We start from the raw sequence: 243191 nt of genomic DNA, 5'->3' as shown, positions 1-243191 counted from the left end.
AAGTTATGAGGAGATGAATCAAACGCTCTTTTTAGTATTTATTTTAAAAAATGTCCGGGTATAGGCTAGATCCCATATAACCGCATGTAGTTACACATATAATTACACACTTATTAGGCACACTTAGCACTTAAAACACTTGCACACTAGTGGTTTAATTAGGACTAATCCTTTTATTTTTAATTTCAACTTAAATATTTAATTGATTTAAAGTCATATTTTCCAACACCTTCATTCAAAAATCCAAACCAATTAAGATATATTAATTATTCTGCACCGAACAAATTTTTTTTCAATGTAAAACTTTTTCTTACATAACTCATGAATGTATCTTGACAATTAATAAGTCCTACGTCATCAGGCGGGAAACAAATATACCTACAAATGTAGGCTGCTTACAATACCTATTGTTCATTCATACGAGAAAATACAAATAAATTATTTATGTTTTAAGTTACTCAACTAAGTACCTCTCGCATCCTATTAACTCTACTCATTTGGGCGGTGCTTCATTTTGGCAATAACTTTTTCTATTGCATTATCGTAAATATAGTTAGTCAATACCAAGTGTTACCTCGGAACCATCATTTGGTTGTAACTTCCAGCGGAATGACAAAGCATGGACCGCTGGTTGTCATTGCGACCATCTGGTTTGGTGACCTAACTCCCTAGGGAGCATGGACGGTACACCACTGGGTGACAAATCTTTATCGAGCCTGTCCCCTGGCTCTACCAAGTCTTTTCCTTGGAGTCACCCTTTCCCACGTCTCCTTAGGAGTTAAGCTCCCGGAGACCGCCCTCAGGGTGGCGAAAACAGTTTAAGGTATTGTTTAGGACCATCGGCTAAATGCTCTCTTAACCATATAATTTAAAATCACCATCGATTTTTTAGTTCATAACTGATAATTGAAATGCTTGCTCTACTTTATCTAAATACATTAAAAAAATGTTGCACTCTCATTTTGAGGTCAAAGTGCAATATGACTTTCAAATAGCAATCGCTTTGTTGAGTGGCTTATTATCCTTATAATCAATAAGGGTTTTGATGTTAGTTTATTTTTGTCATCTCTTATAGAGTCATTCCATGTTCTATTAGGTGATAAAATAGAGATTGCAGATATATGATATTAAATTTTACAAAGCCTCTTTTCGTACCAAAGAGAAAAAAAATCCACCAGAATTTCTTTCCTCCAAAATAGAGTAGGATGTATCTTTTTTTCCTGATGATAGGTGGTATTGGCATCACTCGATTTCATGCCAAAATATGATTAATCCACAGAATCAATTTAAGCGGGAGCCCAGTTTTGTCATTTCACGCTTCTCAACTTGATGGGTTCTCCTGTGAGCGAGGACTGCAGGGGGGTGCAATTTGAAAATTGATTAATTAAATGGACAATAATAGAATAGAATAGAATAGACCGGAGAATGGCAGTACTTAATTTAATATTTAAAAAAAAAAAAAAAGAAGAAGAAAGAAAGGAAATAGGAGGTCTTTTTGGGAGCTCTTTAGTTTAGTGAAAGCCGGGGGGGGTTATGCAGTCACGTGCGCACGTGCCGTGGCAGTGAGTCGGTGCATCGTTCCTCATAAAAAGAAAGATAAAAGGCCCCCGAGAAGCGCACGAATTGCGGGGCTCTGCGTCCCCTCCGTTCGACATCCCCCCTCCCCCCGCGGGACACGCGCCCTCCCCGACGCGCCGGCGCCGAGGGGGTGGGGCCACCGCGGGGGAGCCCGGCTCGGGCGGGTCCCGCGGCGGCGGTGCGGCCGCGTCCGCGGGAGCTCCGGCGCGAGCGCGTGGGAGAGGTTGGTGGGAGAAAAGCGAGGCCCTCCCATCTCGAAAGGAGAAAAAAAGGAAAAGAAAAAACCAAAAAAAATAATATTATTTCGGGTGGGGAGGGCTTAACTCCGCATTGACCGCCCCAGGGCTCGCGCTAACCCCACGACCGTATCTCTCGTGGGCCCCACCTCCGAATCCCAATCCCCCCTCTCCCCCCCTCCTTTTTAAAACGGCGAAAAGTTGTGCGGTAAAATCGCGGTTTTTTCCTCCCAAAAAAGAGAAAAATAAGAGAGATGGTCCGCCTATTCTGACCGAACCTTACCACAGCCCGTCAAAGCCCGGAAGGACCAAGAGGGCGGCCTCGGAAAAAGGCCGGTCGTCGTGATTAGACCCCTATCAAACGAGCCGGTGAAAAAGGAAAATAATCCAACCTAAAATAAATAAATTATTATGCAATGCAAATATAGTTATCTATAAACAATTAAATCTGACTTGTATTGTTAAAATATTTATACATTTAACTCGCTTTAGAAAAATAAGCATACACATGGTTGAAAGAAAATGAAAAGAAAATTATAAAAGCAGGTTGAGTTTAAATAATCTGTGAATCCAGTTAAATCCATTTATGAACTACGGAGTTGGGTCTAAATCAATTTAGTAAATATAACTAACCTATGTAACAATTCCGTCCATCAAACATGAGTTAAAAATAAATCTATAACTTATCTTGATAGGTCTACTTGTAATTGGACTTAAAATCACTATATATGATGTTTTCGTACAGCACCAATTTTGAATATTGCAATCAGGTATTGCCCGTGTCTCATCCCCCGCATTGCTAATTATGGACACGTCTAATACGTGCTTCTAAGGTGGATTCGGGGAAGATGCAAGAGAATAGATTAGGAGCAACTTTTCGCGGTTTTTCATCTCCCATGGGATGTCGGCGAGCGTGGTGTGCTAATTCAGAGCCGGTCCTCGTGAATATAGGGGTACTTACTTAACCAAGTATATAAGCACAAGAAAAGACGTTTTTCTTGTGCTTATTGACTTGGTTAAGTAAGTACCCCTATATTCATAATTGCCGGCTCTAAACCGAAACGATCGGTGGAAAAGGATGCAATTCCCCCTACGAGCTATCGGTCCAAACCGAAACGGCGTTAAACAAACGGGGGTAGGCATCGTTTTCCATTTGCGACGAGAGGGAGTTTCCTACCGAAAGCGGATTCGGCCCATTTGGCGCCGATTTTTGAGGAGAAAACTTTAAAAAGTGACGGGTGTTCTCCATGCTACAAGATGCACGCAATCCAAGGAAATTAATTGTAAGTTTGATTCGCGAAAAACCCATATTTTGAAATTTATTTTTATAAAAATGATTATTTGTATTGCTTATAAAATTAAATCAACGAAAAATATTTTTATCACTTACGAAAATATTTAAGCATAAATGTACCGTGATGAAAAGATAGTGAGAGAAGACGGTAACGAGTGAAGTCAAGTGAAAATACCGGTGTGAAATCAAGAAATTCATCTCCACAAGGAGTAAGTTTGGGAGAAAACTTTAAATGTCCGGAATAGATTATTAAAAAAAAAAATTTTAAAAAAAGAGGAAGAAAATCTAAAAGCAAGTGGATCTGAAGGAGTCCGGGAGTGTCCTTTTCGATTTTCTATCATTGTATGACATGATCACAAAGCTAATGAAAAAAGTATCTTGTCCGGATGCGGCTCATTACATGAAGTCCAATATAAATATATGCTCATCGTGGCGACCGTGACCTTCTCCCAATCCAATGGACGGCCAGGTTTATTGACGTGATCATTTGGGCTTCCGTCGTCCTCGCTTTTTTCCACACATCATCATTTCCGGTCGCCTAAAGTAGTTTTTTTTTTTTTTTTTTTGGCCTTTTTAAACTCTTGTAGGTCGAACTGGCCTTTGTCCACCGTTGCCACGATCTAATGACCACGTTCTAAGACCCATGTTTTCCGATTTTTCGTGCCGCTCATTTCGTCGTTCAAGAAGCAAATGCGTTATCGAAATTTCCAATCTATTCGACCGAGGATGAATTGTTTCCCACGAAAAGCAAGAACGCCTTTTTGTTTGGTCACGTCGCACGGGTCAACGTAACGTAAGAGTCGCCAGGAGCTGAGCACCGACGGGGACGTCGACAGATGTTTGCATGGAACTTCATGGGGGAGGGGGCGGGGGTTTTAGAAACCTAGGGGCGTGTTGGATTTTCTACCAACTCCAGTCCAATCATGCAAAAAGCTTCCGCCAGGAAAATTCTCGTCCAGCTCCGAATTCATGTATCCAGACTGATTTCGCCCTAACCCTAGCTAACTCTAGATAGTGGAAAAAAGGAATAATAATGTGCTTATATTTATTAGTGCGATGTCTTCATCAGATTTAACGTGTCCATGCGAGAGAACAACTGGCTTTGAGGGTGCCGATAGGATTCTCAGTTTGACTGGACTTTGGATCGCTTGGCGGTTTCCTCGAAGTTGAGGAGGTGACAAATTGATTTAGTTTTTTAATTACGTCGCTGTGGAGCAGAAATCCAAATTCTTATGACGTGCCATCGGAAACTGATGTGCTTTTTAGACTTCATGTTGCTGTCCGTGCGTTTTAAGCGGCTGAAGATCTGCCGTTCATGCTCGGCATGGAGAGGACAAACTGGACGACGAGAAGGAGAAGTGAACAGTGTTACGATCCCTTCATCCGATTCTTGAGGATCATCTTTTGTCCTAACTTCCGCTTTGAGCTACTGTTTTCCAATGCGGTGGAGTTCCGGGTCAAAGAAGAAACCAAGGAATTTGGGAGCTGACGAGCTCGAACCCTCTAGCCCTCCTGTCACTTTACCAGTATGATTTTGAAGAAACGTAGGGGTTGGTTGGTCCCTGATCGTATGATGGATCGTCGGGCCTGTAATCGTGCAGCGAAACGTGACGACATCGCAACTCCTGAAGAGTTGAAAGTTAGAGAGATCGATCGATCGACGGAGCACATGTGCGACAATCAATAAGAGTTTACTGTCCAGGAATGTGATGGAACCGGTACTCAAAGTCATTACAAACGTGCATGGTGACTTATTGGTAGCTTTAGTAAGTTTCATTGATGGTCGTGTTGAAAGCGAGCTCGTGAGTCTCATCAATAATGATCATTTAGATTTTTTCAAAAATATGTATTTATAAGGGTTCATTGAATCTTGCACGGGTTTTTACGATATCTCATTTCGGCACAGTCAATGATAATTGGTGTAGTTGATTTTGCATTGTGAGTCACACAAGTCGGATTTTCTTATACACATTATGTCAATAATTCATCGTAAGCGACGTGTATGAATTTATGGTTGTGTTAGGACTGATTATGAATCAGCCCATTATGCATAGGAGATAGACATCAGGATGACTAGATGTAAAGATTATAGAATCGAGATTCTAGACTTCGAAAATACTTGCAGTTTCAATCCTCATCCTTAAAAATTTCCAATTTTTTTTTTAATCTACCTTGTTTTATATTCTATAGACATTTTTCGGGCTGCAGAAAGAAGATTTTGTTAGCCTGCTAAGAAAAGACCTGCGTTAGGGCCAAAAACACAAGTTATTTATATCTTGTTTATGGATAAATTTTGTTAGCCAGCCTGGCGTGACATTATTTCTACGAGTAAGCTTCAGTAGCTAAACCTCGCCTGGTGTAAAATCCCACAATTCAATTGAGTTGTGCAAACGAGCGAGGTAGAACGTATGGCGCAATACGACTTCGCTTTACACTTGATGACGACAAGAATCTGCCCGGTTGTATCATCTAAATCGCACAGACAGTAGGTTCATTCTTCAACCAGAAGCCAGCTCTATTTAGTCGTCTGAACATGGAGATGCCGGAACCGGCGATCGTGGAGGTTCTTTTCCTTCGCGTCAAAGTCCAAACCTACATGAAGCGAAACGAGGTGCAAGCGCATATGATCGCCACCGGATCGACTGTTCTCACAACCATTGTCAATCCCTCACGACCGTATTCACTGTTCATCAGCTGTCGCCTGTCGACAATGTTCTCCGTCTGTCGATTGACGTCGCACGCATGAAAGTACGTCGACAACGCTGTTCAAAAGAGTCGTTGGGCCACAATAAATGCAAGTGGAAGATCCAAGTCTTCAATGCTGTTCGGTCAAATGCAATGAGAGAAAATAGACCGACACAGAATCAAATTCTGAAAGTGTGAAAATTTGCTCTCCCCCGTGTTTATGCCCATTGCAGTAATTATTACGCCTGGAAATGAGTTATTATTATTGAGATTTATGTTTGTAATTGCTACGAAAAAGAGGGCAGGGGATAATTGTGAATAAAAATGGTAAAAATAGAGTTTTGAATGGGTAAAGATGAAACCGTCGCACAAAGATTTTATCCATCTCGACAATATTGAATTGTTGTAAAGTCGGCAAGACGAGGAACTAAGCGAACACGCTGAAGAATTGGACAAAACGCTCTTTATTGTTATTTCTTACCCGTATTTGAAGTGCAAATTAGCTAATGGTTTATAAAAAGACATTAGCTAGAATAACTATAATATAGTAACTTTCCTAGATATGGCATTTACACATAAAAAGATAAAATCTTCAGTACAAAGAAAGATAAAATGAATTTGTCAGCTTTGGAAACTCTAGTCGCACTTGCCAAGAATACGAGAATTGAATAATTGGTCTTCATTTGGTCGAGATTAATTTTTGGAATCGCTTTGCTGTCGAGAGACATTTTCTCCAGTACACACAACGGTTTGCCAAAAGGGGAAAAATTCATGGTTACCCGACAATTCCTATAGTAAATCACTTTCTTTTCATCTATAATTACGTACGGTTCTGACATATCTTAAGAGTAGGCAGTAAATTTTAGTAAGATGATGTCGATGTTGCTCATGGTTTACCTCGTTAATACTGGATGATTATAGCTCAACAAGGAAAAACAATCTGCAGTTTACTGCTCGTTAGAAACAGTACCGTAGAGTTCTTCTTCAGCCATCGTTTTCTTTCTGGGGCTCCATATAGCCCACTATCGAATTAATTCAGGTGGGCTTTAGGCATGTTCAGGCTGACAATTAGTACCTAAATTGGGCCTTACGTCCGTTTAATCTCTGAAGATACCGGTTTCATCTATATCAAGAGACATCGTTGTTTCATCGCTAGAGTTCAAAGCCCGACTTTGTTATTAGACCATCCAAAGCTATTTCCAACCCACGAGTCATTCATAAATTACCCTTAGATGCGGTAATGGAGATTCCTTGCGTGTGGAAGGGAAACAAACAAAAGCGACGCAACCTGCGCACCAAAGATTCATCAAGATGGCTAATACTGCAAAGTTTGTCTTGAATATTAAGATACACGTGTGAGTTATGTTTGAAAAGTCCCACATCAAAAGATTCATATGTTGTAGAGCTATTAATATGTTATAATTAGCTTGTAACTCATTCTTCAAGCTTTTAAGTGAAGGTAAATTCAACTATATTCACGAACTCGAACTAAGGCTCACTCTTGGCAATCTTCCCAAGTAAAGGTATTGGGTATTCGTTGCGCTCTCTCAATAAATAATGTTGGGATGTGATTCATATTCTCAGTCAATAGGAAGGCACGAGAGTCCCTAGAAGGCTTTTATAATCTAAGTTCGTATTTTATTGATAGTTTGGGATTAGGTCTATGAAGAGCTATTAACTTGTGTAGCCTATACACAACGGCATTCTCTTATAACAGAGCTATAAGGCTTTTATAATTTGAGTACGTATTTTATTGATAGTTTAGGTTTAGACCCATGAATAGCTCTTGATTTGTACCACCTATATATAATATCGTTTTCTTTAAAAAAGACGTATAATGTATTAATTATAATGGAATCTTTTACTGAATATAACCCTAATTTAAATATGAGCTTAGATAAATCTCGTATATCAGTTTCTCTTTCTTGCATTACTTTCTATTTTATTGTGTTTTTATGCCGAATCCTAACATTCAGTAATTAAAGATTTATCTCACTTATGGGGAATACGAGCAATTCGTCTCCTGGCTTCGATGTTGAATTGTTCAGCAAAACCATGGAAATGGGACTGAAAGGAGAGGCTAGTCCTTGTGGAAGTAAAACGAACGCGACGCCAATCGTCAAGACTTCGACCCTTTCTTCTTTCTCCTTTACACGCCTATTATATTAATATATATAATAATTAATCCATAATATTAAAATCCAAATTGATATTTAAACAAAAAGACAAAAAAGGGAGAAAGAGGTGGAGCAAAACCAGGAGCCGGCAAGAGCGGTTTGGAAGGAGACAGGTCACCCGAACGAGGTCGCGCGGTCAAGCTCAGAGCAGCCGCCCAAGCCGGAACGATCACCAACCACGAAGATTCGAGACCCTTTCCGCCTCTCCACGTGGCGATTTCACACCTAACGACATCCACCGCGTGAGGAAGCCGACAGGCAGGAATATTAATATCCCGCAAACTTCGGTACTCAAATCGCTGGAGATTTAACTACGTTATCTTATAAGTAAAGATCGATCGTCGGTTTGAAATGGTCACGTTTGAGTAAAGGATTTCTTTCTTCTTCTTCTTCTTCTTTTTTGGAACGAGAGTAAATTTGAGACATTTATTACACTTCCAAACAAATAAAATATACCATTATCAAAATACTATATTTCTCGAAATATATTCGATTAGTAAATGACACATTTGAAATCATTATTTTTTTCTTAAGAGTGCATTTATTTCGGAGAAAAACTATTGAAAATGAACGCCTCTATCTCTTACAAACAATAAACAGACGAAAAACATTTTCATCGTTCACGAAATATCTAGATATAATTTGTTGTTGAGAGTGAATGCATTTTTCATTGACTAATTGCTCGGCCAAAATTGGATTGTCAACGGAATATCTATTATCAAAAGTCATTTTGATTTTCATTAAGAGGAGACGAGTTCTATAGCGATTTCAAACAGAGTCTCAAACAAATCATATTTGCTAAATTGACGATCATAAATATGACAACTAAATTACATGTTGAAATTTAATCGATAATGAGATATTTGAAACCATGACTAAAGTACGGGAAGTGAAAGATAATAAGTTTTTCGTTGAATGATTAGGGATTTTGTGAAGATTATAATGTGACTATTTAACAATTGATGGGGACATACATCGATTACAACTTTGGAATTCATATAAACAAACAACCTTCTAATGGTGGTTACAAAAAACTATATTATCCACCAACTCCTATCATCTCAATAAGTAATAAAATCTTACATTAACAGCAACATAACATAACTACTCGCCAATGACGTGATCCATCGTTGATGACTTTATCGATCAACTTCTCGAGTTTCAACAAAGGTTCAGGTCTATAAATAGTGTTGCCAATGCATGACTTTGTTAATGTGTTCAAGTTTTTAATTATTTCGTTATTGTATAAACTTCGCTTTTGTCGACTAAATTCGATACTTGTTGATAACAACAAAAAGTTAGTAGTGTCCACGTTAATTACTTCAATAACACAAGAGATGATTCTTATGAAAGTATTTTTCTTTTTATCTTTTTTGTAAGTAAACGAGTCTAGGCATCGTGTAAAATTATCTAAAAGCGCTTGTAAACTATATATATTTGAAATATCCGAACTACATACGCTGGAGAGGTCATTCCACTCGATGAGCGGTCGAATTCGGCGGCGCCTTCGAGGATGGGGTATCGTAGCCGTAGGGGGTTGGGGGTAGGCCTGTCTTAAAAATAAAAATTGTCAATTCTCAAAAGCGACGGCAACGTTCGTCGTAGGTGTCAAGGTCGGAGAGTGCCCTCGGAAATGTTTTCCGATTTTTTTAATAGTTTATCGCTTTGTATAAAAAAATTCATTGTCCTGATTTTTCAAAACCACAAAATTTCGGGGCGGGGGAGGTTTCGCGGGGCGTTGATTTCTGTCGGCACGCGGGTCCCGCCGCCCGAACCGCGCCGACCCGCCGGCTTTCCTACCTGTCCTCATCGCGAAGAACGTCACGCTCCCACTACCCACTCTTCAAGGGAGGGGGCGCGGGGATTACATGACACGCACGCACGGCCCGTCACGTGACGTGATCCGACGCGTCGTTCCGCGATTAGGCGGCCATTGCTTTTGTCGTGGACCGAGGAAGGGGGAAGTTGCCTTCGTGGAATGCGAAGCGATGTAGCAAGGGGACAACGAGAAGACTGGGTCCCACCCGAAGAGCCAGCCGCCGCGGGACCCGCCGACGTTGTCGTGGTCCCTTCCTCGCAATGTACCCATATTCTTCCTTTTTTTTTTTTTTTTTTTTTGTTTCGTTTTTGTTTTTTGGGTTTTAATCCTTTAAACTACAGAACGAGTCGCTAACATCTCATTCTATTCTTTATACGACTTCAAATGTTCCGAGCCGTTGCTTTTCTTTTTTCTTTTTTTAATGATGCTTGGTGCTTAGACTCTAACTACGCTAATTCTTTTTGGGTCCTTTTGTCATTATTTGTTGTTGCCTTGCAAATGATTATTTCTCAATCAATTTGATAAAGTAACTTCGCATATGAACTAAAAGAACCAAATTCAAATATCCAAAATTAATATTTCATTTTTGACTCTCAGCTACATAATTTGAAGTAGACGTGAGCTGTTTTGTGAGTTCCCTAATCTATGATCGGTTATTTCATTTTCGTTTTCTCTATTCATATATATCCTATAAATAATTGAAAATATGTCCGATCTTGCTAAAGAAGGTAATTTCTCCTACACGACTTGTGATTGATTAATTCTTTCTCTGGTCTCATAAATGCTTAATCTAAATTAAATTTGGTGATTTAAAGCAGGTGACTTCTCAACTTAATACTTGTAATTATCCAATGCTATATTGAAACATTGATTCGACATCTCAGTGAAGGTAGCATTAGCTATTTGCATAAGGATTTCTAATTATTCATGTCACTTTTGAAACCCTTCAATCTCTAGACAAATAGTTAAAAAGTAAATATGAATGTGCTAAAAAAGGTTAATTCCTTATCTAAGATCACGTCATTTCCTTATGCTTTCATGTAAATAATCATATTGTTGCTTTTTAAATCAATGACGTTTAACTAAACTCTAGTAAGCAAAAGCACTTAATCATTTATAACGTGTCATCTCGTAATTTCTATATACATGTATATATGCGCTTCATACTCACAAAAACAAGAGAATAAGTGGATGAACACGGGATGGACATTTCCAATAATACTCTAGTAATAATCACGACACTTGACTCTATAGTTTTCCTCATTTGGAAAAATTAAATCAGTAATTGCAATTATCCGGACTCTTACTTTTTGTGGATACAGCACTAATAACGGAGGGGGACCATGAGCCCTGAATAATTGTCCATTTCCCTCTTTTTTTTTAAATTTTTCCTCTTCTTCTTTCTGGCCGCACCGTCGCTCTCTGATAAAGCGACGATAAAGGCGACAATTAATAAACAAAAAAAAACAAAGAAACAATAAATAATGGGAGACTGGCCAGTGGCGAGAGAATGCCACGTGACTGCAAGCCAAAAGCCGACATGTACCTCGTCAACACGGAAATTACTGCGTGACCCTCTCCCTTTCCAATCCAAAAAAAAAAACCAAAAGCCGTCTCGCCGTCGGTGCCGCCTAACTGATACGAAAAACCAATTTTAGCCCTCGAAAAGAAACTCCAAAAATAAAAGAAGAAGAGAGAGAGAAATGTCAGAACGCGTCCGCGTGGGCCCACCTCCTGTCTGCCGAGAGCACTCTCGGTCGTCGGATCAAACCAAAAAGATTTGCCGAGATTCGTACCCAAAGGAGAAAACCCAAAAGGCGCAAATCACGAGCCTTTCTCTGCGCTCCAGTCAAAGGCAGCCGAGAACAGAAGCTCCCCTCCCCCCCCACGCTTCCCATCATGAACCCTCTGTACACGCTCTGAGCCCCCTTTAATTATCATCCCATTATAAATTAAAATTCGAAACAAAAAGGAAAATAAAAAAGACGCGTAAGTGCGGTCTTCGCACGACTGCGGGACCGACGCGTGGCGCGACAGAGGAGGAAAGGTCGCTCTATCTTGCGCCGCATGCTTCCTGCGCATACGCTAAAGCCACCTACGAGGCTACGACATCGCCGGCATGCTGTCTCGATTACCACCACCTCCCAAGACAACTTCAGCTAAAACAAATTAAAAATTAAAAATATAACGTTTTTTTTTCTTTGTTCTTAAACTAAAAATTGTTTGGCAGGTTCGCGCGAAGATTATTTCTGCCGAAATTGCAAAATCCGCATCTTTATTCGACGACAAATGAAATAGAGTGGAGATTAGATAAAAGGGCCGACGAGATCAAAGCAAGCAAAATTGCATAGAAGACTAGATCTCGACATTTCCAATATCCGAAATATGTATTACAGGGACCCAAAAAAAAAAAAAAGGACATAAATGAAACAACAATTTGAGAAACGCTTGAGGATTTCCCAGTTGCTAAAAAACTGGAGTTATATTTAATCACTTATATACATATCTAAGTCATCGTTGTCGTCATCAGCTAATTTTGGCGTCACCGTCAACCGCCGAACCGAAAATTAATTGTCAGGCTATTTTCTCTCTCTACATGGAAGATCCGCTTTCCGTCTTCGACTTCGAACCACAGAAAACAGGAATCGCCACCGAAAAATTCGCAAATCCGCCGCCGATCAAGACGGTCCCTCCGGGAGGAAAAAAAAAAAGAAAATCTCAAGCCGCCTCGGCCGGCGGAGGCTGGTTGAGGTCGAGATCGAGGAACGATCTGCTGCGAGGGGTCACGTCGGAGTCCACGACGGACGACGAATCGGACTCGCTCTTCACCCCACCGCTCCCGACCGTCGGGAAAAACTCGCTCACCGCGGGGCGGAGTGGTTTACAATCCCTGGGGAAGCTGTCCCCGACCTGCCCGCCACGGGCGAAGACGTCGAAGAAGAACACCGGGCGCGCCACCGGGACGACGGGGAAGCACGCGGCCGGGGCGGCGTACGCGGCGGCGAAGGGGAAGCCGCCGAGGCTGAGGTCCAGCGCCGGCGGCGCCGGGGGCGGCGGAGGGGAGGCGTTGTCGACGGTGCTGCTCTGGCTGGGGCTGCGGGCGGCGGCGGCGACGGCGACGACGAGCTCGTCGGCGGTGGGGAAGTTGGTCTTGGCCTTGGCGCCGCGGAACTCACGCGCCGCCGTGTCGTAGGCGCGGGCGGCCTCCTCGGCGGTGTCGAAGGTGCCGAGCCAGACGCGGGTCTTCTTGCCTGGGTCGCGGATCTCGGCGGCGTAGCGGCCCCACGGCCGCTTCCTGACGCCGCGGAAGCGGATCTCCTTGGCGCCGCCCTGGGGCCTGGGGCTGACGGCGACGGTGACGGCGTTGGGCCTCTCCCGGGGAGCCATGGTCGGAGAGACTTGGGAGGCTTGGGATTTTAGTTGGAGGAGAGAGAGAGAGAGTCGCTTGTTGTGGAGAACGGGCGTTGTTTGTTTGCGTTTGGGAAAAGAAGGGGAACTGAGGGATTGTATATATAGAAGGAGTTGGGGAGGCGGGCGGCTGAGGACGTTGCGGCTGGCGGGCGTGAGGACCACGTGCCTGCAGAGGCGCGTTATGTGGGGGCGGTGGTGCCTGGCGTCTCTTGCAAGAGCCAACGCAACTCGAGTGTGCCGTGGTTTTTTCTCCTCTCCGCGGGGCCCACGCACGGTTAATCTTAATGAAATCTGCCGTCTTAACGCGGCTAATTATAGGCGCCTTTTTTCTTTTTTCTTTTTTCTTGTTTTCTCCGATTTCCCCCCTCCCTCTTACAGCGACGTCCGAACGTGGGAAGCGTGTCGTTAATCTGGCGACATCTTCGGTATGTGTTGTGGGCGATTTATGTTTTTTTGTTTCTTTTTCTTTCCCCCTAAAAACAGGGGTTAACACGCTCGCCATTGAATATTCCTTTTAAAATTTCATTTATTTCACAAAAAAAATATTTTGAAAAATATTCCCATAAAAACAATTGCTTATATGGTGTACAAATGTGAACAAACGAAAATATTAAAATACAACTTATTGTCGATGATGAATAATTATTTCAATCAATATAATAAATCATTTATGTAAACTAAAAAAAAAACTTAATTTATAAATCACTTCGGTGTGAATATTCATTTGCACTTTATTGGATTTGATTATTGAAATTCATCATCTTTTATGAGAAGAGCAATTATCATTTGAAATCAATAATAGTTTGGTATTTATAATTTGATATCTGCGGAGAGTTGCTTCTATAATCGTTGCATTTGAATTATTGCTCATACGTTTGTTGTCGCTATGCTTGTATCTATAAATTAGTACGTTAGATGTCTAAGTATTATGATAGTTCCCATCTTGACAAAACAAGTAAACGATCCATGCATGACCTTTGCAATTGAATCATTTCCACCGCTTGCACCACTGGCCTGGTTGGGAGTAATTGTTGTGGCACTACTAGATTTGCACGCTTTCCTTATTCTCTGATGGCCAAAAAAGATAGTCACGTGCGACAAATCACATTAAAATTGGTTTTGAGCGACGATTTATAATTTCTATGTTGTTATCAATTAAACAATATAATTTTGGGGTGATTCAATCCGACATCTTAAAATCGGCATATTAGCATCGCGATATTACGATATAATAATATATTGCCTTACACTCCAAGTTAATACATATCACAATCAAATGACTCGAAGTTCGATTCCTCATGCCTCATTGTTCCATTCATTTATTTCTATCTTTACACGGCTTCCCTTTTGGCGATCTCACGTAAAAAGTCGTGGTTTGTACTTTGCAACAAACTTGGCCAACGAGGACGATGACCATGGGAAAGAGCCAGTGAAGGACGCACGCTTGATGTGCTCAAGGTGCTCTGGGGCAAAAACCTTGTCCAGGCATTGACTATGGCCAATTTGACAGAGCAGAAGTTGATGTGCCACGAGTTAGGATATGTCTATATCGTGAAAAATAAATGATTCAAAAAATATAATTTTTTTAAACACGATCATTTATATCACCTACACAAATTAATAAATTAAATTTTATTATTATTGAATAAATTTTTTAGACACAGATTATTATCAATGATGAAAATATTTTTCATTAATTGATTAATTCAAGAGACAAATAAGATCTTTTTAGAATCATGGATTTCTTACGGAACAAACAAAACCATTAATTTCAGTCTTTTCGAATTATTTTTTATTTATCTCATTGGGTTGGTGCTATATTAAGTCGTTCTAACATTTCATCATAATGAATGTGTAGACCTTTCTTCATGTATTCGGGGCATTCTAGTTTTCCTACCAGTTGATTTTGAATCATTCGAATGGTCGCGATCTTTGGAGAACTTTGTGTTGGATAGACTAGTGCACTACTTGAGCAATCGAGAATAATACACACCTCGGGATCTTTGGACTTAAGCCATCGATCCATCATTTAAAAATTTGACCAAAAAGCTTTAATTAATAGGTGAATGAAGATTAAATACATGTGTGTATAATATATATAAAGAACTTATAAATCTCGTAGATAAATAATGTGAGGTACTTCATTCTAATTCCACATTAGAATATCTAGTTAAAGACATCTTCTTTGATCCGACGTTTGGGGGAAAACTTGAGCAATGATGTGAAAATACCACATCATCAAGGGCAATGTTAGAGGGAGCGCTAATGAGGGCAAATTCGAGATTTAAGTAAAAGTTAGAGATTTTTTATAAGATATAAAAAATTTAGGATAAAATTTGGACTAGATCTAAAATTTGTGATTTTTTATCAAATAAAAAAAAGTTTAAATGTAGAATCTGGATCGTAATAAAAGTCGATAATTTTTTTATTAAACAAAAAAAGTTTAGACTATAATTGGGACTGGAATTAAATTTGAGGGTTTTTTCAAGGGTATCGGCCCTATTCAATATTTGTAATCGGTCCATGTGAAAGGCGGATGCTGTAATTATGGACGGAGAAAGTGTCTTTGGCCGGCCGGCTCCGCGTGGAAGGGGGACCCCCGAGGGGGCGCGCGGTAAGCGCCGAGCAGGTTCGTGGGGGGGGGGGCGTGAGGGTCACGCGCTGCACGTGGAGGCCGCGCCTACCAGTTACCCACCGCTAAATCCTCGAGCAGCGTGATATTCCGAGGTGGGGCGGCGCTCGGGGGCTCGGTCAACGAGGGCTTTGACCGCACCACTCACACGGTCTCTCGTAATTATAAAAAGCCTCCCGCCGCCCCCTCCGCCCTCACCTCGTAGTGAGAAGGAACCGATTGGTAGGAGTCCGCACGTGCCCCGCGCCGCCCGTCACGTGGCACGCGCTCGCGATTGCAGAGGGAAATTCCCACTTTTGTATTTTTCGCATTTTTACGTTGTTGCTTTGCGTAGCTTGGAATACCTCGGAGTGACCTTTTGCTTTTAGCATATTATATTCTCTCTGTCCACTTATTATAATATGTTTAATTACTTCGATTTTTCGAAAGTGACAATTTGGCGTCCCAAAGTCATTTCACAGTATCTTATAGAATAAATTACCCTTTTTTAATTTATGTGGTTTCCTTAACTTTACCACCTCGTCTGTCTATCATATTAGTTTTGATTTTCGAAAAAAAAATACGAGATTAATCTTAAAAGTTAAAAAAAAAAATCTATGTGAATAGAATGATAACGCGCCGGTACATTACTGGACAATAATTAAGATATGAGACTTTAACCATATTGTGTGGTGCGCATGCTTATTACGTGGGTTCGGATTTTATCACGGATTATGCTGTCAAATGTCTCGAAATCCGTCACTAGATAAACCTATCTAGAAATAATTAAATTTCTTAGCTTCGTTTAATAAACAATGCGCTAATACATATCGAGCGGCAAAATATACACGCACGATGTTGACTAATTCCAAGTCTTAATTTGGTTTTAGATTACTCTCGGAGGAGAGGGAGAAACTCCTTGCGTTAGACTAGAATTCCGTGTTCTAAAAATGAGGCAAATTATTTATACACCGATTATGCATGACAAAGGACTAGCCACAAATAGTGTAGAGATTTATTTGTCTTGCTATTTTCATACATGTTGAGAAGACATTCGACATATTTTTCAGACATGCTTAACAAGAGGTTATTTCGATTTCATAAGCAATTAAATTCATAATATTATTAATACATACCTCAACCTCAAGCACTCGCATAAATAATAAATTGAAAAAAGAAGAAGATGCAGTCCTTAATTTTTGTCTTGCTTTGCTTTTCTGGGCATTAATGCAAAAGTTAATTGCGATTTAAATTTCTCATGAAGTCGGGTCAATAAATTTAGGACCAGCGACACATCTGTTATTATATAGAATTAAGGAGAAAGATACCGTAAATAGTAATAAATTATTCCCTTTATCCCTACCGACGGCTTTGTTTTCACGATTCCCAACATTTTTCGGCACTGTCCGCCTTCTCGCCGCGTGAGGCGGATCAGGAGATGCCGATCTTTTATTCCCTCGAAAAGGATAATTCCAAAATAAATAAATTAAATAAAAAAGGTCCTTTTTCCCCCACCGCATTTGAAAAAAAGAGGAAGAAAAGGACGCCTTTCCGAGCGTGGTCCCCAGTCCCACCTCCCGCTGCTTTTGAACCGGTCGTGAGGGGGGGATTAGACGGCTATGGCGTAGATCTTAGGGCGACACGCGTCGACATCCTACGTGCCGTGGAAACCGCAGGACAGACACGTGTGGGGGCGGAATGAAAGGGATGTTGTTGGCGATGGTGGGCTGGTGGCGGTTCCTAGTCCCGCGGTCTGCGCTGGCACTTCTCCCCTCCGTCGTATTGATGGCCCGAATACCGCGTGCTCACGCAGATACCAACGATTTGGATCGAAATGCCTAATTTTTTTTAGCCTTTGTTTAATTAAATTTCGTGGCACACGATACTGTGACTTTTTGAAAATTGAAAATAAACCACAAAAAGCTCCAAACTATTATTTTTCTTGAAATATTCAATTTAATTTTTTTTGCCACACAAAAATTTCAAATTCGTACTCCTGTAAAATAAAAAATGATTAATTTTGATTGGGAAATCATTTTACAGAATCTTAACAACGTGTGGCATGGGTATAAATTTAAGATCTCTTGCATCACAAGAAAAAATTTACATAAATGTGTTGTAATGGATGTATTTTGAGGTTTTTAAACTTAAAATATATGTTTCATAGTTAACGTAATTTTGAGATTTTTTGGTAGTTTTTTCTTTATAAAATACGAAATTATCTTCCATGTCTATATATTTTCTTATTTTTATTAAATTAAGCTCCTTATAATTGCTTAATTTGGTAATAGGGATGGTTATTATGTCTATGACCTCCATGCTAGCCAATTCATCTCGGCTTGGTCAAATTGAGGGAGCGGCAACGGATATAGTTGCAGAGTCGAAAAGAGTCGAGAGAGGTTCTCTCTCTCTCTTTTTTTTTTCTCTCTCTTTTTCTAAAAGGTTTGGAGATTCAATTTCAGCTAATTTTTCTTATCGGGCCCACAAAAGAAAAAGAAAAGGAAAAAAAAATTCTGACACGGCGCGCGGACCCGTTGCGGTGGAATTATTGGAACGAACTTAGTGCGCAGGCGCGCAGCATAATATAATCCCTATGATTCCTACAACGCGGCGGCGGCAGCCGGCAGCTTCGCGTAGGGAGGGAGCGCGTTGACTCATTGACTTTTGACGGACGAGGTGCGAGACCGGTGAAGTTAATTAACCTAACTCATCTGCCACGCTGTCCAAAGGAACACGACGAAGCCGCCTGTCCTTTTTTGTTTATTTTTCTCCGCGGAGATATGAAAATGTAAAATCTAAAGTCAAATCTTGACGAGACGAATTAATGTGGGCGCAATTAACTATCGGCTAAAGCTGAATTAATTCGGCTCGTCCCATAATGTACCGTTGACAAGTACTAGACTTTTCTTGCAATAAGCTCGCGAAGAAAAAATAACAATAATGTGGCCGATCCAATTTATGAAAAATTTGACGAATTCTCGTAAGACTAGCTTATTTTTATAAAATGAGTGGATCGTGTTTATTCTATTTTAAGAGACGAATCAATTGCTTGAATTTTCATTTGTGCGCCTCTCGTGAGCTCCTTCTCGATGCTTTTGGTGATACTAACTTTAAAAGATTTTGCACTTTGCTTCTTTTTAAGTTTTGCCTCCACTTCATATGTCAAAGATCTAATCCAAAACGCATGTCATTCAAAAGTTATGAACAAACGTTTTTTCAAGACTGAGTCACTCTATTAAAAAAAAGTAGGTTTGAAATTGAATGTCTGCTCAGGCTTGGGCATAAAAAAGTGTGACGAGAACTTCTCAATCAAGCCATACTGCTCTAAGCCTCATCAACGGCCATGCTCGCTTTGCCGAATATCCACGGGAAGCCTGATTCTCGAAAAGCTTGCTCGGCATATCGAACCGGGGAATCATTGGAAGCCCTAATGCCGTATTCTCTTCACGAAACCCGTTTCCATTGAAATCAGATATGAAGATCGAGACGGTCGGACCGGGAAGGATCGAAATGGACAGTTCGAACCCGGCCCAGAATTGAATATCCTCATCCTGGAGTGCCCTGGCGTTGAGCGTGAGTTGCGTGCGTCTCACGAAACCGGGACTGCATGGTTGGGCTCGAGTGTTGGGGGAATATGGATTCTGATTCCTGAAATGCTTTTGGGCCCGGGGTCGACCTTGCGCCACCGTATTCTCCTCCAAGGCCCATTTATCAGCTTCATCGAGCAAGACATCTTGGGAGCTAAACATGGAAAAGTTTCCGAGCAACCCCGGACATGCTCACGGCCCAAAGCTCCGTATCCATCTGTGTAGCCCAAGAGGAGGGCTTCAGAATTTATCGTGGAAGCAAAGCGAAGCGTCCCGCACGCTACTTTGAAATTGCGGAGCGGTGAGAAAGCTCTGAAAAAGAACGGAGACCAAGAAGAAGGAGAAGAAGCTTCTGAAATATCAAGATCGTCAATCATGGCGGGTAGACTCTATTAATTTAACATTCATTGACTGACTCCACGAAACCTGCATTTTCCATTACGCGTTGCTTTTTTTCTCTGTCTGTGTATAGATATAACAAGCTATTCTCCTATCTCCATCACCCGCTCAGGATCATATACACGGTTTTTCGGCTTCCTGTGAAGTGAATTTTCGTGTCTTGGAGGATCGGAGAGAAATGGGAGAAGGAGAGTGCAGGCCGCTGGGATTCTTGATAGGCTTGCCCTTTGCTTTCGTTGCCGTGATTCTGTCTCTTCTGGGTGCAGTGGTTTGGGTCCTCGGGTGAGTTTCGACTTCCCATATTTCGTGTTCATGCATCCTTTTCTCTGTTGATCAGTCCAACCTCATGAATATAATTATTAGATGACATTTCAAGTTGAAGATAATTAAGAGATCATGGCAATCGCTTTCTTTTGCTAATTACTTATGCGTTCCTCTCTCTCTCTCTCTCTCTCTCTCTCTCGGTTTGGTGTGTTGAATCAGTCTTTTGTTTTGTCTGACTCTCCTCCATATATAATGAATAAAGCTAAAATACATGAACTGGTCACTTGAGGCACTTTAAGATCAAGGCTGGTGGGGGCGGCCCTCAGACCTGGAAAGGCGTCGAGGCCTTTGCTAGTGGCCGGCGGAGGGAGAGAAAAAGAAAGCAAAAAAAAAAAAAGGAGAAAAAAAAAGAAAAAAATTCTAAAAAGCTACAAAAATTATTAACCTTAGGATTAAATTGGCGAGTTGTCAAAAAGCTTATGATTGAATTGGCCAAATTAAGATATTTAGAACTGAATTGGCATAAATGTAATAGGTTTACGATTTTTTGGTAATTTCGCTTTATTTAGCTAGTTAATGATATTAGTAGAACAATTTTGAAATCACGCAAAATAATTTCTCCGGGAATTTACTAAAAAGATAGTGGCCCTCTTTTTTCCCTACCACTCTTTTTGATCCACGTTTTCGTTTGCTCCTCGTAATTATGGAAATTAATCTAGGTTATGTGCTAATGACAGGACTATACTGAGTTGCCTGTGCCCTTGCTGCATATGCTGTGTTGGGGTGGCAAAGCTGGCCGTGAGCCTTCTCAAGCTTCCCATCAAGATTCTCCGGTGGTTCACTGAGAAGATTCCTTGTTGATATCTCTCCCCTATTTGGATTTTCCCTTCTTCCATCTCTCTCTCTCTTCCCCATTTTTTTTTTCTGGTTTATTGAATTGGAGATCCTCTATGTGAGATTGAATCGATTCTTTATTGTTGACCGTCATCCATCTTTCTCATTTTTGCTATTTCAGATTAGGAATTGGTTCGTTGACAAAAAGTGGCATTTTTTTTACGTCTCTCTAAAGCATGTTATCAAAATGCAAGATTCATCTTAATTAGCTTAGCCGCTTATGACATTTATCCGTTTAACGTTTTTCTTCATCTACTTCAGTTGAGCACAAAGTCATTTTTGAAAATCCTTTATATTCAGTTTTTCATCACGTCCAGAACCGCTGGTCCACTCCAAAGTCAGATTGAGAGACGGTAATATGTTGATTGTAGTATAAAATTGATAATTGGTCAAAGCCGAATCATTTAGGGAATTCTTGTATTCGTATGGCAAAGTCGTTCGAGTTAATGGAGCCTAAGATCGATTTTGAATAATTCACGGACTAAGATTCCCATTGATGACCTGAAAATGAGGAACCCACTTTCAGAATTCAGGAACATTATTTTTCTGCTTCACTTCACTATTTAGTGAAGACACATCCTCATAAACTTCGGTTTCAAACCATCTTTGCGATAGGTTTTGAAGACCGCACGTACAAATAGAAATAAGCGATAAGACGAAAATACGGCTACATTGCCATACGAAAACCACCACTAGCGACAAGCGAATCGATCTAGACTAGTAAATCTGATGCTCTTTCGGTGCAGTCAAGCGTCCGATGATTTTGAACTCCCCACAAGGGATTGCAGATTCTGAAGGAAAGTACGCATGTACTTTTCTTGCAAGCCTTCCCCAGCAATAACATCCTTCAATTTAGCATGGTTAGTTTTAAGCCTCGACGCGACTTCACCATCTTTGTCCATCACCAACTTGATGGCCTCACTCAAGCTCTCCTTGCTCAGGAAACTCTCCCTCTCCCCTTCTTTCTTCACTTCAACAGCAACGCCCAACTCATCCACCAGCAACCTCGAAGTCATGAACTGGTCTGCAATCTGCGGGAACGTCAATATCTTGCAGTCGCTGAGCAAGGACTCCCACATCGACGCATACCCACAGTGAGTCACGAAGCACCCGACAGATGGGTGTTTCAGTATCAGCGACTGAGGCACCCAGTCCCCACTAACCAAGCCCCTCTCTCGGGTCCTCTCCCCAAACCCATCTGGAAATGCTTCTTCGATTCGATCGCATCCTCGTGGGGTAGCCAAAGCCACAAGGAATGGATGCCCGCCTAGCTCAAACCCTAGAAGTATCTCTTGCAACTTCTCTTTTGTCAGCTTGATCTCGCTCCCAAAAGCACAGAACACAACCGAGCTCGGCCCGAACATGTTCAGCCAGGAAACCCATCTCTCTTCCAGGTGTTCCACGTGAGCTTGAGGCATGACAGGTCCACTGCAGAGCACTCTTTTCCCGTACTGCTCCCCAAGGTAGTTACAATACTTGCCTTCCAGTTCAAGATATGTCCTCGTGGCAATGGCATCGCACTCCCTTAGGCTCGTAGTGATTCGGTCGTAGAACGACATTCTGCTTCCGAGCTCTTCAGCCAGGAACAACGCTTGAAAGGCCTCCTCAGGGACTACCCACGAAGACGGATAGCCCGGTGGTGGGTGCATTAGTTCTTCCACGGTGACTCCCTTTGAGATCTTCCTTGCCGGGGTAAGCCTGAGTCCAAGGCCCGCCACACCAGTTGCGACGTAGTAAATCGCCTTGACGTTCATTGGCCGGGTTATGGCGGGGATCCAAGGGGCAAAGTCGTAGAAAACGATGTCAGGCTTGAGGTCAATCAAAAGGGGCAGGATCTGATCTCGAGTCTGGTCAAAGGCGGTGTACAGCGAGCGGTGGAGTTGGACGGGGACGTCGGAGGGGGTTTCTGCGCCGGAAGGGAGGCCATCTACTTGGGGGATGGTAATGGAGGAGAAGTGAATGAGGTTTTGGTGTTGGTTTAGCGACTCCAACTTAAGCTGCGCCTTTCGGGGCAATAAGACGGTCACTTGGTGCCCATTTTGGGCTAGTTTGTTTGAGAGATGTAGAAATTGGGTGGCGTGACTAATACCCAACCATGGGAACATGACTACACGAAGCTTTCTTGAGTTTTTATGGCTTTCCATGTTCGCTTTTCGCCTTGTATTGCGTATTTTGTATCTGGAGAATTCGATATTTATATGATGGAAAATGCTTGTGTGACCATCCACTGTAGAATGACAATGGAACGGTCAAAGGCCAGCCACGTATCCTTTTGGAGGAAACCTGCAGACTTCCTCAACCGGTTGAATCATTGATTTTATGTTTCTTTCTTTTTCATTTTCTTGGCTTCTATGTTCCTTATTGCAACCTCAAATTTTAGATACAAAAATAAAAGGCCACACTGAATCATTTTTCTTGAAGAGTATCAATTTAGGCTCCGTTTGGTTCAACTTTTGGATAATATCTTTGCAAAAATGCAAATACCTTTGGGTGAATGGAATTTTTCGAAATGTAAATAGCGTTTGGTGAATTGTAATTTTAAAGTATAATGAGAAACAACTTTAGCCAAAATATTATTTAGTAAAATTTGCATTTGTAAATGACTTTTATTAAATAAAAGAACAAAAAAATATTTGTATTTTTTTTTTTTGAAGTCTGGCCACCCATTGGTCAGATTTGGCAGCTGGACAACTAGATCTGGCCCTCGGATGCTGTTGCCTCAGGTCGCCCACCTCGGGGAGGCCGCTTGGTTCGCGCAACCGCCTGGGGGGGTCGCGTGACCTTAGGCGGTGGTTGTGGGACCTCAGGCAACCCGTTGCTTGGGTGAGGCGACCCTGTGCGACAAATAACCCGGCAAGCGACACCCAGGCGGTTTGGCCATCGCTTGGGGTAGCTCGACCCCGGTGACCATCGCTTGAGGTCGCGCGACCTCAGGCGGCCACTTGGGTCGCTCGATTTAGGCCATTAGTCGCCTGGGTAGTGCGACCCGGGTGTCGACTGAAGTTTGGCGACAGTCGGGGGTTGGGCGATCCTCAGGCGGCGATCGTCAGCACACGTGACCCCTTGGCCGGCGGTTGTTGGCCTCCAATCGACTTTTCCGTGTGGTGGTCTTGGAGAAAATGAATAGCAATCGACTTGCATTTCAAAATGCAAGTTCCCAAAGTACTGCAAGGGCGAGGTGACCCTCACCCATATGGCTGTGAAGGCCTCGCCTAAGTGCTTTGTGACCAGTGAGGGTCATCGGTGACTCTCGTCAGCCCTAAAAAAAACATAAAAAATTAAAAAATTAAAAATTGTCCATATCAGCACCGGCGAAATAATGTTTGACAAACATCGTCCACGTCATATTTTCTAGGGAGACAAACTGAAATTTGTACTCAAGTGATTAATTTTTCAAATTTGTGGCATTCAATTGAGCTAAAAAAAAAAAAAAAAAAAAACCCAACCATGGGCAGCAGCATTGGTATGAGTTCTCTTCTTTACCGTGTTGGGTGTTGGGGTCTTGGGCTAGCCTCCTTTGAGGTATTGACGTCTAAATAGTGCTCGGCATGACGTCCAATGGTGCCACCGGTCGAGAGTTCGAATTCCCCATATATAAAATTTTATGAGACAATTGTCTTTTTAGGTCATCAAAGGGAGCACAAGTCCCATTATATTTTGAATATGAGAAAGTCAGTATTTAACTACAAAACACAATTCACGGTACACTTTTTCAATGAAGTTTTGTAAAGTAAGAAAGTAAAATCTCTTTCCTTGAAGAAAATACCATACCAAAGATCATGTAAATTAAACTTGTTCTCGCCGCTGATAACATGAGTCAGATCCATCTCCACCGTCACTTTTCTTGATATCACTTCTTTGGCAACGGCACTCTTTAACTTAATCTGAAAGGCCACTTCCCCTTCACTATCTTTGGCCTTCGCCAAATTCGAAGCTGAAGCTGTTTAGCATCTCTCTATATCGATACCTCTGGTTTTTAACTTAAAGCTATTGCAAATTCTGCATAAACCTCTCAATGTAGGTACTGATGACGTTTGGGTTCATCAGAATCTCTCTTCACTTCATATTCACTCTTCTTATCCTTCACACTCTTGATGGCTCTGCACAACCTCTCCTTCCATAGCCATCCCCTCTCTTCTCTCTCCACTTCAGCATCCACTTTCAATTCCTGGCTGTCGCGACCTAATCTCGGGTGCACTACTTAGAATTTGGTTAATGGATTGCTAAGTTTAAACTTAGTTCGAGGCTCTCCCAAACCTATACCAATTCACGATTTAGGTTCAAGTTCTTAACATGTATTAGAAGTCGCCACTAATCTATTTTTTGTGAGTTGATTAGAAACCCAAGAAAAGTAACGAGAGATTTACTTTACTTTTACGAACTAGAAATTGTGAGTTCGGGGACTTAGTTATGTTAGATTTTTCTAACGCCATTTTGGTATATTTCTCTTTTATTTCAAAAAAATATTTGCAAGCAGCTTGAGTGATTTTAATTTACTTCTTTAATATGTGAAGTGATTATGTGGGTACGCAAACCACCAATTTAACACTTAAAAAGCAATAAATTATGGAACTTACCTTATAACAACGAAAGTATCTATCATTTCTAATTAACACACAATCACTTAATTTTTTGTTTTCACTTGTTTAATGAGAATCATACTTTATGCAATGTAATGCTACTGATCTAATATTATTCTCATACTTTATGGAATGCAATCACTTAATTTTTTGTTTTCACTTGTTTAATGAGAATCATATTATTCTCCGCTTTTCCTATTTCTTCGCAGCCATTGTTGGTAGGGCGGATGTTTGCTATTTGGTTGTTTTTTTCTTATCTTTGTGCCTTTGGGGCTTTCGGTTGTTTCTTTTTTTTTTTACATCGGTTCCCCTCCATAGCTATTTGAGAGTGTAGGTTTGAGAGTGTAGGTTATGGACCCGATCTTTTGTACTTGTCCTTTCTCTTTCCTTTTATTTAATTACCCTTACCAAAAAAAAGAAAGTGATATGGCATAACAATATGACCTAAACTACATGATATAAGTATAATATTTTTTGTGTTTTCTTAATAAGTATGCAATATACTCTAGAGAATGAAATTAATTTATTCTAAAATATTTTTTTGGTATTTTCCATGAAATTCGAAATTAGAAAATTGCAAAAATTATCTATCCAGATTAAGTATCATCCAACTTACATTAAGAATTAGGTTAAGCCAAATCTTAATTTAAACTAGAACGTTATCTTAACTAAGTAATTCCTAACCTAAAATGCAACTTATCTAGAAAAAATTATCTAAACTCATAATTAATTAGAAAATAAAATTAAACATGCAATTTTATCCTAATATGCAATGACGTACAAATGATGCCCTAACTCTAGTTTTTTTTTTTCTTTTTTTATGAAATTCGAAATTAAAATTTTCAAATAATTAAATGTGCAATTTAAATTAATGAAACGAAAATCTAACACCATAAATGAATGTTTTTGGTATTTTTATTTAAGAAATTCGAAATAAATGAATTTCCTATTCTAAACATGCAAAATAACCCTAGAACAAGTAATATTCTAACATGAATTTAATCTAACTCAAATATATTTTTTTGGGTTTTTCTTTTACGGGAGCAATCAAATAAAAGGCATCAAGAATAGCACGGCAACAAATTATGCAAGATATCATTCATGTCCATTTAATTTTGGAAATAAATTGACGAATTATATCTCACGCATGATATTGAATTGACCAATTTTAAACAAAATCACGAATCATATCTTAAGCATGAGATTGCATTGACGATTTGTCGTATTTCAAGCGTGAAATCGGACTACTAATTATATACACGTTGCGAAATTAAAAAGATTTCCTAATTTAAAAGGCTACTCGAGCTGCAAGTATCATGACATATGAGGGATTTCAATCATGTTCATCAATGAATTTCAAATAAAGAAACAAAATATTTAAAAATCCAAGCATACAAGAATTTGACCTAATTTGAGTTTTGGTTTCCAAATTCGACTTAGCGAACGGCGACTCGTGCATCACGGTGGAGGCTCGGCGTGGCTTGAGGATGGGTCGGCTGTGGGCGGTGGGCGGTGGGCTCGTTCTGAGCTCCGGCAAGGGGACCGGCGGAGGTGTGGCGTCAGCAGCGGGGTGGACCAGCAACAGGCAGGGGAAATCGGCGTCGCAGGCGAGGCGGGGGCACGGCGACCGGCGGGCGGAGGCGAGGCGGACGGGTTGAGGGCGGAGACATGGCAGGCGAGGCGGACGGGAGCAGTGGCGTCGTGCAGAGGGACAGCAGCGGCGGCGGAGAGCAGTGGTTGCTTCGCGAGGGGTCGAGCGGCGGTGGCCGGCGCGGTGACCGGCGCGGGGGTGGCCTGCGCGGTTGCTGGGCGGAGCGGCGGTGGTCGACGGCTCGGCTGCCGGCGTTGGGTGGCGCCGCACGGTGGTGGCGTCGCGGCTTCGAGCCGGCTGGTGGTCACAGCGGCGTCAACGACGGAGCTGGTTGCAAGAGGAGCGCGACGAGGCTCGGTTGGTCGCTCAGGCGAGGGGACTCGGAGCGGCGGTAGCCGGCAGCAGCGACGGCGCAGGGGTGCGGTGGCGCGGCGTCGTGTTGCGAGCGGAGCGCCGGTGGCGCCCGGCGGGGCAGCCGCACGAAGAAGAAGGCTTCAGCTTTGGAGATGAGCATTTGGACTCTAAAGTCCTTGGCCAAATGCAAGTGTGTTTGGTTCGAGTTTTTGAATGACTTTGACAAGATGCAATTGCATCTCCAAATGGCTCTAAAGGCCCTTAGGCCAAAGTAGGTCCTAGGAGGTCTTTGGAAACTTGCATTTCCGGAATGCAAGTTCCGGTTACTATTCACTTCGCGGTTCTTGTTCATCCGCGAGGAAAACCACAAGACCACGGAGCCCGACGATCGCCGGCCAAGGGGTTGTGCATGCCGGCCAAGTAGCACGGGGTCGCGACCCGCGACCGTCGCCGGACCTCGAGCGACGCCTGGGTCGCGCGATTCGGAGCCATCGGTGCTTTTGCGCGACCCAGCGGCCGCTTGAGGTTGTGCGACCTCGGCGGCGGCCGCCCTGTCGGGCGACCCTGTGCACCGGTCCGCTGGTTGACGCCGCCCGAGGTAGCGCTTGAACCCGGCGACCGTCGCCCAGGGTTCGCGCGACCTCGGGACCGGTGGCCGTCGCCTCAGGTTCGCGCGACCCGGCGACGGCTGCCGCCGGGGGTTCAGCGAACCTGGTGACGGGCCGCCTGGTCGCCCCCAAGGTCGCGCGACCCGGGGCCGTCGCCTAAGGTGCGCGACCAGTAGGCGATCGCTGGGTCGCCCGGCCCGGCGGCCCTCCGGAGGCCAGATCCGGCCATCCGGACCGCCGGATCAGCTGTCCGGCCACCCGATCCGGCGGTCCTAAGTGGCCGGACTTCAAAAAAAAAAAAAAAGTGTATTTTTGTTTTTTTAATTTAATAAAAGTTAATTACAAATGCAAATTTTACCAATCGTATTTTGGCCAAAGTTGTTTTTCAATGCAAATTTTACCAAACGATATTTGTATTTCGGAAAACCCCCTTTACCTAAAGGTATTTGCATTCTTTGCATTCCCCAAAAGCCGAACCAAACGGGCCCGAAGACCCTGTTCCTCTCCCTTTTTTTTTTGATTTAATTTTTTAAAATTTTCCACTCTCTCTCTCTCACGTCCCCTCACACTTCCCTCTCTGCTATACTCTCCTACCCCCTTTGCTGGCTTTTACTTCCCCCGAAAAAAAGAAAAGAGCCTTTTTTTTTTTCTTATTTACTTTTTTTACCCAAAAACTGAAGGAAAGCCCCCCTATATCTCTCCGTACGCGGCTCTTTTATAAGCCAAGAATTTGATCTTGTAGAAGATTTTATTTCCAATTTTGCTTGTGCAAGTCCTGAACATATCGTGGAAATATAAGTACTCATGCGCAATATTCTTTCTTATCCCTTTTTAAATGTTCCATCCGAAACTTTTATTTTCACCAAAAAATATGTCACTCGGTGTATATTGCTTGAATATATAAAAAATCTCCCGTCATTTTATTGAATATTAACGCTCAATTATCGCCAATTGATCCAATGCAAATGCGAATAAAAAAATTCTCATAAGATTATATGCTATGCAATTTAATTTTAATATTTTTGCTTAGGATTTAAAAATTAATCCATAATTTTTATGTAATAAATAATTAAACAAGTTGTCAAAATTTAGATGTCAACATTGGTCCCGCGATCTCGTGTTAAAGATCTGTTCTCGTGGATATGGAACCATCACACGTTAGGGACTCTAATGACATTGTCAATCATCAATTTCTGCATCTACTCTAATAGTGGGCACTTGGATCTTGTGGTGTTCGAGTCTCTTAAGGAGTAGTTGGATTTTATGGTGAAGAAGGAGCTAATGAGAGTTGTGTGCACAAGATTTTTCCACCGTCAGTGGAAAGGAGCGCTTTGTCTTGGAAATGTACGGAAGAAACTTCGCGTTCACTCTTCTTATCCATCGCACTCTTGATGACTCTGCACAACCTCTCCTTCCAAAGCCACCCCCTCTCTTCTCTCTCCACTTGGATGTCCATTTCCAATTTTGACCCCGCAGTCTTGTGTTAAAGATCTGTTCTCCCGGATATGGGACCATCCCACGCCAGAGACTCTAATGACATTGTTAACATCGTCATCAATTTCTGCATCTACTCTAATAGTGGGCACTTGGATCTTTGTGGTGTTTGAGTCTCTTAAGGAGTAGTTGGATTTTGTGGTGAAGAAGGAGCTTATGAGAGTTGTGTGCACAAGATTTTTCCACCGCCAGTGGAAATGAGAGCTTTGTCTTGGAAATGTATGGAAGAAACTTCGCGTTCACTCTTCTTATCCATCACACTCTTGATGGCTCTGCACAACCTCTCCTTCCAGAGCCACCCCCTCTCTTCTCTCTCCACTTGGGCGTCCACTTGCAGTTCCTGGCAGTCTTGTGTTAAAGGTTTGTTCTTCTGGATATGGGACCATCACACGCTAGGGACTCTAATTGCACTGTTGATAGTGTCATCAATTTCTGCATCTACTCTAATAGTGTTCACTTGGATCTTTGTGGTGTTCGAGTCTCTTAAGGAGTAGTTGGATTTTGTGATGAAGAAGGAGCCAATGAGAGTCGTGTGCACAAGATTTTTCTACCGTCGGTGGAAAGAAGCACTTTGTCTTGGAAATGTACGGAAGAAACCGATCCAACAAGCATCACACATCGCCTACAAAACTAAAGCCTAAGCATTAAAAGGGTCGCATACCATATTTCAACACATATATTAGTAGCTATTGCAGTTTACCACTGGTGACTCACTGGTGATCCAACTCCGCAACGATTTTTGCATATCTATGTAGCTTTAAGGTGTCAAGCCAAAGCAAGCAACATTGCAAATTTGGGAATTCCCGCATTTGCAATGTTTCTCTTATTAAATTATTTAGTTTAGCATTTTTCTATATGATAAGCTTTTGATATTTTAGGCGAAAAACTACCTTCCAAATTTTCTTAATTTTTCTCTTTCATATTTAATTTTTAAATATACTAAATTGTCATTGACGCTGAATTGACAGCAACAAAATAGTGTGATGACTATATTTGAAGGTGAGCATTTGGTCTAGTTCAACTTGAGAACTAGACCAAACTAGCTTGTCACCAAGGTAGAAGCGAACCGGTTCACAAAAAAGAGAACATTATTCGTCACCAAGCAAGATCCAACACACCCTTTGCCTCACTACCACCTGGAATTAGGGCCCTAGAGCTTGTCTAGTGGGTGATCTTATCCTTTAGCATGATGCTCACCTATGTCTCCACATTGCTTATGTGCCATTGAAATCCTAGCCTATGACTTGAACCCAACACTCGAGCTCTGTCACTAATTTAGCAAGCTGGTCTATGGGATCGGCCAATTTTCAAGGCAACAATCTAAGAAGAAAGATTATTAAAAATTAAAGATAGGATTGAGTTGGGTTCGGGTTAGAAAAATTATATTGTATAAAAGTGAGTGATTACGAATTAATTGGATCAATTCGGCTCGATAATTTTTTATGCGATTTGACCCATCCGTTTGACGGGCCTAAAGTTGAGTTGTATCTCATAAAATTGGGACTGCATGATTGTGCTTGAGTATTGGATAATATGGATTCTGAATGCTTTGGGCCTGGGCTTAACGTCGGGCTGTATTCTCCAAATGCCATTATCAACTTCATCTAACACTAGAAAATATTGTGTAGTCCCATTTCACAACGTCACCGTGGTCCCGGTCCACTTATAGACCGACACGTGTCACCACATCATCAGATGGGCCCCATTGGACCGGCCCAAAAACTCACTTTCTCTCTCCTACTTCAAAATTTGTTGTGCCTCCTTGTTCTTTTTGAAGAAGAAGAATGAAGACACTTTCTCCCTCTTTATCCCTTCTCGTTCGAATAGTCCCACTGGAGCTGTACAAATGTTCACTTTCTCTCTCTCAGGTCTTTTTTTCTTGTTCTTTCTGAAGAAAAAAAACAACGACACTTTCTCTCTCCATGTTATTTCAAAATCTGGGTCTCTCTCGCCTTCGCTCCTAAGCTCAGAGCCACAGCTCCGGCGCGTTGCCTCCCCTTCACTTTTGCCTCCAAGAGCCCCGGCTGGTCACGATGTCCATGCCTGGGAAGGCCAAGAAATTGAATTAATACCATGAAAAACATAAACTAGTTATCTATAACAAATAAAATTTCAAATTAGTAAATTCATCAACTGTCATATATTATTAAACTCAACAATTTGACTGTAAAATTTAACGCAAATTAATAAATAGTAAATATATCATAAGTGTATCCATTTGAAGTTTTTTATGGTTAAAAAATCAATTTAAGATAAATTCGTTGTAAATGTACTAGTTTGGTGATTTCGTGATATTAGCTCTTAGAATAAAACGGCTACAGGAAGCGCATCAAGATTTTGCTCTACTCAAAATTACTACAATTAAAAATTAGTTGGTATTTGTGGTTGAAGCCTTTGCTGATGGATTGAATTCCCTCTTTTCATTTTCTTAAGCTCGGTTGATCTTGCGTCATGATTTCGCTTGAGCCGCCTGCCACCTTGCAATTATATTACACGGCACTTTCGAGCGATAAATATTACGATGCACGAGAACCAGGGTTGCCGGTAGGAAAGTGGAACCTTACATTGAACCAAAAAACTTACATTGGCGGAAAATTTTATTTTAATAGTTAATGAGATTAGTTTTTGAAGTTATCAAGCAGATGATGTAATACTGCAAAACGAGGAATCCAACAAAGGAATTATATCGAATACCCACCAACAGTTTGCTGTGTTACTAAAAGATCAATTTCGTACACCAATTTTAGCATTTTTAGTATTATGTTTCAGCTTCGACGACATACAATGTAACCTCAATCTTCATTTTTGTTTTGTATTAATCATTGCATAAATTATCTTGTAGTCAACTTACAGTAAATTAATCAAGGAAGAATTTGTGGAGGAGTTTCTAAAAATGAGCTTGGACATTTCAGTCAACTTAAGCACATTTTTATACGGTCATTTGACTTGTATACGAAAGATTCTTAATTGATTTACACACATGCTCATTTTGTAATTTGTACAATCTCTATAAGACGTTCCAATGGGCCAAATTCATTTTCATGATAATGCGTGATATCTAAATAATATAATAATCAAAATGGCAAAAGTCACTCTATCTGCTCAAAAATCATTAAGAAGAGGCCTTTTCGGGGACAAGTCCTATTGTATTTTGAATATGAAAATAGCCAATATTCAACTAGAAAAGACAAGTCAGGGTACGTTGGCCCAAAAAGATTTGTAAAGTTAGGAAGGAAAATCTCTCTCCATGTGTTGACACCTAAATTTTGGCGACCCGCTTAGTCATTTATTGCATTAAAAAATTAGGGGTTAATTTTATTTCTGAAAAAATAGTTAATTGCATAGCATATAGTTTTAGGTGCATTTATTTGCATTGGGTCGGTGACAAGTGGGTTCAAATTGATGATTCAGAATATTAATTTAGTGAATTGGACTAAGCCCACAAAGGGAAAGTAAATTGGCCTGCATATCCTGGAAAGATTTTACGGATTGATTTATGCGAGATTTCAAATTTTAAAAAAATCCTCTTGCAATCCTAAATCGTATCAAAAGTAAATATTACATTTGGAAAAAGGAATTTTCGTGAATATGGATTTGGAAAAATTAAAACCCTAACTCGCGGCCTATAAATAGATTAAATGCGTAGGGTTTGAAAAGGAGGCCACGCACAATAGAATACATGGCCATTGAGAGAGATACACATTGAGAAGAGAGAGAGTAGAAAAGGTTTTTCTGGAGGTCTTTCACGGCCCGAAGTCGGTGGAAGCACGAAGAAGAAGAAACCAAAAGAAAAAGAGGAAGTGAAGCTTTGAGACACCATTAGCGAGTGGAGATTCGTAGAGATTAAAATATGTGAATCGGAGACATTATCTCTCGGCAATTCTCAGATCTCGGAAGTCACTTCTCCAAGAACAACATCCACAATACCGGTCCTTGCCCACTCCGCAGCTTTCCGGTGTCTCATCCGGCGCATCCTGCTTCTACCGCATTGATTCCAGCAACACCACAGCGAGTCTCGACGGCCTGCCGCACTTTCGCTAAGACGACGCGGCCGCTGCTTCTCTTGACCCATTGCCGGCCCTGCTAAAACAACAACGCTGCTGCCGTGAGACCACACGTCGATCTGTTCTCCAGCTGTTGCCTCGTTGATGCCGTCCCTGCCATGCTGATCTGCTTCGGACCGAGAAGGCCCTGCACTGTTCGATCCAATCACGAGCCACCGCCATGATCCCATGAATCGCTTCAGATCCATGCTTCCAATTTGGGTTTTCTTTTTATTTATTTTCTCTTGACTACCCACTAACCAGGAAGAAAACTTTCAGGGGAGGCTACACATATTGATACACGGCCACAAGAGAATTGAGAGAAAAATCCCTTGTGCGCTATCCGAAGCTACTGCTGTCCATTATCTGCTGCCCAATACGTGCCTGATATCCTTAACGTCCAGCAGCTTTCAGTCGCAGCTTCCAGTGAGCGGCTCGAGATGGTTCCCGGCGTTTCAAGCCCTCTCGATTTCCTGATTCTTTCACAGATTTCCCGGCGGACCTAACCCAACGCAAGCTGTTGCCCTTCATCACCGCCTCTGCTCGTGGCTACCTCCGGTGCCCGTGGTGCCGATCTTCTCCATGATCTGACGAGGTGCTGCTGTCTTGATCCAGTCCCGCGACTATGTTCCTGACGTAAGCCCGACGCTGAGTAGAGCTGCTCCCCGTCGTTGTGCGGATGAGCGACACTGTCCTTTGACCCGGCATCAAGACGGGTTGCTATTTCATCGATCTCTGTCCCGGCGTTCTTGCATGACCAAACCGGTTTTGCCACAGAGCTATCTTTCCCGACGTGGGTTATAATAAGTTAAATTTTCTTTTCTTTTCTTTGAACGATTCGCTCGAGTTTTGTTGCAGCTATTCTACTTGATATCCACGGACCGTAAGGGTAGGCAAGTCAAAATTTGACTGTGGAGCTATGAAAGTCAAAGTTTAATATTCAAAGAATATTGTCACCAGAGCGACCAGAATTCGATCAAAAAGCCGAGGGATTTCTATAGTTACTGTGTGCATTCAGCAAGCCCGACGTCCACCAAGTCAAGCCGAAACGCCGGCGGTAAGGAGATTCGAGGGTTTGGGGTCTAATTATTTAATGCTATATATTGCGTTGCTCCTCGCCGCGCATTTGTTTTGATTTTGCTGTCAACCGAGCACCACACCGTGAATTACCAGCTCGAGCATCCCAAGCTGAGATGCCTTGCCGGCTTGCTCTGAAGCATAGTTGCTCATCACAAGCTGGCCGCCGTTCGAAGACCAAATTTGGAAGCAAAGGTAAAAATTTTGGCTATTTTAATTTCTGAAAATTTTGTTTCCTTATTTGATATATTCATTGGTGAACATGATGGAAATTCCTGATATGCCATGATATTCGCAACTCGAGTTTCGCAACGTGCATATGATTGACGGTCCGATTTCATGCTCGAAATACGACCCGCAATCGCACGGAAAAATCACAAATCCAATCTCATGCTCGAGATATGATTCGTGACTTTGTTTGAAATTGGCCAATCCGATCTCATGCGCGAGATACGATTCATCAATTTATTTCTAAAATGGACATGGATGATATCTCGCCTGATTGGTTGCCGTGCTGTTCTTGATGTCTTATTTTGATTGCCCCCGTAAAAGAAAGGAAAAAAAAAAAATCTGAATTAGATTAGGTTCGTTTTAGAATATTCATCGTTTTAGGGTTATCTTGCATGTTTAGAATAGGAACTTTATTTATTTCGAATTTTTGAAAAAATGAAAAAATAAAAAAAATGCATTTGTTTAGGATGTTAGTTTTTTCTTTAATTTAAGTTGCATGTGGCACTTTTTTAATTTCGAAATTAATTAAAAAAACATAAAAAAATCATCATGCATATGTCATGTAGAATTAGGGCATCTTTTGTACGTCATTGCACATTAGGATAAAATTGCATATTTCATTTTAAGTTTAGATTGATTTTTAGATAGATTGCATCTTAAGTTAGAGATTGCTAAGTTAAGATTATATCTTAGTTTAAATTAGGTTTAGCCTTTGACCTAATCCTTAATACAATTCGAATAGAATCTTGAGCTAGCTAGATAATCCTTGCATTTTTCTAATTTCGAATTTCATGGAAAATACAAAAGAAATTGTCTTAGAGTAAATCAAATTCATTCTTTAGGATAGATTGCATGCTTATATTTTATTTATGTCATATAGTTTAAGTCATATTGACATGTCATATCATTTCATGTTAGGTTAGTAGCATGCATTGCATAAAGCATGATTCCCATTAAATAAAGTGAAAACAAAAGAAATTGCGTGTTAATTAGAAATCATATCTAGGGTTAATGATGTGAATTCGATCTAACAACGCGATGCTTTCTTGCTATGAGGTAAGTCCCGTAATTTATTCATTGCTATTCTTGGGTGTTAAATTGGTGGTTTACGCACCCGCATGATCACATCGCATGTTAGGAAAATAGATTTAAAATTAATTCAAGCTGCCCGCAAAAACATTTTTGAAATTAAAAGAATGGTACCGAAAGGGCATTAGAGAAATCTAGTGTAACCAAGTCCCCGTATCCATAATCTCTGGTTCGTAGAAGTAAAGTAAATCTCCCATTACTTTACTTGGGTTTCTAATCGACCCACCAAAAATAGATTAGTGGCGACTCCTAATTAAAAATCAATTGCATGTTAAAAAACTTGAACTAAAGTCGCTAATGGTATGGGCTTGGGAGAGCCCGAGTTAAGTCTAGGCTTAACAATCCATTAGGCCAAACCTAGGTGGTTCACACCCCGAAAATTGGGTCACGACACCATGTAGAAAAAATCATTCTAAAAGATCATGTACATCAAACTTATCTTCACCGCTGATTACATGAGTCAAACCCATCTTCATGATAGCACTCCCATAGCAACAGCACTCTTAACTCAAATCTGGAAGGCCACTTCACATTCGCTATCTTTGCCCGTTCACCAATCTCGAAGTTGTAGCTGTTTAGGATCTCTCTATATCAATACCTCTAATTTTTCATTTGAAGCTCCTGCAGATTCTGAATAAACCTGTCGATGTAGCCAGTCATGAAGTTAGGACTCACCAGAACCTCTCTCCACTTCGCGTGGTTCGTCTTCACCAATGTACCCACTTCACTCTTTTCATCCATCACGTTCTCGATTGCTCTGCACAAGCTCTCCTTCGAGAACCACCCGCTCTCTTCTCTCTCCACTTCGATGCCCACTTTCAGTTCGTCGGCCAGTAGTTGTTCAAGATCTGGTCAGCGAGATATGGGACCATCACTATTTGGCAATCGCCCATCAGTGACTCTCACGTGGAACCGAACCCGCAATGGTTCACGAAGCACCCGACGGATGGGTGGCTCAAGATCAGTGGCTGTTGGACCCAACCGCCGTGAACCACTCCTCTCCCTTGGACTCTCTTTTCGAAACCCTCAGGAAAGAGTTTGTCCCGATTGGTGGTCTGGGAGCTACCAGAAATGGCAAGCCTGTGGACTCAAACCCTAGCAGAAGTTCTCCTTTTCAGGAATGTGCTGGCTCCCAAATGCGCAGAACACCACGGACCCTGGCTCGAACCGGCTAAGCCACTCAGCCCACTTCTCGTCCAGCGTCTCCATCGCGGGCTCGGGCAAGACCGGGCAAGTCAAGAAGACGGGCTTACCGTATTGACTGCTGATGTAGGCGCACAAGTTCCCTTCTATTTCTTGGGACGTCCGCATGGCGATCGTGTCGCACTCTCGCATGGCGGTAGTGGTGCGGCCATGGAATGTGATGTTGTCGCCAAAAGGCAGGGATACGAATATGAGGGATTGGGCTTCGCTGCGACAGAACAGTGTTTGATGGGTACCCTACAGGTAAACCTGTCAAATGGGTGGGTCGAGTCATGAATAGTCCGACTCAAATCAACCCATTTATTATAGTTTAAAATTTTGGATCCATACCCAACTCCATCCATACCCGACCCATTTAACTAAATCTAAGAAAGCGTATTTCGTATGATATTTTGTTTAAAAAAATGGTATTGCTAAAATACTTTCATGCAATACAAATTTAATGAACTAATTTTACATATATATATTTTTAAAATCTAATGTTTAATTATTATTATTTTTTAAAAAAATAATAAATTTTAACGCTTATCTTTTTTCCTTCTTCTTTGGCTGGCCGCCGGTCATAATGAATCGGCCATAAGTGAGCTCGAGCTTGCCGGATTTGGCAAGACGGAGGCCTCGCCGGCATTGGACGACCTCCAGCTCACCAATTTGGTGAGACTTGAGCTCGCCCGACATCGACAAGCTCAAGCCTCACCAAACGTCGGTGAGGCTTTCACCTCACTAGATTCGGCGAGCTCGAGGCTCACCAAATGTTGGTGAGGCCTCCGCCTCGCTTGCTCTGGCAAGCTCAAGCTTGCCCGATGTTGATAGGCAAGGCTCGAGCCTCGCTAGACGCCGGCAAGACCTCTCGCCTCGCCCATTCTAAGGTTCGGCAGCTCGAGCTTCCGCTCTCCTAATGCCGGAAGCTCGAGTCTCGCCCGGCTAGTCGTTGGCGTTGCCGTGCCGACTCACGGCTAAGGAAGGAGGAAGAAGGAAAATAAGAAGGAAAAAAAAGAAAAAGAAAAAGAAAAATAACTATAATTTCAATTTTTATGAAAAAATTAGTTTTATAAAGTTAAAGAGAAAAGAGAGAGTGTGGGGCTTGGGTTGAAAATAGGTTTTAAGTCTAACCAATTTAAGACTCCTTTATCTTAAGCTTTCAATTTTCAAACCCATTTAATCAATTTTTTAAAAAAGTAAGTGATCCATATATGACCCATTTATGATTTAAATGGGTCATTTATGGTCTAAGATCCATTTTGCTACCTTTACTTACAGGTGGCTCCCCAGCTCTTCCTCCGTGAGCGGCTTCCCTAGGGTCACCTCGGGCGCTGGCACGAGGACGATGGCGATTGCAGCCGCGGAAACAACATTATCACAGACTGTCCTGATGCCGAGCGGCCTGGTCACTTGGGGGATCCAGTAAGCAGTGTCGTAGAAGATGAAGTCGGGCCGCATGGCCTGCAGGGAGACCTCTAACTGGGGGCGGTTGAGGTCCATGGCAGCGGCGAGAGAGGGAGTGTCGGAGATGGGGATGTCGGATGCGGTTTCAGTCCCCAGAGGGAGGGTAGCGACCGAGGGGATGGTGAGCGGGTGGAAGGTGATGAGGTTGGGGTGTAGATTGAGGTTTTCCAAGAGAATTAGGGCTTTCCTGGGCAAGAAGAAGGAGATATTATGGCCTCTCTTGGCGATTTCGTTGGAGAGGTGGAGGAATGGGGTCATGTGACCAACTGCGGACCATGGAAACATAGCTGTGTGAAACTTTGAATTCGTCCCCTCCGACATTGCTATTAGTAATTCCTCTTGTGAGTTAGGAGGGTCTGCGAGATGTCTTGATTTTCTTTTTTCCTTTACGAGTATCAACGCATGGTAGTTTTTCTTCTTAGTTTTTGTGTTGGATCGATCATTTCGCAAATAATGAGAATGCGGTGCTTGGGTTTAACGGATTGATGATGAGCCACTCCTGGTCTGTCTCTACCGAACGTGAAAGGCAGACAGGAATGTTTGACCCTGCCTTTGAAATCTGAAAAAATATTAGGTAGGCTAATCTTCTCACGTAGGTGGTATGACACTCCATTCAACACTCGCTACGTGTCCAGATGGGCCCACCGATCAGTCCCTTTGTCTCTCTCCCCTCTTCTACACCTCTAGTTTCTTTTCTTTTTCACCCTTTTGTTCCCTTTGACCTATGGCTGGTACTTGGCCATATGGCGAGGGTCGATCTTGCTAAATTTAGAGAGGACTCAACCCACGTGCAAGGGTCGAGCCCTCCTTAGATCTAGAAGCTATGGAGGGAGGCGACGACATTGGAGTTGCATGGGATCTCGAGGATGTAGGGGCTAAGAGAGGGCGTAGGGTTACAGGTGATGACGATAGGGTGCTTGGGCTTATTTTTTGAGTTGAGGGGGCAGCGAATGACCTCAATGGTGGAGCCGTTTTTGGAGGGGGATTAGCAAGTGGTTTGGCCTTGGAGGTGCAGAAGATAGAAGAGAGGCCAGGGATTGATCAGTGGGCCCACCTAGACATGTGACAAGCACTGAATGGAGTGTTTTACCACCTACGTGACAAGATTGGTATATCTAATATTTTCTCAATGGTAGAAGATTTTCGTGTTTTTTGATTTACAATGAATGAAAAGGTCAAGAGAAAATTATTATGGAAAGGCAAATTAGGTGATGCATTGAGGATATCATAAGTTTGAAAAACATAAATCCGTAGAGAATTTACACTTGGGAAACTTTGTTTAGATATATCAATATGTTTCCTCTAACAATTGGGCCTTACTCTAAGATAAAATAATTAGTTATCCTTCGAATTTAGAATACTGAATTAGTATTAGGCAACAATGTGAGTATCTAACAAATAAACAAGTTTTTTAACCTTGTAGTTGATGCAAGAAGCACTTTGTACTCATGGTGCTACGTATTAGCAATTTTCTAACGTTCCTTTTACCAAAAATGTGTATATTCACGATCACATGGTGTTGATATTGTCGGAGAGAAAGTTGCGGCGAATGAAATTAGTTTTATTATGGCACAATTTTAGATAATCACTATATTCTTTTTTATATACAATCCACATTGATCGTCATTGATTTGGATAGTTGGTTAATTTTTTAAACCATAATAATGACGATGCGGGATGGATCCCGCAAAAATCCAAAGTACGCAGATTGTGTGCCATATAAGTTGTTATATTATTTTTGGTACGAGGGAATTATTAATATTTTTTTGCTATTTGGAAGATAAAAAGAGAGTCTAATTGCCGTTAATTTGCGAGGAATGAACTTGATTAATGGGAGGGCTTGAACGGATCAAAGTCGGCTGCCTCGATGGATCCACTTCGACAGATTGGGCCTGAAAAAGGCGGACATAGTTTTCTAGGTGCACATGGGCCTACCAATGGACTTGAATGGGTTTTGGGCGGGCCTAACCGGACTAAAAAGGCCCATGATCAACTCTACAATAACAAGCGTCCTCGGCATGTTCCTAGTTGTAGAAGAACAGCGGGATAATTCCATTTCTTGTCCTATAACTTATGCCTATTTGCAATGGGATCCTTTGACTTTTAATTTGTTCCAACTCGAAATTTCATAATTTTTATGATTTGTCCGATCAAGCTTTATTAATGTACTTGACAAAGCTAGGATGATATGGCAAGTTTAAGCATTTTAAAAAAGAGCGAGAGATATGGAAACTCCTAGCATTAAAAATTTTGCACATCTTAATTTCACACAAATCTTTCATAAAGGAAGAAATACGTATTTTCGCCCACAATGTGCATGTGCTGTGCATTGACAACACAAAATAATTCTCACTCTCAATGATTATTTCGCTTAAAGACACGAGGAGACCATACGCACAACCAAATTGGGCAATGTTGAGTGTACTGGCAAACTTTGGAGGAGCAAGATAAAATTTATCCACAATACTTGACTTTACGGGAAATTTAACCTATTGATTGTAAATCTATTGTTGAAATGTCGATTTAGTTCTAAATTTTTCAAAATTTTCAATTTAGTCTTAATTTTTTGCATGAAATTTCAAAATAGTCCTTTTGGCCGATCCTCTCTGGAAATTGTTGATGCAGGCCGCGTTATATAAAATGGCCAACGATGATTGAGATCATCACACCAACGATTATCGATGAGAACCGGAAGGACTTGCATTAGAATTTCACATATATATTTAGGTAAAATTGAAAAACTTTTAAGATTGAATTGGCATTCATACAAGAGGTTTATAATCCAATTAGGGTGATTTCCTCCCAACTTTAAGGTTGCAGGACAGAGAGATTTTCGTAAAATTCCATGAATTAACAATATTAATGCACGAAGCACGAAGCATGAAGCAGTTTTTTTTTTTTCTATGGGGTGGGGGGAAGGGCGAGCTGGTTCGATTGAGTCCATGGGCTCCCTCAATCAGGCCATGATCCCTGCGATCCATCCACAAGTTTCCTAACACCTACTAATTATCGATCATACTCCCAATTATTGATATATAAAATATCACTAGACCTAATAATAATCTAATACCACCCACTACTGCACCTGCCGTAAGGGATGAAAAACAACGCCACCCCACGTGACACTCCATGCATTTTCCCTGCATTAAAAAATTGAAGTTCTGACTGGCACAAACTTAAGACACGCATAACAAGATTTCTAGAACAACAATAAATTTTTGGCGAGAAATTGAGCCCACGGCTAGAAATTGACAAAGTTTCTGAGTTGATTTGATTAAGTCCGTGGGCTCCCCCAATCAGGCCATGATCCACGCAATCCATCCACAAGTCTGCTAACACCTACTAGTTATTGATCATACTCCCAATTATTGAGATATAAAATATCACTGGACCTTTGGCAACTCTCCCTCCGTTGCTGTCTATCATCAATTGCTTTTGGCGTCCATTTGTCATTGTCTATCATCAATTGCTTTCAACGTCTATTTATTTTTTTCTGGATTATTATTATGTTAATGGGGTCGCTAGCGCAGAGCACGTGGGGTGACTTCCTTGGTTAGCCTAATCATCATCATCATCTATGCTATCATGATAACAAGAAGACGATAACGATGAGCTAGAGAAGGGAGGGAGAGAAAAATAGGGGCGAAAGGGGAGGGAGGCAATGAATGACAGTCTAGGTTAGGGGTGAGCATTGGTTTAGGTTCAATCCAGGACTTTGATCAAAATTAGCTTGTACCAACTAGTTCAAAGTTGATTCTAGGGAGAACCGGTTGGGTCCTTGATTGCCACGGATCTAAAACGGATCTAGGACTAGTTCGGTTGTTAGTTCCAAGGCCAAAACCATGGCTCTACCTAAGGCCCAATTCTAAAACCAATTCAACTAGTCTAGTTCCTCGAATAAAACAATTATGAATAGGTTTTGACGTCTCTTAAAAAAAAATCGGCACCCAATCGAAAATCGAACTGTGATCTTCAACATGACCAGTCAACAATATTTGACCAATGTATAATTTCATATAATTTCATATTGAAATGGTGCAATTTTTATATTTTATTATAAGACTTTGATTACCAAGTACATAAAATGAGTTGATTTCTAGGTAGAACCTAGAACCGATAGTTTTAGAACCTAATAGTTTGGTCCTGTTTTAATCTTTTTGTATCGGTGGTCATAGAGTAAGTTTCCTATTTTAAGTTGGATACCGGCTCACTTTCGAACCAACCACACCCATAAGGTTTCGTTAGGTTAGTATTGAATTTTCATTTGCAAATCTAAATTATCAACCTATAGGGATGTGCTCCTATAGTCTAGTATTCAATGCAGGATTACGGGTTTAATTAGCTTAATCTAGTGCTTTCACGTGAAAATCTAATCGTCAATAGAAATGGATGTGCCTCCTAAGTCTAGCATATAAGGTTGGAGTACTTATCGAGATTTAAATATGTATAACGTTAAGAAGGGGCTGTTGCATCCCTGTTAAGCTCGGTTGATCCTGCACCATGATTTTGCTCGAGCCAGCCTGCTACCTTGCAATATTGCACAGCACTTTCAAGCGATAAATATTACATACAATAAGATTAGCTTATAAAGTCATCTTGCAAAATGATGTAATACTGCAAAATGAGGAATCCAACAAAGGAATTGTTTTTAATAGGACCAATACCCATAAAAAAGTTTGCTCATTCTAAAAGATCGTGTAGATCCAATTCATTCATCAAACTCGAAGTTCATTTAGGATCTCTCTATATCAATACCTCTAATTTTTCATATGAAGCTCCTGCAGATTCTGAATAAACCTGTCGATGTAGCCAGTCATGAAGTTAGGGCTCACCAGAACCTCTCTCCACTTCGCATGGTTCTTCTTCACCAACAGACCCACTTCACTCTTTTCATCCATCACGCTCTTGATGGCTCTGCACAAGCTCTCCTTCGAGAACCACCCGCTCTCTTTTCTCTCCACTTCGATGCCCACTTTCAGTTCGTTGGCCAGCAGTCTCGTGTTCAGGATCTGGTCAGCCAGATGTGGGACCATCACTATTTGGCAATCGCCCAGCAGTGACTCCCACATGGACCCAAACCCGCAATGGTTCACGAAGCACCCGACGGATGGGTGGCTCAAGATCAGTGGCTGTTGGACCCAACCGCCGTGAACCACTCCTCTCCTCGGACTCTCTCTTCGAAACCCTCAGGAAAAGCTTCTTCTACAGAGTTTGTCCCGATTGGTGGTCTGAGAGATATCAAAAATGGCAAACCTGTGGACTCAAAACCTCGCAGGAGTTCTTGGAACTGGCCCTTTTCAAGAACGTGCTGGCTCCCAAACGCGCAGAACACCACGGAACCTGGCTTGAACTGGCCGAGCCACTCGGCCCACTTCTCATCCAGCAGCTTCATATCGGGCTTAGGCAAGACCGGGCCAGTTAAGAAGACAGGTTTACCGTATTGACCGCTGATGTAGGCACAGAAGTCCCTTTCTATTTCTTGGCACGTTCGCAAGGCGATCGCGTCGCACTCCCGCATGGCGGTCGTGCCGCGGCCATAGAATGTGATGTTGTCTCCAGACAGCAGGGATATGAATATGAGCGGTCGGGCTTCGCTGCCACGCAGCACCGCCGTTTTTGATGGGTACCCATTGGGTGGCTTTTCCAGCTCTTCCTCCGTGCACGGTTTCCCCTGCGTCACCTCACGCGCCGGCACGAGGACCATGGCAATTGCAGCCGCTGAAATAACATTATAGCAGACTGTCCTGATGCCGAGCGGCCTGGCCACTTGAGGGATCCAATGGGCATAGTCGTAGAAGATGAAGTCGGGCTGCATGGCCTGCAGGGAGACCTCTAACTGGGGGCGAGTGAGGTCCATGGCAGCAGCGAGAAAGGGAGAGTCGGAGAAGGGGATGTCGGAGGCGGTTTCAGTCCCTGGAGGGAGGGTGGCGACCGAGGGGACGGTGAGCGGGTGGAAGGTGATGAGGTTGGGGTGTAGATTGAGGTTTTCCAAGAGAATTAGTGCTTTCCTGGGCAAGAAGAAGGAGATTTTGTGGCCTCTCTTGGCGAGTTCGTTGGAGAGGTGGAGATATGGGGTGATGTGACCAACTGCGAACCATGGAAACATGGCCATGTGAAACTTCGAAATCGTCTCCTCCGACATCGTGATTAGTAAATCTTCTGGTCAGTTGGAGTCTGCGAGATCTCTTTATTTTTGTTTTCCCTTGTTCGTTCGCAAAATGGACGGGCAAGTATGTTTCTTTTTTGGGAAGAAGGAATATGTGAAGGCTGAACAGAGAAGGGAAATTTTATTGGGTTCTGGTTCGGATAGCACAGCACAGGTGGAGGAGTGGAGGGCGAAGAGGAGCTTTCTAATGGACAGATGTCTTCTGTGCATAAACGAGCATCTACATAGAATATAATAGGAGAAAATATTAGGTAGGTGAAACACTAAAGCGAAATGGAAAATCACACAAAATTCGACACGTGTCGTCCACGTGTAATCCGGGTCCCACGTTCAGGAATTCAAAATTTCTTCTCTTCCTTCCATAGACCCTGCCTCACCTCTGCACACACTTCTCCTCCTCTCTCCTCCGCAGACCATCTCTCTCCCAAAATCGTGGAGGGTTCAGAGAAATAAAAAAAAAAGAAAAAAGTTTCAGTGCTTTCTCTCTCGTCATCACCCCTCTCTTCCAGCGAATAGAGCGAACCGCGACGCCGACGCCCCTCCGCCTCCCTCTCGCGAGCTCCGCTCCTCTCTCTCTCTCTCTCTCTCTGCGAAGCGTCCTGCTGGCCAACCCCGACGTCGATGACCCCCTGCTCGCGTTTTGGCCTCCCCTCTCCGCGAGCGAAGGTCAGGTCGCTCTGCTCTCTCTCTCTCTCTCTCTCTTTCCTCCGCGAAGCGCCCCCTGCTCCTGAACGCGGACGCCGCCGACGCCGTCGCCGTCGCCTCTCGCAGCCCCATTGGCAGCTCCCATACGTCCGAAGGTTAGTTTTTTTATTTTTATTTTTGGATTCTACTCGGTGCGATGTTAATGTTTAAGTTTGTAGATACATCTGCAGCAGGTATTGCTCGATCTCTTGTACGTGCGTCTGCAGCAGGTATCTTGGGCCATTTGTAGGCCATCTTGGCTTCAAATGGTGCTGTTTTTCTCAATCTTTCTGGATGTTGAGCATCTGCAGATATTGTCGGTCCGCCCTCTCATGATTTTGTCGCAATATAGAAGTGAATAAATAGTTGTGTCGGTCAATGTGCTAAGAATTGACATCCTCAAAGTGATTGTTTCTTTGCTGTTAAGAATTGAGGATAGTGGATTGGCCATCCGTCATGGTTGATATTTCCCCTCTTTTTTTCTGTACTCTTCGGTTTGCTTTGATCAGTGTCTAATTTTTTTTTTTTTTTAATCTGGTATGATGTCTACTGCATATATTTGAGCATGCTTTTTGGCATATTTAATTTCTATGTTGTTTCTTTTGGATTATGCAGGTGCATTATTGGAATGGAAGGTTTTTCTGATTAGAAATGCAATGCTCCTTCAATCATATCATATGCCTAATTGTTTAAGAAATGTTGCCCCTCGTGCGTTTTTGTTTATGAATTATGATAAATTGGTCCTTACACCATCCATCTCAATATCTAATACTTGGCTGACTGTTCCTTGTGAAACTCATGGGTTTGACTGCACGTAGAGGGTCATGTGCGTTGTTTTGTTTAATTTAGTTATGTTCATTTGATATAAGGAGTGTGTCGTTCCATGGAAGTTATCACACGTAGCAACAAAAGTTGTGTTTCCTAGTTGTCCTCTATAACGTGTTTTGTCTGTTCTTCTTGACACTTCCTGTGTATAGAGGCCATACTTAAGTTATAAGTTCTGACGACATTTAGGGCTTCACTTTTTCATGCCCCATTGCATGCACTTTGAACTGTGGGTTTAGGAGTGGGAATTTATTGCCTGAGAGAATTGGATTTTGGTTTCAATTCTTGCACACAATCACTTCACTTCTTCTTCCAAATCAAACACGTGATTCGTTAGCATCTGAAAATGTTTGGGGAATTCACCTTTGTAGGTGGAGTATTATTTGAATGATATAAACTATGCTACCACCAACCACCTGATGAGGTTCATCAGCAAAGATCCTGAAGGATATGGTAAGATCTGTAGTTTGAGATCTTATGGCCATATTATTATGTTATATGCAAGTCCCTTGCTCTAATTCTAGGACATTTATATGCCATAAGTCATTCTTCTGAACTTGTTATACAGTCGCTTAGCTTCTTTGTTGAGTATTTATTGTCGAAGGCGCTCATTATATCTAGAGCATCTTCTATTTTGGCTGAAGTGATGCAGTACTAATAGCTTCTTCCATCTCTCTATAGTTCCAATATCCCTCATCGCTTCCTTCAAGAAGATCAAAGTTCTCATTACTAGCAATGCCCAGCTTTCTTCTATATTGCAGAACTTGTCAAAACGTGTGAGTTTCCATTGTTATTTCATGATATACTGAAGCACTTTAATTTTCTTCTGATCTTTTTTCTCATTTTTCACTTCTAACTTTACTTGTTGCTGACTTGCTGTGTTATTCAGATAGTTAGTGAAGATAGGAGGAAAGTGAAACGGCAGTATCCTTTGACTGACTCAGACATGGAGGAGCTGCAAGTATGTTTACTTTTGTGGTTTTCCCCAGCTTTACTCTTTTACTATTTGAGCATATGCCATTACTTGGAGATTTTCTTAATTTGCTCTCTGGTTGGGTAATGGACGGTGGAGTGGATTAAGTCTTTGTTCTGTTCAATTGGATTTACTAGATAATTGGTGTAAGGTCCCTTTTCTATTCTAATGTCCAGTTCTTGGTGTGGATGAAACCACCATGTCTCTTGTTGTTTGCTTCCTTTTATCAAGCGATCCGATAGGCCATAATTGTTCAGGCAATCTTATTTACTCCATTTGAAATTGCAGTCACGAGTCGTCATTGCAGAAAACCTACCAGAGGATCATTGCACACCAGAACCTTATGAAACTTTTCTCAGCAGTTGGGAGGTAGTAAAATCTTTTTATAGGAAATTGAGGCTGCAAAAGTGACTTCTCTTTTAATAAGTGTCCATCTTCCTTACACTATAGTTTGATTGAGCCATTTTTTTAGTGTGAAGGCAATTTGTAGCCATTAGCCTCAAGCTTCCAATGGTGGAGCTTCTTTAGCACCCAGATCAGGAAAGGCTGATGGCATGCATTATACTAACAAGGTATTCGCAGCTCTCTGATGAGATGAACGAGGATATTCAAACTTCTAATCATTGTTTTGATTTTTTTCATCTTTTTTACTATTAATCACTGTAGTGGTAGGCCCTCTATTTTGGTTGCGTGAGACTCTATAGTAACTTCATGCATTATTTCATATTGTGTTTCTGTTCTATAGTTTAGAATCATGGATTGATGAAGTGTCTGATGGCCTTTGTCTCTGTGTTCATTTTTATTGGATATCAACAAAGATAATCATCTGTAGTCTATCTCGTTGAATTTTGATTAAGCACAATCGATATTCTTTTATAGTCAAGTCTGCTCATGAAAGTTTAGGGCGTGTTTGTTTGGACTTAACTAAAAGCAAAAGGTACTTTTTTCTTTTCCACCAAAATTGAAAATATTTTTCAAATTTTAAACTATAATGAAAAATCTTATGTGAGTCTATGTGTCATCATTTAAGGGCTCTGAAATTTAAGGAGTTTCAGATTGAAAAAGAATCAAAGTGCATGAGTTTTAGATTAAGCAAAAAGTAAATGTCAATCCAGATAGGTCCTTAATATCTGACATTGTATATTTTATGCTTTTGTGGAATATGAATCCATCAATGTAGCCGAGAAAACAGTGAGTACTCCCACTATCAGTAAGATGCATCATGATGTATAATGTTTTCATCATAATTAAAATGTACATGTCCTATTATTGGAGGTTGAAGAGTTAAATGATAAGGGGAACTAGAGAAGTGGCCTCAGGGTTCATTTAATGCATAGACACGGGGTATCTGTTCCTCTTTTTCTTCTTTAGTTGCACGAAAGCATTAGTTTCCAAATTTATGTAAATCTATGGTAAAAAGATAGGTAGCCATCATTTTGAAAATAGTAAAAATGACCACATCCAAAAGCTGCCCGTCCCTTTTTTGGCTGAATAAATGGCACTTACAGGGTTGACAATGTCTGTGATGTGAAAAGAAATGAAACCTTGCAAATGAAATCATGCATAGAAAGTCACTGATAAGAACTGACATTTTCCACTTAGGAATCTAGCATCTGCTCATCCTGCTTTTGATGCGACTGAATTAATGCTACTTGCATGTTCACAGTATGTTGTGCAAAAAAAAATTTGAATGAATGTGACTGTTAAAATATTAACATTTTTCTGTAGAATCAGTGTTAGCTCAGTGCAGGTGGGATAGCAGATTTTTTATAGTTAAAAATTTTTCTAGTTCAAAGCCTCGATTGTATGCTCAACTTCACTTCACATTCTATGCATGGTAGATTCTACTGCAGTCTTGCTGAAAGCTGGGTGACAGACTGGGGATCTTCACTTCATTTTGTGTTACGTGCATGCCTTTCGGCTTTTAATAAAATATTGATTGAAGATTTGTTTGGCTTTAATGCACTTTGCTAAACTGGGATAATTCATCTTTGTTGGTTTTTCCCGCTCCTAGTCAAAAACCCTCTCAAGCATGGGGGAAGAAGGGACATGATGGAGAAGAACCCTGGGAAGAAGAAGATGCTTCTATATCTGAGCAACGACCAGAGAAACAACTTGAAGAGTCTTTTGAGCAATTTGATGCTCACTTCCAGGGGAATATGGTGAGTGTTGTCTCAATCTTTGGTAGTGTGACACAATGCTGCAATGATTATTTATTTCCATCAACTTAGAAATAGTTGGATTGCTGTGATAAGCCTTTTTATTCCAGAAGTGAGTAATATCAGGCTGTGAGATTTTGCTGTCGCTATGGTGAATGGGTAGATCTACTTGTCATAAAAAGAAAAGATATTAATAGGTGGGACCCATCCCTCGTTCTGTGAGGCGTCTCTTGTGTGTAAGGTTCGTAGTTTGATTTGGAGAAACTTTAGAGCCAAACTATCTGTAGTTTGATATTTTTTAAAGCACAAAAAGAACCAAGCCTGTGGAGGTAAATTCCAATCAGATAGAATGTTTCACTTTGGTTATGGTCAGTTTGGTTTAAATAGTCTGTCTTAAAACTAAAATGATGCCAAAATTAAATCGCAAATTTGGACCTTTGGTTGACTTCTGTATGGGAGCACTACTGGTTTAGGATCAGTTTGAAAACTTGGATTCCATGACGATGTAGGGGAAGGAGAATGCCACCGATAAAGAGTTCGGGCAGAGGACAGGGCGAGGCTGAGGCCGAGGCCGGGGAAGAGGACGTAGAAGAGGCCAATACCATTAGAATAATCGGGGAAATCATTTGGGGGCTTCTTCTTTGAACATCTCACCAGTCTCATGACTGTTGTGGCGAAGCAGTCTCCGGGACCTTGCATGCCAGATGGAACAAGAGGATTCACGATGGGTCGTGGGAAGCCAGTCTCAGTTAGTACCACATGACCACGTCACGTGATAGAATTTTCAGTTGCCACTTGGACTCAGGGATTAGTAGTCACCATTTTGTGTGTGGTGTTGATGATACCCATGTGAGCTCACACTAGGGTGGGTTAAAAAAGGATATGTTCTACTACAAGCTTCTCTCATATTTTTGGAGACGATGGACCAGTCCAGAACTACTTTATATTCCCTTTTCTTAGGCTTTTTTCATGTAGAAAGGAAAATACAAAAATAAGAAGAGCGAGAAGTGAAATAGAGAAAAAATAATCTATGAACGTTCATAGAAGTATAAGGGTTTGCGGAATGGCTTTTTTTGAGATTTTCTTTTTTTTTGTCTTTGTCTCTCCTTATATTTATAACTGATGAATTTGGCTCTTATAGCCTCTTTGCGAAGACTCCGAGTATCTTATATAAATTGTGGGAAAGTAGAGGTTGGAAGTGTGAGATGAAGGTAATATTGGAAAGGGATATCAATGAAATGAAAAGTCAAACTAAGAGGATGCAAGTTTCTTCAAACCATTGCTCTCGGGCAATAGATATTTGCAACCTAATTTGATTTGTTATGAAGAATCAGCTCCACTAGGCATTAGTTAAAGGGATAGATTGAGAAGTAGGCAGCATCAACCCATTTGAGCTGTGTTACACATTGATCGAATTTCCATAAAAGCACCTCCCCAAAAGTCACCCCAGCTTGCATTCATACGAGCCTCAACATGAATAGAAGAAAGTAAAGTTCAGGTTCTAAAGCTTTTGAGCATTACATAACTTAAAGCTCGATCTACATTTCTCAAGAAAGACACGTCATGTCCTAAATAAGCACAAAAAAATTGGAAAAAAGGAAATAAAAAACATATTCAAAATTGGATGCAGTTGCATTGTGGCCTGGGGATTGCTTAGATGAATTGGACTAATCAATTTTTCTCCCGAAAGGGTAATGAAGCAAGAGGGAGCAAACAATCTAAATCAAACGACCAAATTTATTCAAACATAAAAGCCAACCAAGCATTGTTATATAATGTCAGGTTGCTACTCTTCACACTTGGCAACCTAAGGGTGCGCATGGATTTATTTCTGTGCTTTTTTGTTCCCCGGGAACAAACAAAAAAAGTGTTCGCCTTAACAATTTTTGAACAAAAGAACGCGTTTGGTAACGTTTGTCCGGAATAAAAAATGAACACACGCTTTGGTTAAATTTTATTATTTTTTGTTTCTTTTAATTTTTTAAATATTTTTTATTATTTTTTATTTTTTCCTTTCTTTTTTATTTTCTTTTTCCGGCCGGTCACCGCCTCGCGACCGGCCGACGGCCGGGCCTCGCCTCGGCCCACTGCCTAAACAGTGAGGCTCGCCGCCACCACGGCGAGGCCGAGCCTGGCCGTGGTTGGCGAGGCTCGGCTCGCCTTGGCCGGGCGAGCGGCTGGCTCGCCCGATCCGGCGAGGCCGAAGCGTGCCGGAAGGCCCTCGGCGAGGCTCGGGCTCGCCGGACTGGCGAGCCCGAGCTCGCCAGCCATGGCGAGGCCGGACTCGGCCGATCCGGGCGAGCCCGAGCTCGCCCGACCAAGGCGAGGCTCGGCCCGCCGGCGCGGGCCACGCCGAGCCTCGCTTGGCCGGGCGAGCTCGGCTCGCCAGATCCGGCGAGCCCGAGCCTCGCCATGGCTGGGCGAGCCTCGAGTCGCCCGCATCCGGCGAGCCCGAGCCTCGCCGGGCCGACGACGCCGACCCGCCGGACTCGGGCGAGGCCGAGCCTCGACGGCCGGCCGGCCATGGCCGAGGCCGGCGACCGGCCAAAGAAAAAGAAGAAAAAAAGAAGAAAAGAAGAAGAGAAGAAGAAGAGAGAGAAGAGACGTTTTTGTTCTTTTGTTTCTTCCGTATGTTTCTTTTCGAGAAACAACTTTTTTGTTTTTTTTCTGTTCTATTTCGTTCCGTAAACAAAAACAAAAAAGAACAAAACGCAACCAAACGCGCTCGTTTCCTTTTTGTTCCCTGGCACACTTTCCGTACATGAAGTGTGCCGGAAACGTTTCTTAGGAACGTTTCCATGCACGCCCTAAGTATCTAGGTTGTCCCCTCTCTCTATGCGAGGGTGCTCAAAGTGCCATGTAGGACAACTAATTGTCTTGTTTCTCAAGAAAAGACCCAAGTATTAGTTACACCTTGTGGGCAGCAGCTCTCAAGAAACCTTGATCCTTTCCTGTTTCCAACCAAATAAAAAATAAGCATCAGTCAAGTTTAGCGTCAATTGACGAGGAAGAAATCAAAAGAGAAGAAGAAATGGCAAAGGATTATAATCCGTGTTCATAGAATTGTTAGTAGTGTCGATGCCACACCCAGAGGAAGAAGCAAGAAGCACTCGAACCTTACAATACTAGTTGCATGCACTTTGTTACAATTGATGCCAAAGCTCACAAAGCCAATATGTAATTCTAAAATGATTGTAATTGGAGCATAAGCTTTGCCTCTACATATCAGTTCTCTCTTTATTTTGGACATTTCTCAGACAATGGAAGATCTATTGATTTGTGCCGCCTCGAACACAAATGAACAAATGAACAATGTGCCATTTCAAAGAACCGTGAAAATGTTACACCACCTAAGAGAGACCATCATGGGACTAGTCAACACTAACTACAGGCATAATATTCCTTGTTATTTGTGCACTCAAAACGAAGCTTTAACAGCTGCAATGATGTCAAAAGATACATATAGCCCTCTGAACCAATATCCTGACTATGCCATTTGATTATGCACGCCCTCTTGTCACAGAAATAAATGTAAATGTAGAATTGGATTCCCAAGTTCGCGGTCACTCATCAGGGTCACATGTATGTTTAATCTTAAGACTTACTTTGGCTATTTTCTAGCAAATTGCAATTGTGAATAATATTTTTTTTTATATGCAACCATGTGATTTCAGCACTCATCAACATCTAAAGCTTTTTCTTACTCATAAACTGGAGTTTACTTAATGAATCGCTCTGTTTCATATTGCTCAAAATTTATTTTTGCACGTCTTCCTCTTTCTTTTGCCCTTGGGATTCTTCTTATATTCACTTTGGTCTTCCCAGGATCTTCCTGGAGTGCTTGATGACGCTGTAATAACTGAAGCATTGAAGTTGCATAAGATTAAAAGTCGCAAATGGGGAGGGCCTTTTTGATTGCCTCGACTAGTAAGCCATTGTAGCCAAATTGATATTTTGGTTGGCTGAGTAATCTAAGCTTAATGTTTTCATATACGTTTTAAATACATGGGGAAGCTAGATGCTTTCAGAGAAGGTCTAACAATGCGTTACGATGTACTGCCAACCAGTTGACCATAGTCCAACCAATTCCTAACAGACCTCACATCTTCCGTGTCTTGAGTTGAAATTTGCCTTGTAGGATGCAAGGAAAGCTTTTTCGCAGTTACAAGTGAACTCATCTCGACTACTCAGTAGTTAGCACATATCCCAATCACATGAATATATATCTACTTTTAGGGTAAATTGAATTAGTGATGCCCAACTTCTTGTTTTCTTAGTTTTCTCGTGCAGCGTCAAGAGGAAACTTTCTTTACGATGCTTTCTTCATCAGTATTTCGTTTTCTCTCTAGAATAGAATGTACTTTGATTTGTGATTGTTGTGTGTATATGCGTGTGAGGGGTTTGGATTTTTCAAAACCTATCCTACGGGTCAGCCTTCAGATGTGAATGTGCTAAACCCAATCTCCCTAAGTCTACAAGCATCATGAGACCCTGCATATCCTGAGTGGTTGGTCTTTGATAAATCTTTGGTGTGTTTTTGTGGGTATTATCTACCTTCTTATGTATTTTAGTATTGAATGCTGCTTTGTCTTGCTTTTGCTTAAGCAGGAGTAGCACTTCTCAGAGGGCTAATGCCAATATTTGCTTTGCCTGTGTGCAGGCTGAGTAATACGCTGAAGTCAGGAGGAGGCTAAGGTCGCTTAAAGGTTTGTTGGGAGATGAGAATTCAGCTAGTGCCGAGCATAAAATAGAAAGGGTCTAGTCTTCACTTGGTTAAACTTGGTGATTGAGTTTGACATTCATCCACTCATATGATATAATCTGATGCACTGATTTTTAAGAATTTTTAGGTGACTTACTTTCAAGAATTGTGAACTTTTCATCAAGCACATGAACAAATGGCTCTCACTTTTCACTGGTTACATCTTTCCTTTAAAATGTGTGCAATCTTAACAATTTTTTTGTCCTTTGCCTCTCTAAAATACACATTTTCTTCCAAATGCTTCTCTTCAGACTTTTGCATTTTAAGCCCAGGGTAAAATGCACTAAAGGTGACTAAGTTTTCAACCCTTTCTTCATCAGCCCAGCACAACTTTTTAATCATTGAAAATTTGAGGTGGTGGTCTATGTGGTTTAGTTTACTACTGTTTTAGTCTTAATTGATGTGGCATATAAAACGTGCAGTGATATTGTTGAAATATAAAGAATGCTGAATGACCCTAAACTATCTAAAGCTGTATGACCTACGAAATTCATGAAGTTGAGTGCTTAAGACTAAGTTTAATTACATTTGCACGGCTCTGGTAATTTTGTAGTGCGCAAAAGATTAGAGTAAATCCCTACATTAGATTGCGGACATAATTTTGGTCGGCCTGGTGGTCCGGTTTTGTCTTGATGGGAAGTCTAAGCGAAGTAGAGTAACTCATTTGTTTGAATTGAGAGACTAGTCTGCATATCATGTTTAAAGTTGGGTAACCTGGGTAAGTTTCTTTCAACCCCACATTAATTTCAACAGTTTTCCCTCTCCTTACCTATAAGAACATGACATCCTTTAAAGGTTGAGGTGTCAAACGCTACTTGTGCAGAACAAATCTCCAGGAGTATAACTGGTAGAAAGAGGATGTTGAGATTGAAAATAGACAGAAAAGATGTGAGGAAGACAAGAATAGAGACGAAGAAGATCAGCATAAGTTTTGTTCTTCAACGTTCAGTTATGACAAAAAGAAACAGTATTAAACTCAATAAAAACTAAGCAAACGAGTTTGATTATTCCATGGAAGAAATTCAGTCTACAAGAATTTCTCTTTGCCGGCCAGACATTGTATTTGAGATTGGCTTTTTATTTCATATTCTGCTAGACGTGATCTTCATCAAGTTTGGAATACTTTGGTTGATGTGTTGATATGGAATTATTTGAGATAATCTTAATCCAGGCATGTTGTTCAGTAAAATGTAATTTTCTAATTATTTATTTTTTTGAATAGGAGTTAATCAAAAACTTTTCAGCATCCTTGGATAAGTGAATTGAACGAGACTCTAAAGGCATGGATAATGCATGGTTGTACCATATATAGTAGGAAGGAACTCTCATAATTCTTTGATGGGAGGGAACATATACTGATTTTGTAATTCGCTATCTTTGCCCGTTCACCAAACTTGCAGCTGTAGCTGTTTAGGATCTCTCTATATCAATACCTCTAATTTTTCATTTGAAGCTCCTGCAGATTCTGAATAAACCTGTTGATGTAGCCAGTCATGAAGTTAGGGCTCACCAGAACCTCTCTCCACTTCGCATGGTTCTTCTTCACCAACAGACCCACTTCACTCTTTTCATACATCACGCTCTCGATGGCTCTGCACAAGCTCTCCTTCGAGAACCACCCGCTCTCTTCTCTCTCCACTTCCACGCCCACTTTCAGTTCGTTGGCCAGCAGTCTCGTGTTCAGGATCTGGTCAGCCAGATGTGGGACCATCACTATTTGGCAATCGCCCAGCAGTGACTCCCACATGGACCCGAACCCGCAATGGTTCACGAAGCACCCGACGGATGGGTGGCTCAAGATCAGTGGCTGTTGGACCCAACCGCCGTGAACCACTCCTCTCCCTCGGACTCTCTCTTCGAAACCCTCAGGAAAAGCTTCTTCTACAGAGTTTGTCCCGATTGGTGGTCTGAGAGCTATCAAAAATGGCAAACCTGTGGACTCAAAACCTCGCAGGAGTTCTTGGAACTGGCCCTTTTCAAGAACGTGCTGGCTCCCAAACGCGCAGAACACCACGGACCCAGGCTCGAACCGACTAAGCCACTCAGCCCACTTCTCGTCCAGCGTCTCCATCGCGGGCTCGGGCAAGACCGGGCCAGTCAAGAAGACGGGCTTACCGTATTGATTGCTGATGTAGGCACACAAGTCCCCTTCTATTTCTCGGCACGTCCGCAAGGCGATCGCGTCGCACTCTCGCATGGCGGTAGTGGTGCGGCCATGGAATGTGATGTTGTCGCCGAAAGGCAGGGATATGAATATGAGGGATCGGGCTTCGTTGCCACGCAGCACAACCGTATTTGATGGGTACCCTACCGGTGGCTTCCCCAGCTCTTCCTCCGTGAGCGGCTTCCCTGGGGTCACCTCGCGCGCTGGCACGAGGACGATGGCGATTGCAGCCGCGGAAACAACATTATAGCAGACTGTCCTTATGCCGAGCGGCCTGGCCACTTGGGGGATCCAGTGGGCAGTGTCGTAGAAGATGAAGTCGGGCCGCATGGCCTGCAGGGAGACCTCTAACTGGCGGCGAGTGAGGTCCATGGCAACGGCGAGAGAGGGAGCGTCGGAGATGGGGATATCGGAGGCGGTTTCAGTCCCCGGAGGGAGGGTGGCGACCGAGGGGACGGTGAGCGGGTGGAAGGTGATGAGGTTGGGGTGTAGATTAAGGTTTTCCAAGAGAATTAGGGCTTTCCTAGGCAAGAAGAAGGAGATTTTGTGGCCTCTCTTGGCGAGCTCGTTAGAGAGGTGGAGGAATGGGGTGATGTGACCAACTGCAAACCATGGAAACATGGCTATGTGAAACTTCGAATTCGTCTCCTCCGACATCGCTATCACTTATCAGTAATTCGTCTTGTGAGTTAGGGCTTGCGAGATATCTTGATTTTCTTTTTTCCTTTACGTGCATCAACGCATGGTAGTTTCTGTTCTTAGTTTCTGTGTTGGATCGGTCATTTCGCGAAGAATGAGAATATCGCGCTTGGGTTTAACGGATTGATGATGAGCCACTCCTTGTCCATCTCTACCGAACGCGAAAGGCGGACAAAAATGTTTGACCTTGCCTTTGAAATTCGAGAAAATATTAGGTAGTTTAATCCTCTTAAGTATGCGGTAGGACATTCCATTCAACACTTGCCACGTGTCTAGATGGGCCCACCCTTCAATCCCATTGTCTCTCTTCCCTCTTCTACACCTTTGGTTTCTTTTTTTCACACTTTCTTCTTTTTTTATCCTTTCGTTCCCTTTGACCTATGGCTGATACTCGACCATGGGCAAGAGTTGATCACACTAAACTTCGAGAGGGCACAACGCTCGTGCGAGGGTTGAGCCCTCATTAGATCTGGAAACTGTGGAGGGAGGCGACGACATCGGAGTTGCAGGGGATCTCAAGGATGCAGGGGCTGAGAGAGGGCTTAGGATTGCAGGTGATGACGATAGGGTGTTTGGACTTTGGCTTTGGCTTATTTTTGGATTGAAGGGGGCAATGAACGACCTCAATGGTGGAGTCGTTACCGAAGGGGGATTGGTGAGTGATTTGGCCTTGAGAGGTGCAGTAGATATAAGAGAGGCAAGGGACTGATCGGTGGGCTCACCTAGACATGTGACAAGTGCTAAATGGAGTGTCATGTTACTTACGTGACAAGATTGACATATCTAATATTTTTTCGTTGATAGAAGATTCTTGTGTTATTTGATTTCCAAGTAGTGAAAAAGATCAAGAGAAAATTATTATGGAGAGGCAAACGAGGTGATGCATTGAGGATATCATGGGTTTAAAAAACATAAATCCGTATAGAATACATGCTTGGGAAACTTTGTTTAGACATATCAATATGCTTCTTCTAACAATTGGGACTTATTCTAAGATAAAATAATCAGTTATTCTCTGAATTTAGACTATTGAATTAGTATTGGGCAACAGTGTGAGTATCTAACAAATGAACAAGTGTTTTTTAACCTTGTAGTTGATGCAAGAAGCACTTTGTACTCACGGTGCCACGTATTGGCAATTTTCTAACGTTCCTTTGATCAGAAATGTGATATTCACCATCACGTGGTGCTGATATTGTCGGAGGGAAGGTCGCGGTGAACGAAGTTAGTTTTAGTATGGCACAATTTTAGATAATCACTATATTCTTTTTCACATACAATCCACGTCGATCAATCATTGATTTGTATATTTGGTTAATTTTTTAAAACATAATGAATGACAACGAGAGATGGATCATGTAAATATCCAAAGGACGCAGATTGTGTGCCATATAAGTTGTTATATTATTTTTGGTACGAGGGAATTATTAATATTTTTTTCATTTTTTTACTATTTGGAAGAAAAAAATAGTCTAATTGCCGTTAATTTACGAGGAATGAACTTGATAAATGGTAGGGCTTGAACGGATCAAAGTCGATGCCTCGATGGATCCACTTCGACAGATTGGGCCTGAGAAAGATAGCCATAGTTTTCTAGGTGCACATGGGCCTACTAATGGACTTGAATGGGTTTTGGGCGGGCTTAACCGGACTAAAAAGGCCCACGATCGACTCTACAATAACAAGTGTCCTTGGCATGCTCCAGTTGTCGAAGAACAGCGGGATAATTCCATTTCCGGTCCTATAAGTTATGCCTATTTGCAACGGGATCCTTTCACTTTTAATTTGTTCCAACTTGAAGTTTCATAATTTGTATGATTTGTGCGATCAAGCTTTATTAATGTACTTAAAAAAGCTAGGATGATATGGCAAGTTTAAACATTTTAAAAAAGAGTGAGAGATCCAAAACTCCTAGCATTAAAATTTTGCACATGATAAGTTCACACAAATTTTTCCTTAAGGAAGAAATATGTGTTTTCACCCACAATGTGCGTGTGCTCAGCATTGACAATCTTACTAAACAACACAAAATAATTTGCACCCTCAATGACTATTTTGCTTAAAGACATTAGGAGACTATATGCACCACCAAATTTGGCAATGTTGAGTACACTGGTAGACGTAGAAATCAAAACTTTGGAGAAGCGAGATAAAATTTATCCACAATACCTAAGTTTATGGGAAATATAAACTATTGATTTTAAATCTATTATATGAACTGTCGATTCAATTCTAGATTTTCCAAATTCATTAATTTAGTTTTAATTTTTTGCATGAAATTTTAAAATAGTCCTTTCGGCCTATCCTCTCTAAAAATCGATGATGTGGGCCGTGTGTTACGTAGGATGGTTAGAAATGATTGGGATCATCACATCAACTATTATTGATGAGAACTGACCAAGGATGACATTGGAATTTTTACTCTAATGTTTCGGTAAAATTGAAAACTTTTAAGATTGAATTGGTATTCATACAAGGGGTTTGCAACCCAATTTGGGCGAGTTCCTCCCTAATTTTGAGGGTGTAGAATAGAGAGATTTTTGGTAAAATTTCATGAATTACAATATTAACGCATCAAGCACGTAGCACGAAGCACGAAGCAGTTTTGGGGAGAGGGGGGTGAGATGGTTTGATTGAGTCCGTGGGCTCCCCCAATCAGGCCATGATCCCCGCAATCCATCTATGAGTCTCCTAACACCTACTAATTATCAATCATACTCCCAATTATTGATATATAAAATAGCACTCAAATCAATAATAATAATAATAATAATAATAATAATAATAATAATCATCTAATACCAACTACTACTACTGCCCCTCCTGCCGTAAGGGACAAAAAACAACGCCACCCCCACGACACTCCATCCAGTTTCCCCCGCATTAAAAAAATTGAATTATGACCGGCGCAAACTTAGCTGTCGCACAGGTGTACACCTACACGGCAGGGCTCCCCATCCAGAAAAAGAAAAAAAGAACATAAGTCGAAAATGAATAAATTGATCGAGGAAAAGACAGAGAAGAAATGGAGTCGTGTCCTGTTCTGTTTCTACGTGAACGAAAAGACCGTCACATGGGGCTGTGGGGCTGGCAGGCATCGCCGCTTGTCTCGCGCCAATCTTCAACGTGACCATTCCCCATTTTCCCTTCATATTAAATAGGACTAATATCAAGAAAAATCCAAATCCATATATCTAAATTTTATTTATCAAATTTCTAAATTACATGATACGCGATAGTGTACAAGTATATTAATTTAGAATTTTATCTTTAATTTGTCAAAAGTATATTCGTAATTTTAATCCAATTTGAAGGGACGGTGGATTTGTTATAATCGTGCTATTTTTTTTTTTTGAAATATATCAAATTTGAAGTTTTTTATAATAAAAAAATTAATTAGAGGAGATTTGTGGTGATACAAGTTTGAGGTCCTATAAAAAAAAATCCAAACGCGACCCAACTTTCGCAAATCTCTCTGTCGCTGTCCTATAATTTAATTGCTTTCGACGTCCAGTTGTTTTTTTTTTTTGGATTATTATTATTATTATAATGGCATGGATAGCGCAGCGCACATGGTGTGACTTCCTTGGTCAGCCCAATCTGCAACCTTCAATGCTATTGCTCACAAGATAAGTCATTCTAACAGCCGTGAGCCGTGATGACATCGGAAGATCTCGGGAGCTGCACCGATGGACGTGGCTTCTTCTTCTTCTTCGGAGGGTTGCTTGGTCGACGGGGAAGCCGTTGATTTATTAGAGGACAACTGGTTCTTCGGCAACCTGCTCCATAGCAAGAGCAAGAGCAAGAGCAAGAGCGCTGCCATGCCGAGGTGCTTCTCCGATCCTTGCCCTTCGGTCGATGATCATCAGGCCCGCGAAATGTTAGCCGGGGACCGGCGGTGGAGCGGCTCCAGCTCTCCTTCGCCGAGGAAGACGAGCCCGGAAGGCATTGGTCGCGCTGGAGCCGGAGCCGAGTCCTTCTGGGCTCCGCCGGTGTTGCGTGAGGAAGCGAGAGATGGAGCGGAACGAGCGCTGGTCGATGAGGGTACTCCTGAAGAAGTGCCGATCTCGGCTGAATTGCCGCCTTCGGTCGAGAAAGGAGTTCAAGAGAGGAAATATGATCCGAAGGAAGGTGGTTTGGACAAGAACGAGCAGCAGCCGCGCCCGGTTCTTCTCAGGGCGCCTTCCCTGCCACCTTGCATAGGAAGAGACAGGGCGTTTGAAGGAAGAGAGAATTTTCCTAGGATGATCAAGCCGAGTAGGCAAGCCTCTCTTAACTTGACCGAGTTCTTGCCGCCGCGGCATATTCCGAAGGTGCTTATCGAACCTCATTAGGGGCAAATAGTTTGGATAATTAGTTGCATGATCAGATAGATCCATTCGTCTTCTTCTTGCACTGATAGGTAAAGAAATGCTTGGTTTCAGGGAATGACACAGAGCGCGAGCATGTCGAAGTATCGACCGCCCAAATTAAGCGATTCCGAAAAGAGCACGATAGCTTTTAACAAGGAGATGAGGCGAAGATACCTAACCAGGAGCAACTCAAGGAAGAGCCTGAGCGATCTCGAAGACGAAGAAGTGCGAGGCTTCAAGGAACTGGGTTTTTCATTCGAGGAGAAGCATTTGAACCCGAAACTTGTCGACATACTTCCCGGTTTGCAAGAGAAGACCCAGGAGAACGAGGATGGCAACGGGAACGAAGCGCCTTATCTTTCTGAAGGGTGGCTGGCGCAAAGCTATGCTCCAGCGGTCCCGAAGTGGAATGCCAAAGGCGGCTCGCCGGAAGATATGAAAGCTCAGATCAAGTTTTGGGCCAGAGTCGTGGCATCGAATGTGCGTCAAGAATGCTGAAGCTGGATATACAAATTAACTGCTAATTCGACACTAATGTGATTGTGATGAAGATTCAGATTGATCATTTGTTTTCCCCGTTAATGTTACTAATTCCCAAGACCTTTTGTTCTTTAAAAGGTTGTGATTCTTGCTTGATTAGCTATTCCTAATAAACCTTCACCGCGTATGCAGTAGGATTACTCAAAGTCCGTTTATTTTTGGCTGCTGTATTCTGGATAATGGGAATGATCGATGTTTATATTCTGGTAAGAAGCTCTTCAACCCCGGTCAACTCTGCTCGCATCCTTCCTCCAGCAAATCCGACGAACGAAATTCATTAGCAAAAACCGAATTGTCCTTGCTTCTGGAGATATCAGCACATACACAACTAGCATCATCAGGTTTTACACCCAATTACCTTTGCGAGTTTTCTCACCATCATCAGTTTTTCCGACAAGCAAAGCGTTTTCAAACACAACCAGCACTGCATACATAAAATGGTTTGATAAAAGAAGCAAATTGGTTTTAAGTTGGCCTCGCTTTCAATTCAACTTAAAGTTTCACTAACTTACGGCTCATATCTATGATTGGACCCAATTCGTTATGGTTGTATCTATTTCTGCAGTACACTGGCACAAGCAAATAACATATGCTCGTCGAGGTACTAGGACTCATGCATTGAAAACCAAAAAAAAGTAAAAAAAAAAGTCTTACTGATCAATCCAGGCCAGACTTTCTTATTGCCCACCAATCAGAGTAATGAGGATAAGCGCAATCCTCGCAAACACAGAACATACGAAATTTTCTGAAGTCAGACTTTGTAATATCCCAGATATAACAGTAGAGATCCAGCACCAGATCTGTGTACTTTTGTGGCTTCAACTCCTTCCCAAATCTCAAGATTTCATTGAGGATTTCCCCACTCTTTTCTTGGTTGCCAGTCAGCCAAACATTTTCGGTTCAATGTTGTCTGTCATTTCAAGCTGTGACTTCGTCGGGCACTCTCTTGCTGACATGAGCGTGGCATTAACCAGTTTTTAACCAATTGAAACAGAACCTGTGCCTTTTGCTTCCTGCACATTCTCAGGGTGTTCAACTCCTCTCATGGCATCAGCTGCACTGTCGCCCATTTTGCGAAGGTCAAGATTCTTTTTAGGCTGAAAGTGATGCAAAGGGGTTGAATTTGTATCAAGATTGTGCAAAATCACCACCGTAGTAACCGAGCATACAAACATTGGAATTGGACCAAAAATCCATAGCAGCAGATTGGTCGCAAAGTAGATTGCCCGTAAACCGACTGACCAGAAAATACTTCCCCTTATGACTGCCTTCTGGACATAGGCCACTGGAATATCACTGTTTGGCATGCTCATGAGGAAAATGGCGTGGGCTGAACTCCTCATGCATTGTAGAAAGGACTCGAAAGCCACTAGAAAGCAACTGAGGAGGCTAATGTACTTGACGGAAATCATGGAAGGACTCGTATCCCCATAAATGAAATTGGCCGTGAAAACACTATTCAAGGAGCTTCCAATCCATGCTCCAATAAAAGAGCTCAGAGCCAAGGAGGTCGATGCTAGGAAAGTTGCTGCTGATATTGTGGTAGAGATCACTGTCAAGGACATGCCTCTTTCCTTTGCCTCAATCTGCATATTCAAACAGAGAAATTTCTGAGATGATACAGTTCAAATATAGTTGTAGAGACATATTTTCCGTCCAGAGATAGAGGCAATAGAAGTTTTTACATTTCCTGACCTGCAGCATTCGCTCAACCCACACTTTCCTGCAATGGTTTTCATATCCAATTACTGTAGTTTGAGGTAACTTTAGGCATCTGTACAACAGGAAAAGATGGTAACCAGACATGATTAATAGTCCTATTGGAACCAATATAACATCTAGGTACTCCTTTCTCCAAATCATCTCTCTCTCTCTCTCTCTCTCTCTCTCTCTCTCTCTCTGAGAGTGTGTAAATGAAGGTGTCACTTATGGCACTCCAAAATAGAATAAATGGAGTGGACAAACTCATGACATCATGTGTCTCATAAAATGAAAGCAAGTGGCTAGTGGATTTGGTCATTTATGATAACAATGGCAGATGCCTACATGCATTTGCCTCATTAATTAAAAGAATAATCTTTTCAAAAGTTCAGAATTGTGATTATGTCTTGAAGTTCATGGATTCCATGGTTGGACGGTTGTCATTCCGTTGTTTACGATTAACTAATGAACCTTCGGGTATGATGATGATGATGCAAGTTTGGTTACCTTCCTTTACAACACTTTCCACATGCAAGGGAGATAAAATATAAGCATAACCTTTCTGAAAAACCATATTCTGAAGATGCCTTAGGCAGTTGGCATAAATTATTGAAGATTTGTGGTATTGCTTTTTGCTTGATCCAATTCTTTTATTTGACATTTGTAATGGAAAACTGGTTACAGCAGCATCTACCAATATTAGTATCCATTCCTATATTATTGCTGGTGGAGTAGAACGTGAAGTTTTTGATGTTTTACTGATGGAATCATAAATATCCTGTCCTGTTATGCAGGATAACGATATGGCCACTCCAACCATTTTGCTGTACCATCTTCAGGCACTGTTTTTTGGGTAAGCACACTTCTTTTGCAGGTTCAGTATCAAAACAAGCTTACTAGTTCCCAGCGAAGACTGTACCTCATATTATAATCAACGAAAGAAGAGAAAAGAACCCATTCAGATGTTAGGGCCATTATATTCCCGAAATATGAAGGCGTTTGTGTGGAACCCAGATAGGTGGGAGAGGAGGTAAGACATAAAATCGTTTACATCAGAAGTCTAAGCAATGAGTAAAGGGAGACAAATAGACTAATACATCAACCATTCATTAGAAAACCTTCGTTAACTGACGAAATGAGTAATGATCCAGAGTTCCTAAAGCCATATTTGACGAAGATGTCTCCCCCTATAGCCGTGTGTCAGAAAGTTGATTATAGTGATTCTTCATCTCTGTAAACGTATCACATGATGTGCGATTGTTGCTGTTTGTTTTCAAGTAGTGCTGCTCTTAATGAGGCTGATATTGATCCACAGCAATTACAAAGGTATTCTGCTAAATCCAGAAATCTTGAAAAGTCAGAATTTGGCGAGAAAAATCCGACTCTTGGAGTTGAATTTTCTGCGTGGTTAGCAATCATGGTGTCAAAACGAATAGTAGAGGACTGACAATTTCTTGCTCATTGACAGAACACGTGTCTTGTTTTTAGCTTCACAATACATAAATAATCAGAACACGGGAAGGTGCATATAAATACAGCAGATGAACCTGAAAATGGAAAGTAGAATGAAACCGCAAATCAGTGCAACATGCTACCCAGAAAAAGTAGAGGACAAAATGTGCGTAATTTCAACATCTTGTCAGCTTGAAAAGCTTTTCCATCTCAAAAATGTCTCCACCTGATGATTAAGGAAATCCTAGAGAACATCGTCATGCATCTAAAATTCCTTTGAAATTCAAACTTCTATGAAGCTCTAAGGCCCTTTTATTAGAGGAGACAAGCTGGCTGAAATTGATGTAGCGGGGTGGAGTTAGTATCGAGGAAGTGCATCATCATGACCATGGTTATTGAGGAAACAAACATAGGTATTGGACCGAAAATCCACAACAGCAAAGTGATCGCAAAGTAGATTGCGCGCAGACCGAGGCACCAAAACACGCCTCCCAGTATCACTTCTCTCCGCACGTACTTCACTGGGACATCGCTATTCGGCATGCTGATCAGGAAATTGGAATGGACCAGGCATTGTACACATTGGACAAATGATGCAAAGGCGAGCATGAAACATATCAGAAGACTGATGTACTTGATGGAAATAATGGTAGGCCTTGTGTCGCCATATACGAAAGGAATAGTCAAGACGTCATTTGAAGAGCTTGCAAACCATGCACCAATTAGTGAACTTAGAGCCAAGGATATTGATGCCAGAGATGTCGAAGCTGTTATGGCGCTTGAGATCACGGACAAAGGTATATTTCTGTTGGGAGCTTCAGTCTGCACATAAAAAGTAAACTTACGAACGTGAATCAGCATCAAGCACATGATTGATATAAGGAGGTATGAAGCTTGGTGGCATTTCGTACCTGCAACATTCTCTCTACCCAAGCTAATCTATAGTGGTTCTCATAGCCAATCACAGTGGTCTGTGGACATCTTAGGCACCTGTAGAGAAGGAAGAGATGATAGCCAAGCATAATAGATAACCCACTGGGAACCAAGATCAGGTCCAAGTGCTCCTTCCTCCAAACCATCTCTCTCCTCTATATAAGTTAGACTCAGAGGGAGGCGATCTTAATCAACCCAAGGGTTGCTAGCTCAAATCTTGAATTCCCCACTTAAGGTAAAAGCTAACTCCACTGGTTTCTGTCAATTCATTGTGCCACCTACAAATGAAACTTATGAATACAACTACACACGTCATATGAGAGAATAATTTTAAGGTTAGTTTTTCTTATCTCTCGCTTTAATACGGTAGCACTTATGGGCTTTCCTAAAGTGATATCCTTTTGGAGCGTGCGACCACCCTCTATACATCTACTATTATTTAATCCGAAAACTACCATGACGAAGTAAGAGGCAAAATAAAATTCGCAGAAAAACGACATGATACAGGATTTTCCTGGTATCTCTGCAGTCCCGTGATACCTCGCATATATATTCGTTGCTTTCCATCACTGAGATTTTTTTCTTTTTTTTTCGGGGCTATGCATGATCCGAATCCACGTAACAAAGCATGGGCTGACAGAAACTGAACTTTTCTCCGGATGATGCAGCAATTTCAGTTGCACAGTTGTGTCCAAATCAGGAGAAAATTAATTTTCCATTGTCGATACTTGATAGCAAAACAACTACGAGCTCCCACCAGTCTCTTCTTGTCAATTTAATTGAGCAAGGAATTAGCAACCAGGCACATAAACTGAAAAACTTAGGAAGTCTTCCCTGTCGCGATGTTGTGTTTCATTCAGACTAAAAACATCAGAAAGCTCTTCTGGTCCTTTTCCCTCCAAACAGGAGCACATCTGATTTTTAGAAGTGAAGAATGAATAATGCTTGCCTTACATTTGATGCTAAAGCAAATTGACAGTGACCCTGCACCAGAGTTCTGGAAAAAATGGAACTGTTGCTTTACCTAACACGGGATAATCTTCATTAAATGGGAACAAAAGTGATCATGGCGTTACTAGTGATCCTCATAGGTTCGTCAAAGTGAAAACCGCCAACTATTGATTCTATGCGCATCTCCAGCTTTAAAAAGATTGAAAGTGGAATAGTATTTTAAGAAGATATGGTCCTGCTGAAGAAAGAAATTGATGCCTTGGCTAGAAACTGACTTTCGAGGAGCTGCTTCTTTAGAGGATGCTGATGGAGGTCTCTCGTGTGAGAAGATAGCTGAGTGGTCAAACTACTGACATTGAAGTGAATTGATGACTTTTCCATTAACTGACGGTGCTTTCACGAGATTTAATTAAATGGACATGCTTAAATTTAAGTCATTATCAATTCGGACCGCTTTGCTATATCTGATGCACAAGAAGGTTTCCTTTGCAATTCACCTCATGTTTGAATAACAAGGTGCAATATAATCATACATTTCTGAATCTGTCTACAATATGCCATTGTATTTGGTAGACTGAACGTGATAACTGCTGCGAAAAACATAAACTTTAAGAAAACAAGATACACAGCTGTTTCTGAAAGCTTCAACCCTTTGTAGGGCAAATGCAGATCCCCTATCATCTTTTCCTTTTGAAGCATGTACCGTTCGTTGAATACATTCCTCTTTCAGGGGTTCAAAAGGCTTGATCTGCAGCATCTAGCATATTGACACTGAAAGAAATGTCCAGGAAATGAGTTTAGTTCAGTCAACTTTCAAAGCACCATTGTCAACAGGCTTCTTTTTTGGCTTGCGTTTCTTCTGCTTTTGTTTAAACCTGATTTGATCTTTGACGCTTTTCTCCCATTTTTTCTTGTTTCTTATATACAACAACATTGCAGCACGTGCATCCTCTACCTGAAACCAAAAACAACAAAGATATTAGCTCTGTTATGGAGAATAAGACAGATTCATCAGAAAAAATCACCGCGATTAGGATAAAGACAGAATCGATAAATAAATTGCATATAGATATTTTCAGGAAATGACTGAAGTAGTATAGAATTGTCACATATAATATTTGGTCATAGGAACGGACTATCAATGGAAAGGAGAATACAGTCAGGACAAAGTCAATCTAATTACAGGGCAGTGTTCTCCATTTTGGATAGAAGCCCCAAGAAGCTCGGCTGCAAGATGACGAAGCGCCTTTCGGCACCCTTCCCTGCATCATTGATTTGCATGTCACTAAGGAAAACCAATATAGGTCAATTAAAATGCATGAGGAAGATAGTAGAATAAAATTCAGTACTTCTGAAAGGGTAGATATTCCGAGGTGTCTCTTATGTCTTTCTTAGGATGAGTCAACAGTAATGCCTGGTAAAAAGAAAGCATAGATCAGAATGACAAGCCATTCAAACCCACCAGAAACAAGATATTACATACCTTAAGATCATTGTGCAATGCATGGCCTACAAGAACCCTCCCTTTAATCAATTCAGCAACTTTCTTCTGAACAGTACAGAAATCCTTGGCTGCAAATAAAATCAAAGAATGGAGTTCTTTAGATTTTCTGTGATTAAGGCATAGTCCAATATTATTGAATAGGCCTTGACCATAGAGCAGGATGAACAAAAATAATAGCATAAAAAAAGGCATGAAAGCAATGAGATCCAAAAGAAATCTCCTGCAAGGACACCCGGTAATGTTCAAATCATAATGCAGCTTACTACATCACCCTTATTACTTGGAATTGTTCAAAAGCACTTATCCGACAATTGACTACTGGAGCTACTCTACAGACTCGACTATACAGTTCAATCTTAACAGAAGACTTTTTTCAATACCAGATGGTAACTTCAAAAATATCCCATGAAGACTCAAAACATTGGATAAGGGCATGATATAAACGATTTTTACCAGTTATAAAATTTTCCTAACTGCACAATCAAGGATAGGAATTGGATAAAAAACAAGGAAAGAATGAAGAGAAGATGAGACAAACCTTTTCGCATATCACTGGGTCTAATTCCACTGACTTGTGTGCGATAGTCAACGACACGATCAATTGGGCGAACAAATTCATCATACAAAACATTTCCCCATTTATTTACCTGCAATTAGCTCCAAGAACAAGTTATGAACAAGTTGAATAAGCACAATACATTTACTTATGAAAATAATTGTTTTTTTTTTTCCCTAAGAGAGAGAAATTGTGAAGCAAATAAAATTAAGAGTAAAAGACTGCATGAAGCACATTCAAGAAAATTTAGCACTGTCGATCGACACTGCAGCCAATTGTGGTGAATACTTCAGTGAATGCTCTGAATGGCAAGTAGTACCTTTAATGAGGAACAGTCAAGGATATCAAGGAGTCAGGAATGCCTTAAACAAATCCTTATACATGGTTATCTCTCCTAACTCACAAAGGCCCAAATAAGTGTCATGCACATTCTCCAAGACAGAAAGTCTCCAGAATCAAAGTGAAAAGTATGAAGGTGGGGGATCCAGAAACCATCTGGAAGTTGGAACAACAAGGAGGAGGACAGGTAGCTAAAGTCCATGCAATGTATTCATAAAAAAGCAGTGGATTTAGTTTGAACCAGATTGTTTGCCATTAGCATGATTCCATTGAAAGTAAAAACAATACATCAAAGTTACTCCCAACTACCATCTCAACTTTGTCACTGGACTACTCACAAAATCTACAATAAACAGAAATAACATAAAGATGCAAAGGCATTAGGATAGCCTTACAATATCCGAAAATTTTAAGAGATAGAAAGTATCAGACACTTGTCAACAATATACAGTAATAAAATAAGCACACGACCACCATCTATTCAAGAAAAATGAGAATGCAGAAAGTAAGAATGTTCTATCCCACTAATCACTAAAGAAAAAGAACGTTCATATACCAGTGTAACTCGCCCAAGTGCACTCTTATTTCCTTGAGCGACACCAACCATTTCGCAATCCATGGCAATCGCATCCGTCAGTCTGCATATGATTCACTTAAGGAATTATGAATAGCACAACAAATGACCATGGAGGATTTATGCCCTCCACAAGAAAGTAAAATACCGATGCCTCGAAGCTGCATTATTAGGCACAAAAGGGACCGAGGTTCGTGTCTTCTATTGAACCCCATACATGTTTTATTCACTAGAGTTGCTCATGATAAACACAAGAAGCAACCAGAGCAATACTTAATATTAGCAAGCAGTTCAGATGATTAAAGGCAACGAATGGACAAGGAAACAAAAGAAACACACCCGAAATCACTATTGGCAGGCATCAAGGGATCAGGGCAACGATCGTCAGGTTCCGCATCGGCCCTTTCCTTGCGTTTCCCTGCACGTGAAAAAAAAAAAAACCCGAAGCCGGGTCAAACAACAGTATGCCAAATTCAGGTGAACCTTCTTTCTTCAAAGCAACTAAGACAGCCAGTGCGCGTATGCATTACTATCTGGAAAACCCATGAAAATACGACGCACACCCAACAAGAGTAGTATGGCCAAAAAGGCCAAAAGGGTATGACTCTGCGCGTACCCAATACGGATTTGGAGGGTCCGGAATCGGAAAGCTCGGAGCTTTTAGGAGGTCGGGAGCCATGGGACTTGAGCTTCTGCACAATCAGGAAGACGATCGATAATTAACATGCATTCGCGCACACTGGCACACATACGCAGGCATGTAGAGAGAGGTACTTGTTGCAGCTGAGCCCAGTTGGGGTTGAGCTGTTGAGAGTTCTTGTGCTGCTTCATCGTTGGCGCCCACTTCGTCGCCAGGTCTGAAACGTTTGGAGGTTGATGAAATAGGTTGAGCAAGGAACGCCTCGGTGCGCTTCTTGCGACAATAGGGCGCCACGCGATGTCGTTTTGCCCTTTTCCTCCTCTTTTCAAGCCCGCTCTTTCAGCCCGTGAATACGGCCCAGATGGTCCGACGGGTCAAATGACTCCGCACCATCTTTTTTTTTCTTTCTTTTTTTTTTTGGCTAGCTCACCACCACCGATTCCTCGTTTACCAATGCTTCTTTTATTCTGTCCAAATAAAAACGTTTCCATCCTTCATGGTGTTGAGTAACCTGGATAATGTAGTTAATCTGTCAATCTTTTCTTCTCTTATCCACCAGCGGTCTAAACCAATTCTCTTCGTGGAATTTTCCTAGAAAAACAACGAATTCCTGCTCATACCAAAGGCTTCTTTTTTTTTTTTTATTTTGCAAAGAACTAGCATTTCCATCACTTCTTTGTAATTAAGTTTCACACTTCCTGAAGTGCTAGCTCACCACCACCGATTCCTCGTTTACTGTCGCATTATATTACCAAGTATGAAATTTGACTACGGAACTCCGGCTTTTTTTCTTCTTCTTTTATTCTGTCCAAATAAAAACGTTTCCATCACTTCAAGTAACATATGAAGTTCCATAATGCTAAAGGCGGACTAAAAATCCAATTACAAGAAAGTTTCTCAGATCTCTGGACCTTAATAATTCAATCCACGACTTGGTTAGATTCTCTTGGGCAGTGGGGGGCATGCCATTATCTCTCGAGAGCACCATTATAGGTTATTTCAATTTTTTTGTGGTTCGTGCACACTTTTTGCTTCACATGAGAGAGTACCATAAGATTTCATTGGGGCAGTCGACAGCAGATGCCATTATATATTTATATGTAGGTGGGTTTCTGGGAAGCTGGCCAAGAAATACATTTTGCATATGACCTTGAGAGGGAGAGTACAAAAAATATATCTTACTATATAACAATTTGCTAGGCAGGTCCGCAGATGGCCAACTCCTCATCTGCCATAACCGGCATGTCATTTTCAATTTTCCCTAGAAACTCACGCATTGTCTTTTGAGTCCATTCAATACTGCCGCGACTACAACCCAATCTCTCACAGAAGAGCATTAAAGACATGCCGCCAGAAAAAGAAAAGATCCCTTAATTCAACACCATAGGGCTCTATGCTCTGCTCGTACTCTTCCTTAAATGAGAGAAGGCATTTCACGTTACGGAAATACCACAAGAAAGTGATATGTAACGTAACCGATCAATTAAATGTAAGAACAAATCAAAAATGGTATTCGGTAGAACTAGATTCATAGCAAGCAAGCAAAGATGATCGGTCATTTATTCAAGTCATCATGGTCACGTGATGTTTCCGTTGTATAAAATAAATTATCCCTAAACACAACCAACAAACGCAAAATTATTCAAACACAAGCTAATTGGTCGGACAGACAAGAAGATACGCTATCAGACATGGAAGAATGCCTCTGGACTTAAATGAAATCATGTGCCTGTGTTCTATTCTCCGTGCAAGTCACGTCTCATGAAGTCAAATACAGAAGCTAGGCTATCAGAATACAATTTTCGAGCTTGTCCCAATAATTTTAGAGCAATCACAACCCCAAGAGAAAAAAGAAGGGAAGAGCCAGAGAAAAGGAAAGAATTATACAAGTGAGAGTACAACAAGTATGAAGTAGAAAACTGAAAACCAAAGAGAGTAGAGAAACTAAAGCATCTGGACACATGAGACTACTGGAGAAAATTTCATTTCCTTCAAATGTTTGACGGGTAAATCCTCAAGAAGAGCAGCAACCGACCTTTTTAACTTCTGAGACATCATCCTTTGATCCAACGTTAATGGTTTGTCCTTTAGGAAGAGCTCCAGGGTCATTCCCAGCCTCAAGGGCTTTCCTACTGACTACTCGATGTATTTGGGTGAGCACTTCAGTGAACGCATTCTCAACGTTCATAGACTCGAGCGCAGAGGTCTCCATAAAGAAGGTATTTTCCTTTTCCGCAAATGCCGTGGCATCTTCAGTAGAAACAGCACGTAAATGTCGCAAATCAGCCTTATTCCCCACAAGCATTATAACAATGTTAGAGTCGGTGTGATCCCGCAGCTCCTTCAACCATCTCTCCACGTTCTCGAATGTGACATGACGAGTTACATCATAGACAAGCAATGCGCCAACAGCACCTCGGTAATATGCACTAGTGATTGCTCGGTACCTGTAGCAAAACGGACAAAACTACATTAGTCAATGTAGCCTCATATTGAAATTTCAGTCTATAGCTTGAAAAGTTCTATCATAGCAGAATTTTGAACAAGCACAGAAGCTCAGTACCCAGCCCATAAGTTGGAAATGAAACATCCGGAAGCGGCTTACACTGGATCTTCTGTTCAGATAAAGGCATACTTCATTGCTCTGTTTCATTAGCTCCTATCAATGTATAACCTTCTAATAGCACTATTGCTTTTCTACGAATTTCATTAATCATCAAAAATAAATTTGACCTTGATAAAGTCAGCCTATTAATTCACATCTTCGCCCCCAGCAGCACTTGGTAAGTCTACAGACATGCATCCTACATCTCCAGGTCAACCTAGACAATCCAAAAAACTGGTTGCCCGCCACCGTTTAAACCTCCAGCAATTCTGAAACAGCTTCCCCCACTTAAAATATATGAAGAAACCACTTGATTTCAAAACCATGCAATGTGTCGCACATCAGCAAGTGAATTAGCAATTCGCTCCACTAAAGAATCGAGGCATGCTTAGGGATTAAAAGAACATGCGGAACAACAAAATGACACACCTTCCGAGCACAACCAGAGTAGCACACAGGAACTCAAAATCAAAGTGAATCAACGTGAAACGGGGAATCCATTCTATTTCACTCCGACTTCCATGCGTATGAAAACCATGAATCATTTGTCTTCGCATTCATTAACTTCTCTTTCATCAGACTGCCTCACCTCTTCAAACCTAGAGCCCAAATTTGACTCTCTAACAAACACATAGCCTTTACAGCACCAAATCTACACTCGTCCTAATCAATTGGGACCTGATCACCAAGAACAACTCCTTGTGAACCCGAGTCGCAATGCGATGCCCGGTTACTGTCCGAATCGAGGAGACAAACTCAGTCTGGCGCGCGAAAAATAATCAAGATAATAGACACGACTCCACCGCAACCTGAAGAAGAAAAAGACTGCCTAACCTCCACTTCACTTACATGATACGCCCACCGCAACTAAACGTCAGCATCAATCCAGATCTAAGATTCGCGCTCCAACTCAAAGATCGCATTTTTCCAGATTCGAATTCGACCAATCACAGCACACAAAATCACAGATCCAACGCGATAGAGAAAAGGACAGAGACCCGTGCGACTCGCATCAGACAAAAGCTCCAGAAGATTTTTAGAAAAAGCAAAGAAGAGAAGGGAACACGAGGGAGGCGAATCTCCACCTCTCTTGGCCGGCGGTGTCCCAAATCTGGGCCTTCACGACCTTGTCATCGACGCGGATGCTGCGAGTGGCGAATTCGACGCCGATCGTGGACTTGGACTCCAAGCTGAACTCGTTGCGCGTGAATCTGGACAGCAGATTGGACTTGCCGACGCCGGAGTCCCCGATCAGCACCACCTTGAACAGGTAATCGTAATCGTCGTCGGCCCTGTACCCCGCCCGCCATCCGCCGCGCGAGGGAAATCTTCGCAGCTCCTCCCGCCGGCCGAAACCCCCCTCGATCGGAAACAATAAAAGGAAATTCAAAGATTCCGGCGAGGTCGGATTGGAACGGCCGTGGAGAACGAGGGCGAAATGGAAGAGAAGAGAGACGACCGAGGCATTAGAGGAGAGGCGATGTCAATTTTGATGACTCGGCGACCGACGGTGGTGCTCGATTGTGAAATGAGTTCAGGTGTGTACGCTCGGGCCGGGTCGGAGCGGACCGCTGTTTTTCGTTCTTCCGGGGCGGGCGGGCGGGCTTCGACCCGAACCCGTCGGACTTGCACACCGTCGAAGTCGAATGTGACCGCAGCTTCTCCTTCGTCTCAAGGACTACTCTCTTTTCGAGCCAAAAAACAAAAGGGACTACTCTCTTAGGAACACATATGAACATGGTTCTTTTGAAGTGCTCACGGACGTACTGGAGACCCGTGAGCATTTAAAGAGTTTGTACCTTATGTCGAGAACCCGTTCATTTCGCAAAAATTAATTTAGGAAAAAGTTTTCCGAATTTTAAAGGCGTTTCATTTAAATAAAAAATGAATTAAGCCAAGAAAAATGTTTTACATCGAAGAAAAAAGTCCTTATAAATTACTTTTGAAAAGTGAAAAATATTTTCATCAATTAATCTCTTCTATCTCACACCTTATAAATTCCCATTTCTTCCTCCCCTTTCTTTTTCTTCTTTTCTTTTTTTTTATTCGAACTATTTTTTAATTTGAATTATTTTTAATTTTCTTTTCTTTTCTTCATTTCTCATTTTCTTCTTTCTTGACTAGTCGTCAGACTAGACGAACGTCAAGCTCGGCGATCTCAAACTCGCGCTCATCAATCTAGCAAGCCTCAAGCTTAATACTCGCGCTCGCCAATCTGGGGAACGGAAAATATTTTCCTTACCGAACACCGAAAAGTATTTTCCGAAACATTTTCATGTTAGCTGAACACCATAAAATATTGTCATTTTTCGAAAAAAGACTTCTAGGAAAATATTTTCCAGAAATTGCTCATTTTCCGCGAAATGAACGGATCCTTAGATAGGGGTGATTTGAAAAGGAAATAGATATCTGAATTTTCTTGGAGAAAATAAGAGAGATTGAATTATGAAAACATTTGGATGCTGGTGAGATTTACGCAAGTAGAGGCACAGCCGCACAGGGGTAGGGGTGGATAGAGAGAAGCGGAAGTGCTCTTTAGGATCCATTAAGGGGATTTGATTCTGATGGTGAGCATATAAATTAAGCGTTCTGGTGTCATCATCTTATGATCATAAATAGCATAGAAAACTAGCATAAGAAATGGCAGGTCTACTCCGTTGGCAAGAGACAAGATGAAGGAAAGAAAGGACGCATTATAACATATCATTTTATATACTTAGATATGGATATAAACTATGGTTGCAAATGAGAGAGAAGTAAAGGTTTGCTTCGTAATCCACAATCTCTCTAGATTTGTTCATATTTACACTATACTTGTTAGAAGGGGAGAAGAGAAGGTTCTAAAAACAATCATATTTGGATGAAAGGAAGAGACAAAGAAAAAATTACGAGGAATTATGAGGAATTACGAGAAATTAGGAATGATTGGTCTAGGCAATTTGTTAAAAGCTTAGATCCCTCCAAATATGAAGAATTGAGTTTACCAATCCCTCTTTAGTGCTTTCCCTCCACTTCATTGCAACCTTTACTGCTTCTGCTGGTCCTTATCTTTCCCTCTATCCACATAAGATGGCAATTTTCAGAATCCTCTCTCTTCCATCATCATCCCTCCTCCTAAAACATAGTATTAGGGCAATGAACTTGCAGAAAATACGGGCACTTCACGAATTGATGATGAATATCCAACAATGTAAGTATGAAGTTTGGCGTTCGCTTGTACGGTTTATCAGATTAAATATCACTCAGAATCACTCGGAAGCAACTTAGTATCTTTTGGGGTGAAATTAAAACGGCTAAGCACTCCTCTCATTTGTGAACTCGATCCTTATTTGCTTGTGGCAATGTGATATCCTTCAAAACACACTCCAGTGAGGCTCGGAGAGTTTGTTTGTGTAGTTATTCTTGAGATTATCAGCTTCATGTCCTTAGTAAAGGTAGAAAATCTTCGCTGCGCGCAACATTCCAAGCCCATAATTCGTTCCCGTATAGCGTATGCACGACAAGAATTCACTTTTTCATGCACGCATGTTTTAGACAAGGCAGATCATGAACTCCCAATTCCTTGGTAGTAGCGTTGGACCGTTCTTTTGCGATATCGGCGGGAGTTGCTAAGTACCGGTCGTCGCTAAAATGCACGACAGACGTCGCCTGTGATATCTAAGGAACCTCCATAAGAATGAAAAATAAAATATATATTTTATTTAAAATATTTATATTTATTTATTAAAAAAAAATGACAATTTAGAATCACGCAAGAAGCATGTGGGCACAGGAGGAGCAAAATCTGCGACACGCTTCCAGGTAGGCATATGGTGTAAATGCTTTTTACCCAAACAAGTGACAACTCTCCCCTAACTACCAATTGTATACAGAATACGAACATGAACCTCTTCGTTTGAGCGATCAGATTTGCTCACCGTGTATCCTCCTCGCCTTTTTCAGCCATGAGCACATAAAATGCCGATGAAACTCGCCAACTAGAGAACAACACGGTGAGAGTCATGCCTGTTTCGGCTGAAAGCTTGACTGAAGCCTGACAGAATTTCGCAAGTGCGTTCGCAAGAACAATAACAAGTCCTTATTAGTTCCCTCTTCTAAACTATCGCAAACCTTTACAACGTATTCAAACTCTTGCCCATACATATGAGCAGCACATGCGGCCTTGTAAGTTAGGAGCTGTATCTTGCCTGCAGGGAAAAGGCAAATGTAAAAATAAAATTATCTAGAATGAACCATGGGAAACTGATAAAATTTGACTCGGACTAAAATCAATTGAAGACCAGCAAAAACAACCACTGGCTAAATAATTAAACTCAAACAAAGTCAAATATTGCACTTCTTGATTTTTAATCAGTTGTCACTCTTATCTCATGGAGTTGCACAATTCATCATCGTGGCCAGTTTATGTTGTAAACATCCTATTGTCAGAATACTATCCCCATTGATAAGAGGCTAATCATGCAATACAGTACCTTTAATCTTTTAAGACATGAGTTACTAAAAAATTTATCATGCCTACGAAACCAGGTTTCAAATCTCCTTTTGGTAAGTATCTGAGAATATACACACTTAAATGGCACATTCAACATTAATATGCACAGTCAACAAAGCCTAATTAAGGTATTATACATAACATGACATCACAAACCATGCAGACATCTCAGAGATAAATCAGATGAATTACCAGCTGCAATCTCTGTTTCAAGGATACTATAGCTGAAATGACGCATCAACCACCACCTGCACCGGAACCTCCAATTCTTGCGCAAGTCACCCTTCAGGAAATGGTCAGGGATCCGATTAAAACAAACAGAATAGTTTTGCCTAATTCCACCTTCTTTACCATCCAGATGCACTGACATGCAATCCTCTTCATGCCTAGCAAGCTTGAGGAAACACATTGCAAATTCTCTCCATATCTGGTGTTCAGCATACGTAGCATCCAGATGCAGAGAGATCATTTCCAGCATGGATCCAGGATGATAATCTCCTGCAAGTTATGAAGGGACCTTAAGTTATAAAGCTTATCGAGGAAAAGTGCCTTCTGCTTTGGACAGATGCCATCACAGCAACTTCCTATGAATGAAATAATCCACCCCTAACCATGTCAATAATAGCTTATGAAAGAAGAAAAACAAAAGCAGCTGGACAATACATCTGTCAGGAAATAATCTCACAATGCACAATTTTCCGCATATCAAAACAAAAAATGTCAAGAGTCCCAAGACAAAATCGTTAGATAAAATTTAAGTTCCCGTCGTCAGAAACTAATAACCATTTAAACCCCAATTTGGCTGCAAAGAACATCTTAGCCCACCTTATGAGAGAGATGTGCAGTATGGTAAAAATTTCCTGTGTCTTTACCTACATTTGGTTAAATTTTTTGAAAAATTGGGCGATGGGGATTAACAGCAAGGCTCATCGACATACCACTTTGATGCATAGTGACAAGCCTTGCCACTGAATGGTAGCACGCTGGATCCTTCTTTAAGATTTCTTCATAACATGATGAGAGCTCGACAACATTTTCATGAGCAAAATGTTCCAACAGAGCAGCTCGCACTCTAATCAAATTCAAATGTTAGTTTCCACAGAAAAAGGCAGACATTGATAAAGAAATGATGATACTTAGCAAGAAAACGCTAAGGAACAAATCCAAATTATAACATTAAGTCCTACGGATTCAGTAAAATGGTGTATGTTACTTCCAACTTTGTTTGCTTGTATCCAAACCTAAACTTGTGATAGGACAGCAGTACCTAAAAGGAAGAGCAGTATCTGCATGATGACAGACCTCATCGAGCACATTGAATGCCTCATCTACTTGTCCGCCGATCAGCAGCAACTAACAGAAAGTTGCAAAAAATCAAATGAGATTCTTGCAACATGATAGAGAAGCAAGTGACAATGTGCATACATACAAAAACTACTTAACCAGCCAGGGGAGAAACCCAATAGTCTTAACCATTTCATCAACACAACAAAGTTCTAACTGCAGATGAGAAGGGAATGCCGTAATAAATTTGTTCAGGCAAGGCAGAGGCAATGTGCAAAGAAAGCAGACAAGAACTCCATCTGTTTTAGATCAAAAAGTTTAAAGCACTTTGGAGCTGTAATATAAAATGAGCATCAACATAAGGCAATGCACTAATGGATAGGATCAGGATGACCACTATAAGGGTGAGAAAGATTCTTTCAAAAGTATTTCACAAGATATTTCTGGAGTCTACATCAAACAAACTTTTGCTACACCTGAATCAGAGGAAGTAGGGCATCTGATGTTGCGGGTGATGAATCAAGAGCTAGTCGCAAATACTTTACTGCATCCTTGTAGACATCATTAAGCTTCACCGGCTGCCACCCCTCAGAATTCTTGATGTTTTGTGGCAGTCTTATGGGCAACAGCCATGAATCCAGGCCAACTATTTAAAGACCATGAGAAACGCTCTCAAGAATCAATGAAGAATCCAAAAACTTTTAATAGACTGTAGCAAGTGAAAGCAATATAGGACAAAGATGTTAGCATTTTATATTAAAGTAATGCTACGAAGTGATGTGACGGCATGAGTGGTATATAAAGGAGAGTAAGATTGGTCTACAAAGTTGATTACAAAGTGATTTGACAGAATGCAAGTGGATATATAAGCAAATTGAACATATTCAACACCCGATTGAATCAGCCATCTCATTCAGGCACCAATTTCAAAAACTAATATTATTACAAATACTACCTATTCTTTTCTGAATAATAGGATGCTTAATTTCCAAATACAATAGTGAAGCATTCTGTTACACCACAAGTAATATGCCTGGCATGAAATCAAGTGTTTAGGCTGACCAACACAGTAAAACTATGGTCGAAAAATTGCACCACTCACCTAGATCAGATAAAGAAGAAGCACAATGTACATTTCCAACATCAGTAGGCTGTGGGGCTTCATCTTCAGTAGAATTCAAATAAAATCGTTGTGATTGCTCCTCCTCCAAATTATCCTCAACCTTCACAGGGACTTTTGTAGGTCTTTCATAATTAGTATCCACCGATATCCTTTTATCCTTCATGACAGAAGTATCAGAATTGCATTGTAAGGATGTGCTGGCCTCGCAACTATAAACGGGAGGATATCCCTCTGAGTTCCTAGCTGAAATGTCAAATCTTTCCTCCGACATCATAGTTTGTTGACAAGCATTAGTTCGCAAATCTATCATTTGCATGTCTGTTGGGATACTCAAATACCAACTTTGATAGCATGTCAAACCCAATATCAGATTTGCAGTTGAATCTGTCCCAAGTTCGTTTTGCGTGAGCCTGAGAAAACACAAGGGTATGTCAATAAAATAAAAGATTTCAATCTTTTTTATCTAATGTAACCTTCAAGATGCGTGTTCATTACGCCTTGATTTGTAAAGCTTTTTTTATACTAAGTAAAGCCGCATTAAAGAGGTGGCACCTTCCAACTAAGTCCTTATCAATGCACAATACTAACAAGTCTTGCAAATCCAAAAGCATGTCACTGTCCTTTGTCTTGCCACATCATTCAGAAAATATTAACTAAGGCACAAGGCGCATGAATCAAGGGATGACTATTCCTGAGTGGATTCGAGTTTTAATGAAATTTCCATATTTAAAGGGAAGCCAGTCATCAAGGATAAGTAACACATCATTTCAGGAGAGAGAAAAAATCATACCATAGAGCATTCTGATGCGCTCTCTCAATTTCCCCTTGAGTAAGAAAAAAGAGGATGAACTCCAAATGAACTGCAAGCCAATCCTGCCCACAAAAACGACCAAATATTAATAAGAGTCTGCTGACTGCAGCAGAAATAGAAACACTCAAGGAACTTAAAACCATTTCATTCCAAATTATATAAAAATAGTATGAGGAAAGAAGGTCAAAATAATGTCTTCAGACACAAAAATTTCAAAAGATACCTGCGATTGGCAATTTTTTTTCGATCCTATCCTTGCCATCCAAGCATCGTAAATCAGCTTGATCCTAGTGGAATTGATACGCTTGGCTTCTATATGCTCGAGGACCTCCATTAGCACCTGAAAAACACGGCATCACATTGCGCCTGTACACAATATTTCGCAAGAGAAGCAACTCCAAATACCAAGGTTAACTGCTATTAAAGAAAAAAAAAGGAGGGGGGGAGCCACCACTAATTTTAGCCTTTGTACTCTGAGAAGCTGATTGCAAATTACTACTCAGCAATTCCATCTCCAAATTACCATGCAACCAAAGTGACTTCTTCTCCACAATTCCGGAGCCGAAAGCAATCACGAAGCAGCAATTCTACCCTTTGCACGTTAACTTTTTTTCTCTCCTCGCCATATGACAGCACTCTCCTTTATTCTTAACTAATTTTCCCCAATTCCGTCACAAAACAATCATCGCAAAACAAAATACAATCCAACAACAACCGAATAGATCAGAGAATAAATTTGGGCCTCACCGAATACTTGAGCCGATTGAGCTCGGGACACTTCTCCTGGCACGTCGCCTTCAAAAGCACGCTCAGGACCCCGCTCGCCTCGGCCCAGCGCTGCCGCCTCACGAGCTTCCGCAGGAGCCGAGTCAACCTGCGGCGATTCTCCGACCGCAAGCTCCCCCCGCCGAGGCCGAGGGCGTACGACGGCTTCGTCAAGGAAAGCATGATCCTCTTGAGCAGTCTCCTGTCGCCCGCTAAGCCAGCGCCACCGCAGACATCGGCTTCCGCGCCCGCCCGCGACTTCCTCTTGCGGCTCCCCTTGGCCTCCTCGACGGCGCCGTCGGCTTCCACTTCCATCGCATCGTCGTCGAATTCGAGCATGGCTGAAACGGCCGCCGGCGGTTCCTAGATACCGACGATCGGAACGGCGTGGGGTTTTGGCGAAGACGACGCGAGGATCCGCAAATTGCAACGGATGTTTCTTTTGGCGCGATCTGACTTTTATATGTTCGCGGGGGAACCCTAGCGGGGTCCGGGGTTTAAGCGATTTTCTCTTTTCCCCGTATTTTTCCCGAAAAAAAAATTAATTCCCTCACTTATACCAAAATTTGCAAAATTTCCTAAAATAAATTTTTTGAATGCTGAGATTTATATTACTTAGATATCAATTTTGTTGAACACCCATGTAAAAAAAGTTTATGATTTCCAATTTTATATCCTTCTCGTATTACGATCGATTAATATATAGGAAATCAACATATTTCTCAATTGAATATGATTGAAAAGTGTTGCAAAGTACTTGTTAACAAAGCTCTTTAGTTATTTGTATGATATATAAAATAATAAAATTTTTATCACTTGTTGTCTTCAAATTTGATAACCACTAATAATAAGTTTTAGAACTTGATTATCAAATTTGTCAGATTTAGTCTTTAGACATCAAATTGAAATTTTGATCTCATTACCTCAGCAAATTGTTAAGACCTCGCTAAATGTTCGAGTCAATAAAGATCAAGCCTTCAAACCCTCAAATATAATATCAATAAAGGAATTAAAGATGGTGCTATCTAAACCGAGGTAGAGCCACTCAAAGCCTTGGATCATGCTTATGTGAAGAATCAGTATAGTATATTAGTATGTGACTTGAGATCAATCTATTGAGTCATCAAATTGCATTCAGAGTAGAATTAAGTTTCATGTTGTTTTGAGTGGAGATTACACCATTAAAGCCTTAAAATGATCATTTTTTTATTCCTAAAGGAAAAGAATCACAAGGGTCTCGAGAGATTATACCCCTTTATTATATCAATGAGATGTAATATAAAATCCTCTGTTCGGATATCATTATGTAAACTTTTATGTGTTTGGCATAATTGAGCAACATAAATTTTTCTGCTTAAAAGAAGAAATTAACGAATCTATCATTTCCTATCCAGAAAAAAAGAAAACGAATTTCTCCATTAATGTAAATTTTCTCGATGTATTGTACTGAATCGTCTTGAGAAGATTGGTCACGACGAGGGTGCTCGGCTCAAAAAATTAGAACCAATGGCACGCTGGTCCCAAACATGTTATTTCACCGCAGCTGCATCCTTCGTTCGTGTCGGACTAATGTGTTTGACGTTTCTAGTTTGAGGACACTCCACCAACTTCACAAGACCGAACATGCAAAATTATCGATCAAACGTTTTGTCAACAGATGGGAAAGAGGGAGGAGGCAAAGTTGGGGCGGGGGCGGGGGCGGACAGATTGTCACGTGAAAGTGTCTGTAGCAGCCAAAAGAAGAAGAAAGCAGAAAAACAAAACCCAAAGCTCCCCGTCCTCTCCCAGCTCATCCTCCCTACAATCCTACACCTCCTGCCTGCATCCATATGCAATCTCGGCACGTCCCGACCAGCACTGCGATCTAGCGCCGTACGTCAAAATCCCACCTTCGACCTCAGAGGACGAGGGTCGACCGAGAGAGGGGTTGAGGCCCCCGTGAGAATTTGAGGGGAAGAGGGGTCCTACGGCACGTGGTGGCGAGATTCCAGCAGTGAATAAACAAAAGAGGAGAAAGGGGAGTCGCGCGAGTCGCGCGACTTTTGAAGGGAGGGATACCCATTCTTTCCTCCTCACCAGCTGGAGCTAGCTGTGACCCCGTCCCCTCCCCATGTGACCTGCGACAAATACAGTAAACTAATGTCCGACGCACCCCTATACCCAGAGAGAGAGACAGAGACAGAGACAGAGAGAGAGTTCTTTTATTGTAACCTTGACGAAGAATGACATTATCAACATACCTCGACGTTCGTGTCTGATTCTCTCTCTCTCTCTCTAAACCCTCTCTGAATCTCTCCCGTTCGTGATCTCGACCAGCTCCGATTGCCGGTCCGCTTCGTTTCGTTTCGTTTCGTTTCGTTGGTCTTGGCATTCTTTCGTGAGTTGAAGTCTCGACATTGCAGATTGCCAGACTGCAAATTGCATGGCGCAACCACCGCCACCCCATGTATCCCACCACATCGCCCCGAACTGGCCTCCTTTCCCCCACCCCGGCGCTAATGGCGGCGCTGGCGGCGGAGGCGGCTGCCAGCCTTCGTGGGTCGACGAGTTCCTCGAGTTCTCGTCCACGAGGCGTGGGGCCCACCGGAGGTCGGCGAGTGACTCGATCGCCTTCCTCGAGGGCGGGGAGTACCAGAATTCAGTCCGCCACAACGGCGGCTACGGCGGCTTCGACCGCCTGGACGACGAGCAGCTCATGTCCATGTTCTCGGAAGATGGGAGCATGACCGTCACCGTCGCCGCGCTGCCACCCCCACCCTCCTCTTCCGCCCCGTCCACACCGTCGGATCAGAACAGCAACAGCGAAGAGATCAAGCCGGCCCCGGCAAATGCAGACCCCACAATGCGAAGACAATCGCCTAAGACCAAGCCTGGAACGTTGGAGGCGGATAGTTCGTGCAAGGCCGCTCAAGCTTCCTCCAATGCCGATGCCGTTTTCGACCCAAGACGGGTTAAGAGGTAAAACGAAACGAGGAAAAACATCCATTGACGTATCGAATGTTGGTCAATCCATGAGATGTAAAAATAAATTTTTTGTCAAATGTCAGGATTTTAGCAAATCGGCAATCTGCTCAGCGGTCGAGGGTGAGGAAATTGCAGTACATTTCGGAGCTGGAACGGAGCGTAACCACGTTGCAGGTACGCCATTAATTCTTTTCGGCATCTAACTCTACTTATTTACGACAACTCGAGAGAACATCCATGCCGTGAGCTGCCGTGGTTGTTCTCGAGTTATAATGAGCGTAGGAGCTACACCGTATGTGCAGAGCGAAGTATCGGAGTTGTCGCCCCGAGTCGCGTTCCTGGACCATCAACGCCTGATTCTGAACGTGGACAACAGCGCTCTCAAGCAACGGATCGCCGCCTTGGCTCAAGACAAGATTTTCAAAGACGGTAAGCAACTCCGACCTCCGACCTCCCACCTTTCATTACGCTTGCAGATTCATACGCATCATGCACGAGCACACCGTAGCAGAATGGCGACGCCGCATGTCGATCGAACGATGTGCGCCTATCCTCGTCATATTCAATGTCGAGCACTTTTGCTTTTGGACAAAAACATATGTTAAGATATTAATTAAAAAATAATAAAAAAAAAGGTGGGCTATATTGCGTCTTTTTTATCTGTCAGCTCAACAAGAAGCACTGAAGAAGGAAATAGAGAGATTGAGGCGGGTGTATCAGCAGCAAAATGTCAAGAAGACGGCCGACGTGACGGCCACCACCAATCCATCTTCGCCGACATGGGATCCACCGGAGAGATCCGACAACAACGGATCAAAGGATAAGGACCAACTCCTCCACCATCAAAATTGAAAAAAGGGAAGGAGGGTCCCCTCGATTGGGGCCATCCCGATCGCACGGTGCGGGTTCCTATCCTTCCCCTAAAATAAAGAGAGAGAAATTCAAATGGCAAAGCCCTTTTCTTTCAATTCTCCCCCCTCGAGCAATCATTATTATACTTGTTCTCAAGCCCTTTCGATTTTTCAGACTTCGGGTTCGAATATTGGACATCAATGGGTAAATATTGTAGCAAAAGAGCAATTATTTGTAATGAAATTATTGTGAATGTCTATCTTTAACTATGTTCTAAATCTACACATCAGTCGTTGTTTTCCCTTCTTATGGTGTGTTTTACTGCAGCGGATCAAAGGATTCATTCATTTGAATAGATATGTATGGAGGTATCTGTTAGGATGACTACTTTCATGTGAATCGGACTTCTCGTGCATAAGATAACGTGAATGTAATCAAATCGACGATATAGTCATGAATTGGATAGAATAAATGGGAGAACTAACAAAATGAGCAAAAGGAATGTGACGTTTTAAATTTTTTGACCTGTGCTCTGACAATATGCCAATGTTGGCCATATATTTGTTTTCAAAAGTTTAAATCGCCGAGAATTGAACTCCATATTACATCTTTGTTGCTCCGACCATGGTCCTTTTTGTACTGTATTGGACTCTAGTTCGCAGCATGAATCGTCGCCTCGGGAAATAAGTGCAAAATTCATGCACGATTGAGCCCATGATATGGGCTAGGAGTTAGCCCAGATTGAATGTGCGATAATCCAGCTTAGGCCCGTTACGTTGAGCTCCACGATCCAGCTTGGCTATTCTAATTTTAGGCCTTCCCAAAAGTGGCAATTTTATGAACAGCTTTTCTTTTCATTATCTATCCCGATCAGAAAAAAAGGTTGGTGGAGATATTTCCGACCCAGGATGGAGAAAATCTCGACTCTTGATGAAATGTATGACTCTTACATCTAATCAAACCACTCTTGGTTGTCCGTCCTTGGTTGGATACAGTGTGATATTAGATGGTATGAGATAAAATATACCGATGTTTATTTTGTCTGGTGATTCTACTAATACAATAGTAAAAAATAAAGATGAACGATGAAAATTATCGCCGTAATCTATGGACTCATTTGATTCAATATGGAACAGGATTTCTCAAGGAATAGTACTCCGATTCCCTTGTTTTTCATGTTTGGATAAGAAAGGTGTATGGAGATAAATTTGGCATAGGAATAGGATTACTTTGCTTCACCGTCTAGATTCCATGTTCACCTCCCATAACAACAAAGCCAGCCAACTCCACTGCAGACAGCTGTCGAGACCGATCACTGCTGGTCGCCAATTGCCAATAGCGGTCACCGACGGCCGCAACAAACGTCGATCACTAGCGATCACCGGCCTTCTGCCATCGCGATAACAGTTCTTCAACGGACCCGAAGTTGTCTTATCAAGCAGGTGATGGGAAGCGTGCGACCCGTGGTTGGTGGCACCTAGATTATTAGGATGGGATATAAAGCAAACCCATCTCACTAGTGCTCCAGGGGTAGGTCCTCCTAGGCCCGTGATGCAAATGGAGCCCGATATTTACGATCATTTTTTTTTTTTTTTGCGGTGGAAAAGAAGGTTTGGTAGTGGGCAGTCAAGGGAATTTGGAAAGTAGGTTGGGAATTTGGAATTTGTCGCCGCGAACCGTCCTGTCCGGTTCTTTTCAACGCCCTGTCGGAGCGGTTAGTCCGTCATGCATATTGCATGGGCCAGTCGCGCACCGGCAGTTAATAAATAGTAAAGGAGATATGGTCATATGTCCATCCTTCAACCGCCCCGACCTCCCACGCGATGCTTTTTTCACTTTGACCCCCGCGTGTCCTGCGCACCGCGACCCACGGATGAAGACGGCAGCGAAAGTGGTTGTCCGAGTGGCTGCCTATTCTTCGTATGCGGTTGCTTTTTTCTTTTTGTGTCTAGTCGATTTCGTGTGCCGGCCCATCGGCTGCTCCCACATGTTGTGTGTTGAAGAGAGCACCGCCACTCTCTCTCCTTCTCTCTAAAATTCTCTGGCAAAAATCCATCAAGAAAAGCTGCCCCACTTCTAGACTTCTCCAAAGAAATCTAGTTGTCAAGCTATAATAAAATAATACTTGTAGATTGGTGTAGAAAGCCAGCAGGGTCACCCGACTTTTCATCCTATAAATAGGGGCAACTCGCTCCTCCGTGTGCGTGAGTAAGAAGTCCAAGAGGTGTGCGTGGGTGTAGAGTGTGGCGTGAGCGTAGGGTAAAATAGTGGTCTCCATTGTGTAGGCATAAGAGCCTATAAAAAGAGTGTAAGGACACGATTAGGGCACGAGCGCCCTTGCACGCGCGCTCTGGCTTCTAGATATTTTAACGTGCACCGTTGAAATCCACTTAATTGATCGAAGTTCGCAGTTGATCGTTGCGAAAACTTTGGTAGTTTCTGTGTGAGGGGGGTCTAGACTTGTGATGGGTCATTTGTGTGCTCACCCGTCAGCTGTTCCAACAAAAGCGGTTGTCTATTTTTCACATCCTCGACTCATGGCTATACTTAGGCATTACGGCTATATAATAAAATTTGTGCACAAATGACACGTAATCTTCGACTCCACACATATTTAATTTACATTTGCAGAGATCATTTGGTATGATCCGATTGGTGAGACGTGTATTAATTTCCTCAACTATAGATTCACATTGACAATAAGGGATCAATAAAAAATTTACTTTATTGCGATTTTAGTTCGAGCAACAATTGGTCCGACACTTTGATCTCCCTAGAGGTACAAAAGTTTGGATTCCCTTTTCAATTGGATATATCCCTAAATTAATACCAAATACTCTTGGACTCCATGCTACCCATATTTAATTTAAAATTGCAGAGATCATTTGGTAATGATTTGATTGGTGAGATGTGCGTTAATTTCTTCAATCGTAGATTCACATTGATAATAAGGGATAGATAAAAAATTTACTTCATTGCGATTTTATTTCAAGCAACAATCGGACCGGCACTTTGATCTCTTTGAAGTATAAAAGTTTGGATCCCCTTTTCAGTTGGGTCTACCCCGAACTTAATACTAAAATCATGCACTTAAAGGATGAAACGGACCGTACGAAACTTGCCTTAGAGGAAATGGATTAGATCGCGCACGGCTCGCCGTAAAGAGAATGAATCGGACCATTTAGTTCTGCTCCTGCCAAACTAATAAATTAAAACCCCTGCAGCAGCAGCGCATTCAATTTAGATCTACGTGATGAACTTCTGTCTCAAGGTGCAGCGCCATCAATTTCATGTAGAGAAGCGACTCGGTAACGGATGAGTAATTTGGACCGTTGACTTTTATTACCAGCCATTGATTTCTCTGTCGCATTAAAGCCTGTTCGTTACATTTTCTACCTCTAGCTAGACAAGTACCATATAATTCCTCGACATATTGCATTAATAATAATCCGATCACAAATCTCATAATTAAACTAATTTAGTCATAAATGCTTTTACATTAATATCAATTAAGTTCACCCAATTAATTTAGTTAATAAATTAATATTACTAATATGTATTTTTATTTTTTTTTTTTTTTTGGTCCTACTCTAATCCTACTCTAATATGACACGGTCGATATTAACGTGGATAATTTTAATAATTTCTTAATAAAATTTTCAATTTTTATAATTTTCCCCTTTTTTCATTCTATTACTTTTGGCTTGTGGCCAAAACTCGGCCATGGTTGCCAACCAACCACAAGCAAGGGTTGCCCTCATTGAATCTGGTAACGGCTACCCTCAGTGGCAAATGATTGGTCATAGGCTAAAAAGAAGGAAAAGGAAAAAAATAAAAAAAAAAAAAAAAATTGAAAAAATGTAAACAATTATTCACATCAATACCAATTGTATCACGTAAAATGTATGGCATTTACATTAGTAATTTACAGCCTAAAATGACTAAATGAATTCAATTGGTAAAGCATGAACAAATTTAAAATCAACGTGGCACAATAGAAAGTATTAGGATTAACTTAATATTAATATAATAGATTTATGACTCTTTTTTTTTATATATATTTTTCCCACTCTAGCCACAGTTTTGATTTTTTTTCCCCACATTTCTCGAAACAAAATGACACAACTATATACATTTTCACAAGTTGATGTCATGCACTTCTAAAGAATTTGAAGCGTTGCAAGCCGTACAAAAGTCAAGCATATAATATATATATATAGTATGTCGTCCGTGATGTTGCGTGCTTTGAAGAATTTGGAACGCTTCGCAGCGAAGAAAAGTAAGATAAGGAGTCCCAAAAGTGGACTCCTTTCATTACCTAAAAAAGTGCCCCCACTGTTGCCGGAAGTGAAGGCGAGACAGGTCCGGAACGCCATCATCCCCGCCTCCACCTCACGAGATCATTTGAGAAAACGGATGATTACTCGATGAGAAGCCCAAAAAAGGGGAAAATCAAATATCCGTGTGGACCCAACCACGACTCGCTCCTTGCCCTTTTCGAAATGATGATGCGATCGGACGGTGAGTGAGCCCCCACCGCAGCTTCGGGCCCTGGAGATCGTGGAGCTCGGGCTGCATCTGCCGGTCATCATCCGAAACGACGCGGATCTGATCGCATGCGGATCAAATATTCTTTCGAAATTAAAATTAATTTACAAGGCTCTTGAGACATCCTGCGGCGTAAACAAACAAACGAAAGAGAATCGTACTTGTCACTTTCACTCCACCCCACTACGTCGCCGTGCTTCTTTCGTTTCGATGACAGAACTACAAATAATCGGCGATTAAAAATAATATCGAAAATCCGACATCACGCGGGCTCTCCACGTACTGAAGCGTGATGTGCATTAGTTTCCTCAACTGATGCTTCACATTTTTCAGTTGGAAAATCACATCGACTGTAAGGGATCGATGAAAAATTTGCTTCCCTGCCATTTAGTTCAAGTACCAATTGGACCGATACTTTTGATCCGTTTGAGATATAAAAGCCTGGATTATTTTTCCAAATTGGTTTATCCCTATATTAAGGCTCTGTTTATTTCACGAAAAATAATTTATAGAAAATATATTTTTTTCATTTTTTGACTTATCTATTATTTTGTTATTATAATAATAAAGTCGAATATATTCACATCATATTAAATACGTTGTTTAGTATAAATAGTATAAACAAACTAAAAATTCTACAAACGAATATGTTAAAAATCTCTCATAACACTTTACCTACTTTTTTATTTTATTTTCCTATCTTTTTTTAATTAATTTATTTTTATTTCTTTCTTCCCCTTCCATCATTCTCTACTAAACTGTTATTAAATAGTAAATTGTACTAATATACCTAAAATACTAAAATACCTTAAATATGTGATCAATATAAATATATATTTATATTTATATTTGAATTTATATTATAAAATATAATTAGTTTTGAATATATAAATAAAAATAATATTTAATTAAAATAGCTAAATTATTATTTTTTGTTATATTGAATTTCTTATATTAGAATTCAAATATTAATTATATTCAAATATAATTTTAATTTTGTTAATTTGAGATTTTTGTTATTCGATAAAAATAACTTTCCAATTATTAATATTATAAATCATATCCACTTTTATCCCATCTCCTCAATGAGATAATTTTATTCAGTTTATATCCCTTATATTTATCTTCATGATGCTTTGAGCAGGCATCAAATGCATGATAGGATAAATTTTTTCTATCCCAAGTTTTATTATGACTGCTAAATACAACCCAAGTATATTGCACTGGTATCGATGAGTCTTAGACCTTTTAATTGAGCTAATTTAGTCATAAATCTTATTCACACTGATATTAATTGAGATAATCCGGCCAATTTAGGTAAAAAATTATTGATGTTGATATTGACCGTTATAAGTGATAAAATTGATGCTAATATGGACAATTTTAATTAGTCTTGCAATTTTTTAAATAATTTTCCCTTTTTTTCCCTATTATTTCCTTTGGCAAACATGATTGAGTATCACCCAAAAGCCAATGAGTAGGAAAAGGAAAAAATAGAAGAAAAATAAATAAAAATTAGAATATTTGAGAAAATATTTAAAATTGTCCATGTAAGACAATTGGCATTCGCGTCAATAATGTTCCACTTAAATTGATCAAATGAACTCAGTTGATAAATACATGAAAAGTTTATGATTAAATTAGTTCAATCAAAATGTTTTAAACTAAATTAAAACTAATATAATAAGGTCATGACTTTTTGGTACTTGTCTCACTTGTAATCACGACTTTTCTTTTCTTTATTTTTCTTTCACATTTTGCAAAACGAGTCCCCACGCAACTGTACACATTTTGGCGAGTCCACATCATCCATTTACAAAGAATTTGAAATGCTTCAAGCCGTAGGATAGTCAAGCATGGAATTTCGTGTCCATGATGTTACGCGCTCTGAAGAATTCGAAATGAATCGCAGCGAATGAAAGTAAGAGAAGAAGAGTCCCCAAGGTTGAATTCTTTGATCACCTCGACAAATTTCTCCGACCGTCACCGGAAGTGGAGGGCGAGACGAGTCCGCGACGCCATCATTCCCGCCTCCACCCCCAGAAGATCATCCTAGAAAAACTCGATAAGAAGTCAAAGGAAGAGACACTCAATATCCACGGGACCCACCCGTGACTCGCTCCCCCCCATTTCGAAACGGTGATGCGATCGGACGGTGAGCGAGTCCCCACCACTTCTCTCTGCTTTGGCCGACGATCGTGCGGATCATCATCGCAGCTTCGTCGTTTCCGGATGGCGAGCGCTCTGGGGTGGCATCTCCCTGTCACGATCCGAAAAGACGCGGATCGGATCATACGCGGATCGAAATTCGAAAATAAAGTTAATTTACGAGGCTCTCGGGACGTCCTGCGGTACTATCAACAAACAAAAACAAACAAACAAAAAAAGAAATCCTACTCGTAAATATTACGTTGCCGCGCTTTTTTCCTGTTACCGACAGAATTAAAAATAAACGGCGATTGCAAAAAAAAAGAAAATGACCCCACACACGGAAGCCGCCCTTTCCCGGCCGACCTCTTCTAGTTGCAGTCCCGGTCCCCCCTCCTGTACGGACCGTCCCTTCATCTTCCTCTTTCTTTCTCTTTCTCATTCGCCCTCTCGCTTCCGTAATCCCGCGACGTGTCCTGTCTCCTGTCTCCCGAGTCCCTCCCTCTCGCTCCTGGAACGATGACCAGCCGCCGCGTCCTCCTCCTCCTCCTCCTCCTCCTCGTCCTCGCCTCCATCTCCGCCGTCCGCTGCCGCTCCGTCCGGCTCTCCGATCAGGTCTCCGACGGCCTCGGCAAGCCGCTCCGCCGCGGGTCCCCGCTCCTTCTCCCGTCCTGGGCCGCCTCGTCCGACACCTGCGATGAGACCTACGGCTTCTTGCCCTGCACGACCAATTGGATCGGCAACTTGTTCCTGATTCTGGTCTACGGCTACCTGATGTACACGGCCGCGACGTGTCTCTCGGGCGGCAGCGAGATGTTGCTGGAGATTCTGGGGCCGGGGATCATCGGTGGGCTCGTGTTGCCGATCCTCGGGGCGTTGCCCGACGCCTTGCTCATTCTCGGTGAGTTTTGTTGTCCGTTTCTCTTTTGCTGGATGACCTGTGTTTGTGGGCGTGGTTCCTGAGAAACTTTGAGAAAACGAAGCGATAACATTGCATTAGAGAGTGCTCTGGTTGAGTGCTGGGCAGTAGAGTAGCTTATAGAGGACTTGGTTACGTTTCCCTTCTGAAAATTTCCTGTTTTGACGGTTCACTGAATCTGAACTATTGCTGTTGCTTTTATGTGCTTGCTTTTAGTCGTAAGCTATTTTACCTGATGCAGTTAGAGTATTACTGGAATCTGGAATTAGTTGAGTTGTTTCAGCCGAAGATGTGTATGTGATTGTCTTACTACTGAAGTAGCATCTCGATTTCCTGTATATGCCTGGACCCTAATGCACTTCCACTACTGTAGTCAGATTATCTATAATCTGAAGGACACCGCCAAGGTAGATTTGCTTTTTACCGGCTATAATGGGACTGGTGGAGTTCAGTTCGGCAAGTGCTCTTGCCTTTCGGGTCAGGATCCCAGATGGGAAAAAGATTCGCACATTTGAAATATGGAGAGATCTGTTCCTGGGGGTTGTGACAATATCAAGTTAAATAGATTCAAGTGGCAGATGCTCGGTTGAGCAATGGAATATAGGAAGGCACTTCTATTTCCCAGTCATGAGTGATAGTGCAGTCCTTTGGTCTTTGTTGCATAGCTTTATGTCATTACCTCCTCCTGTAGTAAATACTCTTGTGCGGATTACTTTCATAATTCTTTGCCTCAGCTGCATTTCTGTCATTGGCCAGTTTGTCTGGTTGATTGCTTTCTAACATTCTGAACACTCGGCACTTTTTTTCTGGGATCAGTTCTCATTATCTTGTCTTTTCTGAACAATAACGTAATAATTTTTACTCTATTACCCAGTATGGAAAATTTCACCACTTCTGTGTGTATAAATGAGGGTTCCTCCTGTTTCTGATGAACGATGATGCATTTTTCATTTTATGATTGTAATGAAGATCTTGATGAATGCTTTTCTTTATTGTTTTCTGCAGTATCTGGACTGTCTGGAAGCACAGAAACTGCACAAAGTCAAGTCTCCGTTGGAATGGGCTTGCTCGCGGGTTCAACTGTGATGCTTCTAACTGTCATATGGGGTTCATGTGTTCTTGTTGGCAAGTGTGACCTGCATGATTCAACTGCAGTGGATAAACTGGATACAAAAGGGTTTAGTTTGACAGGTTTACCTTTTGCAGGCATTTCTCAATTATTTATGCTTATTAGAGGCTCTCACTGTAAGATCTTAAAATTTTCTTTTGATGTGTGCATATGAATGCCTTATATATGTTTGCCTAATCTACTCTCCACCAAGTTTGGCTGCTCACCCTTAAAGAAGTTACTTTAGGGAGGTAAAAATCTCCAATTTCCAGTCCTCCCCCTTGGGGATAGAGGTTTTATTTGGCTGGGAATAACTTTCGAGCTTCTATTGCAAGTGGTTATTGCCCGGTGGCAACAATATTACCTCAAGCTGGGAACCTCATCTAATTAAAGCTTAGATTGGATCATGCAGAAGGCAGCCTTTATTGTGAATGAATGATAGCTTTGCAGTAATGGTAGTTATGGTTAAGGAAGGTATGCTCTTGTATGGCTAAATAAGGTTTCAGTGTAGGAAGCAGGTTACGTAGGCAAGGTGCCCAACTGGCTTTAGAAATTTTGAAGCACTTTACTTTTTCAATTAGTATAAGTTGGTCTTACTTTGCTGGCAAGCTAAAGGTTCTGTGGCCTCCTTAAATCTCTTCGACCCTGCTCTACTGAGCTGAAGCATAGAAGTTGTGACTGTGATTTCTAGAGACTGCTCAACCCCTCCTATTTCTTAATTTGCATTATCTCTACCAGTCTGAAATTGCTCATCATTTCCAGTACATGATAGACACAACACTCTCAGGTTCTGGTATTACCATTGATGACTTAACAAGAAGGGCAGCATGGATCATGGTTATCTCAGTTATTCCATTCCTTGTTATTCAACTTCTTCAACTTCTCAATTCAACATCAGGAAGGCATGTGGCAGTCTTGATAGCACTGATTTTGTCTGTGGTTCTACTTATCTCTTACTGCCTATATCAGGTATGTTATTCTGAGTACTTGTTCTTAACTATACTCTGCAACTCTGCCTTTTGTCATGCATTTTGAGTATATGTAGCAATCGCAGAAGTACGTGTGAGGTGTGCTTTATGTTGCCATGAATATAGTAAGGCTGTTTAGCATGAAAACTTTAAGGCCGTGACCTTCATGTATGGCGGCTGGCACCAATCAATTGGTTTAACTGAGTAGAAAGCAACCCTGCCCTCATGAACTGTTGTCCTAACAGCGAGATGGGGATGCTGTTCTTGTGGACTTTTCTTTTTCTTTCTTTGCTTTGATAATTGTGTGTACACACATTTCTGCATGAGTCCATGAGCAAGCAAGCTTAAGAAAAGTATCTTTGCATGGTTTTTTTGTATGATACGAGCTGAAAAATAATCCTGTATTCTGACTTTATAAAGTCGGCAGGTGTTCCAGCCTTGGATCCTAAAGAGAAGACTTGAATATTGGCAGCGGCGGAGTGCTTTATTTTTATTCTTAAGACATGTAAAAAGGCATGCCCCAGCCCTAGCAAGGCTTACGGAGGATGGTGAAGTCAACACAGAAATTGTGGATCAGTTAGTACTGGTGCTAAGTTAGATTCTTTAGTTTTGCTTTACTGTTTAGATGGCTCACAGTTTTTTTTTTTGACAGGCTATTTGAAACCATTGATACGGATGATGATAAAAAACTTACTTGTAGCGAACTACAAGCATTCGCAGTAGGAATCCGTTTTGAAGAGATAGATCTGGAAGAGAGTGATGCTGTAGATAAAATCATGGCAGCATTTGATACCTCTGGTGATAATTGTATTTCGCAGGATGAGTTCAGAAAGGGTATCAAAAAATGGCTAGATGAGGCGGTACGTGCAGGGAAAGGTTTCGGTCTCGGAAGGTTTAACACAACGAAGATTATTGATGTCGCTGACCATGTAAGTGACCGAGCAAGTTCCCACGTTCTTCAGTAAATCACTAGCTAGTTTGTTTGGTTTCACAAACCCTTCTGCAATTCCCTTGTGCAGCGAGCAAAAACAGAGCGCGAGCAATTGTTAGCGGGGGGACAAGGTGATGAGGTGGTTAAGGTTGTTGAAAATGCTAAAATGACCTCCTTAAAAGCAGTGGGGTTGTTAATTCTTGGAACGGTCATAGCAGCAGCGTTTGCTGATCCCTTGGTAGATGCGGTCGACAATTTCTCAGACGCCACTGGTATCCCCACTTTCTTCATTTCGTTTATTGCACTGCCTTTGGCTACCAACTCCAGTGAAGCAGTGTCGGCAATAATCTTTGCTAGTCGTAAAAAGCAGGAGACAGCATCACTGACATTCTCTGAGGTGCGCCTTTGACTTATTTGTATTCACCTTGACTTGATTATCGGAGTCTGGTGCAACAATGCCATAAATATCATCGAACCTAAGTTTTCTTTTCGGCATGGAGATTGGAATGATTAATCTCATCATCAGTCATTGCATCGTTGCTTTTTTGTTGTATTTAATTGGTAAGTTGTTTGCCTTGTGTTCGACAAGAATGATGATATGCTTAGTGAGTCACATCCTATCTCTTTTTGTACCTTGTGCAGTTATATGGGGCAGTGACCATGAACAATTTGCTTTGCTTAGCAGTCTTCTTGGCTCTTGTCTACATCAGAGGACTAACATGGGACTTCACATCAGAAGTGATTGTTATTCTTATTGTTTGCATTGTGATGGGAATATTTGCCAGCTTCCGCACCACCTTTCCTCTGTGGACAGTGTCAGTAGCCTTCATACTTTATCCATTCTCCTTGGCGTTGGTGTACGTACTAGACTATGTCGTGGGTTGGTCGTAGATTTGTTCTCAGGGTACCTCATGGGGTTGCCACAGCCTTCTGTCATATTCCCTATTTGACTCTATTATGTTCATCTTTTGGAGTAAGATTGCATCCAGATTTATTCCGTAGCTGTAGTAATATGAGAAGCAGTGTTTTGTGGTGAAAGGATTAAGAATTTTGCCATGGTGCTGAGATGTGGAATGAAACATTCTGTTTGCGGAATTACATTGTGATGCTGCCTCTTCTTATTCATTCTTATGGATTCATATGCTTGAGTGGAACTGTCCGTTCAACATGCTCGAGTGGAACTGCCTGCCTCCTCTTATTCCCTCACCTGTTAGGGTGTATGCAGAGCTGATGTAGATGAGTGTGTTGATGTTGGATATTGTGACCTCGCCATTCCAGGAATAAGAGGAGGACAATCACGATCGCCGTGCAATCAAGTGCATGATTTATCATCCATCAGTCAAACCAATTGGCAGAAATAACCCAAGAAAATCAACATCTCTCATCATCAAATGTAACATCCTAACAAACATATCTACTATCCAATTCCTTTTCTCCTTTTCTCCACCTCACTTTTCAAGTCAGTACGCTCATTTTAGTCTCTTTTGGAACTATGTGGAGCCATCTTGAAGTTTAGGGAAAATAAAGGTATTTTTTTGCCGAGCTTGCCACTCTAATAAGTTAGATGGCTCTTTATGACTTCATCTTGGCCACCCATCTCTACAGCTTCAAGTCAAGATCAACGCTTCCATCTGCAACACCATTGCAAAAAGTAGTCGTGCTCGCAGCTCCTTCATCAGAATGCTTCTTTGCCGGAGGGAGGAAGCTGTAGTAGTCGTAATTCCCTCACTGATTCACCCATTTCGGTCCCTTTTGAAATTTTGAATTTTGCGCACGACCCTTTTCACAGATGAAGCTAATCAAATCAGATGTAGAACCACGAGGACAACCATGCGAACCATAAGGCTTGTTAGAATATATAATCTCACCTGACAGCTTGGTCTCTCATTATCGGGAGGTTCACAATTGGCAAAGGCTACAGAAGCAAATGGCTGGTTGCTCTTGGTAGTCGGCCACGTCGATGGCAAAGTAGGAAGGCCTAATGTGAGGAAGTCATTGCTGAAAACTCCATTTTGTTTCCTGCTTTGAATTGATTTCGCATTGGAACCTGAAGCTTGAAATGAAGAATACCTGCAACAATTTCAAGTACATATAAAGGAAGCACGGCGCTTGATGCTTTGGTGAAAACAAAATAAAAATGTACCTATAATTCCCGGTCCCTGGTTCATAAATCAATTCAGCTCTATAGTCAGATGAAGCCGAGTCGTCTGACCTCTGGGGAGTATTGGCAGATGTAAGAAGCTTTAAGTGGACCGGAAATGCAGGGAGCTTTTCTGAAGAGAACGGACATGACGGCTTCAAGCCACCTATCTACACAGCAGGTCAATGAAATATATAGCGATTTCCAAGTCCAATATATGTAGTGCATGAAATCAAGACGAATTCTCAATTGTTTCCCAAACACTACCAATCAAGAAACATGTAATATATGTACGTGTGTATTGCAATCACAAAGGCTAGACTCATGTGGATATCATCGTCACCGACTGCTGAAGGAAAACTTGCTAGTCCTGAAACACTATGAATTTTGTGTAGTTGAGGGTGTTCACTAAAGGAAAGCCTAGAATTATCCAGATTTCGACATACCTTCTCTTCCTCCTGCCGGATGGGAGCACAATTGCCATGATAGCTTTGGTTTGAAGGGGGCTCTGTCTGAGAATTTAGTATGAATGATGATGAAGTTGTCGATGCATTCACCGGTAGCATTCCCACTACGTTAAAGTTCTCATACAATCTTTCAACACAAAGGAGAAAAATGACCAGAGGAAACTTAGTAAATCAGAAGTCACAAACTGAAATTTCCACCGACCACAAGCCATTGCCTTACCGTGGAAGAAGGTGGTGGATCATACTGGGGTAAACCTGACAAAGGCCAAAGATAGTCAGATTCACTAGGCAGAAGTAATTTCGAGCAGAAAGTGAATCGAGCGTCTATCCTAAGACCATCCTCGGCAATATGCTCACAAGAATTCCACACTTCACGATCGTTCCGGTTTGAATATGCTGTACCGTGCTGACTAGTATTCTCAAGCCCATCATACTTTAAGGTGCTTGCCAATAGAACAGTGCCTTTAGCTAGAACTGACGCGGCACGACGACCGTGTTCAATTCTCTCCCTCTCCCTCTCTCTCTAAACCCTCTCTGAATCTCTTCCGTTCGTGATCTCTACCAACTCCGATTGCCAGTCGTTCTTGTTTTCGCTCGCCTCGCCTTGTTCATTAGTGGCGACATTCTGTCTTTGGTTGAGGTCCCAAAAGATTGCAGATTGCCAGATCGCAAATTGCATGGCGCAACCCCCACCACCCCCGCATGTCTCCCACCTCATCGCCCCGAGCGAGCCTCCATTCCCTCACCCTGGCAATGCAGGTGGTAGCGCCGGTGGCAGCTGCCAGCCTTCATGGGTCGAGATTTCCTCAAGTTCTTGTCCACGAGGCGCAGGGTCCACCAGAGGTCGGCTAGCGACTTGATCGCCTTCCTCGAGGCTGGGGAGTACCGGAATTCAGTCCGCCCCGACGGTGGCTACAGCGGCTTCGACTGCCTGGACGACAAGCAGCTCATGTCCATGTTCTCAGAAGACGGGAGCACGACCGTCACGGTTGCCACGCTGCCGCCCTGGGCCTCCTCCTCCTCCGGCCCATCCAAGCCATCACATCAGAACAGCAACAACGAAGAGATCAAGCCAGCCCCGGCAAATGCGGACCCCGTGATGCGACGGCAATCACCTAAAACTGAACCTGGAACTTTGGAGGCGGGTGGTTCGTGCAAGGCAGAGTCGGATGCGGGCAAGGCCGCTCAAGCTTCCTCCAATGCCAATGCCATTATCGACCTGAAACGGGTTAAGAGCTAAGACGAAACGATGAAAACATCCATTGAGACGTAACGGTTATATATATCCGTGAGATGGAAAGATTAATTTTTTTGTCTTGAACACCATGTGCAATATTAGCAAATGTCAGGATTTTGGCAAATCGGCAATCTGCTCAGCGGTCGAGGGTGAGGAAATTGCAGTACACTTCGGAGCTGGAACGGAGCGTAACCACATTGCAGGTACGCCATTAAATCTTTTCTGCATCTAACTCTACTTATTCACGACAACTTGGGAGACCGAGAACTTAGTTGTGCACGCGAGCATCGATGCCATGAGCTGCTGTGTTTTTCGAGTTACAGTAAACGTAGGAGCTACAGCGTATGTGCAAAGCGAAGTATCGGCGTTGTCGCCCCGAGTCGCGTTCCTGGATCATCAACGCCTGATTCTGAACGTGGACAATAGCGCTCTCAAGCAACGGATCACCGCCTTGGCTCAAGACAAGATTTTCAAAGACGGTCAGCAACTCCGACCTCCGACCTTTCATTACACTTGCAGATTCATACGCTTCATGCATGAGCACACCATATGGATCGAACGGTGTGCGCTTATCCTCATCATATTCAATGTCGAGCACTTTTGCTTTTGGACAGAAACATATGTTGAGATATTAATTAAAAGAAAAAAAAGGTGGGTTATATTGCATATCTTTTATCTGTCAGCTCATCAAGAAGCACCGAAGAAGGAAAAAGAGAGATTGAGGCGGGTGTGTCAGCAGCAAAGTGTCAAGAAGACGGCCGACGTGACGCCTACCACCAATCCATCTTCGCCGCCACGAGATCCACCGGAGACATCCGACAACAACGGATCGAAGGATAAGGACCAAATCCTCGACCATGAATATTGAAAAAGGGAAAGGAGGGTCCCCTCTATTTGGGCCATCCCAATCGCACGGTGCGGGTTCCTATCCTTCCCCCATAATAAAGAGAAATTCAAAAGGCAAAGCCCTTTTCTTTCAATTTTCCCCCCTTGAGCAATCATTATTATACTTGTTCTCTAGCCCTTTCGATTTTTCAGACTTTGGGTTCGAATCTTGGACATCAATGGGTAAATATTGTGGCAAAAGAGCGACTACTTGTAATGAAATTATTGTGAATGTCTATGTTAACTATGTTCCAAATCTATACATGGGCGGATCAAAGGATTCATTAATTCAAATAGATATGAATGCTGGAGGTATCTATTAGCACGACTACTTTCATGTGAAGTGGATTTCTTGCGAAAGACAACATTAATGTGACTGCATATAGTCGTGAATTGAGTAGAATAAATGAGAGAATCGACAAAATGACCAAGAGGAATGTGACATTTCGAATTTTTTGACTTATGTTCTGACAATATGTCAATGTTGGCCATATATTTGTTTTCAAAAGTTTAAACATATCTATGACATATATTCACATACATCAACATATCTATTACATTATTGTTGCTCCGACTATTGTCCTTTTTGTACTGTATTGGACTCTACTTCGTACCACGAAGAAATAAGTGCAAAATTTGTGCATGAATGAGCCCATGATACACGTTCGCTATATGGGCTAGGAGTTGGCCCAGATTGACTGTGCGATAATCCAGGTTAGGCCCGTTACGTTGAGCTCCATAATCCAGCTTGGCTATTCTAATTTTAGGCATACCCAAAAGTGGCAATTTTATGAACGGCTGTACTTTTCATTATCTATCCCAGTCAGAAAAATGGTTGGTGGAGATATTCCCGACCCAAGATGGAAGAAAATCTCGATTCTTGATGAAAATGTCTAATTCTTACATCTAATCAAACCACTCTTGGTTGTCCGTCCTTGGTTGGATACGGTGTGATATTAGATGGGACAAGATTGGATATACAAATGTCCATCTTGTCTAGTGATTAAATTTGATACGATAGTTGAAAATAAAGATGAATAGTGGAAATTATTGGGGTAATCCATGGACTTATTTGATTCAATATGGAACGGGATTCCTCAAGGAATAGGATTTCGATTCCCCTGTATTTCATGTTCGGATAAGAAAAGGACGTGGAGATGAATTCCGTGTGGGAATTGGATTATTTTGCTTCGCCATTAGGATTCCATGTTTCCCCTTATAACAACAAAGCCAGCCAACTCCACCACGGATGGCTGTCGCCATTGATTACCACAGGTCGCCGGTCACCAGCAGCAGCGACCAGCATCGATCGCCAGCCTTCTGCCATCACGGTAACAATTCTTTAACAAACCCTAAGTTATATCATCATGCAACCGATGGGGAGCGTGCGAACCGTGGCTGGTGGCGCCTAGAATATTAGGATGGGATATAAAGAAAACCCATTGAACTGGTACTCCAGAGGCTGGTCCTCCTAGGCCCGCGATGCAAATGGAGCCCGATATCTACGAGCTTTTTTCCGCAGGAGAAGAAAGTTTGGTGGGGAGTAGTCAAGGGAATTTGGAATTTTGTCGCCGCGAGCCGTTTCGGCTGGTTCTTTTCAACGCCCTGTCGAAGACCTGAGCAGGTCTTTAAACTGCCCCCCATGCAATGGGCCAGTCGCGCACCGGCAGTAGTATGTAAATATGGCCATATATCTCCATCCTTCAACCCCCCGCGATGCTTTTTGGCCATATCTCCATCCTTCAACCGCGCACCAACACCCCCCGCGATGCTTTTTTCCTCTTTGACCCGCCTTGCGACCCACGTGTTGTGAAATATAATCGGAGACTCCGATACCAATCACGGTCAAATTGATTTGGTCCATCCTTGATTAGTCTAGAGAATAGAAAAATTATAATCATTATATATATATTTTTTCATTTTCTCTTCTTTTCCTTTGTATTATAAAAGAACCTTGTACACATTATAGAACAATACAATACAACACAATATCTTTATTATTTTCTCTCTCAATTTCTACTATGATATTAGAGCCACTTTTAGGACGCGTTTGGTAATAATTACATTCTAAATAGACTTCGATAAAAAATGATTATTTTTTATTTCATTCAAAACGATTATAAGTAAAAGAACACGTTTAGTAAATCGTCCAAATTTTTTGATTACGTAATAGTAATTGCGTTTGGTACTATCTTCATCGATTTTGTTCCAAATCAATTTATTTTAATTTTTAAATAATTTTTTTACTTGTTTCATTCTTTTTTCTTTTTTTTTTTTCTATTCTTCTTCTTCTTCTTGTGGCCAATCGTTGACCGATGACCTCACCGGAGTGTCACTGGCCCTCGGCGAGGCCGACAACCTCGCCGAAGCGTCATCGGCCCTCGTCGGCCCAGCCTTGCCAGCGGCTGGGCAAGGCTCGCCCGGCCTCGCTAGTGGCCAAGCCTCACCGGGCCGGGCGAGGCTTGCTTGGCCACTGGCAGAGTTAGGCATCGAGAGGCTTGCCCAGCCCCGGCGAGGCCCACCTGGCCACTGGTGAGACCGAGCCTCGCTAATGGCTAGGCTTGCCCTTGGCAACTCGTCGGACCTCACCCGGCCTAGCGAGCCTCCGACAAGCTCACCGGATCGATAGACGACGACCAGCGGCGGCGGGCAGCAATGGACAATGGTCGCGAGATGGCCAAAGGGAAGAAGAAAAAGAGAATTGATTTTTGATTCTCAAATTTGTTTCTTGAACAAGAATCAACTTTTTTTTTTTATTATTATTGATTCCACTTCCAATCTCTTCTCGAGAACAAAAATTTTATCAAACGCGATTCTCAACCCAAACCGATTCTCAAAACAAAAATCAGAATTTGGCCCTTTTTTGGATGGTTACCAAACATGGCCTTATTGGCCTAGCTTCCGCAATTTTAGAATTGCCTTAGTCTCTTTTTCGAGTTGTTGTGAATTTCCATCTACAGGTAAACATATTCGCAACCCCGATATTCCTGATTGCTTGTTGCAAAATTGGAACTTATAGATCATATCGAACTTTTCTGAGATAGCAGGGTAAATAACTGCTTGCAAACATATACCGACATGAGAGTCAGCTTTTTTGTTGTTGATGGAAGCAACAATATTGTCGATAGGATTTGATATGAAGCTACCAACAGATCCAGCAACATATCCAACGATGCATGTTACCCCGAGTTGTTAAACTTTTGAGCAATCCCCCTTTCTTCTAATAACACGATATAGGAAATCCACTGAATGCTCAAATGTCGAGAACATCACCATTGAAACTACCTAGGGACAAAATTAAGAGAGGATCAACATGCAATAACACCAGGTTTCTTGCACAAAATTAAGAGAGGATCAACATGCAATAACACCAGGTTTCTTGCACACAATGGTTCAACAACTTGGTGTGAGTTTCCATACTTCATTGTGAACATAATATGGACTATAAACATTCAGAAGTAAAAGATGCAGGCATAACATGAGGACAAACCAAACACCTATAGACCAGCTCTCCCACTTAACAAAGTTGGGGATTAAGTTTTTAATGTCACTTAGAAAGAGAATGGTCTGCTCTCCCATAAAACAGCTTTTGTTCATCTAAGCATCTTTTAGATTCAATATTCAATATGAGAAAGCTGACCAACTCTATAGCCCAAGAATGAATGAAAAGATTACATGGAAGATTTCGACCAAAGCAGTAGAAGCCCTTTGTAAAATCTGAAAGCAAGAAAAGCATTAGAATGCCCCTTCTACCTCTAACACAAGTAAACAATACTAAGGCCACAAAAAATTACCCTAGAAAGCCCTTTTGATGCATATACTTTAGGGAAGCCATCAATCAAGTCTTTTGAAAAATGGGACTGTGCTTGAACCCATATTTTAACGACTTCAAAAGGGCAAAGTGCCACATTTGTAAATGCTTCCACAAAAGCACTGCTGAGAAAAAAAATCAAGCTCATGTTGCTGCCAACCAAGGCATTGGAGTAAACCCATTTGAAGTACTCGTAGAAACTAAATCTGCACCCACCTTGAGCACCATATCCAAAGAACTTGGTAGCCCAACCTCTCCAAAGGGCAGAAGGGCATTGCTCTCTCAATAGAGTAGTGAAACATGAATAGATGATGTTATACTTGATTGGATGTACCTACAAGATAACAAGGATTCACATATAAAAAACTTCTAAGTGAAACAAGTCTTTGCAGAAATATTAAATACATGCCAAAGAAGGACAATCATGAATAAAGCCACACCATAGAAGCATCCTCTAGTCGAAAATTGGACTTTCCACATTCAATCGGATTTGACTATATTAGCAATTCCATGTCAAACGGCCACCAGAACAATATGTAAACAAGTCATATAAAGAATCTCGTAAACTCATTCAGTTATAGTTCAATCACTGTGGGAACACATATCAAGAGTCCACAAAAGCACCACATCTTTTATTCAATCTATCAAGTCTATGTCATCAATAAAACTAGTATTGAAGTAGAAAATGATTTGAGGTGTTACCTCTGATGCACATTGATGAGGAAACCAATCGAGTGACTCGATTTATTCACTGAGCTCAACTAAGGAAAATAACATGTTCCTCCAACGCATAAAATCACTACAACATTGAACAAGAAGAATGCCAACAAAAGCACAACATCCATTTCACTATGACTTAACAAATATAAATAAAGCTAGAGCTAAACGAACAAACAAAGGAGAGAGAAAGAGGGGGGGGGGGACCTTGCTGGAACAAGTAGGATTGCCACATTGAACTGTGAGTAGAAAGCAGAAATCAGGGTAAAAAAGAACCAGGCAGCTTATGTAGACCACGTAATAAAGGAAATTGAAACTTGTTGGACATAGTCACATACATCACCACAGCCCTTGCCATACAACCTTATCCACCAGCTAAAGCAACCACCTCATTCGAACAAGAACAAAGTGGAAAATGTATTTTACATTGAAATGCCTAACTGCGAGTATACAAAAGGTTCAACGAGCTTATTGCGCTTCCTCAGTAGTATAAGCAAAGAGCCAAAAAAATTTAATTAAATAGGACAAATATATTGACAAGATCATTCAACTTAAATACACAAATTTAGCTAGCTTCAACCAGTAATACCCACAGTCAAGACATTAGCTCATCCGACCATCAGGAAGTACAAACAAGGTTATGAATTTGAACACCAAATTTCTTTGAATACAGAAATTAAACGATGTTGAAGCGCACGATAATACTACATGCATAATCTTCAGATCAAGGACTTCGCTCAATGCGAATTAAGCTCAATTGTTGTCCATACGACAGTTTGATTCTACATGATTTAACCCTCCTTCGATATTCTCGTTGCCGAAAGACCAAATTGACAAAACAATCGGAAATTTCCTCTTCTCACAACAAAATGTATCTCTAGCACAAACCAAATGAAAGATCTAACGATCTTTTCAATGTGAGTGCACTCCGAAGACACGTTAAAAACTTCATAATCTTTAGATAATAAATAAATCGGAATGCAAGGGTTTCTTAAGCATTGTCATTTTGCGCCACGGCTCTCTAAACATCACCCATAGAACACAAGCCCAATCCCTAAGAAGCTACTTCCCTGTCTATTCTTAAGCATTGAATAAGCAATCTCGACCCAATTCACACTTCACTCATTTTAATCTTTGCAGTCAAGTGAGCATTGGCTCAGCCTTGGCAGCCATTTCCATGTAGCAAAGGCGCAGAAACGCAAATAGGAGATCATAATCGAATGCAGAAGGAACCTGATCGCTCGTCTTAATGTTGCTTTCACATTAATCATCAACTCATCAAAGCACTACTTCCAACCACATTTCCATAAACAAAGCATGAGGAAGAGACTCGAAACAAAATTAGATGGCGAAAAACTAAAATGCAGATAGATTCATGACGCAATCATAGAAGTCCACAACTTCTCAACGACATTCCGGAAGAATCGAACAAAAATTCAGATCGCACACACGTGGAAACGAACCTTTCCCCTTCGTCCGCGGCTCCAACACGTACACGGTCAGACATCTTCTGCTATCCAAATTCTACAGGGAATCTGGATGCAGAGAACTCTGCGAAGACGAATCTCTGATTTCGAAGAATCCTCCCCGACTGCGATGTTCTAGGTTTTCTGTAGCTCGGTTGAGTTCCCAGCTGACAAGATCGCGAACAGGGTGAGGCGTGATGACGAGCTCGTCGGAGGGACGCAATTGGACGGAGGCCCAGAAGTTGCCGAGGCTAAAAGAGAAGGTGCGGCCATAGTAAAAGTCCGGAGGCGACGGTGGAGGCGAAAGGGGTGCGGGACCCAGTAGCTGCAAACGAGTGGGGCTCTTGGGGGAGGCGACATGTCAGAGTTAGATCTGACTCTGAGCAACAGTAGCGACCGCCGGTGGCTTTGGGGGAGGGGGAGGCGGAGGCGGAGGCGAAGCGGCGTGCTGGAGAAAAGAGAGAAGGCGCCATCGTTTCTCTTCTTGATGAAGGAAAAGGCCAATATCTGTGACAGGGTGAATGGGTAACTGGGTTAGGTGCACCTCTGCGCTCGCTCGAGCCGCTCCGTCGAGCTCGAGCCGCCAGGTCGCTCGCGAGCGGCTACGGTCGCTGAGTGGCGGAGCGCCTCTCTCCCGCTCGAGCGAGCAGAATGAGGCCTAAGCGAGCGTCGGTTGCCTAGATCCAGCCAGATCCGGGCGACGGCCGCCGCTCGAGCCGCTGAGCGAGTCGCTGAGCGGCAGAGCAGCCTCTCCCGCTCGAGCGAGCCGCCTGCGCAGCAGCCCCTACTCAGCCGCTCGAGGAGCACGGACCGACGCTCGATCGATCCATTCAACAGGTGGATCCTTCGATTCTGCAGGCTTCGAGTGATGTTGTGTTGTTGCTTGATTCATTTTGGAAGGGGGAATTTCGCTCATCGATTGGATTGGGGTTTCCTTCAATTGTTGTTTTGTTGCTCATGGTGATGTGGAATGGACAAGCTGGTGAAGCTCGTGGCGAGGGCGTTCAACGACGATTTCACCACCAAGGGAGAGAACCAGCCGAAGTCGGGGCGCAGCGACAACCGTGACATCGTAAGAAGGTAAGAACCAAGGGTAATGCTGGCTTGTGTTGGCTGAATTTCATGGTTGCATTCTATATGTAGCATTACAATGAAATGCTCAGGCTGATCATTTGGATTTCACAGCTCAAAAATATTGCAAATGAGAGTAGTTGTTTAGGTCTCTCACGATGATGTATATTTTATTTTGAGCATTCTGTTTGATTGATCATTGCTAGTCATAGTACTATGTACTTCTTGTAGCTCAAAATGCAACTTATGATCTATTTTACACAAGTTAGTTCAACAATTTTCATTTTTGTCATTATATAGTCTTCTTGGCTTGCATCTCTTGAGAATGATTTTGTGTTTGGCATATATAGTATTATGTTATTGATTTAACTCATAACTCATATGTTGCTCAACCGATCAAAGATTAAATGGCATCCGAGAGACAACATTCAATGCAAAGTGGACCGAGTCTGTAACCAACATATTTATTGGTTTGTTGGTGGATGAGGTCAAAAAGGGAAATCGGACCTCTTCTACTTTCAACAAAGCAGGGTGGAGGAATATATAGACTGAATTCGTTAGACAAACATGATGCCAATATAGCATGGTCCAGTTGAGGAACAAGGTAAACAAACTGAGAAAACGGTATAGCAGTTTTCAAAAACTTATGTCTTAGTCTGGATTCGGTTGGGATAATGTCAATAAAAGAGTTGCTGTCGACGATCCAAGCATATGGGAATCTCACATCAAGGTATATATATATATATATTTTTTTTTTTTTAACTTTTTGGTCATTTTGATGTCATTATGTATATAAATTTTAAAAGGTATGATTATATACCTCAAATGTCATTATTGTCAAAATTGTAGGAGAATGTAGAGTGGGCAAAATTCAGGAAGGATGGATTTCCCCAGTATCCCAAGCTATGTATTGTATTTGGTGGTACATATGCTACTGGGGAATATGGCATTAGAAATGCTCAAGATGTGACGGTGTCGGAGGAAGATGACAATGGTGATGGCAATGTAGGTGGTGACAACAATGGTTACAATGCATATGGTGACAACAGTGGTTACAATGCATATGGTGACAACAAAGGGTGGCAATGCCTATGGTGATGCCGGGTGGTGGCCATACGATGACTTCGTGATCACCACACCGATGAGAGAGTCTTTACACTAGAAGATGCTACAACTTCAACTCGTGGAAAGCACAAATTGGATAAGACTCCAAATACTAAGAGGAGAAGGAGGAGTACCCAAAACAGTATTGATGACACTTGCAAAGCTATACAAGACTTTTTGAAAGTTAAGTCCAATCAATCTGGTAGTGGCTCTGTGACCTCTGGGGTTATGCCGTCACCTGTGGATCCTTTCTCCGTAGCTGCTGTGATGGATATTTTGCTTACTATGCCTGAGATAGACCAAGATCTTTACAATAAAGCAATGGATCGAGCATGCGATAGTGCCTCATGGAGGGTGGCTTTCATTAAATCCACACCTGAAAGGAGAAATGGACTTCTTTATCATCTTTAGTAGATTTATGAATTGAGTGGGGTTTCATTAGATTGTATAACTTATGTTATCTATTAATATGTCATTTTTAAAGATATAAGTGTTGAGACTCTTCGTACTTATATGTAATGGCATCTTCTATTGAGACTATGACTTATGGTATTGATTGTTATTGGATATATTTTCAAAATCTATATTGATGTTTTTATATTTTTGTGATGGTATAGGTACTATGGAAGAGGGATCAGATAGTATATGTAGTGAAGAGGTAGAACAAGTTCAACAATTCTTGGATGAGGATGATCTTAGCATATTGCTAGCATGGTTGTGCACGGTTGCGATTGACGCGTCCGTGCATACAAGAGAACCTATTAGGGACAGCAAATTATTAGGATCCGAGTGGATAAGGGAGATTCTTTCTGGACATTCAGATATGATATATGAAGCCTTCAGGATGGAGAGGCATGTTTTTCTGAATTTATGTGATTTGATGAAAGTAAGAGGTTGGTTAAAAGATAGTCGATATATTAGAATAGACGAACAAATTGGGATATTCTTATCTTTGGTTTGTCATGGTAGCTCAAATAGAAATTTATGTGAGAGATTTCAACATTCTGGAGAAACGATCGGCAAGTATTTCAGCAAAGTGTTGAAAGCAATTATCAAACTTTCAAAAGAGATAATCAAATCACCGTCCTTTGATGTCATCCCACAAGAAATTCTTATGGATCCTAGTCATAAGTGCTACTTCAAGGTATGATTTCTATATCGACTTTATACCATCAAATACATGTAGTTCATAATCTTATATAATCTTAGATTGGTAATAAATTGATAGGACTGCGTAGGTGCTCTGGATGGCACCCATATAAATGCTATTATCCCGGTGTCTCAGCAGGTTCGATTTAGAGGCAAGAGAGGGACTACCACACAGAACGTGTTGTGTGTTTGCTCATTTGATATGAAATTTACTTTCGTGTATGCTGGATGGGAAGGATCTGCTAACGATTGTCGAGTGCTTTCAAGAAGACTCAAAACTCCTCAATTGCAATTTCCCTGACCACCACCCGGTATTTACTTTGTTTATATTGACATTTGTGATTATATTATAGTTTAATATCATAACAAATTTATATATATATAATGTTGTAGGAAAATACTACGTGGCAGATTCCGGTTATGCAGCACTTTCGGGATTTTTAACTCAATTTAGAAAGGAACGGTATCATCTCAGCGAATATAGAGGGAGTGGGAGACGGCCAAGAACAGCAAAAGAGTTATTCAACTATAAGCACTCTTCACTAAGAAATGTAATTGAGAGGTCATTTGGGGCATTAAAGAATCGCTTCACTATTTTGAGACATATGCGTCCATTTACAATTCGGAAGCAAGCACTTGTTGTAATTGCATGTTGTGCTCTTCATAATTACATTCATGATCGAGATAGGATGGACATAAATTTTTCCATATATGGAGATTCGGAGTAATTTGGACATACAGGAGTGGAAGTTGCAGATGATACATCGGATGAGCAGTCATCTGGGATAAACATGCTTAAGATAAGTATTGCAAATAAAATGGCAAGGGATCACAATATGCATGAGATTTGTTGACTTTTGTAATATTGTTTTTAAGTATTCACTGTGATGAAGTTGAACAATGAACTATATTACTTCATTATTGTAATGTCATGTATGGAAGGGTTCATGTTGAGATGTATAAAATTTTCGTTTAAGTATGCACATGTGACCATGTTGAAAATATTTTTCTTCACTCACCATTTTCAAAATTAAATTGATAAGCATTTAATGAGAATGAGAAATCAATATCAAGTTTATATGTTATAAAAATAAAAAATAAAAAAGTTCTTGAAAAAAATTTGATACAAACTTTACTTACAAAATTTTCTACGAAATATGGCATATGATCATGTTCAAAATGTCTGTCTTCACTCACCATGAACAAAATAAAATTAATGAGCATTTCATAAGAATGATAATTCAATATCAACTTTAAACTTTATTAAAGAAAAGCTTCTTCTTTTTTTTAATTTAAAACAGAAATTTTTGTCGTTTACCAAACGTGTTTCGTTCTTTTCTATTTTAGGAACATAAATTGATTGCAGTTACCAAAGGTGTTTCTGTTCTTTTTTATTCCAAGAACAGTTTTTTTACACTTAGGGCTGCGCATGGTAACATTTCTTGGCCGGGAACAATTTTTTTTCAAAAATAGTTTTTTTCTATTTCTATTCTCTGGGAACAATTTCTATGTAAAAAAACCCGTTTAGTAACTACACAATTTTTACTCTAGAAATAGAAAAAGAATATAAATGCGTTTGGTAAAAAATAGTTTCTTTTATATTTATTTGTTTTTTATTTTTGCCGTGAGACCGCCGCCACCGCCGGACGCCGCCGGGTCGGTCGGCCTCCGACGATCGGTGGCGGCTGCCGGGCGGCGGCGGCAACGGTTGGCAGGCGGCGACGGCGGCAGCCGCGGCGGGCCAGTTGGCGACGGCGGCAAAGAGCTGCGGCGGCCACGGCGAGCGGCAAAGGGCGGTCAATGGCGGTCGGCAAGAGAAGAATAAAAGAAAAAAATTCACTTATTTCTTAAACTTGTTCCCTGAACAAGAAGCAACTTTTTTACTTCTCATTTCTATTCCAAAACCATTCCTCGGCTAACTTTTTGTTCTCGGAACAAAAACTAAGGTGCTGCATGACAACGTTTGTTTCCTCAAAATTTCTGTTCTTTGGTTCCCTAGAACAAAAAGAAACGTAAACTTTTGGTAAAACATTTGTTCCTGAACAATTTCTCAATTTTTTGTTTTCGTTTTGTTCCCGAGAACAGTTTTGAGAAGAAAAAAAGTTGCTTCTTGTTCCCGGAACAATTTCTAGAAGTAAGCTGATTTTCTTTTTTGATTTTTTTTTTGCCGCGACCACCGTCAACCACTGGAGGCACCGCCCACCGCCACCGCCGCGCCGGCGCCGCCGCCGTCGGTCGCCGCTGGTCGCCGCCTCCGGTTGCCGCCGCCGCCCGGCTGGGGCGGCGATCCGTCGGCAAAAATAAAAATGAATAAATACAAAAAAGAAATTGTTGTGTTATCAAACGCATTTCTATTCTTTTTATATTCCAGAGTAGAAATTTTGTGTCATTACCAAACGGGTTCGTTTACTCGAAATTGTTCCCCGGAGCGAAATAGAAAAGAACTATTTCTGAAAAAAACTCTTCCTGAACAAGCGTTGTCAAATGCAGCCTTTAAGGGCCTTGTTTGGCAACTTGCCAAACAAAGGCGCATTCTGATTTTTGTTCCCAATCGCTTGGGACGAGAATCGCGTTTGGTAAACTTTTTGTTCTGAACGATTTTGGACAAGATTTGAGAATAAAAAAATTTGATTCTACGTCCGAGAATCGAAAGAATCAAATGGTAAAACCCTTATTCTTCTCTTTCAACATCTCGATTGCCATTCGCCATCGCTCGCCGCCGTCGCCGCCGCCCGCCGGTCCGTCGGTCGGCGAGGTCGCCGGAGGCTCGCCAGCCGGGCGAGGTCCGGCAAGCTCGCTGCAGGCAAGCCAGCCACCGGCGAGGCCCAGGCCTTGCCGGTGGCAAGGCCGGCCTCGCCAGGTCGGGCGAGGCCGACCCGGCCACTGGCGGGCTGGGCGAGCCTCGCTGGTGGCTGGCGAGCCTCACCGGCAGCTGGGCGAGGCTCGGCCGACGAAGGCCGACCTCGCCCAGAGCCGGTCGCGGTCCGGCGACCGGCCAAATGAAGAAGAAGAAGAATAGGAAAAAAAGGGAAAAAAAAAAAAAGGAAAAAAAGTAAAGAAAAAAAGTAAAAAGTAAAGAAATTATTTAAAATTTATTTAAAAATAAAAAAAAAAATTAATTTGGAACAAATCAATTAATACGGTACCAAACGTAATTCTATTCCGAATAAAAATTTTGAACAGCTTATCAAACGCGTTTTTACTCGAATCGGTTCCTGGAACAATAAAAATAATCATTTCTAGTCGAATCGCTCCTGAATCAATCGTTACCAACGCGCCCTAACTTGCCGTTATCAAACAGGCTTTTATTCTTTTTTGTTTAGGGAAGAGAAGAATAGAAATTGTTGGGCTGTGGAAGTTTACCATGCGCACCCTTAAGGGCTGCATGGAAACGCTTCTAGAAAGTGTTTCGAACACTTTTTGTTTTTTGTTCCTGAACAAAAAAAAAAGAAACGTTTGGTTGCGTTTGTTTTTTTGTTCTTTGTTCTGGAACACAAAAAGAACAAAAAAAGAAACAAAAAACTTACTTCTTGTTCCGTAAACAATTTTGAAGAAACGTTTCTTCTTCTCTTCTTCTTTTCTTCTTCTTTTTTTCTTCTTTTTCTTTCGCCGGTCGCCGGCCTCGGCCATGGCCGGCGACCGGTCGCCGAGGGCTGGCGACGCCGGTCGAGGGTCGGCGACCTCGCCGGCCCTCGGCGAGGCCGAGCCTCGCCTTGGCCGGGCGAGCTCCCACGCGACGCTCGGCCTCGGATCTGGGCGAGCTCGAGCTCACCGCCATGGCGAGGCTCGGCCTCGCTGGGATTTGGGCGAGCTCGAGCTCACCGGCCATGGCGAGGCTCGGCCTCGTTGATCGGGGCGAGCCCGAGCTTGCCCGGCCAAGGTGAGGCTCGGCCTCGCCGGATCCGGGTGAGCCCGAGCTCGCCCGGCCAAGGCGAGGTGCCGCCCAGCCGGCCGATCACGGAGGCCGGCGACCGCCGAAAAGAGAAAAAAATAAAAAAGAAAGGAAAAAATGAAAAATAAAATAAAAATATTAAATAATTAAAAGAAACAAAAAAAAGAATAAAATTTACCAAACATATTTCTATTCATTTTTTATTTCCGGAACAAGTTTACCAAACGCGTTTTTTTTTATTCAAAATTGTTCCTGAACAAAACATTTTTTATTTATTTCTCGTCCTGAACAGAAAGGAATATAAATAAAAACATGCGCGCCCTTACCAAACGCGTTGTTTTGTTCAAAAAATGTTCCCAGAACATAAACACTTTTATTTCGTTCCTGGAACAAAAAAAGAACATAAGTGTTTCCATGCAGCCCATAGCCGACACGGCAATTTTCCGACGAGTTTAGTCCAAAACGGCGTCGTTTTGCACACTGACGACGTGGCGGAGAAAATGCAAAAATGACACTTTGTTTCGTGTCTAACGTGTAAATAATAATATAAAAATTAATTAAATTAGATTTAAAATTAATTTTATTTAAAATATTCAAAAAAATTAAGAAAAGAAAAGAAAAGAAAAGAAAAGGGTAGGGAGGTCGAACGGCGCGGCCGAGGGCCGAGCCCTCGCCGCCGCCTCCCCGCCGTCACCGGGAAGGGCCGGCACGGAGGGGGAGGGTTGGCCGGGGTCGCCGGCGAGGGCCGCGAGCCCTCGCCGCGCCGCCGCCCACCGGGAAGGGCCGGCGACGGAGTAGGGAGGGTTGGCCGGGTCGTTAGGCCCGGCCAAGGGTCGGGCCGGCGACCCCGGCCGACCCTCCCCTCCGTCGCCGGCCCTTCCCGGCAACGGCGGGGAGACGGCGGCGGCGAAGGCTCGGCCCTCGCCCCCCGTTCGAACTTCCCCTTTTTTAAAATTTTTTTCTTAATTTTTTTAAATTTTTTGAATGTTTTAAATAAAATTAAGTTTAAATCTAATTTAATTAATTTTTATATTATTATTTACACGGAAACGGCGTCGTTTTTGTATTTTCTCCCGCCACGTCAGCGTGCGCAAAACGACGCCGTTTTGGACCAAACTCACGGAAAGTGCCACATCAACCATTTGACTAGATTTTCGCCGGAATGGCACTTAAGTGTTCCATTTAACTTCAAAACTGGCACTCAAGTGTATCATTTTGAAATTATGGCACTTAAGTGTCCTCTAGTGCTAAGTTATGGCACTTAGGCTATTCTTCTACTGTTAGGTGCGCCGTGATTAACGAATGGGTAACTGGGTTAGGTGCACCTCTCGTCCTGTGGGAAGTAACGAGGCTAGTGTCCTCCCTCCCTCTTGAATGAAGAAGTCATGGGGCCCCTTTCCCGCGTATGTCTCCAATAAAAGTTGCTAGTACCAAGTGAACTCATGTCAGCCAAAGTGGAAGAGAAGGAAATAGTAGTAGAAAGATTCAGAATGGTGCTCACTGAACCTCTAATATCTAACGAGTCAGGTTTTATGTCGGTCATATAGAACACCAACACATAGAAAAAGGAATCTTTCATTGCATAGCCTATGAAGCTTTTGTGAATATATTCCCGTTTTGAGTTTTAACAAGAGGAATCGAGAACAGCTCTTTGCCTTTTTGTTTCAAAAAAAGAGGTGGGGAGAACCATATTAAGAAAGACAATAGAGATGTGGGAGAAAGCCTCCATATATTCATATAGGACCGAGTAAAAGGTTTGAAAATTGAAAAGAGGAGAAAGAATTTTAAGCGGCAACTTAAATTCAAGCATTAATTATTAGGTCTTCTCTGTTATTTTTCAGTCAGCAGACAGAACAAGAACTTTTCTACTTTCCAAGTCAATCCAAGTCAACAAACACGCGTCCACTGATTATTTTCTCCCTCCAGCACGGACCGTCTCTTCATCTTCTTCCTCTTGCTTCTGTAGTCGCACAACCTATCCTCTCTCCCTCCCTCTCGCTTCTGGAGCAATGACCAGCCACCGCCCTTCCGCCCTTCCTCTCCGCCTCGTCCTCGTCATCTTCCTCGTCTCCATCTCCGCCGTCCGCTCCCGCTCCGTCCGGCTCTCCGATCCGGTCTCCGACGGCCTCAGCAAGGCGCTCGGCCGCAGGTCCCCGCTCTATCTCCCGTCCTCGGCTGCCTCGTCCGACTCCTGCGATGAGACGTACGGCTTCATGCCCTGCACGACCACTTGGATCGGCAACTTGTTCCTGATTCTGGTCTACATCTACTTGATGTACACGGCCGCGACGTGTCTCTCGCGCGGCAGCCAGATGTTGCTGGAGATTCTAGGGCCGGGGCTTATCGGTGGGCTCGTGTTGCCGATGCTCGGGGCAATACCCAATGCCTTGCTCATTCTCGGTGAGTTTTGTGGTCTGTTTCGCATTTGCTGGATGACCTGTATTTTTGGGTGTGGTTCCTGACAAATAGCGGGGAGCATCGGTGCAGGTCAACCTTGACCAATCCAACTTTGCCAGTCTTGGTTCGGTTCTCAGGAGATTAGGTAGGTCCTTGGTTTTAGAATTTCTGAACTAGCACTATGTGGGTTAGTTCTCAAGTGAAACCACCGTCTTGAGAGTTAAAGTCGATCCAATCCTGATTAACCATATATATAATATATTATTTATAATTTTTTCATATAGAAAAAACCTTAAAATAAACGGCATCTTATGTTCTTTAATAACTTAGATTTTTAATATTTTTTACAACCTCAATAGTTATAATTTAGGATAAAGGAAAATATTTTTGTAAGGAGTTCTCACGACGTCTTAAGTATAAACAACTTCTTATGACATCCTCCTCTAGTATTTATTCTTTTTGTCTTATTTATTCTCGCATCTTCCTCTAGCATTCATTCTTTTTTGTCTTATTCTCTTAGTATTCAATTTACCAAAATTGAAAGAAACCGCTTGCCACTCGACACTCACATCGCTTGTTTTGGATCGCTTGTGTTGCTTGCCGCTCAATACTCACTTAGCTTGTTATTTACCGCTCAACATTCAATGCTCATTCTATTCGACACTCAGCTTACGTGATCCTTACTGTTTGTCTTATTTAGCTTACTTCGCTTATCATCAAACCCATAGGATCAGTACGGTCCTTGGTTGTCTTTTCAATGAGTACAAAAAAAAAATTTATTGGTTAATCCTAGGTTGATTTTGAAATCGGACCGAACTCATTGAATCAGTCCAATCCTTAATCGCTTTTTTAAGGAGTATAAAAAATAAAATAAAAAACTATCAATTGGTCCCGAGTTGACCCTAGAATCGGATCAAACCCATTAAGTAGGTTTGGTCCTCAATCTCAAGCTCAATCGAGTTAGCCCTCCACCCCAAAAATTAAGAACCAACATTGGCGCGGGTGGTCAAGGTTAGGGGGTGGACTAGCCCAACTTGGACCATGCTCACCCCTACCGAGAAACTCTGAGAAAATGAAGTGATAAAATTGCATTAGAGACTGTTTTAGTTGGGTGTTGAGTAGTAGAGTAATCTATGGTGGACTATGAAGCACCGACATTCTCCAAGAGCCTTCATGTTATGTTAGATACTTCGACACGTGTTCGAAACTTTCTAACACTTTCGGATACTCTCATGGAAAATCCGACACCTAATCAACTTTTCCGACATTCTCCTTTCGACATAAGAGTTTTTGACACGTGATTCCACTATCAATATCCATTTAAAAAAAATCAATGAATGAGAAGTCAAAATATGTGTGTGTGTGTGTGAAAATAAAACACAATAATAAAAATAATAAATGAAGAAATAAGAAAAACTTGGTTTTCTTTTTCCTTTTGACTCTCACTTCTTATGATATACAATTCATCCCTTAAATTTTTTCTTCTACTGTTCCGATACATCTAACATGAGAATCTAAAATGTAAATTGCTTGTTTTTTCTTCAAATTTTATGAATTATTGGGATAGAGTTGAATTTATCAAGTTGAAATAATGAGTAATATTAATAAATTGTGGATTAATGTTTTTAGTGTAAATTCACTATAGGCTTATTTATTTATTTATGAATTTGAATCAAATACATAAAATTGATAATTTACTATGTATATATAAAAACGTATATTTAATATTCAACATGTCTCAACGTGTCGGAATTCCTTTTTTTTGAAAAATAATGTGTTGGCGTGTCATGTCGTGTCGTGTCGCACGTCGGTATCGATGCTACCTAGATAATGGATAGGAAATAGAGGATTCAGTTACGTTGCCCTTTCAAAAAAATTTACCGTTTTGACAGTTCATTGAATCTAAACTATTGCTATCTAAACTATTGTTGTTGCTTTTATGTGCTTGCATTTAGTTGTACGCTATTTTACCGGAACCACTTAGAGTATTACGGGAATATGGATTTAGTTGGGTTGTCTCTGCCGATGATGTGTATGTAATTGTCTCACAACTGAAGTAAGCATCTCGTTCGACCAAAAAAAAAAGGTAGCATCTTGATTTCCTGTACCTACCTCGATCCTAAGCTACTTCCACTAGAGTGTAATACACTGAATCGAAAAATTTGATTTTTTCTATTATGTTATCATTCGTTTCGATAATATTAAAAATTGAAACTTGTTTAGTCAATTCAGTTTTTTCAGTTAATCAAACCAAATCTATAAAATTTAAAAATTTGTCCTTTTATTTAAAAATCATTTTTTATTTCTTTGTTTCTTTTTCTTTATTTTTTTCTTCTTTTCATTGGCTAGTCCCATGGTCGATGACCAGCTAGAGACAAGCTAGGCTCAGCCTCACCTACAAGCTAGAGACGAGCTGGCTCTGCTTCACCTAATCGTGAGGCCGAGCTCACCCAACCTTGATGAACTCAGACCTTACTAGTCTAGCCACTAAGGTGGGGCTCGAGCCTCATCGAAGTTCGCAAGATGTCAAATTATAGATAATTTTACTATGATAGTGGAAATTAGGGGTATAAGTGGTTCGATTCGATTCATTTTTTTCGAAAAAAATTAAATTGAATCGATAAGGAAATTTATCGATCCGAACCGAAATTGAAATTACAGTTGGACTCAATTTTTCTTTTTTCACTTTTGTTTTTGCTTTGTTTTTTTCCCACCTCTTTCAATAATTTTTTTTTAAATTAAATTATTTTTATTATTTTTATTTCTTTTTCTTCTTCTTCAGTGGCCGGTCGTCGGCCACGTCGGCGGCCGGCGACCAGCCAGAGACAAGTTGGAGCCTCGCTGGATTCCGGCGAGGTCAAGCCTCGCCACCGGTGAGCTTGAGCCTGCCAGATCCAGCGAGCTGGGCGAGGCTCGAGCCTTGCCAGAGGTCGCCAGAGCCTCGCCGACGTTTGGCAATGAGAGTCCAAACCCTAGCCGTAGATCTCCCTTAGATGGGCATTTTATAGCCAAAAATATTTATATCGCACATTTGCCCCTAAATATCTCGAACATAGGTCGGGAGATGTCTGTGCCATGGAAACCTGGGGACATTGTGAAAGGCTTCGAATATCAGTTAAATAGATTTATGACTCGATCCGCCAAGATGCTCTCGACTTCTCGATGACCCTCTGGCATTTCTGTCATTGGCCAGTTTGTCTGGTTGATTGCTTTCTAACATTCTGAACACTCGGCAGGTCTTTTCTAAACAATAATTTAATAATTCTTACTCTGTTACCCAGTTTGGAAATCGCTTTGAAATATGGAGAGATCTTCACGTTCTGAAATATGGGACTAGTGGAGTTCAGTTCTTCAAGTGCTCTGCTTTTCATTGTGCGAGAAAGTGGCGGAGCATTGGTCAAGCGGGTCAGGAGTCCAGATCCAGATGGGAAAATATTCGCACATTTGAAATATGGAGAGATCTGTTCCTGGAGGATGTGGAGTGTACTCCATTGTGACAATATCAAGTTAAATAGATTTAAGTGGCAGATGCTCGGTTGAGCAATCTAGGTGAATATAGGAAGGCACTTCTATTTCCCAGTCATGAGTGATAGTGCAGTCCTTTGGTCTTTGTTGCATAGCTTTATGTCAGTACCTCCTCCCCTTAGCAGTAAATACCTTTATAGTGCTACTCGATTACTTTCATAATTCTTTGCCTCAGTTGCATTTCTGTCATTGGCCAGTTTGTCTGGTTGATTGCTTTCTAACATTCTGAACACTCGGCACTTTTTTTCTGGGATCAGTTCTCATTATCTTGTCTTTTCTAAACAATAATTTAATAATTCTTACTCTGTTACCCAGTTTGGAAAATTTCACCACTTCTGTGTGTATAAATGAGGGTTCCTCCTGTTTCCGATGAAGGATGATGCATTTTTCATTTTATGATTGTAATGAAGATCTTGATGAATGCTTTTCTTTATTGTTTTCTGCAGTATCTGGACTGTCTGGAAGCACAGAAACTGCACAAAGTCAAGTCTCCATAGGAATGGACTTGCTCGCGGGTTCAACTGTGATGCTTCTAACTGTCATATGGGGTTCATGTGTTCTTGTTGGCAAGTGTGACCTGCGTGCTTCAGATTCAACTGCAGAGGATAAAACGGATACCAAAGGGTTTAGTTTGACAGGTTTACCTTTTGCAGGCATTTCTCAATTATTTATGCTTATTAGAGGCTCTCGCAGTAAGATCTTAAAATTTTCTTTTGATGTGTGTATATGAATGCCTTATATATGTTTGCCTAATCTACCCTCCACCAAGTTTAGCTGCTCACTCTTAAAGAAGTTGCTTTAGGGAGGTAAAAATCTCGAATTTCCAGTCCTCCCCCTCGGGGATAGAGGTTTTATTTGGCTGGGAATAACTTTTGAGCTTCTATTGCAAGTGGTCATTGCCCGGTGGCAACAATATTCCCTCAAGCTGGGAACCTCATCTAATTAAAGGTTAGATTGAATTATGCAGAAGGCAGCCTTGATTGTGAATGAATGATAGCTTTGCAGTAATGGTAGTTATGGTTAAGGAAGGTATGCTCTTGTATGGCTAAATAAGGTTTCAGTGTAGGAAGCAGGATACGTAGGCAAGGTGCCTAACTGGCTTTAGAATTTTCGAAGCGCTTTACTTTTTCAATTAGCATAAGTTGGTCTTACTCTGCTGACAAGCTAAAGGTTCTGTGACCTCCTTAAATCTCTTCATCCTTGCTCTACTGAGCTGAAGCATAGAAGTTGTGACTGTGATTTCTAGAGACTGCTCAACCCCTCCTATTTCTTAATTTGCATTGTTATCTCTACCAGTCTTAAATGGCTCATCATTTCCAGTACATGATAGACACAACACTTTCAGGTTCTGGTATTACCATCGATAAGTTAACAAGAAGGGCGGCATGGATCATGGTTATCTCAGTTATTCCATTCCTTGTTATTCAACTTCTTCAACTTCTCAATTCAACATCAGGAAGGCATGTGGCAGTCTTGATAGCACTGATTTTGTCTGTGGTTCTACTTATCTCTTACTGCAGCCTATATCAGGTATGTTATTCTGAGTACTTGTTCTTAACTGTACTCTGCAACTCTGCCTTTTGTCATGCATTTTGAATATATGTAGCAATCGCAGAAGTACGCATGAGGTGTGCTTTATGTTGCCATGAATATAGTAAGGCTGTTTAGCATGAAAAATTTAAGGCCGTGACCTCCGTGTATGGCGGCTGGCACCCATCAATTGGTTTAACTGAGTAGAAAGTGACCCTGCCCTCATGAACTGCTGTCCTAACAGCGAGATGGGGATGCTGTTCTTGTGGACTTATCTTTTTCTTTCTTTGCTTTGATAATTGTATGTACACACATTTCTTCCTGAGTCCATGAGCAAGCAAGCTTAAGAAAAGTATCTTCTCGTGGGTTTTTGTATGATATGAGCTGAAAAAAACATCCTGTATTCTGACTTTATAAGGTTGGCAGGTGTTCCAGCGTCAGATCCAAGTGAGGAGACTGAAGTACTGGGAGAAGAGGCGTGTTATATTTGGATTCTTAGGACATGTAAAAAAGCATGCCATTGGAAGGCTTATGAAGGGTGATGGTGAAGTTGACACAGAAATTATGGAGAAGTTAGTACTGGTGCTAAGTTAAATTCTTTAGTTTTGCTTTACTGTTTAGGTGGCTCACCCATTTCTTTGACAGGATATTCAAAACCATTGACACAAATAATGATGACCAACTCACTGCTAGCGAACTAAAAGCATTTGTAATAGGAATCCGTTTTGAAGAAATCGATCTGGATGCGAATGATGCTGATAAAATCATGGCAGCATTTGATACCTCTCATGATAATCGTCTTTCATATGATGAGTTCAGAAAGGGTATTGAAAAATGTCTAAAGAAGGCGGTGCGTTCAGGAAAAGGTTCCAATCTCAAAAATGTTGTTGACACAATGAAGATTATTGATCACACCGGCCATGTAAGTGATATGAGCAAGTTACCATGTTCTTTAGTAAATCACTAGCTTAGTTTGTTTGGATATTTTGAAAGTCCACAAACCCTTCTGTGATTCCCTTGTGCAGCAAGCAAAAAAAGAGCACGAGCAATTGTTAGAGGGGGAACAAAGCGATGTGGTGGTTGAGATTGTTGAAAATGTTAAAATGACCTCCTTAAAAGCAGTGGGGTTGTTAATTCTTGGAACGGTCATAGCAGCAGCATTTGCTGATCCCTTGGTAGATGCGGTCGACTATTTCTCAGATGCTACCGGTATCCCCACTTTCTTCATTTCGTTTATTGTACTGCCTTTGGCTACCAACTCCAGTGAAGCAGTGTCGGCAATAATCTTTGCTAGTCGTAAAAAGCAGGAGACAGCATCACTGACATTCTCTGAGGTGCGCCTTTGACTTATTTGTATTCACCTTGACTTGGTTATCGGAGTCTGGTGCAACAATGCCATAAATATCATCGAACCTAAGTTTTCTTTTCGGCATGGAGATTGGAATGATTAATCTCATCATCAGTCATTGCATCGTTGCTTTTTTGTTTTATTTAATTGGTAAGTTGTTTGTCTCGTGTTTGACGAGAATGACGATATGCTTAGTGAGTGACATCCTATCTCTTTTTGTAACTTGTGCAGTTATATGGGGCAGTGACCGTGAACAATTTGCTTTGCTTAGCAGTCTTCCTGGCTCTTGTCTACATCAGAGGACTAACATGGGACTTCACATCAGAAGTGATTGTTATTCTTATTGTTTGCATTGTGATGGGAATATTTGCCAGCTTCCGCACCACCTTTCCTTTGTGGACAGTGTCAGTAGCCTTCATACTCTATCCTTTCTCCTTGGCGCTGGTGTACGTACTTGACTATGTCTTGGGTTGGTCGTAGATTTGTTCTCAGGGTACCTCATGGGGATGCCACAGCTTTCTGTCATATTCCCTATTTGACTTTCTTATGTTCATCTTTTGGAGTAAGATTGCATTCGGATTTATTCCATAGCTGTAGTAATCTGAGAAGCAATGTTTTGTAGTGAAAGGATTAATAATTTTGCCATGCTGCTGAGATGTGGAATGAAACATTCTGTTTGTGGAATTACATTGTGATGCTGCCTCCTCTTATTCATTCTTATGCATTCATATGCTTGAGTGGAACTGCCTGCCTCCTTTTTTTCCCTCTGTTAGGGTGTATGCAGAGCTGTTATAGATGGATACGAATGTGAATGTTGGATATGGTGACCTCGCCACCAGGAATAAGAGGACAATCACGACCGCTGTGCAATCAAGTGCATGATTTATCATCCACCATTCAAACCAATTGGCAGAAATAACCCAAGAAAACCAACATCTCTTACATCAAATATAACATCCTAACAAACATATCTACTAACCAATCCCATTTCAACTTTTCTCCTTCTCTCCACCTCCCTTTTCAAGTCAGTACGCTCATTTTAGCCTCGCATGGAACTTTGGGGAGCCCATCTTGAAGTTTAGGGAAAATAAAGGTATTTCTTTTCTGAGCTTACCACCCTGATAAGTTAGATGGCTCTTTATGACTTCATCTTGGCCACCCATCTCTACAGTTTCAAGTCAAGATCAACGCTTCCTTCTGTAACTCCATTGCGAAAAATGGTTGTGCTTGCAGCTCCTTCATCAGAATGCTTCTTTGCCAGAGGGAGGAAGCTGTAGTAGTCGTAATTCCCTTGCTGATTGACCCACCTCGGTCCCTCTCAAAATTTTGAATCTTGCGCATGACCCTTTTCACTGATGTAGCTTATCAATTCAGATGTAGAATCACAAGGACAGCCATGCGAACCATAAGGCTTGTCAAAAAAATTTACTCTCACCTTACAGCTTGGTCTCTCATTATTGGGAGGTTCACAATTGGCAAAGGCCACAGAAGCAAATGGCCGGTTGCTCTTGGTAGTCAGCCACGTCGATGGCAAAGTAGGAAGGCCTAATGTGAGGAACTCACTGCTGAAAACTCCGTTTTGTTTCTTACTTTGAACTGATTTTGCATTGGAAACTGAAGCTTGAAGTGAAGAATACCTGCAACAATGTCAAGTGTGCATGAAGAAGCACGACAAGAGATGTTTTGGTGAAAACAAAATGGTACCTAAAACTCCCGATCCCTGGTTCGTAAATCAATTCAGCTCCATATTCAGATGAAGCCGAGTCATCTGACGTCTGGGGAGTATTGGCAGATGTAAGAAGCTTTAGGTGGACCAGAAATGCAGGGAGCTTTTCTGAAGACAACGGACATGACCGCTTCAGCCACCTATCTACATAACAGGTCAAAGAAAAATATAACGATTTCCAGTCCAATTTATGTAATCACGGAATCAAGACGAATGTAATGCACAGAATAAATCAAGAAACATGTGACATATGTACATGTTTATTGCTCCTAGATCATGTGGATTCCCACTGAAATTTTTTTCTGTTTATAAATAAAAATTCTGTTTTTTTGTTCAATCAAGACGAATCCTCAATTGTTTCCCAAATACTACAAATCAAGAAACATGTGACATATGTACATGTGTATGGCAATCACGAAGACTAAGACTCATGGGTATATCCTCATCATTGATTGCTGCAGTAAAACTTGCTAGTCCTGAAAAAACATGAATTTTGCGTAGATGGGTGTTCACTAAAGGAAAGCCTAGGATTACCCACGTTTCGACATACCTTCTCTTCCTCCTGCTGGATAGGAGAACAGTTGCCATGATAGCTTTGGTTTGAAGGGGGCTCTGTCTGAGAATTTAGTACATATGATGATGAAGTTGTTGATGCATTTACCTGTGGCGTTCCCGCTATGTTAAAGTTTTTATACAATCTTTCAACACAGAAGGAGAAAAAAGACCAGAGGAAATTTAGTAAATCAGAAGTCACAAACTGAAATTTCCACCAACAATAAGCCATTGCCTTACTGTGGAAGAACCTGGTGGATCATAGTGGGGTAAACCTAACAAAGGCCAAAGATAGTCACATTCACTAGGCAGAAGTAGTTTCAAGCGGAAAGTGAATCGAGCGTCTATCCTATGACCATCCTCAGCAATATGTTCACAAGAATTCCACACTTCACGATCCTTCCGGTTTGAATATGCTGTACCGTGCTGACTAGTATTCTCAAGCCCATCATACTTTAAGGCGCTTGCCAATGGAACAGAGCCTTTCACCAGGACTGACACATCAGGATCTGAATCTTGTGGAGGTGTTAACGTTGAAACTGCAGCAACAGTTGCATGGCTCTTCTGTTGTTCTTCAATCCTGATCTTGTCCAACTGTGCCACTCCAAGTCCTCGCTGTGGCACCTTTCTTTTGCTTCTGCTTTTTGGAAGATCTTGTTCTGATGCCACCATAACTACTGATGCTACGCTTTGGATTTTTCTCTTCTTGTCCCATCTTGATCTATCTAAATCCAAAATGAAAGGACCATCATAGTTTCCTTAAAATAAAAGCAACTACTTTCTCATGGGAAAGGGTTTATTGAACAAATATCCACACGCTTCTTTGAAACAATGAAGGCGAAGATTTCATTGATACCCCAGAAAGATTATCGCCGAAGGAACTTGAGTTTAGAATAAAAATCTAGAGGAAGATGGAGAACCCAAATACCTAATAATAGAACAAAATAATGGCTGGTCAATGAATCCGAGAAACCAGTTACTTTTGTAACCCTTGGAGGAAAATCATCCAAAAGCTTAGCCCATTTTTCAGCTAAGATTGAGAGGGCAAAGAGAGGAAGAGAGAGAGAGAGAGAGAATCTGAGTGGTTCCGGATATTTCTCACGACCAGTTGCTTGTCTGAGAGGCAAGACAGATCAGATCGAACCTATACAGTTTAGGTGGAAGTATGAAAGACCCTCCCTTTTTTTTCTTCTTTTATGCTATTGAAGTTCAAAATAAAAACCGAAAAAGGTTCAACTTGCACTGTCATTTCTCGCCCTTATTATAGCATCTCCGGTTTCTTGTTTGTTTCTTGCTCAACTCTGATGAATTCACACCCACACTCTGAGCGGTTACAGAACTTAAATTACCACTTCAAGATTCTCTCTCTCTCTCTCTCTCTCTCTCTCTCAAAATAATGGCTTCTAATGTGGAGTTCTAAATGAAGCTAAGAGCGACATTGCTTGGCAATGTCACCTTACTTTGTTTGTTGCAAAAGAGAAACAAACTTTGTCCAGAATCAGCGTGAGAGAGCTTTCATGGGGCGTTTGAAGGTTTCCCACAAGCGCTTGTCATGATAGAGAGAGAAGGGAGCTAGTAGTTTTCCAAACGAGATATTTTCACCAGATGCATCATTCCATATACGTACGCATGGATACGTAGAGACGAAATCCTTATGGTTAGATGACTACCGTCTTTTAAAAGGTGAATGGGCACATCAAACAACGTATCTGAGAAGATGTGATTGGAATAACTTGGCCTAGACAAATGGTATCCGCGTGCAACGATAAAAACCTGTGCCCCCGCGCAGAAAATCTCTACTACTTTCGTGTCGACACGTGCGACTTTTTGGTAAAAATGCGGATTGCTGTATAGTTGAGCCAGTGATGTGAGTTAAGGATGAGAGATCGTGAGTTTATAGTCGAACCTCACAAAATTTGACCGAAAAGAAAACGCAAAACTTTACCACGGTTAAAAAGAAGTCACTGGCCATTATGGTCCCTCACAAGCTATGGTGCTACCTCTCTAGTGAGAAACTGCTTTCTCAAGTCACAACCAAGAAGGGGCGCTTCTGCTTTTCTCCGCTCTGTGTAGAAGGGTCCACGTCTTTAACTTCTATTCAAGAGAGGACACCAGTTTTGCCTTCTGCTTGAGGACACCCATGTCCATCATCCTTTAATTGCAGTGGAGCCCTTGTGTGACCACACCCTCTTTTGTCATGTAAACAATGCCAAGACTTTTCTAATGGAATACAAGGAACCTATACAGGCATCTATCGGAAGATCTACTTTGTTTATGGTATTTCCCGTTCTCATTTGGTTCTTGATTGGCCATTATCGATCGAATAGTCCATGCAGCATTAAAATAACCATTCTTTCGTGTAAATTACAGTCGACACTGAGATCTTAGAGTGAAAATAAGTTAAGGCCCTTTTTATCTTCTCAGAGGATCTGATATCAAAATGTCACAACAAAAGAGGATGCAGGTTTTCTTTCTTCAAATGGATTCTCATCTTAAACAACAGGCTGCATCCGTGCATCTACTTTCTTCCAGCGGGTTCTGTTTGCTATTTTAGTGGAAGAACCCGAGTTCGATGATAGTGAATTTTCCTTCTCGCTTGTTAATTTGAATGAGAGGGATGTGCAACCTTTAAGTTGGAGAACCATTTCGTGTAGCTGGAAAGTTGTAAACAAGGGGCAAGACAAAGTACTCTCCCATTTCCACGAAACTGTGTTCAAATCTTAGATGGTTGAAATGGCAACAGCACCATAAATATGTGGATCCAATCTTAGGAATTCGAGGAGGACCACACCGGATTCTCTATCTCCAATGATGCTGTTTCTGTGAATTCGAACCTCCAATAAGATATGATGTGAGCCCTGCAGTGGACTACAAGAAGCATCCCTCCCCATGGTAACAAAACAGAACTGACTGCACGGTTGACGTTTGAGACGACCAGCGTATATAGTATTCTCTTTCCTAATACGCCCAAAGTCGAATGTATTTGACAGATGCTATATATTGCAAAGTCACTCTGGAATATATCAAGCACGATACCTGTTTAGCGGAAACACGATTAATGCATTTCCCCAAGAAGTTGATTGAGAACTCGGGCGCTTAAAAGTGAGTTTCACTAGGCCACTATTAGTATAAAATGCAACAGCCAGCCCCCCGCACTACCCGTGCCTGATTCAAAAGTTTAGGGCCAGCCACGACTCTCCTCAATAAAAGCTGGATGCAATTACAGATGGCAAAATTGAAACGCATAGCATGAATTTGGGGGGGAGAAAAAGGATAGAAGAAGAGCGAGTTAAAATCGAAAGGAATCATCAGAACCATACTTGCTCCTGATATTGTAGTGCTCGTATTTTGCTCTCTCGTAATCAACAGGCTTCATCTCAACTGGTTTCTGCTCCACCCCAATCGCTCCATAAAGCGCTTCTCCACTTTTGTCTCGTTGGCGATGCCTAGTCCTTTCTTTATGGCTCTTACTTTTGCTGTATGCTGGAACCTCACCCGAATTATAGAATTCCGCATATTCCTGTCGTTTTGAACTTCGGTGTTTGCTGGACAAAGAAGGATCCTTGAAACTGCTCGATTTGAGTTTCACAGGCTTAGTTTCAGAGTGCTTCTCAATAGGAGTATGAACCTGCCTGGTTTCAGAAAGAGGAGCAGGAGTCCTCCGTCTCTGAACTAACTGGGGATCAACTTCATCCTCAGGCATCCGGAGAGAATCCTTCAAAGGTGTGAGACCCTTCTTCATGGCCCTGGGTCTGAGACGTGAGGGCACAAAGTAAAGGATTATTCCTACAAGTGCTTCCAGTCCAAGCTTGGATAGATCTATCAAGAGCTGCCCAAATGATGGCCACCCTGGGTCTTCTTTGGGGGTATTCACAACAGGAATTGGCTTTTCTTCCATTAGATCCTTTTTTAGCACAAACTCAGAAGCTTGTGGCTGTGTCTGCATCAGTACATTAATCAAAGATCAACCACATGCGGCAATAGGACTTTTCAATATAGGTTCCTAATGCATTGTCACCCTATAGAAAAAAGGAAGATTTTCTGAAGTTTGTGGTAATACTTCTCACCTCCAATAACAAAGGAGTAGAGAGATACTAAGTTGACATATAACATTCAAGGCATCCTAATGGTCAAGCAAATAGTAATAACATTTACTTTTTTATATTCCAAGATGACTAACAGACCCTGTTAGGGAATGCATGAGAATGCTTTCAACAAAGTGGTCAAAGATTGTGTGGCGTAAAGAGAGCTAAGAGAGAATAAATGAAGGTAAACTAGACTTGCTTATATATCTGTAGCAGATGTGAACATATAAATCTTCTAAACCAGAGGTGGGGAAGGACACCTTGTTCGAAACAACAGAAGTTCCACATCCTTGGTGCAGTATGCAGGCAACATATCCAATCAAGACAGCTCCAATAACCATAAGGACATCTGCCAAAAGGCCTTTTCATAAAAACAAAACAAAAATTGAGAATTAGAAAGAAATCTTACATATCTGGAACATCAAGGAAATATTTGGATTGTAAAGGAAGAAAACCTAACAAGCTTTTCTTTCGACTTTCTGAACTACATTTATTCTGGATCTATTGTAGGAGTAAATAATCTCTTATTGGTGCTTTGAAATTAAGCAGTCAATTTCCATTCCGGATCTCCTTTTACTCCTATTTGTAAAACTTGCAGAAGAAATGATCTACTTCCAGACCTCTAGAAGAGATTAAAATGGGAGAGAATTGTTTCGGAATCAGAAAAAGAAAATGAACACAGTTTCAGACCTGATGAAGATAGTGAATCATACTGATAGTCACAATCTTCTTGATCGAGAGAGATCTGTCGAAGAGCCGCATTTCCTCTATCAATAACTAAGAGAGAACAGGTAGGCCTGATGTATACAACATCAAAATCATTTGAGAATTTTGCATCCTCACTAGGCCCATCCCTGTACCCTGCAACGTTTGATTTGCCACCTGCAATGGTTGTCACACCTGCAAATAATTTCAGGATTGAACTTTCTGATAATCCACGGTAGTGATTTTCAAGACTGCTCTAGTTAACCTCCAAAATACGCAGACAATTCCATAAAAATATAAACTGAACAATATTCCCTAACCTGAATCTCCAATTCTTCGGATGGCAAGATTTAAGGTGTCAGCCACATACACGTTCCCTTTATCATCCATAGTGACACCTTTGGGATGATTGAAACGCGCATCACTAGGCTTTCCATCAACATGGCCAGTATAACCTTGAAAAGATCCAGCAACTAATCTTGCTCTGCTATCTGCAGCATAATGACATCCTATGAGGAGCCCAATCCCACAGCCCAAGAGCAATAATTTCAATGTTCATCAATGAAACAAATGAGCAGCAGCAAACAAGCTACAATTTCATAGGTAGCATTATACATGAATTTCCAAGTATACCAGACACTAATTATAGATAAACCACCCCAAGTGACTACATTTTTCACTCTGAAAATTTGTAGGAACGTGATTTATAAGTTTTATTTCGGTCGAGAGGTAAAACTTTCGTAATATGGATCAATAAAAGTAGCTAGAGCATCCGAATTCAATATAGCAGCTAAGTATTTCCATCCACTGCACAGAGCTGCCAAAGACAAGTATCGCGAGTGAGGGCTTGAGAGCTAAGGAAGCGTACACTGGGACAGTGGAGGAGTAATCTTGACGATGTTGCTGTTAATTTCATCCACAGCATAGAGTTCCCCATCATCAGAGACACGGATTTTGTAAGGAACCACGCCGATCGCATTCCCTTCGACGACAGTCTCAACCAAGTACCCACTCTCAAACTGAAGAGCATTCCCATCTGAAGAACAGAACCCGAATCTTTATCGAATAGTTAAACAGCGAAGGCGAAACCACGAGACGTCTCTCCACCGTCGGACCCTTACCTGATTGAGGCGTTCTCGACGAAGCCCTCGTCCACTTCAGAAGAGAGGACAGCTGCCTCGCCAAGTGCCCTGACGAAAACAAAGATCAGCCGGAACAAAACGAACCAAGGAACGCCGTACCCATCACGCGAACAGATCGAACGAAGCATAAGCTCAAACCAGCACAGCATTCTAAGGCGAAACGAAACTCAGCCTACAAGTTTCAAGAACGCTCGCTCCTCGGCGAGGGTTCCAAGCAAGCAAAGCACCGGCGAGCTAAAACTACGAAAGGCAAGCGTCCACCGCAGCCAACCCTCGACGCGAATTCCAGAGAGGAATGAAGGGTTTTACCGGAAGGAGCAGCATCGGCTCCGTACTCGAGATTGCAACCGACCAGGAGAGAAGCGGCAAGCAGGAGGACGAAGGTGGAGCTTCCCATGGCGCGCGAGCGAGTGGAAAAGATCCGCCAATCTTCAAGTGGGTGGCGCTGTTGTGCTCATCGAGGGAGAAAGAGAGAGACAGAGATGACTAGATACAGAGCAGCAGCAACTGGAAGTGGAGAGGGAGTGAGCTACAGAGCGAGTTCGGCTTTGGCGTTTGCTCTTTCTTCTTCTTCTTCGCTGCACCTCGAGATTGGAACAGTGAAAGGCGAGGCAAAAAAAAGATGAAAGCTTTTCTTGAAATTTTCTTTCTAACCTTATCGCTTTTCTTTTTCTTTTGGGTTCGTTTTTAATTCCCTACTTTTTAATCTTGGCAAAACAGATGAAAGAAGGGATTTTGGCCCTGAAAAAGACAAAAGCAAAGTGAGATCTTATAATGAGGGACAGAGACGGAGAGGTTAAGATTTAAGTAATTTGGACGTTCTTAAAGAAAATCAAAGAGAGGAATGATGTTGGATTCCTTTTTTTTTATTCTCCGTATACATGGAAATAATAATCAGAACATTTTGGTCGAGTACAAATGCTAGATTACAATTCCATCCAATGGGTGATGTGTGGAATGCTTTGGATGGCGTGGATGAACACAAAATGTGAAGGGAGACGCATGTGGATGGTGGGCCAATTGGTCGCAATAATTAATATTGTTGTCTGGTCAAGATTTGAAGGAAGGTTGATAAGCATGTCGTAGATACTGGATAGTCATCAAAGCTAAGATTTGGATTGAACTTGAAAAAAAAAAATCCTAGACCTATCATACGGTGGTCAATTCAATCATAAACTTTTTGATTGTGTCAATTAAATCTTAAATATTTTGATAATTTACCAATTTAGTTCTCAGCTTTTTAATAATATTTCAATATAGTCTTTTCGGCCATTTATCAATATAATAAGTATATGATTATTTTGACAAAATTTTAGAAGGTTTAAAACTAAATTGACATAATTGAGAGATTTATGATTAAATTGGTACAATTAAAAGTTTTAGAATTGAGTTGATTGCAATATAATAGATTTATAATTTTTTAGACAATTATCTTGATTGAGCTTAATAACATGAGCTTGTGTTCAACCATCGCAATTAGACTATCAATGCAACAATTGAAATATGCATTGTTTGTCTAGAGATTAAGCTTGAAAACATAGTTAGCTTGTTTGATCGGAAAGTTTTATTATGCATGCGGTATAATTCAACATCATCCACTCGAGGGGTTGTAGGGTTTGATCGAACACTTGAATATCAAATCACAATTTTGTTTGTCTATCTGCCATCACCATCCTACCAGCATACGCAAGATTTATCCTGTTGAAGTCTTTATCGTATCGAGTCTTTCAACCTCAGGGGATCAAATGGCAGCTCAATCACTCCTCGAATCACCTCACCCGCTTGTTGGAGAAGGTCTTGTGATGATAATTTTTTCCATGGGGACCCATTCAATTAACATAATTTCCAATAAAATAATGGAATGTGATCATTCATTGTGGTAACCGATAATCATATGCGGTGAATTTTCACCATATAAATTCCATAGCAATGATCCAAGAATTTTCCTCAATTTGACAATATTAGTCTAGTGCTCTGGAAAATGAACACCCAACTATAATATTGAAATCTAATATAATACGCAATTTGATCTTTAAATTTTTAATTTATTAAATATAGTCATTAAACTTTAGCTCAATATGTAATATTGTCTGTGAACTTTTAATTTATTTAACATAATTTATAAAATTTTGGTACATTTTCAAGTTTGTCATAAGACCATATGACAATGTTTAATGTAAGGACAACACTGACATTTTTTCATGCAGTTTTGGGACCAAATTGAATATATACAAAAAGTCTATGAATCATATTGAATAAATTAAAAATTTAAAGACTACATTATACATTATATCAAAGTTCAAGGACCACTTTCTATATGAAGCTAAAGTTCAAAAGGACCATTTATGTCATTTACCCACAATAATATCAAGAATCTAACGCATACATAAATGCGATGACCTATAAAGTAAGTGATGCAATTTAGGATTTAAGAGTCCTAATACGGTCGAACGAAGGGGGCTCACGATCCACGTCACTTTCGTTTTGCCCCAAAAGCGAAATTCCACGTCACCCGCTCCTCACGAGCTGTCGTCGTCGGAGACCGATTCGAAAGCACACCGCACCGCACCGCGTCTCCACGTCCCCACGCGCGAACCCTCTCTCCCAAACGCATAAAATCGAGCCCTCGTCGTTGACCCTGTCCCTCCCTCTCTCTCTCTCTCTCTCTAGCATAGCAGATCCGCTCCGCCACCTCTCTCCGGGATCCGCCCCCGATCCGCGAGGTATCTCTCCGTTCCCTTTTTTTCCCGGCTGCGAATGCTCGACCTTGGTTTGTCCGGAGCTCGGCTCCCTCCGATCTCGCCGGGGCTCGCGCCGTCGAAATTCCGCAGATCTGTGTTTCGAGAGAGCGAGGAAAAGTTCGCAGATTCCTCGATCTCCTCATGCATGCGCGGCGTCGACGGAGCCCCTTTTTTCTACGGGCAATTGTATAGATGCACGAGTGCATGTTGGGTGTGTGACGCCCGACTTAGTTCGGCGATCGCCTGCGTCTTCTCGTAGATTCGTGGTTTTTTTTTTTGAATTGCATGTGCGTTAGATCCGAGCTCCATCGGTTGCTGTTATTTGTTTCTTCGGTCGGTACTCGTTCCGGGCTCGTGACGAGAATGTCCGGTTATTAGGACGACATTCAGTGCAATTGTCTGTGCATGTTATTGGCTATTTGCTGTTTGTTGTCTCTGCTTTGATTTAGGATGGAATTGCGGCGATATTCCAGTGGTCTGAGCTGCTTATTTCTCCCTGACATCGTAGCTGAGAAAAATTGACTGTTGTTCTTCTTTCTCCTGAAATTTACCGTAGCCCAATTAGACTGTTACTTTTAGTTGGGGTTGGACTTCGTGTGCTGATACATCACCTGAGGTCAAAGAACAGGCTGACTGATTTTTGTATTGCGCTGGGGGTTTTTCCCAACTATTATAATAGACTCATTGCTGGCTGACACGGAAGATAGAGCATAAAGAAAGAGATGTTTTGAGATATTCTTCGGATTAGTTGAAAATTGATAAATTGGTGAATTTTTTGACGGCCCTATACTATGAGCAGTTGCCTAAGCAAGCTGTTTTAAGAACCCGAGTCATTAGCAATGGCTTCTCTTAAGGTCCCATCAAGCTGGCTGTTTTTGGTCACTGAGTCTGAGGATTTGTAGGCTTAGACACGTGCCTTTTTTTGGCTTTGAGGTAATAATTCTGGGTTGCCATATATTGTTGATATTATATATCTTTGGACTGGACTCATGTTAGTGAGACAAGGCTTAGTTCGTTGTTATTGTGTGTTGCATAGGGACGCTTAGCATTTGTGGCATTGGATTGCTGCCGATAAAAAAGTTATTTCTTACAAGGATACAATCTTCACTCATGTTCCAGGTTTAACCTGAAGAGTCTTCAGCTATGGGAGGTGGATTCAGGGTGCTTCACCTTGTCAGGCCATTTCTTTCTTTTTTGCCTGAGGTTCAGAGTGCTGACAGGAAAATTCCATTCAGGGAGAAGGTCATATACACTGTGATCTCCCTTTTCATCTTCCTGGTTTGCAGTCAGCTCCCTCTCTATGGGATCCACTCCACAACAGGAGCAGATCCTTTCTACTGGATGCGTGTTATTCTCGCATCAAATCGTGGAACTGTCATGGAGCTTGGTATCACTCCAATTGTAACATCTGGATTGGTGATGCAACTTCTGGCTGGTTCTAAGATAATTGAAGTGGACAACAATGTTCGAGAGGATCGTGCCCTTCTGTAAGTTTCTAGGCATGAATGATACTTGCTCTCTTTTCTGCTTTCTACCTTTGCAAATGCCGAAAGGACCTATAGCTGAGATTATATGATTGCTCTTTGGTTTCTGGCAAATAGTTTGTGGCAGCGTGTCATTACCTTTCTTACTGAGTACAAAACTGAAGTGGAAGTGGTGATTCAGATTGAATGTCATTCTATCTAAACACTTGCTGATAATCATTTGATAGTTTGATCATCTAGTGTGCTTGTTGCTCTTATGGACCATATCTTTGGCAATAAAATGAATCGGCATCAGTGCTTGGATTTAAACTTCTTTTGTCCCCTTCTCAATTTAAATTTATAATGGTGGCCTCTTCTTGCAGGAATGGAGCACAGAAGTTATTGGGTATCCTGATAGCCATCGGTGAGGCTGTTGCCTATGTTCTCTCGGGCATGTATGGCAGTGTTGGACAACTTGGTGTTGGAAATGCCATTCTCATCATCATCCAACTTTGCTTTGCTGGCATCATCGTGATATGTTTGGATGAACTTCTTCAGAAAGGATATGGTCTGGGCTCTGGAATTTCACTTTTCATAGCAACCAATATCTGGTAAGCAGTATTTTCCTATATAAACAGCGGCATTGATATGAATAACTTTGATCATTGCTATCTTTGGCCAAAACAGATAAGTGCCTTGAGAAAGAATTTTTTTTTTTTTTATTGACTTTATGAATGAGCCATGATGACATTGTATAATAAATATCCATTTAGGGGACAAATACTTATATGTTTAATTTTTTGGTTGCAGTGAAAACATAATCTGGAAAGCATTCAGTCCCACGACCATTAACAGTGGGCGAGGAGCTGAGTTTGAAGGTGCTGTGATTGCTTTGTTCCATCTCCTGATTACACGGACAGACAAGGTTCGCGCTTTACGAGAGGCCTTTTATCGGCAGAACCTTCCAAATGTGACAAATCTGCTCGCAACAGTCTTGATTTTCCTTATTGTCATCTACTTCCAAGGATTCCGTGTGGTTCTGCCAGTGAGGTCGAAGAATGCTCGTGGACAGCAGGGTTCTTATCCCATCAAGCTTTTCTACACCTCTAACATGCCAATCATTTTGCAGTCTGCTCTTGTTTCCAACATTTACTTCATTTCACAGGTTACCATGATGCTCTTTTTTTTGTATACCAATGAGTGAGTTTTTTAGCGTTTGACAAACTAATGACGTCATGCATGTTCATGCAGTTGCTTCACAGGAAGTACAGTGGAAACTTTCTGGTTAACCTGCTGGGTAAATGGAAGGAATCAGAATATTCTGGTGGTCAGTATGTTCCAGTTGGTGGTCTAGCATATTACATCACTGCACCTTCAAGGTAATTTTTATTTGTCACATTGAGAAATTTCTATCCAAAAGGGGTGCCTTTTTCTTCATCTTTGTGCGACAGAAATCACTCTTGATTGACATGTGGGCACATATTGCAGCTTGGCTGACATGGCAGCCCATCCTTTCCATGCACTCTTCTACCTTGTGTTCATGCTCACAGCATGTGCTCTTTTCTCGAAGACATGGATTGAAGTTTCTGGATCTTCTGCCAGAGATGTTGCGAAGCAACTCAAGGTATTATTACACGTTCTTCTTTCTTTCACTGTTTATCTGATATTCATTCCTCTTAGGTTCTCCGTCAGAGAATGATCATTTGCGTGTAAAAAGATCAACTATATTACTGACTGGCATACAGGGATTCTCAAACATTTAAAGATTGAAGTGTGTTAACATAGCATTGTTGTTTTTCCTTAAAGAAGACCTCAGCAGCGTCAATGTTCATTTTAGTGCGCACTTGATTTTTTTTGGAAGAACACTTTAAATTAGTGGTTCAGTAGACTCTTTTAAATTATCTAATGAAAAACAATACAGAAGAGGGCAAGGAGAGAAACTGCACGAGTGGCTTGGGTGTTCTGATCATGTAAAAGCGAACCTATCAAGTCTCATACTTGTTGATGTTCAATATTCACCTGGCTCTTTTTTTTATAAATAGTTGCACTAATAGACAAAGCGGAATTGGATGAGGATGTACAAGAAACTGTTTTGCTGCTTAACATTTTACTGTCTCTTACCTATTCTCTTGTCATGCTGCTTTCTAGGAGCAACAAATGGTAATGCCTGGTCATCGGGAGTCCAACTTACAGAAAGAGCTGAGCCGTTACATTCCAACGGCTGCAGCTTTTGGGGGCATGTGCATTGGTGCGCTAACGGTGCTGGCAGATTTCATGGGGGCAATCGGCTCAGGGACTGGAATCCTCCTTGCAGTCACCATCATCTACCAATACTTTGAGACATTCGAGAAGGAAAGAGCGACCGAACTTGGTTTCTTTGGTTTCTAGGTCGCGCTCATCTTTAACATATGCATGTCGGTGCTGACCCCCTGCAGTTTTGAAATTAAGTTGAGATATAGAATAGACCGAGTCAACACCAGTGGTTTTAGTTTTAAAGGTAGAACAGTTTTATGTTTACCAACTTTGCGTTTAACAGAGCGGAGGAATGCAAGATCTAAAGATTTGTTTACTCGAACATTTGAGTAGCCTTCTGGTTTACTTTGCCTCTCGTGAGCTGACTTCCATACTGTTATCTCTCTCTTTCGCGACGGTTGAGTCTACTCAGATGCAGACTGTTCGATCTAGAATCTGGGAGCCGACACTTTCGTGTTTTGACATTCTACTGAAGCATTATGGATTCTTCCTTATGTCGGTCAATGGCTAAGAGACGAACAACAGATGGCTGCCTAATTTAGTCTGGGATTGCATAAGTATCGAGTTCGGACTTTAGACGGGAACTTCCTTGTCACTGCCATCACGCGTTCAATGCGTGACATTACACTCCGTCACTAGACCACGGTACTTCCTTGTCTCTGCCATCAGTATGTTTAAGGGGCGTGTTCATATGCATAGCACATGGCACGCTCTTGTTAGCGTTTTGGGGCGTGTTAAGATGCAAATCTACGTGCTGCCAGAAGCAGTTTTAGTCTAAATAATGTCAGGAAAAAGGACTCCAAAATTTCATCAATGTTGTAATCTAATTTTGTACATTGGAGTTCATGTCTCTAATTTCGTTCGTTCACCTCTGGGAAGAAGGTTTTGACGCACGGTGGCCGAAAGTGGCAATTTTGTAGGCTTCTTTTTTAGAACCACCCGTTAAACGGGTGGGTCGGGTTTGGGTCGGGTCGGGTCATAAATGGTCCGACCCAAATCGACCCATTTAATCTGTTTATGACCCATTTATTGCAATGCAAAAAATTTTACCCATACCCGACCTATACTCGACCCATACCAGATTCACTTAACTAAACTTAAGAAAGTTTATTTCTTATATATATTATATTTTTAAAAATGATATTGCTAAAATAATTTTATACAATATAAATTTAATGGACGATTTTTATAAATTTTAAAATATTTATTGTAAAAAATCGAGTTTTCATTATTTTTTTTAAATAAAATTTTAATTATTTTATTTTTTATTTTTAAGAATATAATTTTTCTTTTCTTTTTTTTTTTTCTTTTTCTTTTTCTCTTTTCTTTTTGTTCTTCTTCTTTTGGTCCACGTCGGCCCATGACGACAACCGGCGATCGGCCACACGTAAGCCTCGAGCTTGCTTGCCGGGCGAGGCTCGAGCTCGCCCCCGCCCAACGCCGGAACCCAACGCCGGCAAGGCCTCCGCCTCACTAGATCCGGCGAGCTCTAACTCACCTAACCGTGGCGAGTTTGAGTCTCGCCAATGAGCGAGGCTTGAGCCTTGTTGGACGTTGGCAAGGCCTCCGCCTTGCTAGATCCGATGAGCTCAAGGCTCGCTTGGCCGGTCGCCGCCCATCACCGTGCCGACCACCGAAGGAGAAAGAAAGAAAAAAAGAAAAATAATAATTATAATTATAATTTCATTTTTATATAAAAAAAATATATATATATATTTATATATATTTTTTTTTGTAAAGTTAAAGATGGAAGATAGAGATTTTGAGGTTTTAGTTAAAAGTGGATTCTAAATCCATCCCATTTAAGACTCACTTAAAACCCACCTATCTTTAGTATTTGCTTATTAAACCCATTTAATTACTTTTTGTCAAAAAATAAGTGACCCATATATGACTCATTTATGATTTAAATAGGTCATATATGGATCTAAGATCAATTTTACCACATCGATTGAGAACTCAACGAGTAGAGGTGTTAAAATTTACATTTTGAGCTTAAGATAAATTGGTCTTAAATGAATTTGACTTATAACCTATTTCCAACACAAGCCTCACATTCTCTTTCCCTTTTTAACTTCGTAAAATATTTTTTTGTAAAAATTGAATTATAATTATTTTTATTTTTTTATTTTTCTTTATTCTTCCTCCTTCCTTAGCAAGTGGTCAACACGGTGAGGGCTGGCATCTAGCTAGTTGAGGCTCGAGCTCGCCGGTCTCAAGCGAACTCGAGATCATCGACAACTAGTGGAGCTCAAGCCTAGGCAATTTGGGCACCGAGGCTTGAGCTCGCTCATTGATTTAGCAAGGCTAAAGCCTCATCAATGTCTGGTGAGCCTCGAGCCTCACCGATCTAGCGAGACTCGAGCTCATCAGTGTTGAGTGAGCTCAATCTCGTCGATCTGGTGAGCCTCAAGTCACCTGTGGTCAATCCCCGACCCTTGTCATGGATGATGGCCGACCGAAAAAGAAGAAAAAGAAAAGAAAAAAATATATATAATTAAAAATTCAATTTAAAAAATAAAAAATATAACTAAAAATTTGACTTTAAAAATAATTAAAAGTTATATTTTTAAAAAATTATAAAAAATTGTATTGATGAAATTTTTTTAGCAATACCGTTTTTTTAAAAATATCATAAAAATAAAATTTCAAAGGTTTATTAAAGGTTTTTCACATTTTTTTTATTTTATTTACTAATTTTTTATTGTCTAGTTTACTTTTTTAAATTTGATGTTGATGGATTTAATTGGTGATGGGCTTAAGGCCCGTTCGCCCATCTTTGGCCCAAAAGCCCGGCCCAAGGGAATAGGGCCCGTGGATGGGGGAAGGTATAAAAGGGAGGAGAGAGAGAGAGATGGCATCGGTTGGAACGTATGTACGCTTTTCTGTTGGAACGTATGTACGCTTTTCTCCCGCGCGCGTTCTCTCTCTCCAAAAGACAAAAAGAAAACAGTGAAGCGCAAACAGCGACACCGTCTTCCCTTCAAGGCGAATTGACATCATCGGATCAGAATTTCTTCATCTTCTTCAGCGTTGGTGTCTAATCTGTGGCTAACAAGGTACGCTCGAATCCGTGGTATGCTTTAGGATCGGTGATACGTGGTTTTCCCAAGCTTCGCTTCCGCATTGATTTAGGAGTTCGATTTAGTGTCGAATCCGGTTTTCTAGGATCGTAATTCCCAACATTGGTATCAAAGCCCTAGTTCACGTTTTTCCCGACCTGTTTGACGTTTTTTCATTAATTTTTTCGCGAAAACCTTCGGTCGTACGGATTGGGGCGAAAATCCCGACACCCGAGCACTGTTCGGCCATTTTTCTGAGTTTTCGTAAGTCGAAATCAAATTCTGAAGGCACTGGGAGAAAGGGTTCGTCGAGACGAGTCCGGCGACATATCGTGCGTCGCCGGACGACGCCGCACGGGCCCACACGCGCGGCCACAAGCCGCTGCGCGTGGGCGCCACGCGCCCGAAGCATTGGCTTCGGCCGGGCGCATGCGTCACACGCGCCCGGCGGCGAACCAGCACGCGCGATTGACGGACCGACGCGTGTTGACGCGCGTGATGTCACCCAACGGTCGGAACCGTTGGGGTGACGTCATTGATGACGCGCAATGACGCGTCGGTTGGCGGGTCACCGCCGGCGACCCGACCCGACCCGCGCGAGACCCGACGCGCGGCACATGCCCGCCGACGTCTGCGTGACGTTAGCTCGCGCACGCGCGCGGCACGTGCGGGCGGTTCGAGCGAACCGGCCCGACCGGCCCGACCGGTCCGACCGGTCCAACGACTTGACCGTTGACCGTTGACCGTTGAGCAATGACCATTGACCCGGAAAAAAAAAAAAAAAAACAAACAAACAAACAAAGGAATTTGTTTCTTTTCAATTATGTCTGTGTGGGTTGTAGGTAATCCATTTTTCATTCTACATTTGTTGCATGAATCATGGAAAATTATGTTTTTTCCATTTGTTTATTATGGATTATAAGTGATCCATTTTAGTTCTGCATTTGTTGAAGGAACTATGATGCGTTATGCACGGATACCTGCAATCCCAAGAACGGACGAAGGAAGAGCTAGACTGAAAAGGCTGATGAAAGAGTTAGCTGATTATCGATGGCTTGATGGTGATTTAGTATCACACATGATCAAGGTCAATCGATGATACAGAAATCATCCGGAATGGTTATCTTATGCCGGATTTTGAGAAGGTGCCGACTTTGATGAACACTCTTCCACATGAATGGCAAGCAGTGTTAGATCGGCTATGGGAGGTCAACGTGGTCCCGAATTATAGGAATCTAGTGGATGCTTTTGTAAGAGAGTACTATAGGATTGAATTGGCCAAAACTTCAACCCTTAGAATGAGCGCCACATGGCGCAGAGTGAATGCGCCTTGGTGGCGACATGAAAGCTCTCCAAAAGTTTTTCCATGGTTGGCAAATGTACCTTCAGTTTTCTCAGATGTTTTGACTAATAGATTAGAAGGGACATTCTCTAATTATTTCTTAAATTCATTGTGAGATTTTTTATGGATGTAAATATCTCTTTCCATGTTGATATTTTTCTTTGTATATATTGCTTAGTGTAATGTATAGTTGTATTATGTGAAAGCACTGTTATTCTATTGGATGTTAGATAATATTTGATTTCATTCTGGCGATTCTTTGTGGGTAGTTAGTCAGTAGGTAGTTATAGAAGTTTTTGTAACTTCATAGAATTGATTTTGCATATGACAATCATATTAATGATAGTTTTAAGTTAGGATTTTTGGAGGATGATTGAAAACGTAGTAACCTTTTGATTCTGAAGCCTTACTTAAAATTATTCATTAATATGATGGGTCTATGTAAAAGTGGATGTATAAATGATAGACATTAATAATTCGTGCATGTATGTCTGATGTGTTCAGATCGATGTTTTCAGCAACTAAGAACGTTATTGCCGATATGAACGGCAACAATTGTGAAATATTGAATATGAAGATTCAATATGTGCTGGAAAAGCAAGAAGCACTAGAAACTCTTGACCATATTATGGAAGATCTTGAGGGTATCGTGCGCCACCTTGAGCTAGCGAGAGAAGACCGCCTAACGGCATTTGAGCCGAAAAATGACATTTGCAATGCTTGGTTCTAGCTCGAAAGGGCTTTGAGCTCTAAGCGCAAGCGTATTGATTCGTTTAATATGTGGGAATGCAAAGGATCAAGTCCTTATTGCAAGAGATCAAGAGTTAACCAACACAAGAGAGGAAAACGTCCTCAAGTGAAGAAAATGTCAAGGGTGAGGTGTTACAATTGTGACAATAAAGGTCGCTATACTCGCGACTGTCGTGAGCCAAAGAAGGTAAACACCTCTTGTACATTTGAGAACTTTACTTTTGTGTCAAGTTCTGCATTATTAGCTAAATCCAATCCTTTGTGGACTGTAGATTCAGGAGCAATAGACAATGCGAAGGATAAAGGATCCTTCGTGGAATTCCGACGAATACCAAATGGAACTGAGTGGATCTATGTGGAAAACAACTCCAAAGCTAAAGTTAAAGGGATTGGCACCTGCCAACTGAACATGTGTGGTGGACGCACCTTGTTCCTACATGATGTTCTAAATGCTCTGGAGATTCGTCGAAATTTAAGTGTCTGTTTTGATGTTGGTTAAGCTTGGTTTTAGTAACGGTGTAGATTTGTATTTGGATACAAACTACTATGAATGTGGTCACTTTCTAGATGGTTTTATTGTACTGAATGTTGACTGTGGTGATGTCAATATGTTATTCCCTTGTTTCACGTCTTTTACTTCATGTGATAATGATGTGATTATGTGGCATGCTAGACTTGGTCATATTGGCCAACAACATATGAATAAACTAGCCAAAGAGGGCTTGTTGGGCAACATTGAAAAATGAGATTTGCCCAAATGTGAGCATTGCCAAGTAGGGAAAACGACAAGGAAATCATTTGGAAAAGATAAAAGAGCTGAATTTCCTCTGCATTTAATCCATTATGATGTCTCGTGGTTCAATGAATGTGAAAGGAAGGCAATGGGCTGTTTATTTCATCACTTTTAATAGATGATTATATTCGATTCGGAGGTGTTTATTTGATTTCTCATAAATCTGAAGCATAAGTTGTTTCAAAAGGTTTATGAACTTGGTTGAAAATCAATTAGACAAGAAAATAAAAGCTTTAAGATCCGATCGAGGTCGAGAATATTAATTTGATGAGTTTAGAAAATTATGTGATGAAAAAGGAATAGAAAGAAAATTATCTATTCTATATACTCCTCAACAAAATGGTGTTGCGAGAGAAGAAACGAACCCTACCGGAAATGGTTAGGTCCATGATGGCGCATGCTAACTTACATATCACTTTTTTGGAGTGATGCGTTGTTAATTTGCTGCCCGTATACTTAACCGGGTGCCTTCCAAATCGTTAGTTCCACTCCATATGAGTTATGGACAGGTAGAAAAACCGGACTTAGGTTTTCTTAAATCATGGGGTTGTGCTGCCTATAATGAATCCTCTCACAAATTTGGGAAATATGGTCCCAAATGAAAGAAGAGTATTTTCATGAGATACTCCGAACACTCGAAAGGGTATGTGTTCGTAGGTGAGCAGGAAAGTGGGAGTATAACTGAATTTGAATAACGGGATGTCACATTCTTAGTGGATGAATTTCCTAAGAAGGGCGAAATAAAGGAATATTACTCCCTATTTGAAACCTTGGATCAAGATAATGATATTAGTGGAGTTCGTCCAAGTGGGAGTAATATGAGAAGTGATGAATTGAATTCAACTCATTCTCAATTACAACCACATGATGAGATGATATCGTCATTATCTAATCCGAGTGGGAGCATAATTGGGAATGATGTGCTAAGTGTACTATCTCCCATACGGCGAACAAGTCGCCACTTTTATAATTGCTCCACAAGATGAGGATGAGCCAAGAAATATTAATGAGGCTCTAAATTGCCCTAGTAAGGAAAAATGGATTTATGCAATGAAAGAGGAGATGGAGTCAATGAAATCAAACCAAGTCTGGGAACTGGTTGATCTTCCAAAAAGGACGCAGAGCTATTGGGAACAAGTGGGTTCTCAAAATAAAGCAAAAGGCTGATGGCTCGATAGAAAGCATAAGGCTCGCCTTGTGGCGAAGGGGTATAATCAATAGGAAGGAATTGATTATGAAGATACATTTTCTCCTGTAGAGGGATTTACCTCGATTCGCATTATTCTGGCAATAGTGGTTAGTATGGATCTTGAGTTATATCAAATGGATGTAAAGACTGCTTTCCTTAATGGAGAATTAGAGGAATAAATAAATATGGAACAACCTGTTGGTTTCATAGTGAAAGGCCAAGAAGAAAAGGTATGTCGACTTTGGGGGTCGATATATGGCCTTAAGCAGTCGTCAAGACAATGATATATACGTTTTCATAATGCCATAATGGCATATGACTTTACAATGATAGATGAGGATCATTATGTATATATCAAAAGATCCAAGGATCAATTCGTGATCATATCATTATATGTTGATGATATACTAATTGCCGGAAGCAATATGGAGCTAGTCAATACTGTCAAAAGTTGGTTGTCTTCCAAATTTTGAATTGAATGATATGGGATTGTAAACCCATTGACACTCCTATTGCAAAAGGTGAAGGATTGAACCATAGACTGTGTCCAAGGACTCCACAAGAAAAGGAACAAACGAAACATGTTCCTTATGCTAGTCTTTGTTGGGAGCTTGATGTACGCTATGATGTGTACAAGACCGACATATGTTATGCAGTTGGAATGGTGAGTAGATACCAATCCAATCCAGGTCAAGCACGTTGGAAAGCCGTTAAATGAATACTAAGGTATTTAAAGGGACTCGCTGATTATACGCCGAGTTATTATGGAAAGGATCTGCGACTCTAAGGCTATTCGATGTTGATTGGGGAGGAGATTTAAATAAAAGGAAATCTACCTCTAGGTTTGTTCTCTTACCGAATAATGGCACCATGTGTTGGAGCAAGAAACAAAGTGTATAGCCTTGTCCACGATGGGAATTGAGTTCGTGGCATTATCAACTGAAGAAAGATAAGAAAATGTTTGGCTTAAGAGATTTTTTGGATCATTTAGGTCTTATTGGAAGTGCTGCAGATTAATTGTTGGTTAATTATGATAGCCAAGCAGCAAAAGCGTACACCAAAGATCCAAAATATCATGGCAAGACCAAACATATAGATACTAAGTATAATTTTGTCATGAATATGATTGCACGAAAAGATGTGAACTTAGAGTACATACTACGTATAGAATGGTAGCAGATCCTATGACAAAGCCAGTACCTAGAGATGTGTTTTGTGGCCATATGAAATCTCTAGGACTGCGTAGAGGCTAATGTACTGAATATTATAATTTTCCCTAAGTGTTCACATATGATGAATTTATGTTTTTCATCATTAATGCCTATGAATCTTTGTTTGATCTTTATGCATCTTAATGCTCGGTGCATTACTTTAAGTTATGAGAAGTATGTCGGACGGATATAAGATTAGCCCACTCACACGGGTAATCGCCTCTATTTACTTGTGTGATAAATAGAGATGAGACTGTTTTTAAACTTATTATCTAGGTGATAATCGAGAGCTCAAGCTTAAAACACGTATGTCGCCTTAACTGAGTGTTAAGATGAGGACATAATTCTTACGATGTCCGAAAGTAAAATACCCTACATATTTTACTTTATCTGTCTAAGATGCCAGATGTAAGTTCTGATGATTTTTGTAAAAGAGTAGATATGTGAACTCAAGTTAGACATTGGGTATGTCTGAACTATCATCTGTACGGTATTGAAAGGTGTAGACATATGCTCCATGGGAAAAGAGTTAATACCGTAATACGTATTTCATACTACGTATGCATGAGACGACCAATAAGAGTGGCAAAAGTTTGATCTCAACTTTTATGTCGTGTGAGACTCTTGAGGAAAAGAGTTCCTCAATTTTTAGTCCCCTCATGACTCTTACTTATTCTCAAGATTTCTATTTAGTGTTTGCTATCTTAGGATGTTACCAATGGTCATGAGTTTGATTCGATCTAATGGGACATTTCTAGAAAAACAAGCTGAACTGAAATTGAGAGTTTGAAGGAAAGAGGAAGATCGATTTTTGGAGAATCACATTGTAGTTTTGTATTCACCGGTTAACCAATTATGACTGTCTTTGGGATAATCATAATTGTGAATACAATATATATATATCATTGTTTGAAAGAGATCAAGAGAGATATAAATGTGATCGATCGATCTGTGATATCGCATACTAAATCTACTCGGGATGTGATGCCCATTATGAGCGCTATATATTCCTAACGTATGTATAGCAACGAGCTCTCAAAGTATGTTGGTCGCACGGATTATTTACCTGGTATGAATGTTGAAGAGATGTAAAGAGAATTTTTCTCATTCGGCCACCATGTGCGAGTGGGAGATGATGGATTTAATTGGTGATGGGCTTAAGGCCCATCCGCCCATGCTGGGCCCAAAAGCCCGGCCCACGGGAATAGGGCCCGTGGATGGGGGAAGGTATAAAAGGGAGGAGAGAGAGAGATGGCATCGGTTGGAACGTACGTACGCTTTTCTCCCACGCGCGTTCTCTCTCTCCAAAAGACAAAAAGAAAACAGTAAAGCGCAAACGGCGACACCGTCTTCCCTTCAAGGCGAATTGACATTATCGGATCAGAATTTCTTCCTCTTCTTCAACGTTGGTGTCTAATCTGTTGCTAACAAGGTACGCTCGAATCCGTGGTGTGCTTTAGGATCGGTGATACGTGGTTTTCCGGGTTTCGCTTCCGCATTGATTTAGGGGTTCGATTTAGTGTCGAATGATCAGTAATTCCCAACAGATGTAAAGTTTTTATAACATATATTTGAAGAGCTTAAAGTGAATTAAATGGATGGGAGTGAATTAACCTATGAGTCAAGTCGTATGTGAATCAGGTATAGAGCAGGTTAGATATTGGTTATCAAATTTATATTGCATGAAAATGATTTAAAACGGGTTAAATAAATTAATATGGGTCAAATCATTTTCAATCGACTCATCGATTTGACGGCCTTATAAATGAGTTATGAGTCGAAGAGGCCCTCCAATAAGCCGGAAATTTTGTGGGTATGTCCATATTGTCGTGCAAGGCGTGTTGTACTCGGGTTGGTTGGGTCTGGTTTCAGTTTTCAAAATGATACGGTCCATTTCTTGTGGGTAAGATGTTCGGCGATTGTTGGGTTTCAGAAGCATCCTCTGTGTTCCAAGAGGATTTCGGGGCGAAAACAATTTGAATGGAGCGTGAGCTTTTTAATCTGCTGGGTGAATGAGTAGATGGCGCTTTCTCATCTTTCAAGGCTTTGAAACCCGATCCTTCCCAATTACTCCACTGAGAAAGCGGAGACATTGGACGTGGTATAGTATATACTTCTTCGATCAAACATCGGACAAAGTTGTGAACAGAGAGCCTCGCGTGGCTTCGAAGGGCGTGTCTCCAAAAATGCTTAGGATGCCGAAACTTGTTGCGTTTCGATGGGACTTTAGTGGCGCAACTGCAGACACACAGGAAAGACCAAAAAAAAGGCTGAGTGAAAAACACCCAACGCGCCTGCAAAAATCTGTCCCCCCACCACCACCCCCTCCCCCACTAAAGCTCGCCTCATCACATCAAAAATCTTATTTACTGTGAACGTGATGGAGTGCATCTTTTCCCCCTTTTCCCTCCATTACCCGCTTGAAAATCTCAGATGGGGTTAGTAGCGTGCGTGACTGCAAGGGCCAACGTGCTGGTAACGCAGAGCGAGGCCCGCAAGAGTCTCCTAGTCCTCGCGGCTTCGTCGTCCCCTTCCTCACTGTGCCCCAAAGTGCTTTTGAAAGTTAGCGGGCGGGGGGCCTCCTTTTCTCTTTCGGCATGTGACGGAAAGGATTGATTGAGTGCGGACAGCATATTCCGGAATAGCGAAAGTCGAGCTTCATTCGAGCAACGTGAATTCGATTTGACCCCATATGAAACTGCAATCATTTTTCTGTCTATTACAAAGAGGAAACCAGCCCCTCGCCCCATATCGGTCTGCGGACATGAGCGGAACGTCCCCATATGAAACAGCTTCGCGATCAAAAGTTACATCTAATGATTATTGAAGCGAACCCCTTATGACCCGGCATCTCATGTAAAGTAAATGGAACTGAACAGGGAGAGCGCTCCTCGTTTTTCGAGGACATAAATGTATAACGGCACGTCGTGAACACAAAAAAGAAAGAAAAAACATAATCTTGCTTAACACGGTACAATTCATGTACTTCTTTAGCCATTAGAAAGCTAGGGTTACCCTCGCTTGATGAACAACATCATAATGCTTCATATGATTCCGTACATAAGCTTAGATCTATCTTTAGCTTAATGCAAAAGCCTCCTCCTTTGATAAATCATGCTACCCTCTAATCTACGATCTTAGGATTTTTTTTCCTCTTTTTTATTCCTTTTTTTTTTTACGCGAAATATCTTTGCACAAAGTCTAGATTCACGGTTCTTTGTTGGGTACGGGTATGAAGAGATTGTAGGCTGGGGCCACCGCTTTCATCATCATAGCCATTCGCCCCGATCGGAGACCGGTCCCACAAAGCTTTTTTGGGACTTATGAAGTGGGTTTAAAAAAAAAAAATAGGGAAAAAAGCAGGAGAAAATCATGAAAGTCTTTTGATCAGAATAACCATGATAATATGCTTTTAGAAAGAACAGATTTTTTTTCTTGAAAAAAAAAAATTGGGAGTGGGCTCGCATCGTCATCATCACATTACCTTTATTTTTAGTGCCGACATATTCTTAATATCTCAATTCCTCTGCCCTTATTTTCTACTTTAATTTCTGATCTAGCAATTAGCATGATTTCTATTCTTTTCTTTTCTTCGGAAATATTATTCCAATCTTAAGAATTTATTCCACCAACCACAAAGAAAGGGTTTGAACACCGAGATGTTCAAAAGTTAGAATAAATTATTCAAACATTTGAAAATTGCTTTGACAAAGTATTTGGGAGATGAAGCTTCTTCCGTGTTTGTCAATGCAATTACTGTGTTTTTTTCTGCTACGGTATTCTTTGTTTGGTAAGTCTTTTCCTAAGTCACTGGTGTATGTTTGGAAGTTACATTGAGAGAGACCGTTTGCATCGCGGTGCACTGGGCTTATGTAAACACAAGGTTGAGCAATCAATTCTAGAAGGCGGCCGTTCTTTATATATATATTTCCTCCTTTGGAATTTTTGTAGTAATAATTAAAAAAAAAAGAGTTGAATTAGCTCAAGTTAATGGATTTTATGAATAATATATTTTTTTAATGAATTCGATGCATCTTTTACCATAAGCTTTCTTATCGTGAGAGAAAAAAACAAACTATTTAGGTGAGGAAAGTCTCTCTCTCTCTCTCTCTCCTCTGCTAGCCTTCTCTCTCTTCTGCTAGCCTTGGATTCATGTGAGACAATCGACTGCCAAAGCATATGAAGTCCCATGAACCACGAGAAAATATTCAGTGGTACGTGCGCGCCACGTCATCCATTAACCTGGTGCGCACATATCACTCAGATATCGACACTCAAATACATGTCAGAAACACAAAGTAGAATTATATGCGTGGTATCATTGGAATCCAATATTTGTTCATGATGGAAAAACGCCCACTTCAAAGTCCTTAAATTTACACATCTCGAGATTTTATTTTTTTGGGTAAAATACTGAATTATAGTCAAATATAAAAAAATTGATAAAAAGTCACAAACTTATCATATAGTTATCAATTTAATTATAAATCTATCGTTTATGTTAACTGAATCATAAATACTTTGACAACTTCCAATATAGTATTCCCGCCTAATCTTGATCGAAAATCGTTAACGTAGATATCGGTCAGCTTATGTGGCATGGCTAACATTAATGTGAATGCTTTTTTAAATTATTTTAATTTTTAATTCTTTTTTTTCCTTTTTTTTTTATAGTTTCTCATTGCTAGCCATAGGCTATGGCTGGCGAGGGCTAGTTATAAAATCATCTATATTAATGCCTCGCCCATGCCACATAGGTCGACTTGATGTCCATATTAATGATTTTCAATTAAAATTGATTGAAATATTAAATTAACAAATTGTCAAGAGATTTGAGAGTTGATCAATACAACTGTAAAGTTTATAATTAAATTAAACGCCATACGGAATTTTGAACAATTCTCGTTAAACATATACTCAAGTGTCTATTATCATTATAGCTTCGCACGCATTGTGCGTAAGTGTGATTCGATATGGATTTAAAATAATATTGAGAAAAAAAATAAGGATCTGAATTTGGAATGAGAGAATATGTTATCGTAAAAACAGGTCGAATCCTACTTATCAATGCTACGTGGAAAACGATCATCAAATTTGGTATATATATGGCCGCAAAGGTTGACGCCCGCCGTGCCGTCGCCGTCACAGGGATTCCATTTACATGTTGCATACGCCAGGAAAAAACACATGGCGGAACAGAGACGCTGCCCCACGACAGAAGAAAAGAGCGAGGAAAAAAATTAGTAAAAAGAGAACCTCAAATTCGACTTTCTTCCCGTGTTGTTTACTAAACTAAAGCTAGGAATTTTCCTCAGCAGCGCAGGACGAATCGGCCCGATTCCTTGATTGGCTCTCCCCCTGTCAATTTTTTCTTTGCCTTTTAGATTTTTCCTACGACGACGACGACGAGGAGGTCGAAGTGATGGAGACCGAAAGGGAACCACCCCGCCTTATCTTTTTTTTCTGCGAAGACTGAGGCCACAATTTTATATATCTTTTTTTTTTTTAGGTCTTTTTTGGAATGTATTAGCTCGACCGGCTAATTAGGAAAATTTCAAGCGCCCTCAAGTCAAATCGAGGGGCCGCGTGAGCATCCTTTCGGTGTTGTAATGACGGTTTGTAAATTAGCTAACCTTATGATACCACATCTCCTAAAAGTGCAGCACTCTCAAAAATCACGGCAATTATTACGATTTTTTGTTAATATCATGAAAAATCTCAAAATTGATATGTCTATAACATTTATCTTAAATTGATGCACATGTGTTAAATTTTGTTACCGTTGGTGGATATATCATTTTGGGGTTTTATTTTTTGTTTGTCACAATTATATCAACTTGCGAGTTTTCATGATATTAATTTTATTTAACAAAAACCAATGAAAGATAATTTTTTTTTTAAATATACTAGTTTGAGTTTTTGGCATTTAGAATAAATTTATCAAATGGATAAAATTTGTCACAGACATATTAATTTAAAGTTTTTATAATATTAACCTTATAACTTTTGAGCGGTTTATCAAATACCTTCTTAAAAACTGCAGCACCCATGAACCACCCCGTGATTGACTTTTAGTCGAGGTTGGGAAGACCGCGGTCGACCGCACGGGGGATAGGAAACGTAGTTTGGCCACAAACTAGCTAATCTCGAAAACACAATCTATCCATAATTCCATGAAAAAATTCGTCATTGCAAAGAGAGCACACCGGCGTTTCTCAGACGCGCGCCAAGGCGTAGATCACCTAATGATCAACTTCGGGTCGGACAGAAGCGCGTGATCAAGCACAGCATGTCCCGCCACATCGCTGTTAATGATTAGATTGAGTACTTGTCTTCCCCATATTCTCACCGTCGCTGGAGGCGGGCACCGCGGCGGAAACTTCCGAAAACCTCCGCCAACCAAGTGCCAACAAGAATAGCCGATTGAAAATAAGTACCAATAAAGAATCATTCCCACCAAGTACGAGCCAACCACCCTCCTCGATTTCGACAGATATCGGAGGTTGAGGCTTCTCTTAAGTAATGTCGAGCGACGCTTCCTTTGTCTCGATCGTCTTCGCAGCGTTCCCTCCTCCTGCCGCCCCACGGAATGATCGTGCTCGACAAGTCGCGGACGAGGGACAAAAACTTGCGATCTTTTCTTTATCCTAAACGTCCAAAAATGCGGTTGGAGATGATAGTCACTGGGTTTCGATTAATTATAATGGAACTTCTCCATGTCTTTTTCTCTTACTTTTCCCATTTCCGAAGTTATCTAGAATTGGGCGAGTTGGGTCGGAAGAGGTTCGATTCCGTCCTAGAGTACCAACATATTACTCTCCGACATAATGGACTTAAGGATTGCTCTGAATACACACGAATGATATCGGTGGGCTCCGTTTTGTCTTGCGAAAAAAAAAGAGTAATATAGAAAATATTTTTCTAAAATGACCGTTATTATTGCTCAAAATAATCAATCAATAAAAAATTCATTTCGATGATGATTTATGTCTAAAATCTTTATAAACGATGAAAATATTTTGAGTTTGATTCATTTTTGTAAATGATACAAAAGATCGTTTTCGGGAAAATGTTTTTTAAACTATTTATTTTTCTCAAAACAAATGGAATCTAACTTTAAGGGCTAATATTTTTTTTCCATGTGGGACTTTAACTCAAATCATTCTCTATTTTCCTGTTGTTCTCCTTTCTCCGCATGCTGTGCTTCCAAACTTTCAAACGATTCAACTCCTAATCAATCCCATCAAGTCACACTTGTCCCTTTAGATTGAACATAATCGTAGCATTCATGTTAAAGGACATCAAAAATAACTCTAGCAAAGTTTTCTTTGTTGTGACTCGATTGTCAATCAAACTTTATTGATCAACAATTTATTTTTGAGTCTTAAACAAGCTCAACGATCCCTCTGGCTTATTTTGGTTTCCTTAATTTATGTCTAAATATCTTAGGTCGCTTATTTATGAAGTATTTTTAGGTTTTGTATTCACTTATGGATTTATGTTTTGAATTTTATTTTAAAGAACATTTTATAGTTACGACCATATTAGTGTTTCTAGCCTTCCTTCTAGATTTTCGAGTATTTCTTCTAGATTGATTTTGATATTTTCATACAACAAGTTCCGTCTAACAAGGTTCAAAGTCTATACATGACAATTCAAAATAGGTGACCTCCTCATGAAAACTCGACCGTCCCGTCTTTGCCCATTTTTTCCGCCACGAAAATTTTGCTGAACTTTATTTAAAGTCAGTCAAAACCTCAAAAGTCATCGAAAGATGAGTTTCGTCTGCTCTTTTTTTTCAAAAGTTCGGCTGTATTTGATGCGACTTCCGTTCATACTGTGGAATTTAAGATTTGGATTTTATAAATACCTAAAAACATTTCAAAGTGCATATATATATTGCCACGCAAAATTATTTAAACATTTTTAATTTTTAAAATATTTATATTAATTAATGTCTGGCTAAAAGTTGCAAACACCCCTTTAAAAAAAAAAAAAAAAAAAAAAAAAGAAGCGAAAATAGGCAGTCACAATTTACGGGGTTTCAAAACCCAACCCAAAAATTACTTCAGCCCAGAAGTTGACTCCAACGGCTATTGCATGTTGCTTTCTGCATCTCCTCGCAAAAAGCTATTACTCTAGCTTAATAATAGCGAAATTGAAAATTCACTTTTTAAATTTAGAATTTTGAAATTTTCGATATGTTTGCAAATAATCAAAAAGGTCTCCTTTATAAAGTTATATAACTGATTCATAAATTTTGACCAATATAAAATGTGGTGCTTTAACTTTATTCCATCGTGCAATGTCTTGGACTTTAAAATTGTTCATTATGATTTTAAGATTTTTGATACGTGTTCAATTTAATCTTTGAGATGTATGAATATGTTCAATGCTATCATTCTATTAATTTAAGTTTATGGATAGTATTGAATGTTTTCATACAGTCTACAAACTAAATTGAATATATACAAAAAACCCACATATTACATTGCATGTTGAGTTAAAGTTCATAAATCATTTATATCATTATCTCTGAAAATGAAAAGCAACAAAAGGAGTGTATTTTGTTTATTTAAAAGGGAAAATACCACCAAGAACCCTAAACTTTGCCCAGAGTGATAAATTTATCCAAATTTTTTTTGTAACATGAAAAATCCCAAACTTTGCAAACCGTGACACATTTAGCATTTTCGTCTTACTCTTTATGTTTTTTCTCTTTTATTTTATTTTCTTCTCTCATCCTTCCGCCGGTCATGGCAGAGTCGACGGAGGGAAGCCGTCATCTAGCAAGGGTCGCCCTCGCCAGCTCCGCCATGGTTGGTGGAGGGAAGAAAGAAGAAGAAGAAAAAAAGAAAAAAAAAATTAAAAGTAAAAAGACCAAAATGGTTATATGATTTAGAGTAAATGCGTCAAATGAAAGTTTAGGGTTTTTTGTGTCGCAAAAAAAAAATTGAAATAAATGTGTCACGGTTAGTAAATTTTGGAATTTTTTATGTCATTAAAAAAAGTTTGGGATAAATTTGTTACTTTGGACAAAATTTGAGGTTTTTGGTGGTTTTTTTTCCTATTTAAAAAAGAGAAACGCGACTATAAAGCTAGACTCCGAATTAGATTTTTGGCAAATATTAAATGGGCAGATCACACGAAACGGGACCCAAGGTCTAGATCGGGCAAAGCATCGCCTCAGCAGCTGCGGTCAAGATCGGGCAACAAAAGGGGATGGCGTTCCATTCATGCGAAATGCACGTTGTCCCGACGACGAGTGAGATAGATCCCCCACTCCTCGACCCGCAATAAACAACAAAAAGGGGGTATTGCACCGACCAAACAGGGTCAGGAGTTTTGGGCCCTATGGACTTTTCTCCCTTTTGCGATGGAGATTTTGTTTATTGTTTCTTAGCAAGATTAAGGGGGAAATCTACGTAAGCCCTCCTCACAACGATGCTGGCTTTCAGATTCGATTGCGTTCTGTGCTTATAATTTAGAGCTTTCGGCGTGCCCCTTCTTTTTAATATTCCTTTGAGCAGACTTAAGTTTGCCGTCTTTGACCTCGAAAGCAAATCGCGGGGAGCTCTGACGATCGAGAATACGTGAATTCGGTCCTTATTTTTCGACCAAGGCGAAAGACGCGAATGGTCCAATGTACGCATTGAATGCGATTTACCAAAAGAGAAAAAAAAAAAAAAATCAAGACAGTTATGCAGTAAGTCACGAAAGATGTCGCAACGATGCATTTGAATTCTAAATATTTTATTTCGAGCATTTCTATAATTCGCGGTTTCGATGTATTTGAGCCCTCCTTAACTTAGTCAATGTAAGACTGTAAGTGGACGGAAAATGTCACCAGGGGTCTTTTATTATCAAACATATGGCCTTTTTCAGTTTGCTAAATCCTAACCGAGTAAATGAAACGATTAAAGTGACAATTGCGATCAATTTTATGATTCACGTGCATTACGATGACAAGTTTTAAGAATCTTGTTCTACCATCTTAAATGACTCAACCACGAAAGAACAATGATAGTTTGGAGGCAAGAATATCGCCTATACTTAAGATTGAGAAAAATTATCATGTGAATTTGTTGCATAAAGTTTGAGTCTAGGATTATTGGGGGAAATTGTTTGATCAATTTTAAACTTATTGCACAAATGTTAATTCGGTTATAAAACTTTTCAATTTTGTCAATTTAGTCTCGCATCTTTATACAAAATTCAAATGTAATTATTTCGGTCAAATTTTACTAGAAATTACTCGCATGTAGGATGTCCGGAGATGACTAGACCATCGCGCCAACATCTTCCGGTGAAAATTTGTTTGAATGGTTATATTGAAATTTATTGCAAAAATTTAGGGCTAAGTTTGTAAAGTTTAAAAGTTTATTACATAATTAGCATTCGTATAATATATTTATGAGTCAGTAGGTAACTTTCCCATATTTGTTGAATTAGATAGGTTTACTTCCACAGGTTCAACAAATCTATGTATAATGTCATGGAATATCAACGACGATAATTTATTGCAACTACCCATCAACCGTTCCTTCTGTTATCGAGCGAAGGCCATTTGTCATTTCAAATTCGATATTGTAAGTGTTGCTATTTATCGCATCTATTTATTACACCCTCCATTGGAAAGCAACCTCAAAGCAGTTTCAACTTCAGAATCAAACCACAAAATTCCAACGACGTCCAATGTTGTTATAAAAGGAACGATAACCGCAAATTATCGTGCAATAAATAAAATGGTAATTTAAGAAGTACAAAAAATAATCGTATTTTCACATAAAATTCTCATAAATTTAACGTCAAATGAATCTTCTCCATTTTACAGCGTTGTAAATTCATTTCCTAAAGTCATGCAAATCATATTTTCTCTTGTTATATTTTGCCCATTTTTGCACACGAACTTTGTGTGCCTTTTTGTTAATATCAGTAACGCTCATTAGGAAGAGAACATCTCAAAAGCCCAACGGTAAAAAAAATAAATAAATAAAAAGAAAGAATGAAAAGCATGCAGTTATTTCTCGAGATGTTCCTCTATGTATATATAATATAACGAAAGTTATTTAAATTGAAAATGTTATCACAAAATTACTGTTCAAGTGTATCTTTCGATGAACATCACTTCTCTAATAAATGGTCAATCCAAGCATTTACTTATTTATAAACGGACCACAAAAATCGTGCAAACTGATTATGGCATTTTAAAATTTAGGAAATCTTCGGCAGATGATTTTGTCAAGTAACATAATTATACGCATTACACTTTCAATCAACAGTTTCCTAACAACTTCCAATCAAAATGGACACCTCCTTTCCTATCGGTTTAAAAACTAATTTATCCAAAATAATTACACGACTCCAAATGATGAGTTGCAACGTCGGTTCGGGAATTCTGCGAAATTAGTTTTTTCTTTAAATTTTGACGTCAATACTTAACACAAATCTTAAAAAAATATAACTAGTCAAATGATCAATCGTCAATCAGAAAAAAAGTTAAAAGTAAGATTCATGCATCATCTAAATCCAACATACTGAAAATTTTGAAATTATATAATGCATTTGGTTCGTAGATAGTAAATGATTTGAAAAATATATTTCTAAAAATAATCTATTTCATTGCTTATATAAACGAACGAATGAAAATATTTTTATCATATATGAAAATATATAAAAATAAATTACCGTCGATAATAAAAATATTATTTACCAATTAATCATTTTAGGGATATAAATCATCATTTTTCTTGAGGCGTTGAAAAAAAGTTATACGATCCGCTCGAGTGTGTTATTTGAGGAATACAAATGATTAATTTTCGAAATACATTTTTCGCACCATTCATACGGGACGTTGAAGAAAAGCTATATACGATACGCCTGATTATCATAGAAATTTCCGTCTACGATGGACTGAAGATCTTGTTTGGGCGCGCGACCTCACCGCACGACAGCTGGGCCCATACCGACCGTCCGATCATCATCATCAAGGTCTCAGCGACTACACCCGGATACCCACGCTCACGCGTCACGCCCATTGTGGACCGTTCATTTCCCCGCCCATTCCCCAGTCCGTACCTGCGAAACACGCTTGAAGATCAGCCAAATAGACACATCAGATCTTCCCTCCGACTCCAGCATTACCCCCACCGGCTATTCGTATTCACCGAAAACCCCAACTCCCAACGGCTAAATAAAGCACTCGGCCCTCGGGGGTAGTATCGGGATATCGGCTGTGCAGAGTCTGCAGACAGCGACCCCACCTCGAGCTTTTAATTCCGAATGACTGTAATGTCGGACAGACCTCCTCAGAGTCCTGTCCTTTATGGTCTTTTTACCCTCCCCCTTCTCTCTCTCGTCTTCTTCTCTCTCTCTCGTCTTCGAGCTTGTTTTCCTCCTTCCTCGGGCTTTGAATTGAGCTCCTTCCCTCTCTCTCTCTCTCGTATTTTAAAGCTCTGGCTTTTCTCGCTTCCAGAAAATAACGAAGCTCATTTAATATCGTCTCCGCTTTCGAAGAGCCAGGCTTTCATTGGGGCGGAAGAACGGTTGAGTTGGTTGTAGTATATCAACAAAGATCAGCTAATAAAGTCTTGGAAACACCTGCCGAAAAGAGAGATTACGTCGGTCAAAGAGAGATCTTTACTTATCCCCTTCCTTCCTTCCTTCCTTCAGATATACGTTTGAAAGGTATGTTCACGCCTGGAGACTCGCTATTACCCCCTCCCAAAAGTCTCTTCTCTTCATTTTTTTGGGGAAATATTTGGGTTGAAATTTTCAATTATTGGGTCTTTTTTTTTTTTTTTAAATTTAATGGTCGTCGTGAGAAAATGGGAGGTTCACGGTCTGACATGAGCATGTTTTTCTATTCACGGCCGCTATTATGAAAACGTGTGGGGGTGTTCCTCACCTTGTTGCAGTTCTTCTTCTTCTTCTTCTTTTGACATTTCCCGTCTTCATAAGAGATTGCCCAGTACGGGTTTTTAGGGGGTTTTAGCGATTTTTGAACTCTCGCGAGGTAAAGTTCGTTGCTTTTTGGTTCTTCTTATCCTGGGTTGCTTTTGCCTGCGGTTCTTGGTTTTTGTGGTGAATGAAGGAGCCTTTGACCGTGCCTTTGGTTTCGTTTCCACTTTTTTTGGGGTTGGGGGGTGGGCGGGCGTTCCTGTTTTCTTCCTTTTTCTCCTTTTTCTCCTATTTATTTTCAATTTTTGAGCTACGCTAAACTGTCTTGCTCTTTTCCATTTCTTCCTCATGCTCTCTGGTGTCTTTTCTATTTTTAACTTTGGTCTTTTGGGTACTGCCCTATTAGCACTTGCTTTTATTCTGTTTCGTAGTTCTTCATAATTTTTTTTTTCGCAGGGTTAGATTTCTTTTTCGTTTGTGGTTTTGATGTTTTGGGGTTTGGTTGCAGGGCTTGAGGCTTCTATTGGTGGATGTTACGATGTTACATCATTTTAGTTATTGAGATTGACGTTTCAATGAAGTCAGGTTGAGATACAGAGAGAGCTTCGAATTTCTGCAGCTACTCGAGGTATGGTATGTTAAAAGGTCTCCATTGGAGGCTTGGACATTCTTATTTGGAACTAATTTTTTATGTACCTACCGAACTCAGCAATGAATCTATGAGTTTTTGCGTTAGTTGGGACTACTGCGTCTGCTCTAGCGTCGTGATCCACTTGCCGTCGCGGTCTGAAATTCTATAACATGGTTTTTTTTTTTTGTTATTTTGCGGAGCTTTTTAGATTCTTTGTTTAAGTGGTCTGGTTGGAAGTTTTCCATAATGAAACTTGTAAGAATTTGGCTCTGCCAATGGACATTATCGAGAAAGGGGCTGTTTTTGGGTACATGAATTGGGTCTTCATTACCGCAATCCGTTGATGGAAGCACTTAGTTTTAGAAGACGAAAAATTACTTTCCATTGGTCATTTTGGAATACTGTCTCTGTGTAGTCCAGTCTATTCACAGATTATCAAATGAAACTCCTTGCTATTATTGGTGCGCAGTAGACGGTATTTGGCTAATACTGGCCATAAGAAACAACTTTCCACTAGATGGGGACGGATAAATAACTTGCATTATTGTAGTTTTGACTTCATTTGGTGATGAATAGTCATTTTGAAAGTTTTGGGAGTTAATGATGGTCCTTTTTTTTTTTTGTTCCTCTTGCTGTGGAATGAGAGCTGTAGCTGAAAATTTGGTTGAAAAGTTGGTCCCTGATTTTTTGCTTCGTGGTCCGGTCATCTAGCTTGTGTGGGCCTTTGCGATCGTGGTTCTGAATAAGTTGCCTTTTTATACATGTGATGAGTACTGATAGATTCTCAAATGAGACAGCAGTGAGTCCTCTACTACACAAAATTGCCTCCTTTAGAAATTCCTTTAGAAACCACTGTTGTGGTTTCATGACCTGTGGAACAACGTTGAATATTCCGTTAAGATGAATGAGATTTGAGATTTCACTGCGGTGGGTCCTGGTTATTTTAAAGCAAATAGGCACTAGCTGTGGTGTAACAGCACTTCTGCCCATGTGATAGTGTCAATGGAAAGAAAATGGGCTTCTTTTTTTATTTTGACTTGCGATTGGGTTAATTTAGGAGAGAGATTTGCATTGTTGGAAGCCTGTGCATTTGTGAGACATGCAAGTTTTACTACCAAAGTTTTAGAAATAAATTTTGTCAATATTTCTCCGGTCAAGGTGCTCTTAAGCGACCGGGGATTTCTGGGACAACTATACTTAGACTTAAGAAGATTTTCTTTGTTGATAATTGGTATGTAATAAAATATAAGTTGTGCTGTGTATGATCTATAGTGCAACAAGCTTTGAGCCTGTCTTGGATCTACTGCGCTCAAGCTTTCCTTCAACTACTACGTATCCATACTTCTTTTCTTTTCCCTGTCCAAATCTACTTTTTTTCTTTTTCAAGAGGAAGGATATCATATAGTGAAACAAATATTGTCCTCTATCAATGGCCTCAATCTAAGTGTAAAGGCATCTGCTTTTCTCTTTCTTCAGCAAATTCATCATCACCTCTCTTTTCCTTTTTTGCTCTATGCTTTAGAGAAACTAATGTGTTTTGTTCACTCATTCACAATCATAATCATCATCCTCTTCTTCTGTGGTTTTCCCTCTTAGATGGATTCCGTTAAGAGGTCTTCAGTAACTCCATCAAAAAGTAGGTTGGCGCGTACGTTTGCAAAAGTTCTTCATATTCGCGTTGCTACAGGGATTGCCCCAGATGATGAAATTAAGAAGCCTAAGCCTCATAAGGTGGTCAAGGATAATCAGTTGAAGGATGATCTCGACAGTGGTTCTTTTGATGACGAGGAAGATGAAATTCATGATAGAGAGGCTTTAGAGGCTCTTCTTGCTAAAATATTTGCCAGCATTTCTTCTGTTAAAGCTGCATATGCCCAGTTACAGTTTGCGCAGTCCCCTTATGATGCTGAGGAGATTCAGTCCGCTGACAAAATGATTGTTTCCGAGTTGAAAAAGTTGTCTGAGTTGAAGCGATGTTATGTGAAGAGACAGTTTGATATTTCGCCAGAGACCACAATGGTTCTGGCTGAAATCGAGGAGCAGAAGTCTCTTGTGAAAACATACGTAATAATGCGCAAGAAGATGGAACTTCAGCAGAAAGTCAAGGACTCTGAAATTGCATCTCTTAAACAGAAGCTGGAGTCGTTAAACAGCCAAAACAGATTGACAGAGAAGAGGTTAAATCAGAGTGGCCCCTTGTATGTTCTGGATAATCTTCACCTCTCTGGCCTCAGTCCTAACCACTTCGTTACTGTACTTCGCCATGCTGTAAAGTCCATTCGGGGCTTCGTAAGATTGTTGATCGACGAGATGAAATCTGCCGACTGGGATGTCGATGCAGCGGCCAGTGCAATAGAACCAGGAGTCGTTTACGGGAGACCGGATCACAAGTGTTTCGCGTTCGAGTCCTTTGTTTGCCGGGAAATGTTTGACGGATTCCAATTCCCCAACTTTTCCCTTCCCAATGAGTCTTTGCCTGAGAGGAGAAGATTGCGGCAGGTCTTTTTTGAGTGGTTTATGGAGTTAAAGTCCTCGAAGGTGAAGGATCACTTGGCCCAGAAACCGAGATCGACGTTTGCGAAATTCTGTCGGGTCAAGTACTCGCGACTCATCCACCCCAGAATGGAAATGGCTTTCTTTGGCAACACGAGCGACCGGAACCTTGTGAGCGCGGGCGAATTCCCGGAGACCACGTTCTTCGCGCAGTTTGCGGAGATGGCGAAGCGGGTGTGGCTCCTTCACTGCCTGGCCTTCTCGTTCCAGCCAGAGGGCACCATCTTTCAGGTGAGCAAGGGGTCTAGGTTCTCGGAAGTGTACATGGAAACGATTGCGGAAGAGGAAGCGTTCAACACCACGGAGTACGATCCGAGGGTAGCGTTCACGGTAGTCCCAGGGTTCAAGCTCGGTAAAACGGTCGTACAGTGCCAGGTCTATCTATTGAACAACTCCAGGTCAAGGTGAAATCTTGATTATGGATCCAGCTGTGGGAACATATTAGTCTTATGTATTATGATGCTCCTCCATAGTTGTCAGATTCCGTGTCCCCCAAAAAAAACAAAAAAGACATCAGCGATTGAGCTGGAAGCCATAGAGCGTCTTCATTTTTCTTTAGTACTTTTTAGGAGTACCAGAGAAAAATCAGACGGGGGCTGACTGGCTGCACATTTGTTGTGGGGACTCTCAAAACTCTGGTCACTGGGGGCATTTTGTCGCTTTGCTTTTGGCCCTCGTCTGGGAGAAAGGGAAAGCGCGCTTGGACCTGTGGATGGTGGAGCAAGAGAATCTTTTTCCTTTTGAATCATTTATATATTAAAAAGGATTTAGATCTTGAATGGACCGTTCATGTGACATGTCCCACCCTTCCAAAATTTTGTTAATATTAATTTAGCTCCATGGGAGGGATGGTCCTGGATGTTGTTGTAGGGGTACAACCTTGAATTTCCCTTGTTTGTCCATGATGTGCCTGTATAAAAAGTTATGTATAGCGGTTGGGCTGTTTCTCTTATCGTTTATTCGAAGGCTATTTTTGAGCTTTTGCATTATGTACCGGTGCCTCTAATCCATGTAGGGTTTCCCGGCAGCAGGCTGTCTCCAAGCTTTTGCCCACTATGGTCTCTTACCATGCCATTGGCAATGATTTCTTCCTCACGTTACGTTTCGGGACAACGCGGTTTTCGTCACGCGGGCTTTGTCGGTGGGTCGATACTAAATTTTGGATTTCTTGGGTAGTTAGATTGAACAATCGTGAATGGACGGCCACATGTATGAAAACACGAGAGAGGAGAGGGGTACCTGGGGAGTGGGGACATCATCGGATTGTGTGGAGATGACGCCTTTATCGGGCGGCGTTTTTAGCGTTATTGTCAGGTTCTTGGGGCATGGCCTCGGGCCTCAGGCCACGTCGATTCCTCTTTCTCTTTCCGGGTCCCCCGGATTGGAAGGTTAGGTAGATGTGGGCGGTGTAGGGCGGACCCATCGCGATCGCATGTAGTGCTGATTTTATTAATTAAGGTTGGTCCATCATCTCGGCCATCCGTAAGTCAAAGGGGGGGGGGATGGTTTTCCTCTTGCAGGAAAAGTCGGATCGGTTGTGGACCGGGACACGATTCGTCACGATGAAGGCTCGATTCCTTTGGCGGGCTCCGATGCCGAACCCATCGTCCTTGCTCTCTACATCGCCAGCCAGGGATGCTCGGCGCCTCCTGGGGTCATGATTTTGTCGCTCGTTAAAGAGATGATGCATTCTTCCGTTTGTTTGGTGAAAAATAAAATGATTTGAAAGAATATATTCTTAAGAGTGATTGCATGAAAATATTTATTGATGAAGAAAATATTTTTTATTGATTAATTATTTCAAACAATACAAACAAAATATTTTTCAAAATTTTCATTTATTACGAAATAGACGGAGCATATCGATTCAAAATCTTATTTAAAGAGAAAGATATCAAATATCTGGAGTTTCTTTTTGTATATTATATGGATGATTCGATCCGCAAGGACCATGATTGTGAATTTTTTGATCGTCTTTCTCCGAGTAAGAGACAAAACATAATTAACTTGAATTCGTGACAGCTATTCAAAATCTTAGTTAAAGACTGGATTTGTTATCTCATGTTTACCTTTTGTGAAAAAATACCAATTGAAGTGGAGGGTTTCTTCAAACAACAAGGAGCTGGGTCAACTATTCAATCAAATCACTACTTGCAAAAGCTTGTTGGAGCAAGAAAAATTATTAAAAAATTATAAAATGTCCACGGCTAGATAATTAGTGTTTACGTTAGTAATTTTCGTTTAAAATTGGCTAGATAAACTTAATTGATATCAATGTGAAAATGTGTATGATTAAATTGGTATAATTGAAATGTTTGATATTAAATTGGTATAAATATAACAAGTTTATAATTTTTTTGGTGCTTTTCTCAAAAGTAATCATTGGCATGGTACAACTGGCCCATCGCATGAAGAGACGAGATTTCATACATTTTACATAGGCCTATTTTTCCATGTATCCTTGTCAATGTGATATGTTTGCTATACAATATACTTTCTCAATGTGGCATTCTAAAAGAAAAAAAGACCTCAATTTCACAAAATCTTATGTACAACGATTGATCTATCTACTCAATCAATGTTACGGATAAAATTATCAAAATTATTTTACTTATGTTAAGAAAATGGACATCTCTATATGTGATATTAGTGACATATGTCGGTGTTCAAAAAATGCCCATTCTCAATGGAACAAAATAACTTTGATGCCATTTGAGATTATCTCAATACAGTCACCACTACATCATACATAAGCGCATGAAAAGCAAATAGAAACGTTCTTCATTATATGGCAATTTTTTCATAGATGGTGTTCCTAACCTAGCATGTGGTCTCTTAGAATCACCAAAATAATTGCCAGAAACAAAGCTAATCTTTCGAATCAGTTTACTCATCCAATTGCTATAGGAAATGACCGATTGCACGATACAATTTTATTCGCTACATAGGCTGTGAAACAGCTGATTTTTCAATGGACTATGTATTTACTTGTTTGCACTGTTTGCGGTTTGTGGCCTTCTCCAGGACTTGGAACCAACTCCTCCAGAGCCTGCTTGGATTTCAAGGAAGTGTATTCATGGTGGCCTATTTCAGGACTTGGACTTGACTTGTCTAGAGCCCTCCCACGGTGGCTTTGTCCAGGACTTGGAGCCGACTCCTCTAGAGCCCGCTTGGATTTCAAGGAAGTGTATTCACGGTGGCCTACTCTAGGACTTGGAATCGACTCCTCCAGAGCCCTTCCATGGTGGCCTTGTCCAGGACTTGGAGCCGATTGCTCCAAAGCCTGCTTGGATTTCAAGGAAGTGTATTCATGGTGGCCTATTCTAGGACTTGGACTCGACTTGTCAAGAGCCCTCCCATGGTGGCTTTGTCTAGGACTTGGAGCCGACTCCTCTAGAGCCCGTTTGGATTTCAAGGAAGTGTATTCATGGTGGCCTACTCTAGAACTTGGAACCGACTCCTCCAGAGCCCTTCTATGGTGGCCTTGTTTAGGACTTGGAGCCGATTGCTCCAAAGTCTGCTTGGATTTCAAGGAAGTATATTCACGGTGGCCTATTCCGGGACTTGGACTCGACTTGTCCAGAGCCCTCCCATGGTGGCTTTGTCCAGGACTTGGAGCCGACTCCTCTAGAGCCCGCTTGGATTTCAAGGAAGTGTATTCACGGTGGCCTACTCCAGGACTTGGAACCGACTCCTCCAGAGCCCTTCCATGGTGGCCTTGTCCAGGACTTGGAGGTGATTGCTCCAAAGCCTTCTTGGATTTCAAGGAAGTGTATTTGCGGTGGCCTATTCTGGGACTTGGACTCGACTTGTCCAGAGCCCCCCCACGGTGGCTTTGTCCAGGACTTGGAGCCGACTCCTCTAGAGCCCGCTTAGATTTCAAGGAAGTGTATTCACGGTGGCCTACTCCAGGACTTGAACCGACTCCTCCGAACCCTTCCATGGTGGCCTTGTCCAGACTTGGAGTCGATTGCTCCAAAGCCTGCTTGGATTTCAAGGAAGTGTATTCACGGTGGCCTATTCCGGGACTTGGACTCGACTTGTCTAGAGCCCTCCCACGGTGGCTTTGTCTAGGACTTGGAGCCGACTCTTCTAGAGCCCGCTTGGATTTCAAGGAAGTGTATTCACGGTGGCCTACTCCAGGACTTGGAACCGACTCCTCTAGAGCCCTTCCATGGTGGCCTTGTCCAGGACTTGGAGGCGATTGCTCCAAAGCCTGCTTGGATTTCAAGGAAGTGTATTTGCGGTGGCCTATTCCGAGACTTGGACTCGACTTGTCCAGAGCCCCCCCACGATGGCTTTGTCCAGGACTTGGAGCCGACTCCTCTAGAGCCCGCTTAGATTTCAAGGAAGTGTATTCACGGTGGCCTACTCCAGGACTTGGAACCGACTCCTCCAGAACCCTTCCATGGTGGCCTTGTCTAGGACTTGGAGTCGATTGCTCCAAAACCTGCTTGGATTTCAAGGAAGTGTATTCACGGTGGCCTATTCCGGGACTTGGACTCGACTTGTCTAGAGCCCTCCCACGGTGGCTTTGTCCAGGACTTGGAGCCAACTCTTCTAGAGCCCGCTTGGATTTCAAGGAAGTGTATTCATGGTGGCCTACTCCAGGACTTGGAACCGACTCCTCTAGAGCCCTTCCATGGTGGCCTTGTCCCGGGACTTGGAGGCGATTGCTCTAAAGCCTTTGCTTGGATTTCAAGGAAGTGTATTTGCGGTGGCCTATTCCGAGACTTGGACTCGACTTGTCCGAGCCCCCCACGATGGCTTTGTCCGGGACTTGGAGCCGACTCCTCTAGAGCCCGCTTAGATTTCAAGGAAGTGTATTCACGGTGGCCTACTTCAGGACTTGGAATCGACTCCTCCAGAGCCTTTCTATGGTGGCCTTGTCCAGGACTTGGAGCTGATTGCTCCAAAGCCTGCTTGGATTTCAAGGAAGTGTATTCACAGTGGCCTATTCTGGGACTTGGACTCGACTTGTCTAGAGCCCTCCCATGGTGGCTTTGTTTAGGACTTGGAGCTGACTTCTCTAGAGCCCGTTTGGATTTCAAGGAAGTGTATTCACGGTGGCCTACACTAGGACTTGGAACTGACTCCTCTAGAGCCCTTCTATGGTGGCCTTGTTTAGGACTTGGAGCCGATTGCTCCAAAGTCTGCTTGGATTTCAAGGAAGTATATTCATGGTGGCCTATTCCGGGACTTGGACTCGACTTGTCCAGAGCCCTCCCACGGTGGCTTTGTCCAGGACTTGGAGCCAACTCCTTTAGAGCCCGCTTGGATTTCAAGGAAGTGTATTCACGGTGGCCTACTCCAGGACTTGGAACCGACTCCTCCAGAGCCCTTCCATGGTGGCCTTGTCCAGGACTTGGAGGCGATTGCTCCAAAGCATGCTTGGATTTCAAGGAAGCGTATTCACGGTGGCCTATTCCAGGATTTGGACTTGACTTGTCTAGAGCCCTCCCACGGTGGCTTTGTCCAGGACTTGGAGCCGACTCCTCTAGAGCCCGCTTGGATTTCAAGGAAGTGTATTCAAGGTGGCTTCCTCCAGGACTTGGAACCGACTCCTCCAGAGCCTGTTTGGATTTGAAGGAAGTGCATTCACGGTTCTGGACGAAACTCAGAGGCCGTGCGAAGGCTTTCACCATAGGAACACGTGGCCGATCAATCGACTTGTGTGCGTCGACCAAAAGCTTTCTTGCTTCAGAAGAAGGCAATGCATGGCTGGTAATGAGCACCGCCATGATAAGGATGAAGGCAAATGCAACTTTCGAACTCGCAGCCATGTCGAGATTATCTGTTAAAGACAGAAAGGTACTACGTTGTTTTAGCAATGTTAATGCGAATGTAACGTAATTCGTAGCAGAAAAGCCTTGGCATAAGCTATTTATATACATGGGCAACCACTAAAAATTGATGGGCGGAGAGATAGAGAGAGAGAGTCGTGAGGGTGAAGTTAGGATGGTTCCAAGTATTGAACCGTGTTTGGAGAGTTGGAAAATTATTGTTGTTAGAGGAAAAATATGTAACACTATTTGTCGTAACCAGAAAATAATAAATTTGAGAAAGCAATAACATTAATATAATGATCAAGCCAATATTTATATAATTTTTACATATAAAGATACTGAATCACAACCCAAATCAACCCAAATAAAAACTTGTAATAAAATTAACCAGAAATTAAACATGAGTTAAGGTATGGTTAATCGAATCTCCTTAAGACAATTAGTTTTTGCTAATCGTGTTAAGCAGTTTCACAAATTATGTCTTCCGAGATCTAACATTTAGAAGCCATTTATATTAACACTATATGAACGTGATTGTGTCAAACACTTCTAGAAACCAGTATACTTATAGGAGTGTTTTTCCAAAGAGGAATTCTAATTCCTAATGACCATCTCCCACGATTTGAAGAAGACTCGGAAGATAATAATTTTTCGTAAACTGAAGATGCGTCTTAGAATTGTTGCGTAAGAGATTTTGAAGATGCGTCATTAACACTCCATTAATTCGGCCATTAAAATATAAAGCTGCTTCACAAGAGCTAAAGGAATTCGTAGTCATAAAACTGCTGCAAAACTGCAATGGCTAAAGAAATGCGTTTCGTCCATTAATGTGTCATAGAATTCATTTGTGCGTAGTGTAGGCTCAAGAAATGCTTCCATTAATGTATCCGTTAATTCATCCATTAAGGCGTCATTAAACTGCTCCGAGGGCTGGACTGAAGAAATGCATTGATTAATGCATCCGTTATAGAATTGTTGCACGAGAGATTTTGAAGATGTGTCATTAACACTCCATTAATTCGGCCACTAAAAGATCAAGCTGCTTCACAAGAGCTGAAGGAACGTGTCATTAACGCGTCAATTAACGAGACATAAAACCGTTGCAAAACTACAATGGCTAAAGAAATGCGTCCGCATCTATTAATTCGTCTACTAACGCGTCATAAAACTCGTTTGTGCATCATAAAAAACTGCTGCGAGGGTTGGGCTGAAGAAATGCGTCGATTAATGCATCCATTAATTCGTCCAGTAACGCTCATAAAATTGCGTGGGGCTGGGCTGAAAATGCCTCTATTAGTTCTTTCATCTATTAATTCGTCTATTAAGGTGTCATAAAATGCGGTTGCGAGGGCTACAGAAATGTGTCCATTAATGCATCCATTAATTCATCCATTAACGCGCGCTAGGCTGAAGAAATGTGTCTATTAATGCATCCATTAATTCGTCTATTAACGTGTCATAAAACTGCTACACACTGGATTGAAGAAATGCGTCCATTAATGCGTCATGAAACTGCTGAGCGAGGTTGACTGAAGAAATGCGTCCATTAATACATCCATTAATTCGTCTATTAACGCGTCATAAACTGCTACACGGGGTTGAAGAAATGCATCTGTTTCGTCCATTGACGCGTCATAGAATTGTTGCACCACCAGAGCTGAAGAGACGTGTGAATTTCCATTAATAATCTATAATTACAGCATGGAGAATCTGTGAGTTTCCGCAACTGTGCACGAGGCGTGCTTTGCTTGGTCTTAAGAACTGTCCACTCAGTTAGGTACACACAAAACAGACATAAAAAGGCCTGATACTCCGTTTCGAGCACTTGCACATTGCTTCAAATGCTCTTTGGATCCCCTCACATCTGGGAGGAGAATCTTTTTAACTTTTTTGCTATAACATCACGTGATCGACTGAAGTGGGCCACAGTAGCTGAATGGAGATTTCGCTGTTCAAAGTTGGTAAGATTGCATGCACTTTCTCGCTCGTGCCTACTTTCCACTTCTGTAGTCAAAGACGGTGGGTGTTCATCTTGGTGCCAATCCAGAAACTACTGTTTGCTGATGTTGGGCTTTCTAATTGGACTCCCACCCCCGACAAGAAAAAGAAAGAAGGAAAGAAAGAAAAAGACCGATGGAATTTCCGAACTAACAATACTCCTGTGCAGGGCGGGTGTTCATCTTGGTGCCAATCCAGAATCTACTGTTTGCTGATGTTGGGGCTTTCTAATTGGACTCCCACCCCCGACAAAGAAAAAGAAAGAAGGAAGGAAAGAAAGAAAGAAAAAGATCGATGGAATTTCCGAACTAACAATACTCCTGTGCAGATAGACATTTCCCTCAGGAGCATTGTGAAAAACAGGTCGTATCCAATGTATCGTTTCGACTACCCACAATATGCATCGTTTGGTTTTGATCACTAAGGGCGCGCATGACAAAATTTCTGTTTTTGATTTCTCTCCTTTGTTTGTTCCAACGTATCGTTTACTACCCACAATATGCATCGCCTGGTTTGGAAATCCGTTTGGTAACGCAATTGATTTATCTATTTAAACAGATTTCTATTCCAAAAATAGAGAAATTGAAAAATTAGAAGCTGAAATTTTAACTTCTCAATTTAAAATAAAAATCGAAACTAAATGAAACCATATAAAAGAACCTTGTGCTTTCTTACTAACTTAATTCATTCATAACCACAACTTCACAAATTATTGCTAATTTTCTTTTCTTATTTTGCTCATGTTTTTTTTTTTTTGCTTTTTTTTTTTTTTATAACTTCCTCTTTAGGATGAAAGGCGATTGAATGGGTCCCCAATTTTCAAAAATGACCAAAGTTTTTCTTCCTAGAATAGGCATGCGCATAGCTAGTTGAAGAAAAAGTTCTTACGTAATAGATGAATAAAAAACGTGCCTAGAAATTTAACCTAAATTCTTGCAAAATCAGATTGTTACACAATCTTGAATTTTAATTCAAAGGCAAGAGATTCAAGAGAATCTCTCTCTTTGCTATGCAAGGGCCTTCATTGAGCAACAATAAATAAATTAGGGATGAGTAACTGGACCGATTCAATTCGAGAATCAAAATAAACTGACCTTCTCTCGATTGGTTCCTAACCATAAACGTTACTTTAATGTAGAATTCTTATATATTCATTTACATCATTAATTTTATTTTGTTAATAATCTTGTATAATACTAGTTTTTATAAAATGACAAGGTTGTATAGGCGCCATGCTTCCGCAATACTTGTCTGAACCTACGCAGAATAAGCTTGCAAACAATGACCAAGGAGGGAAACCAAATAAATATGCTTAGGAAAACAATTGCTAATAAAATGGCAAGGGATAATAATATGCTGAAAAATCCATGAAATTGTATTTTCAACTTTTGTAATGTATTAGTATTATTTCGACTATTATTTTGTATTTGAGGATTTTTTATGTTGTTTTAGTATTATTTCGACTATTATTTTGTATTTGAGGATTTCCTATGTTGTTATCTAATCAATTTCTATTCCTAGAAATAGAAATTTTGTTCTGTTATCAAACGGATTTCTGTTTCAGAAATAGAAATTTTGAGTCGTTATCAAACGGGTTTCTTTGCTCAGAAACTTGTCCGGGGAATAGAAATTAAGAAATTGATTTATGGCCATAAATCAATTTATGTTTCAGAAATTTTGTCATGCGCAGCCTAAGAGATTATCACTATTCATTGGTACAGTGATGTTTAATCAGTTCGCAAATTGCAACAAATTACAAAGCACAATACTTGTAATTTTTTCACATGATTAGTAAGTTTCAAGATTAAAGTCTGGGCATCACGAGACCTCAATGAAAGCCGCATTTTCTTCCTCTATTTTCTTAGCGAGTTCTGTCTCTGTCCTCTTAACCTTTTGTTTCTTAGAAGAAGCATCAGGATTAGTTGGTAAGCTTTGTTCCACGATGGTTGAGTCCAGTCCATGCATATCGACATAAGTCCATGAGAAGACATCCTTATATGTAATCAACAAACGACTCATTTGCTCTGCCTCTTCCTTTGAGAGGTTTGCCCCAATCTTCACTTCTCTGATGCTTTCTGAACGGGTGGCTCCGCTTCCTCATGCTGTATCCAACTATGTTCGATCCCAGTTAGATCATTCTCTTCACCATTCCTATCAGAATCTAACATGTCCTCCTCATGCGCTTGTCGAGTCACAACGATTTTCATTTGAAATATGCATGATGTTATGCTCGAAAAGTAATGCAGATGTTTAGCAGATATCAAAGAAAGAAGTAATGTATGACAAAGTTTTATTTCGCAAAATTTAGAGTGATCACACAGAATCCCGAATCCAAAAAAATATGTTTGATAGCAAGTTGATCGGTTAATTCAATAAGAAATGGTAACTAGCACTCGATTTAATTGATACCATCCAACCGAATCCAATTCAATTTTGTTTACTTATTTAATTTCAACGAGTGAATTCTCAAGTTCAACCAACCTATTTTCAAAATATCAAGATCAAGTGGATGAATAAAAATCTTGAGCTTGAGAAAGTCCTTAATTTGATTTGTCTATCATTATTAGAAGAAATTTCATATTATCTGTAGAATTCGAACCTGAACTCTATTTACAATCATTATTTTGATCTCATTGGGCCTTATTTTTTCTTTTTTCAGCAGAGCCTTTGAAGAGTTTTATCTCGTGGTGTACCCTACATGCTTACAAAGCAAAACAAGTTTCATGAATTTGAGCTTTTATTGATTAAAAGGATGGACTGCGTTGGTCGGGTTTGTCGCCAAAACCAGAAACGTAAACATCTAAGTGAAAGCAAAAACGAAACAAAGGCGCAAAGCTCCCAGGCAGGTGGGTGTAAAAATATTTGAACTTCCCTAATCTGAAGGATCTGAACTTGGATACTTGACTTGCTCAAGAGCGGCCTTTTGCTAAGATGGCAAACACTGCGTCCTGCTCAAACAAATAGTGTATCCCGTTAATAGCACTCTTCATCTTCCATCATCCTTGACGGCCCCAAGAAAGAGTTCCATAAGTGGTATAACTAAACCAAGCTAACCTCTACCTTTATTGGACCGTCCTCCCTTATATGCAGCCCCTCCACCGATATCCCAAACCTACTCTGCTGGAACTCCCACTGGCTTCAATCAAATGCGAATTCCCTGTTCATTCTAGCCCAATCCATCACCTGAGCGGAAGCCACTCACCAGCCATCATGGCGGGTTTGGAGACTTCTGGGACATGCGGTGTTAGCCTTATGGAATGGGTACCACTGAAACCAGCTCGAAGTTGTGAAAACTGGATTCTTCCTAGGCTCCGCATATGGGATGGTCGGATCCTAATAGATTGGAAAGTCCTCGCCGTTAATAGTGACAAGCTTCCCGCCAACAATAAACCTCACTATTTGGTGGAAGCTAGAGGGTATGACACCTGCCGTACATATCAATTAGCAACCAATAAAGTTGAAAGCGCTTAGTGTTATAAATTATGTCTCGAGATTGACAAAACCCGACCTGAATCGGAGGATGTAGAGCATCCGCAGTGCGGCACTTAGTAAAAGTCAAGTTGGTCATTATTTCTTTTTCACCAGCTCTGTGAAGAAAGAAAGAAAACTCCATCTTGAAGCTTAGACCACCCGTGACCATGCCCATCGATGTTTTACTGTTGGAGGATTCCTCCGTCTTCTAGTGCTTCACAGCCCGTGAAGGCTTGGAGAGTCCTTAGAATGCGTCCGCCTCCTTATCCCAAACAGTTGCTCTGATCATCAGTAGATTTATAAGCCTGGCCAATGTAAGCAACAAGTCAAAGAAGGCACCAGGAGGGAAGGAAAGCGTGCGCAGACTACGTTAAGTCACACAAGAAGAATTTTTACAAGCTGCAATAAAAGGTGGGGACTTTTAGGGTACAGAGACTCCCTTCGGTATAATTTTGAGCGCAATGGTATTTCATGCTTCCTATCATTAATGAGACAGGAGGACCTCTTTGGCCAAAAAAAATGGAGCTCTGAACAATCATATTATGCTGTGAATTTTACATCTAAGTTGAATTAATTTCCTTCTTAGCACTATGGATTTGGGTGTAAATTAGGGTTGGGAAGTATCCAAGCGTGTTAGTGATTATAACCGTGTAATTTTCCAATTGATTAGTAGATTTTGCCGCTGACTCTTTTTATAAAGTAGGTACTAATATTCAAATTAAATCACATATATTTCTAGTGTTTTTTTACTGTTCATCATGTTATTACTCTAGTAATTTCGTTCTCTCGCTCTTGATTTAATTGTAATGATTCAATTGGTGTTTGCTTTGTATTTCGTCAACACTCGGAATGTCGACCACCTGGAAAACCACTAAAAAGACTCTTAGATTAGCTTTAACTCAATCTTCCCAACATCCTCCTTCGTGGCCCGGACAGTAGTCTTGGCAGTTCAAATCTTAACTAAATCCACACCAAGGTGTCGAAGAGTAGTCGAGGGATAGATGATCAATGCATATCCATTATCGATAAGAACCCTTGCCACCACCATGCCTTGGCACTTCACAGAGATGTGTCATGGACCGATCAATTGGGATCATGACCATGCGGCGACTCACGCTCTTTTGGATCGACTCAGATTCGCCTAAGCCAAGCCTTGCTCAGATTGATCGCTCACTTGCTCACCTGGATTGTGACCATGCGGTCACTCAGGCTCTTTTGGATCGACTCAGATCGTTAAGCGCAAGCACCTAAGCCAAGCCTTGCTCGGATCGATCGATTGCTCACTAGATTCTAGAGTGCTCGGATCGATCGCTCGCTCACCGGATCCTAGAGAGAGAAAGTTTCTAGAGAGAGAAGTAGAGAAAGAAACCTTAGATTTCTAAATGGTTGGATGGATACAAATGAGGGGAGGGCATCCCTTCTTATACTTGAGTCTCTCGGATTACAACTATTGATCGAGTTTTCATCTGACGGACGAGATTGTATAGCCAAACCTACCAACTACCGGTAGGAGGGTTCTAGACTTTGGCTCAATTACCGTATCGCCCGCCCTTGGAACATTCCGGAAGCTCGGAAATCCTAGCGATCGTAGGAGGTTTTCCTCAAAAACGTGCGATCCTTTAGCCACAGAAACTTCTTGGCTGTGACATATGTGTAGGACTTTAACATGTCCAATGGAAAATCTTCATCAGAAAACGAGATCCGGTCTTTAGTAGGGCGTCCCGGTGCTTATTAGACAATTGCAGCAAATTCAGAAGCGATATGTGTATTGGCATCTTCAGGATTAATTCAACTACGCTATACTCGCTCACTTTGATAATGGCGAGGCACTAGAAAAGCCTTGGGTAAGCACAAAATGAGAACATGAGAGAGAGAGAGAGAGAGAGAGAGAGAGAGAGAGAGAGAGAATTCAAGAGATAATTACTAATAATTGATTCAGTGGTGTTCAATTAGTTCGCCAATTGCAACAAATTACAAAGCAGAATACATTTTCTTTTTTATAGATGTCTATCAATGTCAGAAATTTCTCCACATGTTAGTAAGTTTCCATGATGACAAGTCACTTTTAACCTATCGATAATTAATAAATCCTCTACGTGATTAGTAGCTTTTCAAATAAAAAACATTAGTTTTAACAATACATTTGAGTACACTAAGGACTACATTAGCAAGATTAAGATTAAATTGACAAAGATTTAGAAATTTAATGACATAATTGAAAATTTTAGAACTAAATTGACCATTGTATAATAGATTTAAGACCTATTAAGTTTTCCCAAAAATAAAATAAAATTAGAGGCATGATTGAACAATTGGCGCGGCATAATTGGCCAATCGCATTAACCAAATGGATTTCATACATTTCATATGGGCTTCTTTTTCCATGTGTCATTGTTAACTTGATATGATTACTACTCAAAATATTTGCTCAATGTGGTACCCAGATATTGTGACTCTATTTACTCGATTGATCATGCCGAATATAATTGTCAGTATATATTTACAGGTTGCAAGACAAATGAACATCTCTATTTGTGAATAAAGATTACTTCTCTTAAATGGGAGGAGAAAATAAACCTTTACTTTGGGTAATGGAGTAGAAAAGAAAGCTCTCGAGATGACAAAGTTTGTAGTTTACCTACTTTTGCTTTAGTAGATGAACCATCTACACCATTAAGATTATGAAGATAGAACATATAATATAGTGTGCAGACTATGCATAAATAGTGTCCAATATTGACTTTGATGCCACTTAAGATGATCTCAACTCAATCACCACCATCTCAGACATCCGCGCAGGAAAAGCGAACAAGAACGAACTTAATTACATGGCAATGTTTCAATACATGGTGCTTCCACTCTAGCTCGTGGCCTCTTAGAATCACCTAAATAATTGCCATAAAGGAAGCCAATCTTTCGAACCGGTTTACCTAACCACTTGCTATAGAAAAATGTTGATTGCAGGACATAAGTTTATTCGATACACAGTATGTGAAAAGATTGATTTTTTTGATGGACTGGATTTGCTTGTGCACTATGCACCTAGTGCCCATCTCCCGGACTTGGGTGCGACTTCAGCAGAGCCCGCTCAGATTTCAAGGAAGTGCATTCACGATTCTTGATGAAGCTAGAAGGCGATGCAGAAGCTTTCACCACAAGAGCATGCGGCCGATCGATTAACTTGTCCATGCCGACCAAAAGCTTTCTCGCTTCAGAAGAAGGCGATGCATGGTTGGTATGCACCACCAGGATGAGAATGAAGGCAAATGCAACGTTCGAACTTGCAGCCATGTCGAGATTCCTGTTGAAGACAGAAAGGTATCACGTTGTTTTAGTAATGTTAATGCGAATGTAACTTGATTTGTAGCAAAAAAGCCTTGGCATGAGCTATTTATATACACGGAGGCAATCAAAAATTAGATGGGGGGAGAGAGAGAGAGAATCGTGAGGGTCAAGTTGGGATGGTTTCTGGTATCGCACCATGTTTGGGAAATCTGAGTTTCTGCAACTGTGCACGAGACGTGCTTTCCTGGGTCTTTTGACAACACATTAAATTAGGTACGCGCAAAATAGACTTACAAAAGCTTGTTACTTGTTGCAGATGCTCTTTGGATTTCCATATATCTGGCAGAAGGTGAATCTGGTCGACTCTTTCGCTATAAAATCACGTGATCGACTGTAGTAACTGCTCTGTTCAAAGTTAGTGAGGTTGCAAGCAAAATCTCGCTTGTCCTGTCATTGCGCGATAGTCAAGATGGGTGGGTGTTCTTCTCTGTGCTGAACCAGAATCTACTGTTTGAATACATAGACTTTCTCATTCGATTGCCAACCCCGCAAGAAAGAAGAAAGGAAGAAAAAGACGATAGAATTTCTGTGTAGATAAACATTGCACTCAAGAGTATCGCCGAAGAACATGTACTATCCAATCTATTGTTTTGACTAATTGCAAAATGTGTGGTTTTGATCATATAGCATGATGCACGAACAGCTTAATGTGCTAAGATGTAATTGCTAATAAATGAGACAGTGATGTTTAATTAATTCGCAAATTGCAAGAAATTAGAAAGCACTATATCTATAGTTTTTTTCACATGATTAGTAAGGGCCCGTTTGGTTCGGCTTTTGGGGAATGCCATTGGGGGAATGCAAATATCTTTGAGAGAAAGAGGCTTTCGGAAATGTTAGACCGTTTGGTAAATTTTAGCATTGAAATGCAACTTAGCATAAACACCGTTTGGCAAAATTTGCATTTAGAATTAGCTTTGGTTATTTTTTATTTTTTAAAGTCTCGAAATCAAATTCCGGCGCCGGCCACCGCCGGCCAACCGCCGGCCACCGCGGACGGCCACATCCGGCCGTCGCCGACCGCCAGATCTCGGCCGTCCGGCGGCGATCTGGCCTTCGGCGGCCGATTCGGCCTCAAGACCGCCGGATCCGGCCGTTCCGCGGCGAGATCCGGCCTCAAGACCGCCGGATCCGGCCGTTCAACGGCCGATCCGCCTCGCCCTGGTCGCCCGAGGTCGCGCGGACCTCAGCCGGCGTCGCTGGTCTCGCGCGACCGGGCGACGCCGCCCGAGGTCGCGCGACCTCGGGCGCGTCGCCCGGTCTCGCGCGTGCCCGGGCGACGCCGCTCGAGGTCGCCCGACCTCAGGCCACCTCGCCTGAGGTTGTGCGACCTCAGGCGAGGCTTCTCGGCGGCCAGATCGCGGCTGAGCGCCGCCTTTGGCAAAGAAGAAGACGAACGGCGAAGAAGAAATCGAACGGCGGAGGAGACGATGAACGATAACGCGATGAACAGTAAATTCGCATATCCGAATGCCCAATGCTCAAAGCTGGTCCCCCGGCATTCGGGCTTTCAAAGATTCCAAATGCAAACATTTTGCCAAGTAGCATTTGAAAGCCGAACCAAACACCCTTAAATTTTTCCCAAGGGGCTTTGGGGGCTCAAAGCCCTTGGGAAAGCTGAACCAAACACCCCCTAAAGTGTGCATCAGGACCAATAGCTTCTGATTATTCGTATTTCCCAATTGCGGTTAATACTTTTAATACAAACTAGCAAGTATCAATATATCAAGCAATTCTACTACGTTGTTCTGTCATTATGATTACTTATTTTTCATGTATAAACCTGAACGTAACACCTAGCCATGCTAGTGCTTTTTTTTTTTTTTTTATGTGATTAGTTAGTCTCCATGAGAACAAATAACTTTCAACTCTGTCAGAAACAAGCAAGGAACGGACGACAAAGAGAAAGGAGAAGAACAAAGTTTGGGAAAGAAGATTTTCTTGTATTCTGTGTATTCTATCTTACAATCAATGTACAATGCTTTGCTATTTATATTACAAAGTGTATACACAAAGAAAGGGCAATATAATATTCTACAAATCAATCTAATATTAGATTGATTCTCTGTAATCAGAATGTGGATCAATCAATTCCCGATATGTTTCCAGAATCTTCTGCATATCTTCCAACACTCCCCCTCAAGCTGGTGGCTTATAAATGTCCAAGACACTCAGCTTGCTCAGTAGATATGCATGTTGTCTTTGACATAGGGCTTTGGTAAATACATCTGCAGGTTGTTCAGCAGTTCCAATCCCTCTTGTCTCGATTATTCCTTCTTGAATCTTCTCCCGAGTGAAATGGCAATCCACTTCTATGTGCTTGGTCCTCTCGTGCATTACAGGATTCGCTGCAAGTTTCAGAGCTAATTCATTGTCGCAGAATAACTTCGTCGGACCTTTTAGCTGTATTCCGAGATCACCAAGTAATCCTCGTATCCACACAATTTCACATGTGATCTTTGCCATGGCCCGATATTCTGCTTCAGTTGAGGATAAAGAAACTGTCGCTTGCTTCTTGGTTTTCCACGAAAGAAGAGAGTCTCCCAACTTAATGCAAAACCCAGTTATGGATCTTCGACTCATAGGACACGTTGCATAGTTTGCATCGCAATATGCTGTCATTTCCATGTTGCATCTTCTAGATAGAAGTATCCCGAGTCTTGGACATCCCTTCAAATACTTCACGACCTTTAGAGCGGCATTCATATGGGATTCCTTCGGTTTATGCATAAATTGACTAAGATTCTGCATTGCATATGATATATCAGGCCTGGTCATAGTCAGATAAATCGGTTTTCCAACGAGCTTCTGATAACTCGTCGGATCCTGTAATATAGGGTCATCCTGAGAAGTTCCTCCAGTGTGGTCTGCTGTAGTCAATCTGATATTCTGCTCGATTGGAATGACAGCTGGCCTACGTCCTGATAAACCGGCCTCTGATATAATCTCCAACACAAACTTCCTCTGACTGAGAGAAATTCCTTGATGAGATTGGGCGATCTCAATCCCAAGAAAATATTTTGGTGCTCCCAGATCTTTTATATGAAATGTAGTATGCAAATATTTCTTTAGGCTCTTTATTGCAACTTCATCATTTCCCATGATAAGAATGTCATCTACATAGATCATCAAGTAAATAGATGATGTACCTTTGGTCCATGTAAATAAGGCATGATCATACTTTGACTGTTTGAAGTTTGCACTGATGAGAGCGTTGGCAAATTTAGCATACCATTGTCTGGAAGCTTGTTTTAGCCTATAAAGGGATTTGCGGAGACGACATACTTTATTCTCCCCCTGTCTCCGTAAGCCCTGAGGAATATCCATGTAAATTTCTTCATCCAGATCACCATGAAGAAAAGCGTTATGAACGTCCATTTGGTGCAACGCCCAATCATGGATGGTTGCAACTGATAAGAAAGAGTGAACGGTGACATCTTTAGCAACAGGGGAAAAAGTTTTGTGATAGTCAAAACCTTCTTGTTGCGTATATCCCTTCGCTACTAATCGAGCTTTGTAGCGTTCAATGGATCCATCAGCTCTATACTTTACTTTATAAACCCATTTGCATCCTATGGATTTCCGATTTGAGGGCAAAGGAACTATTTCCCATGTGTGATTATCAGATAGGGCTTGTAATTCTGCTTCCATGGCCTTTTGCCATCGTGGGTCTTTGGATGCCTCATGATAACTAGACGGTTCTTTCTCATCTGATATACGACTAATGCAACATCTATGCTCCGACGAAAGTTTTTCAAAGGAGACATATGAAGATATTGGATAGTGAATACCTGGACTGTTTAGTGAGGCACAGATATAGTCTTTGGTCCACGCTAGCGGTTTCGTAGCTCGCCCCGAACGTCGTGGATGATCCGTTGGTGGTGGAGGTGAAGATATTTCCGCAGCATTATTGGTGTTTTGTTCGCCAGAATCATCTTCAGGGTTGATTGGAAGAGCAGGGTCACTTTCCAATGTGGCCTTCTGGGTCGACTGATCAACTGAAGAAGGTGGAATGACTTGTCCTGGTGATGCCGCGAGAAAATATTCAGGAGATATATTTTCCTCAATTGAGGAACGATGAGAACTAGTGGAGATATCCAAATCCTATGTAGACTCACGAAATGGAAAGATAGTTTCGTGAAAAATGATATCCTTGCTCACGAAAAATTCTCCTGTTGATGGATCTAGAACATAATAACCCTTTTGTAAGGTAGGATAACCCATGAAAATGCACCTCCTAGCACGTGGACTCATTTTGTCTCGAGGTCCCATAGTTGCAATATAGCAAAGACAACCGAAAACTCGAAGATGATCTATTGCTGGTTTCTTTCCATAAAGTAATTCGAAGGGTGATTTACTAGCTAATATCCGAGTAGGCATACGGTTGATGAGATAGGCTGCAGTGAGGACACAATCTCCCCAATATATTGCCGGAACAAATCCCTGAAACTTCAAAGCTCGTGCAACCTCCAGCAAGTGACGATGCTTACGTTCCACCACTCCATTATGTTGTGGAGTATAAATGCAAGAGCCTTCATGTAGAATACCATGAAGCAAGAAAAGTGATATGCAATCATGACTAAAAAATTCCTTCCCATTGTCAGTTCGTATTCGCTGAATTGACTTCCCAAACTGATTTTTAGTCAGGGTGATGAACGTTTTCAAATGAGTTGGAACTTGAGCCTTTGATTGCATCAAGAATACCCATGTGGCCCGAGAGTGATCATCCACAATTGTAAGGAAATATCGTGAACCATCACGATGTGCTGTGTGATACGGTCCCTAGACATCCACATGAATTAAAGAAAGGATAGCAGTGGAACGCTTTGTATTTAAAGGAAAAGATGTGCGAGGTTGTTTTGCAAGAGGACGGATAGGACATTTAGAGTATGGAAAAAAAATACTATGCCCCATCCTTGAATGTAAAAGAAAGTCTTTATCATTGGCAATAGCATTACACAATGACAACTTATTGAAATGAATTGAATTCAAATCTAGATGACTTGGAATACTCGGTCCAGAAATATAAACCTTCGAAAGACTACCCAAGCCCATCAATTTCCCAGTCGAAAGGGCCTGAAAAAAACATGTGTCAGCATTGAAAAGTATTTGACAGGAATTTTATTTGCAGACTTTGGATACGGAAATGAGATTGAACTGAAATTGTGGGACATATAGGACATTTTGCAGGATAATTTGGGAGCTAAGTTGAACAGTTCCTGTCAATGTGACATGAGTAATATTCCCATTTGGGAGTTGCACAGAAATAGGTGTGTCCAATTTCCTATGCATTTGTGAGATAAAATTTATATCACAAATGATATGGTCACTTGCTCCTGAGTCAACTATCCATGCCCTTTTTGAAATTGAATTAATCAGGCAATGGGATATACCTGAGAAACTTCCTCCTTTATTTCCAATGTCTGCTTTCTGTAGTGCCTGCATCAATTGCTGATATTGCCCATAAGAAATTGGTCGGTCACTACTTGATCCAAAAGAGGTCCAGTCACCCGTAAGCTGCGAATACCCTTTCTTTTTTTTTTTTCTCCACGGCTTTCCATGCAATTTCCAACAATTATCTATGGTATGATGTGGACGTTTGCAATGCTCACAGTATAATTTACCTCTCCCCTTGGAATTTTGTCCGAAATTCCGAATTGATGCGGAATAAATCTGGCCGTCGGATGATTTAATCGTGGAATTATCTCCACCGTCCGATGCACCATATAGATCGATCCCTTGCGGACCGTTGGATCTCCGCGGGAAATCGAGACCGTCAGATCTTCGTGGGAAATCAAGGCCGTTAGATCTCCGGATTGAATCTCCACTGTAGGTTCCTTCCCTTTTAAGGGTTTTGTCCACGGTTGCGAACCCTAGCCCCTCGCGAATTTCTCTCTCCCGGGCTAGGGTTCTCGTCCCCGATTCTCTTCCGCGGCGGTCTCCGCGAAGAGCGAGAGCGATGGCCTCGCCTCCTCATGCTTGCTCCGGTGCTATGAGCCGTTGGCTCTCTTCCTGGACGGCCAGCTGAAAAATCCGGCCGAGGGGTGGAACGGGATCCATCGCCAGGATCTGCGAACGAAAAGTTAGGTATGTTTCGTTCAATATCAAAAGAAACCGAGTGGATTTCTCCCTCTCCTTCATGGATTATACTGCCTGAGGGTTTCCAAAGGTCCCTCGAGTTTTTCTTCCGTGGCCTCAAGCTCGTTCTAGAGCGATGACAGTTTGTTATAAACCGCCGTGACGGACATATTTCCTTGCTTGAGATCTGTAAGTTCCTGCATGAGACAAAAGATTTTTGCTCGGTCGAGCTTCCCATACATTTCTTTCATGTTGTCCCACATGGTTTTTGAATCTTCCGTCGATGGGAGGCCTGCTGCGACGTCTGGCGAGACGCAGTTGCCGATGCAGGTGCGGATCAGGTGATTGCACTTTCGCCGTGCCTCGCCAGCCTTTCATCCGATGGAACAGGTATGGTTCCGTCAAGGAAACCATCTTTATCTTTTGTGACGAGGGCCCGCCGGAAGTCTTGCGACCATTTGTTGTATTTTTCCGGCCCGGTTAGTTGTAGACTAATCAGTCGCAACTTTGGACCGTCGGCGGTTGATACGTGCAAGGGATCGCCTGGCTCCGGTCGACCGGTGATGGCCGCAATCGGAAAAGGTAAAAATCCGGGTGAGAGGTTCGGGTAGGGATTCGTCCCTGTACCCAACCCATTGAACCCGGTTCCATGAACCGCATTAAAGAGTCCCGGATGAGGGCTTGTTCCCAAACCCACTTCTCCAGACTCATTTATTTGTTCTGCCTCAGCGGCTGAGTTTGCCCCGCTTGCGGCTGGTAGACTCCCGTCAGGTTGAACATTGCTCTGGTAACTCGTTAACCCCAGCAATGATGGATTCGGGCCTTACCCGACGTACCATGGATAGGGTACCCATTGGTAAGGATGGCCCGGAATGGGCTGCCCCATATTCGCCTGAGCCGGGAATATCTGCCATTGAGTTTGGATTTGTTGCTGGGTTGTGGAAGTTGCAGGTATCGCATGGATGCTGTGGCCTTGTGTCTCTCCTGTTGGTGTGACGTCGCCTATGGGGGGAACACCGGTTGTCCCAGGGAGTAGATCCTCTGGATTCATGGTAAAAATTCCGTTTCTTCTTCCTTCGTACAAAATTTGATTTTTTCGTAATCAAGACGTTGATCTGTCTTGCAGCTTCAAAAGCAATCAATTGCGGAAGATGGAGCTTAAAGCCAAAGCTCTGATACCATGTTAGAAACTGAAGGCAAGCAAGGAACGGACGACAAAGAGAAAGGAGAAGAACAAAGTTTGGGAAAGAAGATTTTCTTGTATTCTGTATTCTGTCTTACAATCAATGTACAGTGCTTTGCTGTTTATATTACAAAGTGTATACACAAAGAAAGGGCAATATAATATTCTACAAACCAATCTAATATTAGATTGATTCTCTGTAATCAGAATGTGGATCAATCAATTCCCGATATGTTTCCAGAATCTTCTGCATATCTTCCAACAAACTCATCAGTAATTAGTGACTTCCTCAATATTTAATAAATTTACACAGAGAAAGTATCAATTTGCCAACGAATTGTTGCAAGTTATTTTTCTCCGTGATTCATGTAGAATAAGTAATCGATTAGGTATCCATAAACGTTAGTAGTTTCTCTAAGTGCTAGTAAATTTTCAAGAAGACAAAGAGACCTTCAACATATCGATAAGTAATAACTCCTTTATGTGATTAGTAGCGTTTCATATAAGAAAGTAAGTTTTAACAATACATCGATCAGTACTTTTTGGTATTAGAAAAGCAAGTTTTTTGTCCTAGTAAACAAATAACTTTTCCATTTGATTTGTGACTGTTCATGCCTAAATAAAGTAACTGTACTTCAACCTATGTTAAATATCAATTGCATACCCTTGTTGTTTGTAAAATTCCACTTAGCAAGTGCAAGAATTTTTTGCAAATTACTTTTTTAGATGTTCGCGCGCTTGATTTATTGACAATGATCTGTCAACGAAGAATTATTTATGGTCAAAGAAAATATGCATGCTTAACGTTAAGAAAATGAATTCCCTAAGTTAAAAATGAGAAAACATATTCCTGAAAAATGATTTACTGAAAAGTGTTTCCCTTCATCATAAATTTTTCCCCAAAAGAGACAGTTCTGGCTATAAATTTTATGATAAAGGAAAATGCCTTCCATAAAAATTATTTTCAAGAAAAATGGTTAATTTTGTGTTTGTGGTAAGAGACTTCTATATTTGGAAAATTATTTCCTCTATTCAAAACTAGGAATCCAATTTTCTAATTTTAAGTGTGGGTGTTTCCTCTATCATTTTACCTTTAATGAGCCAAACACGCAAAAATATGGAAAATGAATTGGCGAAAAGCTCTTTCAGTGAAATAAACACATTCTTAGTAACTTTTTTGCCATGTTTATTAACTTTCCATGTTGAAGAAACTGTGTGCATATAATAAAATTAGTAAGTTTTATTTTATTTTATTCATTTAGTAACTTTCCAAAACGCACTAATTTTGACCATGATCATAACAATTATCAATCTAGTTAGCATCTCTTTATAAAAGGCCACATTGGTTTATTTGGTTAATCTGATCAAATGGTGCAAAATCAGTGCTCTTTGCTGGCTCGAGTTTTCAATTTTGTGGCGAAGTCAAATGTAGACTAGAGCTTGCTGAGTGTAAGTTTTGTGGCGTCGGATTTTGTAATATTGGTTCAAAGCTTTATATATTATTACTTCTTACCAAAAAAAAAAATGTAGACTAGAGCTATTTTTCAGTCTTGATAGGTTTGGCACACGAGCGTTAGTTGAATTATTTTTCTGTGATGCACCCGCCTATTCTCAGAAAAAAAAAAATCATCTGAAGGTGGGATAGAGTTGACGAAACATGAATCTATCATTTATAAATTGAATATTCAAATAACAGTGTTAAATACACTTTTGGCGATGTAAGAATAACTGGAATAAAACATGCAAAATACCACAGCTTTCGTTGTTCATAGGCACAAGGGGTAATAATCAATATGCACCGTGCTTATTATTGCATTTTAAGATAGTTTACACAGCAATTATTTGCTTGTAATTGGTCTGCCAAATGATGACTTCGAAACTACGAAGCACCAATTTCCGGTTCCCATATAGTAAGGATCACACACTTATAGACAAATGAAATTTGATCATCATATGACTATAAAGTGTCAAATCCACTTATTAGAATGACAAACGATACGATGTATCGTTCAATGATGACCGATTCCTGGACTTGGTGTAGCTTCCAGAATGCGGTCACGCTTGTCGAGACGAACGAAATGACCTTGACCATCACGAGGAAACCTTGGTAGGGCGTCTGAAACCAAACTCTCCTTAGAATGGACTTGATCTTCTCTCACTTCCATGCCCATCGGCAGCAGCTTTCTTGCTTCAAAGCATGGCGAGTGGCTTATTATGACACCAAAGGCGACGACCATAATCAGCAAGCTAAAGTGGACGCGAGCCATGCGTATAAGTGGGGAGATCGATGCTTGAAACAAAGACGTGAAGAGAATCTATGGGTATAGAAATAGCTAAGGTAGGAATGTGTGTTCTTCTTGCATGAGGAACGTCCTTTTATATAGTGGAGTTCATGAAGCTCGAAGAATGGCGTAAACTCTAAACTTGCCTTCAAGTGATTTAGTGGTGCGACACTGACTTTTTTTCCTTTTCCAAGTCAGCAAGCTTTGAAAGAGTTGGCTCATAAGGCATATAAGCGGTGTGACACTGACTTTTTTTTTTTTGTTGATAGATAAAGGTGTAGTTTGAGCTGTCACAACTCTAAACTTGCCTTCAAGTGATTTAGTGGTCTGCTTACTCTCTCCATCTGATATTTCAATTTGTTTCAAATACAACATGTGATTTTTGATGTCTGAATTTACTTTACATGCGTAAACTATATGTCATCTTGATAAGGTCCATCTATTTATATAAGATATAAATATATAAGATATGCATATTATGATAGCTTGGGCATATCTAAAGATTGTAATATCAACCCCTGAATAGTAGAAGCCTGACCAAATACACATTCTTGCACATGAGATATTTCATTTCTAAGACGTACAAAACTTTTGACTAGAAATATATAATTGGTATATATGGATGAACTTGACTATGGAAGAAAGAGGTACGCGTGCACATGCCCACATCATGCCCTCAAGTTATCTGTCTTTATCTTTTTCATCTTGACGTGAGTTTTCTGACAGCTAGATCACTTGGTGGAATTATTTCGTATTTACTATTATCACGGAAATTTGAGTAAATCTTGCCGACTGTTTGATGATGTTCATTTTACTGTATTACGCCAACTTCAAGACGTTTAAGTCGCAGCGTTTTCTTCTAAGACAGCCATAAGTTGTGCGGAAAGCACTTCCATGTCAAACGCATGGTGTGACATTATCCGCCTTTCACCCGCTTGGAGACGTGAAAGTCCGATGTAACTGAGCAGGAGATTGAAGTGATCAAAGAACAGTTCGTTGTCATTCTCTATGCTTTCACCCCTAGGGTTGGCTTGGTTAGGTAGAATATCAAGAGATTATCAACTCAGAAACTGAAAATTACATATTTAAATCTCAACCCCTGTGTATAAACTACTCTAAATTAGAGCTATCTACATGCCTAAATAAAAAACTTGGACTTACCTAGTTCATTGGATTTACAGGACGTTTCATGAACTTTCAAATGGTAGATCTTGAGATAGATAGACTTCTTGCCTTTCAACCAAAAAAAGAAAATCTTTGTACCCATGAGCGAGTCCAAGCTTGCGATCCATATTCACTTTGCATGTCAGCCTTCTCGAACAAAAAGTACTGATTGGAGCGCGTGGTAGAAGCCTGACACCTTCTCCTGGCCAAGAGGGGTCCAAGTCTGAGCTCATTAAAATATTCAAAAAGATCTAACTTCATTCAAAAGTTTAAATTAACAAGTTCTTGGCTAATTTTGATATATTAATTGCTTAATACTACATCAATTCTGACTTTTTTTAACAAAACTCTCATGTGCATCCTAACACCAGAAACAATCATCAATTGGACTAATAATGAAAGAAAAAATCACTTGATTAAGAAAATGACATATAATAGCTGTTAGATTAGTGGAGATCGACCACATTTAATGAGTTGCGTGTCCAATAAGATATCAAGAAATTAATGGATAAAGTAAATATATAGCTTTTGCATTGGACAGAGCCAAAAGATGATCAGAGCATAGGATCCATGCTACCCATTGTTTTCCCATCACGATTAGTCGGATCCATTGTATCAACAAGATTCCGTCAATGTGAGCGAGAAGATTATGATGTTGATATGAAGATCTGTTTGTCTTTGCGGATTCTCAGAGCGAACAAGAGAAGAAAAATCATCCCAACTCCCGTGGATTCAATGCATCGGCCGAGGTTCCGGAGTTCAAAGCTTGACAGTACAATGAGAATTACAGCTCTTCACGACCTCTAAATTGAGCTGCAGTCCTCGCCTGGATGCAACGTTTCTAAATTTTAGAACGGTGGTGAAACCCACCTCAAGATAAAACACGAATTTTTATATTTTACCCGCAAAGTGAATTGGTTTTGTACTCGACGCAATATTATTCATGTTAACTGATAAGAAATATTTTCATTATCGACAACAATTTATATCTAAAAATTTTCATAGACAATAAAAATATTTTTTTGGTTCATTTTTGTATGTGACACAGAAAATTATTTTTAGGATAATGTTTTCCAAATCATTTATTGTTCATAAAATAAACACAGCAGTGATAATAATTTTTACTAGGGAAGCAGCAGTACGTAATCCGGATATCCTCCTCATCTTTGCATGTGGTCGCTTTGTAAATTATTTTTATTCCAGGGTGCGTTTGTTCAACCGATAATCTTTATGGTAAAAGTAATATATTTTTCATAAAAATCATTTTTAAGGAAAGTAGTCAGTTTTTATTTATTTGGTTGCTTAGGAAAATTGATTTTCTTTATACCAGAAGGAGCAGTTGTGTCTCCCCAATATAAGCTTGTTGCTTTTAGTTCATGGAATATATTTTCCAAAAATCGATTACTTTACCATCATCCAAACACCAAAAAGTGGGAAAACAATTTCCCAAAAACAATTTTTTTTTCCAAATAAACGGACCATAAGGTTAAGTCAAGAAGCACCTACTCTTGATTTTTTTTCCCTTAACTCAATTTTTTTTTTTTTTTTTTTACATGTGGACAAAACTAGGGAAAAGTACCAAAAAAGACCTAAACTTATGGCATTGGTACTAATCTAGTTCTAAATCTTTTAATTGGACCAATTTAGTCTATCCCTGGTTGAAATTGACATGGACGCCAATTGGCCGACAAACGCTGACATGGCAATTTTTAAATATTTTTTTTAAATTTTTTTCGAATTTTTTTTAATTCTTTCCTTTTCTTCTTTTGTTTTCCTTTTCCTTTACCCTTCTTCTTCGGCAGTGGCCGGCAAGCCTCCGCCGGCTCACAGGCTGCCAACAAGGGCCTCACTTAGGGCCACGGGCGAGGCAACTTCGCCCAATTGTGGGTGAGGCTAGCCTCGCCCTAGCCTTGTCGCAGGTGAAGGTGGCCTCACCCATGGTTGGTGAGGCCATGGCGGTGTTCGCCAAGGCTCGGATGAAGGTTGCCATGTCCTCGCCAGCCATGGGCGAGGCCACCTTCACTCTTGGCGAGGCCTGAGCGAGGTCGGGTGAGGGTTGTGATCCTCATTGGTGGCTGGCAAGGGCTTGGCAGCCCTTGCCCAGTGAGGCTCATTGACTCACCGGCCATTGCATGGAATCTAAGGAGAAAGAAGAGAAAAAAAAAAGGAAAAGAAAAATTTAATAAAAAAATTTAAATTTTTTTTAAAAATTGCCACATCAACGTTGGCTAGACGGCTAGGTTGCGCATGACAACATTTCTTGGCAAACAATTTCTTTTCAGAAATAGTTCTTTTCTATTTCTATTATGGAGAACAATTTCTATGTAAAAAACTCGTTTGATAACTACACAAAATTTTTATTCTAAAAATAGAAAAAGAATAGAAATGCGTTTGGTAAAAAGTAGTTTCTTTTTTATATTTATTTGTTTTTTATTTTTGCCGGTAGACCGCCGCCACCGCCGGACGCCACCGCCGCCACACGTCGCCGCCGATGACGGCGGCGGCGGCGGCGACGGGATGGTCGGTCGGCCTCGGCGACCGCAGCGGTGGGCGGCTCCGGCGGCGGGCGGTCGATGGCGACCGATGGGCGGCGACGGCGATCGGCGGCAATCGGCGGCGACGGCGGACCATGGGCGGGCGGCGGCGGCGGGCGATGGCGGGCAGCGGTCAAGGGAGGTCAATGGTAGTCAGCAAGAGAAGAATAAAAGAAAAAAAAAAATTCACTTATTTCTTCAACTTGTTCCCGAGAACAAGAAACAACTTTTTTACTTCTCATTTCTATTCCAAAACCATTCCCGGGCTAACTTTTTGTTCCCGAGAACAAAAAACGAACTTGCCGTTATCAAACAAGTTTCTATTCTTTTTTTGTTCTGGGGAAGAGAAGAATAGAAATTCTTGGGCTGGGGAAGTTTACCATGCGCAGCCCTAGCGTCTACGTTAATGCTGGCAAGCCAAAATGAATCGATGGATTTAATTAGTACGAATGTGAAAATATTTAGGACTAACTTAGTCTGATTGAAAGGTTTATGACTAAATTGATATCAATGCCATATGTTTAAGACTTTTTTGGTACTTTTCTCACAAAACTAAGACTGTTATTCTACAGGTTGTTCCTTCTTTCCCTTTTCTCTTTATGAAAAATACATTATCTTGGCGAAAAATGTACTGCATGAAGGAACGAATTTGCTATGGAGTTTCTTTTTTTTTTTTGTTTTTGTTTTGTTTTGTTTTGTTTTTTTTTTTTTCAATATGGAGTTTTCCTTTGAACCACCGCCATAATAGGGATATTTCATGAATCGATTCGAAACATTATTTTTTCAAACAGATATGTTTCATCAAATATTAATTTCTTCATATTTCTTTTTCACATTGCAATAATTATTAGTTCCAAGTGTTTTCGCCAGAACACCGCACGATTAATGAGATTATGGACACTTTCATGATTTTCAATCTCCTTTCGGTTCGGAAGAAGGCAAGGGATCATCGACCTGCTTTCTGTCTTTAGTATGAATTCGAGGGATAGATCTTCAATAACATCTGTTTTCGGTAATCTATTTTGGTCTGACTATTGTCAATAAAGAGTCGTAAGAGGTTTGAGCTTACGTAAATGTAGGAGAGTCTTCTCCAACTTCGCGATTCAAAAGTTTTCGACCAATGTGTTACGAACTTATGTTAAACATGAAATTCCGTCTGATGTTCTGAACAAAAAGGAGGGAAAAAGAAATGCTGTCTTAATATTAAGCTCGATCCCATAAACTCATGCTAGAGCTTAACGAGTTTAGTGGTAACACCAACTTTCATTTTGCTCGTTTTTGTATCTTTTAATCGGTCTAGTCATGATCGTCTTGTTGTTTACATAAATGTAAAAACTACCGAAAGCCGCATTTTTCTTTTCTGAAACGATCAGGATCATCTCCATTTGGCCATAACACGAGATCAACAATATGAGGGCTACACTATGCTTATTGCATCTTAAGACAGCTTAAAGTACAAAGCATTTTGATCGTAACACACTAATCGCTTGATGCCTAAGAAATGAAGCATCTTTATTCCAACCTCCATTGCAAATCTTTAGATTACATTTGGAAGCAAGAATGGTACATCCATTTATTCATTTATATTTTTATTGAAAGCCCGATACATACGTATTCATTAGTTACCTACTCCTGGACTGGGCACCGATTCTACGAGCGGATGGACCCTACCAATACGAGCATCATACCCTCGACAACCATCAGTAAAACCCTTTGGAAGGGCACTCGAAACTGGACTCTCCTCTGAAGATGGGAGTTGTCCATTGTCCTCAATGCCCATCGGTGGTAGCTTTCTAGCTTCGAAACATGGAGAGTTGCAGATCACGCCGAACATGACAATTATCATCAGGAAAACAAAGAGGGATCGAGCCATGTGTGGGAAGAGATATGCTTTTGAGACAGATATGTGCCGAGTGTCAAGACTCGATCCAGTGAGTCTGGCAGTGTGTTTCTTCCATGGAGGCCTGACTGAAACTGTTTATATAGAGTCGAGGGAATGCAGATCGAAAGGTGGCGTGAGGGTTTGAGACATTTCTCTCGCTCAAGAAGTCGACTATTTTGAATTTGTCGAACGGAAGCGCTTTTCATTTGGATCAAACATGCGTGCAACTGTTCAGCACCAAATTGCCTCGTGGAAGTTGACTTAGGTATAGTGATGTACTCCAGGAGCCGTCATATCCGTTTTTTTTCGAGTGAATTTAATGGACGGCTCACCTCTTCGTTCAACAGTTCAATCGGGTGGACATCCACAGATGATTCTTCTGCTGGATTTGCTTTTCAATTCCCATTCCTCAGGCTGAGTTTAGCAACTCGAGCCTGTATCTAAGTAGGATATCCGAATGATCAAATGAAATAAGTGAATTAGATTCCATGTCATTTTCTATCTTTTTGACCTCCTGAGGTTGGCCCTTGTAACTGAGCAGGAGATTAAAGTGATCAAAGAAACAAGTGAACCGAGTTCGTTGTCATTCTCTATGCTTTCAACCCTAGGGTGGCCTAGTTAGGCAGAATATCAAGAGATTATCAACTCAGAAACTGAAAATTAATATTTAAATCTCAACCCCTGCGTATAAACTACTATAAATCAGAGCTACCTACATGCATGAATATAAAACTTGGACTTACCTGGTTCATTGGATTTATGGGACGTTTCATGAACTTTCAAATACTACACCTTGAGATGGACATAGTTCTTGCCTTTGGACCTAAAAAAGAAAACCTCTGTACCCATGAGCGAGTCCAAGCTTGCGATCCATATTCACTTTGCATGTCAGCTTTCTCCGATAAAGAGTGTGAATGGTAATGTTTCTGTTCTTTTTTTTTTCTAGGGAACGAAAACAAAAAAAGTGTTTACGTTACTTTAACAATTTTTTAACAAAAGAACGCTTTTGGTAACGTTTGTTCCGGGAATAAAAATGAATAGAAACACGTTTGGTAAATTTTTATTCTTTTTTTGTTTCTTTTAATTTTTAAACATTTTTATTTTATTTTTCATTTTTTCCTTTCATTTTTATTTTTTATTTTTTCGGCCGGTCACCGCCTCGGCGACCGGCCGACCGACGGGTCGGCAGCCTCGCCGGATCTGGCGAGCCCGAGCTCGCCTAGCCAAGGCGAGGCTCGGCGTCGCCGCGCGCGGCGAGGCCGAGCTCGCCCGGCCAAGGCAAGGCTCGGCCTCGTCGGGGGCCGGTGGCGCTCCGGCGAGGTCGCCGACCCTCGACGGCGTCACCGGCCCTCGACGGCCGGTCGCCGGCCATGGCCGAGGTCGGCGACCAGCCAAAGAAAAAAGAAAGAAAAAAGAAGAAAAAAGAGAAGAGAGAGAAGATTGTTCTTTTTTGGCTTCAAGAAGTGTTTCTTTTCTCCGAAACAACTTTTTGAGTTTCTTTTTTTGCTCCAATTTTGTTCTGGGAACAAAAAAAAAAAGAACAGAAATGCAACCAAACGTGTTTCTGTTCCTTTTTGTTCCCTAACAAAATCCGTACAGAGTGTTCCAGAAACGTTTCTTTGGAGCATTTCCATGCACGCCCAAAAGTATCGATTGGAGTGTGCAATAGAAGTCCAACGCCTTCTCCTGGCCAAGAAGAGGTCAAAGTCCAAGCCCATTAATATATTTAGCAAGATCCAACTTTCCCCAAAAGTTTAAACAAACGAGTTCTCAGCTAATTATGATATATTAATTGCTTAATATTACATTAATACTTACTTTTTTAACACAACTCTCACGTGCATTCTAACACCAGAAACAATTGTCAATTGGACTATTGATGAAAGAAAAAATCGCTCGATTAAGAAACTGACATATAATAGCCGTTAGGTTATTGGAGATCGACCATATTTAATGAGTGGCGTGCACAATAAGATATCAAGAAATTATTGGATAAAGTAAATATATGGCTTTCGCATTGGATAGAGCCAAAAGATGATCGGAGTATAGGATCTATGCTACCCATTGGTTTCCCATCACGATTACTCGGATGCATTGTATCAACAAGATCATGTCAATGCGAGCAAGAAGTTTATGATGTTGATATGAAGATTTGTTTGCCGCTGCAGATTCTCAGAGTGAACGAGAGAAGAAAAATCATCCCAACTCTCGTGGATTCAATGAATCAGCCCAGGTAGGAGAGCAATCTCTCCCTTTGGCTCATGTTTTTCTCACGTACAAGATTGTTCCTCTTCCGGAGTTCAAAGATTAACAGTACAATGATAATTACAGCTCTTGACTACTTCTAAATTGAGCTGCAGTCCTCGCATGGATGCAAATTTTCTAAATTTTAGAACGATGGTGAAACCCACCTCAAGATAAAACACAAATTTTCATATTTTATCAGCTAAGTGAATTGGTTTTGTACTTGACACTATTATTTGTGTATCACTACGACATTGCATTCCAAGGTTCAAATAATCCTTTGAAATTCATTGATTTGTCTAGTGATAGCTTCCTTGGTAAAGCGCGGTTAGATTGAGCATATAGTCTTACATGTTTACCAGGTGAAGAAATGACTCAGATGAATACCAGGCTCTGTACTATTGCTTAAAATGATGAAGAACAATAGGAAACACGAGAAAGATCACTAAAAATCAAAGCAGACGTACAGAGTATCCCAACTAAAAATCAGTCACTATTTCCAATGTTTTTCTGCGTTGAGTCTTCATAGCCATCATATAATAGGGGTGTGACCCGCCTGGACCACCGGAACCGGATCGGAACCGCTCGGAACTAGTGGTTCTTAAGGGAACTGGTCCAGTTCCTGGTTCCAATTTATGTGAACCGATGGGTACCGGTCCTGTTCCCGGTTCTATAGACGGATTTGCTCACTCGCCCACCCGGACCGGACCGGTTATATTATAATAATATATTAATTTTTAATATAAAAAAATTGAAATTAGCAAATCTAAAATTTAGGACTCCAATCACCATTTTGTTTTAATTCACTACTCTCTTACTCTATCTCGTCTCTCTTTAGTTCAAAATCTCTCTAAGCTCCCTCTTCCTCTCCAATTCACCTCCAGATCTACTCATCTCCCTTCGAGTTCTAGCCCGAACTCAACGAAACAGTGAGTTGATTCTCTTTCCCCCCTCAAACTTGATCTCTCTCTCCACGTTGTTGCCATCCTTGTCGCCACCTCCGCATTCACTGACACTATCGTCTTCTTCGTTGTTGGGCTCGTCCCGCTTCTACCTCCCCTCTTCCTCCTCCCCCTCCCCCTCCTCAAGCCTCCCCCCATCCTCATTTTCGGGGACAAAGGCGAACTCCAAGTCTAAAAATGGCTCATCGTCCCCATTGTCCTCCTCATTGTCAGTCTCGAGAGAGGAGCGGGAGATGGCGAAGGCGGTGACGAAGATGGTGGTGGTGGTTGGGACAGAAGCGGCGCGAGGGTTGCAACCGCTATTGCTGCGGTGCTAGTACTTGAGGAGAATAAAACTACCATGGTCGGGAGAGCCAGAATAAGTAGATGCAGGGAGGGCAAAAAGGGGAAGGCGTGGAGGTTGGACCGGTTCTCGGGTGGATCCATGCAACTAGTGAGCGGTTCCCAATTCCAATTTTTCGAAACCGGTTCTTAGCGGGCAATTCCTAGTTCTAGGTGGGGAACTGCCCACCCGAACCATGCACACCCCTATTAGATAACTAGTAAAGCACCTTCATCTAAACCCGCTGAATGTCAAACTTCATCATCGGGTTAGGCCAGCAATAGATCTAATAAGACTGCTTGGGCTTTTGCAACAGTGGCCTTCTGAGAACTTTCGAGGTGGGATTCATTAGTCCATTGCATCTCGTTTGATGTCAATTTCATAAATACCTGTAATCTGGCAAACAAGGGTCTATTTGGCAATAGGCCAAACAATACCCATATCTATTTAGTTGTTCCTGAGAACAAAAAGAGAATAGAAATCCATTTGATAAATTTTTTATTTCCAAAAATAGATCTAGAACAGAACTAAAAGTAAAAAAAAAAAGTTGCTTCTTTATTCCTGAAAACAATTTCAAAATCAAGCCAACCAAAATATCTTCTTTTTCTTTTCTTTTCTTGTTCCTTCTCTCTTCTTCCATCGCTATTGCCGCTGCCATCCATTGCTATTGGTCGCTGGCGAACGGTTGGGCGAGGTTTGGCGAGCTCGCTAAGGCTTGCCTAGCCACTAGCGAGGCTAAGCCTCCCCTGGCCATTGGCAAGCCTTGCTTGGCCGGGTGAGGTTCGCTTGGCCATCGGTGAGCCTCGCTTGGCTGGGTGCCGAGCCTCGCTACCGATGAGGCTCAATTGATGAGGCGCAGCCTTGCCGGCGACCGGCCAAAACTTGAGGAAGAAGTGAAAGAAAAGAAAAGAAAAAATAAACTTATTAAAAAATTAAAAGAAAATTGTTTGGATTAGAAATTTTGAGAGTGGTGCTAAACGCAATTCTATTTTGGGAATAGAAATTTTGGACAGTTACCCAACTTTATCAAATGCTTGGAAATTTGTCTAGGGAATAGAATAAAAATTACTTTTGATTAAAAATTATTTCCAAAAACAATATGGTTACCAAACAGGTCTCAAATACTCAAATGCGAGACACTTGTGAATCTGTCTCCAGTAACAACTCTTGGTCCTATTGCACTTGCGGCCACATCAACATCTTAGATTTCATCTCGTGGATCAACAACCTTATGAAGTTCCGGATAGACTTCACAGTATGGCAAAGTACGATAACGAAATGGTGAGGATTCAGGCCAGAGAGGCGAAGACTATCCATAACAGATAATGGGTCACTCTTATTTGACCTCTTCTCAGTCAATCTGTTTTGGTCATTTAATTTGTCCAGCTTCTGTTTAAGAGATGCAATTTCAGAGTTCTTGAGTTTCTACTGAAATTCCATCTTGTTGCCCATCTTTTCGTATGTTTTCAAAAAGAGACTTCTGCTCCTGGATTTCAGCTAGAAGCATTGTGGTTTCCGGCGAAATATCAAACCGTCTCTTCACATGAAATTGTATCAAATCAGACCACTTTATTATCTCGGAAACAATCATCTAGTCGGCGGACTGAACCCATCAGCATCATAAGGGGACTGAGCAAACCGTAACTGGTTAGCTAATATCAAATTTTCCTTCGTTCTTGCCTAAATTGAATTACTGTAGCATACCTATGTCTGTAGAAGTCTATACCAAGCGAAGCAAGCATCACTTTGTCAATAATTAGTCTATTGAGCGCAAGAATTTTCTGCGAACTATTTTTTTTGGACTTTCATGCGTTTGGCTTTTTAAAAAATGATCAATTAACAAAAAATGGTTAGTTTTGTGTTTGTGGTTAGAGACTTGTTATATTTGGAAACTATTTCCTTTGTTCAAAACAAGGAATCCATTTTTTTTAAATTTTAAATGTTGGTGTCTTCTTTAATCATAATTGCTTTACCTTCAACGAACCGAACATATAAAGTTCAGTAAACGAATTTGTGAAAAGCTCTTTAGTGAAATACACAGTCCCCAAGTGACTTTTTCGCCATGATTATTAACTTTCCATATTCAAGAAACTGTGTGCATATGGAAAAACTAGTAAGTTTTTGATGTAGTTGGTAACTTTCCATGAAGGCAGTAATTTTTACCACGATTATAATCAATTTCAGTCTAGTTAGCAACTCTTGATGAAAGGTCACATTAGTTTCTTTGGTTTAATATGATCAAATGGTGCAAACGCAATAGTCTTTGCCAGATCGAGTTTTCAATTCTGTGGTGTCCTTAAAATGTAGACCAAAGCTTATAAATTTTTCACTTTGGATAAGTTTTTGGCACACTAGCGTTACTTGAATTATTTTTCCAGTGATGCAGAGAAAATTATATGAGACTTTATGGGATAATTACCAACTGTTTTAAAAACTATAACTATTAAATAAAAAAGTAGTTTAATAATTAAATATTCTTATGGAAACATGAATCAATCATTTATATATTGCATAATCAGTGTTACGTTTACTTTTGCCAATGTAATAATAACTGGAATAAAACCTACAAAACACCCCAGCTTTCTTGTTCACAGGCACAAGGTCTGATAATCAGTATGCACTGTGCTTATTATTGCATTTTAAGATAAGTTACACAGCCAGTATCTGCTTGTAAGTAGTAGGACAATTGATGACTTCAAAAGTATGAAGAGCCAATTTCCAGTCCCTTTATAGTAAGGATCGCTCACTATACGTATATAGACTCATGAAATTCGATAACCTTACGACTATAAAGTGTCTATCCACTTATTAGAACGACACGGTGCATCATTCAGTAATGACTAGTTCCTGGACTCGGTGTAGATTGCAGAAAGCGGTCATGCTTGTTGAGATGAACCACATGACCTTGTCCATCAGTAGGAACTTTTGGTAGGGCATCTGAAACCAAACTCTCCTTAAAATGAGGGACTTGATCTTCTCCCACCTCCTTGCCCGTCGGCATCTGCTTTCTTGCTTCAAAGCATGGCGAGTGGCTTATCATGACACCAAAGGCGACGACCATAATCAGCAAGCTAAAGTGGACGCGAGCCATGCATATAAGTGGGGAGATCGATGCTTGAAACAAAGAGGGGAGAGAATCTGTGGGCATAAATATAAGTAAGGTAGGGATGGGTGTTCTTCTTACATGGAGGAACGTCTCTTTATATAGTGGAGCTCATGAAGCTCGAAAAATGGCGTGAACGTCAACTCCTCTTCTTTTCCTCACCAAGTCAGAAAGCTTTGAAAGAGTAGGCCCATCAGGCGTATAAACGTTGTGACTGTGACTTTTTTCTTGGACAGATAGAAGTGCGGCTTGAGACGTCACAATCCTAAACTTGCCTTCGAGTGATTTAGTGGCCTGTCTACTCTCTCCATTTGATATCTCAATTTGGCGCAAATACAACAAGTGATTTTCGATGTCTAAATTTGCCTCATATGCGTAAACTAGATGTCATCTTGAGAATGTCAAATGGTAACGGATTGGTCCACATAAATATATAAGATAATATAATGATGGTTTGGGCACATTCAAAGATTTTAATATCAACCCCTAAACTAGGTACTTAGAAGCCGATCCATATACACATTCTTGCACGTGAGATTTTTTCATTTCTAAGATGTACAAAACTCTTAACTAGAAATATATAATTGGTATATGTGGATGAACTTGACTATGTAAGAAAGAGGTACACGTGCACATGCCCACATCATGTCCTTAAGTTATCTGTCTTTATCTTTTTCATCTCGACGTGTGTTTTCTGACAGCTAGATTACTTGGTGGAATTGGTTCGAATTTAGGTAGGTTTACTTATCATTCACTATTATCACGGAAATTTGAGTAAATCTTGCCGACTGTTTGAGGATCTTCATTTTACTGTATTACGCATACTTCAAGACTTTTAAGTCGCGGTGTTTTCTTCTAAGTCAGCCATAAGTTGTGCGGAAAGCACTTCCATATCAAACACAAGTATTGTTTTTCTTCTCTTTTTCCTTTCTTCAAGACACAAACTTGTCGAATCACTATCAATCGACTGTTTTAAAAACGTGCATGGCTTGAAATTGTCTAGCTTTCACCTGACTACCGGATACGTGAAGGTCCAATGCGTTATTTAGCACCATAACTTTTACTGTCCAGGACATGTATCATATCGTGCGTAAACATAAATTTCGCTTTGAAAACTTGGGTGCAAAGCAGGATTTACTCACTATAGGAAAGTGCGCGTGTCTTGTGTGGAGGAAAAATTATAGTAAACAAGCATGAAGTGCTCATCTCCAGTGGTCGAACGGATGCATCACTTAACAAAAGTAGACAGTACAACTTTATTTTTATCTACTTTCAGTCTCACGGATCATATGACGAAATTAATTCAATCACGATCACCATGTTTTTGGCCGGGGCCTGGACCAGAATTCAGAATTCTGCGAAATTCAGCAGAATGACGGTCACTTGGGGGGAACCTCTCTCCCATTCTTGCTTTCTTAAGCGCTTCTTGATGATGAGGTTGCTGATGACCACCATGGCCTGGCAGTGATGGAGCTGTGGGTCTATTTGGAATTTGGGTTGGGAACCCCAGTTCGGCATGATGGTGGTTATCGGCCATCGGTGTATTCCAGGCTTCGGAAGAGAGCGTTGACGTCGAAATAGTCGACACAAGGAAAAAGATCAGACTTGTGCGCAAGTAAGCCATCTCTAAGCGAAGGAATTCGAAGTTGGTGAATGTGTGTTGCTATGTTATCTCAATGCATATATTTATGGACCGGGCGAAATGCTCAAAGTGAAGACGATTTAATGTAAGATTTTGCTCGAGATTTTTTTCAACATGAAAGTTATGATAAAGCTGGCATGATTTCTCACTTTAACTTGGCTTTTCCTTTTTTCCGGAAATGAACTTAATATATGTACGGAAATGAATCTGGGCTCTCAAATCCAATGAGACCCCTATGCGACTCATCATTGCTTCAATTTAATCACTCCTTACAATCAGCCTAAGAATAATGACATTATGTTTATGGCGATTTAACCCTAAGTCAGATTGTGTGATATGCATTTATAAGAGTGATTGATTATAATCATGATACTGTTAAAAACATAACTAGAGAAAGATTCCATAATATATATCAATTACACAATTATAACATTGATTTAATGATTTCTAACAAATAGAACAAAATATGGTCCACTAAATGACTAAGTTTGGACACTTCTCATCAATTTTCACTTCTCCGTTTGTTTCACGGAAAATAGATGATTTATAATACATATTCTAAAAACAATCGCTTGTATCGGTTGAAATAATTAATTAACAAGAAATATTTTCGTTATCAACAACAATTTATGTCTCAAAATTTTTGCCAATGATAATAATAATTTTCTTTTATTCATTTTTGCATATACATGCAATCATTTTTAGGAAATATTTTTTAAATTACTTATTTTTTGCGAAACAAATGGAATAGTGATAATAATTTTCATTAGGAAAGCAGTAGTCCAAACTCTAATTACGTCCTCCTCATTTTTGCATGTGGTTGCTCTATAAATTATTTTTATTCTAGGATACGTTTGTTCTACCGATAAACTTCATGACAAAGGAAAATATATCTCATAAAAATCATTTATAAAGAAAATAGTTGGTTTTCATTTGTTTAGTGGTTTAAGAAAAATGATTTCCTTTTTAACAAAATGGGAAGTCGTTTTCCTCCAATATAAGCTTGTTGCTTTTAATCCATGGAGAACGTTTTTAGAAAATCAATTACTTTTCTGTCATCTAAAAAATTGAAAGTGGGGAAACAATTTTCCGGAAACAGTTTTTTTTTTTTTTTGGCAAACAAACAAACCTTAAAGTTAAGTCAAGAAGCACCTACTCTTGATTTTTTTCCACAATGTGGCGGCGATCGGAAGCCGTGAGCTCACTTGCACTTCGGAGGCGTAATCGCAAGGCACGGATTGAGGCGGAGAGAGAGAACGGTTCCAAGCGAGTGCTCGAAACTTCAAACGAGAGAGAGAGAGGGATAGCCACCCGTAGATCCTCCCGTTGAGGAGGTTGCCTCGCTAGCCATTGGCGAGGTCGACCGTTGCCTTGGTTGGGCGAGGCCCCGCTAGATCTGGTGAGGGCCGAGCTCGCCGGATCCGGGCCGGGCCTCACCCTTGCCAATGGCCGGCGAGGCTGACCTCGCCAGATCTAGCGGGGCCTCGCCCTCGGCCCTTGCCTCCGGCTGGCGGGGTGAGCCTCGCCATTGGCCGACGAGGCTAACCTCGTCGGCCCTCGCCTCCGGTCGGCGCCGGCCAGCCAGAGGCAAAGAAGATGATGGAAAAAAAAAGAAAAAAAGAATTAAAAATTCCAAAAAAAAAAAATTAAAAATTTGAAAAAAATAAAAACAAAAAATAAAAATGTCACGTCGCATTCGCCGGTCCACGTTAGTGCCGACCGGCCAATTTTGGTCGGATGGACTGAATTGGCACAATTGTAAAAGGTTTAGGACTAAATTGGCCAAAAAAAGTTTAGGACTGAATTGGTACAATTGTAATAAGTTTAGGACTTTTTTTGGTAATTTTCCCTAAATTTCAATCTAGTTAGCAACTCTTGATGAAAGGTCACATTGGGTTTTTTGATTTAATCTAATCAAATGGTGCAAATGCAGTACTCTTTGCCAGCTCGAGTTTTCAACTTTGTGGTGTCTCAAGTGTAGACTAGGGGCTGCGGGCAATTTTCGAAAATTTCCCATAAGTTATTTTTTAGGAAAATGACAATATTTTCTAGTGTTTGGTTAAAACTTGAAAATGTTTTAGAAAATATTTTTCGGTATTCGGTAAGGAAAATATTTTCTAAGACTTCACCACTTAGGCATGTATCACTTACCGATTTATAAATCTATCAAATATGAAATTGCCTTTAAATTCATGCAAACTTGCTTCATATCTTTGTTCTCTCATTTTCACCAAACGATCATCTACTCTAAAAAATGTCTCGTATGGATTTTAAAAAGAAGTAAAGCATGTATAGCCCTAATGAGAATTTTCCAGTGGAGTGGCATGTTCTTCTCCTGTGTCTTTTGTGTTTTAATAAACAAAATGAAAAAGAAGTGTTGATACCTAATTTTGGAAAATAAAATTGCATTTTGAACAAATAAAAAGAAAAAAATGAAAATGGGAGAAATTGATTTGATTGAATTATGCAAGGAAATATGGAATTCGATGGATGTCCGGATTTTGTTAAATGTAGTAACAATTTTAAAATCAAGTGAAAAATATGCAAGAATTAAGTGATTGCCAAATCATACAGATTTGATTTAATGTGATAAGAAATGGTAACTTGGAAAATATCATGTAAATAGACCGTTTCGAATCACTATAAAAGAGGCTCATTTTTCATGACAGGAGCAGGGAAATTCGAAAAAATTTCAGAGGCAAAGTGAGGAAAATTCGTGAAAAGAGAGAAGAAAAGCTTGAGGAGAGCGAATTCGAAGGAAAAATCGAAAAAAATTGTTTTCTTCCGTTGAGCCAATTTTCCTTCGGTTTGTCTTGAAGAGTAAAAATCAAAAAGAAGAAGGAAAAGTCACGTCTGCATAAGGTCAGCACAGTAGAAAGTACAAAAGCAAGGGAACGTGCGGCCAGCAGGGGTGAAAAGAAGAAAAAAAAAAACAGAAAAGAAAAGTTACTGTTTTTCTTCTTCGCCCCTATCCGTCGCACCCTTGCTGCCCCTCGCCGGCAGCCTCCTCGCCGCTCCGCCTCTGCCGACCCGCTTCTGCACCGACGCCCCCAGTCGCCGGTTCCCTGCACCGCTGCCGTGCCCGCGACGCTCGTCCGTGAACACCGGTGCCACCCAACTCCTGCCCTGCTCTGTCTCGCCGCACCAGCATCACCCAATTTCACCGGAGATCTGCTCCTGCCCTGCGCTCGCGCCGCAGCTCGACCCCAACATCGAAGCCGCTTCTGCTCGTGACCCAGCCGTGCCACCGTTCCCCCCGAAGACGCCTCTGCCCCGTCTCGCCTGAAGCCAGCAACGCCGCGCGACCCGACGCTGCTGACCCGTTGCTGCTCCAGCTCTCTGTGCCGCTGTTCCTGTCCGCTCAGCCGCACCGTTCCGCCGTCAGTCACGACGCCGCCGCCGCTGTCTCTCAGCCCAGCACCACGCTTGATCCCGACTCCCTGTGTTGAGTGACGCCCACAGCAACGCTCTGCTGGTTTTGCGCGACCTGCTGCTGCACGAGCCTGCTTTTGCCGGACTTCGCCGGAGCTCCGACCACCGGGACCTCCGACCGGTGGTGACCAGCGACACCACAGCCGCTGCCCTTGCACCATCCTTAGCCGTGCCGCCCCGAATCCGTTCGAATTTTTGAAAAAAATTCAATTTAGGTAAAGATTTATTTTATTAGGTAGATTTAATTTATCTTATTTTAGTTTGATATTTTATCTCTTTGTTTGAAATGTTTTCCAGTGCATGGTTGAAATTCCTGATGTAGCATTCAATTTGCAACCGCACGAATTTTTATTCTTTTTTTTTTTGGTAAAGGTAAATGTAATATAGCTTTGGACAAATATATAAGACCGGCTCCAAAGCTGACACTCTCAGGGCGCTACGCATAGAGAGTGTTAGGGAGCCGAAACAAAAAGATTACAAAGAAGAAAAAGAGACAAGTACAAGCAAGAAGCAAAGACCAACAGGTCACAAGCGAAAAGAAAAGAAAAAACGCTAAACAAAACCTTAGCCGCCTAAGGAGAAGGCCAAGGGCCAGACACCCAAGGAGGGGAGAAGAAAAGATCACAACTTGATCTTCATCCGGATCTACGTATTCTCCTCACGAATTATTATTCTATTTATAAGGCTTTAGATGGAATAATTATTCACGCAGGAGTAAAATTGATATCTTGATCTTTAAGGCTTAAAGATCAATTTATCGATTTTATTAGTGAAATAATTAAGTTTGAATTTCAATTCGAATGGTGGATGACATTTGTGATGATTTGGGGTTTATCTCTTAATTGCTCTATTTATCCCGAAAATACAAAAAAATTGCATTTTGCATTCCATGTAAATTAGGATTGATTGCATGATAGGTTAGTTATTTTTGCATGTTGAGAAGGCATTTAGAATAGATAACATTTCACTTTAGTTAGATTTTTATTGATTTTAATTATGAATTTTCATTAGAAAAAATATAAAAAAAATCGTCATACATATGTCATGTAGAGTTAGGGCATCTTTTTGTACGTCATTGCATATTATGGTAAAATTGCACTTAGTTTAATTCTAGATAATATTTTTCTTAATTTATTATAAGTTTAGATATTAGATAGATTGTATTTTATGATTATTTGGGTTAAGATAATATTTTAGTTTAAATTAGGATTTGGCTTAACCTAATTCCTAATGCCAATTAAATAGAATTCAAATCTAGTTAGATAATTTTCACATTTTTCTAATTTCGAAATTTCAGAAAAAATACAAAAATGACTAAGGATAAATTAGTTTTAATCCCTAGGATAGATTGCACAAAAATGTCATTGCATGTCATTTAAAATTAAACGCATGAAATGCATGCCATTTAGTGATGATTGCTAGGTTCATTTAATTAGAAATTGGATGTCATTAGAATTAGGTCATTTAGTTAATATTGCATTGCATATTGCATGATTTTCATTAATTAAGTGAAAACAAATAAAAGAAATTGCGTGTTAATTAGAAATAATATCTAGGGTTGATGATGTGAATTTTTAATCTAACCATGCAGATGTAGATGCTTTCGTTTCTACAAGGTAAATCCTCTAATTTATTTATTTATTATTTCATTACTTTCTTGGATGTTAAATTGGTGATTTGTGCACCCACATGATCACCTCACATGTTAGGAAATAGATTTAAAATCAATCCGAACTGCCTTCAAAAACATTTTTGAAAATTAAAAATAAGTGGTACCGAAAATGTATTAGGGAAATCTAGTGTAATCAAGTCCTTGTACCCATAGTCTCTAGTTCGTAAGAGTAAAGTGAAACTCCTGTTACTTTACTTAGGTTTCTAATCTACCCACCAAAAAGTAGATTAGTGGTGACTTATGATTAAAAAATCAATTGCATACTAAGAACTTGAATCGAAGTCGCGAATTGGTATGAACTTGGGAGAGCTTAAGTTTAGGCTTAACAATCTATTAGCCAAATTTTAAGTGGTGCACCTGAAAATTAGATCGCGACAAGAAGCAAAATATGTAGAGCCCTTTGCTTGAGTAATGTAAAACTGCATGGTAGAGTAAATAAAAAAAAAAAAAAAGATAAACAAGAATGCGAGCACGAGCTTGAGATCGACGAGCTCGAGGTTCGCATGGCAACGACCGACGAGTAGCCAAGAAAGAAGAAGATAAGAAACAGAGAGAGAAAAGAAAAAGAAAAAGGAGATTAAAAATAATTTGAATTAAAAAGAAAAAGAAATTTTAAAAATAATTCGAATAGAAAAAGAAAAGAAGAAGAAAAATGGGAGGAGGTAGTGAGGATTTATAAATGTGTGAGATAAGAGAGATTAAGGGTGCGTTTGTTTGCATTTCGTTTAAAAATTGTTCCAGAAATAGAAATAGAAAAAAGTGTTTCTGTTCCTTTAAACAATTTCGAACAAAAAAACGCATTTGGTAAGAATCGTATAAAATTTATGTTTTCGAATAGAAAAGAACATGTAAACATGTTTGGTAATGTACAAAATTTCTGTTCCAATTTTTTTTCAATTGTTTTTTTTTAATAAAATGTGAACTTGGTATTGAATTATCATTCTCATGAAATGCTCATCAATTTAATTTTGTTCATATTAAGTGAAAACAAACATTCTAAACTTGATCATATTTGCTTAGTCGGAAGAAATTTTTTTAAGTTTGTACCAAAATTTTCCCATTTGTTTTTTTTCTTAAAAATAAATTGTAAACTTGACTTTGAATTCTCATTATCATAAAATGCTCATCAATTTAAACTTCTTGAAGATTTACCAAGATAATTATTCCAACTGATTTTGATTAAAAATCGATAAAACAGACTTCAAGCCATCTTATATAATAAAAAATCAATGTTTATGTTAACAATTTCTACAAGTTTTGCAAATTTTTCATAATTTTTTATTTATTTTTCCTTTTTAATTGCACCCATGTCGACCACTAAACAATGGCTCAAGGCAAGGGGCGTGACCCCTACGAGAGCTTTGTGACTTTCGCCTAATGACTAGTGACCAAGTCCCCAAAAAAAATAAAAAAATCATAAGAAATCGCTCCAATATCATATGTCACGTAAAATTACTAACGTTTACGTCATCAAATTCAAAGGAATTTATTAATAAATCATCAAAAAATTGAGAATAAATTAACCAAATTGAACGATTTAAAAATAAATTAATTATAGTACAAGAAGTTTAGGACTTTCTCGGTCATCGTCCCAAAGTATCCCCAATAATTAAGTGAGGACATCCTTAAAACCTATAGGATACGCAACAATTTTAAATAGAAACCGTTCCGACGCACGCTACAAAATCCTACAATAGGGTCTAGGAAATAAATCCAAAAACAATTGGATGGGTTAGGGATTGATCTCATGTCATCTCATCTCATCGCATCAAAATCCTGCAATGTAGACTGCAGTCTACCGCACGGCAAAAGAAGCACCTTTTGCAAGACCATGTCAGGATGAGCTTGCAGATTACCGCGTGGTAAGTGAATATGGTCATGCAGCACCTGCGTTAGCTATCAATCTGCATCCCCAACTAGAGAAAAATCAGTGAGAGTAACTACCGGCACCAGCCGAAAGGACGAGATAAACAAGCCAACTATCGAAAAAACTGCTTTACAGGGATTAAGATCTAAGTTACAGTTGCAAGTAACCCGAAAGCTATGTACCGAAGCACGACCCACAAGCTATGCCTGCATTCTAGCCATATGACTCCTACGTTCTACTTCTATCCAACGCTATTTTACACATTCTATAAGAGAGATACGCAATGCCTTCCACCAGGATCCAAGCCGCACAGCAAGCACTTTGATTTCATGGTACCGAATGCGCTTTTTACTCATATTCCACATCATGAAACCTACAGTTACTAGCTCACAGATGAAACGAATGCGTGCGTCCAAAGTCCATTCCAGGCCACGAGTTTGACCACTGATTAAGAGAAAAATCAGTTTTCCAGACTTGAAGAAGCACCTCCACAGTCAGATTAATCGCTCCTGTATATCCCAGAGCTGCAAACCCAGATTGAAAACCTCAGTCCAACTCAAGAAAGACAGTTCATGAGATGCACAGCTAGATGGCTCCTTGTTTGCTTGAATCCTCTCTACATGATGGCAACGGAAATTTTTTGATTTAGTATACACTCAATCTAGCTGGTCTGTTAGTTAATCAAGACCTAAATTACATCGAGAGCCATCTCATTCATTTTAACTAAGTAATCATTGGAAGCTCTCTGTGCAGGGAAGCTGGCCAAAGACCTTCCCTTCATTTCTCCACTGATTCTGGAGAGATAGTTGAGACCAACAAGCAGCTCGACAATAGCAGTTTCAGTTTTTGCTTGATTGGCAAAGAAGAGTGTCTGAACTAGATGTACATTTGTTCCCGAGACCTCATGCTGCTTCTCAATGTTTCGCTCAGACTGCCACTTAATCGTGTTATGAGCAAGAGGAGCCAGCCACTCCAACATCTGTGCGACAGATAAATTCCATTGAGCCGCAAGGGAAGCATCATAGATCGATGAAGCAAAACTTCTAGCATAAGACCTCAGCCTGGCCCTCAGCACAGTTCTTAAGGAATTAGATAACATATTGTACAAGTCATCTCTTGCGTCAAGGCTGATCAAGTGTGGAGCAGAAGCAAGCTTCTCAATGAGTATTATACTGGTAAATCTTCAAGAAGTTTAGAATAATTATAGCTCGTTTGCTCGCTCGAGCGTGAGCAGCAGCGAGCGAGCGACGCGCTCGCTTCGCTCGCTCGAGCCTCGAGCAGCGCGAGCGAGCGACGCCGCTTCTCTCGCTCGAGCGTGAGCAGCAGCGACGCTCGCTGCTCTGCTCGCTCGAGCCTGAGCAGCAGCGAGCGAGCTGCTCATCTGGGCGAGCGTAAGCCTGCTGGTACAGATCTCGAGCGAGCAGACGAGCTGCTGCCGCAGATCTGGGCGACCAACGCTCGCCCAGATCTGCGAGACTCGCTCGAGCAAGCGGCTCGCAGATCTGGGCAAGCGCTGGCTCGAGCGAGCCCTCACACTCGAGCTCCGACCAGCCATCACCCAGATCTGCGAGGGGTGGCTCTCGCCGAAGTGAAGACAATCGGTGAAGGAGGAGCAAAGGACCACGTTTACTCGGTGAAGGAGCAGCGGCTGTCAAGATAGAGGCCGTTGTCGGCGCCGGAGAAGACGATGGACTTCTCTGCTCGCAGGAGGAGACGCTCGTCGCTCGTTGCTCATCGCAGGAGGAGAAGCTCGTCGCTCGTCGCAGGGGGAGAGAGGCGGTGTTCGAAGGGAGCAAGAAATAGAAAAGGAACACAATTTTGTTCCTCGTATGTGTTTCGAAATAAGAAACACAAATTTTGTGTTTCTTATTTCTGTTTCTTTTTGTTTCTGGAACAAAAGAACAAAAAAGGAACAAAAAAAACAGAAAAAGTGTTTAAAAAAAAAAAAAAAAAAAAAGAAACACAAACAAACAGAGCCTAAGTGAGAAAAATGTTTTCCACTTTTGAAAAGTGGAAAATATTTTTCCATAATTTAGAAAACTTTTTTTCTTTTCATGGAAAACATTTTCCCCAAGGAATTCATTTTACGTGAAACGAACGTCGAAAATTCGGAAAACGTTTTCCTAAAAATTATTTTCCGCGAAACGAATAGAGCCTAAAGCTTAAAATTTTTTCCCTCTAGATAGGTTTTTGGCACACTAGCGTTACTTGAATTATTTTTCTATGATGCACTTGCTTAATCTTGGAGAAAATCATATGAGATTTTGTGGGATCATTACCAACTATTTTAAAAATTTTACCTGTTAGATAAAAGTGTAGTTTAATATTTAAATATTCTAATAGAAACATGAATCTATCATTTATATATTGCATAACTAGTGTTAGCTATACTTTTACCAATGTTTGCAAAACGCCCGATCTTCTTGTTCATAGGCACGAGGTATGATAATCAGTATGCATTGTGCTTATTATTGCATTTTAAGATAGGTTACGCATAACTAGTATATGCTTGTGTCACGGGTCGATCAATTTTGGTTGATCAAACACCGCGCGGCCTTAGGATCGGTGATCCCAAGTCAGCCTTGCACACACACACACTCGAACACAAGAACCGAATGGGCAAAGAGAGTGTATATTGCTTGTGAACGAACTGATTACAAGGTGGGAGAGGGATCCCTATTTATACAAGAGTGGGTCGCATCTCAGCCGTGGATCGTCCCTCCGATCCAACGGTTCATTTTGAATATGTATAATCATTACAAGCTATACAACAGGCTACTCGAAGGTTACTCGATGGTCTGCATCCGACAGGCCCTTGGGAAGTCCATGGGTCACGCACGTCAGGCCTTGGGCAGACCATGGACGTGTGTCAGAAGCAAGATCGGGGTTGCAGGTCCGTTTGACACGCGACCAGCCGAACCGTCACAGGCTGCTCGAACATCGCTCGGGGTCGCTCATGGGCTGCGCATGGGCCTTCCGCTCGTTCGCTCATGGGTCGTTCGTGGGCTGCTTCCGGCAGCCCTTGTACGTGACACGGCCCCTCGCGAGACGATCTTGGATCATGCTTGTCCGTGGGCCGTGTCATTCTCCCCCACCTAATCTAGCGACGCCCTCGTCGCATCCGTGGCATGGAAGGCTTCGATGTGCCCCTTGAATTCCCACGAGCCTCGGAGGGTTCCCAGCTTGCTTCACTCTCAGGAAGGCCTCTCCACTGGACGAGGTATTCCTTCCTTGGTGCCCGTTATTTCTTCCGTATGATCCGATCCACCAGGATACACTCTACATCCCGATCATAGGAGGTCTTCACCTCAAGGGGTGCTCGCTGCGATGTGCCCCGATCCGGATCATCCTCGTCCACATGAAACGGTTTTAACATACTCACATGGAACACGGGGTGAAGCCTGAGCTTGGGCGGTAAGTCCAGCTTGTACGCCACCTTTCCGATCCGTTGTATCACTCGAAAAGGGCCTTCATAGCGACGGATCAGCCCTTTGTTCACGTTTCTGTACCGAAGGACGAGGTGCAATTTGACTAGCACCAAGTCCCCGACCTGAAATTCCACATGTCGCCGCTTTTTGTCGCCCATTTCTTAGTGCGTTTCGTGGCCCTATCCAGACACGCCCAGGCCAAGTCCACGTGCTCACCCCATTCCTTAGCGAGCTTATAAGCGGACGGGCTGCTTCCTCAATACCCTGAAGCGATCGCACTTGGCGTGAGCGGTTGCTGCCCGGTCACGATTTCGAACGGGCTTTGGTTCGTGGACTCGCTCCGTTGCAAGTTGTAAGAAAATTGGGCCACGTCGATCAGCCGTGCCCAGTTCGCTTGCGTGTTGCTCACATAGTGCCGAAGATAGATTTCCAGCAATGCTCACTCGCTCGGTTTGTCCGTCGGTCTCGCGGATGCATGCTGGTGGAAAGATTGAGACTCGTCCCCAACAACTTGAAGAGCTCGGTCCAAAGCCGTCCGGTGAACCGAGGGTCGCGATCACTCACGATCGTGCGTGGAACACCCCAATATTTGACGACGTGCTTGAGGAACAGCTTGGCGGCTTCCTTGGCTAGGCATTCCATTGTGGTTGGCATGAACGTCGCATACTTGGAAAGGCAATCTACCACGACCATGAGAGCCCGAGATCCTTCGGATTTGGGCAAATTCACGATGAAGTCCAAGGAGACACTCTCCCATGGACGTTCCGGGATAGGCAACGGTTCAAGGAGTCCCGCGGGAGACCGTTGCTCTATCTTGTCTTGCTGGCAAACAAGACATGTCCGCACATATGTCTCCACATCATCCCTCATGTGCGGCCAGTAGTATTGATCTTCAACAAGCGCCATGGTGCGGTGGATTCTCGGATGTCCCGCCTATTTGGAGTCGTGGCACTCTTTTAGGATTTCCTTTCGAAGTTTCCCATGGAGCGGTACATAGAGTCGCCGTCCTTTGGTGTAGAGGAGGTCATCCTCGAGCCAAAATCTCCTCGTCAAGCCCTTTTGGGCGTATCCAAGGAGGGCTTGGGCTTTTTGATCATGCTTCAGCCCCTCCTTGATACGATCAACCCACGGGCAATCGGGCCTGCTCACCACATTGGCCAATTTGAACTTCCTGCTTAAGGCGTCGGCCACGGAATTCGACTTTCCGGGCTTGTATTCCAGCACATAATCGAACTCGGCCAGGAAGTCTTGCCACCGAGCTTGTTTTTGGCTAAGCTTCTTTTGAGTTTGGAAGTAGCTCGTAGCCACATTGTCGGTCCTTACGATGAACTGGGACCCCAAGAGATAATGCCTCCATGTGCGAAGGCAATGCACCACCGCGGTCATTTCCTTCTCTTGGACCGTGTATCGTCGCTCCGCTTCATTCAACTTTCGGGATTCGAAAACCACCGGATGGCCCTCCTGCATTAAGACACCGCCGATGGCAAAATCAAAAGCATCGGTCTCTACCTCATATGGTTTGGAGAAGTCGGGCAGCATAAGAACCGGCTCCTCGGTCATGGTCCGCTTCAACCGCTCGAACGCCTCTTGACACCGATCCGTCCACTCCCACGGCCTTTCTTTCTTCAGCATGTCCGTGAGTGGCACGGTGAGGCGCGAATACTCTCGGATGAAGCGCCGGTAGTAGTTCGTGAGCCCAAGAAAGGATCTCAGCTCGCTCACCTTCGTTGGTGGCTCCCATTCAACAATGGCACGGATCTTGGCCGCGTCCATCCGCACACGTTCGCCCCCGACGATGTGCCCTAGGAACGGGATCTCCTTTTGTGCGAAGGCACATTTCTCTCGTTTCACATACAAGTCGTTTTCCCGAAGGGTCCGGAAAACACGACTCAAATGTTCAACATGCTCATCAAGCGTCCGGCTATATATCACTATATCATCAAGATAAACTACAACGAACCAATCAAGGAACGGATGCAGTACCTTGTTCATGAGTGTGCAAAACGTAGCCGGTGCGTTAGTCAAGCCGAATGGCATGACGAGGAACTCAAATGATCCATAGCGGGTCACACATGCTGTCTTCGACTCATCGCCCTCGGCAATCCGCACTTGATAGTATCCCGATCGAAGGTCGAGCTTGGAGAACCACCGGGCTTCTCCGAGCTGATCGAACAAGTCAGCAATAAGGGGAATCGGGTACTTATTCTTGACGGTCAGCTTGTTCAATGCCCGGTAATCGATACACATACGAAGGGATCCGTCATGCTTCTTTTGGAACAAGACCGGGGCACCGAACAGGGCCTTGGATGGCCGAACATATCCAGCATCCAACAGCTCTTTGAGCTGTTTCCTCAACTCCTCCAACTTGGGCGGGGCCATGCGATAGGGAGCCATGGCCGGTGGTCGAGCATCGGGTACCAGCTCGATCCGATGGTCGACCTCTCTCCGAGGAGGCAGCTTCTTGGGCAGCTCAGGCGGCATCACGTCTTGGAAGGCATCGAGGACTCGGGATGCTTCTTCCGGTACCGAGCTTTCCTCCGCGCCCTCCTCCTTCAATGCCGCCAAAAAGGTCACCTCGCCTTTCTTCAGCCCTTTTGATAGCTGCATGGCCGATAGCATCTTCCTATCGCGTCCCGATTCGCAGATCGGGACCATGCATTGGCACCGCTTGTCCGTAATGCATATGCAATCCGCGAAGGGCATGACACCCGCATTGATCCGGTCGAGAAATCCCAAACCGAGTATGAAGTCGTAGTCATCAAGGGGAATTACCTCGATATCTTCCTTGCGGTCCAAGGACCCGTGTGGAACTCCACGCCCCGGGCCATACCGCTGGTCGGGACTTCCCTGGAATTCACCGTCTTGAGCCAACCGGACTCATTTGCCTCGATCGGAAGATGCAGCTTCTTCGCTGCCTCTTTGGATATGAACAGATCGGACGCCCCGGTATCCACGAGTGCGCTCATCGTGGTACCTCCGATCTTCACGTCTACGAACATCATTCCTTTCGGTTCTTTGGCCTTCTTGGAAGCCTTGATCGTTCCAAGGATCCGCAACGATCCCAACCGCGCCTCCTCTCGCGGCTTGTCCTCCTTGCACAGGGCCGCCAACTTTCCTCTCTTCGGGCAATCCCGAGCCATATGGGGACCATCACAAAAGAAGCACTTGTATGTGCGTACCTTGTGTTGATATCTCCCGTTGCTCGACTCGGGTTGATTCCTATGAGGAGTCAAAGGCGGTCTGCCAAAGATTTGGTCGAGGGAACCGGCCTCGATCTCCCCACCAAAGGGCCTTTTCTCTTGGTCGAAAGTCAAGCTTGGCGGCGGTTGCCGGCCTATATTCAACAAGGGACTCGGCCACGTAAGTGGCCGTGGTGAGGTCCGTTGCATTGCACGTTTGAGCTCCCGTTTGACCCAAGGTTTGAGTCCGCCCATGAACTGGTGGAACGCCTCCGTCTCGGTCATGGACGGGATTTGGAGCGAGCTCCGAGAACCGCTTCACATATTCACGAACTCCGCCCCTTCGCTCTAGGCGCTTGAGTTCCCTCGGCTTCCTCCTCCGCATAAGCGGGATAGTAGGTTCGCCGAAATTCCTCGACGAACCGAGCCCATGTCACGATAGGATCGCCATTCCTACCGTCCGAACGACGTCTCCACCACAGCAGCGCATCATCAGCTAAATACATGGCTGCGGTGTTCACCCGGATCACGTCGTCGGTCGTTCCCATGGTCTGGAAGTATCGTTCCATGTACCATAGGAAGTTGTCAACGTCCTTTGCCACCCGGGAGCCCTTGAACTCCTTTGGTTTGGGTGCATCGGCACGGGACTGTACGGTGATCACCCCGTTCACGCGTGCTGCTTCAAGCTCCACGAGCTTGCCCTTCATCTCCGCCATTTTCGCCCGCATGGCCGCCATCGCGGCTTCCCAAGTCTCATCCCGCTGTTACAGCTCGTGCATGAAGGATCCTTGCACCTCAACACGGAGCTCTCCCATGCCGGCTTGGAGCTCTTGCACTTCGGTCAAGATCTCCTCCCTACCAGCTTCCGCTCCTTCGACGGTCTGGTGTTGGTCGTCCATAAACACCTGGACGTCCGTGACGGTCTCCTCTATGGCCGTCAGACGGTTTTCCAAATCCCTCTTTGGATCCCTCGCATACGAGGCAGCACGGGCCTTTTTCGACCGGGTAGCCCTCCTGGCTGAACGCCCACGATCTTCACGCTCATCACCTTGAACGACCGGAGCATCAGTGCGAGAATCGGCCATTTCGTTTGGGAATGATGGCTCTGATACCACTTGTCACGGGTCGATCAATTTCGGTCGATCAAACACCACGCGGCCTTAGGATCGGTGATCCCAAGTCAGCCTTGCACACACACACACTCGAACACAAGAACCGAATGGGCAAAGAGAGTGTATATTGCTTGTGAACGAACTGATTACAAGGTGGGAGAGGGATCCCTATTTATACAAGAGTGGGTCGTATCTCGGCCGTGGATCGTCCCTCCGATCCAACGGTTCATTTTGAATCCGTATAATCATTACAAGCTATACAATAGGCTACTCGAAGGCTACTCGATGGTCTCGCATCCGGCAGCCCTTGGGAAGTCCATGGGTCGCGCACGTCGAGCCTTGGGCGACCATGGGCGTGTGTCGAAGCAAGATCGGGGTTGCAGGTCCGTCTGACACGCGACCAGCCGAACCGTCACAGGCTACTCAAACATCGCTCGGGGTCGCTCATGGGCTGCGCATGGGCCTTCCGCTCGTTCTGCTCATGGGTCGTTCGTGGGCTGCTTCTGGGTAGCCCCTTGTACGTGACACGGCCCCTCACAGACGATCTTGGATCATGCTTGTCCGTGGGCCATGTCACTTGTAACTAGTAGGGCAATTGATGACTTCAAAAGTATGAAGTGCCAATTTCCAGTCCCCATATAGTAAGGATCACAAACTATACGTACATAGACTCCTGAAATTGGATAACCATATGACTATAACTTGTCAATCTACTTATTAGAATGACATGACGTATCGTTTAGTGATGATCGATTCTTAGACTCGGTATACTTTGCAAAAAGTGGTTGCGCTTGTTGAGATGAACAACATGACCGTAACCATCAATAGGAATTTTTGGTAGGGCATCTGAAACCAAACACACATCCCTACCTTACCTATTTCCATACCCACATATTCTCTTCACATCTTTGTTTCAATCATCGATCTCCCCACTTATATGCATGGCTGGCGTCCACTTTAGCTTGCTGATAATGGCCGTCGCCTTTGGTGTCATAATTAGCCACTCGCCATGCTTTGAAGCACGAAAGCTACTGCCGATGGGCAGGGGAGGAACATCTCTTTATATAGTGGAGTTCATGAAACTCGAAAAATGGCGGAAACGTCAACTCATTTCTTTTCCTCACTATATCAGCAAGCTAGTTTGAATAAATTGAAAGTTGACTCATTAAGCGTATAAGCGGCGTGACTATGACTTTTCCTTGAGAATATAAAGGTGCAGCTTGAGCCATCACAACTCTAAATTATGTTTAAGTGATTTAATGGGCTGCCTACTCTCTCCATCTGATATTTCAATTTGGTGCAAATGCAACATGTGATTTTTGTTGTCTGAATTTGCCCACGTGCATAAATTAGATGTCATCTCAAGAAGGTTCATCAGTTTTCAAATCTTGATGGATTGATCCGCATAAATATATATGATATGCATATGATGATGGTTTACGCACATTCAAAAATTGTAACATCAATCCTAAACCATGTACTTAGAAGTTGATCGAAACACACATTCTTGTACGTGAGATTTTTGCATTTCTAAGACATACAAAACTTTTTACTAGAAATATATAATTGTGATATATGGATAAACTTGACTCTGTAACAAAGAGGTACACGTACACATCCGCACATCATGTCCCTAAGTTATCTGTCTTTTCCTATTTCATCTTGACGTGTTTCCTGACAGTTATGTGACCTGGTGGAATTGGTTCGAATTTAGGCAAGTTCACTTATCATTCACTATTATCACGGAAATTTGAGTAGATCTTGGCGACTATTTGAGGATCTTTATTTTACTGTATTATGCCTACTTCAAGACTTTTGAGTCGCAGTGTTTTCTTCTACTCCAGTCATTAGTTGTGCGGGAAGCACTTGCATATCAAACGCAAGTATTGTTTTTCTTCTTTTTTTCCTTTCTTCAAGACACAAATTTGTTGAATCACTGTCAATGACTTTATTGAAAGCGTGCATGGTGTGAAATAGTCTGCCTTTCACTCGATTGGAGACGTGAAAGTCCGATGCGTTATTCAGCACCAGAACATTCACTGCCCAGGACATGGATAATACTGTGCGTAAACATAATTTTCGCTTTGACAACTGGGGTGCAAAGCAGGATTTACTCACTATAGGAAAGTGCGCATGTCTTGTGTGGAGGAAAAATTATAGTAAACAAGCATGAAGTGCTCATCTCCAATGGTCAAACGGATGCATCACTTAACAAATGTAGAGAGTACAACTTTATTTTTATCTACTTCCATTCTCACAGATTATATGGCGACATTAATTCAATCATGAGAACCATGTCCTTCGCCGCGGCCGCTTGGACCAGCATCCAGAATTCTGCGAAATTCGGCAGAATGATCACTTGGGGGGAACCTCTCTCCCATTCTTGTTTTCTTAAGCGCTTCTTGATGATGAGGTTGCTGATGACCACCATGGCCTGGCAGTGACGGAGCTGTGGGTCTATTTGGAATTAGGGTTGGGAACCCCAGCTCCACATGTTGGTGGTTATCAGCCATCGGTGTATTCCGGGCTTCCGAAGAGAGCGTCGACGTTGAAATAGCCAACACAAGGAAAAAGATCAGACTTGTGGGCAAGTGAGCCATCTCTAAGTGAAGGAATTCGAAGTTGGTGAATGTGTGTTGCTATGTTATCTCAATGCAGATATTTATGGACTGGGCGAAATGCTCAGAATGAAGACGATTTAATGCAAGATTTTGCTCGAGATTTTTTCCAACAAGGAAGTTATGATAAAGTGGGCATGACTTCTCACTTTAACTTCGCTTTTCCTTTTTTCCGTTAAAGTGAACTTAATATATGTACAAAAATGGATCTAGACTCTCAAATCCGATGACAACCCAGTGCGACTAACCATTACTTCAATTTAATCACTCCTTAGAATCAGCGTAAGAATAATGACATTGTGTTTACGGCGGTTTAACCCTAAGTTGGATTGCATGATATGTATTTATAGGAGTGACTGATTACAACCATAGTACTATTAAAAATATAATTAGAGAAAGACCCCGTAATACATATCAATTACATGGTAATAACATTGATGTAACAATTTCTTATAAAATAGAACAAAATATGGTCCACTAAATGACTAAATTTGGAAACCCCTCATATCAATTTCCACTTTTCCATTTGTTTTGTGAAAAATAAATTATTTATAAAACATTTTCTAAAAATAATCACTTGTATCAATTGAATGAATTAATTAATGAGAAATATTTTCATTATCGACAATAATTTTATGTTTTAAAATTTTCATGGATGATGAAAATATTTTTCTTTTGTTAATTTTGTATGTGATACATGCAATTGTTTTTAGAAAAATGTTTTCCAAATTACTCTTTTTGTGGGAAACAAATGGAACTTTGAAAATAATTTTCATTAGGAAAGTAGTAGTCCAAACTTCACATTACGTGCTCCTCATTTTTGCATGTGGTTGCTCTATAAATTATCTTTATTTTAAGGTGTGTTTGTTCTGCTGATGAACTTCATGATAAAAGGAAAATATTTTTCACAGAAATCATTTAAAAAATAATTAACAAAAATTGTTCAGTGGTTTAGAAAAAATATAATTTACTTTTTATCAGAAGGGAAAGTTGTTTTCCCTAATAGAAGCATGTTACATTTAGGTCATGGAAAATGTTTTCCAAAAATCGATAACTTTTTCTGTTATCTATACACCAGAAGTGGGAAAACAATGTCTTGGAAATAGTTTTTTTTTTTTTTTTTTTTCAAACAAACGGACCTTAAGGTTAAGTCAAGAAGCACCTATTTTTAATTTTTTTTCCGCTTAACTTTCTTATTTTTTATGTGTGGACAAAACTAAGACTTTTACGTGCGGGTCGTCTCTCCTTTCCCTTTCATTAAACATGGCATTCTGTCTTAAGTTCTTAACAAAAAGGAGGAAAAAGGAAATTCTTTACAGTAAGCTCGGTCCCATACACTCATGCTAGAGCTTAACGAGTTTAGTGGCAACACCAACTTTCGTTTTGCTCGTTTTCGCATCTTTTTAAATCGGTCCAGTGGTGATTGCTTTTGTCAGCTAAAGTTTTAATATTTTTGTTGTTCACAGAAATGTAAAACCTACTGAAAGCCACATTTTTATTTTTCCAAAATGATCGGGATCTCAAGACATAACATAAGATGTCAGTTTAACAATATGAGGGCATACAGTATGCTTATTGCATCTTAAGACAGCTTAAACAACAAAGTATTTTGATCGTAACACACTAAGCGCTTGATCTCTAAGAAATGGAGCATCTTTATTCCAACCTCCACTGCAAATCTTAGATTACACTTGGAAGCAGGAATGGTACATATATATTTCACCCCATATATATTGGAATGGCCCGATACATACGAGTGGGTTAGTGACCTACTCCTGGACTGGGCACCGATTCCTTGAGCAGATGGACCCTGTCAAGATGAGCATCATTACCTCGACGACCATCAGTGAAACCCTTCGGAAGGGCACTCGAAACCGGACTCTCCCCTGAAGAAGGGAATTGTCCCTTGTCCTCCATGCCCATCTGTGGTAGCTTTCTAGCTTCAAAACATGGAGCGCTGCAGATCAGGCCGAACATGACAGTTATCACGAGGAAAACAAAGAGGGATCGAGCCATGTGTGGTAAGAGAGATGCTTTTGGGACAGATATGTGCTGAGTGTCAAGACTCAGTCCAGTGAGTCTGGCAGTGTGTTTCTTTGATGGAGGCCTGACTGAAACTGTTTATATAGAATCGAGGGAATGCAGATCGAAAGGTTGCGTGAGGGTCTAAGCCATTTCTCTCACTCAAGAAGTCAACCATTTTGAATTTGTTGAACGGAAGTGCCTTTCATTTGGATCCACCATGCGTGCAAGTGTTCAGTACCAAATTGCCTCGTGGAAGTTGAGTTAGGTAAAGAGATGTAACACGAGCCATCACATCTGTTTTTCTTCGAGTAAAATTTAATGGACGGCTCACCTCTTCAGTCAACAGTTCAATCGGGTGGACAACCACAAAAGATTTTTCTGCTGGATTTGCTTTTCATTGACCATTCTTAAGGCCCAGTTTTGCATCGCGAGCCTGTAACTAAGACTGCGCATGACAAAATTTTTGAAATAGAAATTGATTTCTGACCAGAAATTGATTTTTTAATTTCTATTCTCCGGACAAGTTTCTGAGCAAAGAAACCCGTTTGATAACAATTCAAAATTTCTATTTCTGAAACAGAAATCCGTTTAATAACAGAACAAAATTTCTATTTCTAGGAATATAAATTGATTAGATAACAACATACGAAATCCTCAAATACAAAATAATAGTTGAAATAATACTAATACATTACAAAAGTTGAAAAAAAAAATTCATGGAATTTCCGGCATATTGTTATCTCTTACCATTTTATTAGCAATTGTTTTCCTAAGTGTATTTATTTGGTTTCCCTCCTCGGTCAATGTATTGTTTGCAAGCTCATTCTGCGTAGGTTCAAATAAGTATTGCAGAAGCATGAATATAGGTGCCATCAATGGCGCCTATATAGCCTTGTTATTTTATAAAAAAAAAACTAGTATTATACAAGATTATTAACAAAATAAAATTAATGATGTAAAGGAATATAAAGAATTCTACCTAAAGTAACATTTATGGTTAGGAACCAATCGGGGAATGTCGATTTATTTTAATTCTCGAATTGAATCGCCCGCTTGCTCATCCCTAATTTCTTTATTGTTGCTCAATGAACCTTTAATGGCCCTTGCATAGCAAAGAGAGCTCTTGAATCTCTTACCTTCGAATTAAAATTCAAGATTGTGTAACAATCTAATTATTTTGATTTTGCAAGAATTTTGAATCCGTAAAAAATAAGATTAAATTTCTAGGCACTTTTTTTATTCATCTATTACGTAAGAACTTTTTCTTCAACTGGCCATGCGCGTGCCTTTTCTAGGAGGAAAGAGCCCCATTATTTTTAAGTAAGCATTTAAGAACTTTGGTCATTTTTTAAAATTAGGGACCCATTCGATTGCCTTTCATCCTAAAGAGGAAGTTATAAAAAAAAAATGCAAAAAAAAAAAAAAAAACACGAGCAAAATAAGAAAAAGAAAATTAGCAATAATTTGTGAAGTTGTGATTATAAGTGAATTAAGTTAGCAAGAAAGCATAAGATTCTTTTATATGGTTTGATTTTAGTTTCTGATTTCTTCAATTTCTCTATTTCTGTAATAGAAATCTGTTTCAGAAATAGAGAAATCAAATTGCGTTACCAAACGGATTTCTGTTCCAAACCTGTTCCGGAGAACAGAGAAACAGAGAAATCGAGAAACAGAAATTTTATCATGCGCGCCCTAAGTGATTGAAGTGATCACATGGAATAAGTGAACTAGATCCAATGTCATTTTCTGTTATTTTTACACCCTGGGTTGGCGCTTGTAACCAAGCAGGATATTGAAGTGACAAAAGAAATAAGTGAATCGGGTCCTTCTGTCGTTCTCTATTTGTTTACTCTCTAGGATTTGCATAATTGGTTAGAACGTCTTGGAATTTTCAACATACAAAGCGAAAGGTTACTTGTTTAAGTCTCACCATTTGTGTACAACCTACTGTGAATCAGAGTCACATGCATGTACTAATAAAAAAAACTTGGACTTAATCGGTACATTAGAGTTGCAAAATGTTTCATGATCCTCCAAGTAATCGATCTTGAGATGGGCATAATTCCTGACTTTTGTTCAAAAAGAACAAAAGAAAACCACTATACCCACGAGCGAGTCAAGGCTTGCCAGCCCTATTCACTTTGCATGGCAGCTTTGCTGGATAAAAGGTAATGGAAACAATCATCAATTGGACCATTAGAAAAAGAAAAAAATCACTTGAGTAAGAAATGGACATATAATAGCCGTTAGATTTTCGATCACATTTAATAAGTTATGTGTACAAAAAGATCTCAAGAAATTAGCAGATAAAATAAGAGCATATATGGTAATTATTTTGTTCTCGAAAACAATTTCTTATCACAAATCATTTTCTCTAATTATGTTCTTAGGAATAATTTTTTAGGAAAATAATGTATTTGGTAATTGCATAAAATTTTTATTTTCAAAATAAAAATGCGTTTGATAATGCTTACATTTTTATGTTTCTTTTTTTTTTTTTTTTTCTCTTCTTCTTCCTCCTTCTTGTGACGATGGCTGGTGACCGGCTAAGTGAGGTTCGGCAAGCTCGCCTGGCCACGGTGAGCCTTGCTAGGTCACAAGCGTGAAGTTGGCCTTACCCTAGCTTGGCGAGGTCGAGGTCGTTGGCCATGGCTGAGGCCGGCGACTAACCAAAAGGGAGAAGAAGAAGAAGAAAAGAAAAGAAAAAAAAAGTTAGACTTGATTCTAGGAATTGTTCCTTGGAACGAGGAACAACTTTTTTTCTACTTTTTGATTATGTTCAAAATTTATTTTCAGAAACAAAAACAAAAAATAGATTTTTATTTGCGAGAGCAAAAATTTTACTAAACGGATTTCTGTTCTTTCTTTATTTCGAGCAATAAAAGAATAGAATCAGTTGTTCCGAATATGATTATCAAGTAGGGCTTAAATGTATAGCTTACGTACTAGACACTAGACGGAGCTAAAAGCTGATTCATTGTTTTCACATCATGATTCCTTGGATTGACTATGTGAACAAGATCATGTCAATGTGAAGCGAAAAGATTATGATGTTGATATGACGATTTAGTTGCCTTTGCAGATTCTCAAAAGTGAATGAGAGAAGAAAAATCTTCCCAACTCTAGTGGATTCAATGCATCAGCCGAGGTAGAAGAGCAATCTCTCCTTTTGGCTTATGTTTTTCTCACGCATAAAATTCTTCCTTGTCCGGAGTTCAACGCTTAACAGTACAATGAGAATTACAACTCTTCACGACTTCTAAATTGAGCTTGCAGTCCTCGCATGGATGCAACTTCTCTAAATTTTAGAACGAGTGGAACCCACCTCAAGATATAACACAAGTTTTCATAATTTATCTACAGAGTGATGGTTTTGTATTCGAAGCAATATTGTTCGTGTATCACTAAAAGGTTACATTCCAAGGTTCTAATAATCCTTTGAAATTCAATGATTTGTTTAGTGATAGATTGAGCATACTCTCTCACAGGTTTACCAGGTGAAGAAATGACTCAGATGAATACCAGGCACTGTACTATTGCTTAAACTGATGGAGAACAATAGGAAACACAAGAAGGATCACTATGATCAAAATAGACGTAGAGAGTATCCCAACCAAAAACCAGTCACTATTTCCTTCTTCAACTGAGATAATCTCAATGTTTTTCTGTGTGAGTCTTCGTAAGCCATCAGATAACCAGTAAAGCACCTTCATCTGAACCAGCTGAATGTCATCCTTCATCATCAAGTTAGGCCAGCAATAGATCTAAGTAGACTGCTTGCACTTCTGCAACAGTGGCCTTCTGAGAGCTTCCAAGGTAGGATTCATCAGTCTCCAGCATCTCATTTGATGTCGATTTTATATGTGCATGTAATCTGGCGAACGAATGACTCGCAAGCGAGACACTTGTGATCTGTTCTTCAGTAAACAACTCCTGGTTCTATCACCCTTGCTGTCGCATCCACATCCTATTCAGCAGATTTCATCTCGTCTATCAACAACCTTACAAAGCTCCAGATGGAGTTCACAGTAAGGCAAAGCACGGTAATGAAATGGTGAGAACTCAGGCCAGAGAGGTGAAGACTATCCAGAAACAGATAATGGGCCACACATATTTAACCTCTTCTCTGTCGGTCTGTTTTAGCTGTTTAACTAGTCCAGCTTCTGTTTAAGAGAAGCAATTTCAGAGTCCTTGAGTTTCTACTGAAATTCCATCTTCTTGCCATTTTTTCGTATGTTCTCAAAGGGGACGTCTGCTCCTGCATTTCAGCCAGAAGCATTGTGGTTTCTAGCAAATATCAAATTGTCTCTTCACATGAAATTGCTTCGACTCAGACAACTTCATCGACTCGAACCAATTATTTGGTGGTCGGACTGAATCCCCATCAGCATAATAAGGGGACTGAACAAACTGTAACTGGTAGGTGACTATCATATTTTTCCATAGTAGAGGACTCATTGCTCTGTCTCGTTTGAGAACCTATCGGTACTATCACATGTACGAAAAGCAACTTATCCAGAACCACAATTGCAGAGGCCCACAATTAGTCAGGTAATGCTAAGTGACCAGACCACAAAGCAAAATATCAGGGAGCAACTGATGGAAAGGCAGCCCATCAACCTTAATAGGTTGTAATTAGAAGCATCTGGTGATGCAAGGTGAATACTGCTGACTTAGTTGGATGAGTTCAGAGGTTTTGCACATAATGTGATAGAAGAATTTATTTCAATATTTCCAGTTTATGAATTTATTAGATGATCTACAAGCTCGACATTGGAAAACTCATTGTTCTTACAAGTAAGCGAAATCATCCTTGTCCAATAATCAGCCTTCACGGTCTTTCCTTTCCTAAGACTACACAAAACTGTTAGCAACAATTCATGATTCCCTTCCTGGCAAAAAAGGTCCACAAATTTATAAACACTTGCATCATGAGGGGTGTACCCTTTAAATACCATTTCATCCAACAAAAATGCTGCTTCCTTAAGCTGCATCTTCTCGCACAGACCACTGAAGAGTATCCGATAAGACACGACATCCGGAGTGCAGCCACGCCTCGGCATGTCCTCAAATAAATCAGTTGCTTCATCCAGTTTTCCCTCCTTGCATAATTCGCCCATGATCACATTATAGCTCGTCACATCAGGCTTGCACCCATTCTCCACCATCGCATCCAAAAGTCTGTAAGCTTCATCAACGTCCTTCTTCTTACAGGACCCGCTGATTAGCACATTATATGTCACGGTGTCTGGCTTACACCCATTTTCTCGCATCTCCTCCAAAAGTCCACAAACCTCAGCCGTCCTCCCAACCTCGAAAAGAGCATGAATCAAGGTCGAATATATCGCAGCATCCAACTCGACTCTCTCTCTCAGCATCTCCTCTTTAAGCCCAAATGCCATGTTCACATCACCTACCTTGCAACATCCCTTCATCAGTGATGCATACAGACGTGCATCAGGCCGAATCCCATGCACTCTAACCATATCATCTTTCAACTCAAAAGCCTCCTCTAACATAGAATTCGAACACAACCCGTTAATCAGCACCAAGAAAGTCACCCCATCGGGTCGGATCCCCCTCAGGGGCATTTCGTCAAGCACCGCCCGCGCATCCTCCAACTTCCCACTCCCGCAGAGAGCCCTGATCAAAATATTACAAGTGCACGCATCCGGGCTCGCGTGATTCCTGAACTCGTCCAAGACCTCGTCCATCCTGCCGTGCTCCCCGCACTTCAGGAGCGCGTGCAACACCGAATTCCAAGACTTGACGCTCCGGCGGCACCGGAAGCTGGGGATCGAGCGGTAAGTCCGCAGAGCGCGATCGAAGAGCCTCGCGCGCGCATAAAAGGAGATGACTTGGCAGAACAGGGGCTCGGGGACGGAGAAGCGGATCTCGCGCCCGAGCTGCGCGAGGACCTGCTCCATCTCGTCGAACATCCTGGCGCGTCCGAGCTTGGTGATGACGAGGTCGTAGGAGAGGAGCGAGTAGCGGAAGGGCTTGGTCTCGGGGCCCGCGTCGACGGATCTGAAGAGCTGGAGAGCGACGGAAGGGTCCTTCTCGCCGCGCAACAGGGAAGAGAGCCTGAAGGGAGACACGCGCCTCCCGCTCCGAGAAAGCGTCGCCATGTGAACTTGGGGAGGATGAGTTCGCATTCGGCTTGCTCTTCGTGAAAGCTTCAGAGCAGGAAATGGGCCGGCGCGGCGGCTGGCCGGCGAGCGACCACCGTGTCCGAGCGCAGGTCGACGGTCATTCCGCCGGAGAGAGGAGGAGAGGAAGTTACAGAAGGGAGAGCCTCCGCCGGTTCGGTGTAGAGATCAACGATGGATGGACCGGTCGGTTCATTGATATTCGGTGCCACTTTTACGAAACATAAATTATATAATCTATGGAAATTTTATAGATGAATTTAGGAGTCTTACTCCCCGTTGAATTTTTCCGATTATTTTTTTAATCCTGGCACCTGAGTCTGGTTTTATTCTAAATTCGAGGTCGACATTAAATCTTTAGTTTCGAGAACATTATTAAACTTTTAAGAAAGTGGTTTTATATCGTCATAATAGTGCATTTACTAGAGTTAAATGTATTCGAATTCAATTTTTAAAAAATGGGTAGATTTTGATTGAAATTGTCTACATGATGAACTTAATATGGTCTGCACTCATTTGTACTCAACAGCATGGTCCTAGCTGAAGATATAGCGTTGGTCAGATGGGGTAAATGCATTTTTTTTTCACTCGCATATTTGAGGAATTTCGAGATGTCTCTCGAAATTCATGTATCACTTTACCCCTTTACATTTATGCATTTTGTAATTACGATAATTTATCCAATGTCATTCCCCCAATGAGAATTTAATTACACTTAAGGGCAGCCAATATATCAAGATCAATAGATTATTTAGATCGACTATTCAATTTACCGATTTAATTAAGCGGCAAAGTAATGTTGGTAAAAATTAAAAATTTAGGTAAAAGTCTCGAACGAGACATCGCCACTTAATCATTAAGATTGACAAGTCTCGATATCATGAACTCGTTACTTTTATTGTGTCAAAATCATAATTTAGATTTTTTCATACAAGTAACTTAAAATGACGCATCGACCTTAATTTTTTGCCTTCGATATTTAATACTTAGATACTTATTTTATGCCGGACATTCTATATCTATTTAAATGTACAAGTCTTACCATATAAAGTCACGTATATTTAGTATTTTTGTAATCATAGTGATTATGAGAATTTTGAAGGATTAGTAATATTCAGGAGATCATTCGTGGGGGGTCCCCCCCGCCCTAATTAAAAAAAATGTCCGGACTAGATTGAAGCAGCACAAAATCTCTCTCTCTCTCTCTCTCTCTATCATGGGTTTTCTCTGAGGCCATCATTTTTGTGGCGCTTTTTTAATTCAAAAGAGCACCTCCCTTCACATTCCCCCATTCACTTACCTTCGCCCCCAACAGTAAAGTTCATATCTTTCGCCCTGCAGATCTCGCCCTCTCCCTTTCTCTCTCTACCCTTCACTCTCTCTCTCTCTCTCTAGAGAAAGAAGGAATTGAACGATAGCAATGGCGGGTTACAGAGCCGAAGACGACTACGATTACCTGTACAAGGTGGTGCTGATCGGGGACTCCGGGGTGGGCAAGTCCAACCTCCTCTCCCGCTTCACCAAGAACGAGTTCAACCTCGAGTCCAAGTCCACCATTGGCGTCGAGTTCGCCACCCGCACTCTCACTGTCGACGGCAAGGTCGTCAAGGCTCAGATTTGGGACACCGCCGGTCAAGAAAGGTCTCCCCCCTTTTCTCCAACTTTCGATTCTTCTTTTTTCTTTTTTTGAAATTCTTCTTGTTCTGTCTCGGATTTGGTTTTCTGTAAATTCCCTTCAGAGTGGGTTTTAGAGGATCTTGTCGTTGATTATGTATTCACGAACCCCCGTCGAGGTTACTTTCTGTGGGGAATGGTAGTTTTCTGGCTGTCCTTCTTCTTCTTCTTCTTCAGGGTTTCGCGAAACTCTAGATGATGTCTATTGCCTTCATCTGCTTGCTTCTTTCTTCCCTTTATTTATTTCTTCATTTTTCTTTTTGTGTTTCTTGCAAATCGCATGGAGGCCTTTCATTCAGGGTCCTTAGCGGGTTCCATTCTGTGGGCTTTCTATGTTCTTTGCTAATTTACTTCCGCTCTGCGTATGCTTGAGGAGTGAGTGGCGACGCATTGTTCTTGGTTCTGCGTGCGCGATTTGTTATGAAGAATCTGTTGACAGTGTACTGCGCATCATGTACTCAGAGCAATCAATAGCTGATTACTCTATGACCGTTTAGTGAGGACCGTATGTGTGGAAAATAATTCAGTTCGAAAGACAGACCAACTAAAGCTAAAATAAGATGACTCATCCTAAAATGGTTGGTCAGGACCGTGGATTTTAAATTCGCTTCTAAACCTTCTTTAATATTTTAGAGGGAGAATTCACTTTCTCCTGAACTTTGTTGGCTGCTGTTGATGCACACCGTGGCCAATGCTATAATTTACTTTTCCTCTACAGTTCATTCGTTATAATGAGATGATTGGATCATGTGAACTCAAACTCATTTTTCCTCTGCGCTGCTGAGGGTTTCATAGCTGCCTGGAAGTGATTGCTTCTCAACTCTTTGTGATTTAGTTTGAACATCTGATGTACACTAGATGACCCAGCAGGAAGCACATTGAGAAATGCAGTTAATAGCATTTTTGGTACTATTGTTGTTATCAGCTACTACCGTACCCTAAAGTTACCAAACTGAGTCATCTCAAGTGAGGTGATGATAGAATATTGTGCCTTTTGGATGTTGGAATAGTCCTTTTATGTGGGGAGATTCTTGGAGTTGCATGATACTCTATTTAAAGGGAAGAAGTATACCTTAAGTGTCAAAACTTGGCACGGGTAGACATAGAAGTGTCAAAACTTCTAAAAGGTGCACTTAAGTGTAACTTTTTTTGAAAATTGGATGCTTAAGTGCCAACTCCGGTGAGGCTTTTCGGAAATCTGACATTGCATTATTTTATTAATAAAATCGGTCTATGTGGCTGTCGGAAATCCGACATGGCTTGCCGTTGGCACTTAAGTGTTTCTTTTCCGATTTTGGCACTTAAGTGTACCTTTTGGAAGTTTTGGCACTTACATGTTCACCCGTGCCAAGTTTTGGTACTTGGGATGTCCGCAACTCCTAAAGTTTATTTCTTAATGCAGCTAGCAATTTTTTTGCATTATCGCAAAGACTAGAAGAATGTATAGTTTTCTTCATTGCCATTATTAACTAGATCTCACCACATGGATCTCATCAACAATCCTTTTAATGGGTATGTAGTAGCTTAAGAAGGGAAAAGACAATGATGCTTTCTTATGTAAAAAGTTGTCACTCCATTGGCATGGATCTTTAGATTAGACAATTGTTAGTCATCACTTACATTACATTTAACATCACACCATTTAATTGGGCAAAAGGTTTGCTTTGCTGCAGTTTTTTATGTGCTCCCCTTTATCTGGAAGTTCTGTAGATGTTCTTATATCTTAGGAAATTTGACATTGCAGGTACCGTGCCATCACTAGTGCTTACTATCGTGGAGCTGTAGGTGCACTCCTTGTGTATGATGTCACTCGCCATGCAACATTTGAAAATGTGGATAGATGGCTGAAAGAATTAAGGAACCACACAGATCCAAGCATTGTGGTGATGCTTGTTGCGAACAAGTCTGACCTTCGTCATCTTATAGCAGTCTCAACAGAAGATGGGAAATCCTATGCTGAGAGGGAATCGCTGTACTTCATGGAAACCTCTGCACTAGAGGCAACAAATGTAGAAAATGCCTTTGCAGAAGTTCTAACGCAGATCTACCGTACCACTAGTAAGAAGACAGTGGAAGGAGATGATGGATCTGCTGCTGCATTCCCTTCTCAAGGAGAAAAGATAAATATCAAGGATGATGTCTCTGCTTTGAAGAAAGTTGGCTGTTGCTCAACTTAAGGTTGGAGGTGATTGTTGCTTGCATAGATTAATACTTTGATTTCAGTTGTATAACATTTTTCATGCCCGAAAGCTGAAGAAAAGTTAGCTAGAAGAAACTTATGAGACACTAAATTTGTGCAGCAAAAGCTTAGTACATCATGCCTTTGGCATGGCAGTAGGATAGCTGCATAAGTTAGTTATTTCTCTGTTCTGATTCATGCAAAGCCATTATTTAGGCAGTTTCATCTTTCTGAGAATTAACAAGATGTTGCTTTATGTACTCTTTCATACTGTTATTACAGTAATGATGGCTGTGTGACTGCATCTCCAGGTTTCTGGTGAAACTTTTGATGTCTTCCACCATATAGACGAACACAATTCACTGCAACGATGTGCAGGCATGAGTGAGCTTATTTTCTTGTTAAGGCTTTGTATTAAATATGCAGCACAAAGATAGGACTGCTAAGGCAGGAGCTCATTTTTCTTGTTGAGAGGGGACATCCATTTTGAGTAGCTTTTAATGTCGCAGCAGCTACGTGTTCTCTTTCATGTGCATCAGATTTAGAGATTGGCTTGCCCTTCAGGAGCCCCCCAAAGAGTTCTGCTGGATCATAGTAGAGTTAAACTTCTTAGGCCCTCATAGATTCATCAACGTGCGAACAATTTCATGTGTAACTGGAAATGGAACCAGAGATTATATAGTTTTTCAGTCTTTTCCTTTTCTCTATTTTCACAACACTAAACAGAAATGAAGAGTGGATGCACCTTCATAATTCCAACGCCGTAGAACTCAACCATCTCTCCAGTGGGAGCATTCTCTTTGAATGGACCCTCAAAATAACCCCAGTGCCTGAACTTGTAGGCAATGACCGGCGGTCCAGAATAAAATCTAATCACTCCCCCATGCAAATCCCCTTAGGAACGCTGATCTGAACGCGTCCTGGGACGATTCATAATTCTCTTTATCTGCTTTGAAATATTGAAATTCCTCCCGTGGTGAATTCTGCAGAAGGGCATTGTAGCTACCTAGCCTGAGTGTCTCTTCCCCCGACAATCCCTCTCTGCCTGTTTTATTATGAATATTGACTCGTCGAAAAATATTATTAAGTATCCTGCTGCAATAGAAGAGAGAGAAATTAAGTCATGGGTTTGCCTTGATGTTTCTTCGCCCCTCTTACCATTAACGAAGAGCTCGAACATTTCTGGGATGAGGGTCTTGAAGTCTTGCAGCCTAGTCTTGTGAGACAGCTCCATTTCCCGTGACTTCACTGCATTTTGAACAGCTTCTTCTATTGATACTTGCGGGCCATTCCTGCAGATAATATCACGAACTGTTCACTATCACATATGAGAGAGAGAGAGAGAGAGAGAGAGAGAGATGTTAGTGTTATTCTCAAACGAAACCTTGGTTCGTCCTTCCTCGAAGAGCTTGTTAACAGCATCAAAAATGGAAGGTCCCCCATGTCTCCACCGGGTATTTTCCGTCTCTTCGCTCAAGATCAATCGATACTTATCGGCTCCAACTTTTACATCTTCCACCTGCTTAGCTATACTCTCAACCTCTTCATCAGCCATAGCTCGCGAAATCAGTGCTGTGATACAGGCTCGACTTTGAGTAGAAGACGGTGCACGAGCCATCCAATGCAATGCTTTCTCCCCAATGCCTATTTATAAGTACAATGCAGTGGTAGCTAAGCACAGGGGAAAAAAAAAAACGAAGATGATCAGCGATGGCCGAGTCTGTCCAGCGCCGTTGATGCCAAAAAGTTTACGATGCATTCAAGACAAGCCGAAGACTGAGATAAGTCAAGTGGCGTTCGCACGTCTTGCTTTGCTCGAGTTAAGAACAGAGTCGACCCTATCGACACAAGCAAATGCCAAACTTCTCTCTACAAAGCGCTCTCACATTTTGCCTTTGTTGGGCTGTTAGAAAATAGAGTTATTCTTTTTGTCATTATAAAATTGTAAAATACACCAATGAAGAAGATAATTTCCAATTTAGAGTTCATCAATTCGATGCTTTTATTTAACTCAACATTCAGAAAAAAAGAAAAAAAAAAGAAATTGGGAAAAAAAATATATATTTTACCATGTCATAGTCATATTTTACCAGCTATTTTACAATAATGCTCGCATTTTTCAACTTTTTCTTGTGAATTAGTCAGCAATTCACAACATAAATACTAAATGCAGAGAAGTCCCGATCTATTTCTTTAAAGTCGAAGGGCCCGCCGCCATCTTCCAAGGCAATTGCTCTGCTGAGGAGGAGACGGAGATGACCGGAGAAGAGATATCGGGGCCCGCCGGTCCGAAGGCCATTCGCCTCCTGTACTTCGTCGGCGCCGGGTGTGAGTCAATCCCTCACTCTCCCTCCCTTCCCATCATGACTGCTTCGAGTTCAATTTCTGTGATTCCTCCACTGACAATCGCTGCTCAAATGGAATCCTCTGAATTTGATTGCTGGTTTGTTCTTAGTCATTTGCGTTGCCGCGATCAACAAATGGCGTGAGCTGGAGAGGAAGTCCCTTCAACAGCAACAACATGGGTTGAAGGAACAATCGCCCCACGACCCTGCCAACGCTGTGCCCAAAGCCATCGATTGACTGATGCTTCAGGTTCTTCTCTGGGATTAAATGCGTTTGCTTTGTCTTCCTTTGTAGTTTTGCTAATCTGGGTTGGCTGCAATTTTTGGTCTTTTTGGGTATGATGAGATCTTCATTGTCATTTGTAAGCTTCGTCTTCACGTTCTGGAGTTTGGACTTGGGTTTTCTTATTTTTATTATTAGATTCAGTTGGAAGAACAAGATAGAATTGAGCTTGTAGAAGAGACTCTGATTCGCGCTGGCTGATGTGATGAATATTGATTGTTGCATATCGTTACTTGAGAGTTGAGACCGAAAATTGAAACCATACAATATTACATACCCCTTTCCTTTCGGTGTCCGATCAAGTGTCAACAGAAGATAGCTTAATATGCTGCACCTGTGGTGCTTGTTAGGCATTTCTGTCCACCCATCAGAGCTCCTTGGACTCATTGTTTGGTTTGTTGGTTGATCTTTTTTTGGACTGGGAAACAGCCAACAGGATCTGTGGCATTGGATATGCAAGTTGTGACCATACAATCTTGTAACTGATCATCAATCTGGTGACACCATATGCTCAATGCCTGCCAATTCACCCAGCCTGGTGATACTCCAGGGCTAGTGCATGTAACTAGTGTAGATCCGTCTTCAACTTTGATTAACCTTATCACTTAGTGCGCGCGCCTCTTTGTTAGCTTCGGGAGCTAGTTCCTTCTGTAAATTGTGACACAACAATGGCCATTGTTCTCTTCAATGACAAGCAACTTTATTTTAGATTTGGTATTTTTTGTCTCATTAAAATAAAATACTTCAACTTGGACACATAACAAGATGTTTTTAAGAATTATGAGCATGTCACTTGTTAGGGTGCTTCAGAAATTGCAAACCAATTAACACAGTTGTCTCTCGAAAGAGTAATTGGCAGTTACTTATGATACAAAGAGCGTAGCCTGAGTCTGAAAATGCCATTCATGAGGAAAAAAATTGAAAGAGAAGCTATGCTTATTACAAGCAGCGATTGCTGTGGTTCTGACTTCTTATAGTCCACATGTCTCTCGTCTGTGGCATGATAAATGCTGTTCGTTATTCGTTTATCAGCATTTGCTTCCGTCTTCCAGGAGGCTGCTTTTATATGCAAAGATTTTTACACCATCAAAGTTATTGCTCTAATGATTGAGAAAAATGCACTGTGGTTGTTTGGGGTACAGGTTGTGACTATAGCTTGCTGTGAGTCCGGTTTTATTATCCAACTTGTTCATTCTCATTGCTGCTTGACCTGAACCTTAGTCTTCTCATCATCTTACTAGTTGGGATGATCAGAATCAATAGATAGCAACTTAGCATGTTGCTTTCTACCGATGAGTGAAAACTGGAAGGTAGAGATCATTGTGTAATTAGTGAGCACTTTTAGCATGGTAGAATATCTAGCATAATCTGAAAGCATTTGAACTAGCTGAGGAGCTTGATCTTTCAGTATCTTTGTTAATAAGCAATTTTCATGCGCATTTCGTGGGGAGTCTGCATAAACATGTTTCAGAGGAGATATATAGCCAAGTAAAAATCAAGCATGCTGATCATACCCTGCGACTGATCTCTTTGTCTACCCCTCTTGCCTTTCTGTGGATGTGCCAGGAATAGACCAGACCGACCACTGAAAAGGAAGTGCACCAGCAACTTGAAAGCCTTGAGATCGGGAGCCAAACTCTAGAGCGCCAGTGAACACTTGCCAGATGAATGGTTGTAACCAAACATTTTTTTTTTCTTTTTCCGTTTCATGGTAATACTGGTCACGAGCCTTCTTTGGACTTCACGAGAGGTTGGTGCCGCATTGATTATGGAGTACCGGTATGGTAATTCTTGCGAAAAGTTGTGATAGATAAGCTGCTGGAGTAAGTTGTAATGCTCTCTTTAACAAAAGAATTCAACAATTGATCTTTCGGCAATAACCCATATCTTCGATTTGTCTTCTGAACATGACTAGTTCATGCGGTGATAGGGCCACGGAAAGGCTACTTTTTTTTTTTTTTTTGGCGAAAGGAAGAGTATATTTAGCTTCTCCACCGTCAGTGGATGAGATTTTGTCTATAGTAGATACCACTTAAGTATATCCCTTTTGAGTACACCGAGGTAGTCTTGCATTTAGCGTGACCGACTCTAGACTATATTTTCCTCATTTCTGGTGGGGGGATGTCTTCTACTGTCGCGTCACAAATTATAAACGTCACCCACGTGTGAATTTAATAACTTAAATTTCAATGTGAGTAATGTCTATATTTGTAACCCACCGATGAGAGGTGAGAAAAACAAGACCTTGACGTTATTTAAAGAGATTGAAGATCCCGGGAACGGTAGAATGGCTATAGAACGATACACAAGAGCTGCTTCCTTTGTCTATACTTGATTGGAATGGGAAAAAGGAGAAAACAGGAACCGGACCCCTAGCATGTGCACAGACGACTGGTAAATCTGAAACGGTGGGCAAGAATCATGACCCAACCGGGGAGCGTGCATGGGGGGTGCTGCGTGTGACATTTAGCTGAGCAGAGAGACTGCAATTCACGAAACGATGAACATTGGGCTTTTCTTGTGGTTCTATGTATCAAGGCCACTAGAACTTCAGCGAGACGCTCTTATCACACTTTCTATCACTGATTCGCATGCGATCTGTCAACAAGCTACGCGAAGTTTGACAGATCGCTTCGTCAATATTTATCATCAGACTCATTTATCTAAACCGGACCATCAATTAAAAGAAAAAAAAAATACATTCAGATTTCTCAAGAGATTAACTGAGTGACTAATAAGTGTGCTCCACTTCAATACTGCAGATCTTCCGCATGCAATTCACAAGGGGTGGTGGATTTTCGTGCACCGATCGAGATTAGTCAAATTGAGACGCGCCTTATCAAAGATGTTTCGAGGTAGGTCACGTAGTGTGACTGGTTCTGCTAATTAAATCTTTTGAGGATTATTTTTACATGGATGTTCAAAGAAGAGAGAAACATATGAATTTAAGTAAATGAAATGTTTGGGTTTGCGATTGCTGATCCAAGGGGACCGCATCCTCGTCGGCTCCAAGGCGAGCATATCATCGTCCTCGTATTTCCCTCAAATATCCATTGCCCTCCTTTTTGTCGTTTTGCCAGATTCTGTCCCCTTGTTTTTGGCCTTTTTCTCCGCTTTGGAACTGAAGCACCTGCAACACCAAACGCATCATGCACTCCAATAAATTCCCACTCCACACCCTCTTCTTACCACCATTTCCCATCCCCTCTTTCTCTCTCTCTCTCTCTCTCTCTCTAATGGAGTCTCAGGCCACCTCGACCGCTTCCGCCACCGCCATCTACATGCGAGACCGCTTCGGGTGCTGCTTCCGCAACTGGATGGCGCAGCAGCACCTCGACCTCGACGAGCTCCTGCAGGCGGTCTCCGCCGACTCCGGCGACGCCGAGAAGCTCAGGTCCCTCGCCGGGAAGAGCATCCAGCACTTCCGGGACTACCTCGAGGCCCGGTCCCAGCTCGCCCAGCACGACGCGCCTTCCTTCTTCTGCCCCCCCTGGTGCACCTCCTTCGAGAACTCCTTCCTCTGGATCGGCGGTTGCAGGTGCGATTGATCCCTCCTTTTTCCTAAAATGCAATTGTGCGATCGCGATTATCCGATTCGATCACCATCCCGCAGGCCGACTCTGGCTATCAGACTGGTGTACTCAAGCTCCGGATCGGACCTCGAAGCTCAGCTCGCCGGCGGAGCGAGACGAGGCGATGATGACAGAAGCAACGGCAGCGGCGGCGGCGGCGGCGGCAATCTCGGGGAGATAACGGCGTCGCAGCTGAAATCGATCAACGAGTTGCACATGAAGACGCTGAGGATGGAGGAGAAGCTGTCGGGCCGGATGGCGAGCATGCAGGAGGAGATCGCGGACGATCCGCTGGCGCTGATAGCGAAGCGGAGCGGGCGGGTCGGGGAGGAGAGCGAGTCGGTGGAGAGGGTGATGAAGAGGCACGCGCTGTCGCTGGCGCGGGTGCTGACGGAGGCGGACGAGCTGAGGCTGGCGACGCTGAGGGAGCTGGTGGAGGAGATCCTGACGCCGCTGCAGGCGGTGGAGTTCCTGGTGACCACCAAGAAGCTGCACCTCTCGATCCACGAGTGGGGGAAGCGGAGGGACTCCGTCCTGGGGAAGGTCTGACCCGAATCCCATTCTCGGTTTTCCATCTTCTTTGTTTTCTTCAAGCTTGCATGCACGAGCTGGTGCAGTCGTGCATGATGATGTGTATATATGTACATAGACTATGCAATATGCATCGGCTAAGGCCTCTCCTTTCTGTATTATATGCTAAGTTAAGAAAGTTGAAAAGTCTGCATTGTCGAGTGCGCCTCAACAAACATCGCTTGTTCAACGAACCTAGTGCATGATGTGCTAAATTGAATATGGGACTCGCATATGATAGGATTGACATGAAATTCTTTATTGTCAACGGTCCAAATTAAGTTCGGCAAGTATACCTTGCTCAATGTGACATATTTAGATTATTTTTTGTATGTATATATAGAGGATGTTAGCGGGCCTTAAACTTTTCTAATTTAGTGGTATCTACAATTATCGATATGTACGGTGGGTCTTTCTCGAATTATTGGGTCATGTCTTGGGTCATGTCTTGGGTCATGTCTTTTGAAACGTGTTTCTACTTGGGTTACCCAACTGGACATCGAAAAAGTCTTGCACCCCTAAGGGGCATGTGAGCTTGGCCCGATGAAACCCATATGATCTTAGCCCGCTTGAATTGGGAGTTCACGTTCACCTAGCACATGCGATGATTGCTCTTGGTCATTACGTTACTACATTGAAACTCCTTTTGAATTGAAATATTACCCGCTCGTTTTCACAGATGATAAAGATGTATGTCGACCAAATGTTATCATAATTTTCAATTAAAGATAACATATATTTAAAAATTATGCATCTGTATAACCATGAAGTTACTAAGAGCTTAGTTGGGACGAACTTGTGTGTGGTTTATGCTCACGAGACAAGTTTTATTCCCTGTGCCATCAATTATAAATGGAATAGTGGACTTATGTCTTGCGCAGTGGGGCCTCTTGCCTCACTCTCTTTTTTAGAGCTGCAATGAAAGTATTTGAGATTGAAAGTCTCTTAAGTAATTCTACACAATTTAAACCTTTAAATTGCGGTTCGCCTCCATTAAATATCTAAACAAAAAGCATACATAAGACATACCAAGGTTAAATTGCCCTCGAAAATCGATAGAAGCTATTATATAATTTTCAAATGTAATCATTATAGATTAACGAAAAAAAATGATTTTTATTAGAATTTTTATATGTAAAAAATACCGTTTTTACTTCTAAAGCAAAATACTCTATTTCTTTTGATTAATGGATCATATTTGCTCATATTAAGAAGGGTCTACGAAACAAATAAGGTGTTTCGTAGACTTTGAGTAACCTACCTAACACGGACTTGTCCTAAAATAAGATCTGTATACTTATTTCAATCATAAACCCTAGAGCAAGCAAGGGCGATGCCTTTAATACTCGATACATTTTTAGTACATATATTCTACATTTCATGATATTCCCAACAAAATTTCTATATCTCACCCCTTCTGAAGTAGGTTATTGCAAATCTTTTCTCAATATTAGGTTGAATTTATGCTTCCGCTGCTTCTTCTTCTTCTTGTAATGTTCATAATATTTCCCATGAAATTCGGGAAACATCGATACCATTCTCTGCAATTTCCAAATCAAATTTGGCCGAGTGTCCTTCCATATTGTCTAAGAATTCTTTTGTTAAGATATTTGATTTTTGAAATGCAACATGCGAAGTCGACATTTTATAGTGCGGCAAATATCAGGTAAACATCTATGGTTACTAAAAGGATAATTGTAAGAACGCGAAATCGACAGATTCTAAATTTCAGAATGGTTCGGAGATCTTTTAGAATTGAAACTAGGTTTCAAAACAAGACGAACACCTACCCGCCCTGCAACTGGCACTTCTTCTCCGTTTAACCCGATCGAAAAGCAAAAAGCCAGCCCTGGAAATCATGCGAGAGATCTCCTCCGGATCGGAAACCTAGCAAACAAAGACAATAATCAAGATCAGATCAAAACCCATTGAATCCAGGTTGAACATTTATAACACGCCCGCCCTACTATTTCGCCACGTACACCAGGCTCGCATGCCAAGTGTCGACCCGCGAAACCCCACCGCGCGAGTACATACATACATGCATTGCGCGACCACACGCATAGCCCTCCTCATCTTCTCCTTTCCTTCTCTCTCTCTCTCTCTCTCTCTCTCTCCATGAACTTATTCCAAAAGAGAGTAGGATGAACAGCTTCGACCGGTTCTACGGCGGCTGGCAGGAGCAGCTCCGCCACCTGGTGGACCAGCTGGCCGCCGCGCCCAAGCCCCCGACCTCCCCCGACCACCACCACCAGCTACACCACCTGGTGAGCAAGTTCATGGACCACTACGCCGAGTACCACCGGACGAAGGCCCTCGAGGTGGACCGCGACGTCCTCTCGGTGCTCGCCGCCCCGTGGATCACCGCCCTCGAGCGGTCACTCCAGTGGATCGGCGGGTGTCGTCCCACCACGGTGTTCCACCTGGTTTACACTGAGTCGAGCATTCTGTTTGAGTCCCACATGATCGACATCCTCCGCGGGTACAGGACCGGCGACTTGGGGGATCTGTCTCCGAGCCAGTTCAGGCGAGTTCACGACCTTAATTAATTTATTTCCTCTCTGCCCCTCTTAAGGCTAGGATTTAAATTTCTCCTAACTTGGGAAATCATGTGAACTTTTTTATTCAAGAATATTACGGAAGATTCAGACAGTATTACTTCCTTCGGACCTATTGAGTAATCTTAGGAATCGCGAATGCTGAAAGTAAATAAAAGGCGCTGTGCTTTGATTTCATTCGATGGTAATTAGCTTACCAAATATTGAAGAAAAATAGCGAATTTCCTTTAGAACTCGTCACTTTCTCTTATGAGAGGAAATCTAAACCTTACACAATTAACTTGCAAAATAAGTATAATCATTCCTACTATAGTGCAATTGATTGGGACATTGGGAGAATTTAGCTTCAGAAGCTGGACGGGTCACCTACTCGATGCTGACTTACACCATGCAACCCCTCCTCTTTCCGAAAATTATCTGATTCATGAAATTATCATATGAAGGAGCTCAGTATGGTATACATTGTAGTTTTCGCATTTCACAAGATGGCTCTATGATTGAATCTAGATTCGTTATAAGTTTGGCGATCTCACGGATACATATGCTCTAAAGTTTCCGACAATATCTACTAGTAATTATCAAATCCGTCGATTTCTATTTAACAGAACGAAACGCGTGTTGCCAAATCTGTCAGTTTCTATGTAACTTAAAAATTTTAATAGATCTGACATACTAGATTACGGTCCGACGGAACGAACTAATAAACTTCATTAATGACATTTTGGATCGATCGACACATATATACGACCTTCTTAATAGATCGATGTACTTGGTGGATAAACAGATGACCGTCTAATGTAACAGAACTCAACTTATTAATGACATTTTTGAACTGATCAGAAGTGTAGATACGAAATTCTTAACAGATCAATTTACTAGATCGATGATCGGATGACCAACATGTAAATCAATGTCTTCATAGGGGAGTGAGCGAGCTGCAATGCGACACGGTGAGGGAAGAGAACGCGATAACGGAGGAGCTGTCGGAGTGGCAAGACGGCATGAGCGACCTGATGGTGGCGAGCTCGAACCTGGAGGAGAAGATAGGGAAGCTGGGAGCGATCGTGAAGAAAGCGGACGACCTGCGGCTGAAGACAGTGAGGCGAGTGGTGGAGCTGCTGACGCCGCAGCAAGCCGTGGAGTTCCTGATCTCCGCGTCCGAGCTTCAGTTCGGGATCCGCGGCTGGGGCTTGAATCTCGGCAAAAGTCCTAATAACCTAACCCAAAAGGAAAAAGAAAAATGAATCATGGAGTTCGTGGAGCTAGTGATAGCATCGTGTATGGATGGTCGTCTCTACTTTTTGCATGGTTTGATGAATGCGTGGGATGTTTGCTTGCTGGTGCTTTGTTTTCGAAGTGGCAGAGGCTGTGGATTCAGCCACGGAAACTCGTCTGAATTTTTGTCCTCCGTATGAATACTGACATCGGGGTGGCTCATTCAGTCGAGTTTATCTTTCAGTGGGAGTCGTTTCATCTTGCAACCTAATCTCTGGTTAATCTAAAAAATTTCTTATTACAGTATCGTCTTTTTGGTTTCCTTCTCCTCATACCAGAAAGCTGTCCGACTCTGGCGTCGTCTAGGCATTAAATTTGATATTATCGAAGCGAAAGGCACGGCTTTGCCGAGGAAAAACGAAAAAACAGAACCGAAAATACAGAAATAGAAGATATAGACGTGTCGGGAGGTTAAGGGAGAAGCGACATGCATGGCGACACTTGTTGCTGACCGCCCCACCTACGCGTTCTGCAGCCGCACTCGACAGAGCAAAATGTAAATGCATGGCGACACTTTCTGCTGGTTTTCTCCCACAGGTCTCGAGATGCCCAACCCCACCAGCCTCGCTTGAAAGCCCTGTGTCTCCGGTCAACGTGTCCTCTGAAACCTAATCCTTCCCTCCAGGTTTGCCCACCGTGGAATTTAACAGAATATTTCATGAATTGTTGTCGTGATTCTCTGTTTGCTTTCAATCCGGCCCGCGTAGTTGCTAGCTCAAGCCCATCACCTCCAATAAACTCAACTTGCTCTCTTTTGATCGTGATCTGGCCGTGTTCTGAATCTCAATCCAGAAGTAGAAGTTCGTCTTTCATGAGGCATCAGCCTTTTTAGGCCCATCTTTATCCGTTGCTTGTGCCCCGGGTCCTCTTCTGCAACCATTTCCTCTTCCTCTATTCACTTCGGTTTTTCTTTTTATCCCCTCCCTCAGACTCGACTCTCCCATTTCTCTTTATTTTTGCATGTTCATGAATGCAAATTGGAAAACAGCAATACTCGCCTTTCTTTTCTCGTACTCGTTTTTCTCCGTATGTTTGCACAGTGGGTTCGTTCAGAATCAGGAGAAGTAAAGAAACTGGAAACAGCTTCAGATTCAGAAGTTGAAGATGAGCAGGAATCGATCGTTTGGCCTAATCCAATCCTGTGCACAGCGCATGCAAATGGCCATGACGAAAAAGATATGATTTTTCTTTTTCCTTTTTAGGTTCATGAGAGGTTTTTCAAGGAACTAAAGTCTAACTCCACGTTTGATTGGGACCCGTGCGCATCGCAACTGGAAAATGGGAAAATCCATAGCTTCGAACGATGAGAATTGAACGACAGAACTTAGATGATACATAATCTGGAAATTAAGCTAAAGACGCGAAGGCAATTTTGGGCGTGAATTCGCTTCTGTAAAATTAGTCTCTTTGTCTAGTTGTCCTTAACGTGACATGCATACTTACATTTATTTGATTTTTCTTTTGACAGGCTTTATCAAGAGAATGAGAAGATGAATAAAGAAATCGAAATAATAACAGCAACGATAGTTATATATAAATCTTTCCATTTTAATGTTCCTTTTGCAAAAGATTTGTTTAAGGAAGAAAGATGAGGAATCAATCATCTAAAAAGCAGGAACCCTCGTCCTTTTATCTAACTATAATTATATCCTTCTTATCATGATATGAATTTTCTAAAAATTGACGTGAATTCAAAAAGTGAAAAGGGAAAATTCCATAAAGGAACTCGAAGTGCTTTTTTTTTTTCTCAAATAAGAATTCAAAGTAAACTTCATTCAAATAAGAACCTGAAGTACCATTATTTTTTCAAATAAGAGCCTGAAGTGAATGTTGTTTCAAATGAGGACCTGAAGTAGTTATTATTTCAAATAAGTATCTGAAGTAGTTATGTCCATTGAAAATAAGGACTTGACTTTCCGACGATGAAGAGTATTTTCGTCATTTGTCATTTTTTTCCCTTTTTTCTTCCTTTTTTTCTTTCCTTTAAAAAAAGAATGGCTCTTCTTCTTCCTCTTTGCTAGTGGTTGGCCGGCCACCGGTGATGCCCACAAAGGGCTAGGCGAGGGTTGCCCTAGTTGGCAAGGGCCACCCATGCCCGCCATAGGTGAGGGACGGCCTTGCCTGGGGGCCATTCGCAAGGTCAGCCTGCATTAGCCCTAGGCAAGGCCACCCTTGCCAAATCTGGAGAGGGTCGCCTCATTGACCCTTACTGGGGCTGACGAGGTCGCCCAGCCCTCGTTGGCCGCAAGCAAAGTCTAGCGAGGTTTGATCTTGTGGACGGCCCTTGGGTGAGGGTCGCCACGCCCAGGTGAGGTCGTCCCTTGCCTGTGGTCGGCGTGGGTGGCTCTCGCCCAGCCCTTTGTGGGCATCGTCGGTTGGCCATAGGCGAAGAAAAAAAAGAACTAGAAAAAGAAAAAGGGAAGAAAAAAGGGGGAAATGTCAAATGACAAAATTACTCTTGATCGGTCAGTAAATTTAGTTGGTCGGCGATCGACGAGGTCGAGTCCTTATTTGAAACAACCAAAATCACTACAGGTTCTTATTTGAAATAACTAAAGTCATTTTAGATCCTTATTTGAAATAAAGTCCACTTCAAATCCTTATTTGAGAAAAATAGGTCACTTCGGATCCTTTTTTGGAATTTTCCCAAGTGAAAACATGTACTTGCAAAATAGGAGAAATCGACAAAACTTTGAACAGTAGACAACGAAAAGAAGTTATACTTTGACTATACAAATAAAATATTCATCTCAACTCAAATTATGAACCACTGGAGTTTAGCCCAGTGGCCACCCTTTCAATATAGAAGGGGGGATAGGGGATTCAAATCCCCACATTCTCTGGAGGTTGGGGTGGGAATGAATTAGTTTCAAATGTGGGTTTGGACTCTCACGCCCTGCAAAGAGGTAAGGCAAAAGTTTGAGAGGGGGAGTTAAAATATGAGTAGAGTAGAACCGACAAAAAAAAAAAGACTCAAATTATGAGCTTGGAAGGTTAATTGCAGCACGATGGCTTGATTGGAAAGGTAATTTAGAAAAGTCACATTTCAATAAGGCTTTCGAGAATTTTTTATTGTCATTAGGATGAAAAGGAAAGCTTGCTTTTTAAGAAGTTTTCCAAATCTCATCCACTTAAATTATTTCCTCTCTTAAAAAACTTTGTTGGGAAAATTTCAGAGAAAGGACGTGAAGTGTCCTACTTTTCTTTAATAATGGTCAAAGTAGATATTATTTTAAATAATGACCTGAAATGGCTAA

At 41.3% G+C, this 243191-nt stretch overlaps 24 protein-coding genes, 3 long non-coding RNA genes and 2 pseudogenes across 37 annotated transcripts; 12 read left to right on the top strand and 17 right to left on the bottom strand.

Annotated features, from left to right (window-relative positions):
• Nucleotides 1-12117: 12117 nt before the first annotated feature.
• Nucleotides 12118-13283, bottom strand: LOC104450115 (ethylene-responsive transcription factor 4-like). The gene has a single exon (XM_010064548.3). It carries the CDS (start codon nt 13174-13176, stop codon nt 12508-12510), a length of 669 nt encoding a protein of 222 aa, XP_010062850.1. The 5' UTR covers nt 13177-13283; the 3' UTR covers nt 12118-12507.
• A 6443-nt stretch (nt 13284-19726) lies between these two features.
• On the top strand, nt 19727-21048 carry LOC120294581 (signaling peptide TAXIMIN 2-like). The gene is made up of 2 exons (XM_039314768.1): nt 19727-20079; nt 20799-21048. Exons 1-2 carry the CDS (start codon nt 19976-19978, stop codon nt 20920-20922), a joined length of 228 nt encoding a protein of 75 aa, XP_039170702.1. The 5' UTR covers nt 19727-19975; the 3' UTR covers nt 20923-21048.
• A 653-nt stretch (nt 21049-21701) lies between these two features.
• LOC104452071 (UDP-glycosyltransferase 79B9) lies at nt 21702-23099 on the bottom strand. The gene has a single exon (XM_010066599.2). It carries the CDS (start codon nt 23097-23099, stop codon nt 21702-21704), a length of 1398 nt encoding a protein of 465 aa, XP_010064901.2.
• A 13334-nt stretch (nt 23100-36433) lies between these two features.
• Nucleotides 36434-38992, bottom strand: LOC104452069 (annotated as a pseudogene).
• A 2890-nt stretch (nt 38993-41882) lies between these two features.
• Nucleotides 41883-45032, bottom strand: LOC104430978 (anthocyanidin 3-O-glucoside 2'''-O-xylosyltransferase-like). Its single transcript, XM_039315240.1, is given in 3 exon segments — nt 41883-43198; nt 43427-43832; nt 43835-45032. Coding segments are annotated over 2 exon segments (1383 nt in total). The 5' UTR covers nt 44814-45032; the 3' UTR covers nt 41883-43198; nt 43427-43428.
• Nucleotides 45033-45233: 201 nt separating this feature from the next.
• On the top strand, nt 45234-50557 carry LOC104452068. Of its 4 annotated transcripts, XR_005551917.1 has the most exons (8): nt 45234-45637; nt 46718-46799; nt 47028-47122; nt 47236-47307; nt 47608-47688; nt 47792-47891; nt 49334-49481; nt 49988-50557. It is a non-coding gene; the product is annotated as an uncharacterized LOC104452068 (long non-coding RNA). The 4 variants fall into 4 exon arrangements; XR_005551918.1 differs by lacking the exon at nt 45234-45637 and having other exon boundaries at nt 45663-46799; nt 47240-47307; XR_005551919.1 differs by lacking the exon at nt 45234-45637 and having other exon boundaries at nt 45663-46799; nt 49351-49481.
• A 4969-nt stretch (nt 50558-55526) lies between these two features.
• Nucleotides 55527-57061, bottom strand: LOC104450111 (anthocyanidin 3-O-glucoside 2'''-O-xylosyltransferase). Its single transcript, XM_010064545.3, has one exon. It carries the CDS (start codon nt 57059-57061, stop codon nt 55676-55678), a length of 1386 nt encoding a protein of 461 aa, XP_010062847.2. The 3' UTR covers nt 55527-55675.
• Nucleotides 57062-60677: 3616 nt separating this feature from the next.
• On the top strand, nt 60678-62141 carry LOC104450110. The gene is made up of 2 exons (XM_010064544.3): nt 60678-61416; nt 61528-62141. The coding sequence occupies exons 1-2, from the start codon at nt 60793-60795 to the stop codon at nt 61951-61953; spliced, it is 1050 nt and encodes a 349-aa protein (XP_010062846.2). The 5' UTR covers nt 60678-60792; the 3' UTR covers nt 61954-62141.
• A 515-nt stretch (nt 62142-62656) lies between these two features.
• On the bottom strand, nt 62657-63843 carry LOC104450108. Its single transcript, XM_010064541.3, has 2 exons — nt 63691-63843; nt 62657-63581 (listed from the first exon to the last, which is right to left on the bottom strand). The coding sequence occupies exons 1-2, from the start codon at nt 63799-63801 to the stop codon at nt 62973-62975; spliced, it is 720 nt and encodes a 239-aa protein (XP_010062843.3). The 5' UTR covers nt 63802-63843; the 3' UTR covers nt 62657-62972.
• A 1286-nt stretch (nt 63844-65129) lies between these two features.
• LOC120294756 lies at nt 65130-66280 on the bottom strand. Its single transcript, XM_039315241.1, has 2 exons — nt 66060-66280; nt 65130-65970 (listed from the first exon to the last, which is right to left on the bottom strand). The coding sequence occupies exons 1-2, from the start codon at nt 66225-66227 to the stop codon at nt 65464-65466; spliced, it is 675 nt and encodes a 224-aa protein (XP_039171175.1). The 5' UTR covers nt 66228-66280; the 3' UTR covers nt 65130-65463.
• Nucleotides 66281-67499: 1219 nt separating this feature from the next.
• Nucleotides 67500-70927, bottom strand: LOC104450107 (RNA exonuclease 4). Its single transcript, XM_010064540.3, has 9 exons — nt 70780-70927; nt 70622-70697; nt 70345-70423; nt 69988-70069; nt 69075-69183; nt 68516-68604; nt 68382-68446; nt 68216-68294; nt 67500-67987 (listed from the first exon to the last, which is right to left on the bottom strand). Exons 1-9 carry the CDS (start codon nt 70834-70836, stop codon nt 67835-67837), a joined length of 789 nt encoding a protein of 262 aa, XP_010062842.1. The 5' UTR covers nt 70837-70927; the 3' UTR covers nt 67500-67834.
• Nucleotides 70928-72337: 1410 nt separating this feature from the next.
• Nucleotides 72338-74733, bottom strand: LOC104450106 (ras-related protein RABA1f; the record flags this gene model as incomplete). The annotated part of the gene is made up of 2 exons (XM_010064538.3): nt 72338-73092; nt 74336-74733. Coding segments are annotated over 2 exons (831 nt in total), but the record flags the coding sequence as incomplete, so codon positions are not given.
• Nucleotides 74734-77052: 2319 nt separating this feature from the next.
• On the bottom strand, nt 77053-82171 carry LOC104450105. Its single transcript, XM_010064537.3, has 9 exons — nt 81708-82171; nt 81184-81300; nt 80940-81022; nt 80129-80559; nt 79503-79672; nt 79010-79095; nt 78681-78814; nt 77935-78240; nt 77053-77437 (listed from the first exon to the last, which is right to left on the bottom strand). Exons 1-9 carry the CDS (start codon nt 82062-82064, stop codon nt 77250-77252), a joined length of 1872 nt encoding a protein of 623 aa, XP_010062839.2. The 5' UTR covers nt 82065-82171; the 3' UTR covers nt 77053-77249.
• Nucleotides 82172-83804: 1633 nt separating this feature from the next.
• LOC104452067 (basic leucine zipper 6) lies at nt 83805-85765 on the top strand. Its single transcript, XM_039315310.1, has 5 exons — nt 83805-84053; nt 84128-84683; nt 84773-84863; nt 84992-85118; nt 85357-85765. Exons 2-5 carry the CDS (start codon nt 84148-84150, stop codon nt 85539-85541), a joined length of 939 nt encoding a protein of 312 aa, XP_039171244.1. The 5' UTR covers nt 83805-84053; nt 84128-84147; the 3' UTR covers nt 85542-85765.
• A 6858-nt stretch (nt 85766-92623) lies between these two features.
• LOC104430086 (sodium/calcium exchanger NCL) lies at nt 92624-97282 on the top strand. Its single transcript, XM_039314201.1, has 7 exons — nt 92624-93138; nt 94162-94347; nt 95052-95233; nt 95660-95808; nt 95885-96161; nt 96252-96560; nt 96806-97282. Exons 1-7 carry the CDS (start codon nt 92757-92759, stop codon nt 97052-97054), a joined length of 1734 nt encoding a protein of 577 aa, XP_039170135.1. The 5' UTR covers nt 92624-92756; the 3' UTR covers nt 97055-97282.
• Nucleotides 97283-97511: 229 nt separating this feature from the next.
• LOC104430085 lies at nt 97512-99853 on the bottom strand. 2 transcript variants are annotated; one of them, XM_039314202.1, is made up of 5 exons: nt 98991-99853; nt 98750-98897; nt 98307-98473; nt 98032-98233; nt 97512-97958 (listed from the first exon to the last, which is right to left on the bottom strand). In XM_039314202.1, the coding sequence occupies exons 1-5, from the start codon at nt 99011-99013 to the stop codon at nt 97947-97949; spliced, it is 552 nt and encodes a 183-aa protein (XP_039170136.1). In that variant the 5' UTR covers nt 99014-99853; the 3' UTR covers nt 97512-97946. The 2 variants fall into 2 exon arrangements, with proteins under 2 accessions (XP_039170136.1, XP_018722515.2); XM_018866970.2 differs by having other exon boundaries at nt 97512-97942.
• LOC104430087 (basic leucine zipper 61-like) lies at nt 99561-100875 on the top strand. Its single transcript, XM_010042850.3, has 4 exons — nt 99561-99998; nt 100120-100210; nt 100331-100486; nt 100691-100875. The coding sequence occupies exons 1-4, from the start codon at nt 99561-99563 to the stop codon at nt 100873-100875; spliced, it is 870 nt and encodes a 289-aa protein (XP_010041152.2).
• A 3409-nt stretch (nt 100876-104284) lies between these two features.
• Nucleotides 104285-115543, bottom strand: LOC120294229. The gene is made up of 2 exons (XR_005551723.1): nt 115428-115543; nt 104285-107430 (listed from the first exon to the last, which is right to left on the bottom strand). It is a non-coding gene; the product is annotated as an uncharacterized LOC120294229 (long non-coding RNA).
• Nucleotides 115544-116036: 493 nt separating this feature from the next.
• Nucleotides 116037-123589, top strand: LOC120294228 (sodium/calcium exchanger NCL-like). Its single transcript, XM_039314200.1, has 7 exons — nt 116037-116502; nt 120471-120662; nt 121370-121554; nt 121981-122126; nt 122200-122476; nt 122580-122888; nt 123134-123589. Exons 1-7 carry the CDS (start codon nt 116112-116114, stop codon nt 123380-123382), a joined length of 1749 nt encoding a protein of 582 aa, XP_039170134.1. The 5' UTR covers nt 116037-116111; the 3' UTR covers nt 123383-123589.
• Nucleotides 123590-123765: 176 nt separating this feature from the next.
• On the bottom strand, nt 123766-126318 carry LOC108956893. Of its 3 annotated transcripts, none has more exons than XR_005551726.1 (4): nt 126109-126318; nt 125179-125905; nt 124607-124772; nt 123766-124539 (listed from the first exon to the last, which is right to left on the bottom strand). It is a non-coding gene; the product is annotated as an uncharacterized LOC108956893 (long non-coding RNA). The 3 variants fall into 3 exon arrangements; XR_005551725.1 differs by lacking the exon at nt 126109-126318 and having other exon boundaries at nt 123766-124254; nt 124338-124539; nt 125179-125937; XR_005551724.1 differs by lacking the exon at nt 126109-126318 and having other exon boundaries at nt 125179-125937.
• A 1881-nt stretch (nt 126319-128199) lies between these two features.
• LOC104450103 lies at nt 128200-131743 on the bottom strand. Its single transcript, XM_010064535.3, has 7 exons — nt 131422-131743; nt 131092-131160; nt 130839-131006; nt 130291-130461; nt 129956-130165; nt 129526-129626; nt 128200-129120 (listed from the first exon to the last, which is right to left on the bottom strand). The coding sequence occupies exons 1-7, from the start codon at nt 131507-131509 to the stop codon at nt 128470-128472; spliced, it is 1458 nt and encodes a 485-aa protein (XP_010062837.2). The 5' UTR covers nt 131510-131743; the 3' UTR covers nt 128200-128469.
• A 2068-nt stretch (nt 131744-133811) lies between these two features.
• Nucleotides 133812-138000, top strand: LOC104450102 (protein transport protein Sec61 subunit alpha). The gene is made up of 7 exons (XM_010064534.3): nt 133812-133835; nt 134973-135340; nt 135700-135927; nt 136127-136481; nt 136568-136695; nt 136805-136940; nt 137465-138000. The coding sequence occupies exons 2-7, from the start codon at nt 134997-134999 to the stop codon at nt 137702-137704; spliced, it is 1431 nt and encodes a 476-aa protein (XP_010062836.1). The 5' UTR covers nt 133812-133835; nt 134973-134996; the 3' UTR covers nt 137705-138000.
• Nucleotides 138001-158225: 20225 nt separating this feature from the next.
• LOC104450101 (protein GRAVITROPIC IN THE LIGHT 1) lies at nt 158226-162975 on the top strand. Of its 4 annotated transcripts, none has more exons than XM_010064532.3 (3): nt 158226-158603; nt 159325-159444; nt 161044-162975. In XM_010064532.3, the coding sequence occupies exon 3, from the start codon at nt 161044-161046 to the stop codon at nt 162406-162408; it is 1365 nt and encodes a 454-aa protein (XP_010062834.2). In that variant the 5' UTR covers nt 158226-158603; nt 159325-159444; the 3' UTR covers nt 162409-162975. The 4 variants fall into 4 exon arrangements, with proteins under 4 accessions (XP_010062834.2, XP_010062831.2, XP_010062832.2 ...); XM_010064529.3 differs by having other exon boundaries at nt 159325-159449; XM_010064530.3 differs by lacking the exon at nt 158226-158603 and adding an exon at nt 158757-158931 and having other exon boundaries at nt 159325-159449.
• A 43998-nt stretch (nt 162976-206973) lies between these two features.
• LOC120294776 (protein PSK SIMULATOR 1-like) lies at nt 206974-208181 on the bottom strand. The gene is made up of 2 exons (XM_039315280.1): nt 207738-208181; nt 206974-207491 (listed from the first exon to the last, which is right to left on the bottom strand). The coding sequence occupies exons 1-2, from the start codon at nt 208064-208066 to the stop codon at nt 207467-207469; spliced, it is 354 nt and encodes a 117-aa protein (XP_039171214.1). The 5' UTR covers nt 208067-208181; the 3' UTR covers nt 206974-207466.
• A 15887-nt stretch (nt 208182-224068) lies between these two features.
• Nucleotides 224069-225457, bottom strand: LOC104450100 (putative pentatricopeptide repeat-containing protein At1g53330). The gene has a single exon (XM_010064528.3). It carries the CDS (start codon nt 225455-225457, stop codon nt 224069-224071), a length of 1389 nt encoding a protein of 462 aa, XP_010062830.2.
• A 1277-nt stretch (nt 225458-226734) lies between these two features.
• LOC104450097 (ras-related protein RABA1b) lies at nt 226735-229860 on the top strand. Of its 2 annotated transcripts, XM_010064526.3 has the most exons (3): nt 226735-227119; nt 228897-229337; nt 229643-229860. In XM_010064526.3, exons 1-2 carry the CDS (start codon nt 226899-226901, stop codon nt 229327-229329), a joined length of 654 nt encoding a protein of 217 aa, XP_010062828.1. In that variant the 5' UTR covers nt 226735-226898; the 3' UTR covers nt 229330-229337; nt 229643-229860. The 2 variants fall into 2 exon arrangements, with proteins under 2 accessions (XP_010062828.1, XP_010062827.1); XM_010064525.3 differs by lacking the exon at nt 229643-229860 and having other exon boundaries at nt 226738-227119; nt 228897-229635.
• On the bottom strand, nt 229746-230886 carry LOC104450099 (annotated as a pseudogene).
• Nucleotides 230887-234960: 4074 nt separating this feature from the next.
• Nucleotides 234961-236234, top strand: LOC104452065 (protein DOG1-like 2). The gene is made up of 2 exons (XM_010066596.3): nt 234961-235497; nt 235573-236234. Exons 1-2 carry the CDS (start codon nt 235109-235111, stop codon nt 236078-236080), a joined length of 897 nt encoding a protein of 298 aa, XP_010064898.2. The 5' UTR covers nt 234961-235108; the 3' UTR covers nt 236081-236234.
• A 1923-nt stretch (nt 236235-238157) lies between these two features.
• On the top strand, nt 238158-240180 carry LOC104450095 (protein DOG1-like 3). The gene is made up of 2 exons (XM_010064523.3): nt 238158-238628; nt 239582-240180. Exons 1-2 carry the CDS (start codon nt 238246-238248, stop codon nt 239901-239903), a joined length of 705 nt encoding a protein of 234 aa, XP_010062825.2. The 5' UTR covers nt 238158-238245; the 3' UTR covers nt 239904-240180.
• Nucleotides 240181-243191: the final 3011 nt, after the last annotated feature.

This window comes from Eucalyptus grandis, chromosome 6 (genome assembly GCF_016545825.1).
Source record: "Eucalyptus grandis isolate ANBG69807.140 chromosome 6, ASM1654582v1, whole genome shotgun sequence".
NCBI classification, from domain to species: Eukaryota; Viridiplantae; Streptophyta; class Magnoliopsida; order Myrtales; family Myrtaceae; genus Eucalyptus; species Eucalyptus grandis.
This window is presented reverse-complemented; position numbering and strand designations above follow the sequence as displayed.

Coding starts and splice junctions, on each gene's coding strand:
- LOC104450100 (XM_010064528.3), bottom strand. CDS start 225,457: ATGGCGACGCTTTCTCGGAGCGGGAGGCGCGTGTCTCCCTTCAGGCTC.
- LOC104450103 (XM_010064535.3), bottom strand. CDS start 131,509: ATGGGAAGCTCCACCTTCGTCCTCCTGCTTGCCGCTTCTCTCCTGGTC. Junction 131,007..131,091: donor GTCGAGAACGCCTCAATCAG/GTAAGGGTCCGA, acceptor TCTGTTCTTCAG/ATGGGAATGCTCTTCAGTTT. Junction 130,166..130,290: donor CCGAAGAATTGGAGATTCAG/GTTAGGGAATAT, acceptor AATTATTTGCAG/GTGTGACAACCATTGCAGGT.
- LOC104450115 (XM_010064548.3), bottom strand. CDS start 13,176: ATGGCTCCCCGGGAGAGGCCCAACGCCGTCACCGTCGCCGTCAGCCCC.
- LOC120294228 (XM_039314200.1), top strand. CDS start 116,112: ATGACCAGCCACCGCCCTTCCGCCCTTCCTCTCCGCCTCGTCCTCGTC. Junction 120,663..121,369: donor CAAAGGGTTTAGTTTGACAG/GTTTACCTTTTG, acceptor CAACACTTTCAG/GTTCTGGTATTACCATCGAT. Junction 122,889..123,133: donor CATCACTGACATTCTCTGAG/GTGCGCCTTTGA, acceptor TAACTTGTGCAG/TTATATGGGGCAGTGACCGT.
- LOC104450102 (XM_010064534.3), top strand. CDS start 134,997: ATGGGAGGTGGATTCAGGGTGCTTCACCTTGTCAGGCCATTTCTTTCT. Junction 135,928..136,126: donor TTCATAGCAACCAATATCTG/GTAAGCAGTATT, acceptor TTTTGGTTGCAG/TGAAAACATAATCTGGAAAG. Junction 136,941..137,464: donor ATGTTGCGAAGCAACTCAAG/GTATTATTACAC, acceptor GCTGCTTTCTAG/GAGCAACAAATGGTAATGCC.
- LOC104450095 (XM_010064523.3), top strand. CDS start 238,246: ATGAACAGCTTCGACCGGTTCTACGGCGGCTGGCAGGAGCAGCTCCGC. Junction 238,629..239,581: donor CTGTCTCCGAGCCAGTTCAG/GCGAGTTCACGA, acceptor ATGTCTTCATAG/GGGAGTGAGCGAGCTGCAAT.
- LOC104452071 (XM_010066599.2), bottom strand. CDS start 23,099: ATGGAAAGCCATAAAAACTCAAGAAAGCTTCGTGTAGTCATGTTCCCA.
- LOC104450105 (XM_010064537.3), bottom strand. CDS start 82,064: ATGCTCGAATTCGACGACGATGCGATGGAAGTGGAAGCCGACGGCGCC. Junction 81,023..81,183: donor AAAAAAATTGCCAATCGCAG/GTATCTTTTGAA, acceptor TTTTGTGGGCAG/GATTGGCTTGCAGTTCATTT. Junction 80,560..80,939: donor GCGCATCAGAATGCTCTATG/GTATGATTTTTT, acceptor GTGTTTTCTCAG/GCTCACGCAAAACGAACTTG.
- LOC104430087 (XM_010042850.3), top strand. CDS start 99,561: ATGGGTCGAGATTTCCTCAAGTTCTTGTCCACGAGGCGCAGGGTCCAC. Junction 99,999..100,119: donor CCATTATCGACCTGAAACGG/GTTAAGAGCTAA, acceptor AGCAAATGTCAG/GATTTTGGCAAATCGGCAAT. Junction 100,487..100,690: donor AGACAAGATTTTCAAAGACG/GTCAGCAACTCC, acceptor TTTATCTGTCAG/CTCATCAAGAAGCACCGAAG.
- LOC104450108 (XM_010064541.3), bottom strand. CDS start 63,801: ATGTCTGGTTACCATCTTTTCCTGTTGTACAGATGCCTAAAGTTACCT. Junction 63,582..63,690: donor GGGTTGAGCGAATGCTGCAG/GTCAGGAAATGT, acceptor TTGAATATGCAG/ATTGAGGCAAAGGAAAGAGG.
- LOC104450097 (XM_010064526.3), top strand. CDS start 226,899: ATGGCGGGTTACAGAGCCGAAGACGACTACGATTACCTGTACAAGGTG. Junction 227,120..228,896: donor GACACCGCCGGTCAAGAAAG/GTCTCCCCCCTT, acceptor TTGACATTGCAG/GTACCGTGCCATCACTAGTG.
- LOC104450107 (XM_010064540.3), bottom strand. CDS start 70,836: ATGAAGCAGCACAAGAACTCTCAACAGCTCAACCCCAACTGGGCTCAG. Junction 70,698..70,779: donor ACTGGGCTCAGCTGCAACAA/GTACCTCTCTCT, acceptor CTGATTGTGCAG/AAGCTCAAGTCCCATGGCTC. Junction 70,424..70,621: donor ACCCTCCAAATCCGTATTGG/GTACGCGCAGAG, acceptor TTTCACGTGCAG/GGAAACGCAAGGAAAGGGCC.
- LOC104430086 (XM_039314201.1), top strand. CDS start 92,757: ATGACCAGCCGCCGCGTCCTCCTCCTCCTCCTCCTCCTCCTCGTCCTC. Junction 94,348..95,051: donor AAAAGGGTTTAGTTTGACAG/GTTTACCTTTTG, acceptor CAACACTCTCAG/GTTCTGGTATTACCATTGAT. Junction 95,234..95,659: donor TCTCTTACTGCCTATATCAG/GTATGTTATTCT, acceptor TAAAGTCGGCAG/GTGTTCCAGCCTTGGATCCT.
- LOC104450111 (XM_010064545.3), bottom strand. CDS start 57,061: ATGTCGGAGGAGACGAATTCGAAGTTTCACATAGCCATGTTTCCATGG.
- LOC120294581 (XM_039314768.1), top strand. CDS start 19,976: ATGGGAGAAGGAGAGTGCAGGCCGCTGGGATTCTTGATAGGCTTGCCC. Junction 20,080..20,798: donor GCAGTGGTTTGGGTCCTCGG/GTGAGTTTCGAC, acceptor TGCTAATGACAG/GACTATACTGAGTTGCCTGT.
- LOC104430085 (XM_018866970.2), bottom strand. CDS start 99,013: ATGATCCACCACCTTCTTCCACG. Junction 98,898..98,990: donor ATCCACCACCTTCTTCCACG/GTAAGGCAATGG, acceptor TTGTGTTGAAAG/ATTGTATGAGAACTTTAACG. Junction 98,474..98,749: donor TCCGGCAGGAGGAAGAGAAG/GTATGTCGAAAT, acceptor CCTGCTGTGTAG/ATAGGTGGCTTGAAGCCGTC.
- LOC120294776 (XM_039315280.1), bottom strand. CDS start 208,066: ATGTTATCTAATTCCTTAAGAACTGTGCTGAGGGCCAGGCTGAGGTCT. Junction 207,492..207,737: donor AGTGGAGAAATGAAGGGAAG/GTCTTTGGCCAG, acceptor CTGGGTTTGCAG/CTCTGGGATATACAGGAGCG.
- LOC120294756 (XM_039315241.1), bottom strand. CDS start 66,227: ATGGTTTGGAGGAAGGAGCACTTGGACCTGATCTTGGTTCCCAGTGGG. Junction 65,971..66,059: donor GGGTAGAGAGAATGTTGCAG/GTACGAAATGCC, acceptor TTTTATGTGCAG/ACTGAAGCTCCCAACAGAAA.
- LOC104450110 (XM_010064544.3), top strand. CDS start 60,793: ATGGACGTGGCTTCTTCTTCTTCTTCGGAGGGTTGCTTGGTCGACGGG. Junction 61,417..61,527: donor CGCCGCGGCATATTCCGAAG/GTGCTTATCGAA, acceptor GCTTGGTTTCAG/GGAATGACACAGAGCGCGAG.
- LOC104452065 (XM_010066596.3), top strand. CDS start 235,109: ATGCACTCCAATAAATTCCCACTCCACACCCTCTTCTTACCACCATTT. Junction 235,498..235,572: donor CTCTGGATCGGCGGTTGCAG/GTGCGATTGATC, acceptor ACCATCCCGCAG/GCCGACTCTGGCTATCAGAC.
- LOC104452067 (XM_039315310.1), top strand. CDS start 84,148: ATGGCGCAACCACCGCCACCCCATGTATCCCACCACATCGCCCCGAAC. Junction 84,684..84,772: donor GACCCAAGACGGGTTAAGAG/GTAAAACGAAAC, acceptor GTCAAATGTCAG/GATTTTAGCAAATCGGCAAT. Junction 85,119..85,356: donor AGACAAGATTTTCAAAGACG/GTAAGCAACTCC, acceptor TTTATCTGTCAG/CTCAACAAGAAGCACTGAAG.